The sequence below is a fragment of the Ixodes scapularis genome, unplaced genomic scaffold (assembly GCF_016920785.2).
Source record: "Ixodes scapularis isolate PalLabHiFi unplaced genomic scaffold, ASM1692078v2 PGA_scaffold4__175_contigs__length_147842914, whole genome shotgun sequence".
Taxonomy (NCBI): domain Eukaryota; kingdom Metazoa; phylum Arthropoda; class Arachnida; order Ixodida; family Ixodidae; genus Ixodes; species Ixodes scapularis.
The window spans coordinates 138317397-138605754 of record NW_024609879.1 but is presented as its reverse complement, the minus strand read 5'-3'; the positions used below and the strand labels follow the sequence as shown (position 1 = coordinate 138605754).

The 288358-nt window shown below is 46.2% G+C and overlaps 2 protein-coding genes and 1 pseudogene across 2 annotated transcripts; all 3 read right to left on the bottom strand.

Moving 5' to 3' along the window:
* Positions 1 to 51701: 51701 nt before the first annotated feature.
* On the bottom strand, positions 51702 to 53835 carry LOC120846734 (annotated as a pseudogene).
* Positions 53836 to 70926: 17091 nt separating this feature from the next.
* Positions 70927 to 246401, bottom strand: LOC120846733. Its single transcript, XM_040218600.1, has 13 exons — positions 246338 to 246401; positions 239130 to 239302; positions 238948 to 239037; positions 225549 to 225672; positions 225273 to 225329; positions 225045 to 225154; positions 212901 to 212972; positions 173610 to 173752; positions 149391 to 149440; positions 135131 to 135239; positions 81394 to 81541; positions 71113 to 71223; positions 70927 to 70974 (listed from the first exon to the last, which is right to left on the bottom strand). Exons 1-13 carry the CDS (start codon positions 246399 to 246401, stop codon positions 70927 to 70929), a joined length of 1299 nt encoding a protein of 432 aa, XP_040074534.1.
* A 6301-nt stretch (positions 246402 to 252702) lies between these two features.
* Positions 252703 to 257580, bottom strand: LOC120846739 (myb/SANT-like DNA-binding domain-containing protein 3). The gene is made up of 3 exons (XM_040218604.1): positions 257174 to 257580; positions 256386 to 256598; positions 252703 to 253079 (listed from the first exon to the last, which is right to left on the bottom strand). The coding sequence occupies exons 1-3, from the start codon at positions 257490 to 257492 to the stop codon at positions 252703 to 252705; spliced, it is 909 nt and encodes a 302-aa protein (XP_040074538.1). The 5' UTR covers positions 257493 to 257580.
* Positions 257581 to 288358: the final 30778 nt, after the last annotated feature.

Sequence of the window (288358 nt, the reverse complement as noted above, 5' to 3'; positions counted from 1 at the left end):
TTAGACCTACGCTTCTACGCCTCTTCCAACTACGGTAAAGGCAGGCTACATTTAGTGCCGTGTCCGGTCTTATGTCCATACCCTAAGAGGTGCTTTAAGTGCCACTGATGGTCGCCCATGGGTCGCGAAACTGCCGGGTTGGCGATACCTCCGCCAAGTGTTTTAGTAATGAGCCTGTCGTTGATGCGTGCGAGAATCATCATCATCATCATTTATTTTCCTTGAGGGCCCGTGGGGCATTATACAAGGGGGTGGCAATAGAACAAAAACAAATAGAACAGTAAACACAATTATAACACTGTAAGCTAGCTAGGTAGGTTAGATAAAGAGAGGGTAATGGCTTCAACAAATTTAGTAGTATCATTAATACAAACGATGTTATGAGGTAGTGAATTCCAATCCTCGATGGCCAATGGTAGTGTGGAAGTCTGGTGAGAAACAGTTGATGATCGAATTGGACGTAATTTAGATAGGTGATCTAGACGCGGGAAAATACGACGGGGAGGTGATAGCAGTGATTCTTTGAGGTGGCTATTGTGATAGAAAATTCGATGGAGGAGAGAAAGGCGTGATACTCGGCGGCGAAGGGAAAGTGAATGAAGGTTAGCTGATTGGCGTAATCCTGATATGCTGGTATATGGTGAGTAGTTGTTATAAATAAAACGAAGGGCTCTGTTTTGGACGGATTCTAGATTCTTTGCAAGGTAGGACTCCCATGGGGACCATATAGATGAGGCGTATTCTAATTTCGATCTTATAAGAGTAGTATACGCTAGTCGTTTTACGGAGGGTGTAGCAAGTTTAAGGTTACGGCGCAAGTATCCGAGAGAACGGTTAGTATCAGAAATAACAGAAGTTATGTGAGTAGTCCATGATATGTTAGAGGTGAGATGAACACCCAGGTACTTATAAGATGAGCATGCTATTATTTGAGTGTTAGAGAGGTAATACGGAAATGGTGTGGCACGCGAGCTGCGGGAAATTGATAGGGATCTACATTTATTGAAGTTTAATGTCATCTGCCATTTTCACACCAATGGATTACAGATTCTAGGTCTTCCTGGAGAGCATGATGATCATGGTTTGAAAGAATGGGTCGGTAAATGACATAATCGTCGGCGAACAGCCGCACAGAAGAAGCGATATTAAGGTGAATGAAACTCAATGCACCGACTGTGATGATAAGCATCCAGAATATTCCCGGTATTGCACCTTATAAAAACAAGAAAAAAAAACATTCTCACCTTAAAATTACTTAGAATATTTCCTACAGTCTAAGAATTAGGGGGAATATAGTGGTACACCCTTTGTCCCATATGTAACACCCCAGAACAACAATTTGACGCTTAGTCCACAGACGTCGGACCGACGAAACCAACTTTTAAGAGGGGCTTGATAGTCGAGCGATACAACACATTAAAATAGCTAATCTACGCATTAAAGGTTACGGTAAGATAATCAAGCTTTTTTTAGTCCTGCTGCAAACAGTGTTTTCTTTCTAGTCTTTGATACGCACATTTGCTATGTGGTACGTTATATCCAACAGCTATCAAGCCGCTAGCACCCACTACATCTAAGAGTGTATATTAGTGCAAACAAGCGCTACTTCTTTGTTTCCAGAGGCTCTTAGGCCCAGGCCGCATGGAGGCGTGCTCCCAATGGTTTGACGCACTCTGGTGGTGCAAACAATCGCAAGGCAGGTGCTTCCTCGTCAGCATCCATCCCGGAGCAGGGGATGGAACCCCCTGCTCCATCGGGTACTTCGACCCCATAAGGCCGAGGTCAACTCACTAGTACCCTTGCTCCCTAGAGGAAGCCCGGGGAGCAATCGACCTCGAAGGGTCAGCTGCCGGAGGCAACAGATTGATCCATGGGTGAAAGTTGGCTGAGGTCCGATGGATGCTTCTCTCTCACAATCGGAGTCCTCTCGGAGAAAGCAAGGTCCGCTTAAAAAAAAAAGAGCACCTCGCATGTAAAGATATATTTTAAATCTTAACAAACGTACAAACGTCTCATTGATTTCACCTCTCGTAGCATATATATACATATATATATATATATTTTTTTTTTATCTAAATGAAACACTGTTACCGTAATATGCAGCGGTATTGCCGCGGCCTTGTCTGATATTTATGACATAAAACACAGACCCTTTGTTGTTTTACCCTTTTTTAACTTCCACTTTGCAGGGTTCCCAAACAAGTGTATGCTATTTGTTTAATATTTTAATCAATATTTAACATCTGGATGCACTACACCTGAATCTCACCTTGGGCATATTATCAGACGGGCCTCTGTTTTTTTTTTTTTTTTGGTCTACTGATCGATTTTTACCGAACTTAAGACAGAGACGCTCTAGTCTGCTTGCGATTTCTCGGGAAACAACACAACTATGGGGAATGAATTGTTTTGCATCTAAAAATAAAATAAAAACGGACTATTTGTCACATTTCCAGCAGTATATATGCTCCACTTGTACGAGATATAAAAAGAGGCTTACAAAAAAAAAGTAAAAATCAAAACAAAAATTAATTTTTATCAAAGCACTTTGAAAACATTATAAGTGCGTCAAGCTTGGTGAAAATACGCGCAGATCACACATTCCCTGTACATTAAGCAATGGGACGACTAGAAGTTAGTGCTAAAAGAGCAAGAATATTATGTGATTTAATTACACAGGGTGTTTAATTTTAATTCTTAAATATTTACTTAAATCAAATTCGCGAATTGTACACAAATTCGGTTAGTGCTGGTGATTTATATGGGCAGGGGGACATAATATAATATTATATAGTTCCTCGCGTAACGTTGAATATTCAACCAAACTTTCATATTTAACTTTTAATTTGTAGAAATAAACATGTGGCTCCAAATATAAACTTGCTGAACGTCGCAAAGAGCTACTCAATAAGACTGTTAAAATTGGGCCTAAAGAACGTGAAAATGCTGGGGAGTGCCAAAGGTACCACTCGTGCAACCTACACAAGGCTAGCTGTGCGACAACGGAGATTACAACCTTGATATCCGTGTTTGCACATTGCTAGCCTTGTCCCCGTTGCACGAGTGGCAACATTGACTTTACCTGAAGTCTGAAAATGATTGATTTATTTGATTTTGATTACAGTTAGTATGTGCGCAAATACAACCATAGGTTTTTTATTATTTATTAAACAGTAATTATCGAGTTTTAGTTATCTAACGTAACGTGAGGATAAATCTGTTATATTTCGCACTTCAGGCCGTATAACTCACCCGCACAAACCGCAGTAGTGTACCTTTCATGAAACAGTTATACAAAAGTGGGTTCAAATTAAAATTAAAACAATGTATATAAACAATATGAAGGTTTAGATAAAACTAAACTGCTGATAAAAATTGCACTTTTAAGTGCTCAATCACCAAACGAGTATCAGCAAATGCAGGCATAAGAAAATCATCTTTGAGGCAATTACCCAGTTTTTGCGTATGTGCAGGTCTGAAATTGAGTTGCATGTAGTAATCAAGTGTTGTTACATTTTAAAATAAATGACACACAATGAGAATAAATTATATAGCTTCTATTACTTTTGTAATTGAAACACGAAAGCGCCCCCGCACTTAAATCCTTAGAGCGAATTTCAAATACATTGCAGGTCTTAGTCATGTGTCAGTAATACAAAACTAGACAATCTACGGGACCCGCTTTATGTCCGCACTAGGCGATGACCACATGCAGAGAGAATCTTTAAGGATCGCCCACGGAAAAGGACTGCCAAATATCACGAGTTTTCGGCAAACCGTCTGACGAGTGTCTAGCTTATGCCTAGTCACTCTAGTTCTTACTAACGGGCATGCCACTAAGTACGGGCAATAAAAGGAACGATGACTCTCTTGTTTAGAGTTGAATTCTGTTTTCCACGGTACGTCTAGTGACGCTGGCAGATTACGGATCACAGGGAGAGGCTTAATAAGTTAATTTCTAGCTTCGTGATTCCTTCTTCGGCGTTGTTACCGTAATCACATTGGCCGCGGAACGATGAGAAAGTGTGCGGGACTCGCCAAACCCGGAGTTCCATAAGATGTTATTTATTAAGTCCCGACAATTTAAGAAACGCATGCCGTTGCATATATTTTCAAGCGTCTTGCTTTGCGAATCGCTCCTCGGCGCACTTCTCTGCAACTAATCTAATCTCGTTATTTGCGTGACGTCACAGGCCACTTATCAGATTGACCAATGCAAATGTTGCTTTAGCGATACAAATATTAATCACAGAGGTGCCTAAAAAAAGCGAGCATACGCCTACACCATACTTTGCGGCTTGGTGTCCTCTAATGAGGACATAAAATTTTTTTTTTTCAGGTTGCCAACGGTTGATAGCACTTGCCGGCTGTTACCAAGATGACATACAAATTCGCTTCAATTCCTACCAACGCCAAGCAGCTGTTTGTAAAGTCAAATAACGATTTCTAGGCAAAAGCTTGTCCGATCAATGAATCTAAATATTTTTTTATGTATTTCGAGCCATGAATAAATTATTAACGATGAAAATTAAAAAAGGGATTTCTTTCAGTTTGTTTTGTTGACGCTCACTATATTTGTCCTGAAATATAGACACCATGCTCCAACTTACACTTGTTAGTGAGCGCGTTGGTAATGGTGTAGGTTTAGAAAGAGTTATATACGTCCCCTGTCTTTACGTATATAACTCTTTCTAAACCTACACCATGCAGCAACACTGTCCTGATTAGGCTTCACGCGTTTTCAACATTTTCTTGGCAAATACACGTTGACTTCTACCGGCTCCAATTTTTTATTGCTCTGCACTATCTTCGGCTGGACGACAATAGTTAAACAAACATTTTCCCTCACAAAGAAAGAAATTGATGCAGTTTGAGACATCACTAATAACCCTGGAGATGGCCTTTACGTCAGCGGTGATGAAGACACGTGATGTCGTCTGCCGCAGCAAAACTTGCAGTAGCAAGACACGCCACATATGTGGACGTTGTGATATCTCTCTTTGCCCCGAGGGCTTTGAAAGGTGAAATGCAGCGGGACACATTCGCGTTCATTATCTACTGCAGGAGGATTTCATTTAGCATTGTAATCAAAAGTGAAATGGTGCTACGCTGTTTGAGACGAAATACACTAATCATTTTGATTTGAAAACAAATTACTATGTAATACTCAAAATAAGATTATCTGACAACTGGAACACATGCTGTACTCAAAAGAGAACACGTCTGTTCAACTTATGCAAATTATATTAAGATATACATCTTTTATTTACTTAACTTATAGTCAAGATGAACGTCCCAGCATAGCACATTTTTATATGGTCATTATAACTCATCCATAAAAGGGTTACGTTGTCAGTGGCGCGATGCCATTGGTCGCCAGCGCTAGGAAGTCAACCAACACCTTTGATTTGTCGCCGACGCTGTTTTCCATGGCCTTGCCATATTGTGACCAACACCTTCAAGAGAACTGAAGGTTCGTTCAAGGCTCCTATGTAAATTCGAAACTTTAAAATTAAGGTACCTTCGAGGGTCCTTCGACAAGTTTGAGAAGCTTAACTAGAAGGAGGTCGTCAGCCTAAGTAAAATTTGCTGATTTAGAGTGTTTCGATGACTCACAGCAAGATTATTTTTGGAAACATGTTCGTTTTTATTAATTATAACGTTAGCAGAGTTTAAGTTAGTTCTATATTTATTTTTATTTCTTGCCAGCTGTTATGTTACCGTCGTTGATAATTTTTTTTTCCGAAAATTGTTTTTGTTGTTTTTCACCACCCTAGTGATAGGAATGTGTGAAAGCATCCGCTGCAGCCCCAGTTGTGTGCTATAGTGTTAAACGTCAAAATCCCTTCATTTCGCACTTATGGATCGTCAGAAAGCAATGCCTCTTGCGGCTGTAAAAAAAATGACTTCTGAATATTCGAGTGAACAAATTCTCGGTGACTAAGCATAAAGGTGATTTATGTGGTGATTTGTGAGTACTCCTTTTTTCTGTTGGTGCTTTAACACAGCGTGTGCGATTCTTCATGGTGGTTACAGCTTGGTGCTCGGTGGTTTACTTACATCTCATCTTACATCATACAATGCATCCAACATGTCTACGGCACATATATTCCAATTGGAAGAACGAGACCTTCTGATCGAGAACGATCAGAAGGTCGTGCGTGCACGTTAAGAATAGTACACAGGGTTTCTGATTTTAGCTGGAACATATTTTTAAAAAGAGTGGATGAGAATTAGACAAGTTTTGTTTTCAACATGTATTTATAAGGCTTGGCGGACATTAGATGAGGGGATCATCGTAACGTTAAGTTAACTAGTGAAGTAAAATATTATAATAAACTTTTAAGTATTGGTTTTAAGGGTCATGATGAAATTGCCAAATTTATGGCAATTACTCTGAGAGACCAGACGATTTTAAATAATTCGCAAAAAAGTGATTTATATATTTCAGTCGATCACCTCTCGCACTTTTTCGCCTGATTTAAAAGTTCCGCGCAAAATGTGCGCCTCAAGCTCTCTCCCAAATGACGCTTGGAAGAGTGTCGTTGTCGTTTAAGTCACATCGGCGCTTTTACGGCAGCCTTTCTTTGGTGGGTGAGCCGACGACTCAAGTGACGACGTTACCTAAAGAAATATATCAGTCTTCCAACCGTCATAACAGGAAAAAATAGCGCGTTCTTTTTGCATGCCACTTTTATAGGCGAAAAAACGCGAAACTTGATTGAAAAAAAATGTAAAAACATTATATTTTCACTAATTTGTTTTTTAAATTGGTCTGTCGTGCACTAGTATTTGCCGTCAATTCTGCAACTCTAACATTATCACGGAACTAATATTTTTTTTAATTATTTAATTGCAGCGTTTTTCCTGTTTGTACTTCCTTTAGTCCCCGTTTACTGTACGCTGTTTTAATTTTTGGTCAGTGTGAACCAACTAACTCACATCGCCACCCTTATTTAAAAGATAATTAAGAGATTTTAGTTAATTAGTTAACTGACCTTGACGACTTTCCCCTCACCTAATGTCTTCCGCGCCTAATAACAGGTGGGAGGACGGCATTCGTCTAAATCTCATCCAACTTTAAATTAAAAAAAAGTTGTTCGATTTAAAATTAAGCCACCAGTATATTCAGGTTAAACAGAGAAACCGGAATGGCGTATCTACACATCGAGACTGACTGAAAAGCACTCAACAACAAACCCTGAGTTGTTTTCTACTGCGTATCTTTACATGGTTATAACCAAATTTAATACTCAAAGCGAACCCAGTCCAGTATTAGGAGCGAAGAACTTGTCTCATTATACCTAGCTTGAAAACACAAAACGCGAAGACCTAATATTGTCGTCAGCGTCGGACAGTTGGCAACTAAAGCGGCTTAATTTCGAAGCACAGGATTTTAACTTCAACATCGCGATTTTCATTTTACAGCTTCAGATGCTTTGGGCTCTTCCCGCCATAGGAAATAACGTCCGTTTTCGTTGCAGTAGTGAACGTACTAGTAGTTTTCTTAGTTGGGCGTAGACTGTCCCTCGTCATATCATAGAATGCTTGAAGAGAATCGCCCTCCACCGCGGTGTTCTAAAGATTCAATCCTGGGTCAGCCACGTGTGAAGCGGGGGCGTTCCCACGCGTTACTATGCCTTACCTTGTTATTTACATTAAAAAAAAAAAACACACAGTGCTTATGAGCCGCGTGTAGTGCAAGAAAGATCAAGCAAGATGGTCACAATTGCTGTGATGTGGCGATATATTTTTTTAAATTATTATTCTTAAGTAAATTCAAATTTAATCGGAGCTAATTGTGGTAATTGAAAAGCTTACTGTTAGGTGGCTTAAACCGCCGAACTATTCATGCATCTTTAGATATATTGTCGCATCATGCCACTTGTCACGTCTTGTTATGCCTCCCATGACGTCACCTTACGCCATTTGGTCCAATACCCCCTAGAAGAAAAGGCCTACACTCCCCCCCCCCCCCCTCCGCCCCAAACGTCATCACTACCCTACCGTAAATTCGATGATACATTTTCACTTGAGGAAGAAAACGAGAAAGGACGGACAAACACAAACTTCTTCCTCAAGTTTAACTATCCCTACCAACCCACTTGTTCTGTCCCTAACTTTTCACTATCTGGATAATGGAACTGAGAATCTAACTGAAATTGTATCTGGAAACCTGATATCCAGATTGTACACAAAAGAATAATTTTTGAAATCCTGATATCGATACAAGACCTAGATAGATTTTCCTAGTTCTGTAATTCAGATAGAGAAAAGTAATTCTTTGATTTTCGGCAGGGTAGTTACTCCACGCAGCGCCAACTAGCTCGCGCCTTGCAGCGTTTCACAGCAAGCGCGAAGCCACCGAGCTTCGGCGTGTGTTCCGCTTGGGGCGCGCGCTCTGCCATCGCTCGCCCGCGCTATGAAGTCAAACTAATATCTTCGATTTGTCGCCGACACTCAATCCCGTGGCCTTGCTGTTGTGTGATCAACATCAACATGAGCAAACAAGGTCTGTTTAGGGCTGCCACGTAAATTTACACCTTTTAATGTAAGGTACCTCCGCAGGCCCTTCGACAGGATAGAGAAGTTTCACGTGAGTGAAATCGTCACCCTACCTACAATTTGCCGATTTAAAGGTTTTTGATGACGCTTAGAAAGATTATATTTGGAACACTGTTTATTTTCAATAATTAAAAAAGTGAGTCAGTAAATTTTAAATTTCTTATAACTTTTTTTTTCTTACAAGCTTTGATGTCGCCGTCGTCAATAGATTGTTGCCGAGGAGATTTGTTTGCTTCTCAACCATGCCATTGATATGAACGTTTGAAGGCATTCTCTCAAATCCCTGTGATCTGCTATATTTTTTATGTCAAAATGACTTAATTCTGCCCTTTCGGATAGTCAGAAAACCATGACTTTTGTGGCTGTCAGAGAAAAATGACCTTTCTCAATCTTTGAGTAAACAAGTTCTCGGTGACCAAGCATAAAGGTCATTGATGTGGGTATTTGAGTGTACTACTTGTTTAAGTTGATGTGTTTACACACCGTGTTCGATTCTTTATGATAGCTGCATCGTGGTGCTCGGTGCTTTACTGACGTGCCATTTTGCGTTATACAATACATCCAACATGCCACAGCACCGAAACTCTAACCGGAAGAGCAAGTGTACTCAGAAGGTCGTGTGTGCACGACACGAGCGATATACAAGGTGTTTGATCTTAATTCCAACATAATTTTGAACAAAATAAAGGATAAGAGTTCGACGAGTTATGTCTTCATCTTGTATTTATAAGGCTTGGTGGACATGGAATGAGGGAATAGCCGTCAAGTTCAAGCTGACTATTTAACTTAATAGCTTTAGATATTTCATAGCAATTCATATTCGAGATCAAATAAGTTTACATTAAATACAAAAAGGCTACCAATTTAGATGAATGAATTTATCACTCCTCGCGCTTTTTCGACCGATCTTAAAATTCTGCGGAAAAATGCTAAAAGAGCGCATGAAGCCCTGCCTAGAATGGCGCTTGGAAGACTGACGTAGTCGTTTAAACGTCGTCAGTATCTCGACAGCGTTTCCTTGATGAGTGTGAAGACGACATAAGTGACGACGTGACCTAAAACAATACGCCACTCTTCCAAGCGTCATTGTAGGCAGGTGCTTTTTTTTTTGCGTCGGCAATTTTTAAATCGGGCAAAAAAAAAAAAAAACACGAAAGTTGATCGAAAAATATTTAAGATCATTGCATGTTCATACATCTCATAAATCACTCTGGCTTGTACTAGTAAGAACCGTCGATACTGCAATTCTAACATTGCCCTAGAAATCAATATACCAAAAGTTAATAATAAAGAGATTTTAGTTATTTAGTCTACCCAAGCAGCACAGATCTTGGCCAAGCAATGGCCACTCTCTGGCGATGGTCTTTTGGCCAATGGCCATAGAGTGGCCATTCAATGGCCAATGCTTGGCCGATGGCTGACGGTCAGTGGCCATTGGCCAATGGCCAGATAAAGGCCAGTCACCGGCCAGTCTCTGGCCACTCTCTGGCCACTTGGCCAAGGCCCATTGCCAGCCATTGGCCAATGACTGGCCAACTCTGTGCTGCTTGGGTATTTACCCTTATGATTTTTTTTTCTCATATAATGTGTCACGAGCTTAAAAACACGTGGTGAAGTCGGCACTCGTCTAACTCTCCGCCGCCTTAAAGAATATGGTTGGAAATTGGAATAAACTTTAAAAAAGCAGTGCATTCAGCTTAAACACAGAAACGTGTGTGTCATATCTGAACACCGAGACCGACTCGAAAGCACTCAAGAACACAGTATGATGGGTTTATTTCTTTATATAGTTGTTTTTTCTTCAATTCAAATTTAGTACTCAGAACGTACACTGTTGAGTATTATGAACAAAAAAACGTGTATCACTATGCCTAGCATCTAAACACATAAAGCGAAGACCTAAGATTGCCGTCAGCGTGGCACACTTCGCAGCTGACGGGGCTTAATTTCGATGCGTGCGATTCGCACTTCATCATCGAGGGATTTCAAATTCGAACCCCGCGAGTGTTGACTCTTTCGCTTTGTGCTCTGAGTAATCCATCAACATCCTCCGATTGGTGAGCCATCCAGGAAAAATATTGACTTCACCTTGCTCCAAATAGTTCCATCCTCATTTTGACACCAACGTGTGAAAATGAAGATGGAATTAACGACAATCTTCATCTCCGCGGCGGCGGCGGTGCCGTTAAGCCTCGTTGAGCTTCCTGCCTGGCGCGGCGCTCCGCTATAACGGACGCCGCGTCGGCGGCATCAAGGCAGCCACCCCCACCTGCAGCATCACTCTCCGAACAACACTCAGACGCCGCAAATATCGACTCCTACTCAAACTAGGCTCCCCTCCCCTTCCCCCGAAAATCTTCATCCAGACACGGATCACGGTCGATAACGCCTGGCAAACACCGAAAACAAAGCCTCGTACCTTGATCACACCATTGTGGTACGTCTCCACATCATTGTGATAGGAGTCCCCCACACCCTCCGCTTGAAATACATGAAAATGTCCGCATCCCTATCCGCCTTCATTTCAGCTGCGGCACTTTCACCCCGAGCATGTCAGGACCTGACAATACAAACTCGCTTGCCACAAAAAACCGTAAAGCGTCCTTCTCAAAAGTACCTATAAATACAAAGCACAACAACTCACACAAGTCGGCGACATAAGAACCAATAATCACCTCCAACAAATCACATCCTATCTTACCACACCACTTAACTCATGCAAAGGTGTTATACAAGGTTTCGAAGTCGGTTTTTTCTCCGATAAATTAGTGGCCTTTATGGAAGGATATCAAGCCACCATTATCACGGCATGAACGATGGGGTCCACTGAGTCAGTCATCCAACCCTTCGAAGGCACCACAGCTCCCCACACCGCCCTCTTCAGACGAGTAGCAGCCCTGTCCCTCATCAACCAAAAGCCACAAAATCCGAACGCTGCAGAGTCTACGGGCACCGCACCGTTAGTTGCCACAGGCGTCGACATTACAACAACAGTAAGCCCCCCATCCATGCACCTCTTGTTGCTACCATTGCGACAGTGAACACCCCTCATTTAATCCAGCACGCCAAGTCCAACAAAACATAGACAAAGATAACATAATGCAGCGTACAACCAGCTACTCCATCTCCGGTAAACCCTGCCGAGAGTCACACCACGGTCCTCATCGTCCCCCATACAAAATTATCGGTACCGACGCACACAGCACTGCTCACAATGACACGCAGAAACCAAGAGGCGCCCCGAGATTACCAACAGTCCGGGCAACCACACCAAACCATCCAAATTGAAACATTGACACTCGAGCCAACGCCAAGCTTCACCCGTACGGCAGAATGGACACGACAATTTCTACCACCTAAACCACCGGCACACCAACCAAGCCAGCATACCACCTAATGGCCAACTCTCCGACCAGATACCCTACCGTGGCCAGCCAGCCATCTTACAACAGAGGCTTCAGCATGGCGGCTGGCGTCTTCGCTACCGGAAGCAGAACTCCCGAGAACAGTGTCACTACCATACCTCGGCATTCTCACTCATGAGTGCGATCACTCACAATCACTCACGCTCACCATCAGATTTGAGGTGATCGTGAGTAAGGCCGCGAGTCTCTAAAAATTGTGAGTGTGAGTGTGAGTGTGATCGTGAGTTACGTGAACTTATGAGTGTGAGTGTGAGTGTGAGTCCTGAGAACTGCTGAGCGTGAGTCTGATCGCGAGTGTGATCGCGAGTTCTGAGAACTAATGAGTGTGAGTGCGAGTGTGAGCCCTGCGAACTCATGAGCGTGAGTTTTATCGTGAGTGTGATTGTGAGTTCTTAAAACTCTTTGAGTGTGAGTGCGAGTGCGAGCCCTACGAACTCATGAACGTGAGTTTGACCGTGAGTGTGATTGTTAGTTCTTAAAACTCTAGAGTGTGAGTGTGAGCTTGAGCGCTAAGTGAAGTACTCATGAGTGTGATTGTGAGTTTCGAGGCTCATGAGCATGAGCCTGAATCAAGACGTGAGTCTTTGGGTGGATATGAGTCCGGTGACCGCATTAGTCTACGTGATGGCGTGAGCCTGAGGACCATGGCCATGATGAGTCGCGGTGAGCGCTGGTATATTCATAGCTGGGTTGGTCACGTGAGCTCCCGGGCCGTCTTAGTGGGCGACGAGACTCTCGCTTCGCAACTACTGCGTGGGGTTCGGGCCTTCAGGGTTGGTTTGGGTGTCGCTCGCCTGCTCCTTCGCCATGTGAACGCGCCGGTTCCTGCGGAGGGCGGAGGAGGGGGGGGGGGGTGCTTGTTCTTGCAGGCTCCTCCTTGCCAGCGCCCTCCGCAATGTCTCAACCAGCTGTAGAGGGCAGAGGGGGTATGAGGAAAAAGGGGGGGGGGGGTCGCTTTCGTTTCTCCTCGGCGTTCGCTCTTCGCTTCACGGTAGACTGCGAGACGCCAACGGACTGACGGAGCCTCGAGGCGGCGCGGTAACGTCGGAGTTGGGGAAGCGCTCCAAACGGCTAGCGCTCCTCTCTCTCTGGCATAGAAAGGTTCGTGTGTATTTCGGTTCCTGTTGTCAAGTTGGTGTCAGTGGGCACAGAATTTTATGATTGCGTCAACTATAACGTTCGCACAGCTGCAATAAAATTAAATGACTCGCATGATCCTCATCAGCACCCGGAATTTTATTTCTCCGCGCACCTCAACGTACCTTTCGCAATGAGTCATCACTCAGGAAGTGCGACAAAGGCGGTGTCATGATCGATCGAAGCTTCGAGTGAGGTCTTTCACATTGTGCGATATCATGCTTTTAAGTGTTGTTTGGGGCAAGATGGCGCAAGTGCATGACAGCCACCCGGCAATGGCCAGGCAGCGCCACGAGAGTGCTGCATTCGGCGCCACAAGCGGAGGGGTCTCTCTTAATGGGTCGGCCAGTGGCTAGTCTGCCCGTCGGGCCGTGGCGAGCGGCGACGAACCCGATTTCAGCAGTCCCCGTGTGCACGTGCGCGCCATGTCCCTTTTTATTTTATGCGTTTTTTTAAGACCATCGGGAGCCTTGATAGGTCCAAGTGTTGAGAGCATAATCTGGAGCTGTCATTTGGACGCCTGTTTGAACTGTCTTCGTGCGCTTGCGGCGTCGTTCTATAATAATCGCCGCCCGATCGGTCTGTGCTTCGCTCGCCTCCCAGGAAGTGACACAACGCAACGAGAAGGCAGCGAATGGGTTTACTGTACTTCCCGGTTGCCCGTCTTCGAGAGCCGGCAGTCCGGACCCGCCGACCTAGTTGTCGCCCGTCGTTCATAGCTGGCAGTCGGAGTCCGTGTCCACGCCTGCGGATCGTCCTTCCCACGCACTGCGTACGCTAGCTGTTCCGGGCTATCACAGACAGAGTTTCGCTGCAGAACCACTCCTGGATCGCAATGGACTAGGCCGGTAAGGCCAGGCTCGCCGTTTCCGCCGGTCCTGATCCGAAGCTCGCTGGTGGAACGCTCCGGGGACCGACATGGGCCGGACCAGCCAGAACGGCTCTATCGTTCCTGCCCGGCCCCAGCCTCGTGCAGCACGCTCTTCCTCTTTCCTCGCCGGCTGGCCCCCGCTCGCTCTTTGCTCGACCGTCCTCTTCTTCTCCCGACGCCCCCACGACACTAGAATAAAATGTGGGTAATTAGAACCAAACTCTCCGTGCTAGAGAACAGTGCACAAGTCTGGCGACAGGCAAAAAAGTGTGCGTGTGAGAAGGATATTTACGCTTCGCATGAGCTTTTTCTAGAAAACAAAAATTGCATACTGTTTTCTGCACGCCGTCACATTTGTTACCAGACTCAGCATTAAATTTGGTAGCCGAAACAAACAAAAATTTGTTCTACGAAAATCCACTATTTAAAAACTTGCATGCTTAAAAGGTTTTGGTTGCGACCGCGCGTGCCGAACGGCGCGCGCGGTCGCAACCAAATGCACGCCTATAACTACGAGTGCCGGAACAGGTCAAGGGCACCTCGCTTGAAGACCTGATCGCCTGATTCTCGACGTCAAAGTGAAGCAACAATCGGCCCAATTTTTCCTACTGTATTCCTCTAAATGGTTTGTCTCAGAGACTCGTAAAAAAACTAGTATAAATACGTTATTTTGCAAAAGGGGTCTGTCAGACCACTTTTCAAGCCTGCACATCTATTTTCGTTCACTTCAACAATTAATGTAAAATTCACTTACTTGATGCATCGCACTCCAGTAATCCACTTTGTCGCCGTGTCGCTTCCCAAGGTCTTAAAAGGAAGCGGTAAAGTCTGACGCTTGGGTCACCTGCACGACCGTGGCAGTCTTTCACGCAGCAATAGCGGCGTTTATTTTTGGGGAAACTCAAGGCTTAGCAGAGACGTCACAGGAACCCGGAAAGGTCATAGAGACGTGAAGTTGAGACTTAATTTTATGAAAAAACAGTTCTAAAAAGGCTCACGCCGATCCAAAGTGCCACGTTCACACGTGGTTTCTAAATGCACCCGCCCACAGTCCTCGCGACCCAGGCCGTCCTGGATTATCCAATTTGTTTTATTTTTCAGTCGCTAGATGGCGCAACGTGTCGTGCCAACTTCCAAGCTGCATTGCTGGTTGCCTATGGGCACACTTAGCAAACTGTGGAAGCTACGACTCAGTGGGCCAATTAGAGCGTCGCATAGAGACAAGTGGCATCTAGAATGGACGCCTGTGAGACGCTGCCATGTGTCTTACTCCAATAAATCTACTGGCTCATCGGGATTCGCAGAATTCGCCGTGTGCCGTGTGCCTTCGGTGACGGAGGCGCGCAGTGGCCGCAACGTCGCGGCGCCTGCCCCACGGCCACGGCCGGGTCGGCGCGCCGGCTGGACGCGACTCCGAGGCGCCGATTGCCCGGGCTTCTCGGGCTTCGTGCGTGAAGCTGTGCTCTCCTTGGCCGTTGTTTATTCATGTTTCTTTTTTACGTTGTTATGGTCGAATGCATAGGTCCTCAGAGTGAGGCAAGGATTTCTTGTAAAACAAAAATAATATATCTGATAACCAACTTTTTACAATTCAATTCTGAAACACTTCTTATCGTTGGAAGGCATATCACACATATCGCGATGATTCAAGCCCGTAATGAATTTTTGCAATGGTGTAGCGGACGGCAAGATTTTTCAGCGGGTCGTTGAAGTGCGCTACTGCGTTGAATGAACACTTGTTAACCGAGCGACTGAGAATCTGTCTCGAACCGATGGTTACAGAAAGGCCGCGGGTTTGATAATTATGCAACATAAATTATAATATATCTTGTGAATGTGCAACTAAATGTTCGGAGAAACCGTTTGTCATCATTTCCGCGAGTTATGGAAAAAAAAAACAAAAAAAATAACACTCAACTTCAAGTTTCCGAATGTGCTGCTAATTTCCGGGAACTTAATGCGCGAAATAATGCTAAATATTGTATTTAAAAAAACCGCCAAGTTCGATTTTGATATAGGCGGACATTGTGCCCGGGAAGACACCTTCGATATTTTATTTTACAATTAGAATAGGATTCAGGCAATGTTGACAGAGTCATAACCTGTAGTGACGCTTGTGTGCCGAACAAATCACTTAATACCCCGCCAGTATTTCTACCCGTGGCGACACCTCGAAAAGGCGAGGAGACCGATTTTCCGTGACGTTCAAGCGTACCATCAGAGTAGGCTCGTAAAGGCCGGTTCACACATCTGCGTTCCGAACTACAGGAACGACAGAAACGACATGAACGACATGACACCGGGACAACCGTGACACATGATTGCTTGACAAAGCTGCTCATTGCATTATCTGTCACGCTCTGCAGTACGAACATAATCGTCCCCTTTGTCATGTCGTTCGTGTTGTTTCTGTCGTTTCTGTCGCTCGAAACGCAGATTTGTGAACCGGGCTTGGGATAATAGACCGACCTCATCGCTAGTTTCGCAATGCCTCCTCTGTCGCAATGAATTGCGGGAACTGTGGTCTTTCCGCACGAGGGTAAACGCCACGGTAGTGCACGAGACGAGCCGTCTCGTGCACTACCGCTGCCTCCTGTGAAGTACAACTATGGCTGCGTCACACACGCTCTAGACGATTGGTGAGATCGGTCTATTGGTCAAAGCCAACGTTGGTCAAAGCGAACGGCGAGCTCTCGTTTTCTTTCTTTGTCGGGGGGTGTTTACAGATATTGCGTTTTCCTGGTTGATAACAATAAACTATTGATATGTTGGGCCTGAAATATTCGCTAGAGTACACACGGATGAGCACTATATAAATAGGATTACGCTTCCAGCGAGAGCTCGCGCACGTAGAATCGGTCAGCTGCCCTATGGCAAAGAAGACGACGTAGGTGATTGAGGAGTTTCAGCGACGATGTCACCGCCCTGGCGGCCGGTCGCCGAAAGAGAAAGAGGGGGATAGGTTAGCTGGGCGTTGGCTTTGTGTAAATGCGTTGGCCACGAACGTAGGCTTATAAACTTCGGCAGCAAGAATATTACGCGGCTCTAGTGTTCCGGTACGAGCAACAGAGCTGACACGATCTGTTACGACTAGCTACGACCACCCGCCGCAGCGATGCAGACGTCGAAGGAGCGCAACCGCAGTCAGTCGCCCTCGCCCGACGCAGATCGTTTGGCATTCACGGCTTTCCGCCCCGGATTCTTCGCTTGTACTTGGAACCGAGTTTTATTTCCTGTGCTTGTGTATGTGCTCAGTGGTTGGATATGGACCTCATAGAGCAGTTCTTCAGACTCAACAGCGACTCAAAGTTGACGGCGGAGGGGCTTGCAGCAACGCTTTCGTTTGGTGCACGGGTGTGACGACTACACGGGTAAAATTTAAGATAGCTGCTAGCATGGCGGGCCATAGTTGCTTTATGTTGACACGATTTTAAGTTTAAGTACTCCGTGCGAAGGCGAATGTATCGCGTTCCTAATCCACCTTTGTTTTTGCTGTTGTTTTTATCACGCACGATCGACTACTGAGCAAATGCTTCTGTACCGATCACGGAGTGACTGTCTTCGGCCTTACATTGCGGAACGCCCAATAAAAAGTAATGTTCGTTCGGCGAGAAAGCTTCCCTTTCGAGGGTCCTTCTTTGATTGATTGATAATTTCTCCCGTATCTAGGTGCTTTAATCAACACGATCGATTAAGTTTGCTTCCCTAATTAAGACATTTTGCTGCCACACGCGGCACTAATGTTTGGCACGATGTATGCCACAAATGGTATTGTGAACTGGTTTACTTCCAAAGCTAAAAGTGTAACAGGTGGGACCATTCAGTTTGCTAAAAATGTGATGATACGAGAATTTCGTCTACAGCATAAGCTTTCCAGATCTAGAATGGGTGTGCTGGTGGCTACAGCCTCAAGGTTTTTAATGGACCAAATGGGTGATTACACGGCAATAATGCGGTGGAAAACTGCCCATTGACTCGGTGAGTTTTGATTGTGACCATTGGTGTGCTGTTGGCAAATTCAGTAATGGCACGCCTTCTCCCTGACCATCTGGCTTTAAGGAACATCGTGTCTAGATGTGCTTAAATATGTTTATTTCAAGGTTCAGTAGACCCCTCTGCATCATTACAGGAAGGCAGTCTCAAGCCGCAACAAACAGTGGGGAATATACAATGCATGATAACAGGCAGTGCCCAGGCGTTTAGTCCGCAGAAGCCAATTTGAGCCTAAAAATGTTTTTTTTTTTTAGATAGTTTGCATTTGGTGTATACTCCGCAGGGCCTGGTTTCCGCGACCAGTGCATAGTCCACCAAGCTGGTGCGTTGTGTCTTCGTGCTTTTTTTCCTGGGTGGCATTTTCTTCGCAAGTTCTTCGGCGAATGCTATTGAGCCTGAAGAACTGCTCTTGAGGCCCATATTCAGCCACTGAGCACAGACACAAGCACAGAAAATAACACTTGGTTCCAAGTACAAACGAAGCACCTGGGCGGAAAGCCGTGAATGTCAAACGAGCAGCGTCGGGTGACGGCGACTGACTGCGGTGCACCCCTTCGACGCCTGCATCGCTGCGGTGTGTGGTCGTAGCTAGTCGTAGCGAGATGATCTTCACTTCAAACAAGAAATCTTGCCATACCCTAGTCATGATATGGGTGCAAGTGTTCGACGACGTGGGCTCTCTCACGTTGGTGCAGTTGTCATCAAGAAAGGTGCATATCAACAATGTTTGGCGTTTGGGGCTGAAACTATGACGCATACTTTATCTAAACCTAAATTTATCGGTCTGCGGCTACAAACATTTTCGTTGACATTGCTTAGATGATGTAACCATTCAGGCCTCGCATTAAATGGTGTTGCGAACTCTTCGGTTGTTTATGAAAACCTATTTTTGCCCTAATAAAATACATTTTCAAAAGGTCAGTGCCTTCTGCTGATACATATCTTTCAATTTAAAATGCAGAGGCAAAAGAAAATTAACTGTGTACATCTACCACTTAGCATAAGCACCTTTTGCCATTCATTCTTGAGCACACTCAAATATCAGCTTAGGTTGCTCTTGTTTCAGAAGCTTTGCCCTCTTTTGTAAAAAGAAAAAAAAAAGTAAAAAAAGCTTTACCTTTGTTCTCCTTCTGGCATTTAATACAGACTTGTTTATTTTGCAGATCACTCACAGCAGATACCACCGTGGTACATACAACTCGAACGGCCGATGAGACTATTGCTATTACAATAAAGCTTTGCACAAGAGCCAAAAGGAGGCTTGTAGGGGTGCACAAGCACATCGAAATGAGATTGGCGCTTCCGGGGCTTGCTTACATTATGCATAAAAACAGGACGATCGGCAACCAGCTGATCGCAATATAACTCCCAGGATACCGATGTTTCCATACATAGAACGCAGGATAAAGACCTCAGTCGTCCCTTGTATGCTGTAGCTGTCATACTTTCCATCCAACCGCTTTTTAGCACAATTAACTAGAACAACCGAAGAGTTCGCAACACCGTTTAATGCGAGGCCTGAATGGTTACTTCATCTAAGCAACGTCAACGAAAATGTTTGTAGCCGCAGACCGATAAGTTTAGTTTTAGATAAAGTACGCGTCAAAGTTTCAACGCGCCAACATTGTTGATGTGCACCTTTCTTTGAACCCAAGTACATTCGGTTCAACTTGAGAACAGCTGCACCAGCGTGAAAGCTCACGTCGAACACTTGCACACATATCTTGACTATGGCAAGATTGCTTGCCTTCGACTGGCTTGAACACTTCATTTGTAGCATCGCGGTAGGTCTTGGTTGAAGCGATGATCGTCTCGCACACGTAAACAAACAGAGAACAGCACGCTTTGCTTAATTTATACGCTACCGATCTACGGGCGTCGCAAATCTATCCCCCTCTTTTCCGCCATGTTCGATCGATCGGAGCGCCCCCTATATTCGCTCAAACTCCTTCTGCTCCGACTCTATAACAATGCAAATACCTCGTTCATTGGACTTTTAAAGACTACCGAAACCGACAGATTAACGTCTACGTCACTACCTATTTCGGAACACTTGCCAAACGTCAGTTTTGGAATTTCGCGTGCATTACTGGGCACAAAATAAGCCTCACATGTCGCTACAAAAAATGAGCGGTATACTAAGCCACCACTGCGTCGCGAAAAACTCCTTTTAGAAAAAGTTTGGAATGATTCAGCATCTGGCGAGCGTCAAGTGTGCACGCGGCCAAAAGCACGACAGAAAGCAACAATTACGTCCGACCGTCTGGCTGCCGAGCGCCGAGCCTCAGCTTCCCCTCCCCCCCCCCCCCCCCCCTTATAGGGCACGCTCCTTTCGTAAACAAATATCCGCTAGACAGGCCGAGCACGCGGCCAAACGGCCATACGTGAGCAAAAGGCCGCCGCGCCGCACGCACCACTCCAGCAAGGTAAGCGACGAAAGCGCACAGCCAACACCACGCACAGCACACTGCAATGCATGCGTACAAAGAGTGAGGAGCATTTGCGCTTGCGCCACTTGCGCCACTTGCGCCCTGTCCGAAGCGGACACCGTAGTGCGCTGCGAACACGCGAAGAACGCATGACGTCAAGGAGCCAACGCCGCGTCGATGAAAGAGAGAGAAAGAGAAATGTCGTTAGACGTACGAGTAAAACAAAACGAACAAAAAAAGTGTCGACGAAATGTAGTAATATGGTGGCTGAGTAATAAGCTCTGTCGAGCATCGAATGTCGAAGAAACGATCTTCGGATGACACATCGATGAAACAAATGTCGAAGAAACGATCTGCCGATGAAACATCGCAGTGTCGATGAAACAATCTGTCTATGAAACCTTGTTCGACGAACTGATTGCCCATTATAAAACTGCGCGTCAAGAATGACGCGGTTTGCCGCATGAAAAGTGGCGCGCCCTACATGATCGAGAGCGCGACAAAGAACCACATGGGGACGACCGCAAACCCCCAAACCACTCCAAACCAAACCAAGCAAAGTCATGCCAAAGTCAAACCAATCCAAACGAAATCAATTCAAGGACGGCTGCATGTATCGAGATAATGAATGCTGACAGTATTTTATAAAGGCCGAGATGACTGAAAAACAATGCCAGCCGATGATTTTCCTTAAATCGCAGCCTACTCCGGCAAGCACGGTCGATCAACAAAATCAGAAGCAACTCAAGTGAGAAGAAAACTCGGCCACCGCGGCCTCTGTTCATAGAATAGCATACGACTGACAGACACCACTGTCAACAGGGATTATGGTGAGATTTCAAACCGTCGTCACGTGCAACCACCCTACCTAATATAACCGTTCTCTCCCCCCCCCCCCCCCCCACACACACACACAAAAAAAGATGGGTCGATGCCCATATGTTTACTATATATAAATTCTGCATAAACTTCCGTAGAAGTACCTGTGGGTGGCACAAGAAAAGAAACGGAGGTGATATATGTAGTAGTTGTTTACCTGTGTACAAATGAGCGAGGTATGCACAGCGAGGCGATGTTCTAATCACTGCGACATTGTCTGTGTAACCTGTTGGAAGGCGCGTTTCTGTTTTCCCGCCGCCCTTGTCAGCAGGCGAAAGTTAAACGCACCCACTTTAGTCAGCTTGCATTTAGTTTCTTTCGTAATTCATCCAGGTTTACGAAATTTGGTAGAAATGTGCGGAGCATAAACATTAACATAGTACATTTCTTTCAAATTGGATTAGTGGCTCAGAAGTTTCCCCGCCGCACGACTCACGCGAAGACAAACCAAAGGTTTGAGAGAAACAAAAGAAAAGCACAAAGAAAGAAACCGGCAAGCGTGATGACCTGTGAGTGTGAGGACATATGAGTGTGATGAGCGTGAAGACCTGTGTGAGGACCGTGAGGACCTGTGTGAGTGTGAGGACCGTGAGGACCTGCGAGTGTGAGGACCGTGAGGAGCTGTGAGTGTGAGGACCTGTGAGTGTGATGAGCATGATGACCTGTAACAGTGAGGACCGTGAGGAGCTGAGAGTGTGAGTGCCGTGAGGACCGTGATGACCTGTGAATATGAGGACCGTGAGGATCTGTGAGTGTGATGACCTGTGAGTGTGAGGACCGTGAGGAACTGTGAGTGTGATGACCTGTGAGTCTGATGATTCGTGATGACCTGTGAGCGTGATGACCGTGATGATCTGTGAGCGTGACGACCGTGATGATGACGGCGAGTGAGTTTTGGTTTTGCGTTGAGCCGTGAGGGTGAGTCCGGGTGATGATCCTATTTTGAATAAATCGTGATCGTGAGTGGGCGTGAGTTCTGATTGAGGAAAAAATAGTGATCGTGAGTTTGAGTGAGGACAGCTTAAAATGCCGACCTATGGTCACTACCGACGTTACCAGCTACTCCTGCTTTTAGTTCACCTTTCCTCCATTACTCCTTCGTCCCCCCATCCATATATCTCCCCATTATCATTAACGCATTGACAAGAAATTAGCGTTAATCAAGGAACGAATGGCCCCATGTGAGCAACAGATCGCTCAACTCACCCAACGCATGATGAACCTGAAAAAATGGTGTCAAACATCTTGGGCATGGTCGACCCCCTTGTTTCCCCCTTTGATGAGATCACAAAGGTGATCTATTTTCTAGAAACGTTAGTCGCGCTCACATTAACACCCATGCCCATGGAGGCTCTGTCTCAATCCCTTAAAAAAACCCGATCCTCCGAATCCACAGAATAGAGTGCAATAGACCTTCCCAACAACCCCCTCCCACCTCCGACCTAACCATAACACCGTAATGGTAAAATGTACTGGGTGCCTTTTCATACAATGAAACTGCGGGAGTATCAAAACCAATCGTACTTCTCTTTAATAATGGCTTCTTTCGGCTTCTCTGGATATTACGCTACGTGGTAAATCTTCCGGCTACCGAGTTGTGCATGCCAACCCTAACGAGGCTTCCCAAGTATTCACATACATCCGGTGAAATCTCCAACACTAGCTGCTGGACATCCCCTAAGAACTTTCACGTAATCTACTAGCATGTGCTTAATATCCCTCTCTCACTGGGAAACACACCTGTTTTTTTTCTTGTTTTTTTTCAACTTTTACAATCCCCCTAAACAGCATCGTTTAATCAAGCCCCTCTTTGACTTCGCTGCGGAATTGACATCCACATGCGAGGTCCTCCTGGGCGGAGATTTTTAATGCATCGAACGTTATCTGAGAATATCGGTCCACCCTCCGCCCAAGAAAAATTTTAGATTTTTCAATTTTACAGCACCATTTCGTCATTTTGAACAGCGCCGACATCCCGGCAAGAGAGGGCACTGGTCGGCAACAATCTACTTCTCCGGACCTCACATTGCTCCAGGGTCGAATTGAAGGCACCTGGACCTACACCCGTGAAATAATTGTCAGTGATCATGTTATCCTTTCTATAACACTTATCAACTCCACACGTTGCCGAAACGACGCACCAACGGGAACACCTCTCCTGCCATCTTGGCCCCCCTTTAGTCTTCTTCTCTGACTTCTATGAGGACTGGATATTCTCAATAAGGCAAGCTGAAGCACACGCCACTAAAGCAAAAAAACACATGTTGTACAACAAAACCTGATCCTTACCTGATGCGCTTCTGGAAACAACGGAAACGTATCCTGAGACGCATCTGCCAACATACATCTAATCACCGACTTGAAGAATGATTCGACAACCACTGTAACGTCTTAGATATATTGAACTGGAATAACGTGTTTGACAAAATCAATAATACCCCCCCCCCCCCCCCACCAGAAAAAAAATTCAGATGGATCCTACTTTGATCCCTGCTAGGTCCCCACCCGCCTCCATTACCCCCATAGCTAAATATCCCACTCCTCAGGGCTCCACGCAGCTGACTCGAAAACCACAGGATTTGTACATCCCGAAACACTTGCATCGCAATACCCACCCTACACCTCAAATATTGCACTTCCAGCTTTAGTATATCTCATGGGATGTCCTCATCAATCACGCTGACACGAGGGAACCCAGAAGAGGAGATGCTTTCCTCTTCACCGTTTAATTTCGGCACTGCCCAATTCGCCCGTCACCTCGAACAAATACTCATCTGTTACACATCTACGCGACGATTTCACCCCCTGGTGCACCCACGGGTCGCCTGGGAAAGTGAAGTCAACTTTCCAGCAGGAAAAGGACATCATATGTGAACACCTCGCACAAGCAGGCATTTAACCTGCCCCAGAAAATGAGAAATGCTTCGTCTTGCACAAACACTCGCCGGCGATATGAAGGTGAACGCCGGACCGTCGTCCGGTCCGTGCTATCAGCGCCATTACGCGGCTGCCGTGGCGGCTCGCTTTCTTATCGCACACTTCGCCGTGATTAAGCGCTTGGATCGAGCGCTGTTTTCATATCTGCTGCCACTCCCTGCAGAAAGCATGGAAGTGGGTTTCGATTTCGGCATCTCTTTTTGTGGGCATGGCTAATATAAAATTGTCATTTTCGGAAGCGCGACGCGGTTGCTGACATATCGCAAGAATGATACAATATTGCGTTCTTTTTAAGAAGAAGAAAGTATAAGCTACTTTTTTATTTGTTCCGCAGCCTTCCGGTTTTGCACCATATTACAACAAAAAACTACTAAATCACACCGTCTACCGATAGCGTCTGAAAGACTGCTTCCCCAATCCTCGCGCTTTTTGCGGGGAATAGCACCAGAGCTGAGAACAGCGCTCGATCGAAGCGCTTAATCTCGGCGAAGCGCGCGATAAGAAAGCAAGTCAACACAGCCGGCGCGCCATGGCGCTGCAAGGCACACCCTGATTGCCGCTACGAGGATTTACATGGTGATTACATTTGAGGAAAATATGCGAGAATTTTCTTCGAGGTGGCATTTTGCCAGGTGGCGTAATGTGACGTCACAGGTTTCGTGACACGCTGTAACAAGTGGCTTTGTGCGAATCTACATATGGAAGGACGGATGGATGGGGCGGCGGCTTACGCACTAAGCCTGAGTTTTTTAATTTCAAACAATTTGCTGCGATAAATTTTGGAGTTACAAACTCTAAAAAAAGTATGTGCCTATACTTTCACGCTCAGCACCCGGCGAGCCAATCACGGCAACTCACGGAGGCAGCTCAGCGAATGACGATGCCGAAACATCTGTTAGACCTAAAAACGCAGACGGGGTTGTGACATTAAGCAATGCAAGCGTGACGTTTTGCATTGCTTAATGTCACAACTCAGACTGCGTTTTTTGGTGTAAACACATGTTTCGGCATCGCCATTCGCTGAGCTGCCTCCGTGAGTTGCGCTGATCGGCTCCCCGAGTGTTGGCGTGAAAGCAGACGCACATACTTTTTTTAGAGTGCAGGAAAATATTAAAATATTATACCGGGACATCGCATGATCGCAACAACTGTGGACATCTTGCATGATCTTGCTTGAACTACAGGAGACTCATATGTGCAGTGTTTATCAAACGCCGATAAAGTGGTAACGCGTGCGTATTGCCGCGTTCGTTTCACACGCCGGGGAGCCAAGATCGAATTTTTAGAACACCGTCGCGGTGGGCGATTTTTTTAAGCATTCGACGATATCGACAACGAATGCTCTAAGCCCTACTCCTCACTAAGAAAACTTCATTAACGACTATACAGATAACGGCCGCCATTTCCATCGGACGGGAAGAGCCCATTAGAACTATCACCGTAAAATAGAGATCTTAATAATGAAGGTTCAATCCCGTGCTCCGAAATTAAGCCCCATTAGCTGCCAATTCTGCCACGCTAACCATAATATTACGTCTCCGCTTTGTTTGTTTGCATACCACGCATAATGAGAAAAGTTCTTCGTTGATAATATTGAACTGAGTCAGTTCTTGCTGTAAAATTTGAAATAAAAAAATATATATTTAAAGACACGGTGATGAAAACCCATCTTATTGTTGTTATTGTGTGTTGTTGAGCAGGTCTCGGTGGTTAGATATACTAGGCCGGTTTTTCGGGTTAACTTAAATATAATAGTTGCTTAATCAAAATGCAAGCATTTTTGTTTTCAAAGGCGGGTGAATGTTTGGCGAGTGCCGTCTTTACCACGTATTATCAGGCTAGACAGACATTAGATGAGGGCAAGATCGTCAAAGTAAGTAGATTAATTGATTAACATTTCTTAATTAGCTTTTAAACGATTGATTTCAGTTGTACTCTTGGAATCGCAGTATCGACGGCAATTGCTAGTACACGCCAGACCAATTTTTTTAAATTTGTGAGGTAGGGATGTTCATAAACACTTTGCGATCAATTTTCGCGTTTTTTGCCCGATTTACAAATCGCACGCAAGAAAAGCGCCCGCAATGACGCTTGAAAGAGTGACGTATTTGTTTAGGTCACGTGGTCTCTTGTGTCGCCGGCACACCCTTCAAGGAAACACTGGCAACATAGAGGCTTCGTTCGATTTATTCGCACCTCCTGAGCACCGGTGCAGAAAAGTGTAGGGCGGTGAGCCTCCGGTCGTATCTCAATACATATACCGGAAGTACACTGCTTTACACTTTCCTGAACCGGTGCAGGAAGAGCAGGAAAGTAAAACGAAGCTGTACTTCGTTTCACATTAAGTCCAGAAGCAGGCAACGCTACGAGCTGATGGAACCACTCAGGAAGCATCAAAAGCGCACCATCATTATACTCGTCATTTGTCTGTGCTTGCTCCATCATCGCTGAACCAGTCATAAAGCGAAAATGCGTTGTGACTTGCGCCTTCGTAGTTGTTTGATTAGACCTTTTACCCCGTAGCTCTGGCTGCGGTGGAATTAGGCTGATACGAAGTATTGACATGACGTTGTCTAAAGGACTACGTCGCTCCTCTAAGTGTCATTGTAAGCAGAGCTTAATGGCGCTCTCTTCGCACGACGTTTTTTAATCAGGCGAAAAAGCGCGGGAATTAATCGTTTAATTCATCTAAAAGAATTACGTTTTTGGAAATATTTAATTTCGTCTGTTCTTTAGTACTAGTTACCATAACTTATTCAATTAAACGCCTAAGTAAAATTTAATTAGATTATGTTAGGTAATTTGTAAACTTAACGGGACGATTATTCCATGCATTAATGTGCGCCGAGCCTCATTGATTTTGAAAACCGAAGCTCGACTCTCTCTCATCCTATATTTTTTTGTAAATCTGTTCCAACTAAAATGTAAGCACCCTGTTTACTGCTCGCATTGTTCACGCACGACCTTCAAATTACTGTCGCGTTTCATTTGGCATTTCATTGCTGTAAACATGTTGGATGTATCGTATGATTCTATGATTCAAAATGTCATGTCAGTAAAATACCAAACACCAAGCTGCAGCTACCATAAAGAATCGCACACGTTGTGTTCAAACACCAACGTAAACAAGTCGCACCCACAAATGCCCACACCAATAGACCTCTATGCTTGGTCACCGAGTACATGTTTACGTGAAGATTAGAAGAGTCATTGTTGTCTGACAGCCACAACATGCTTTGCGGCCTGATAATCTGAAAGGGCGAAGTGAAGTGATTTTGACATTAAAAAATGTGACACATAACGGGAGCTACAGCGGATGCTTTCAAACGTTCTTAACAGGGTGGTAAAAAAATATATATCTTATCGGGTACAATTTGTTGACGACGGTGACATCAGACCTTGCAAAAAAATATAAACATAAGAAATTCTAGATCTACTAACTCACTTTTTAATTCGTAAAAAAAAAAAAAAAAAAAAAAAAAAAAAAAACGGGTTCCAACTGCAATTTAGGTAGCCCACCGCGTCGGCCGGTCCTGGTAACGGGATGGCGGCGCCCGGCCATTGGCGCCGGTGAGCTACCGGCCGCGGCCGGCGTCGGGGTTTCGTCTTATTCACTGGCGAGTTAAGCCGAAGAAGTTACAGTGGCTGGCCGGCATCGGGTTTTTACCATGATGGAACTTAACCCGAGACTGGGGTAGAAACAGAACCTTAAAAGTAGAAGAGACAGAGACAAGTGAAGAAGAGAACGTCTCAAAACGACGTTCTCTTTTTCACTTGTCTCTGTCCCTTCTACTTTTAAGTTTCTGTTTCTACCCCAGTCTCGGGTTAAGTTCCATCACAGTAAATATCCACCAGCTCGCCTGCACTTTAACCGTTTTTTCATCGGGTTTTTGCTGTCTTTGCTGGCCAGTCTTTCCATGGAGGTTCCAGTAACTGGCCGGCATCGGTATTTTGCTGTCTTTGATGGCCAGTATCTACATGGAAGTTCAGTGACTAACCGACATCGGCGCTTTGCTGTTTAGACTGGCGAGCACCGCCATGGAAGTTCCGTTTACTGACGGACATCGTTTTATTTTTTATTTTACTTTTTGCCGTTTTTACAATGCAGTTAAGTCATTGAGATTCTGACGAACTGCGGCAATTCATGAATAGCGAGTGGAAATATCTGTGTTGATCAATCCTTCGCAAATAACAGCCGACGCAGGTGTATTTGATCTCAGCATCGGAAGGCTGACGCGTTTTATCGCGAAAACGCGAGAAAAAACAAAGCGGCGAGGAAACTTTGCAATTCCGGATTCGAGGATCTTACCACCTACGCCATGAAAAATAAATAACACAACGCCAAACGATACTTTTTCCCGTAGCTAGTTTAATTTGATGCACTATACTTAATGACCGGCGGTATATGCCCGTGTTTGGCTCTGATAAAAAATAAAATAAAAAAGGTATAGCGGAGCCTCCGAATGAAGAACAACAACAACAGCAACAACAACAAACACGTTGCATGATTGAGCACGCGCTTTAAGTTACAAAAACAATAATACGCATTACTTTACAGAATCTGGACAGGAAAGAGATGTGTGTATTGCTTATGACGCTGCAAGAGGTACACAACTCTCCTAAGATCATGTTATCGGTGATATTAATTGAGTGTGAAAATATGCTATTTCAGGCAAGAATTGCCTGTTTTCTGTGGTAGTTTCGATCATCTAACAGAAATATTTGAAATGGTCACATAGCCAGACGATCTGTCCCCCGATAGCTTAAGTTATACGACATACCGCACCAAAAAAACGCAAACATAAAACCTTTTTTTTTAATACGATAAAACGAGAAACACATATGCGTTGTGGATGTTTACACAGCCGAGTTCGTGAATGTGACCCCTTGACGCTACAAAACATAAATGTTATAACACCGAACGACACCATCTCTGAAAGCTAGTTTAATTATCCGCACTGTTCTTGGATCTCAGGAATAAAAAAATGTCTAGGCCTAATAAAAAAAGTAAAAGTGCGGAGCGCAACCTCGATAAGTAAAACCAGGCGGCAGGCGAGGGATATCACTGATGTACCAGAACAAAATTAAGAAACTATTTTCCGGAAGTCAGAAAATTAAGAGATGTGCTTAGTACGTAGCGCGCTATGAGCTCAGGTGAATAACTGCCTTAAAATAGCGGTATTTTTGATTTAATAGTGGGTTCAATCAACACCACCTAGACAGAAGGCCTCCGCATGGTTTCCTCTTCCTCTATGAAACGTCATCACAGTCGGATCGCGCTCGGTCGGCTATTGGACCCGAGCCCGACCTTCGACGCGCTGATTGGCCACGAGCCGCAGGCGAACACTGACGCAGCACTCGTGCCCAATCTCTCGCCTCGATCGATCTGACTATGATGACGCGTGTGGAGGCCTTCTGTCCAGGTGGTGTTGGTAAAGGTGACCGCCTTCAGACAAACTTCGGCTGCATCACTATACATTATGGCAGTATGACTACTTAGACATTTTCCGATTTGGCTCTCAATATTCCCATTATTATTGCCTTCTTTACTTCGTTCAAAGGACTTGCGCTGTTCGCCTACTACACTGACCAACCTATTAGCTTGGAAGGAGCGAATTATCCCTGCAAAACAAGAGGGCCACGGTTTGTGCATTGCATCAATTCAAATTTGGGCTCGCACTTTCTATTTTTACATTCTGCGTGATTTTTACCCTAAAGTAGGGGGCCGGCGACTGCAAAAAAAAAACAACAACAAAAACATAGCAAATATCTAAAATAATAAGAACAAATAAAAAACGTAGTAAAAAAAACAACTTTACTCTATAGGGATTTGAACCCCCGACCACAAGATCAGCAGCACCGCGCGTAAACAAACAAACCGAAACCACTTCTTTTTTTTTCTTTATTGAACAAAGCCAAACCACCCGAGAGGAAACGTGCTGTTTTTAGGAACTTATGTCCGCTGAACTCGTTTGGATACATAGTGCGGTTAGTTTCGTATTTAATTTTTTGACACGTGTTCAGGACGTATTTCTAATATTGTGACAATGTTTACATGCTCAATAATTTATCATTATTGTGTCTCCTAATAGCTTTTTAATGCGCTTTGCTGGTCTTTTTTTTTGTTTTTTTTTTGCAAGCGTGTTGAAGATACGCGAACATAGCCTCCGTAAAGTCGCTGGACATCCATAATAGCAGACGAACGCAATCCAATCCAATCCACAACCTTGTTTTGCACGTTTTTCCAGCTGTGTTGGCCGTGTGTGTTTCATATCTGTTTTGAGGTCAATTTACCAATTATCGTGATCCGTTGAGTTTTCCTTAGTTTCAAATGTGTCCGAAAAAGGAGGAAGCGACTGTGAGCTGTGGAACTACGTCGAATCTGCTCAACAGCCAAGATCATGGCACGGTCGTTTCAAAGTAGTAAGTTCGTTTCTTTGTTCGTTAGGGTTAGATTATTCTTTTTTTCCGTTCAAAATGCTTGTTATTGTCTCTAGATCGATTGCTTCTACCAGTGTTACTAATTGTGCGCGAATGGTGTTATGCGAGGCTGTTTTTCTTCTTTTTGTTTCCCGATGCAGAGCACTCCATCCTCGCGCTAATTATCGCTCACAAATGAGCGCTTTAAGCTGCGTACTCGCTGGTCCATCAGTAACGGCGAAACCTTTTGGGACATGGGGGCGGGCGGGCGAGCAGGCAAAGGCGGAAAGGGAAAGGGGGGGGGGGGTTGATTGCCTCCCTCTACCGTATTGTTCACTGGTAAACTAGAATGTCTGGAAGAGCGCGGTGCCCCTCCATCGCCGAAGCTCTAGGTTTGACACTACGGATGGACTCCGTGTGCGTCTTTGCGTCCGGAGAGCTGGGCCAGTCAAAAGGCAGCGATTGATTGATCGAACAGGTGCGTAGCTTCCGCCGCCCAGTTGTCTGCAAACGACTTCATTTTCGCGAATCGTAATCAGAAAAGAATTGCCAAAAATTGATGCCGCGATAAATTCAGCCCATGGTGATTAATGCAGAGCATACCCCTTCCTATCGCAAAAATTTGTGCCCGCGTAATAATTTTTGACGCCGCTTCCGGGCTTCTGGGGAAATTTACAAGCATGTCCTTAATTAAGGTAGTGTCTCGCCAGTTTACTGGAGGTATATTTTGTTCAGTGTAAGTATATAGGGTTAATACCTCACCCAATTGTTTTTTTTTTCCTCCTTTTGGTACTGCCTTGAGCGAATGGTGTAGGTTGTAATTGTTTTTAGTTGCATGATTGTAGTAAGGTGGTGAGCTGATACTAATTGAACACCTTGCAAAAGAGTTCACTAAAAGTCAAGAAGGCAAGGAGAGTAACACGTAGACCACATGCAAGCACAGACTCTCCACTCGCATAAACAGAGAAGGAAGAAATAAAGAATGCGGAAGGGGCTCGAGGAGAGGCCCAAGTGGAACGCCCTGATTCACCTGTGAGCAAGAGGAGATTTTAATAACATAATTCGCTTATCAGTTAAGGTAACAGGGGGATGGCTAATACATAAAGACAGCTCAATCTCTCTATAATATCTACGGTGGATTGTCACCTACTTATGCTCTGTTTACACTGCTCGTGTATCTCAGCGTTAGAAAAAACGTGAATAATTAGCAGATACTGTGAAAAACATACAAGGGGATTCTTTTTAGCCTTTATTATTCGTAGTATGGGCGACTTGTTCTTGTGTTTACACTCTTATGCATATGTGTGAATTAACACGTTCCACTTGGACCTGTTCGAACTTTTGTTAAAGCTCCTTCCGCATTCTTTATTTTTTTTTTCTTCTCCAATTAATGAGCTGGGAGTCTGCACTCGTATGTAGTGCATGTATCCCTCTCCTTTATTCCTTCTTTTTTGTGAGATATTTTTCGAGATGTTCCATCAGAAGGAACTCACCACCTTACTACATGGAAAGGCTGTTGCTAATTCCAAGGTGTCTTTAAAACAATCTACCTGACATATTTGCCTTACGCTCAGGTTTCTGAAGCTCACGTTCTCCGAACATAGCCTTTCTGATTTTTCCGATCCTCGATCTTTCTTAGTTTCTTTTGTGTTCAATAGATCGTTTTGCGAGTGTGCACCAGTCTGCGTCCTACGTGTTCCTGTCCTGTTGTCCTTGTCTTTTTGTGCACTTTTTTTCAAGTTGGTCCGTGATATTCTACTCTGTGTTTCCATCTTTATACTTAAAGCAGCCTTTGCCAAGTAGAAGCTGGCATTCACCCTCGCCATCCTGATGTGACTGTCCTGAGACGACACAGGATGACAGCCTCCTGTACTGAAGTCCAGACTTTATGGAAGACTGCCAAGGCTGTTCATGGTAAGGTGCTCTATATATTGAGCAATATATTAGCAAGTTATTGCTGCTAGGATTGTTTTTAACACAGACTGGGTTTATGAATTGACCTTTGGCAATCCCGATGCCACTCGCGTGGAACGGAATCCTGTAGGGAAATTGTGCATTCCATTCGTAAGCGGAATGCTGGGTTTACAACAGAAGTGCGTCTCTACTTGCTGCCCGTATTGCTGTGTGTTGAATTTGTATTTTATATTTGTTTAGTTGGTGTTCCCAATAATGGCTGAAGCCTTCCCATTGGTGCCCTTGTTAGAGGCAACACACAAAGATGAATAAACGGCAAGAGTGGTGAACAGCGCTACTCTCGCCGTTCGCCACCGCGCCCATTGGTTTTCGGAGAAGTTTGCAGTATTGGTCTGTATGGTATTTGGTCACGTATCGCACATGAACACAACCAGAGCGCTGTACCTAGAATTCAACACTCGAAAGATTTGCGTGAATACACCCTGTAGCTGGTCACACATTCAGAGTATTTTTAACATTGCAAAAATGAATAATGACATTGGCACATATTTGTCGTGCCAAACCCTGCCACACCTGCTCCGAACTCTGATCTCCACGAGATCACAGTACCATCGTTTCTGTTGTAGTGGCACGGCAGACTCTATACTTGTTTTGCTTCAGTCTTTGTAAGGGGGACGCTGTAATCCGATTCTACTCATCTCTGGCGTACTAGATAGCACCATATTTGCAGAGATAGTCTTCGGAGTTTGTAGTTCCATCGAAATATATTTGTTATTTGGCTTCTAAATTTACAACCTTATCTAGATTGAAGGCAACAAATATCTTATCAGCAGTCATGGTACGTGTCCGAAGTATATTGCATTAACATAATTGACCGAACCTCTGATTTTTGTCAGTGCCTCTAGCGAATTGTGCAGGCTAGGAATGCTTTTGTTTGTTTGTTGGTTTCACATAATCTACAGCACTTTTTTTTACCTTTATACTCAGTGCGGCCCTCGCCGAACAAAAGCTAGCATCGACTAGGCCGATTCGTTCCTGCATCACCAGCTGAGCCGAGGTCCAGGTTCATGGCAGTCTGCAAAGGTTGTTGATGGTAGGCTGCCTTATATATACAGCTGTGTAATAGCAGCTTGTCCTGGGTGGCAATTTGAAATGCGTTTTTTATGTTTTAGTAAGTGAAATTTGCATGAGCATACTTGGAATGTGAAACCTTACGAAGCCTGTTCTGATCTTTCATTCTCTTGAGATTTCAGTACAGCCGTTTCTGCTGCACACACACTGCCTACTTCGGCAAGGTAGAGACTTGATCCATATGAAGGAAAGCAAGTGATTATCAACTGCTCAGTGCTGTCTGTGGTGACGTTCTCTCCTTATCAGACGACTTACCACGCTTGGTTCGCAAGGCATCTGAAAAGAAGAGCAAGTCAGCTGCTGCGTGATGCTCCCAGTACTGAGCAGTCGACGATCGCTTGTTTGCTGTGATATAAATCACGACTGTATTTCAAGCTCGGAAAGTGCAACACTTATCTGATTCAGCCCATCCGTGGTGCGTTGAGCGCTATGTGTAGAGCTAGTTGACTTGTTTACACACAGTGGCTGTGGGGTATAAAATATGCCAATTGGCAACTTTAATGCAGTCTCGTGGTGTCCCATTGATGGTTTGTTTTGGCGTGCTTGGTATACGTTCACACTTTTTTTTCCTTGTTTACTGACAGTCCTACCTGTCTGCAGATAGCGAGGGTGAAACATACCAGCAAGTCTCTAAAGCAGAATGGAGTGTAATTTTGTTCTATTGTGCAAGTGAGGAAGAAGAGACTGCACTCCACTCCACTCAGCAGGAAAGCACCTACATGCGCACAGCGCTCAGACAGCAACGACCAATCGGAGTGCAGATGCCGATGGAGCAGACAATTCCTGCATACCGATGGTCACTGCCGGCTGAGCGTTACGCACATGCCTGGTGGCTTTCTCGCTCAGTGGCTGAGCGGAGCAGTCGTGAAAAGCACTCAGCTCAAACTTTTTCCGATAGGAGGTGGCTGACGCATAGATATTTCAGACAGAGGGATGGCAGACATTGCTCCCATCAATTCTCAGTATGAGCAGCTCTCATCGCAATGCGGAAATTAGGATTCAAGCTTCCTCTATTCCTTTCTGACAGGTTTAGAGACCTGTGCTCGTGGCAGTATTGTCGGGCTAGATATTATACCCAGATCCACTCCAATAAATTCTAAGAGGATAAAGTCAGTTGCCACATAGCTTGTGCAAAACTAAATCTGGAATGCACTCCTCTTTTCTGTTTACCACTGTATTCAAAACCTTGTCTCAGTATGTGATGGGTCTGCGAAAAAAATTGACCAGGTAAACAATGTTACTTAGAAAATAGATAACCCATACATATCAACCTGCATCTTCCAGCCACTGTACACTGCTTCACTACTGATTTGGTATCTTTCGATTGATTTGCCTTAACTGTTCGCACCTGTAAACATCTTAAAGTTGATAACGAGGGAATGTTTGTTGGTCATGTGATGTCATATGCGTAAAGTAGCTGAGGCTTCCGGGTATGTTCAAGGGCTATGGGGCATGCCGAGGATAAACACTCAATGTGAGTTTGATGGTGGACGCTGATAATATATACTAGTTTGTAAGTCGCTATTTTTTATTTGATGAATTCTGCAGATGAGTTTTAGTCGTCCGGTTGCCATTATGTGGGAACACGGGGGTCATAATCTGCAGTACATTATATGTTAACATGTGCCTACTCCATCTCATTAGTATGTGTACAACAACGAGCTGCATTTGCGACTCCAGCGACCTATAGGGGGCACCACCACAAAACAAACATGGCGGCTGGGAACAGGTAGCCTCGGTTCGACCGGGCCGCCTGAATGGGTAGCGCGTTCAATTTAACAGATTTTCTTTTGTTTAATGCCCTATTTTTTGTAGGTATTTGAACTGCGACGGTTAAGTGTAGCCGGTTCACAGAAAATTGCAGAGCATAGTTTTATTTGCTCGGTGCTTTTTGTTCTTTTCATGTCAAACTTTTGTTTCGGAGACTTCGTTCAATACCGAAACTATGGGCTCCTGAGAGACGTTAATAGACTCCAATCAGTTTTGATCAGCTAAGGAAAGCGGTGGTGACTACAGAATTGTTCCACCGAGAGTAATTTTCAGCTAAATAACATGCCTCGACCATGCGACTTATCTTTCCGCGAAATCGAGCTTTTGTGCGTATTAAGAAGCAGCTCTACTTGTCTGCGCGATCACAGTCTGCAGGAAAATTACGAAAATTAGGCAAGCGCTTCTTGAGCCAAGGAGCATGTTAACCCGCTGGCGCCCCACTAAGCAGCTGATACTCGTATTTCAATTCAGGTTTTTGTAGCAATCGAGAAGTCATGTTGACGAATATGCGGGTTATGTATTATATTACATACTATGTCCCACTAAAGCGATATTAGTATACTCTTCGGGTTGAAATATGAGCTTAGTTCACTAGCTAATAGATGAACTGCTGAATCCGCAGCTCAAACAATCACTTCCCTTTCCTGCTCAACCGGCCTTAGTGATCATTGTTTGCTACAAATTTCTCTTTCCCTACTTTCCCATACCCGTAGTCCTGTTACAAAGCAAATTCGGGTGTACAACAAGGCTAACTACAGCGGAATTAACACCGGTCTCTGGTCCTTCTATGAATCCTTTTCTGAAGCCTTCTCTGCCAGATCTATTGACGATAACTGGACCTTATATAAAACAAAAATAAACGATTTAATTAATACATTTATCTCACTTGTCAAAATTAAGTTTGATAAGAATCAGCCCTGGTATAATCGTCAACTAGAGAGCCTACGGAATAAAAAGAAAAAACTCTACTCATCAGCTAAGCGATTGGCAACAGACGGCGCTTGGTCACGCTACTTCACTGTTAGCAAAGAATATGTCACACGCTTGCGACAGATAAAAAAACGCTTTTTTAATGATGACCTGCCTTCAATACTAAAAAATAATCCAAGAAAATTTTGGCGACTCATATCACCTAACGAAAACCCCTGTGCCATACGATTAACGACTGACGAAGGCACGCGTATTCTAGAGGCTGATAACCCGACGGTCCTTAACGACCACTTCGAATCAGTCTTCACCATTGAAGATACCGACAACATTCCTCCAGTTGGTGGAGTCGACTGCCCTTTTATGGCGCCCATCGCTATCTCTGCACACGGCACTGAAATGCTTATCGACGACTTAAAAATATCTATTTCCACTGGCCACGACAATATAATTCAAAAATTTTAAAGAACACCAAAGAAATCTCTAGTAAAATCCTTTGTCTACTCTTCCAACAATCCCTAGCCACAGGCCAAATTCCCAGCGATTGGAAGATTGGCAAGATTATCCCGATCCACAAAAAGGGAGACCGTAGCCTAGTGGCAAACTACCGCCCTATATCCCTGACGAGCGTGGCATCCAAATTGCTCGAGCACATCATATTCTCCCACACAGTATCTCATCTAGAAAATAACAATTTTTTTAATGTGAAGCAGCATGGTTTTCGTAAAGGGTTTTCGTGCGAATCACAACTAATAGAATTCACTCACGACATTCACATAAACATGAACCAGTACACTCAAACTGATACCATTTTCTTAGATTTTTCCAAAGCATTTGATCGTGTTCCTCATTGTCGACTACTCGCTAAACTCTCTTCACTTCACATTGACTCCCTCACACTCTCCTGGATACGTAACTTCTTAACGCTACGACGCCAATATATAGTATGCGGTAATTACCAATCTAACATGTCTGATGTAATTTCTGGGGTGCCACAGGGAACTGTGCTCGGGCCTCTTCTTTTTTTTAATATACGTGAACGACTTACCCCATTCCATCTCGTCCAAAATACGCCTCTTTGCGGATGACTGTGTTATTTACAGGCAAATCACTAATCCCGATGATCACATAGTGCTCCAACAAGACCTAAACTCCATTAGTGCTTGGTGCGACAATTGGCTTATGTCTCTTAATGGTTCAAAATGTAAGGTAGTGTCTTTCAGTCGCAAACAATCGCTATCACTTCATTCATATCTTTTGTACAATTCACCCCTCTCAATCTCAACCTCTTACAAATACCTTGGTGTTCATCTCTCTGACAAACTATCCTGGACTAACCACATCGACGCCATTACAAGTTCTGCATCCAAAACACTGGGATACCTACGACGCAACCTTTTCTCAGCACCCCCCCATCTACGCAAGTTAGCATACGAGACCTACGTTCGCCCTATACTTGAATTTGCTTCCGCTGTATGGAACCCCCACCAGAAATACCTTATCAATCAGATCGAAAGCATCCAAAATCGTGCAGCTCGTTTTATAACATCAACCTACTCTCGCCAAGCAAGTGTCTCCCTTCTTAAAAGCTCTATCCTCTTACAACCACTTGAAATACGTCGCACCGCTGCCCTTTTATGCATCATTCAGAAATCACGCTATTCTAACCCTAACGTTATCGCCCCCCTGCTTGAGCCTCCTAACCGAACATCTCGTCGTTTAACTAACAGCCGAAGTTATAAGCGCATTTTCGGTCATACATCTGCCTTTAATAACTCCTCATTACCACGCGCAATCATGCACTGGAATTCTCTTCCCGATCACATAACCGCACTTTCCGACCCTACAGCATTCCGAGTAGCTGTCTTAGATTTTTTAACTACTATTTAGTTTTAGATTAAAGTGATGTTCTTGCCCACATAATGAAGTGTTATATGTGCTTGGACCCTACAATTTGTATAATGCATAATTTTGTTAAAGTGTTGTTTCAGTTGTGATATTGCTATCCTGTTAATACTGTTCTTTTTTTTTTCTTTTAAGTGTTGACTGTACTGTAACCTGACCAAATCCCCCCTCCCCTTGTGTAATGTCCAGTAATGGACCTTCAAGGTATCATGAATAAATAAATAAATAAATAAATAAATAAATAAATAAAAGTATATTTGATAGAATGAAATATACTACTTAAACTCAGCCAAATGGTTCTAGCCGGCAGAGAGTCTTTATCGGAGATTCACGCAGAACCCCTCTGCATTGAACTTGACTTCGAATCCTTTACGGAGAAATGGAATATCTTTTGTGGCCGGTCAACCTGAGGAATGTAGACGTATATTGCTGCTGGCTTCGACGGGGGTATAATATAAATATTGGAGGCGCAATAGATCATAATGTTGTGAGAGCTCCTAACTTTGCGAGACGTGTCCCCCACCTTTTGAAAGCAGACAATTTCCCTCATTAATCGTATGCAGCGAGAAGGTTTTCCGGAATAAAGTGATTGAGAAATCAGCGCATCTTCTTCGGTGTGGCCCAGAGGCTTTTTCGGCGAAAAGCAGCCAAGATGAAGAGCCAACGCTCCGACTGACGTGGGTGGCTCAATCTTGAAGCTAATTAAACTCAACCAAACTCAAGAAAAGCAGCTATCTGACCTTCCCATTCACTTGACTGCAACATTAGGGTTTCCTCCAGTGAAACACCTCGTCTGTCGTCCCCAATCCACTGCTCTACATCCTTATAAAGTAACCACTTATCAACTACCAAGTAGTCGTCACTGTGAATGTGATTCAAGACAGACAAGAAATCCAAACGTTTTTCCGCGATTCCTTTCCATCCAAGAAAGCGAATGCATGCGACCGTGTGTTGTGGAGTAAACGGGCTTGCAGACACGTGATGGAAGGAAACAATCTACTGAGGCTTGAGCACACTAATGAACACTCAGGCAAACTTGAGAAATATTCGGACCTTCGTCAAATTTCATTGTTCGCCACCGCGCCACCAACACATGTCCGCGAAAGCCGCCAGAGACGTGAAGAGGTGCAAAGTGACCTTTCCCGCTTAATATCGTCCGTTTTGCTGGAGTCGGGAATATGTAAAGGATATGATTTGTCATTGTCTCAATAAGACCAATGAATCGCTATGTTTACCTAAAAATGCTGGACCTTGCGGACCTCTCGTGACGAACGACATTAATAAACTATATGCCGACTACTCCGCCAAGCTCGCCCGTCTTTCGACATGCCCTTTTGAATTAAAAAAAATGATTTCCACAAGCCTTTCTTTAAAGTGGGCCTTTTTCATACAAATAGCTGACCTTGATTAGGAGATAACTGCACCATTTTCGCCCCTTAGTCATCCAGTGTGTTGTTGCTCGTGTCCCTTCGGGCAACCAAAGTTTTTTTTTTTTAATATAGTTTCCAGATTGAAAATAAGATACAGACAATTAGTGCATTAGCTACAAAAAGTTTTCCTTTTACATGGGCTGCTTGTCTCATGCCCCTCACCCCAGTTTGGAATTTTTGGTTATCATATGCAGCTGGTATTGGTTTACCCTGTCATTTTACTGGGATGTCGATTCTCTTTACAGGTGCTGTGATGAAGGACTCGCCTTCCCGGATGCATGGTCGACTTGCATCACAAGCTGCATGAGAAGTGTGAAGAAACTTTCCTAGGCCCATGACATGCAGCCCCTTTCATCCAGCGCACTCCTCTGGGGACAAGCCCATAATTACCAGCCGAGCTGTAGCTTCACTGCAACTGACAATAAACAATTACGGTAACAATTTTGTATGGTTCATTTACTACCCATATATGAGTGACAGATGGATGTGGCAGAAAGTGAAAAATAATTATTTACACTCATTATTTGTTAAAATTACCCTTGTTATGAACTACATCTTTTCTATTCAGGTGTGAATTGCACACAAAACCACACGTTAGACAGTAAAAAAAAAGCAAAAAAAAAGAAACGAAAATTGTACGGTTTAGCCCGCTAGCCTGGGACCTTGCTGGTATGTTGCGGTAGTGCTGGTACTACGCCGGGGATTTGTGCGGGGAGCAGCCCGGAAACTCGCTGAGACAAAACAAGACCGGGAACTGTATGGCTTGAGGCCGCTAGTCTGGGATCTTGCTGGTATCTTGCTGTACTGCGTGTACTATGCCGGGGATTTGTACTGGCAGCAGCCCGGGAACTTACTGGGACAAAACAAGACCGGGAACTGTATGGCTTGAGGCCGCGAGTCCGGCGTCTTGCTGGTATCTTGCCGTAGTTCTGGTACTACGCTGGGGATTTGTGCTTGCAGCAGCCCGGGAACTCACTGGGACACCCAGTGCCGGGCGTCGCAGTCAGTCCCAGTCACTGGCCAGTGACTGGCAATCTCACGGGTCCGTTGTCGCCCCGTGCACGGGCGTTTCCAGCGTCGCCCCAGTAGGCTCTTACCGGCGAGTTGTGCTACTTGGGTCAATATCATTGCGTTTTTAAAACGACATGGAAGCGATTTTCTGGTTTTCAAGCAACGTGCGTCGTCCATCATTTTTGTAAGGAAATGGCGTCAGTTGCGCCTTTAAATAATCGGAGGTATCCGAGGGTGCTACGTCACTTCGATGTCGTTTTGAAAAGAAATGACATTGAAGCCAAAAATAGGGTCCTGGTGTAACTAAATGTTGAGCAACGTTATTGCAACGTTTCCATGTAACGTTACAGGATAGTAGATTTTTGGACATTAGCGACGTTTGGTGATGTTATTCCGGCAGTTTGATACTTTAGACCCATGTTACGGATAAAAAAAACAGGACGCGGGATGGCCAAAAAAAAAACGCGTTTTTCGTTTATGGCTCGTCAAATTATGAGACGCTGGAGAAATGCAGCCTTCTGCGTTAAGTCCTTATTTCGAACTCTTTTTGTTCGCCTTCCGCCCATTTAAAAGCAAGCGGGAAGGGCCTTAGAACGCACCTGGTATCGCTGCGCCACAGCGTTCTTCCGCAAAATAAAGTTCGTCTGCTTTCCTCGCCGTCACTATGGCAACGAACGCCGAATGAATAGAATCACGCATGGTACCGCCGCGTGGAGCCAGCAACAGCTGACGCCATTTAACGAACGCCGTCTGCTATACTTCGTTTCAATTTATCTGCGAGCGAAGCCAAGCGCGAGACAAGCGCTTTGTGCGTTTCACCCCAGCTTGCGTGCTCGAGCAAAGTCTGAACGCACGGAGCTTCCGTGCTCACGCTTCCAGCTTTGCCTTCGCTCGCAGATAAGGTGAAACTAGAGTGAAACGAAGTATAGCCGAAGCCGAACGCGGTGTGTCAGATCAACCGTCCCCGCCGGTGCGCCGCTAGCGAAGACGAGGAAGCTGAGACACGCCGACGGCGATCGAGCAAGCAACAACATCGCGGGACGACTGCAACGGTGGCACTTTTTCGGATCAAAAACCGCCTTCGCCGGTGCGCCGCTAGCAAAGACGACGAAGCTGAGGCACGCCGACGGCGAATGGGCGAGCAACAACAACGCGGACGACTGCAACGGCGGCATTTATTGGGATCAAGGGCGCCAAATAAGCAAGAACAATTTTTATTTGAATCATAACACGCAATATCCAAGTTGGGGACCACATACCTTTTTGCTGGGTCTTTCCTGTGAACGTTTTACAGAGACACAGATCTATCCTTCGATGGATCTGGAGATTTCAAAATTGGTTTATCGAAGAGGAACTTTATCAGTAGCTCGAACCCTCTCTCCCTTCTTTCCTCCCATATAACCTTCTTCAGCCGCAAAACTTCCGGGTCCGTTTCGGCCTGCATTCACCTGCCCTTAAGCTGCTCACCGTAGGACTTGGACCGCTCCTTTTTTTGGGCCTTGAGGTTGATGCCCGCAAAGTGCCCCCTGCCATAGATTTTCGCCGTGTGCTTGTCCTTTTAAATCGGGTTGTAGTGCGCGGCCGTGTTCTCCGACGAATCCCAGTTGAAGACAAACTTGCTCTGGTTGCAACGCCGCACCTGCGTCTTCTTCCTGAGGATCCCCAGGTAGGGCGCCTTAATGGCCTCAAACTTCTTCTCCTTCTCGTTGTGCTCCCGTACCTTGTCCCTGTTGTCGTTATCCTCATCGTCCGGAAAGCGTTCCCTCTCCCGCTTCTCCCAGATCGGCCGCCTGTACAGCATCCGGGCCGGAATGTCATCTGCGCTGCGCTTAGCATGCTCGAAGAACTGCTGCCGCTTCTTCCTCTTCTCATTCCCGTCCTTCGACCTCTCTTGGCTTCCTTGTCCTTGAGGGACGGTCTTTGTTCTTACGCCTGTCCTTTGCCGTGCCCCTTACCTCGGTTCTTCTTTTCTTTGCTGCTAGACCGGGACTGCTTTTTTTTTTTATTATTAAGCGTTTCCGGTGCTCTTTGCTCCGAGACTAGTGACGCTTCTCGCGTTTCGGACCGTGATCCAACAATTTCTTGGGCTTCGCCGAGTTCGCTACGAACCTGGTCTGCACGCGGTTGTCGTCGTCCGTAGCCATTCGGTCTGGTCTGCATCTCACCAACCTCCAGACATTCAGCCGTGCAACATGGCGCCGAACTTTTTCTTGGATACGATCGGTGGTTTCCTTTGTTCCCTGGTGTCGCGACATGATTCCTTCACGTGCCAATTTCGGTACTGTGGTTCAGAAATCTATTGGAACAACCATTTTTTCCCAATGCATGTGTACCGGCGTCTTGTACCTGCTGTAGAGGATTTCGGTACGCAACACGTATTGAGACTCTTGTGATTTTCCCGATATGTATGTTCGGCCGATGGCACAAAAGCATTTCTTCAATGATTGGTCATTACACTGAGACAGTTTCAACTTGCGGTCAATTTCCGTGGGCTCGGGCCTCATAACTGGTAGCTTGGAGTGTTTCATCTTGCCGGCTACCATCTCCAGCGCTCCCGCAGAATTAATCTCGGGCTCCAAGACTTCACAGCCGTCTATTATTTTCTCATTAAATACGAGTCCTTCGGCAGTCTCACTTTCTTTGGACATCTGTCTCCCTTCGTTCAGTTAAGCGACCCCCTAAGTCTTCCTTCGTCATTTCACTCTTCATTGGGATTATCGATTCCTCTCACCCCATGAGCATTTCCTAACACCAAATCGCACAGCGGGTTACCTCTGAACTTGGCTGTTAGACTGCCCGTAAAATAGGGAGTTATCACCTCTATCTCTGCCTCTGTCAGATACGTAACAGTCCTATCAAGAATGAAAACCGGACCAAAGATACCAGTTGACTTATGATCTAAAACCAGATCCCTTTTTACAACAACAGTGTTCCAGCCACTGTCTCTCAGTACGGTGACCGGTCGACCACCCATTTTTTCTCTCGCCACGGGCCTATTGTCTACGAGAAGCCGTGGAGCCCTTCCGAGTGCCGCATTTACTATCGGTATCTGTTCTCCGTTTCTCAGTACGATGTATGTCTCTTCTGGATTTTCGCTGTCAGCGATAGTCAACATACAGGATGCCTGAGGAGTCTTGCTACTTTTATCTTCTGGCTTCCATTTACACACATCTGATTTGTTTCATGGCTTGCCGCACCTCCAGCACGCAGATACGGGTTGAGCATTAAAACTGGTCCAGCATTCTGCGGCTTTATGTCGACTTGTTGCGGAGGGAGCATCGACTCACTCGATCCCTTGGTGCGAACCTTCGGCCTAGCTACTACCCTCTTTATTACGACCTCCACTCTTCTGAATTAGGTCCTCTTCTCTCGAGTTAATCAAGCTAGTTTTGCCCTGTGCTTCCAAAAAGTGGTCCGCAGTTACCGCCTTACTCACGAAGGTCTTGCAGTCTCTTTCCCTCCGAAATATAGGCAGCCTTGTGTTACATCTTTTACAGCGGTGCTGTTAAGGCCTAGTTTCTCTAGGATCGTGTCCCCCGCAAAGAAATGAAGACACCCAGCTCTGGACGCCTACCGCCATCTATGATCGACGGCGGCAAGCCACGTATCTGGTTGTCGCAATCGCTCATAGATGGGGGCAGCCTTTCCACTCTGGCTGACCGACTTGCGGCCGGCCATTACTTTACATTGTACAGCTCCGCTGGTCTGCCTTCTTCTCCAGTGTGGAAAGGCTGAAAGTTTTTTTTAAGAACTTCTCTGCGATCATGCGATCTCTGAGCCCTTCGAATATCTTATTAGTATCACCCGTTTTAAGCCATCAGTCAAAAGAGCCGAGGACCTAACCTGCAAATTGTCTACCGGTCTCTGCCTCTTCTGGCTTGCCCTGCCAAATGTTTCCCGGTAACATTCTGCTGTGTAGCGGAACCGCTGAAGCAGGTCAAGCTTTACTTTTGAATAGTCCAACAACTCTTCAGGTGTCAACCTGCCAACGACAGTTAAGGCCTGTCCGGTGAGACACAAGCTTTAGAGACACCGCCCACTTCTTTGGGCCAGTCCCGACTGGTCGCCACTCGTTCGAAACGACGGATTTAAGCATCTAGGTTGTGCCTTTTGTCAATTAACGGTGGGATTAATTTATGAGGGCTACAATAACTTGTTTGCCTCCATGTTTTTTCTAGACTGCCACTATCCTGCAGTTTCTCATCTCGACCTGAACTGTTGTTTCCTAGAAACTGAAGACGCAGCTACTGCACTACCTGTTCTTCTTGGAATCTAGGAGCTTCTTTGTCAGCCATCTCTTGCGCCTCCTTAGCTGTCTCTCTTGCATCTTCTCTCATTCTGACCCGTTCTTTCTGTCTGACTAGTTCGCTTCCGACCCACTCGCGGAGTTCTATTCCCGGATACTTAAGCTCTAAGATGTTAAAAAAAGAAAGTCGTGTCGAGGACGCCAGATTGGGATGGAAAAAAATAAAGGGACTCTGTAAGGCATGACGGCCAAGTCTTGGAAAGGGACTGATAAAGTATATTTACATCAAAGACACAGGTTAAGTAGTAGGGCTAAAAGCGAGTTGGTGGTGGCTGGTTTGACTGGCTGGAGGCTCGACAAGCTCGCGACAGCACCAGAGAGGAACGCAAGAGCCGTCCGGGCCGGGCACGAGGGCGGCTTTTTTATCTTCCGTCACCAGGCACGCTCACATAGGGCGCGCCATAGGTAATTGAGAAAAGTAAAGGGGACGGAGGATACCACGCCCTCATATCCCACCGTAGCCTGAAAAGACCAAGTCTCTTGGTTTAAAGCAAAAGCAACGAACGGCTTTCGTACGGCAAAATAAAACAAAAAGAACGCAGAAGGCAATGGCTATCAACTAATATTTAAAAACGCAAAAGTTTATAACTAGAAGGACAAGGCTATAGCTAACATCAAAAATGTGCAAAATAAAGTCTAACATTCAAAACGCAGTCCCTTTCACAGCTAACCTCAAATAAAGGGAAATGGTTGACCCTGGAATGGAAAGGGTTCAAAAATACGCAAAAGAAAAGGAAAGAGACGAGCACACTCACTCCCCGCCGTATCTATAAAACCGAGTTCCTTATTTTGCGTGAAGCCAAACTCACAATTACTAGAACAAGAATAAGAACGGCCGGGCAAATATTCAGTACAACGCATAGTCACAAAAAAGTGAGGTCTTCGCCGAATACGTTGTAAGCGCTGACGACCCTGTGGCAGCTGAGGAGGCGGGTCACTTCTTTTTGCTGTGTCATCGGCGGAATGCTACTGTTCTTCGGGGCTTAATTTCTCTCCTTAGCTTGCTACTTCTGTGGCGGGGCTGGACGGCTCTACTTCGCAGTTAGGCGACTGAATCTCTACTGAGTTAGTCGGGGGAATGTACAGCTTAATCTGGAACACATGTACTGTCTTGGGTTGGTTAAGAATACGAGATCCCAAACCAGACATGCGGAAGGCCTTGAAGATGGTAGGAGCCAACTGCTCTACAAGGCGTTAAACTCCATTGAACCGGGGAGCGAGCTTGCCATAGGGTGACAGACACTTGACGCTTCACCCATACGAAGTCACTAACTGTGAAATCATGTGGACGCTGGCTACGGTCGTAGAGTCCTTTACGCAAGGACTGTGCTGTCTCGGTCTTGGCTGCTGCTTCAGACCGTTGATTAGTCATGTCGAGAATACGCTCAACGAGACTTGACTGCTGAATATGGCGATGTAGTTGTAGTGGAAGCTTAGCTACATAGCCGAACAACAGCTGAAAAGGCGAGAAGCCGGTGCTCGAATGAACTGAAGTGTTAATGGCAAAGGCAGCTTCGTGTAGCTTGGTGGGTCATGCCAAGGGTTCCGATGCACTAAGCTTGCGCAGCACTGTGAGGAGTGTTCCGTTGCTCCGCTCTACAAGGCAATTACCTTCAGGCCGGTAGACTGAGGAGTAGTGGAGCTCTATGCTGTGTAGGCGCATGAAGCGCTTAAACTCCGCTGATTCAAAGGCTAAGCCGTGATCAGAGATACGGTAATCCGGAGTTCCATAGCTGTAAAAAAATTGATGCAAGTGTTGGATGACGTCACGTGCAGATGTCGACGATATTGTTGCGGGTGCAAGAAAACGAGTTGCGAAGACTATAACATTCAGGATGTATTGGTCATCATCACTGGGCGGCATGGTCACATGATCCATGGCAATGCTTGAGAAAGGGATGTCCGATGTGGGCATCCTACCGAGGAGACCGACGTTGCGGGATGTGAGACGATTATACTCTTGACAGGTTTGGCAAGGTGAGACATATCTTTGAAATGACTGCTCCATGTGCGGCCACCAATAGCGATCTTGCACTTTTTGAACTGTTCGCAATATCCCAAAATGTCCTGCAGAGTCATGTAGAGCCTGAAGAACTGCTGGATGCAAGACCGCCCGAAAGAAAAATACAGCAGGAAATCCTGGTGTGACATCAGAAAATCCTGGTGTGACACCAGAATATCTGGTGTGCCCACCAGCGATCCTGATGTATCGAGCACACCAGCCTGGTGTGCCCACCAGAAAGGCTGGTGTACCCGCACATCAGCCTGATGGGTACACCAAAAGGCTCTGGTATCACATTACAAGAACTCAAGCGCCGACCACGCAGCCTAGTGTGCACACCACCCAGTTTGATGTGACACCAGAGTTGTGTTTTTGTTGACTTTTCCCCCCGGTCCGCGCGCGTGTTTTCTATTAGTTTGTGTGCCGCTCCGTCCCCCGACAGGATGCCTTGTTTCCTCCCGTCTTGGTGGTCGCCGGAGACCCCGCGGCGGGCTCCTTTGTGCTCAAAAAGTGTCCCCCTCGTCACGAGCACTTTCCCGGGCGGCCTTGAGCATCTTGGGGCGCTCGCCGGCTCGCCTCTTCGAGGGTTTCTCTTTCCCTTTCCGCCGGTATTCTTGTTTAAGTTTGAGAAAGTAAAGAAGTCTTCTTTGTGAGTCGAAGCCGAAAAGATGTGTTGGTGTGGTTTCGTTACTTTCGACGAGCTTGGTTTGGTAGCAAAGCAACAAAGGAAGCTAGTAATTATTACAGTTTTTAGGGCCGAAATGCCTACTACGAGCGAGAAGGGCGTCGACCGTCTGAAGCGAAGAGGAGTGCCCCGCGAGCCGCCACAACAAAGATCATCAACGAGATTGGCGTCTGCTGGCCACGGATCCAACCGACATCGGTGAGCTCGAAGAAACATTTCCCTACTGAAAAAAACCATCTGGCGCGTATATGAAAATAAACGGGTCCATACCGGTAACAGTTTAACCATACCGGTCACCAGTTTGTCGAGGGGGTCGCCCGTATGGCTCAAAGGGGTCCCCCGTATATGAGCCATAACGGTCACCTATTTCGACAAACAGGTCACTCCTTTGTCAAAAGGGTAGCTCGTCTGGGCAAATGGGTCACTCGTCTGGGCTAATGGGTGACTCGTTTGGGCAAAGTTGTCGCACGTTTGCTCAAACCAGTGACCATGTTGCAAACTGTACCGGTTTAATCAAACGGCTCTCCGGAGCCCGTGTGATACTGAACGTACAGATCGGCGGCGTGGGCACACCTAGCGTTTCAGCCGTGGCAGCCAATGTTTCCGGAAGGCTGGGAGCGCCGGTTCATTGATGTCAGGTCGTCCGCGTAATGCAAGTAATTATATTTATATTTCAATTGCGCTGATGTTCGCTTATACTGCAACTAAAACTAACACCTTTTTTTTTTGTTGTTTTACGTAAACGAGCGACGTTGGTGAGCCGATATTTTTTACAGAACTTTAAAACTTTGTCCATCTTTGTTGCCTCAATTTACTTATTCAGCTCGAATCTCTCTCGCAGAAGACGCGACCGCGTGAAAGAATGTACGTCTAGACTCCGTTTCACTTTAATTCAAGACGCCGCCAAGGTAGCACGCGTACACGCGGCTGCAAGAACATCGAGCATTGCGAGAGCACGTCCGCCGTTGCAGCAGTCAAACTACGAGCTCGCGCTGAGTACTTTCTTTGCTCGGGCGCAAGCCGAGCTTCAGGCCGCCCCGCCGCCATTTCCAAGGTTCGAGCGTGCTAAAATACGCGCGCGCGTGTTTTTTTTTTTTTTTTTGAGGTTACAAAAACACATCTCACTGGAATGCCCGGGGAGAGGGAGAGGGACTGTCCCTGCGGTCCTCGCCCCCTCCCTCCTCTCTTGTCACCCGTCACGTGACTCGCAGCCACGCGCGAGCTACACACTGATAAGCATCGAGATCCGAAAGGGTGCGCCTAGCAGCCGCTTGTTTTTTTTGTCTGCTTGTTGTCAGTTCCAGCTCGAACTTCGCGCGTCCACCTGCTTCGATCTGTCGCCTAACCCTGCGGTCTTATTAGGATGTCTCTCGACAACATATTGGATGTGCACCAAAGCTATCAGTGTTCGAAAAGTCCTACGTCTATATCGGCAACAAGCGATTCTTCAAAGAAGTCAGGAATTCTTGCGGTTTGGTTGGGTTCGGCAACTGACAGCTTGTGCGCCACATCGTGTTGAAACTTCCAAGAAGCCGTTCCCTCTCATTTGTGTTTGTGTGGTTGTCCTGCTTTGACCGTGTCGACAAATATCAAGGATTACATCTTTCAAGTCCGCTATTTTTATGGTAAGTGCACTGCAACCTACTTCTTGGCAACGATTGACCGTTCTTCTGCTCGTATTCTTCCAGATTATCTATATAATTATGCAGCCACTATTCTCGCGGCAGCCGGGCGAATAATTTCCCGAAAGTCTACCTTCATTGTCTAGAATTACCACGGTTCTTGTTTGGTTTGCTATCTTCTCAATTGTATAAAAGCTTAGAGTGCCTCTCACATTTCACAGATCGCTTGCACGTTTGTACTTGTCTACAAAAGACGTAATAAACTGTGAGGAAAATTTAAAACAATCTCTTGTGTCTGTTTTCCTGTCAATTTGCAAGCACCTACGTGAGCACATTTGTTCTACGTGTTTCCTTCATGTTATAAATAGGTTTATGAGTTTCGGAACGTCTTAAATAAGTTTAAGATAACCAACCTGCCAGACGATCCCCGTTTAGGGCTAGCGCATAATTTCCCGATTCGAATGGCACGTTCAAACGTGTGGTCACGTGCATGGTCAAACGGGCACCCGTATCAAACGGGCACCTGTATCAAATGGGTACCGTTTCGAGCCGGTACCGTTTCAAACGGCTACCCGTATCCCATAATCACGTTTGATCCAAATGGGTCGACAAGTTTGCACCCGTTTTATTTCCCAGTTTACCACCCGTTTGAATTTCAAATGTTTTTTTTTTCAGTAGGGTTGATATTCTTCTACTTAAGGAGGCTTCCCTGAAAGAGCTGGATAAGGAAATCGAGCTATCTGTCGAACATGATACCTTAGAAGAGGAAATTACTAGTGCGGAGGGGTATGCGGGACGAATCAGCGTAACTAAGACATGAGTCAACCGCAAGCTGAAAGGCCAAGAACTGCAAAACGGCAGGGCGTCCAGCTCTTCGACGCAGGGCAGTGGCTCCGGACAAACTCCAGTTGATCACGACCAACTCCCTACAACAGTAAAGCTTCCGAAACTTTACTGTTGTGCTTTTTTGAATAAAGTAATTATAGCAGCAGCGTTGTTGTCAAACTTATCATTGTACCCTTTTTTGTGAGTAAAGCAACACGCAGTCAACGGGTGGTCTGGTATCACATTACAACAAAACCTGATGTCCCGCCAGAACACCAGATTTCTGGTGTAACATCAGAACACCAGATTTCTAGTGTCATACCCACACAGCAGATTTCTGGTGTCACACCAGAACACCAGATTTCTGGTGTCACACCAGAAAATGTCCCAAATCACATCTGTGAACAAGTCTGGTGTAACATGAAGTCACACCAGCCCTCGAGCTGGTGTATTTTTCACTAAGGCGATGGAGTGACAACAGCATACGTGCGTGAAGGAGACCGACGGTACAAGATGTTGTCCACAAGGGTGAACTCCGTCGGTCCATCTACACTGGATAAGCTCTGCAGAATGGCGCAGCATTCAGTGTCTTCGTTTTGCAGGGCAGATAGGGACTGAGGGGGCTGTGTGGCAGCACATGACAATCGGGACAAGTGGTCGGCTACCACATTTTGACGACCTGGGCGGTGCTGTAAAAAAAGTCGAACTCGACCAAGTCCATAAGCGTAGACGTGAATCGGCGAGAGTGTTTCGCACTCTTTGTCAAGCATGCCCCAGTCCAGTTGTCTGTGATGAGAGTGAACGTCTTACGAACCAGGTAATGACGAAACTTGATGGTGATTTCCCTATGCACCGCTAGGTATTCCCAGACAATGCTATGGAGCTTTCGTTCATCTGGAGTGAGGGCACGGCTGGCGTAGGCGATAACAACTTCATTGTTATCTTGTACTCGTGAAACCACCGAACCTAATGCTGTGCCAGAGGCGTCAGTTGTCACTGTTGTGGGAGCATTTGGGGCAAAGTGAGCAATGAGGGGAGGCTGGGTGAGAGCTGTGCGGATCGTCTGGAAGGCTTGCTCAAACTCTGGAGTCCATAAAAACTTTGGTGTCTCAATGAGGGCTTGTAGGGGGTCACAACTTTGGAAAAAGTATTAATGAAGCGCCGATAGAAGCTAGCTGTTTGTACACATGAGAGTACATGCTTCTGATTGTGAGAAGTTTGAATGCGGCACATGGCTGCTGCTTTGTCGGGGTCTGGGCGCTGGCCTTCGGTGGATATAACAAATCCGAGAAACTTAATATGTGGAACGTCAAAACGACACTTGTCTAACGAGGCCTTAAGTCCATTGTCCAGAAGCAATTGGAGGGCTTTACGAAGAAGTTGCGCAAACGTGTTGAACGACTAAGCATAGACAAGAATACCATCAAGATATACACGAATACCAGACTTGTCGTGGTGGGGCTTCAGATCTTGAAAGACTGTCTGCGTGATGCGTTGGAATGTTGATGGCGCATTTTTCAAACAGAACGGCATCCGAGTCCACATGTATGTGCCGTGGTGAGGGATGAAAGCTTTTTTTCATAATCCTGGGTGCGGAGGCTGACTTGTCAGTGTCCACTTTTCAAGTCCATGTTAGCAAAGTACGCGCATCCAGCGATGTCTTGAATGATATCATCCACAAGAGGCAGGGGGTACACCACTGTGATCATGCGTTCATTGAGGGGTGCATAGTTAACACACATACGTTTCTTATCTCCGCGAGACACTACGACCACTGGAAAAGCCCATGGGCCAAATGCTGGAAAAATAACACCTCGGTCCAGGAGTTCCTTTAGATGTTTTTCCACGAACTGTCTGTCTTCGGGCGCATATCGGTATGGGCTACGGCTTTAGGGCAAGGCGTTTGATAACAAGTTAATGCGATGCTGCATGCCCGTGAAATGGCCTAAGTCATCTATGTAACGGGCGAAGGCTCCATTCTGCTGTGTCAAAATGTCGGCAATGGCACTATTTTGGCTAAAAGATAACTGATCGGAGGGCTGGGGAAGATCAGGGTGAATGTCTTTAGCAACAGTTCCGGCTATCTGGGCTGGCGGCTCGGCACTGGGGCTATTTAAAGGCAAACGTGGAGTTTCCTGGGCGAAGGCTTGCCAGATGGCTGCTCCGGCGACGGCAAGGGCTCTCTCTGTATGCAGTCTTGTGACATGGTCTGCACTTGTGAATTAAGGCTCGATTGGGTGAGAATTACGGCATTGGACATCAGTGGTGTTAGTTTTCGTTCTGCTATGAGAGACAAACCTGTGGCCGTATGCTGGAGCCGGACGGGCTGTGGAGGCTCAAAGATCAGACGCGCCTGTGCGGCTCGAAACCTATCTTCACCAATGACGAAGGGGAAGATGTTGTGTTCCAGAACCGTGGCCTGGACGACTCCCGCTATTGGGCCAATGGTGATCTTAAGTAAAGCTGCACCGCTGGGAGTACGGTAGTACCTCCTTCAACTGCCAGTGAAGGCTCAGTCCAGGGTTGTAGCCTGCATTCTGGAACAGGCGACTTTCCTACGAGAGTCAGCTTAGAACCTGAGTCTGGGAACGCATCATAGTGTCCAATTCCAGTGATGGTCGCTAAAAAGAATGGGCACTGCAGTTGAGAACCTTCAAGGGTTACTGGAATGGTATGAAGAGCTGGTGGTAATGGCACTGCAGTCATGGCCCTAGCTGCCGACGACAATGCCTGGGCTGACTGATTGGTGTATGTTGTACACTTCAAAGTGAGGTGACCGAGGTGTTTGCAATTATAACACACCGCTTAGGACAAGTCTTGGCCACTACGAAACGCTGGACCTCCATATTGTGACGAGATGGCTTGGTATCTAGCCTCTTGAAGTTGGTGGGCTGGTCCGCGATGCGTTGACGTGAGGCTGTGGGTGACGGTGACGTCAAGCCATAGCGCTGCGTCGGGTGGGTGGGACATTCGGATCTAGCCGATTTAGGCGAATATGATTGGTAACTTTATTGGGCAGGAGTAGTCGAAGGGCTTGCCTTGGCGTGCTGGGCGGACGTATCCAGGGTCGCACATGTCCCAAGAAAGGTTTGGACGGTTGTTGGTCTGTTGGCTGCCAATGCTGCGACGATATGTTCATCCCGCATGCCTTGGAGTAGGTTGTCAATCTTCTCCGGATCGCTGAGGTTACCGGGCAACGTTGGATGATTCTTAATTTGTCGAAGGCGAACTGAAGAAGGGATTTGCCAATCCCTTGAGTCACGTCCATGACGCGTTCCTGCCAGTGGATAAGAATCCATTCTGTGGTGAATGCCTCTTTGAAGGCGTCTCTCCAAGTTGGCCACGTGTCGTATTGGCTTCCGAACGCGAGGTGCCAGTTTCGTGCTGTACCTTTCAACTTCCTTGCTGCGATGAGCCGGATGGTAGCGTCATCCCCCGAGGCTAGTTGCGGGACGCGACGAACGTACTCCAGCGATTCTTTGACGTTTGCTTTGGCGAGCCCTCGAACTGTGGGACGGACGCGGACAGGTCTGTTGGCGTTGTAACTGTCGTTGAAGACGAGGCAACTGCTGCAACAAAGCAGCAAGGTTTTGAAGCGTGATGGAGTCTAGTGCCGAAAGAGCCAGCGGCAGTGTCCGACGCTTGGTCCATCCTAGGCGAAGATTTGCGGCGCGCCTCGATGTCTGCGGCGAGTCGCTGAATGAGGGCTCCTTTTGAGCCGGAAGTGTCTAGCTCACGCGCAGCGAGCTCTTCCTTAATAAGCTCGACGCTTAGACACGACAGAGTTCTTGCGTCTAGTTCACTCCAGACAATGCCGTGGATGGCTGTGTCGTGCAAGGCTTACCAAGGAGCTACGAAACGTTCCGCTCACCAGAAACCGCCGAGACAAAGTGCGTTCTTAACGCTTTGCGAAGACGCGAGGGCCGGGTGTACATCGTTCCAAAGCTTCCGAAGTTCTTGTCGAGAACGATTGCAGGTCTTCACGACGGGGCGTAGGCGGAACCAGGCGAGTCGAGGCAAGGCTCGGCGGTCGGGCTAGTGTAGGCTTTCACGGTTCAAAGTCGACTGCGCCAGATGTAAGGCATGGGGGCCAAGTCTTGGAAAGGGATTAAGAAAGTATATTTACATTAGAAACACACGTTAAGTAGTAGGGCTAAGAGCGAGTTGGGGGTGGCCATGACCTATTGCAATCCTGACCTGCCGACAAAAGTGCCCCCTATGGAACCAGCTGTCGCCGACGGAGGGCCTGGTTTCTCCGCTGAGAGAGCGCGGTATAGGTTTTTCTGGGACCCACACGCAGCTCACAGCCTGCATTCCCTGGGGCGTGCAACGGTGCGACCCCTCCCACTAGCTGATTACCGCTCTTCCTTCTCTTCCGCATGGGTCCATCTCGCCACAAAGCGGCGCCAGTGGTGGGACTAATAGTTTTCGCTCGTAGCGGGACAATACAAGTTTTAGAGCGCAGCTCTTAGGAGCCCGTTTCCGGCTTGAGCGGCGTCGCCGTCGGCGTCGGCGTCGCCGTCGCCGTCGCCGCCGTCGGCGTAACCGCGCGGTGCATCATGGGAAATGTCCCATAATGCACCGCGCGAGCCCCCCACCAAGGTCACGTGACCTCGTGGGGGTCACGTGACCCCCCGAAGTCACGTGACTCCCCTGAGGTCACGTGGCCCCCTCCTCGAGGTCACGTGACCCCCGCCGATGTTGCGTGACCCCCCGATGACGTCATCGTCACTGATGACGTCACCGGCATCCACATCGTCATCGTCATCATCACTGATGACGTCACCGGCATCCACATCGTCATCGTCATCATCACTGATGACGTCACCGGCATCCACATCGTCATCGTCATCACTGATGACGTCACCGGCATCCGCATCGTCATCGTCATCATCACTGATGACGTCACCAGCATCCACATCGTCATCGTCATCATCACTGATGACGTCACCGGCATCCACATCGTCATCGTCATCATCACTGATGACGTCACCGGCATCCGCATCGTCATCGTCATCATCACTGATGACGTCACCGGCATCCACATCGTCATCGTCATCATCACTGATGACGTCACCGGCATCCACATCGTCATCGTCATCATCACTGATGACGTCACCGGCATCCACATCGTCATCGTCATCATCACTGATGACGTCACCGACATCCGCATTGTCATCGTCATCATCACTGATGACGTCATCAGTGACGTCACTGATGTCGTCACCGGCATCCGCATCGTCATCGTCATCATCACTGATGACGTCATCAGCGACGTCACTGATGACGTCACCGACATTCGCATCGTCATCGTCATCATCACTGGTGAAGTCATCAGTGACGTCACTAATGACGTCATCGGTACCCGCATCGTCATCGTCACTGATGACGTCATCAGTGACGTCAGTGATGACATCATCGGCATTGGGGGTCACGTGACCCCCAAGGTAACGTGACCCCCCCCTGGTTAGTTTAACCCCCCCCCCCCAGTGCCCTTCCCTCCTCCTCCTCAAGAGCTGCGCTCTAATTCGGCGTTACAGGGAGTTGTAAGCGGCTTTCATTTTTTTCAATGTTGATCTAATCGCCTCTGTCTGGCTGATTAGGCGACGAGGGGGCGGTGCCTGGAGGTAGAACGAGATTGTACTACAGCACCGAAGTAATTTTATATTTTCGGGATCTGCAACTTCTACTTGAGCTTGAACCGTATAACGATTCACCGATTGTATGGTTTACTGCTGCGAACCCTATTGTAAATCTGCAAGTAAAAACACGGCTGGAGTTAGTTTTCATGGACCCCAACGACTGCGCTAATCGCCAGTGTCGACTGCGGCGGCTTGTCATGTCCTAAATGGAGATTTACAGGCTTTGTCTGCCTTTCAAAGGCAGCAGTGGAAGGCTCAGCTCAAATGCTGCTGAGATGCAGCAAACCATCCCATTCATTCGGGGCAGCTGTGTTATCAACGGCATGCAGAAACCTTTTTGATCGCAAAAGTGCAACACCTGGGCGCAAAAAACCCTAGTCGAGCTCTTACTGAAAAAATGTGTTCGGCCATTTCTTTGAAACTACACAAACTGCGTGGTCGAGAGAAATGTAAAGTTAAAAAGGGTGAAAGCAAAGCCTGCGTCTAGGAAGGTTTTCAAGGTATGAACCGACAGCAATGATTCACAATGTCTTCTGAAAGAACTGAAATAGGCTTGATGTGTTAATTATCAAACGTTTCTCAATAAATAATGCTAACCATGAAACCGGTTAATCTCCGTCGCATACTCGTATTAAAGCTGTCTAATAAGTACGCGCGTGTTCGACCCACGCCTCATCTGCAACTGGCACGGGGAAATAACTATGACGGTAGCTAGCGCCCCTAGTGGCAAAATATTTCACACGCACAGTGGCGAAATCGCGGTAGGGGAGCTATTCCGCGTACAGGTCAGAGCCCAATAACGCAGCCGTGACTTGCGCGCCTCAAATTGGCGTGCGGATATTTTAGCAAGTACAAAGACCTTTAAGTGGCGCCATGCAGTCATAGCGTTGCGAAACGCTGCGGATTCTGTGTATACTAAACACCGGGCGCTGCCGCTCTTGTCTGTTGGCAGGTCAGGATTACAGTAGGTCGTGGTGGTGGCTGGCTTGAGTGGCTAAAGGCTCGACAAGCTCGCGACAGCACCAGACAGGAACGCACGAGCCGTCCAGGCCGGGCACGAGGGCGGCTTCTTTGCCTTCCGTCACCACGCATGCTCACTTGGGGCGCGTCAAAGCGAACGAGCTTGAGTCTTACCTTAGAGCGGTAAACCGGAACCCACTGCCTGCGGCGGAAATGGCACCCCCCCGATTGCCGCCATCCTGCCGGTTTGCCACATTAGTGATCACGTGACGTTACGATGGCTGCACCCAGAGGTGGGCCAGATCAGATTGGCCAGATCACGGCCAGCAGACGGGCACTCTGGGGCTTCGTTCAATTCGTACTCGAATGGATCCGAGTTTTTTCGGCGGATCAAGACACGTGACGAGACAGATGCAGCAATGCTGGACGCGAGTACGTTTTCGAATGCAACGGGTACGAGACCTTCACCCAGGAGTGAGATAAAGTTGCGTTCGATTTACTCTCATCTCTTTCACCGGTGCAGAAAAGTGTAGGGCAGTCTACTCCCGGTGTGTGTATTGAGATGCGACCGGAAGTACACCTCCCTACACTTTTCTACACCGGTGCAGAAGGTGCAGGTAAATCGAACGCAGCATCTATCTGACTTTTGGGTGAAGGTCTCGTACCCGTTGCATTCGAAAACTAAGATTGGAACACAGCCCCAGAGTGCCCATCTGCTGACCGTGATCTGGCCAACCTGATCTGGCCCACCTCTGGACGCAGCCATCTTAACGTCACGTGATCCCTAATGTGGCAAACAGGCAAGATGGCGGCAACCGCGGGGTGCCATTTTTGGCCGCTGGTTTACCGCTCTAAGTTTACTCAAGCTCTTTGGTCAAAGGTAATTGAAAGAAGAAAAGGCGAGAGGATACCACGCGCTCACACTCGAAATTCCAGAGTTGTGAATATAAAAAGCAAGATATTATTTACAGTCGTAATAAAAAGAAGTTACAAATTAAAAAGTGTAGATATACATACAAAGTTCAGTTCGATGGATCCGCTTACGGCAAGGTGTTGTACGTCAGCCTAGACAGGGAGTTAGTCCTGTCCAGGAAATGCTTGACATGCTCGCTTGGTCCGGGGGGATGTTTCCCAGAAATCTTGGATAAAAGCCCCATGGGCCTGGACTCGTCCGTCCGGGCTCTTCCTCGGCTGCCGCTACCACCGCTGTCGACTCGGGTTCCGTGTCGTGTCCGCCCTTCTCTCACGCCTCATGAGAGTGTGTTGTCTTCCTCTCATCACTGCGTCGTCTTCGTTTCTTCGTTATAGCCATTTCTTGCCCTTGCCCTTGCCTTGCACTCTTCTTCTAGTTATTCACATCTTCACCCGGGCCCGTTCACTGCATCTTCTTTCTCGTCCTTCGCTCAGTTCAACTCAGTTTTTACGCGCGTCGTTTTGATCATCCTTGGTTCCCCCACATCATCACACTCGTACTGGTAGTTTGTAGAGAACTTAGCTAAGACGGGCGGTTCACAGGAGGTGGTAAGCTACGGGACGCGCAAGTGGTCTTGACTGCCGCTCAACTTTGTCACGGGCGTAGGGCTTTGAGGTAATTTACGTATAAATTTGTACCAGTTCCTTAGTCAGGGGACGTTCAGCGGTGTTCAAGGTGCTCGAAGTTAGTAGATGTTAGGGTTAAAGTTACAAAGATTCAGCAGGCAGATGACTTCTTGGTGTTGGTAGGTTTTTCTCTGGTCACTGGGGAAATTGATGCTTTTGATTTGGTTCAAAATAGTGACGCTGGGCTCCCGTTGCTGGAGAGAATCAGTGTTGCGGTCGATCAATTCGGGTTCGAAATACAAAGTGTCGGTGGAGGGATGGGACTCTTCACTCCCGGGTTTCGGCACTAGCATAATACAATACGGCAGAATTTAGTTGAACTGACTTCTGTGAAAAAGTGCAGTTTTAAATACCGCTACGAAAGTTACTCTCCAACGTGGCTGAGTCACCTGCCGAAGCACCTTCTTGCGTTTTTTTTTATTAGCAGTATTTCCGTTTTTGGTATTCCAATCTAATCGTGATACACTGAGTTAGACATCAGAATGGCATGAACTATTTATTTATTTATTTATTCTGCTTAATATGGCCCCAAACAGCTCGAGGCCTTATTAGTGCGCACATATTACAAACAATGAAAGAACAGATACAGACAAACAAACAAGCAAGACGTGATTTGGAAAAGATAAAAGGAAATAAATAAAATATACGGAGAACAATGGAGAAACAACAGACCACAGATGTTTGTCAAACGGCCAACAATGCTCTTCTAAAATTTAAAAGGGGTGAAAACAATCCCAATCCCTCCTATCGCGATTATGAAAGAGCTGAAGTTTCAAATAAAAAAACGATCGAGCTACACCTAAACATTCCTGATGAGTTGTGAATGCGAAAGCATGCAAGCCGCTCGTCCGCTTCCTTTGTCGTCTGCTGCGTACTTTTCGCCGCCGGTGAGCGCGTGGCGCTTCCCTGGGCACGGTGACCTCGGACGCTCCGTGTTAATGGCGCGCTGATGGACACGAAGCGCCATGGGGTGGGCGACCGTGAAAACTGACGAGCGCAGCGGCCAATGGGAGCCGCCCCGTTGACGCGCGCCAGCCAATGGAGCCGATGGAAGCTAGGTGCCGTTTTCGCGCTTCAAACTGATGACGTCAGCTTGCTCCATGAGGCAGTTAATGCTTTCGCATTAAAACAATTGTTTCCGTATTTTTACTGCCATTACAAACCTTTGTAGGAGTCTTGTTTATCCCGTTTGAATAGAGTCCCGTAGTTTTGATGGTGAGCTAACGCTGTTCATCAATGATGGTATCACTTTATCTCAACAACCAGCGGACATTTTTCCGGCGAGTTTTTTTGGCACATTACCACGGAAGAGACACGCTGCTAAACGTATATGTGAGTGTTTTCCGAAATTGCTTTATAAATTCGAACAGCTAGTAAAAAATATAACAAATATGATTATCTTGTTCTATTCCATATTTCAGATAAAGGGAGCGGACCTTAAAAAATGGTATATCATGAAAAGGACCAACGGGCAGCCATTTTGCTTGAGAAAGATAATGTACTCCGCGTGGTAATTGTTTATAATTTCTCTATATTCGTTTTAATTTGCCCTTGTAGAACACCATATTACTTTATAAAATTGCGAACAATTGAGTTTAGTGTTAAATGAGATCATGAGAGCAGTCAAATGCTGAATGTCATTTTCGATAATTTGACTTAATTGCCCAGCTCGCTGAATTGAATTAAAGCATCAAGTGTGCCTCGATAGACACGAAATATGTATTTCAGGAAATTTAACTATCGAAAAAAAGATAGGAATAGCCCATGAAGATTAATTATCATTTGTGATTGTCTATTTGGCCGAGACGTTGTTTGGTGGCACAAAAATAACATTTCTGCCGACGTTGCTTGTACACGGATGAAAATGATCAAACATTGAAAGGCATATAAGCCACAGAATTTGCTAATACATGTGGTTTTTATACTGGGTTCCTACATTCTTGTTTTTACAATCCCCCGACACAGGACTTAATAATGTCGACAATATCAATGCATATTTTCGGTGGTCCATTTCGCCACCGTAAGCAACACGTGAATTTCAAGCAAGTCAAAGCGAACTAAAGAGCTTGCAGTAATAATGTTTTTATTGTATCTGCTTTTCATTGCTACAAAAAACTGCAATAATCTCAGATTGCATCGTGTAAGAACATAGCACTTCAAAAGCAAAGGCGTGTTTGAAATTGTTAGAACATAATCGTAGCAATTCGGAATCGCATCACTAAATGTTTCCTAATTATTAAATTAAAACATATTTGGAAAACATAAAGTGGTATTTGGATTGGAGTACCGCTCGGTGAAGCACGCGCTTTAATGAGAAGAGCAGATCTGCCAGGTTTATCGTCGGAAGAAATAGACGCAGGTATTTAAGTGCCTAGTTAATTTGTGATGGTTGCTGTGTTTTCGTAGATTACAGAGCCCGAATATCGCAACTGCATTTTATAATCTGTTAAGGTTATCAGTCAAAATACCATTGCAATCAAACGTCATATAGATATGTTTTCATTCATTCCAAGAATTTTTTTTTATACATTTTCTTGGTAGAATGTATTCCTGTTCCTGTTTAGGTGTACCTGTTTAGGTGTAGCTCCCGGGAGTATGTATTGCCGTACATTCTTAGAAAGAAATGTACATTTCATCAGTGTATGTATACAAGCCGGCAAAGAAATACTCTATTAATCTAATGCGCAGTGTACCAACTTCATAAAAAAAGTATTATTTTTCAACGTGCGGTTCCTCAATTAAGATAAATTAGCAGCGACCTCTACCCCCAGGGTCCTATAATACAACAAATGCAGCACTTATGTATGGGGCGAATATTTAAATTTGTAAATGAGATATTAAACAGTCGTTTTCGATTGTGACGAGCAAATTGTTTGTTAATTTCCCCGCTCAATTGAGCGCGAAAATTTACCACGTTATGACGTAACACGAAATTCCTCGCTTAATTTACCAAGACAATTCTTTTGAAGTAACCTACGTCATGTGACGATAGTTCATGGTGTCATATTGTGATATCACTTGGTCTTATGACGCCACTTTACGTCAAAATATGTGAATTTTATTTTTCTGATACATTTAGCGTGAAAGGATTGCGCGACATGAGGTAACTTGAAGTGTTTTACAACTAAATTTTTGGAAGCAATTGACTTCACATATGATCAGACATCTCGCGACATGGTCTTGTGACATGTCTTCACGGGGCACAGTGGTGGAGTCCCTTCACACAATGGCATCACAAGACATAAGGACACGTTACATCAATATTTTAGCTATATTTAGCGGCGGTATTTTGTATTGCGCCAGTTTACTGGACGTCATGTTACGTGCTGTCAAGTGTCACAAAAAATTCAGTCTGGAAGATAGCTTGACGGCAAATCAGGTTACCTGACTCCATGGTGTCAGGTCGATGTTTCTTACAATGGCGTATTTTCACTTTATGTCGCTTTACAAATTATTTTCCCGTTCAATTTAGCGTAAAAACCCACGAACAGACGAAAAGACACACTTTTGGGATTTTAGGGTTTTGCTAAAAAGCCCTTTGGAAGCTGAGGAGTGATAAGGTATCTAGTCTCATAAGGCAATATTTAACTCTGCTTCACAGGAAGGAATATATTGCTCATGAAATTTCTGAGGTTGAACCGCCTTTTTCAAATGCACACGGCAACTCTGAGTAGCAGTTTGACGTAGTTTTCAGACTAGCGTATGATTGCAATTTTTTTTGCAAGCACAGCAAACATTTATCAGAACTACAATCATTATTGTTTGATAGCGTAAATGCTAAGTGATGAAAAACCCCTAGCTTTTGCAGTACCGAGTCTGGAGCCTGTTCAGCTCATCACGCAGACGAATTCACAAGGTACCTCCTAAAACCAATTTTAACTTACTTACTTGACCTATGTTCATTAATTGTTTACCTCCAATTACTTTTTATGAACATATAAAAATAAGGTTGTTATGACCCAAGCGGTGCTCCTACAGCCGAGATACATCCGGAATTAGCGCCATTGGTGGATACTTATAGGTAAGGGAACCTAACAAGAAGTTTAAAGGCGGCAACGCACGCTGGCATATATGTAGCTGGTGTAAATACTCTCAACGCTTCCATTCATTTTGATCCTAAAATATAAAGTGCTGGTGGTCATTGACAACAAAAAACTGTTTAGTTTTCTTCTGAGTATAATCTGTACAAGTTTCTAAAATAAAGGAGCTCCGAAAAAGTGTATCAATATATAAAGAAATACAATGACACAAATGTTCAGCAACAGTTTTTCACTGATGGACTTTTAAGTGTGTATTCATTACCCTTTCAAAATCGTGTATTTGTTAACGACGTTCCACGCTTTGCTTCATCTTTCTTAAAGAAAATTTGGAGTGGTTCTGTATTAGAGAATGAACTCCTGAATCGTCTTTGTTTGGCCTCCAGGATGACAAATATCGAAATTATATTGCAGATTGATGCACCCAGCAGCCAGAACGGCGCTTTCAAAATAGCGCTGGAGCTACTCCAGCCCGTCTCGTTCGGTGGTAGGAGGGAATCGTGACGTATTATACAGGGATCTCAATAGTTCCGTGCTTTCCACAAGCCTTACCCGAGCAGTCATAAACGATGCACGCGTTCCCTAACAAGCGGCACGTGCAAGGAATTCGAAGCATCTGGGTATGAGGTCACACCCAGCGGTTGGTTTTGTGGTTTTTCTAGCCTCTTTTAATGCCTTCAGGTTAAATGCTTGTGACATTCAAGCGCACATTACAAAAACATTATAAAACTCACGTCTAACTTTTGTTTTACCAGAATATTTTTCAGCTTTTCTTTAAGTTTCATTCAAATGATGTAATTTTTTTTGTGGTGATTTTGCAGCTGCAATGTTGATCACTGCTGTTACCACCACACGTTTTATGCCACACCAGGGACGTCGCAACTGTGACAGTTGCAAGTAAAATTGCACCATGAGAATCAAAAGGTTCAATCCCCGCCCCTGCCCGTTTCGATCTGGATGAGCATCGTACCGGCGCGCGGTGGTGTATCACTACTGTGTGGTGCACGTTGAAGACCCCAGGTTAGCGGTTGCACCGCACTGGCAGAATTGCTCATCTACAGCTGAGGCACCAGACGCCCACTGAGGCAGACTAACTTCCGGCTGTATAAACATGCACAAAACAGTTTGCTTGTGATTCAAAAACTGACGCTTCCTTTCTGAAATAACTTTGCTATCGGATGTATACTTTTGGAAAATAGATTTGTTGACAATTATATGAAACAGCTATTTTAACAATCATGTTGATAAGAACACGAACGGAGTGGAAAACTCCGAATTTCGTAACCTATATATGGGTGATTTCATCTCAACTCAGGCACGGATTTAGGGTCGAATTTTTAATTTTGACGAAAAAAATATATGTTTTGGGGCAATTCCTATAATAAAAGAAGACGCAAACGGTTATGTCGTCGGATTTTTTGTTCTCAAGTTATGGACCGTTGAAGCGGTCAAGGTGGAAATTGATGTTTTTCCAGCCTATCGGAGGTGCCATATTTCACTCCATCCCTTTTCCCTACCTTTTACGCTACATCAATATACCTTTTTGGGAACACTCTAGACATAGGCTTTTTCACGCTAATTAAGCGTCTAGGTCATAACATTCTTAATGATTTTTTTTATTTGTCAAACCACCTCTCTGTGACGATATTTGACGAAGTTCAGCAAGCTGTGCTGTGTGACCTAATCAACATATTTTTACGATCTTTATATCACCGTAAAGCAACAATTATGCTCTTATAGTTTCAATATCTTCCCACAAGTATGTAATGCGCTACATGTGCCTGAAAAACGAATATTTCGAAAAACTAGCAAGTTTGGAGTCGATTTTCTAAAAAAACCCACTTTTTATTTTTTTCATTTTTTATTCACAGTTAGTTAATATAGTAGTCTATCAGGAACTACCAACAGAAATTGTAATATATTGTTTGTATGGCCGCTATTAAGACTCGAATCTCGTGCTATGAGCGTTTTGAACGGGACTTCGCACAGGCGCTCTGCTGAGCAGAATTTTGGTTTATACAAGGTTTTCTATTTATCGTTAGCTGTTACCTAATATCCAACCATAAACATTAAAAAAATGTTTGAGCAATGCTCTTAAAAAAAAGGTACTTAGAAGTCCGTATTCACTAGTGCGAGCACATCTTTTTCTCCCAATACGGGGGAATGCAGATCGTTAGAGAAGTCCTCTGAGGCCTTTTGCTTTCGGCTCCGAAATTTTACAGATGCCACCCCAGTCTGGCGGCGTGTATAGAATACTTTATCTTGAACATCACGGGGCTACCGCCTCTATCTTCGTCGGGGTCCTGGAGCCTCTAAGGATTATGCCTTTGGATGCGACCGACACGGAAACCCTGATTGTGGGGAGAACAGGCGTTTCGAGGATAGAGTTTACGTCGCAAGCCCCCCTCTGTCTCTCCAAGCTACCCTCCTCGTCCTTCTAACACAACCGTGCCACTAATCCGCGGGCACTAAAAGAGACGCCGCTGCTGCGTGGCACTCAGATTACGCGCGAGGCGGAGAGCGAATGTTTAAGTATGGATCGACGGGAAAATTGGGGACCCAAAGGAAGCCGAATCTTCGCACGTTGTCTAACTGATAATAGCCTTCTCAGTCCCTTTCTGGCTCTTTACTTGAATTCCTAAGCCACGGCGGAAAGCTGGTACTCATTCTGCCTCCGTGCTGTCTGAGCTGGATGAACTTAAAACTGCTCCTGCTTTCAGAAAGCCAGAAGTGTTCGTTACTGCCATGGCTAATACATTATTCAGTTCAGACCGGAAAGTATGCGCAGACTATTTAAGGAGACACAAGAGAATAGTGTTTTACGGACGCCATTTTCGTCAAGCCTCGGAGCTAAACCTAAGTTTTCTTAAGCAAGTTCTACCGGCTGAGGACACCCACCGCGTAAGCCCTGGAGATGTTCCGTGCAATAACTGCTACACAATGTTCTTGGGTCAGATTGAAGAACATAAGCAAGGACAGGAAATGTTGTCATCAAGCTCATCGTCATCATCCCTGAAACCATCGGACAGATCATTCGTTGACGAGGAAGCCCTGGTCCAAGGAGTGTCTGAAGCAATTGATGCTGCCGAAGTAAGTGTGACACCACTTAAACTCCCTTCTAGCGTGACCCCACGAAGTCGTACCGGCTATGTTAAGCGAAAAAAAATCCGAGATAACCGCGGACTTCAAAAAGAAAATTGGTCGTAAACTAAGTGACGTGTACGGAGAACCTACGGGCACAGACAAAGAAGATCCATGCTCCTCGTGCTCCGACTGGGTCAGCAATTTACGAGCAGCCTACGTCAAGAGCGCGCCGCAGCTAGAACGCTACCGCCTCTTAACTCTCTTTCCATCTAACCTCAAGAAGAAAGATTTCCTGAAAGCAATTCCTGAAGTGACGAAGCATGCTTTGGACCAATCAAGAAAGCTGAAAAAATGGGGGTCTGGGCGTCACCTGACCCATACCAAGGACATGATCTCAACGAAAACGATGTCGCTCTTGCGTTGACTTACTACACATCAGATGTGAAAGACTGCTCAAGACAAAGCCCGAACAAGAAGGATGTCGTAAGGCTTTTTATTGATGGTCAGGAAGACTTCGTCACGAAGCGATTTATGACGAGATCTATTAGGGAAACCTACAAAGAATTCAAGGCGGCCAATCCCGAGTCAAAAATGGGCCTAACAAAATTTTATTCTCCTCGGCCCAAGTGGGTTAAGAAACACCCTGTACATGAAGAGTGTGAGTGTGTATGCTGCGCCAACTTCATACTCTGTCTGACATCTCTGTCAAATGCGGCGGGGAAGACCATGGCCTTTGAAGACGTCCAGAAAATTTTTCTTTGTGGAAATCCTTCCCAAAACTGCTCCTTGCTGAGGTGTGAAGCCTGTTCGAACCGGAAGGACATATCCCTCGAGATGCTAGGGATGAGCGCTGAAGGTGAACTGGAGTTGGCACTGTGGGCATCTGGTGGCGACTTGGTGAAAAAACATTTGGAGGCCACTGCTTTTCTTAACGAACTCAACAAGTGGACGAAGAAATACATACCCCACTATAATATTCGGCGCGCACAACAGAGAGCAATATGGCTTGAAAAAGCAAATGTGAAGCCACGTGTCGTAGTCCTCCACTTTGATTTCGCCGAAAACTGGAGTATTGTGCTCCAACGTGCAGTGCAGGGATACCACTGGAAAACCAGGATGGTGACAATCTTCACCTGCGTTGCGACGACCACGAAGGGAACACTAAGTTTCGACGTCGTGAGTGACGATACCTGTCATGGTTCTGCACACGCGCTCTTTGCGCTCACAATGATTGAAGACAGGCTCGAGGAACTCTTGCCCGTTTTCTTGGAGCTAACCTATGTTTCGGACGGCGCTCCAAGCCATTTCAAAAATCGGCACCAATTACACGAACTTCAGAAGAAGTTTGTTGTCAGCAGGTGGATACACTCGGCGTCAGGGCACGGCAAAAGCGCGTGCGATGGAGTGAGTTGTGTGCTGAAGAATCATGCGTCATTGCATAACTTGAAAACAACTGAGCTGAGCTCCATAACTAACGCACGTACGTTCGTTGAAGCGATAACGCTTCTCTTCATCGACCAAGAGGAGCTGCCCCGTTATCGGAAGCTTAAAAGGAAGGGGTGGGAGAAGGTAACCCCATCGAAAGGCATCCAATCTTCTCATGTGTGGAGCAAAGCAATGGGGGAAGGGGGAGGTGATGTGGTCCTAGAAAGAGTTTACCAAACCCCAGAATAGACAGAGCTAAATGGTGGGACCGTGAAAAGGCCGGACCGTTTCAACAGTGCGTTCATCATTGTCCCCCTGTGAGTGCGCGCTGTGTGATCAGACGACGCGCCATAGACTTTGACACTGAACTGACTGCAATTTGGACAAAGCGAAAACTGGCTCAGAATCGCATCAACCTATTGTCTCAAAATGTGCTACGTCGAAAGATGACTATCCCTATCCCAGGTGTTTATCACTGTTTTTGTGTGAGCAGCGCCGTGTAGTATTGAAAAGGTACTGCGTCGTCTATCCGTAAACCAGACGGAATTTGGCGGTGTTCAATTCGTTTTAAAGTTTATATTTGTATTAACTTTGAGTGTATTTTATGTTAATTAGGAGTATATGAGACATTTGGTCAACACATTTTGATATATTTTATGAAATGAACATGTTTAGGCTACAACATGAAATATTACTTCCCTTCTCTGGTTACGTGTCGCATCTTGAGTTTAAAATTCCGAAGTTTATATGTAATTGTTATATTTTCTTATGTCAAACAGATATGCAGTGCATATACATATGTGCGATTTAGTATCTGACGCTTAGGAAGTACGGTCTATTTTGTGCACATACGGGCTCTTTCGTAAAATACGAGCATTTCGTAGCGTGTAAGGACGAGCATTTCGTGGCGTGTAAGGCTTCAAATGCGTTAGTCATGTGTTTAGGTTTCATTTCTATTTGCAGTGATTCATGCCAGGTTACTTAGACTTTTCCCTTGTGACTTAAGTTTGTCCGTGGGTTTAGATGTTACGTACTTCTCCGTCAATACATAAGGTGAAGCTCACACACCTTTCAAATCACCCCAGTGCCAAGTAAATAAATATTGTAAGGATAAATATTGTTACTTCACTAGCTTTTACACTCAGATATTGTGGTAAGTACTACCGTTAAATAGAAAACTTTACATTGGCCAAAATTCTGCTCAGCAAAGCGCCTGTGCGAAGTCCCGTTCAAAACGCTCATAGCACGAGATTCGAGTCTTAATAGCGGCCATACAAACAATATATTACAATTTCTGTTGGTAGCTCCTGATAGACTACTATATTAACTAACTGTTAATAAAAAATGAAAAATATAAAAAGTGGGTTTTTTTAGAAAATCGACTCCAAACTTGCTAGTGTTTCGAAATATTCGTTTTTCAAGCACATGTAGCGCATTATATACTTGTGGCAAAATATTGAAATTATATTCAAAAGAAAGAGCATAATTGGTGCTTTACGATGATTTAAAGATCATAAAAATATGTTGATTAGGTCACACAGCACAGCTTGCTGAACTTCGTCAAATATCGTCAAAAAGAGGCGGTTTGACAAATAAAAAAAAATCATTAAGAATGTTATGACCTAGACGCTTAATTAGCGTGAAAAAGCCTATGTCTAGAGTGTTCCCAAAAAGTTATATTGATGTAGCGTAAAAAGTAGGGAAAAGGGATGGAGTGAAATATGGCACCTCCGATAGGCTGGAAAAACATCAATTTCCACCTTGACCGCTTCAACGGTCCATAACTTGAGAACAACAGTTCCGACGACATAACCGTTTGCGTCTTCTTTTATTACAGGAATTTCCCCGAAACATATATTTTTTTCGTCAAAATTAAAAATTCGACCCTAAATCCGTGCCTGAGTTGAGATGAAATCACCCATATATATAAAAAATAATAATAAACAACGTTATGCCTATTGCCATAACCGTGTAGCTGATCTCAAAATCCCGTAATGCGTGAGGTGCGGCGCTCCGTCAAGAAATGTTGGAACGTCATCTATTGTTTTACACGTTATAAATAAATGGCAGCAGCATTCGAAAAATTCCACCGAATATGGGGAGAGCTGTGGTTCAACACCAATCTGATAGTTTCGTCCCAAGTCGTAAAATAGCTCCTTCTGTTTAAGCCTTTCTAGGTGTTATATTTAGTTCTGATCATACCACAACGTTTTACACTAATGATGCAAACTGTTCGAATGCAGTGACACCCAACGTGCACTATTCCCAATCCTGTAGGGTACGAAAAAAAACTTTAACAAGGTAATATTACCTTCAATATTAAAGCAAACATTCTTATGCAGAAGCACGTTGTGGCATTGCGCGCCGTGCAGGTGCAGCAGAGGGGACCAGCACCGCACAAGGTTGCACTGGCAATCTAGACCAGTTTTTAGAGCGCAGCTCTTAGACGCCCGTTTCCGCCTTGAGCGGCGTCGCCGTCGGTTTAACCGCGCGTTGCATTATAGGACGTTTCCCATAATGACGTCACACGTGCCGTCACGTGTGACGCCACGAAGGTCACGAGCAGTCTTGTACACGTTACTAAGAAAAGGACTAATTAAAATTATAATTACTTTATTTAAAATGTAATTGATTACAGTAACCAACTACTGTACCACAAAAGGAATTGAAAAATGCCCAGAAAGTAATTGATTACTTTCGCGTTGCTTTTTAAACTTTTTATTGCGAAATCAAAATCGCACACATATTTGAAAGCTGTTACATTTTGTTTCTTTTTGTCATTCACACCTTGTTAAGCTTCAACACTCAAAACGTCGCTGAGTGCGTGGACATTCTAAAACTTCTGGTATCTTGTTACCTATTTTGTATTTCTTTGGGTGTCACATTTATGCCCTACGTTGGTGCAAAATAGACGAGTGGTGAACGAGCAGACAGAGCAATGTTTTAAGTAAAAAAACTAAATCTTTTTATCGTTTCGGAAACATATAATTGATTACTTGTGATTGATCGTAGAAAAATAGTAGTTGAATTAGAGCGAACATTGCCGAAAAAAACAATTTTTTTTCCTTTTAAAGTAAAAGTAAAAAGAAAGTAGAAAAAGAAAGCGTTAAAAATGTAAAATAAAATGTAATCGATTACAAGTAATCAGTTACTTGTAACTCTTTACGTAGAAGTCGGGTCTGACGAGTGACGTCACAAGGGTCACTAGGGTCACGAGTGATGACACGAGTGACGTCATGGAGGTCACTCGTGAAATTCACGACGAAGGTCACAACTTTCACGGTAAAGGCCATGTGAAGGTCGCGACTTTCATGCGATCCTCACGAAGGTCACGAGTGACGTCAAAAAGGTCACTAGGGTCACGAGCGACGTAACGAAGGTCACTCCTGAAGGTCACGACGAAGGTCATGCCTTTCACAGTGAAGGCCATGACTTCATGAGACCTTCACGTATGACGTCATGAAGGTCACGGGGGTCACGAGTGACGTCACGAGGGAGGAGGGGGAGGAAGGGGAGGAGGAGGGGGAGAAGGTACGGAGGAGTTGGAGAGGCATAACCTCCTCTTTCCGACCCTCTCCTCCTCCTCAAGAATTGAGCTCTAATTCAGCTTTACAGCGAATTGTGAACGTCGTTTAATTTTTAACCATGCAAAGTCACAGGAGTCCTTCACGCACCAACCCAATATTCAGCTTCCAGGGCGTGCTATCCCGGCTGGTTCTCTTATCGCAAACACATGCGAAAGTGACACATAACTATAGAAATAGAGCTCAAGCTTGAAGGATAAATTTATTATTAGAGCTTAGCTCTGGGTATTCGCCACAAAATTTGCAACAAAGCTTGTTTTAACGGTTTTATTGGGCTCAGAATCCTTGGTGCCTAGACTTCCAAAAAAGTAACCTTTATTCTTTTCTTTTGATGGGAAAATAAAATCGTGTTTTGCGTGCAGAGTTTGACCTCAAGTGTTTTCTTTTGAGTCGACCAACAGGGCATGGTTGTTATTCCGAAACTGAAACACATTCCTCAGCGATGCAATGCTTCGGAGGCTGAAACAATACGAGTATGAGAACAGTTTATTTCAGACTCAAGACCGCATGTGATTTTTTTTTTTTTTTTTTTTTTTTGGGGGGGGGGGGGGGTCTATAGTTTTATTGGCAACAAGAGAAGTGAAGGTGTAAGCCCACCTTTTTGCTGCAAGGTGTCCCCTCGTCTGCTGTTACATTCAGATTCCAAGATACGCCATTTTCATCATAAGGCGTTTTACAATAGAGAATACACCTCTGCAACATATTTTCCTGCAAGGAATATATTGTACAGCTCTTTTGGTATGTCTTAGTAGAGCTGTCCAACTTTAAATACGTCGGATAATTCACGGAGTACATGAGTTTTTGGAAGGAAGCGCCGGGGGGGGGGGGGGGGGGGGGGGAGGGAGGGAGGCGGCAGGGGTCTCAGCCTGTTACAGCACCCAAGTCGGGAGTCTATGAACGTGAAAACTAGGCCCACAGAAACGAGGTATCCAGTGCTGTTCATTCTTGCTTCCGTGGATATTAAAATCAGAGTGCGCCTTCGTGTTGTTAAATCAGTACTCGAAATGCACTTTGAAGGGCCACTGCCAACTCCAAGATCTCTACTTTCGTATTAGAGTCTTTAAAAACCGTATTCTAGAGTTACGCTTCGCTACCGGTAGTAATTCGTGTCGTCACTTCGCACCATGGATTGAGCACGAGCCCGCTGAGCCCGGTTCCCAGAAGCACTAAAACTCTCTATTGAATACTTTTAGGAGATTGTACGCTAGAGTTTCGCTTTGCTAGCGGGAGCTCGTGTCGTCACTCCTAAGCTAGGGCTGAGCACGCACCCGCTGACCTCGCTTTCCGAAACGTTCAGTCTACTATATTTATATCATTTTTTTTCTCCAACACTCAGAAAATAAGTGATATAACCTTAAAATATTGTCACGAATGAAGGCGACGAGGATGCGAACACTGAACTGAAAATAAAGGTTTAATAGGCGAACTTGTGCCAATTAAAAATAAGCAACGAAAGAGCGTCGAGGCAGCAGAAAAGCAGGCGGCGATTCGGCGACAAAACAGAGAGCGCGAGCGAGACTGAGACTGACTCGACAAGGTCGCGGGCAGCTGCTTATCTACCGTGCGTCACTATCTCGAAAGTTCGGCAAAGAAGATTCGAGCGTCGCGCGCTCGGGGCGAGGATGAACTGGCACTTTCGAGAATAGCAAAGCAGAGGGAAAGTTACGTCTGCTGCGAGAATGACCGGGAATCTTCTAGAAGACCGTGACCAAGCGTTGCCTTCTCGGCTCTGCGGGCGGCAATATCCTCCTTTTAAAAGTGCATCGCCCCGATGCAAAACGAAAGGAAAACGGAAATGGCTAAAACAATTACGGCGAAACAAAACAACCATGCAGTGTCACAATCCTAACGCGCGTAGACGGCTTGAGTCGCACTACGTGGACGACTTCGGATCGTGGCTGGTGGCGTCCTGATGGGCGAGTTCCGTCGGGGAGCACCTTGTAGTTCAAGTCCCCAAGGAGTCGGATGACTTTGTAGGGTCCGAAGTCGCGTTTTAACAGTTCTCGCTGAGGCCACGGCGGCGAATGGGCGTCCACACCCATACCCTGTCTCCTGGCTGGAACTCCACGTCGCGGCGGCGAAGGTTGTACCGGCCAGCGTCCACACGTTGCTGGTCCTTTATTCGAAGACGGGCTAGCTGGCGTACTTCTTCTGCTCGTTGGGTGACCAGCTGGGCGTCGTCAGTGCCGTCGGCCGTCGGGTCGTGGGGCAGCATGGCGTCGAGCATCGTCCTCAGCTTTCTGCCGTGCACCAGCTGAAAGGGTGTAATGCCAGTAGTTTCTTGAATCGCCGTGTTGTACGCAAACGTGACGTAGGGCAACACTTCATCCCACGTCTTGTGTTCCACGTCCACGTCCATCGAAATCATGTCGGCGATGGTCTTGTTTAGTCGCTCCGTCAGCCCATGGTCTGCGGGTGGTATGCAGTGGTCCGGCGGTGGTCGGTGTGGCTCAGGCAGAGTATCTCTTGTGTCAGTTGCGCCATGAACGAGGATCCTCGGTCCGTAATCAGGACTTGGGGAGTGCCGTGTCGGAGGACAATAGACTCCACGAAGAACTTTGCTACTTCCACGGCGGTCCCCGACGGGAGTGCTTTTGTCTCGGCGTACCTGGTGAGATAATCAGTTGCCACGATTATCCACCGGTTTCCCTGCGTCGACGGTGGGAAAGGTCCGAGAAGATCCATTCCAACCTGCTGGAATGTTGCAGTCGGGGGCGCGATCGGTTGCAGGAGACCTGCCGGCTTCGTCGGTGGTTTCTTGCGTCGTTGGCATTCGTGGCACGAACGGACGTAGAGGTGGACAGTCTTCGGGAGCTTGGGCCAGTAGTATTTTTCTCGGATCTGTGCAAGAGTCCTACTGAAGCCAAGGTGACCAGATGTTGGGTCGTCGTGACAGGCTTCGAAGATTTCTTCTCGAAGACTAGCAGGAATGACCAGGAGCCGCGTCGAGTTGTTGTCCCCGAAGTTCTCTTTATGAAGAGACCTCTCCGGAAGGCGAATCTTGGCAGGTCACACGAGAAGGCTCGGGGAATCGTACCCCCTCGTCCCTCCAAGTGGTCGATCAGTTCACGCAACTCAGGATGGTCACGCTGGAGCGCTGCCATGCCGTGAATGCTCACCGCGCCAAGAAAGTGGTCGTCGTCGTCGTCGTCGTCTTTGGCACATCCGGTAGCTGACTGGACAGGGGCTCTGGACAGGCAGTCCGCGTCGCTGTGTTTTCGGCCTGACTTGTAGACCATGGTCACGTCGTACTCTTGCAGTCGTAGGCTACACCGAGCGAGGCGTCCCGATGGGTCCTTCAGGCTCGCTAACCAACATAGCGAATGGTGGTCGGTGACCACCCGAAAAGGAGTCCCGTACAAGTATGGGCGGAATTTCGTGATGGCCCAGGCGACGGCCAGACATTCCTTCTCGGTCGTCGAGTAATTGCGTTCCGCGTTCGACAGGGTCCGGCTGGCGTATGCGATCACGCGCTCCGCACCGTCTTGTCGTTGGACCAGTACCGCGCCGAGTCCTGTATTACTGGCGTCCGTGTGGACCTCCGTTTCGGCTGATTGGTCGAAGTGGCCGAGAATCGGTGGTGACTGGAGCCGTCGCTTTAGTTCGTCGAACGCCTGTTGTTCTCCACCCCATTCGAAGTTCACGGAGTCTTTCGTAAGGCGCTTTAGCGGCGCAGAAAGCTTGGCGAAATCCTGAACGAATCGCCGGTAGTATGCGCAAAGTCCAAGGAATCTTCGGACGGCCTTTTTCTCGGTGGGAGGTGGAAAGGCCGGTACGGCGCGAGTTTTCTCAGGGTCAGGCCTTACACCTTCGCTGCTCACAACGTGGCCCAGGAACTTTAGTTCGCCGTAGGCAAACCGGCACTTCGTCGGCTTGAGTGTGAGTCCTGCGGTCCTGATTGCCTCAAAAACGGCACGAAGGCGTCGCAAATGCTCGTCGAAGTTGGCCGAGAATACCACGACGTCGTCGAGGTAAACGAGACAGCTCTGCCACTTGAGGCCTGCCAGGACGGTGTCCATGACACGTTGGAACGTTGCCGGCGCCGTGCACAGCCCGAAGGGCATCACCTTGAACTCATACAGTCCGTCGGGCGTGACGAAGGCAGTCTTTTCTCGGTCCCGCTTGTCGACTTCGATCTGCCAGTAGCCACTCTTAAGGTCCATCGACGAAAAGTATCGGGAGTGGCGCAACCGGTCCAGCGCGTCGTCGATGCGGGGGAGCGGATGCACGTCTTTCTTGGCGACCGCGTTGAGCCGCCGGTAGTCAACGCAGAATCGAAGCGTTCCGTCTTTCTTCTTTACAAGCACGACTGGAAAGGCCCACGGGCTGCTCGAAGGCTGAATTATGTCGTCGTTGAGCATCTCCTGTACTTGTTCATGAATGGCCTCTCGTTCCTTTGGAAAGACCCGGTACGGCGGCCGATGCACAGGGAGCGCGTCCTCGTTGGTAATTATGCGGTGTTTCGCAACTGTTGTCTGGCGCACCCTCGACGTCGTCGCAAAGCAGTCGTCGAATTCGCGAGGAGGTCTCCGAGCTCTCGTCGTTCCGTGGCACTGAGCTTGGGGTTAACGTCGAGCTGTGGCGGCACTGTACTGGACGGCTGACATGGCGAGGATTCGTCGGAGATCGCGGCGATTTCGGCGTCGGCCCGGAGTTCCTCGACGTGTCCTATAGTGGCACCTTTCGTGAGATGTTGCGCCTCCGGTTGAAAGTTCGTCACGAGGACCACACAACATCCATCCTGCAGCTCTGCTACGCCCCTTGCAACGCCTATTCCTCTTCCGACAAGCAGTTGGACGTTGCCTTCCAGAAGGACTTTCCCGCTGGCAACTGCGTCGGTAACGACGGGCACAAGAACACTCAACCGTGGCGGCAGGTTCACGTGGTCCGCAATGACTCGGACGGCGGCTGGCGACGTTTTGGATCCCTCCGGAGGTAGCACGGGCTTTCGCAGCGTCAACCTGTTTGCTCCAAGGTCGATAACCGCACCGTACTCACAGAGGAAGTCCATGCCAAGGACGCATTTCACCGCGCAGGTCTCTCCGCGGTTGTCCACGCGCGCAGTACACCTTCCCACTGGTGTGATGAGATGTCCACCGGCGGTTCGTATTTTCGGGCCTTCCAACGGCATCATCACCTTCCGAAGGCGTCAAGAGAGCTTCCCACTTAAAACCGAATAGTCTGCTCCGGTGTCGACGAGAGACTTCGCGTCGTGGCCGTCGATGGTAACGTCGAGGTTATTCGACACCGCCACAGAAGCGTCGTTCCTATCCGTTTCTTCGATAGTGTGGGAGCCCTCCGACGTTTGTGGAGGATATTGGCGTCGTTCGTCACCGGCAATACCACCTCCCGGTATTGCCGCACTCAGTTTTCCCGGCGAGGCAGGGGGGACAGGCTTTCTCGGCGGGACCGGCGGAAGGGCGATGGCGAGCGTCGGGGAGATGGTGAACGGAATCCTCGGCGGCGAGACGACTCAGGACATGAAAAGCGGCGGAGGTAGCCCTCGATGTCCCGAGGTCGCTCTCCAGGACGTGGTCAAGGGTTGTTGGGCGCAAACCCTCGTAGGCCCAGCTGGCGGTAGGGGCAACGGCAGTAGACGTGGTCGGCTTCCCCGCAATGGAAACAAAGCGGGCGTCGGTCGGCCGTTCGCCACACATCGGTCTTCCTGGGCGCCGGTTGTTCTAGCCGGACGCACTGAGGTCGGTCGTCGAGACGTCGGGGGTACGGTGGTGCTGGTGCGTCTCGTTGTTCCGGCGCAGGTGGTTGACGGGCAGCAGGTGGCGGTCGTCGGGCCATTGCGGCGTAGCTCAGCGCCGGTTCTTCGGGAGCTGGAACGATGATGGGAGTGTCCGGCTGGCAAGCTCGCTGTACTTCCTCTCGAACCACCTCGGCAATCGAGAGCGAAGCGGGGCGGTTGTGAGCCGGCAGCAGCTTCTTGAGCTCATCCCGTACGACGTCGCGGATGATCTGCCGCAGGTGTTCGATGCCGACACCATTGACATCGGAGCGAGGTGGCGAGACAGCCGGATCCGTTGACACACCGGTGAGTCGTTGATAGTGCACAGCTCTGGCCAACCGCGCTCGCCCAATGTTGGTTGCCTCGGCCACGAAGCGATCTACCGTCGTCGGGGGGCTGCGGACAAGGCCACCGAAGATTTCACTCTTGACCCCCTCATGAGGAAGCGCAACTTCTCCTCGGTGGCTTGAGGGTCGGCGCTTGTACAGAGTCGTAGCACGTCTTCAACGTAGCTTGTCACGCTTTCGTCGGGGGCTTGTGTCCGCGTCTGGAGCAGGTCCTCCGCATTCTGTCGCCGGTGTGGGTTCGAGAATGTTCGCCTAAACTCGGCGACGCAGATATCCCACGATGTAAGCGAAGACGCGTGGTTTTCAAACCAGTGCCTCGCAGTGCCTTCCAGCGAGAAGTAGAGGTTCTGGAGGCGTTGCTCGGCGTTCCATCCGTTGTGGCGGGCGACGCGCTCATAGTGAAGGATCCAGTCCTCGGCGTCTTCATAGATTTCGTCATGGAAAGTTGTCGGCGATCGGGGGGCGACGGGCAGGACAACGACGGGCGGAGCGGTCATCGTCGCGGTCTTCTTTGATATCCGCGGCAGGGGTCCGAGTTCAGGAGCTTGCCCTTGAAGACGGCGGCTGGCACGATGCTCTCAGTCTTCAACGGAAGGTCGTCGGAAAATGGGGCTTGTTGACCGAGTTCTTCTAGGGGTACGCTGCACGATTTTATACCCCGCACCTCCACTAGAAATGTCACGAATGAAGGCGACGAGAAGGTGAACAATGAACTGAAAATAAAGGTTTAATGGGCAAACTTGTGCCAACCAAAAATAAGCAACGAAAGAGCGTCGAGGCAGCAGAAAAGCAGGCGGCGATTCGGCGGCAAAACAGAGAGCGCGAGCGAGACTGAGACTGACTCGACACGGTCGCGGGCAGCTGCTTATCTACCGTGCGTCACTATCTCGAAAGTTCGGCAAAGAAGGTTCGAGTGTCGCGCGCTCGGGGCGATGATGAACTGGCGCTTTCGAGAATAACAAAGCAGAGGGAAAGTTACGTCTGCTGCGAGAATGACCGGGAATCTTCTAGAAGGCCGTGACCAAGCGTTGCCTTCTCGGCTCTGCGGGCGGAAATATTGCATAGGCAACAGCAAAAGAAAAACAAAAAAACATTTAGCATGCAAAACAGCTCGTTAACGATCCGCGTCCCCTCCCGCCAAACGGAGGTGGGAAGGGGAGAGAGATTGCGCATCCTCGTTTCTTATCTTGATGATGTCTTTAGCGAAGGCATTTTTCCAAATTCGCAGACGTTCCGAGTTGCATGTCTATAGCAAAAAAATAATGACAAGTGCTTTTACGAAAAATTCAAAGTCAATATAGAAACTTGGAGCCGGGCAGTGGCTGGTGACGAGACATCGGTCGTCACCCGGCCTTTGTTCCTTCTTTTTTAAACATGGTGGCGCTCGGCATCTGTCCTAAGGACAATAAGAAGGATGAGGCGGAGGGAAAGTCAGCGAAGGCTCCGTCGAGTTAATATTTTTTATGTCGGAGAGACCAAGAAAATTTAGTTATCTTTCGCGTCGCTCACCAGTCTACAACGCGTTGTTTTCCGCTTTACCGTTTTGAAAAGAGTTTGTGACCCACAAATGAAAACATTGTCAAAAAGGAAAATCGGACTAAAAAATGACGTGCCCTTTGTACGCCAAGAAAGGTCCCGTGGCAAGCGTACAGCGAAGTAGGACTTGACTGGCCGGTTTGCAGACGCGAGTGCCGGTGATGGCCGTGATCGATGAGAAGGTAACAGACGATGTTAAACGACACTTCCTGGCTAAAGTCATCCAAGAAATCCAGGAGTGCGAAATTTCGCCATTTACGTCATGAATTGTGGCGGGAGCTGTTTATTGCTAGGATTCCGTGGACTTTTTGTGTACGTCAACATAGAGTTCAGAAACTCTACGTTAACAGAATTCGCACTGCTCTCTCTTTGTCGTCGTTCCAAGCGGTTGCGTGCCTAGTTCCTTCCGCTCTCCAGGGGTGGCCGTCCCGTCGCGCGTGTCTAGTTTCCTCCGGCTCATCCGGGAGGCAGTAGTCGTCCAAGAATACATATATAAAAACAAAACAAAATGACATGTTGCCGTTCTTCATTTTCATTTGCGCTTCTATCATCGTAATTGGGAGGCCGCGTAAAGTCCCGGCTTCTGAAGAGCAACGTTCCTACGAAGAGAAACGGCGGGATTGGCAACGAGAATTTCATCGGCGGCGGGCGGCACACACCACCGGCTGTGTCGTGTGCTAATCAGCTTCGCTGGTCATCCACCTTCACAGCGTGGAATGACTTGGAATTTTTCGCCACGTGCGCTTACCGTCGCGTGCTGTTCTGTAGGAGAGTGCCAAAATCCCACTGTTCAATTTTTAATTCAACCAAATTGTCTGTCGCGTATTTCATTTTTTATTATTTTAATGTGCTATCTCTAAATTACGCTTTTTAAGACATGGTAGTTTCTTCATATTCCGTCAGTGACTTCTATAACGAAATTGAAGCATTAAGTGAAAACTCGCGTCAGCAATGGAGCTTGTCATAGTTTCTCGGAACTAAGAAAGATTGCTTAGGTTACTCTATCCCTTAAGCAGAAAAAGCATTATTCACTAAATGTGTGACAACATTTTATTATATGTCGATTATCACGTTTTTATTTAACCATATGCAGGAATCAAGACTACTATGAATTCAATCGCCTCTATGACTTTTGTTTGTTTGCATTGCAGGGAGCGCGGCGCGTTTAAGAAAGGTCTGTTGTCGCCTGGACAAGCGCGAGAAGCAAGATGTAAAGAACGCAGCAGAAGGGTTCTGCTATACAAAGCAGGTATTGATGATATGCGCGATTTCTTCCCATAATTTTATACAGCTAACTTTGTACGCGCTAAACGCCGCAAAAAATGTATTGTTATGTGGCTTTCACACACAATGTATAATGCTGAAGCACAATTAAATTATATTTTGTTTCGCATGCAAAGGTCAGCTAAACGCATCAATGACACACAGTGATGTCTCCTTAATATGGATACCACCGTTTCCACAAAAAGTCGCTCATTATGTGACTTGTACATAATAATGAGACAAAAATGCATGTTTCTTTCCAGCTTGTCCTCGAAAGTGATATCCACATAGCGGGGTATTTGTACTAACTGGGTATGTATTAACGACAAATGGCTATGCTTACAGTTGGGAATTTTCAGCGAGTGTAAAATCAACATTTAGTATATAAATATATTTAACAAACCGAAATTATTCAAGTCCAGAAGACGGAAATAATGAATTAAGATGAACTAACAAGTGACTTATTTCTTACATTTTTAAGAAGTTTAAAGCTCTAGAGCCACAGGTTTGGCTTTATTTTACCTAAGTAACTATATATTTGCAGCATATAAACTGTAACTTATTTTATAGTATGAGTATAAACCGACAGGTGGCACGGCTCTGTTTACGAACACTGCCGGAAGGCCGCGCATAGGCAGAGGCTATGTGGGCAGAAGCGGCCAGGCTCTCCGTGTTTTGCTATTGCGTTGTGTGGCATGCGCTCAATGTTGGCGTTGCAGTGACGTTTGTAGGTTTATTTGTGCGTCGTATTTTCTGCAAACGTATGTTGTACGTTATGACCACCTATTTGAGCTCGCTACCAGAGCCTAAAGGGCAGCGGTATCGAGACAATCCGTACGCCGTAAAGAGGCTCGCTGGACTTCCGACGTGAAGTTGCTGCCACCGACGTCGATGGCTCACGTCGACGTTTATTTAGTTTTTGCGCCAAGCAAGTTCACGACCGACACGGTGCAGACAAGTCTCTCGAGGCCTACGATTACTTCGAGCCTGTTTCCGCGCAGCTGGCAAGATCCGGAGACTGTGTCTGCGAGAGTGTATTTAATAACTGTTTAAATACGCGCAGAATCCCTCAAGTCAAGGTATGATATTTTCTGAACCTCATAATCAGAAGGCACGACAAGCGGTGACGCTTTGTCCGTTCTGCCGCCGATCTCATTCCGCTTGGTAGCACGGGCGTAGCGAGCCACAGACAAGCGCTTGGCCGGTGCTTTGTTCGCGGAGACCGTGGGAATAAAATCTGAGTGGTCTTGATACGGCGACGGTTTCTCTGTACATGAGCAAGCCTCGGAACGGAAATTGAAATGGAAGCCACTCTAGCTTTTAAGAAAGTCCTTGCCGCACAAACGGTCGTCTGCGCGAAGCGACAATTCTTTTCGACCCACAGATATTATGCACCTTCTGCAAATCCGATACTTTTGCTGTACCTTTCGCTGCAATTAACGGCCAATACAGATTTGCGGGACGCTGAAATGCTGTGACGTCCATGCAAAACATGCGCCCTTTGGCACACACCACCCGGCTCCGGTGCGATCGCAGCGCCGCCGCAGCTCTGTGACGTCAAGCCCACGTGTCGGTCTATAGCAATAATTTTATGCCACTAAATAACGACTGTTTAAAAAAATAAAATAAAAGGATATTTTGCACATTGACAAGATTTACCAAGTTTTATTATTGCGCTCCTTAGATAAGTTTAGTTTTCTTAAAGTGTTAGTCTCATAATTTACGAAGTGAGTACGTATATATATATATATATATATATTAGTTTACGAACTTACAACAATTCTTACGGGCCATTTTATTTCGGATATGTGGATGTCTAGATGTGCGAACATAATTTGAGATAATTATAAGGTGTTCTATAAATATATCGTTACCTGTTCATTCCGGTTTGGGGCGTCCAAGGAAAAAGCATTATCTAAATTTTACTTTATGGATATTCATTCACCTGCTGTCGTAAAACCTATATTCATAACATACATATTGCGCTGTTGTTACCTCATCTTGATGAAATCCACCAGCATGATTGTGAGCTAGAAGTTCCTTCTCACAAATTTCGTTTGGAGTTGTAAAACTGCCAGGCAGCCTTTTTGTGTCTAGATTGGTTTCATGCTCTTCAATTCTCAGGCATTCAAATTCCCTCTCTCTAAAAGAAACAAAGGCAATATAAACAGGCAGATTATCTTTATAAACGGTTGTGAATCAGATAACACACTTAGAAAGTGCCGTTTAAGACGGCATTTTTAGTGTAATTCGGAGATCAATTGACAAATATTTATTGTTCGCTGGGAGAAATTTTTTTTTTTTTTTAGGATTGATTAGTACTTGTTTTACTTGTTCGCTGCATCATTGAAAAAATCGAGATAGCATCAACCAATCAAGATGTGGCTTAATTTTTCACGTGACCCCTGACAGGTGCGGTGGAGAACTGAGGTTCGCTTTGTTCTGCTCTGGTGTGCTGCTGTGTGGCTTTTATGGAAGTGGTTCAGGGAGACTGTAGTTATTCTTCAATGCCGGATAAAAAGTCTAACTGACGTTATAAATACGTTAGTATCTGTCTATATGGTGCTTGAACTTTACTGTTTCCACGATGAATACAGTTTTCAGCACAGCGCTGTTGCAGTGGTTTCTGCGCGTTAACGCGCGGGATAGGAGTTAGAGAGGAAACAATGTCAAGACGCTGAAACGGGGATCGGTGTCAAGCCAGCCTTACCGAGCATGTTCCGTAGACACTCGCACTTATAAAACCACGGCATGGCGTGTACCGAACACAATAATATTGCTCCGCATCCCACTGAATGGCGGGTTGATCATTAAGCACGCCGAGGAACGAACCACGAAGCAAGAGGCGTGAAAACAATAAGCCACATCCGAGTTTCTTAAAGAGCCCCCTAAAAAAATAAGACAGTCTGGTTGAGAAAGGTTTGTCGAAAAATTACTTTTGTGCCAAAAAGAACTATTTAGAGCAATATTGGCGCCGAGACATCTAGTTTAAATTCTGCGCGCACAGTCCCCGATGTCACGGAATGGTCATGCACTCTTTCCACCTCAACGAGATGATCATACGCTCTCTCCTCCTCAGCGTGACTGACTAAATCGCCTCTCGCGCCGCGAATATTGCTCTAAGACATTTGTTTTCGCGTGAGATTATTTTTTAACATGCGTGTACCTATCAGACTGTTTGAAAAATATATCTTTATTTTAGGGGTATTTTAAGGTTAAGGACCCACGGCGGTCATCAAAATGACTCTACGGTATTATAACGCTTGGTCTCTACCCGATGAATGGGAATATATTTACTATATACGAGTGTGCAGAACAGGACATTATATTTATCTTAATATCGTGTGTACGTATAAGTAAATTAAAACTAGGCTCCATGTGAACATGTTAAAAGACGCGCTTTTGTTTATACATGGTTTGGTAGTACAAATGGGCAATGCTTAGGGTTGGACCGATTTGTCTCTAATTTTTATAATGTGTAGATTAAGAGCGTTTGCTTTGCATATGGTGGCACTTTTTTCAATTTCATGTTTGTTTAAGAGATATATTTGATGCTATACAGACTTCATGGAAGTAGATGCACGATCAATTTTATGACATCGGCTCGATTCGTGCATCTAAAACTTGTAACAGTCCTTGATGGGTCTACTTTAAAAATGAGTACTGAATTGCATAAGGATTTGTGCCTAACGTTTGTTTTAAACCTCGCATGAAAACAGAAGTAAATGGCAAAAATAGGCGTTGTTTTGTGGTACAAGTGGACCTCCGTTAGGTGTTAACACAAGGTATCCAAACTTCTGTCAGACAAAGTTTATTATATAGTCGTTCGCATATTGCCCTTCTTTCAAAATTCGCCATTTTATTTTTTGTGAAATGGTTTGAATCTGCAAAAACAAATTCATCTAAGACAAAAAGAGGTTATTTTACAATATGTTTAACCACATGAGAGATAATGTTAGTGTAAACGATGTAGATTGTTACATACACAAATTAGCAGCTTTTGATTTCAATATAGGTTCCTCAGTTTTGTCGAAAATCAGCAAAAAGATGATAGAAAATTCTTTCGGAATTTTTTGTTTGTTTGTTTATGGCCGTTTGTGCCATCTGCTGAGTTGTGACCAAAATGAAAGGACTACCTGTTCAGAACAATTCATAGGCTGGCACTGATTTTGTCCTTCACATATAGACGCTTTTAAGTAGCTGTGCATGTGCGCAGCCGCGACACCTCTCTGTCCTAATTTTTCCCATCCCTTCCGCATTCAAAACTCCACTGAAATCCTGAAGGCCTTAGGTGATCTCTATTCAGCTCGTGATATCATCGCCGTCTTCTCACGTGACGTGGAAGACATGCATTACAGCCTTGATCCCCCCCACCCCCTACTCCGTTTCGTCGCCGAAGCTCTACATCTCCACGGTGCCGTGAAGTTTTAGAACTCAACAGCAATTTCCGTTTCAGGAACTCTTGAACCGGTCGACCTGCACCTGCGCTCGGCTCTCGTTGCGCATGAGGGGACAGGTCTATGCACAGAAAGCCGGAGCCTTCATAGGTTCGTGCCTGGCCCCATATTGAGTGAAATTTGCTTTGTTCTTTGTCCACACGCAGCTAGATAAGGCCCTCACAAATCTAGCGCCAGGCACCTCCGTCTACAGATGTGTCGAGGAATATCTCGTCGTACATAAAGCTGCTTTAGATTCCTCAGTCATCACGCACACCTTCTTTGAGAACTCGCATGGTCTCAAATTCAAGAGGGATGATCCCACAAAGGAGGGACAGCAGTTTCAAGACATTCGGCTAAGACCTTGTAGTGGAGATGTCCGATACATAAAACTATTTCTTATAGTGACTACACAAGGTAAAGCAATACATGCGCGTGTTGGCCCCGGTGCGGCGCGTCCTTCCAGTTTTGAAATTGAAACATGAAACTGTTTACGCAGACGCCCGCGCCCTCTGGTGGCATACCGCCGCAGGCGCTAGTTGCTAGACGCCGGAGGCGAAATCGAAACTAAACGTGCGATGTCCACCATATATTGGTATTTTCAGCACAAATCACGCAAGCCGGTACTTACTTTCAACAGTTACCATTCAAAAACGTCAAAAGCGGAATTGTTAACAACCTAATTTGAGACTTTGTGTTTGTCCGTCCCTTTTTGTCCCAGTCTCGGGGTTTTTGACGAAATGTCTAATAACCTCGGCGCGCTACAACTTCTATCCTCACTATGTGTTCGAAAGTTGCGAGGGACATCTCGCCCGTCTTCTCAAGGGTGGCTGCCTGCGAGACCAACAAGCCCAAGAGCGCCCATCGTGCCCACCGATACGCCTCTATTCCATAATTCCATAGCACACAGCACTCAATTAAATCACTGTTCCTCCGACACAACACCGACAATTTTTTTACATGCCGCCTGAGACTATCCTCGCTCTGAAAAAATATCAACAATCCGACCTCACCACAGGTTTGCACGACCAAATGCCACCAGATATGCCCCGTGTTAACAGCGCGATTCCTACTCCATTCCGCTTCGCTGCGGAGCACAGTATATTGTTCGAACCTGCCGGTATCTCAATGATCGCCTGAGAGAGCACGCCAGTGAGGTGAAACAAGCTGCATCCAACTCATCCGTTCAAAACGTCCACCCAAAAGCACAGCATGTCAACAACGCCTGCACAAGTTGCTATCCCGAGTTCAATGGCACACACACAATACGGTATGACCGGAAGATAATCGAGGCCTTCGCCATGCGTCACACCTCGTGTAACATTAGCTCCCACTCTCTCAGCCTCTATGACACCAGGATCTCGTATCTTCATTACCAACTGCAGCCCCTAACGTGGTCTAAAGCCACTTCTCCACGCGCGTCACTTCGCCGACAAAGACCCTCACCGTTCACCTCTTTCTTTTTCTACTTTTCCCTTCCGTCTATAGTCAGGCCGCCGCTGAAGGGATCGGCGTCGTTGAAGAACGTAAATAAATGTACAAGCTGCCACATAAATATGTTTTTTCTCGTCCTCGTCCTTTCTGGCCTTCATGTTGCTTTCCTTTATCCCCGTTGTTTTGTGGTAGCTGGGTTTACTGAACTATGTACTACATTGAATGAAAATGAAATGAAGTGATGCGTCTTGAGCCAGCCCGAATCCCCGCACGAGCTCTAAGTCCCCGTGTTCGACCTGCTTCGTCGTCTTTAAACGCGGGTACACGACATCTCCCCTTCTCCTTGTTGTCCAAATCGACTTGGTGTCCTCACCAATTTTTCTGATCGTGTAGTGTACCCACGTTGTAGCTTTACCTGGATATCCTTGTTGCGACGTTGTGGCTGCACCTGAATATCAAGTGGGCCATCACCTCGGTGGCGTCTGTATAAGTTTGTATCTGGCAATCAATCGTACAAAATCTTGTTTCTTCCTTACTCTCACTTTGGTCAACAACCTAAAGCTTCGCGTTTCGCCGGGCGATTACATCCTTTCTGGACACCCAATATGAGCGTGGCGTATCGGCCTTCCTAAGTACATTCTACACTTTCTTCAGGCCCTTTATCTATAATTTTTGTGAAGGCTCAAGCTTTGACAAGCTCCTAACTCTGTAACGCCTGTTGCAGTCAGACGCTCTCTTGTGTTGTGCTCGGCGCTCTGTTTCTCGCAACAGGGAGAGGTCCGGCGCTTTCGGATAAAGCAAATCTGGTGGGACCAGCTCCTGGGTTCGAAGTTTCCTGCAAACTAGGAGATCTGCTGGACAGAATCCACAAGCTAATGATGTTGCACGATATGCACGAAGTGCTGTATATGGGTCCGTTGACTTCTTAAACTTCATTTTTCGCTACCTTGACGCCACTTCTGCTGCACCGTTACTTATGGGTATACTTTGGGCTTGATGTAACGTGTCAAAACCCCATTCTTTGCTAGAAGACACGAACGCCGATCGAAATTGGGGCCCATTGTCTGTTATGACCGTTTCAGGTATCCCGTGTCTAGCAAAAATCGACGTTACTTTTATAATGGTTGTTTCAGAGGCAATTGGTATTCAAGGAGTGCTACTTCGAGGTATCTAGAATATGAATCGGTAACAAGGAGATAATTTCTTCCATTCTTATAGAAGAGGTTCGGTCCACACTTTGCCAGGGACGATCTGGGAGCGGAGTTGGAATCCGCGGTTGGCTTCTTTGTTGCCTCTGCTGCAGACAGCTTGTACACCTTTCGATCATGTCTGTAATGTCCCTAGTGATGCCTTGCAACCAACACAACTCTTGAACTCTCCTTGAGCATTTGACGATACCCTCTTGTCCTTTGTCTAGGGACTGCAGTACAAAGGTTCTCATTGAGAGGGGTATAAGGTACCGCGAGTTTCTCATCATAATACCATCGTACAATGAAAGTTCGTCTTTAAATTGCCAGTATTGAAGGCAGTCCTGAGATGTTCTCGATTTACTTGTGGGCCATTCGTCGGAAATAACTTTTAGAGCATAGATCTTAGGCGCCCGTTTTCGGCTTGAGCGGCGTCGGCGTCGGTGTTACCGCGCGTTGTAGTATGGGACGTTTCCCATAATGGCATCACGCGTGACGTCACGCGTGACTTTCACAAAGGGTCACTCGTGACGTCACCTCGCATTGCATTATGAATAAATTTTCCGCAAAATTTAGCGGAAAACATTCCGCGCTAAATTTAGCAGAAAAGATTCCCCGCGAAATTTAGCGGAAAACATTTTCTGCAAACTTTAGCGGAAAACATTCTGCGCTAAATTTAGCAGAAAAACTTCCCCGCGAAATTTTGCGGAAAACATTTTGTGCAAACTTTAGCGGAAAACGTTTACCGCTAAATTTAGTGGAAAAAATTTCCAGCGAAATTTAGCGGAAAATTGGTACCGCCAATTTTAGCGGAAAAGATTCACCGCTAAATTTAGCGGAAAATGTTCCCCGCTAAATAGAGGGAAAAAAAATTTCCCTCTAAATTCAGTTGAAAAAATTCCCCGCTACATCAGCGGTAAAAGTTCCCCGCTAAATTTAGAGAGAAAATTCACCGCTATACTTAGCGGAAAAATTCCCCGCTAGATATAACAAAGATTTTCCGCTAAATTTAGCGCGAAATATGGCAAAAACTTCCCGCTAAAGGGGATGGGAGCAGGAGAGGAGGAGGGGAGGGTACGATTGAGTAGGAGGGCATACCTTCCTCACTGTACCTTCCCCTCCTCCTCCTCAAAGCTGCGCTCTAATTCGGCGTTACAGGGGATTCAAAATGCTCACGACCAGGTCATTTTCTTGGGCTGCCAACAGTTGTTCCAGACAGACACTTGGAGCCGATACGTGTTGAATGAGAGCATGCTCGAATTCTGCTACCTCCTCTGCAATGCGTAAGCTGTTTTCACTCTTGGGAGGTTGGCTCGAGATTGTGTCTGCGACGACGAAGTCTTCTCGCGGGATATGTTCCATTGTGAAGTCGTACATAGTCTGGGTGTAAGGTCGTCCACGGGCTTTCTGTGAAACAATGGTATGCATGGCTTGTGATCCGTCTGGATGTGGAAAGTTAATCCCCCAAGACAGTCCTTCAGCTTTTCGCAGGCCCAGGTGATTGCAAATGCGTCTTTCTCGATCTGTGAATACCCTCTTTTTGTTTCAGTTAACGATTTTGAAACGTGTGTGACTGCTCGGAGGGTTTCCTCTCTCTGGTGCTGCATGAGCACTGCTCCTACACCGTAGCTAGAGGCATTTGCTCATAATATTGTCGCTTTTGGTTGGAGAGTAGAGTGGCAAGACTGGTTGAGATGTCAGGCTTAATTTTACCCTCTCGAACGCTTGCTGTTGAGGAGTTTCCCAGACAGTGTCGACATTCTCGTGAAGCAGCTCTCACAAGGGTCGAAGCACATCTGCCAGGTTTCGTAGGAATTTTGCGTTGAAGTTCACAATAGCGAAGAACCCATTTTGCTCGGTTGTGTTTGCGGGCGGCGACATATTTAAAATACATGCTATTTTTTTCATTCACTGGGCTTACACCCCTGTGACTAATTACGTTTCCAAGGAAGTGAATTGGTTCCTGAACGAACACGAATCTCTGCAGGTTTGGTGTGATCTTATTTTTTTGCAATCTTATGAGGACTCTTCGGAGACGAATGTAGTGTTCCCTTGGTGTGGCGGCCCAAATCAAAATATCGTCGATAAGGCACGTGACCTTCCCGAATCCTTCAAGAATTCGGTACATCATTCGCTGAAAGATTTCCGGTGCGCAGGAGTTGCCAAACGGTAGACGATTAAACTTGTACCGGCCGACGGGTGTAAGGGCAGTAGTATGCAGCCTCGACTCTGGGTGCAACTTGATTTGGTAGAAGCCTGAATAGGCACCGATAAGAGGGAATACTCTCGCCTGTCCAAGAGCCGCTAGAAGTGGTTCCACGCTTGGTATCGTGTGGTACTTTCGCAGAACACTTTTATTATGGGATGCGTAATCAACGCAGATGCGAACATCGCCATTCTTCTTCGGGACCACAGCTACAGGCGAGCACCAGTTTCTTGGTTTATGAACCCTGGTAATAACATCTTCGTTCTCTATTTTCTTAAGTTGTTCTTCAAGTGCTTTCTGGAGTGGTACTTGTATGCGTCTCGGTGACGATAAAGGACCTGGGTGTACCAGGCTTCAGCTTTATTTCGCACGACTATGTAGCTTCTCCCAGACCCTGAGAAATCAAGGGGTACTCTTTAAGTGGATCTTGAGCGTGTGGTGTCGACACCTCATTTATTCGTTGAAGGATGTTTAGGGCTTTTATAAAGTTCAATTCGAGCAGTGGTTCGTTGACATTTCTTGCGACATAGAATGCGCCCGTGATATGAGAGCCTTTGAACATGACCGGCGCCTGTTGCACGCCAACAGCATAAAAGCGTTCTTTTGTTGGACCCAGAATAACTATATCGGTTTCTCGAAGACCACCTCGTGCTTTCAGTTTGGAGAGTAGGCGATCTGGTACGACACAGACGTCAGTGCCAGTGTCCAAACGAAAGTTCACATCTTCGTCCAAAAAGCGGAGCAAGACTCGTCCCGGAGGGCATTTGCCCGGCGACGTCACAGTTCCTGTGAAGACGTCACCGCCAAGTTGTTTGGAAGCGGTTGTAGGCTCCTAGATTTGATGTAAGGTCGACTTCAATTCGCAGGTTTTTGCGAAGTGACCCGGCTTGCCGCATTTGCGGCACTTGCTCTTAGATGCTGGGCAGTCCTTCCGTGGATGAACGTCATGATCCTTGCACCAGTGGCAAGTTTGGAATTCTTTTGCACACATCCCCTAGTTCCCTACAGGTGTCGTCTGCCTCCTGGAGATCTTGAGGTGATCGACTTGAACCTGACAAGGTTGTGTGGAATCCTATTGCCTAAGGGTCTCCTGTTGTTTTTCGACGATTTCAGTGTTTCTTCTCTAGGAGTACTCAAGCGTCAATTCGCTCTCCAGTTGCCGCTTCAAGCACAGTCTTTTATCACAAACGCCAACGACGATACGATCGCGAATAAGCGCATCGTTGAGTTGTCTGTATTCACATTTCTTGCTCAGTATGTGTAGCGCCGTGATGAATCGGCGATTTGTTCACCATCGTATTGGATGCGACTGTTGAACATAGCTCGCTCGTAGACAATGTTCTTTGTGACAATGAAAAGTGTCTCGAAAGCTTGGACGACAAATAGGTAATTGTCTGCTTCAGAGGTCAGAATGCTCAGCGTCCCTTAGATTTCCTCTGCTTTAGATCCCATCCGGTAAGTGAGAGATTATACCTGATCGATTGGGGGCTTGATGTACAATCCGGATTCCGAACAAAATCTCTTCCAGTGGCGCTTTAATTTCGTTCAGTGATTCGGATGAGACGTGAACGGTTCAGGAGCGCTGAGCTGATATGACACCGGAGGGGCGGCTGGCACCGGTGATACGGCTTCAGGAAGACCTCGCTGTTCTATGTGAGCTCAAACTCTTACTTTTGGTTTCCATAAAAGCTCACGAGTGCCAAACATTCTGACATCATGTTTTATGGTAGGTGGGCTTAAGGACGGTTCTCACATGCAGAAAAGCGCTGATGTAGCGCTGCTCACGTGCCGTGAGCTACTTATCGTCTGTCATGAGTAACAGTTTTGATGGTGCTTTACAAGGCTGGTGAACGCTCCAGTCAGCCCGCACTTAGGACGAGGTAAGCGCTCTTCTTGTAGCGCTCCGCTGCATGTGTGAACAGGCTTAACTCAGCTATGTACATAGAGTGAAAATGAAATGAAATGATGCGTCTTGAGCCAGCCCCGAATCCCCGCACGAGCTCTAGGTCCCCGAGCTCGATCTGCTTCGCCGTCTTTGAACCCGGGTACACAACACCCGTGACCTCTACTTCTTTTATTTATCCCCTTGACCTCTAAGTTTTCTTCCCCTCATTTGGTACGCTTCACTTCATTCCTGTGGTCGCGTGATAGGTTATGGAGTTCTACATAACAGTGTTATGTCCAAAAGGGTATTTTGTGGTTTATTTGCTATCACTCAATTCAGCGGCTCGGCATCTCAGTGATGTGTAACAGAAAGCCAGTTGTTGCCACTCAAATCTGATGCACGGGAAAAGGGTATAACAAACCCCCTTTCCCGCATAGCGTGTTCCAAAAGCGTTGCATGATAGGCGAAACAGTCCCTGGGTAGTCTTTTTTGGATTACTTTTTCTTTCATTTATTGAAATAGGAGTAATGTCAGACGATCAACTTTGACGATGTTAGTTTCTGATGTGCTTTTGACGCCCACTATAAGTCTCATTTTACAACCAATATGTTTCACAACCAATGATAAGCAGCCTTGATCATAACTCATAAAGTTTCCTCTCGCTTCTTTTTCGTTGTGACAACTGCCCGCAATCTGTCTTGCCAAATAAAAATAAGCGATATGATCAGTGCTGCCCTGCCATGTTCTTCAATGGCGGGGCTAGAAAATGACTTTCGTGCGGCGTTCGGCTCGCCTAGAAGCGGTGATAGTTTTTCATCCGCATGGGGTTGCGACCCCACCACCTTGCTCAACACTGCCTGAGCCACCCTGAACACTTGTTCTCCTACCATTGCGATTTAAAATATGAGGCGATATAATTACCTGAAATAACCGTAGTGCACCGATTGAAACATGTTTCAGCTCACGATAATTAAACGCTCGTCCATAAAAACTAGTGATGGGTCGAACGTTTTCCGATTAGAAAATTCGGCGCCGAATCTCGGGTTTCGGAAAAGGTGATGTTTCGACGAACTTTTTTGAAGATTCGGCAAATATTCGGCTAATACTATACTCTCTTGCCAGACTTAAAAGTTAATATTTCATCGTTTTGCGAGCGAAAAGAGTATTTGGTTTATTTTAATGCAAATAGACACAGTTACTACTAAAGAAGGTGAAATTCTACAATGTAAAGTTATCGGTTGTGTGTTTACTATGAATTATAGAGTGACTTTTGGCAGAAGTGGTGTAACAACAAGGTTCGGTAGTAGCGAGCGCAATCACGATACGCGAGTTTCGCTTCTGAGGAATTATTAGCGCAAGTCAACGCTGGCGCAACCCAGGCGTAAGCCTACAAGTGTGTACATGTTTTGTTTTGTTTTAAATAAAGGCGGTAACAGTGTGTTTGTACATTCTCTATGAGCCACCGCTTCGTGCGCGAAAACGAATGCAACAGCTGCTGAGCCTTCACCAGAGGAGATAACGAAATTATTATAAATGTGACTGTTTTTAGATTTGAGTCACTTGGCGCCAGCTTAACATAAAAGTGTGCATTCTATATTCGCAACGTCTAATGTAGAACTCTTAAAATTCCGGTTTCTGATGTTAGGACACACGTTTAGAGAGATGGGGAGAGTTAGAATGTCGGATGTGCAACGCATGATAGTTCTGAGTTAAGTCGTTTCATATTGACGGATAGATGAAAGCCACGAAATAACGCTCATGAAAAAGCTATATTATATTGTTTTAGCACAAACTACTTGTGAGCTGGAAACAAGACTGCTATCGTTTCGAGGAGTGCTTAAATGTATTTGTCAGTCAATAGTACAACTACGCAATGTAAAGTATCAGAGTCAGTTGCACAGTGGACTGCGTTGATTTCTGGTCGATATTTTGCTGTTGAAGCAGAAAATAATGAAGAGAACCACACCCACAAATGCTGACAAACACACAGTTGCCATGTCGCCTACTCCGGACCAGGGTTGTAAAGTACCTAGGTACAAGTAACTGTAAATCGGGATCTAGGTACTTTTGTTGTACCTGAGGTACAGACCTAGGTACTTTCGTTTCTCAGTATCTGTATCTGTATCTTAGGTACATTTTCCAGTAACTTGTAACTAAGTGAAGTTACTTTTTACAGGTACTTTTCTATTCACTTCGTCAAAATCATAGAAATACAATATAACATGTAACTGAAAATAAATTATAATTACAGTCGTAAAGCAAGTTAACATCATTTAGTTTTTCCACTCAATAAATGAAACTCAAATTTTGCACTTTACAAAACTGAAAATGTTTGTGAAGAAAAAAAAACTGGGAGGACGATTAATCTTCGCCTTTAAGAGTTGAACGCGATAAAGTTATCGGGCCCCGTTCGCATGGCCTTCTCAATCGCTTCTCATGCTCTTGAGTCACACAACGACCAAATTCTTATGATACAACACTCCCGGTGCGATCGAGGAGCTTTTGCCAGTGCTTTGGTGCCAATTTACCCCGCAAGGTATATTTATGTGCTTGCTCGGCACGCGCAGACAACACTCGATGCCATAATGCCTTTACCCTGACACAGACAGACATCGAGGCACTCCAATGACGGCAGGATCGCAGTGCCATTCCCAAGCCCTCCATTGCCTAGTCGGTAGCATGTCTGGCTCGCAACCGAAGGGTCGTGGGTGCGATCCTGCGTAAATTTTTAAAAATTTTCTTTAAGGCAAATTAATTAGTTTGTGAAGTGGGATCATTTGGAACATGCGGCGACCACTAATTCGTGTGTCTTTAACCACCTTCATTACACGCGTGACGTCACATTTCACATGAGCGTTGTGGGTTGTTTGAAATTCCCGCGCGAAGTCAAGTGGCTGTGACGTCACAACCCTATCGACCATTAGAATGGCAATCTGGGCTAGTTGGTTCATGATAACTTTCAGGGCGCCGAAAATACACAAGGACAAGATACAAGAAAGGAGACGTGAACAAGGCGCACTCGCAACTAGCGTTTATGAAAAAACCACTCTCTTATATACTCATGGCAAACAACACAGTCATACTACACAGTCATACTACGTCCGGTGTAGCCCCCTTCGTAGAAAAGTGTGCTCTTTTGCCGATAGTGACACAGACGTGTCACTAATGCAGTCCTTGCCTTTTTCTTTTATTTCGAAGGCCTCGTGCAGCTCCCTCGATATCCGATCGGCGTATCTGGCCAAAAACCTTGTGTCACTAAATGACGGTGTGCAGGAGCAACGGCTGCAGTGCGTGGCGAGGTGTCCCGACGGGGTAGCCCGTGTAGCCACAGCATGTTCGCGGGCGCGATCATTAAAGCATCTGCCCGTTTGGCCAATGTACGATGATCCGCATGACATGGGGATTTCGTATATGACGCCCGTGGCACATTCCGTGTACCTGTTGCGGTGCTTCGTATTGCAAGGATCTGCGGACTCACGGGGATTGTTGATTTTGCGACACAGTCTCGATAGTTTGTTTGGTGCGGAGAACACAATAGGCACTGTTAAGAATGGAACCTTCGGCGACCTTCTTCCGAGTTTCAACGCTGCGGAAACAAGTCAAGACGAGTCCGGGACCGTCGCCCGCTTGTCGGGACCGTCGCCCGCTTGTCGGGGCCTGCGCGAAACGAGTCCCGACGAGTCCGGGACCGTCGCCTGCGTGACGGGGCCTGCGGCAACAAGTCTCAACGCGCCCGTGACGTTAGCGGGACGTGTGTGTGTGCGTGGTGGTTGGTGCGCTCGGGAAAGGGAGAGAGGCATGGCCTAACTGCGGAGAACTTTGGCTACGTCGCACTGGACGGCGGACTTTGCTGCATCGCACTTGACGGCGGGTTGCTGCATCGCACTGGCTGCCCTAGCGGGGAGTGAGGGAGAAACGGACCCTATATAAGGCGGAGCGCGAGGCTGCTCCGTTGTTCTCTCAGATTTGACGACTGTATCGGAACCATGTAATTAAACCGTTCGTTACGTTACCAAGTCTCCCACCTCCACTGGACCCCTGGGTTCTTCACTTCGGGGAATGGACGTCGTCACGAGACAGGAAGCCTCCGGACGTGCGGCCTAAACCCCGCCTCGAACAGCACATCGTACCTATCGGCAACCTTTTTAAGATTGTGGGTTAGTGACTGTACATAGGGGATTACCACCGGCCTCACTGCTGCTCTTTCACGGGGCTGCCTCCGTGTACCTTTAAACCTTTTTATTAAGGTGTCCGCTACATCCACCAGAACTCTCTGCGGGTAGGCCGCTTTTTGCAACCTCGCTGCCTGTCTCGTGAAGCTCGCTTGAGCGGTGTGTGCACATGATCTTCTTAGTGACGCCTCGAGACAACTAGATGCAATTCCTCTTTTTACAAGTTTCGAATGGGCCGAGCTGAACGGAAGTATGTCCTTCTTAGAGCGTGGCTCATATGTCCAGCATATGTGATTTTCATCAAGACTTAGCCTAAGGTCCAAGAACTGTATACGCCCGTTCACTGGGTCTTCATGCGTGAACGACAACCCATCCCCGCATGACCTAAATATGTCAAGCACTTCTTCAACCCCGCAGCTCGGTGCGTCAGCGGGTCTGCCGAGGACAAGAAAGTCGTTTACATATCCTGGATGTGCTGGACCGGTGTCGCGTCTTCAGATATGTAAACGACTTTCTTGTCCTCGGCAGACCCGCTGACGCACCGAGCTGCGGGGTTGAAGAAGTGCTTGACATATTTAGGTCATGCGGGGATGGGTTGTCGTTCACGCTTGAAGAGCCAGTGAACGGGCATATACAGTTCTTGGACCTTAGGCTAAGTCTTGAAGAAAATCACATATGCTGGACATATGAGCCACGCTCTAAGAAGGGCATACTTCTGTTCAGCTCGGCCCATTCGAAACTTGAAAAAAGAGGAATTGCATCTAGTTGTCTCGAGGCGTCACTAAGAAGATCATGTGCACACACCACTCAAGCGAGCTTCACGAGACAGGCAGCGAGGTTGCAAAAAGCGGGCTACCCGCAGAGAGTTCTGGTGGATGTAGCGGACACCCTAATAAAAAGGTTTAAAGGTACACGGAGGCAGCCCCGTGAAAGAGCAGCAGTGAGGCCGGTGGTAATCCCCTATGTACAGTCACTAACCCACAATCTTAAAAAGGTTGCAGATAGGTACGAAGTGCCTATTGTGTTCTCCGCACCAAACAAACTATCGAGACTGTGTCGCAAAATCAACAATCCCCGTGAGTCCGCAGATCCTTGAAATACGAAGCACCGCAACAGGTACACGGAATGTGCCACGGGCGTCATATACGAAATCCCCATGTCATGCGGATCATCGTACATTGGCCAAACGGGCAGATGCTTTAATGATCGCGCCCGCGAACATGCTGCGGCTACACGGGCTACCCCGTCGGGACACCTCGCCACGCACTGCAGCCGTTGCTCCTGCACACCGTCATTTAGTGACACAAGGTTTTTGGCCAGATACGCCGATCGGATATCGAGGGAGCTACACGAGGCCTTCGAAATAAAAGAAAAAGGCAAGGACTGCATTAGTGACACGTCTGTGTCACTATCGGCAAAAGAGCACACTTTTCTACGAAGGGGGCTACACCGGACGTAGTATGACTGTGTTGTTTGCCATGAGTATATAAGAGAGTGTTTTCTTCATAAACGCTAGGGGGCGGGACTTCGAGTTCAGCGCTCGTGGCTACCGGTTCGCAGGGTTTTCTCGGGACGTGAAATTCTTTCTTTCTAGTCCAGTGGGCGGGGGTGTTTTTTCGGAAAGTGGATAGGAAGTTCGTAGGCGTTGGCCACGGTGGGTGTCACCACCCCGTACGGGGGACAGCACCCTGTACAGCGGGTTCCGGCCTCCCAAACGATGTCCCACGCCAGCCAACTTCCGGACGGAGGAGCGACCCCTACGCCAGCAAAGCGACACCTGAGTGAGAGCAGCTCCGGCGAGTTCGCACACACAACATCAATGCTACAAGACGACGAAGGGGCCATGGACGGCAGCGTTCTCGGTAGCAAGGAGGACGGCGACTTCACAACAGTCAACAGAAAGAAAAAGAGGACTCGACACGAAGGATCTCAACGGAGCCAAGGTATCGTGAAACTTCCTAATACGGCACGCACCGTTCTGTTCGCGCCAACCGTTCCCGCCACGAATCTGAGGAAAATCAACCGCCAGCTGCTATCGGACGAACTGGAAGCACTGGCGCCCGGTCAGTTTAGCGAGGTACGAGTAAACACACGGAAAAACATAATAGCCACGGATGCGAGGACGGAGGCGGGGGTGCTAGAGCTCCTCATTCTGACCAAAATATGCGGGGTGCCTGTACGAGCTTTTCTCCCTCGCTCGAAGAACTCAAGAGTAGGGGTAATTTCGGACGTCGACACCGATATCACCGAAGACAGGCTGAGTAAGATAATCGGCAGCGGAGTGAGCGTCGTGCAAGTTAGGCGGCTAGGCAAAACGCAAGCAGTCAAGGTTGTGTTTGAGGGTGACACGCTTCCTGCCCACGTCAAGATTGGATTAGTAAGGCACAGCGTTAGGCCTTTCGTCCAGCGTCCCCTACAGTGCCGACAGTGCTTTCGCATCGGACACGTAGTGGCAACCTGTCCTAACAGCGCCATTTGTCCCAAATGCGCACAGGCTCATGGTGAAGGAAACTGCACTTCAGCACAGAAGTGCGTAAATTGTCAGCGAGCGCACGAAGCAACCTCAACGGAGTGCCCAAAGCTCCAAAAGGAGAAGGAGACCTGCAAGGTCAAGGTGCGAGAGAACATCACGTTCCTGGAAGCGGCCAAGGTAGTCGAGGAACAGCGAAAAATCAAAAGACGCAACAATCAACATGTAGAGAAACCCGGAGCGGGCACCTCGCAGCCTAAAAGTCAGACCGCCGCGCAAGGCGTGGACCCTGGGGCACAAGGCAGTTCTAATCCGGCAGGGGCAGCAAAGGCCGATAACCTACACAACGGTGGCAGGGACAACCACGCTAGGGGTCTCACCTATCGCGATGTCACTCAGGGCTCCCCCCCAAATCCGGCGGCGGATAGAAAAAAGCCACGTTACCATCCCGAGACACAGGGGATACTGTCAAAGCAAGGGACGTCAATTCCAGAGTCCGCTGAGCGGTCTACCGCGAGCAAATTTATCAGCTTGGTGTTCAACACAGTGCGCCGGCTCCTCGAGCTGTTGCCGCCATCGGAGTTCCGCACAACACTAAACAGTCTTCTCTTCCTGGAGGGCCTCCTTGGGGCTGTCTTCTAGATGGGCAGCACATAGAAGCAAGCAAGGTACGGGATGGCAGCACAAACCCCCAGAAGAAACGCAATCACTCGAACGGCACCGACCGTCCTACAGTGGAATGCCAGAGGCCTCAACGCCAAGCACAGTGAGGTTAGCCTGCATCTGCAAAGCAACCCAAGCCCGGTGCTGGCATTGACGGAAGCGGGACTGCCGGGCAAAAGATCGCTACCTGGATACTTTAGACTAACGACACAGTCAATACCAGGATTTCCACATGGAAGCGCGGTATTATTTATACGGAAGGAAATACCGCATGTACAACTCGATACCAGCCAACTTTGCACGACCTCAGCAGAGTTCGTGGGAGCCAGGATGAGCATCGGGAACCGAACGTTCGTCATTCTTTTGGGATATGTACGACCAAATGGCACAGAACTGCCGAGCGAGGAAATTCTGGCATGGTGTAAGGACCGATCAGAGGAGTTGCTTATATGCGGCGACTTCAACGCACATAATGTGGCTTGGGGAAGTGCTCGAACAGACAAGAGGGGGGACGCCCTTATGACAGTAATAGAGCAGATGGGACTTGCGGTGGCGAATGATGGACGGCCGACGTTCTTCAGGCCTCCGAACTCGTACAGTGTTCTTGACGTGACAGCGCACTCGCCATCCCTGGAGATGAAGTGGGAGCTAGCCCCGGACACACGGGGAAGTGATCACTTCCCCATCCACATCACCATCAAGGGGTGTCAGGGGGCAAGGAAAGTCTTGCGTACGTGCACAAACTGGGACGTTTTTCGAGCAGCGCTGGATTTGAGCCAAGAAGAAATTCCAGCAGCTATAATTCAAGCGTTACAGAAGGCCACACGCACTACTTCCGTCACAGAATGGCTCCCAAAGCCGGACCTCACATTTTTAAACCTTCAAGCGGCACGAACCAGGGCGCAGAGGAGGTACCGCCGGACGGGAGAGCCCGAGGACAAGACCAGTTTCAACAGGGTTTCGGCCAAGCTGCGAAGACACGCAAAGGTGCTGGTCAGGAATCGATGGAAACTCATGTGCAAGAATGCCAACGCACACTCGTCCATGACTAAGCTGTGGACCGTCCTAGGGACAATGACTGGGAAAAGCCGTTCAAGACATACCCTGCAGGTCTTGGCGCTGGCGGCCAACGAAACACCAGAAGCAGCAGCGGAGAGTCTGTGCGCCCTGTACGCCCCGGCAGAGGCGGCGGGAAGACCTGGGGTACCAAACACCGCGTCGGGACCTCTGGATGCCCAGTTTACAGTCCAAGAACTGCAGAGTGCCCTTCGCAGATGTCGGAAGAAGAGCGCAGCCGGACCCGACGGAGTCCCGTACCAGGCACTCACGAACCTCACCGAAGTGGCCCAAGATGCCCTGGTCAAATGGTTCAACGCTATATGGAACTCCGGGGACGTCCCAAACGAGTGGAAAAAAGCAATGGTGGTGCCCTTGCTCAAGGCAGGGAAACCGCCAGGAAAGGCAGAGTCATACCGCCCAGTTTCACTAACCTCGTGCATAAGCAAGTTATTCGAGAGGATGGTGCAAGCTCGGATATGCTGGTACCTGGAAGAACATCACTCTCTCCCGAACTGCATGACCGGTTTTAGGAGAGGGCTGGCAGCCCAAGACAGTATCCTGGACCTAACAAGTGATATTGAGGACAACAAGAACAGGCGGAGGAACACGATTGCGGTGTTCTTGGACGTGGAACGAGCTTACGACAGCGTGCCGCTCCCTACAGTCCTTAAGAGAATGACGGAGATCGGCCTGACCGGTAAAATTCAAAAGTTCCTGGCAAATTTTTTAACCGGGCGAAAAATTCAGATCAGGTCCGAAGGTACAGTGTCCTCGCCAAGGGTGCTGCACAGAGGGTTGCCACAGGGAAGCGTGTTGAGCCCGGTGCTCTTTAACATCGTGATGGCTACACTACCGAACGCCATCCCACCAACCGCACTCCCGGTACAAGTGTCTATCTATGCAGACGATGTGTGCCTCTGGGTGGCAGGAATATACACAACACAGATACACCGGAGCATACAAGACGCCACGCAAGCAGTAGACGAGTTTTTGGCTGAATCGGGGTTGTCCCTGTCAAAGAGCAAGACCGTCTGGATGCCGGTACGGGGGAATGGAAGAAGGTTTCAACCGCCAAGCATCGTGTTAGCGGGGGAGAACGTCACAAAGGTCACCAAGCAGAGGTTTCTGGGAATCGTCATCACAAGCAGGTTGAGATGGGCACAAGCCGTAAAAGCGACATCGGAAACATGCAGGCCTGCCATGAACGCTGTTCGCCGTATGACTGGAACCGCGTGGGGATGCACGGAGCGGACCATCACAGCTGCCCACACGGCGCTTGTAACGTCAAGGGTAATGTATAGACTCCCATACATGGCCCCATCTCGGACGGACCTGGAGAGGATGGAACAACGACATCGGCATGGACTACGAACAGCACTGGGGATTCCCAACGCTGCCAGGAACGACGCGGTCCTTCTGGAGGCGGGGACAGAGTCGCTCGCAAGACAGGCCAAAGGAAGGAGACTTCACCAGCTGGCGCGATTATCTATGACCCACCCGGGCAGATGGTTCCTACATCGAGTCCAGGCCCGGATGAAATCGCTATGGAGCGAGGCGGTAGAAGAGTTCCACAATGTCACGGACCCACTACCGACGAGGACGGACGAAGCAAGGATGGCTCCATGGGACGTAATCAAGGTGTCCAGTGACGTAAGAATCAAGCACCTGCGTTCCAAGAAAGATAGGCCAGGCATCGCTATCAGAGCAGCAGTTGAAGCACACTTGGAAGAACACCATAGGGGAAAGCTTCGAATATACACGGACGGGTCCGTAAACAAAGCAAGAACCTCCAGCACTGCGGCCTACTGCATACCAGAGAAAGGCTGGGAGTGGGGCGGGAGACTTCAAACACCCACATCTTCCACGGTGGCCGAACTGGTGGCCATCGATAAAGCCCTCCAAGCTGCCACCCTATTGCCACCACAGGGAATGGTGGTGCTCACCGACTCGAGATGCGCCCTTCAGAAGATTGCGAATGCAGAGTGCGGGGACCCAGCAACGACCGCCGTAAGAAAGTCACTAGCATCGTTGGAAGCACGCGGATCCACAGCGTGGCTCCAGTGGATTCCAGGGCATGCGGGGATCGAAGGGAATGAACAGGCAGACAGGCTGGCCGCAGCTGCTCACTTGGAAATCCCGGCTGTCCCGTCACCGGCAAATCCGCAACAGGCTGCACTTGACGTCCGCTGGTACCTTTTAAATGCAAGTAACGAGCCGGCGCTGCCAAAAGGAGCCCTGTCTGGATTGTCACGGGCGGCAGAGACCCTGGTGCGACGCTTGCGCACAAACACGGCCAACACGAAGGCTTTTCTGGTCAAGATGGGAAAACGGCGGAGGTCAGAATGCCCGCAATGCGACGAGGAAGAGACTGTGCACCACATTCTCCGCGTCTGCCCGGCATACGAAGCTCAACGAACTGTGCTGTATGAACAAATCGGCATGGATAATCCGGGAGCAACAGTCGATATCCTCTTCCCAGATGGACCTCGAAGGAAGTGCCAGAAAGTGTTCAAGGCGGTGCTGCGCTTCCTGCGGGATATTGGCTTGATCGACCGACTGTAGTTGTATCTACAACATAACAAAAGAATGTTGTTTTTTTTTGTTTTTTTTTAACGGTTCTTTAAGAGCTCGTCACCTGCCCATGCCAGCTAATTGGGGCTAGGCTAACCTAGGTGACGTAAAACCTAAACGGCGCACCACCACCACCACATAAACGCTAGTTGCGAGTGCGCCTTGTTCACGTCTCCTTTCTTGTATCTTGTCCTTGTGTATTTTCGGCGCCCTGAAACCTATCGACCATTCAGGAATTTCCCCGCACGCCACCGACGCCACCGACATCCGACGGATTTTCTGTGACACGAGCTTCTAAACGCGCTCGCGTTAAAATATTATCTTCCTTCCTTAAAACATTGACATCAATAAAGCACGTTTATCAAACTTGTTTCTGTGTACATCCCAGCATACAAAGGATTTACTTTTAATAATGATGTGAGAAATTTGAGAAAAATACTTGACGTGAAAATAAAAAATATCTTTGAAGTAACTGTACCTGTACCTAGGTACATTTTTAAGCGAGTAGCTAGATACACACCTAGGTACATTTTCGTATGAGTAACTGTAACTGTATTTTAGGTACATTTTTGAAGTAACTTTTACAACCCTGCTCCGGACATCACCGTAACCACTGGTAGTATACTACACTGTACGATGGTAACCGCACAACCACACGACATCCATTTGCATTCCATTGCCCCTTCGGCCGCGTCGCGATATCCCCTGGGCGGGTACGTTTTGCCGAATTTTTGCCGAATCTTTTTTTCAGAAGTTCGCCATGTGCCGAACTTTGTTGAATATGAAGTTCGGCACATTTGGCCCACCACTAATGGAAACTCGTTTCTTGAGGAGATCAAGTGGTAGAGGTTTCAGCGTAAGTCCCGGCAGACAGGCGGCCTCATGACCTGTTTGCCAAATTACTCTGGGAACTTCTCCAACCTAACCCAGGAGCAAATAGGCCAACACGGTAAGGTGTAGGTGTCTTTCAGTAGAATCAAAGCGCTGTAGGTATAGGGTAGGGTTATAACGAGGTTTCTGAGCTACGGCCGCAGAGAGCAACTACACCTCTCGCAAAGGCCGTAACACATCGAGCCTCTTCACTCTGGCCCCAACTGCTGAACAAGGCAAGCACTTGTTCATTAGCACACTTGACTTCAAACATATCCACGTCAGGAGACTAGTGCGGAGGGAAACATTGCGCTGTAGAGCCCAGGAATCATAGACTCGAACCATGCTGTCGCCCCCCGTTTTCATCTAGATGAGAATAGTACCGGCGTGCTAGATATCTCCACTACATCGGATGACACAAAGTGCCTCTTAGGTAGTTCAAGTATCCACGGTCTGAACATACAACAGCAAATTACTTACGGTGCATTCGAACAACGAATGATTTCTGCAGCGAAATGAGCAGACGTAATCAGGTTTTGAGGTGACATGCACCACGTAACGAATGCTTGCTTATCCCGTACTACGCCACTCCCCGGAAAAATGGAAATTGTACCATCTAGAGTCATTAAATAGGTGGCATTCAGTGATATTTAGTATTCAGCGCTATTCAGTATTCAGTGTCATGCAGTACTCAGAGTCATTCAGTATGCAGTGACGTATCGTTCCGGTGAAAAGATAACCTGACGTCGAACGACAAGATCGGTGTTGTGTGTAAAGAGCATGGTGGAAGTTTAAAGTTGTCGCATTATTGCACCAACAGAGCCAAACGTGACAGTCGGATATCTGGACTAACTTTTCTTTTAACGGAAGTATGAGAAGCTTAGGACTCTTAACTTAGAAGTTGTTGGTTCAAAAATGCGGCGACCTCAGACGTCCACCAAGCTTTTCACGCACATCATTGAACAACTCGAACTAATCGTTCGACCCCATGTTCCCTTATCTCCAGAGCGACAAGACAGTCTGTAGGAATGAAACAGTTTTCCCTCGCCTCCCTGCAGTGTATATGGAGGATTAGCAAGCGTCCGTGACGTTACCTACTATATGTTCAAAACACTGTGACGTATATTCCTCTAGCTGTAACAGACGTATGTCGTGATTGTACTAGGGCGCCTCAATGTCGTTTTGTTTAGGGTGATACCACCCTTTGTTGTACCCGATGCCGACAGCATGTGCTCACGGGTAAAATACTAAGAAATCAACGAAAACAAAATGTCGCCATAGAACAGCTACCGCCACAAACGCGTGCAGGGACACGCTCTTTCACGCGCTTCTGAAGAAAACCGAAAAACAAAAGTGCGGGACAAAATGGTCAGATGTCTCCACCCTAAGGAAAGCGCACATGAAGGCGCCCTAGTTTGTACACCACATGATTGATGTCACACTGCCAACTTGACTCTGTTGGTGTAATAATGCGACGACTTCACGCTGGATCACGACACTCCTTGCTTTCAGCAAAATCGAAGTTCAAGATGACAGCACGTGAGTTCACATGCGCTTTCTCGAGCCATATGGCTCTTCGCAGGGCGCGTCTGATGAAGAATTGGAGATTGTATCCTTTTGTCCACTTCCGAAACTTGTTAAAAAAATCCAGCATCTAAATGTTTTAGAGCGCAGCTCTTAGGCGCCCGTTTCCGGCTTGTTTTCGCCGTCGCCGTCGGCGTCACCGCGCGGTGCCTTATGGATAGATTTCCCCGCTAAATTTAGCGGAAAATTTTTCCGTCTAAATTTAGCGGAGAAATTTTCCTGCTAAATTTAGCTGAAAAAAATTCCCCGTTAAATTTAGCGTGAAACATTCCCCGCTAAATATAGCGCAAAATTTCCCCGCTAAATTTAGCGGGAAAATATTCCCGCTAAATATAGTTGAAAAATTTTCCCCTTAAAATTAGCGGAAAATTTCCCCGCTAAATTTAGCCAAAAAAACTAACCGCTAAATTTAGCGGAAAAAATTCCCCGCTAACTTTAGCGGGAAAAGTCCTTCGCCAAATTTAGCGGGGGAAGGGGAGAAGAGGAGAGGCACAGCCTCCTCTCCGTACCTTCCCCTCCTCCTCCTCAAGAGCTGCGCTCTAATTCTGCGTGACAGGGACTTCTAAAGAGCTTTCATTTTTGTTTGCTTTTGTTTTCTATCAATTTTCCACTGCACTCTTACAAGGCAATCTCCAATACGTCTTCATGTTCTAGTCCTAGCTTAGCCAGCGACGCGTCATTCCTTTTCAAACATACTTCACATTCTAGAAAAAAGCATTCTTGCGAAGAGGTTTTTAAAAAAAAACGCAAACAAAAATAAAAATATATTTTCGAAATCGTAGAGGCGCACTATGTCGATAAGGTTGCTATATTCTAGTCAAATGAGCATATATTTCACACGATTGCTGCTGAAAAGAGAGTACATACAACCACAATATTACATTTCTAGGTTGATTTCTCTTATTGTCGACTACTATATCTAAAATAATTTCAAAAAATACAAATTTTTATAAATGGGGTTTTTGAGAAATCGATTTCAAACTTTCAAGGTTTGTTATTTTTCACAACGTTTACGTGAAGGTGGCAGAGCGGCTAGCCGATAGATCATTAAGGTATTATTATATCTATAAGGGGCTTGCTTGGGCTTTCGATAGAGCTGAAGAACAACAATGTATCTTAAGTACAGACAAAATAAGGACCTGTCAAAGTTAACCGAAAATTTACTTGAACAATGAGTTTGACATTTGTTTTTTTTTTTAACGTAAACTTCCAAAAAATATTTGAATACACCAAGGTATCTCTATAGTACCTATTAAATGAGGAGAAAAAGTTAAGATGATGTAGGAGAAACAGTAGCGGCAGCAGAGAGTGTCAAACACGCAACCTGCAACGGCAGGCAACAATACTAGTTTCTGCCACTGCAGCTTCTATGCTACGTAACTCGAGAACGAAAAATCTGGGCAACGTGCTGTTGGCGCCTTCCTTCATTTCAGAAATGCCAACAAAACATTTTTTTTTTCATCAAATTAGAAATAAGACCTTTTAGCTTGCGTGATTTGAGATGAAAGCACCCATTTGTAATTTATGTGTCATAACTGGTCACGACTGACACTGCTTTTTGATAAAGAAATTAGGCAAACCTATAACACAAATTTTAATTTGTAGACAAAATAACAAAATTGTATTAAATCAAAAATGAGCTTTCTGGTGCAACCAGTCATTAAAAGATCTTAAATTGACCACTGTCATAATATTCAATACTTTGCCGAAAATCATAAACAGGATATTGTTAAACATTTTTTCTACTATTTGAATATACAATATTTTTTGTATTTTATTCAGCATAAGGAAATATATTTTTAAAGTATCAGAAAAGAGTCGTAGTGCAATCGCCTGAGAAGGGACAAAATAGCGATCGGTGAAACTGGCGATCCCTGACAGGGGGCAGAAACGTCACTTCTTACTCCACCGCTTGAATAATAAATAAACTGAAAAAAAAAATCTGCCCAGCTTGTCGTTCGCGTTCCCTTTTATTTCAAGTATAAATATATATATATATATATATATATATAACGGGCATGGTGGCGGGAGGCCGAAGGCATGGGTATAAAACTGAGAAGAAAAAAACCCTTAGTGAAAAACAGCAACAACGGACGATTTAATCTTCGACGTTTCGGCCGGAGTCCGGCCTTCGTCAGGACGAAGGCCGGACGAAGGCCTGACGAAGGCCTGACGAAGGCCGGACTCCGGCCGAAACGTCGAAGATTAAATCGTCCGTTGTTGCTGTTTTTCACTAAGGGTTTTTTTTCTTCTCAGTTTTATATATATATATATATATATATATATATATATATATATATATATATATATGTATGTATATATATATCTTTGTAAATATTATCGACCGCGAAACCGTGCCTGAATTTATATGAAAACACCCAGATACTTTTTACAGTTTGTTACCGATATGGTGTACATGCGCAAAGGCGCGATGAAGTATTGAAAATTATTATCGGAGTTTTTGGAACTGTCTACTAAAGCGGGGTCACACTCCTTATACATCAAAGGGTGCCTTCATGTGCGCTTTGCTTAGGGTGATGACATCTAACCATTTTGCTGCGAACGCTTATTTTTCTTTTTGTTCTGCAGTGCGTGGAAGAGCGTGTCCCTGTGCGCGCTCGTGGGGAACGCGACATAACAGCACACGACAAAACAGCACACGTCAAAAGAGCACAGCGTCAAAACAGCCCCGCGACAAAACGGCAGGCGTCAATACAGCGTGCGACAAAACAGCACGGAGTCAAAGCGGCAGAGCGACGGAACAGCACTTGCCGATATAGCACACGGCAAAACGGCACAGCAAAAGCACAGCGCGCACATAAATGCATGCTTTTTTTCGCCGCAGGACACATTAATAACAGCATTTGCCTTCAATAAATACAGGGTGCCACTAAAGAAAACATTACAGGGTTTTAGCTTACCGCAAAAATAGACTAGGCATCGCCGGACGCTCAGTCTCTGCCCAAAGGTAGCGCTAGAGGTCACAAGCAGATGCCAAAGTTTCAGCCCGATGACATACCTTATTCAGTAGTTATAAGTGATTTTCTCAAAATTTTAATGGTAAAAAGGCGCCCATTTTTGCCCGTTTTCGGTTTCTGGTGCCGTAGAGCCTATTCGAAAACTCCGTCGGCCGCCATTTTCCCATTGAAAGTTTCAGAAAATCATTTAAAACTTTTTAATAAGGTGTCCGTTTGCTCTGAAACTTTGCATCTGGTTATCAGTGGGCAAGGTGACAGCAGAAGCGACATGTCTTACAGATGGCTCTTCTCTTGCGTGCAGTACTGGCTGCTGCTGCTGTCGCATGATGGATAACCAGCATGTGAAGGCACGTACGGACATTGACACGGAACCACCATTCTTCAAAACTACGTGATCGAAAAGCTGCCAGTCATTTAGACACCAACGACACCTCATCAAAATCTGCACAGAGACGTGGTCTTCGACAACGTGCTTGATCGTGCAATCATCTACCGCGGAGGCACATCTACGTCAGCCTTCGAGACTATAGAGGAACAACCGAACGGACTGATGGCCAGTGGGCAAGGTGACAGCAGAAGCGACGTGTCTTACAGAGGCTCTTTTCTTGCGTGTAGGTAGGTGAGAGTTTTTGAGACTGCTCGTATCGCTCAGAGGATCGTTGCCTACTGCTCTTGCCTTGCCCAAGGCGTGTGAAATTGTTTTTCGCTGGCATTGCTGATTGTTGTTGGAGGGTACTTGCGCTAATAAGGTGCGGGGACGTCGAACAAAATCCTGGCCCAGACAAAAATACAATGCAGCAGATACTGGACTGCAAGAAAGAGATGACAGTTAATTTAGCATTTAGAGTTGCAATTAAAAGAAATTGATAAAATATTAGAAGCGATTGAAGCGGCCACTTCAAAGATAACTGATCTTGTCACGACGCTTGATGTTACACAAAGAAAGGTGGCAAATTTGGAAGCGACACTATTAACGCTACGAGAACAATTGATGACGCAGAAAACAGAAGTAGAAGAAACAATTGGGTAAAACACGGAGTGTCAGATTCCGAGAAGGAAACGCAGTTGAACTTGAGAAAAACAGTAGTTGAAGATGTTTTCAAAACAAAAATGAGTGGTGAAGTGACGTCTGTCGAAAGGGTTCACCGTCTTGAAAGGCTACCTAGCAGAAAGTCGAGGCCAGTCATGTTAAGCTTTGTAGGTAATAACGAAAAAAAACGTACTTAGAAATGCCAATAAGCTTAAAGGAACTCGTATTTTCTATTAATGAGGACTTTTCAAAAAACGTAAGAGTTATCAGAGGGAAGCTATGGGAGAGTGCAGCAACAAATAAACGAAATGGAGACAAGGTGTTCTTATCGTACGACAAGTTAAAAAATCAATAAAGTAACGTACGGATGGGACTCAGATACTGACCAGAGAGTTCAAATTTTTGCAGCCAATGCACCGCCCAATGTACCGCATTCTGAACAATGACGTGAACCCAATTCACAGGACACAAAAAAACCTTCTACTGATCAAACTTAATGCTCGAAGTATTGTCAATAAAACGCTTCAGCTCGAACACTTCGTATAGATCATGACCCCAGTATAGTGGCTATTACTGAGACCAGGCTTGATTCATCTGTGTTCGACAATGAGATACTTTCCCCTGGTTATATTTTTTGAAAGGAGAAAGGAAGTAGAGGAGGAGGTGTGGCCCTAATGGTTCAATCGTCTCTGATCGCTTTTGAAATGGAAGATGCTCCAGGTATTGAAAATGTATGGTGTAGCATCAAGTTGAAAAACAGTGAATTAATAGTAGGTGTAGTGTATCGCCCTCCAGAAATGCCTATTGGATATTTTAAGGAGTTAAGTGAGTTTATTTTTAAGTTAAAAGTAAGTCCAAAGAAAGTTATTTTGATGGGAGATTTCAACCTCGGTGGGAAAGACTGGGCCACATTAGGAACTGGGGACAGTGAAGTGTCGTGCTCCGAAGAATTTCTGGATTTGGCCTTCTCGCACAACTTGACAGAGGTTGTCAAAGAGCATACGAGGGTACGGGGAATCACGATCCCTAAGAGATTCGATATTTATCAGTGAGACCCTCTCATGTCACACAAACGATTGCAAGATTTACCCGGAAATTTCTGATCACTTCGAACTATCGCTGGAAGCTACACTTAAGAAAACGTAAATATCTTCATATAGAAGCTTTAAGGAAGCTGATGACGAATCAATAATTGATCAACTAGGCTTTAACTACGATACATTTGAGGACCTTGCTAGGAACCCCTGATTGGAGTGGACGAGCTATGGCTTAATTTTAAAAAGACTGTACTAAAATGCATTCATAAGTTCGTTCCAATGCGCGTAAAGAAGCGGAATCCGAATAGTCCTTGGATTACAAGGGATATAATCCATCACAAAAGACACTTAAACAGGTATAAAACAAAAGCGTGTGGGAAAAGGGATGAGTTGCTACAGGCTAAAATACTGACGCTAAGTACGGAACTTAAAGCAAAAATAAAGGCGTCGAAATTCTCCTTCTTTAATGTTAAACTGCAAAACTTCATAAAATATTCACCACGGAGGTTTTGGCGACAACTAACATCAAGTAAAAAAAGACTTACTAAGGTGATAGTAGGAAAGAGGGTTATTGAAAATAAGAAACGAATCGCTAATTGTTTTAATAACTATTTCGTCAGCGATTTTTCTACTAATCATCATGTCGTACCGTAGTTTTATTTATTTGAAAATGTTCCTCCAATGAATGACATAGAAATATCAGAAGAAGGTATCTTTTTTTAACTACTTTGTATCGACTTAAAGAAAGCTGCTGGTCCTGATAATATTCCTAACAAATTCTTATATGGTTACAGTGAATGGTGTTATGGTGTTTGAAGTATCTTAGCCTCGTCTTCAAGAGATCGTTGTCAGATGGAACTGTCCCAGATGACTGGAAAATAGCCAAATAATACCTGTACATAAAAAGGTAATGCAAGCTAAGTTACAAACTGTATACCTATTTCGTTAACATCTAATTGTTGTAAATTGATGGAACACGTCATTCTAAAGCATGTAAGAACGTTTTTAGATGCTTATCAAGTACTTGATAGCAAGCAACACGGGTTTCGAAAAGGTTTATCTACCACTACACAATTAACGGAATTAATTCATGATTTTTCTTTGACCCTTGACAATAGAGGCCAGGTCGACATAATATTTTTAGACTTCCAGAAGGCTTTCGACAAGGTGAACCATAATAAGCTGCTCGTTAAGCTAGAGTGTTTGTTAAAGAATTCTAAACTCCTGCGGTGTATTGAAGCGTTCTTGACTCTTAGAAAACAGTTTGTGAGTATTGATGGGCATGATTCGCTGCTTCGAGAAGTTTACTCGGGAGTCCCACAGGAATCTGTACTCGGACCCTTGTTATTTTTAATTTTTATAAATGACGCCCTTCGTGACATTACTGTAAAAGCAAGGCCCTTCGCTGGTGATTGCATTTTATATAGTTATATAAACGATGACAGTGATTCCATCGAGTTGAACGGTAGTTTGCAAAAAAAAATAGCCAGTAGTGTGAAAGCTGGCAGGTGTCTTTAAACCTGGAAAAGACTGTTTGCATGTCAATGACACATAGAAAGAAACTCCTCTGTTGCATAACTACCAGTTAAACGGAAAGCCTTTGTCTAGAGTAAACGAATTTGAATATTTAGGGGTAACAATAACCAGCGATCTTTGATGGGACAATCACAATAATAATATAATTAAGAAAGCTACAGGTAAACTTTGGTCATTGAAAAGGTCGTTAAAAATGGCCACTCCGGTAACTAAACTGTTAGCCTTTAAAATGATGATAAGACTGAGGCCAGTGAAATGTGGGGCCCGTACACAAAGAAGTTATTATTAAAATTAGAGAGGATTCAGAAATTGCCGTTGCACTTTATTTTCTCGAAGTATAGGAGGCTAGATTCACCCACGGAACTGAACTCCAGGGCAGAAATCAATCTACTCTAAGAGAGGCGGAGAAATAAACGCTTGAAAATGCTTGGCTTGATTTTAAACGGGACACTTCTGCTAGACAAAGATAGATTGATAAGACTCTATACCTCTAGAATTACGCGAAACAAACACACTAGAACACCTGAAGAATATCGTTACGACGAAAATTGCTTTAAAAATTCATATTTCCCCCGAACGATAAAGGCGTGGAGTGCACTGCCAGAAAGCACTGTTGCAGCCAACGCCGTTTCTGAATTTATGAGAGGTCTGCAAAAGTTATTGTAAGATTGATGTATCTAAATCTGTTGCTTACAGTGCTTTGTGTATTTCTTTTTTGTGAGTGTGTTTCTATTGTGTTTGATAATATAACCGTAGAGTACGCTGGTAATGTTATGTTGTACACCATGTTCTGCGTGGCTATTTTATGTTCACGTTTGCTGCTCACGGTCCCCGTTGTGAGGACTAATAGTATTTTCAAATAAATAAAATACCTCTGGCGCTACCTTCGGGTAAAGGATGAGCGTTAGGCGATGTCTAGTTTATTTTTGCGGTAAAAAACAACTTGTAGTAATTTTTTTTGTGACACCCTGTATTTGCTTTTAACATGTTGAGAACATGTGTATGGCTGTTACATTTTATTACCGACCGCTATAGGACTTTATATCATTATCAAGTTATAACATTTCGTGCAGGTTCAGTAATATAAAACCTTCCCAACGCACGACAATGAAGTTAAATATCACGTCGTCTTTCACAGCGAAGTTGTTTATGGCTAGGGTTCCATGGATTTTTCTTGTGCAGTGACTAAAAATTATACGTTCGCACCGCCGCACAAGCGGCACACCCACGCCTTCCCCGTAAATAGGATTCAAAGTAAATAGCCCAAAATAAAGCGGTGACGAATGCACGTGCAAGATGCCATTTGTTTTAGGCTTTTGTTTAAGAACAGTTATTGTTGCAGACGCCGCCACGTGCGGCGCATGGAACACCATTTTCTGCATTCCCCTTGATGCTTGGAGAATTTAGCAATAGGTCTATTCAGTATATTAGTTATCAAGAGGCACCATATTCAAGATCAGTAGACTCTCAGGTAGCTAATAAATGTTTCTCAAAATAATACTGATAATAATTGGGCTTGTGTGGATATTTACACAGCGTGTAGTTGGTCATCCATTTGTCAAATAAATTGTCAAGTACAATTTCTCAAAGATTTTCCACTGTGCGACCCGCGTCGGTCATGTCTGCGCTGGCACCGCCCTCTGTTTATCCTCGTTCCAAGCACTTGCGTGACTAGTTCCTTTTCCTTCCGCACTCGCGGCGTGGCGGTCCCGTCTCGCGTCTCTACTTTCCGCCGGGTGGCGGTCCTGTCGCGTATGTCTAGTTTCCTCCGGCTCCCCGGGGCGGGTCTGTGTCGCGCTAAACAGCTTCGATGGTCATCCACCTTCACAGAGTGGACTGGCTCATGATTGTTTTTAGAGCGCAGCTCTTAGGGGCCCGTTTCCAGCCTGAGCGGCGTCGGCGTCGCCGTTGGCGTCGCCGTCGCCGTCGGCGTCGCCGTCGGCGTCGGCGTAACCGCGCCCCATCTCTCCTCCTCCTCCCTTTCCTCATCCCCCTCCTCCTCCTCTTCCTCCCCCTCCTTCTCCTCCTCCCCTCATTGTGTAGTATGGTCCGGGCGGGTCACGTGACCTCAGGGGGAGGGGGTCACATGACCCGTTTCCAGCCTGTGCGGCGTTGGCGTTGGCGTCGGCGTCGGCGTCGCCCCTCCCCCTCCTCCTCCTCCCCCTCCGCTCCTCCTCCTCCCCCTCCGCTCCTCCTCCTCCCCCGCCCGGTAAAGGTGGTAAAGGAGAGGGAGGGGGAGCAGAAGGGGAGGAGGACTAGCAGGCATGATCACGAGGGAGGAGGAGGAATATACCCTCCACTCCTCCTCCTCAAGAGCTGCGCTCCAATTCGGCGTTACAGAGAGTTGTAAACGGCTTTCACTTTTTTAATGGCTGATTGACAGTCGGCGGCAAACGTTCCGTACAGTGTGTAAAATTGCGTTTTTCTGCCTACAGTTTCCGATACGCTGTGGTCTACCTCTGCTTACCTCTGCGCCTCGACCGGACCGATTCCTCGTCAACTGCGTACCGAACAAGCTGCGAGGCTGTCTTCACTGACGAGTCATCCTGCCCACAGCAATGCTATCAGCCCGCCGCAATGATCGCAGTGTCTCGGCGCAGTTTTCGGCACCCTCTCGAAAGATAAAAAAAGCTCCCGCCACAACAGCATTCGAAGTCGGCGGCAAACGTTCAGTACAGTGTGTAAAACTCCGTTTTTCTGCCTACAGGTGAGCGTTATTCTTGCTCTGTCTTAGAATTTTCATGCTTTTGCGCCGACTGCAACCCGTAGCGTCATTGAATAGCCTTTTTATGCCGACTATGAAAGTGATACAGTAACATGGCTGGCGCCCAGCAGGACACCTGTTTGGCGCGTGATCAGGCGTTGCCGGGTGATGGGGTTTTCGTGACATGTGTTGAGTGCACATTTTCTTACCACCTTAGAGATTGCTCGGGTGTTCAACGACCAACTAGTAGATCGAAGGGCGACTGTCTTCGTAAAAATTGGCGGTGCCCGACATGTGTGAATGCAAAAAAGAGAAGTGCCAGCAAGGAAACTACCCTTGATATACCAGGCACGCTTGTCAGCATAAACGCCAAGCTAGAGAGCCTTCTAGGTCTTAGGGAAACGGTTGACAGCATCGACCAATCCATTCAAGTTATGTCGAAAGACTATCAAGAGCTACTGGAAGAAGTGCGAAAGCATGATCAGGAAATTAATGATCTAAAAAAGCGCGTGGAATGCCTTGAGAATACTGAAAACACAACGGAAATGCAGGCACCGAAGTCGGTCCTACATGACCTTGAATGGTGCAGCAGGCGTTTAAATCTGAAATTCACAATGTTCCACCAACTGAAAATGAAAACCTGATGACTAAAGTAAACGAGGTAGCACAGAAACTCGAGTTACCAGCGCTCGAGGCAAGTGACGTAGTAGCTCTTCACAGACTGCCATCGAAGCCCGACGAAGTACCTGGAATTACCATACGTTTTGCACAACAAGAAAAACGAGACAAGCGGCTTCGGAATAAAAAAAAAACAAAAAAACTTGCACGCGGTAAGCGAAGCATTTATATTTTAGAAAACGTAACCAAACAAAATAAGGCACTTCTCTGGATCACCAAAGAATGGGCAAAGCAAAGGTCCTATCAGTTCGTATGGCAACAAAATGGAAAGATTCTTGTCAGGCGTGGGGTGGGCGAGCGCGCATCTGTTGTCAGATGGGAGGATGACTTGCGAAAGCTGCACTAATCTCTTTCCCTTTCTTTGAAAGTTCAATTGGTCGTTTATGGTTTTAATGCTTGGTCATGATTGTTTACTTCCATGTGACCTTGCAGCATATCTTGGTACTGAACGCCATGATTTCACGAAATATTTTCATGTGAATGCCCAATCTGCTAGAAATACAAATATAGATTTCGAAGTGTTTTTTAATCATGTTCTTTTTTGTTCGACGTAGTAATGTTATCAAACACGTGGTATCGTAGTGATACTGATGTTTTGAAACTTCCTGGATACGTTAGCTTTTCCTTAAATCGTACTACTCGCCGAGGTGGCGGAGTATGTCTACTAATTAAAGACACAATTAACTGTGAACTATTGTCAGATTATTCGTGTATTATACGGGACTTTGAAGTATTAACAGTGCGCGCGAAATGTGTAATAATAAGTGTGTTTTATCGGCCTCCAGATGGCAATAGTGAGAACTTTTTAGAATTTTTCAACTGATACCTTCGTTTCGTCAATGATAATGGTTATACCGTAATTTGTGGTGGATATTTTAATATTTACACGCTGAAAGATACTGCATTGAAGAGGGAAATGAATCTGATCACACAAACCCAATCGGTTAATGAACATAATAAATATTACAATAGAGTTACTGTAAGCTCTGAAACATTAATTGACCTATTTATTAGCAAGGCCAATATTGAAAATATAAAATCCAGAGTTATAAGCTACCATTTAGGTGATCACCTTCCAATATTCATCTGTTTGAAAACTAGGAATCCTAAAACACAATAGAAATAATGTATCGTACCCGTTTCGACATATAACCACCGGAAGGTTGAATGCATTCAGACAAGAGATTGCAGATACTAATTGGCATGATATGTTTGGTTCAGAAGATGTAAATGAAGTCTATGGACATTTCCTAAAACTATTTAAAAGCATTTATAGTCATTATTTTCCGTACAAAATGTTTAAGGCAACTAAAGAAATCAGAAAACCGTGGATAATACCTGATTTACTTGAAAAAATGAAAACAAAGAACGCGATGCACCAATCATTCGTTAAATCTAGAGACCCGCAAAGTCTACGGTCCTTTAAAATATATCGCAACCAACTAACAAAATTATTACGTACAGCTAAAGCTGGGTATCATGATAAGGTGTTTAGGGATACAAATGGTCGTATGGACTTGGTTTGGAAAAAAATTAAATTCAGTGTTAAACCATGGTTCAAGCCATCAGCCATTTGATAATATTTACCGGGACGGTGTGCATCAAAGCGGCCTTTCCTTAGCTAATGCTGTCAGCGAATATTTTGCGAATTTATCTACAACAAACGTTAATTACGAACCTTGCAGATAAATAGAAGTCAGAAATAGTCATTCCGTGTTTCTTCAACCTGTCACAGATGCTGACGTATTTTTTACATTTATGCATTAAAAACAGCTCTAGCTGCGATTGCGATGGTCTTCAAATACGACCACTAAAGTTCGTTATTGATATAATGGTGCCGTGCGTAACCCATATTTTTAATCTTTGTTTTTTGTCTCGAGTATTTCCTACAGCGATGCAGGTGGCGAAGGTATCTGTCCTTCACAAGAAAGGAGATAAAAATAATTTCAGCAATTATCGGCCGATTTCAATTCTTCCCTTATTTTCTAAAGGCCTCGAAAAAGTAAAATAGTCTCGTCTCGTACAATTTGCTAATAAACACAATTTACTCCCATCTTCGCAATTTGGTTTCAGAAAAAATCGTACCACGGAATCAGCCCTCTTGTCCCTAAAAGAATATATATTACGAAATTTTGAAGAAAAAAGAACGGTTGTTGGCGTGTTCGTAGATATTACTAAAGCCTTTGACTTCGTGGATCATAACATTCTGCTTTGCAAACTTAATTACTATGGTATTCTACGGTTGCCATTAGCACTCCTCAATTCATACTTGAGTCACCGCTTCCAATATATTAACATTAGTGGTCATTCGTCCGATAGAAAGCGTATTATTTCAGGGGTTGCACAGGGAAGTATTTTAGGCCCCTTCTTTTTAACCTGTATATAAACGATATTGTGAATATAGATCCTGTTGCTAAATTTGTAATTTATGCAGACGACACTAGTATATTTATTTCCTCTTTAAATAGTAATGAAATTGTGGACGCAGTTAATTTTACGTTGTCAAGGTTGGCGGCGTGGGCAAAGGAAAATGGACTAAGTATTAACACTGCAAAGACAAAGGCTATTTTCTTTCGTCTGAAAATAAACAAATATTTATGCCAAGGCCTATAGTATTTAGCTCAAGTCCGATAGAGATCGTGGAAAAGTTTAAAGCACAAGGCGTCTTTTTTTTGAAAATATGTCATGGTATAGCCATGTAAATTATTTGGTTTCCATATTGTCACGTGTTGTTGGTTTAACGTATCGCCACAGCCAATTTCTACCAGTTCGCGTGAAATTAATTATGTACAATGCTCTGTTTTACTCACTCCTCAGTTATTGTAACCTTTTCTGGGGCACAACAACGGCATCCAACCTGAACAAATTTTATCTGCTTAAAAAAAAATTGTTAAGAACCATCTTCAACGCGCCTTATGACTCTCACACTGAGAATATGTTTAGTAATCTGCAAATATTAAAAATTCATAAGCTATCTGATTATAGACTTCTACTCAACATTAAAAATGAAATTAAAAAAAGAAAGTGTTCTTTTAAATGAGTACGGAACGTAATACTACGTTCCGTACTCTATGGCAGATTCTAGCGTAGGCGTTGAACCCTATGGGGTGCATGTTCCTTGACCATCGATGATCTTCTGATGGGTAAAGCACTGCTCGGTCTTCAAGGCCTCGATGGACCGGTACGGGTTAGGATGTTGAAACCTGATCGAAGGCTGAATACTCCGTGATATGCTTCTACGCACTTGACGGTCTTAGGAAGCTCGCAAACAACGCGCTCATTGCAAGCATAGGCTATAAAAAAAGAAGTCAACGCTAACTCCCTTCGGAGTAGTCCAGAGATGTGCCTGTAGTGATACCTTGCAAAGAAAATATAAGATTCTAGTGTTCAGTGGAGTCAGTGGACCAGATCTGCTCCCCCCCCCCCTCCCCGTAGAATCTAGTGACTCGATTATCCAATAGCGCCAGGTGACCCTGTTACCGCCTGGCGTGGTCAGCGAACTCTTTCCAATGCAATCATAGGACTCCCCTTTTAATAGGACCACGCGACCCCAGAATGAGAGTCACCAGATTAAGTGTTTGATGGAGTCAGACGACTCTCTCAAAACAGCATGTATTTACGTGCGTGATCTTTTGTTGGTGTGATGATTTGTCGCGTGCTCTTCTGTCGCCCTGTTCTCTTGACGCCGTGCGCTTTTGTCGCGTGCTGTTTTAACGCGTGCTGTTTTGTCGCTGTGCTTTTTGGACGCGGTGCTGTTTTGACGCTTGCTGTTTTGTCGTGTACTGTTCTATATTCATGCTCGCTCGTGGCACTAACTGTGCTACAGCGACATCTTCTTTCAGAGATTTCTTTGTATTTTCCCTGTGAGAACGTGCTGTGGACATTGGGTACTACAAAGAATGGCATCACCCTAAACAGAAGGACATTGAGGCACCCTTATACGTCAGACAAAATGCAGTTTTCGTACAGATGCGAACACGAGCCACTCACTGCGCTATCCGTGCTTCGAATCACGCATGACAATAAGTTTAAGGAGAAAACTTGGCGCACGGCACCTTAACCATGGATGTTGCAGTGACTCGTGTTTCCAGACTGTCGCTTTTAAGACGTATCAGAAGTATGACCCCGGCTTCAGTATACCTAATGTAGTCGGCACCTCAGGAAATACCATCGTCTGCAAGCACAGCTTTTATTTAGACACTCTCATTTAACCAATATGTAGCGCAGCGCTTTCCTGCGAAACAGTATTTAAATACAAAACCTCGAGACGGGAAAACATGAAGGAAGACACAACATACAAAGTCCTTCGTGTTTTTCGTTCGTCTCGGGGTTTTATCTTAAAATATGTTCATCCATCACCCGCTGATTTGAACCCTAAATTTTGTTCGTTGAAACAGTATTCTTTGACATCCAATCGCTTTTCAATTGTGATCGTATCATTAGATAAGTCAATCGCCAAGCATCGCTACCTTTCTAGAAGGCGTCCTTGTCAACCTGTGTCTTCAAGGAGAGAACCTGCTAAGAGTTAATGCGGAGCATTATTTTGCTTCTATTCACAAAAATTAAGAAGTTAAACCGCCATATCTTTTTTTATAAATAAGTGATGGCTTGCACTAAAGCAGTTAGAAATGACTGCACCGCGGATCAGAAGCCCCATATCAGAGAATAAAAGCTACACAGCTAGGCATCTTCCGATGGGCTGGGTCACAGCCTCCTCTATACTGACAAAGCCTGGCAGATCATCACGTGACGCGGCCGCCGAAAGCGAAAAGGTAGAACGGCAGGCAAGAGTCATGTAACGGGCGCCCCGCTGCGGCGAGAAACCGAAACACACTTGTTCCGAACGATGGAATGTTCCTTTCGTGCTTCTCGCGTTCTTTGGGCTACCGCTTCTTTTCCTGTCGGGTTTGAAAACCATGTTTCGGGTCTTCGCCGCTGCGAAAGCTGTGCGCTGAATACCGGACTCGCCGAGACATGCTCTCTGCTACCAGATCCTCGCGCTCCAAATCTGCGGCCGGGCACTCTATGGCTCCGTCGTCAAACTCTCAGGCTTTGTGAGTATTGGCGACGTGAGTGATCGAAAGCGTCGTTGTGGTCGCCCCACCACAAACGGCCGAGTGCTGCCTATGACGTAAGCAAAGGATTTCTCATTGACGCAAATAAGAGGAGTGTAAGAACTTCAATTTTGACGGTGTTAGCAGTGTTGCTTTGAGAGCGCTATGACTTCAGTCTTTCACCATGCTCATTACAAACACCATCGAACTTGTTGTTCACAAGGTAATGACGTCACGAAAGGTAACCAAACGAGGGCGCCACCGAAACATCTCGCCGCTAATCGAGGGCATCGAATCGAGCAGGGACCAGTGACACCCACCTTGTCTCTTTACTTATTCCTCTTCTACAAATATACTACCTATCAAAACTGTCAAATCTCGATTCGATGCGCTGTGGTCGCATCTTTGTAAATGCAGCCATAGATGAGCTGGCTGAGCTAGCTTGTGTGCTTAGCAGCCGTGCAAACTGGGCAGCGCTGAATCCGCTTGACGCTGGCGAGACCACGCGGTGAACGTGTGCAAGCGCACATCAGCTCGGCGCATGCGGAGCGAAAGCTCGCGCTGCGGAACCCAGGGATCCTCGGTTCGATCCCCAGCCATGTTCGTTTCGATCTGGATGAGCATCGTACCGGCATGCGGTCGTGTAGCACTACTGCGTGGTGCACGTTAAAGACCCCAGGCTAGCGGTTGTAGCGCACTGGCTAAATTTCTCATCTACAGCTGGGAGACAAATCGCACTTTGAGGCAAACTAAATTTTAGGCTCAATAAACATACACAGACACCAACTTATAATTAAAACCTGTGCCACGAGCCATACCAGTTTTTCGGCAACACTAAAGGCAACACGGGTCGATGTCGCCATCTAGGAGTCGAATATTTTACGCTTCTTAATGATGGTCGCCGTGGGGACTCAGCCTTAAGTAGTCCGACTGCAGCTATTGGGCAGAAGATCGAACTATAGGGGGCGCTTTATGGAGCTTGTTATCCCCACAAGCATCTGCTTACTGACAAAGAATAACAAAAAAATGGAATCTCGCCTAGCACGTTCTGGGCAACAAGCGCTTCGCTCTAACAAGTGTTTTGGTCGCACGAGCAGCGGCCTTCGAATCGTCGTATTCGACTTCTCTGATCAGAAAACAAACAAGAAAATTCGGTTTATTTTCCCCACAGCTGAAGCGTACCGCTAGAGGCGTGACTATTTGATCTCTTCCCCAATAGTAAAACATGTATTTTGGGTTAAACAAGCATACATTATTGTGCACTTGAAAGAAGAAGTGGAGTTGTATTGGGCTTGACATTGTGCTCGAGGATCAAGCTGATCTCTCCGAAAATTCACGCCACTTCCCACCTACCTCATATATTTTCAATATTTCTAGTTACGTAATGTCGGACTTAGTTTAACATCTATGCATATATCATAAAATCGCAAACCTCTGCTCTAATATGCAGGTTTCAGAGAAATTCCAGCATTATTCTTCATCGTGTGTTACTTACCCTACAACATGCCGTATAATTTCTTTGCTGCAATCTGACAAATGGTAGACATTTTTGTTTTTTCCAAGCGTGACTTGTGCGGCCATTACAAAGTTATCGTTCCCCGAACATGATTCGGCCCCAGGAAAGCCTGGCAGGTAGGAGGGCGCTTCTATCCCGTCATGTGGGCAACCAAGCCTGCGCGTCAAGAGAGTATATATATATATATTTTAACTATTCTAATCATTAGTGCATTGTATATTCCAAGTTCATAAAAACATAGTGACATGGCGATATTCACGGACAATATATTAAAAGAAAGTCTCTCTATATAAACGTGCACGCTTTACGCTCCCTTTTGGTTTGGACACGCCTTCATCGCTTTAGTGCGAAATGAAATAAAGCACCGGCTGCAAACAGCTCCAACGCGCTGTGTCGCAAAAGTGACGCAATTTCGTCATTAACACGTGACCCTCTCACGTTAGACGATGGTTGCCTTTCCGGCAGAAATCGCGCATCAGCTTTCGGTATCATCAGATTTTCAGAAAAACATTTTACAATGAATAACTCCAATTGCGTGCTCGATCCAGGATTTTTGAAAACTTGGCTGGCCTTCAATATTGATTGTCTTTATTTCTTCAATATAAAGATATACTATAAAATGTCTAATTCAAAATTGATTTGTGAATCGTCGTATTATCCACATTTTTTGGTTTATTCTCTCCTGAACATATTGTCCGCCTGGCGATAAAAGAATATTGTGTAACGCATTTAATTCTTACGCCGCATTCACACTGGCGGCTGAGTAGCATTTTCAAAGTTGTTGCGAACGCGGCTGCTGAAAGAAGCAGTACAATTTCGCGCGCATTTGATGATGAAAACGAGCAGATCCGCTTCGCGGATGCAATTCGAACGCCAGTGTGATTGCAGCTTTAAAGCGACATTTAAAGTTCCGGCAAGCAGACGTTGCAAGCAGCTACGAGGAGGCACATAATCGCTTGGATAAGTCGTATGCTGCACGTGCGTGAGCCGCGAGCCAGCTCTATACTCGGAGTTCCATTTCAGGAGTCCGGAGAACAGGAGAACGGCATGCAATTTTAGGAAATTGGCAGTCGAGCACATTTCTCAAATTGTGTCACTACGCGCTATGGTGTTATCTTCTATCCGTGCGTTACATACCGCTTTTAAATTTATAGCCGCTGTTGGTGTGTACAGTTCCTGGATAATAAATTTGTGTATTTGACGGTGTTTCCAGTTGTGGTACACTGGAAGGGACGGCATTCCAGCAGGCGGCGGTGGCGCTAGCCCTGCGTGCGCCACGCCGCCAGACCTCGCGACCTCCAGGAATTCATCATTAAAACATCGAGCCTTCCACCAGGAAAAGACTGTCTCGGCTCTCTAGTTCACGATATAACACTAGTGAAGGCTATGGTCTGTTTGAGCAAAAATTGGTCCGGGTCTTTGCTAAGTTCAAGTTCAAGTTTAAAGACATCTGTCGGATGTTTTACATGAGGAGGGAGTAAACAAGGGAACAAAAGTTTAAAAAAATCTAAGAATAAGAAATTTAAGGCAAGTAAGAGCAAATAGAAAAAGGATACAAGATATAAAAAGAGGCTTTGCATTTAGAGCGCTAAAAAAGAGGCTTACTATCGGATACCCTAAGTTCAGTCAAGGAATTCCAGTTGTGTAGATGGTTGAGCGTGTTGGTTATTGTCCCTCTTTCCTTATCGTGAATTCCAGTTGTTGATGCATTGTGAAAGTGGGGCAAATATGTTCCGAGTAATGCGTGATTGTAATCGTTCTATTTTAAAAGAATGATCACACCGAAGAGATACGGAGGAAGGAGGATCAAAATAAGCGGATTTTAAATGTGGAAGGTTATAGTACACTTTATAAAAGAGGCACAGTTGGGACAGTTTTCTACGTATAGATAAAACCGAAAGACTGGATTCAGATCTGAGTTCTGACATGCTCGTGAAAATGGGTAGTTCTGATGAATGAATCAGGCCGCTTTGTTTTGTGAGGATTAGAGATTATTAAGCAAGTGGGCTTGACGATGATTCCAAATTATACTTTCGTATACTAGCTCTGAGTGAACAAGTGGTGTATATGCTGTTAGTTTAGTAAAGATAATGCTTGATTTAAATTTTTCTGTAAAAAATTAATTACTTCTCGCTGCCTTCTTTAGCACGGTCTCAATACGAAAATTCCACATTAAGTGTCTGTGATAGTGATTCTAGGGTATTTGTAACAGGATAAATTTTCCACGTAGGACGAGTTTAATAAATATTTTGCGTTATGCTGACCAACATTAGGATTAATTATGATGACTTGGCTCTTAGAAGAGTTTTTTATGGGACTACAGTAAATAAACAAGGGGGCCGAGCAAAATTTGCACAATCATCTGTGTGCTGTCGCACTTGTTATTTTTATTGTCCTGCTATTTGAACCCGCCATGCGTTTGACCATATCGCGTATCGGATATAATAATTTTGTTTTGGTAGTGTTTTTTTTTTAAATTACCGACTTTATGTGGCCATTCCACGCCTTCTACAACTTTTTTGTTTCTAATCGTTTGGTGGGGCAAAATAAACCAAAGCATTAAAACATGGAACACGTAAACAAACATGGATATCGCCGGCGTCTCTTTCCACAGACGCAGTGTTTTCGCACTATGAACAAATTTGCAAAGGTAATGAACGAATGGTGCCAAACTGACTTAGTTTTTAATACTTTGCAAAGGCGTATGTATGATCATGTTTCCCACCCTAAACGTCTCCAGAAATTGAGATGCGTGCTCGAGAACGATCAAATTGTGGGTTGGCTAGACACATATTTGACTAGGCGTCAACAATTTGTACAAGTATAAAATGTTTCCTTCGAGACTGCTGGTTATGTCAGGAATACCCTGATGCTCTGTGCACTCTGCTCAACCCTTTGTTGTTTCTTATTTCCATCAACATTCGACAGTCGATAAATCAATGCAGTGCCTTTTTTGCAGACCACTGTGCGTTGTTCTCAGATATAAGTTGTGCAGAAGATCAACATACTCTTACAACTGTCTTCATACATTCATACACCTTAGAACTGGTGTTTATTTTGGAAAATGGTATGGAATGTTACGTTGAACACACACATTAACTATACGTAGTGGTTAAAGCTTCATAGAAATTGTGAATTTTAAGAAGAAAACTTTGCTGGCTGCACTCTCGGAACAAAAGTAGCGGCCTACACAAGTCATCAAACCATTATAGTAATTTGCCAATTCTGTCTGGGGGTTACATACACAAAAATTAACATCAACCATGTAGAAAAAAATTAGAGAAATTGCTAGGCAGTCGTGTTCAATAGGCGAAGCTTAACGCGTACCATGTGTACAATTCAAAGCATGTTCCAAGAATGAAGCGATGCTACCGCTAATCGGGCTGATAAACCTGGCGGTCTTCAAGAGTCTTCCACACTCTTGAGTTCCTCTACCCCAGTGCGCACAGGTGCTTGAGCTTCTCCTCAACTACCTTACTCCTCCTCGCCAATCCCTCGTGTCACATGACCTCCCCATTAACCAACGAGCGTCGAGCACCTCAGCCGCTCTCTAACCTATCAACGAATCAGTGCCGAGCCTCGCATCCACGTTTTTATCTGGGCTTCACGAAATGCCAAGCACCAGGCCAAAAAAAAAACGTGTTATGTTAAAAATTAAAAAAACAAATGACTGAAGGTTGAAATTTTAAACGCTACTCAATTCCATATCCACCTCCACTCAAACGGATGGAGGAAAAAAAAAAAAAAAAACGGAGTCGTTCAAGAGGCACTTGGCTTCAGACCCGCCTCTCGGCGATTCCTCCACGGCGGAATTCCTTGAGATTTTTCACCTCACTCCATCTTTCCCGGGGATGTTGGATACCAACATGTATCGTATAAAACCGAATTTTGGTGCAAAATATAAATATATGTGTTCGTATATCTTTAAAAACCTGCTTTACAAGCACTCCGATGCTTCTAAAGCAGGTGCTTTTAAATTCACTGATTCATGAATCAGTGAATTTTAAGATTTTCTCTAGTCAGCGTGAAAGTTTCAGTTGTTTTGTCGTTAAAACAAACACAAGCGCTTTCCAATCTGGCAACAGCGTAGGCAAAAGAACAGCGGCCGGTTTTTCTTTGCACTAATCGCGCTAAGCATCAAGCCATTTTGAGGACTGGTCTTCCACAATGCAGAACGCATCTAACCTCTAGGTTAGATGCGTTCTGCACAGTGTTGTATTGACTGGAGGTTGCAAACTAGCCCAGTGCTTATCTTTGGCATCCCTCGAAATGTGTCCATCACATTCATAGCAAGTATTGATGCCGCGTGACGACAGCTAACATATTTTATATGTTTGAAATAACGTGAAACAACAGTTATCTGGCACAAAGAGCACAATAAATCTTCCAGTGTCAGTGAGACTCACATACTTACTATGCTAATTTCAGTTTGAGGTTGACGGCCGCATTTTTGAACACTACTTGAATCCAACTCCACTTCCACTCAGTCGAGTAAATGAAAAAAGCAACACCCATTCAAAAGGCATCTGGCTTCATAGACATTTCTCTGCGATTCTTCATGAAAGAATTCTTCTAGATGTTGTACTCTACTTCAGCATCCCGGAGACGCCTCGAGACGAGTGGTCAATAAAGAAAAAAACTAAGTGCGTGGCCGAGTGGTTACCGCGCTTGACTGTCGCGCGGAAAGTCTAGCTTCGATTCCAGTCAGTGGAATGTTCTTTTATTTATTCTTTCAACATTGCGTTCTCCCGAGTTAAAAATCCTTCTTGTCTGATCGAATTCCGAATGTTCTAGTCGTCGAACATTCTGGGCCGATTGTTCTAGAATAGAAGCTGACGGGCGTACATAAGGGGCTCCGCGTGGCGAGCAGCGGTCACTCTCGCTCCACTGATTGATCCTGCTGTTTCGCCGACATCGACGCCTGCGACGCTACCTTACTTTCATTTAGTTCTGGGCACAAGTTCGCCTCATTAAACGTTTAGTTTCTTTAGCTATTCTTCGACTCATCATTTGTCATTCGTGACATTTTGGTGGAGGTGCGGGGTAGCACCTTATGTCTCTTCACCGTACCCTTCCGAAGACGCGTTCAGCAGAACAGCGCCTCCAAAATATTTACTTCGCACTGGAAGGAACGGCAAGACAATGGTTTGAGAACCACGAGGCTTCTCTTACGACATGGGAGACTTGCGCCGAGGAGCTAAATCGCACCTTAAAAAACCAACACCGACGTAAGCCAGCCGAGGACGTCCTTCAAAGAAGATGCCAAGGTCTGAACGAGAGCGCGACAAGCTTCGCTGAAGATGTTCTGCGCCTGTGCGCCCGTGCCGACCCTGGAGCCGCCGAAGACAAGAAGCTGCGCGTCCTCATGAGAGGCGTGAAAAGCGATATTTTTGGCGGCCTCGTTTGCAAGCCACCGACGACCGTGAATGAATTTGTTACTGAGGCAACGAACAATGAGCGAGTACTGTCGGCCAGGGCGGGTCGTTATCAGAGACACGCCGGCGTAGCTGTCACCTCATCCCTCCCATCTTCCCACCCTGACCTCGGTGAAGTTGGCATCGAGAACCTTTGGGAGGTCATTCGGGATGTGGTTCGGGAAGAACTAAAGCGGTTGCTTCCTTCTCCAGAACGACCCGCCGCTGTTTCAGTCGCCGAGGCTGCTCACGAGGAGGTACTCCGGGCCCTCTTGCCAGAGGTCCCCGTCTCAGTGGCTCCCGAACAGCCGGTCCTGACCTACGCCGCCGCCGCCAAGAGAGCACCTTCCGTCAAAGGACACTACTAGCCAGCTCTCAGACGTGAGGCACCGGCGCCGCAGTATGCTCCACGCCCAGAGTAGCGTGGTGCGAGGAAGACCGACGTTTGGAGGAGGGCCAATCGACGACCCCTGTGCTACCACTGTGGTGAAGCGGACCACATCTACCGACGATGCCCCTACCGTCAGCTGGGCCTAGGAGGGTTAGCGTTCAACGACCCTCGACCACGTCTTGGAGAGCGACCTCGGGACATCGAGGACTACCTCCGCCGCTCTTCATCTCCTGAGTCGTCTCCCCGCCGAGTCCATTCACCATCTCCTCGACGCTTGCCATCGCCCTTCCGTCGGTCTAGCCGAGAAAGACGCAACATCCCGGCAATATCGGGAGGTGGCGTTGCCGATGACGAACGACGCCGAGATCCTCCAAGATCGTCAGAGCTCTCCCAGTCTAACGCCGCAGCGCCCCGAAACGACGTCTCTGTAACAGTTTCGAATAACCTCCACGTTATCATCGACGGCCAGGACGCGACGGCACTCGTCGACACCGGAGCAGACTATTCCGTTTTGAGTGGGAGGCTCTCCCGCCGCCTTAGAAAAGTCATGACGCCGTGGGATGGACCTCAAATACGAACCGCCGGAGGACACCTTATTACACCAGTCGGGAGATGCACTGCTCGCGTCGAGATCCACGGTGACACCTGCCCTATGGAGTTCGTCGTTCTACAAGACTGTTCCAGAGATGTCATTCTCGGCATGGACTTTCTGTATGAATACGGCGCCGTCATCGAGCATGGAGAGAAAAAATTGACGCTGCGCAAACCTATTCCGCCTTAGGAGAAATTCCGAACAACGTCAGCCGCCGTCCGAGTCGCTGCCGACCACGTGAACCTGCCGCCGCGATCAAGTGTTGTCGTACCCGTCGTGACCGATGCAGCTACCTGCGGCGAAGTTGTTTTGGAAGGCAACCTTCAATTGCTCCTGGGAAGAGGAATAGGCGTCGCAAGAGGAGTGGCTGAACTTCAGGGTGGTCGCACCGTGGTCCTCGCGACGAAATTTCGACAAGAAACGCAACACCTCACGAAAGGTGCCGCTGTAGGCCACTTCGAAGAACATCGGAACTCCTCCGAAATCGCCGCGATTGCTGAAGAGTCATCCCCACCTCAGCAGGATATTACGCCGCCCATGCAGCTCGACATTGGCTCAAGCTTCCAGGCTCGAAACGACGGCAGCTGAGTAACCTCCTCGCCGAATATAGCGACTGCTTTGTGACATCTTCATGGGTGCCCCAAACCGCCGTTGCGAAGCATCGCATCGTTACCGAGGACGACGTGCTCCCTGTACACCGATCGCCGTAGAGAGTCTCCGTAAAAGAAAGGAAGGTCATTCAAGAGCAAGTGCAAGAAATGCCGAACGACGACATAATCCAGCCTTCAAGCAGTGCGTGGGCCTCTCCAGTGGTGCTGGTTAAGAAGAAGGACGGAGCGCTTAGGTTCTGTGTGGACTACCGACAGCTGAACGGGGTGACGAAGAACGTTGCTATCCACTCCCTCGCATCGACGACACGTTAGATCGGCTGCGCCACTTTCAATACTTTTCATCGATGGACCTGAAGAGCGGCTACTGGCAGATCGAAGTCGACGAACGGGACCGAGAGAAGACAGCTTTCGTCACGCCGGATGGACTGTACGAGTTCAAGGTGATTCCCTTCGAACTATGCACGGCGCCAGCAACTTTCCAGTGTGTAATGGACACTGTACTGGCGGGACTGAAGTGGCAGAACTGTTTCGTCTACCTTGACGACGTCGTAGTGTTTTCAAATGACTTCGACGAGCACTTGCGACGACTCCGAGCTGTTCTCCAAGCCATAAAGACCGCCGGACTCACCCTCAAGCCGTCAAAGTGCCGGTTCGCCTATGACGAAATGAAATTCCTAGGTCACGTGCTTACTAACAAAGGCGTCCGCCCAGACCCCGAAAAGACTCGCGCCGTCGTGGCATTTCCAGGGCCCAAAGACAAGAAGGCTGTGCGAAGATTCCTCGGTCTTTGTGCCAACTATCGACGCTTCGTTCGGGATTTCGCAAGGATTTCCGCACCGCTCACTAAACTCACGGAGGACGCCGAGAAGTTCGAATGGGCCGAGGAGCACCAGCACGCATTCGACGAGCTGAAGCAAAGACTCCAGACTTCTCCTGTTCTTGGACACTTCGATCAAGACGCGGAAACCGAGATTCATAGGGACGCAAGTAGCAAAGGACTTGGCGCCGTACTGGTTCAAGTGCAAGAAGTCACCGAGCAATTCATCACCTACGCAAGTCGAACACTATCCAAAACGGAGAAAGATTACTCCACGACTGAAAAGGAAGGTCTTGCGGTCATCTGGGCAATCACGAAGTATTGCCCGTACTTGTACGGTAGCAGTTTTCGCGTTGTCACGCACCACCATCCGCTCTGCTGGCTTGCGAAGCTAAAGGACCCGTCAGGACGTCTCGCTCGATGGAGTCTCTAACTGCAGGAGCTCAACATGACTGTGGTCTACAAGTCAGGCCGCAAGCACAGCGACGCCGATTGCCTGTCTAGAGCCCCTGTCGAGACATCTCCCGGCAGCAGCGATGACGATGACGACAAGTGCTACCTAGATGCTGTGAACACCGACGACATGGCGCGACGTCAAAGAGATGATCCTGAGTTGCGCGCGCTAATCGAGCACCTGGAAGGACGAGGGGGTACTGTCCCCTATGTCTTCTCGAGAGCCCTGCCGACTTTCGTCCTCCGACAAGGTGTACTTTACAAGGAGAACTTCAGAGACAACAGCACGCCGTGGCTGCTGGTAATCCCTACCGACCTTAAAGCGGGGATCTTCCAAGCCTGCCACAACGACCCGACGTCCGGACACCTTGGTTACAGCAGTACGCTGGCCCGAATTCGTGGAAATGTATCACTGGCCCAAGCTGCCGAAGACCGTTCACTTCTACACACGGTCGTGTCACGAGTGCCAGAAACGCAAGAAACCGCCGACGAAGCCGGCAGGTCTCCTGCAGCTGATTGGTCCCCGAACGCACCGTTCCAGCAGATCGGAATGGATCTACTTCGTCATTTCCCACCACCGACGCAAGGAAGCAGATGGATTATCGTCGCCACAGATTATCTCATGCGGTAAGCCGAAACGAAAGCCCTTCCTGCAGGGACTGCTGTGGAAGTCGCCAAGCTGAATTGTAAACCTAATTCCTCTCCTTCCCTACCACAGATTTTCATTAATTCGTGCAACTCTGTCCGGTTGTTAGCCATTAGTACGATATCATCCGCATACATCAATCCCGGTAAGGATTGCTGAATTTTTTTGGCCTAGCTTACTGTAAGAAAGGTCGAATCCAAGCCCACTCGTCGTAGTCTATCCTCCAATCCTCTCAGATACAGCGTAAACAGCAAAGGCGATAACGGGCACCCTTGCCTAAGGCCTCGTCTTATCTCTATTTTCCTCGTTGTCTTTCCTTCCCATGTTATAATCGCCTTATTATCTTTGTAAATGTTCCTTAATATTGCTGTTAGTCCTTCATCTAGGTTTAAGCTCTCCATTATGTCCCACAGGTTCTTTCAGTTCACAATGTCATAGGCACCCTTGATATCCAGAAATGCCAGCCAGAGCAGTCTGCTTTCTTTTTTCCGCTATTTCTATACGCTGTGTTAGAGAAAATATATTGTCTTCCAACCTTCTTTGTTTCCGAAACCTGTTCTGTAACTCGCCCAGTATGCCCTCGCAATCTACCCATAGTCTGCTCTTTATAATCGTCATTACCAACCTGTAAATAGCTGGTGTCACGGCTATGGGAAGATAATTCCTAATAGCAGACTGATCTCCCTTTCCCTTATATATCATACTCATCCTACTAAGCCTCCATTCATCTGGAATATTTCCTTTTGTGATCATAGTGCTCATTACCTCCCTTACCGCCGAATTCCAGAAACCTCACTCAAACTACACTCAAACTGAAGGGCCCCTCCACTTCTTCCAGGAAGGCGCCAGGGCCGGCGCTGGCCAATCGCGAGGACGGATCCGCCGTCGCGATTGGCCAGCGCCGGCCCTCGCGCCTTTCTCGACGAAGTGGAGGGGCCCTTCAGTTTAAGTGTAGTTTGAGTGAGGTTTCTGAATTCGGCGGTAGTCTTGCCTTAGATTTAGGACCCAAATTCTTCACCAGCTTGATTGGGATACCATCTGTGCCTGTCGACGTGCCACTAGGGACTCTTCGTTCCGTCTTTTCCCATTCTCTTTGTCCAAAATCCGCGATGTCACAAGCTGGAATGCTACTTCCTTCGGTTCTCCTATCTTCCACGTGTTCCCGAAATTTCTCCTCCATCACTGCTCCTATATTTTCTATCGCATCATCTCCCTCTAGTTGATCTCCCTGATGCGACAGTATGAACCGCTGAAGATACAGAATATTACAGTTGAGAGAGCTAGTAAATACAAGTATCTAGGAGTATGGATATGTGATGGTGCAGAATATCTCAGTGAACATGAAAAGTATATAATAGGTAAGGGCAACAGAAATGCAGCTGTATTAAAAAATAGAGCACTTTAGAATTACAACAGGTATGAGGTGGTGAGAGAGATTTGGAAAGGGGTCATGGTGCCTGGCTTGACTTTTGGAAACGCAGTGCTATGCATGAAATCCGAAGTGCATGCGAGACTAGAAATAAAACAGCGCGGAGTAGGTAGGCTGGCTTTGGGGGCACATTGCATAACGCCAAACCAGGGAGTACAAGGAGACATGGGATGGGCGTCATTTGAGAGCAGGGAAGCTGTGAGCAAGATAGAATTTGAGGATCGGGTGAGGCAAATGGATGGGGAGCTATGTGCACGAAAGGTTTTCAGCTATTTATACAAGAGGAGCATAGACACAAAGTGGAGACAGCGCACTAGGAAATTAAGAGGAAAGTTTTTTTGGCTATACTGGAGTTACGGAAGGGCAGTTCTCAGTTAAGAAGAAAGTTAAGGCCTCAGAAAGAGATCGGTGGCTAGAGGGAGTGCAGACAAAGACGGTTCTGGAAAGCTATAGATAAGACAAAACAGTTATTACCAAAGAAAGCATTTATGACAATTCTAGGCCAAGCTCATCGTTGTTTGAGGAGAGAACGGGTGTTCTGCGAACCAGAACATACAGAGCGAAGTATCAGGAAATGGATACAGTGTGCACTGCTTGTGGAGAGGAGGACGAGACGGCTGAGCACTTGATACTCTACTGTAAAGGGCTTCACCTTATGGCTACGGAAGACAACATAGATTTAATAAAGTCATTGGGTTTTAGAGACAGCAAAGGAAGAGTGGATTTCAAGACATTAGAGATTACCATGCAAAGATTAAGTGAATGGTGGCAGAAAGCAAGAGAAAAGTAGGTATATTCTTATTAACTGATGGCAAGGGTGTTTCGTAGCCTCACTTTCTTTTCAGTGCGGAGTGAATATAGTTTTCACATTTAAATATTCTAAGCTTAAATGGTAAAACATAATGGCTAGGTGGCGTAAGCTACCGCCCGATCCAAAGGGCTCAGCCGGATTCATCCATCCATCCATCCAGCTCCGAAAGCTGCGGCCTCAATTTTTGAAGGTCACCTCGAATGGCAGCGTTGCCATCTCGAAGGAAGTGAACCGCACAGACAAGTTGGTCCACTTTTCGTACGAGCGCCATTAAAAGCCCCCCGAGTTCGCATGCGCACTGCCCAGGAGCTTCCGGTCACACAATATCTTCGCCATAGGTACTCACGGAAACCACGATAGGCGCACGCCATCGAGAATTCCAGCACTGTCGGGGTCACGGCGCTTGGTGCACGAAGCACATTTGTACGTGCTCACTCCGCTAGACATGTAGAAGCCATAATCTTCGCCCTCAACATTAAGGCATTTATAGTGAAGACGGCGCTTGCAGGTGCCACTACAAACCAGGAAATGTTGACGGCAGAAAAACTGGGCACAGCACTTTCTGCACACGACTTTGCTCCCAGTCATTGCGGCACGAAATGACTGAGTGCAGGATAGTTCCGCGACAACAAATATACAGGTGACAATCACGCTGAATGAAAATGAAGTGCAGAGTCTTAAAATGGACGAGCACCTGCTTGTTGCGTCCGCCGTGGCCTTAATCAGTTTTCACCAAGTATGCTCATTCGACGTTGAATTACTCTTTGAGCTCGTCGTTTGATCTCCGCTAGTGTTGATGACAATGCTGCCCACAAGGTCATCAATGATCTGGTTCACTTCCACCGTCATGTCCTCTTCAGCAATATGATAACGACGTTCCCCCTTGTCCGGTTCTTCGGAAGTGCCCCCCGTTTGCTTTCATGCTCAAAACAGGTTTGCAGCGCCTGAAGAAATATGTACTTTTGCCTCAGTGTTTGGTAATAAAACCATTACCTTTATCTCTCGGATTTTTTGGGGAAGTAGTAACACCCGAACTCTCCCCTTGGCACGTACTGGCGACCGCTGTGTTCACCCAGACCTGGGATTTCGGTATAGTATACTGATGTTTTTTGTTGGTTCCGCGAAATGTCTACCACGCCACTGAATAGTTCTCGGGTATACGATCAGGCGCGCATTTCTTAACCATTTTTCTTACGTGATGCAGAGATCTTTTGGCATACAGTGCAGCGTTACTATCAATACTATAGGAAGGTGGTTGTGATGCGATATATAATTTGATATTTAGTTTAGTTCAGGAAAGCTGTGACGCCGCAGAAAGCTGTGGCGCCGCAGAAAGACATTTTACTTTCCCAGCTTCGCGGCTGTAAAGACCACGTTTCTCCGTTAGAAGCCATTTCAATCTTTGAGCCTCTACTCCCACTCAGCATTCTTGCTTCCTCCAAACATGGTTAGCCTAGATCTAACATTCCCGTCTTTTTTCTACTCGGCCATCCACTTGAATAAAGCCCTTTCACTTACATTGGTTAACACTGTCGTTTTTTGAACGACGCTCCTAATGCTGACTGACTTGCCGCTCACCTCAAGGAGAGCTCTTAAAACATTCTGTGACATGGTTGGCTTCTTTAGAATAAAAACAAGGCTTAGTGCAGAGGTGGATCGATGACTCGGGTGCTACCATTTTTTGCGAAGCGAAGCACCAGCTGAACATTGTCCTCCGCTTCATTTGAATTGAAACCACGGCATCTTTATAACTTGAATATAAAGTATCATAAAGCACCTTCTGAAAAAACTAGCCTATTACTTTAAAACAAATCCTGTTTGCTGCTCATAATAATATGTGTTGTTGGCTAGTCAGTAGGAAGTCTTTCTACCATTCTTGTATATTTAGCAAGGCGAAAAGAACACCAGGGATTTTAGATTGAATGCCCACTCCAGCCCGCTTCAATCTGGATGATCATCGTACTGGCGTGCGGTGTTGTATCAGTACTGCGCGATGTGCGTTATAGACACCAGACTGGCGGTGGTACTGCACTGGCCAAATGTCTCATCTACAGCTGAGAAACCAGACGCCAGCTGAGGCGGTTAACTTCAGGCTGTGTAAGCCTATACACAACACAAGTACAACTTTAAAAAAAAAAAACTGAATTATTACCAAAAACCAAGGCGGGCCTTTTACAATTAGGCAAGGCTAAAGCAGTTTAGACGTCTTCAAACTTTCTGTTCTCTTGAGAGAAATAGAACCAAAACATGCAGCGCACGAAGTAACTTTATTACGTTGAGCTCTACTTAGCCTGCGTGCATCCGGCCGACTCCACTATGCTATACATAATTTTCTTTTTATGAAATATGGGTGGTGATGGGCCAGCGCGTCGTTTCACGCTGCCGCGTGTGTTTAGCGAGAAAACCTCCCAGGCAGGCCATACTTGTGCATTTCATTACGGGCTACTGCGATGCCCTCCTCTGCGCGTGGAGCAATAGAGTTTCTTTAACAGAGCCAAAACTAATATAGGATTATTACTTCAACACATACACTTTTGTCAATGTTGACGAAATTCATTAGACATTATAGAGGGTGCTTTTCGAAATGCGGGCCCAATCCCTCCTGCGAAAACTCCGCATCGCATATAAAATATTAATGCCGTAGTAGTCGTGCCAAAGGACCCGTTAAGGAAACCTGTTAGCGTTCAGTATAATCGGGTATTTATCAACTTGTTAATAAATACATTTTTTTTTAAATTTAAAGGTATGGTTTTATTTAGAAACCTAATGTCCATCATCGAAAACTAAGAAATCTACACACATCACAATGATAGGCACGGGCATCATTTTACGGCGCTCCGAAGTAAGGCTCTAGGTTTTGTTTTCTTATCGGAGCGCCCTCTTCCCTCAAACAAGCAATCATGCTTCCCGTGGTCCAAACGAGCAGCGTACGTGCGCCGCCAGTCATCGCACGTAAAAGAGGTTAGATAAGAAAGCATCCGGACTGCCACATAATGTTTCCCAATTTTACTTCGGTGCCAGTGCAGAGACTCACCTTTACGTCCGATGCGTGTCGGTGCACATATTTTGTGCGTTTTGGCCAAGGGGAGTTGGATGGCTACGGCGGAAATCCGCTCCGATAAAAAACCGAAACCTAGAAACGCGTCCAAATTGATAATTTTGTTTCGGAACACCGTAATATGCAGACCACAACTTATATCATTATTTAATAAGATGATTTAGTTGTTCCGAATAATTCGCACCAAGTTTACGATCAAACAATACCTTTAAAGGTAAAAATTAAAATCTTTGTTAGTAAACCAGAATTAATTACCGAATGGTACTGCACGCCAAAATATTTTTCTTAATGGGCCTTTTGGCACAGACCACTAGAGCATCAAACATTTTTCTCTGAAATACGTAATTTTCGAAGAAGCGGTTTGGCCCGCGCTCTCAAGAAACACCCTATATATCGCATTGAAGTTTTTGCATGCATATATAAGATCTGTTGCTACTTACAGGTGTCCAAGTTCATGAGCACTTGAGTGTACTCCATGAAGGGTAAGGCCTTCATCTTCCACGATAGCCACTTTTCCTGCTTTGCAGATAGTCCCATGATATGCCATACCTAAAGGGAGTGTAATAATATATTATATATTATAAAAATGAGATACTGACTCCTTCTTGCATGCAATAGGCAAGCGGCAAGGTGCTGCGAACGTGTCATTATTTACACATTTTCAGGTGGGAGACATATTCCTAATTCTGACCCCTTTTCAATTAACTGAAATTGTTCAATTGCTTATAGTTGAAGTTTAACTTGCTCCTACATCTAAAACACGCAGCACAATTAATGCATCACTTAAAAAAAGATAGAGAAAAAGATTAGCATCAATGCACTTCTGAAAGTGAGCCATTCATCGGTGTCTTGTTTGGCTCTTACGCGAAGGTAACCTGGAGATATCTTAAAAGGTAGGCACCAAAAAGAAAATCTAGAAGAATTTCTTGTACCTAGAGCATAAACATTTGCGGAACGTGGTTTATTTTCTAAGGATTCATGCTTCGTGATTTGGCTTTTTGTGTTCTTATAAGCCAATTCCTACGTCTTATTTTGTGCGCAGAGATAATGAAGTGCACGAGATTTGCCACCTCCAGCGTGTTTTAGGTCGCCTGTAGGTTGAAGTGTTCTCAATGAACTACCGTCTACACCTGGCCGCATTTCATGATAAACTTAAAAATGTTGTATGCTATCCATGTCATGCAGATAAAGTGCTCACTTGTAATCAACTTTGTCTATTGTAGGCTATAAATCTTTATATGCAACCCTGACGCATATGATTGCTGCAGAATAGCATGCCTTGTTCCAGTAAGGATCCATATTTGTTTATTACACACCCTTTGCCTCAGCCGGAAGTGTTCGATTCTGCCGAAAAAGAAAGAGGAGTGGTACTTCTGTGGTTGGTGCCTTCCCGAGCCTCTGGTGAAGTCTTGGCGTCAGTACTAGCAATATTGTAATATTTCTGTTTCCACTGAATTCAGAGTGAATCAACTGGGACATTTTGAAAACGTTTAAATGCGTATAGTTCATATCGTACAGGAGTACCACTCTGGCAAAGTCATTTTACACAATGTTTTTTCTCGTCTTCTCTAGGTTCCGAGAACGGGATTGGATTCATGAATTAACATGCTCGTAGACGCGTTAAAAACCAAGAGGTATTAAAGGGGCAGTGTAACAATATTGATTTATAATGTATTTCTTTTTACAAGAGCTCACTTGCTCCAGTGGGACCCGAGTATTGTCACACACAGTGCCACTTAGCAAGAAACTTAATTGTTGCAGTGAATTTTCAAGGACAAAAGCCAGCGTTTCTTTTCCAATCTTTCCTTCGCAGAACTTGATGACGTAGGTAGTAGCTCGCAGGTCCTAGTGTTGGCATATAGTCCCCATAATGACGATACTCTAATACGGCTCATAGATTGATCCCGAGCATAGCGTGAGCACTTGGAAGAGGTGCTCGATAATCAATAGCTCTGCAAGCATTCGGGAAGTCGCTTATGTCCATCCCCTGAAATGGTGACAATAACCGAACCCTGAGAATGTCTGGAACTCGGCATATATCCGGCTCCATAGCAAGCGGCCGCTTGTTCTGGCAGCCAGCTAAGGGGGTTTATGCTGTTCTCTTTTTTTTCAACGTTTTTTTCTACAATTAAAATAGGGCGGAAAAAGCTACTACCCGTGTTTCACTGATTATAAAGGCCATGTATTTATTCTACACGGTACTTGCGCAAGGCACAAACATCGTTGCACAACCCTTTAAAGGGAAATGTAACACTAGAACGATTTAATTTTAAATCGTGTAAGAAAAAGTCCTAATTCAAAAACGGCGGAAAACTTTATATGCCGGGGAAATCGTTGCTAAATCAAAACTGAATATCGTGCTTCTGGCAACCTTTTGTTCTCAAGTTCTTGCCTAAAAGAGGACAAAATTCATTTTTTAGATTTCAGTCATTGTCACAAGTCGTGCGTTTAGGTTTTCCGCCAGGCTCCGATCCATTTCACACAAGAAAATTTTGTGCAGTGTTTTTACAACTGGAATAGTGCCAAATGACCATAAAAATCAAATTATGCCTTTAATTAGCTCCGTAATGTTTTAGAAAATTGCCACTTTGACACTTTTCTACCTAAAAATGGTAAGCATACTTTTTGTGGCATTTAAAACAATGGCGTAAATTATTTGCGGCCACGAGCGTGCCTGAAAAGCTAAGCCTGTGCTTTACAGTGTGAACTTATCGATCAGAAATCGTGATAGCCAGCCGGCGAGAGTCGGGCGGTGCCAGCATTGGGAGAGCCAACGGTTTTAACCCGTCTCGTAATTTGGCAAAGGGTGAACGATAAGCACCACCCTGCACGCCGATGGCTTCGATATGTGCCACGTATACGAGCGAAACGCACACATGTTGGAGCATGACGCAGCGAAAGGCCTGATACTTCTTCGCAGCAAAAGCGCACTTCGGCGATACGTAGTCACGTTCCGATTGGCCTGCCAGGGTCGTAGCTCCCGCCGTATCGGCGCGTTATGCGATTACGGCTTCCTGGCCTACCCAGTATTTCTCGCTTCAGGCACTAGACTAAGCGATGCCACCAGAGGGATAGCTCACGTTTGAACAATGCAGCCGTCACTCCCAGGTATTCCCAATGTTTCTTGCTTTACTCGCTAGATGGCGCCATCCAAACTGCGTTGTAGGTTGCTTTGTGGCGTTTGCAGAAAAGATCGAACAACCATGTCCGGCGACCTTTTTTTTGAATTTTGATGAAAAAATATTTTGCTGGCTCCGTGCATTAAAGTAGTGCTTCCTTAAACAAAAAAATTGTTTTCGCGAAAAAAAAAATGTTAAGCACCCTCTCAGTCGCGTGCGCGAATTGCGATCGCGATGTTGGCATTTCAAACAGCTTCTAAAAAAAAAAAAAAAAAAAACGGTTTACTTTGTGGGTTTAGAAATATGTACTGACAAAGTAGGTATAAGAAGGATTGACAAAAGGTATGAATCACCAAGTATTAGTGTCGTTAGTTTCAGCAACCAAAATCAAAAATACGGCACATTGAGCAATAACGCCCTGGATTGGTTTCTTTCCTCCATACCCATAAAACCTAAGGTCTACACACTTTGACAGTTTGTTACCCTGTAATTACCTCATATTTGCATCAAACATTATGTTCCTGGTTTGTAGGAGAAAGGTACTAGAATTGCTCAAACAGGGGCATTTGACTAAATATGCATTATATTAAAAATTATTTAAAAGAAAAACAAAAAAAAACGTTATCTTTTAACTTTTGTGAGCTCTCCGAAATTGAGGTTTATAATATGTTCTAACGGAATCTGCAAAACGCATCAAGCAATATTTGTGTGACTTTGAATTCATAAAGCGGGAACGCTTGCCAAATTGACGCTAACGTGGTTGCCATGAATGGGGCGTATTCTTCACAATTTTATTATTTTTTCAAAGCGCAAAAATACTACAGGGTGGTCAGAAAAAGGCGAGCTGACAGCACAGAGGTGGACGGTAGTTTTGGAGGAAAAATTCTTTAAACATTTCTGTACAACCGACCCAAACTTCGCACGGGCCGGGGTGATCGGGAAGCGCTTCCCCGGGGGGATCGGTTGCCGAGTGGGCTAGCGCACACCAGCTCGGAGCACGTGGAGCGAAAGCTCGCGCTGCAGAACCCGATCCTGGGTTCAATCCCCACCCCCTGCCCGTTTCGATCTGGATGAGCATCGTACCGGCGTGCGGTCGTGTATCACTACTGCGTGATGCACGTTAAAGACCCCAAGCTAGCGGCTGTACCGCACTGGCTAAATTTCTCATCTACAGCTGGGAGACTCGTCGCCCCTGTGAGGCAGACCAAGTACTAGGCTGTATAAACACACACACAACCCAATTATTAGAAGCGCTTCCCTGTCACACGCTTCGCGTGCCTGTTAAAACACCCGGCGTGTAGCGCCTCCCAGCACGCGACGTAAATGAAACAACCGGAGCAACTTTGCAAACAGATCAGGCTACAACACTGGCGGTAATATGATATAGGAGGCAGGGCGCAGCAGAACGTGCGCCGCCTGTGAGCGCCATCAGAACCGCTCCCGCGGAAAGCCGCACAACGCAAGAAAATAGAAATACCGCAAAAAAAAAAAATTATTCCGACTGACTGAGATTGTTTGTACTGGGCGTCTTCAGGTAGGATCGAATGAACATGTCCGGTTGGCAAATCATTTTTTTTTTCAGAATTTTTACCAAAAGATATATTTTATTTGTTGTGCACTAGCAAAAACGCACTAATATTTTTTAATAGAAAGTAAAATTATATTTTGGGGAACAAATATCACAAAGTCGCTGTCGGTATGCGCTCACTTTTTGGCGACTTGCGTAAAATCGAAACTTTGGATATTAGAAAAAAGAAAACGTTATCGCCTTTGGTTTCATATTTGTTTGTGCGGAGACTGCATATAAAATAAAAGGAGGTAAACATGTATTATCGATTACAAAGCAATTAAGAGCTCTATGGATCTAGATCTTAAAAGACTAAAACTGACATTTTTTTAAACATGATTTGAACGCGTGTCTTAAATATGTGCATGAATTGTCATTAAAATTGAAGACGTCAATCCTTCTAAAAAGCACTCAAATGTGCGAATATACTTTCTGGAAAATGGGACAATTTCATCATTCTGTCCAGCTAGCTTGCACCTTTGCATTTAATTGCATCCGAATCAAGCAGAAATGTAGGCAGGTTCCTGATCTTGCAATAATTAGAAAATTAGTTTAAAATAAATGCCATTCTTTTTTTTCTGTTTTTTTGCAGATCAAGGCTCCTAACCAGTCCTATCAGGCCCTTCGAAAATGTTTCGCAATATATTTGTATTTTTTAATTTACAAAGTGATAAATCTACAGAATTGCCATAATGGGAGTAGAAAAAGATAGGACGTTGACGACTTCAAACAAAGGCAAGAGATGGGTCGAAAACTGTAGGAAGTCTGCAAACAGAAAGCACTGTGACAGGAGCTCGTGAAAAGTAGGAATTTATACGAAACTTTACAGAGGAGTTCGGAGCACAAGTCAACAGTTTAAATACAGATTTCGGAGCCTATCCTTTGTAGGGAGGCTAGGCTACTGACGATGAGGTGTAAAAAGTGAAATCTTGTCCTCAAGCCGCTCGTGTACCTTGCTAACAGCGTAGCATGCGTGGGCGGTATCGTGGCACGTGTCGTAACGTGTGACGGCACAGCTGTAGGTTCCTTTTCTCGTCGCGACAATGCAGGTGAATATGGAGACTAGACTCGTGCTCCAGTGGTACGACTTGATTCCCTCGGGAAGGACAACCGCACAGTTCGCCGCGAAATCGAAGTGGTGAGCAATGCTAGATTTCCGCAGTCAATTCTTTTCATCGCTTATCCCTTCCTCTGGAAGCGGCTGATATAATCATGCAATGTCCAATTCCTGACATACTCTTGAAGGTGTTTCAGAAACGTATTCGGGTTCACTTCCTTTTTTATTAGATCGTCTTTTTCACAGACTGCGTAAAGCACTTCCTCATCTGGAATTTCAACGTTAGGCGCCTCACAACACCCAACCGAGGGGCAGGCGCTGCACTTTTTGAGTAAAGACTTAGCAGAAGGTGGACTGCACAGAGAAATGCCATGGAGGTCTTTGGCGTTCCTCATGACGCCTGCAATTTTTTCTAGGGCGCACACGGCGAGCTTCAGGTTGGCGCACAAAACGCACACACAAACTTTATTTGAGGGAATGTGCAGAACCCATTTTAGCTTCAAAGAATAGAATTTCGTATGGCCGATGGCTGTGTCTGGGTGGGCTGTCTGATACATCCGATAAGCCTTGCAAATTGACCGCGTCATCACACGTCTCGCAATATGCTCTATCGTTCCGTCCGCCATGACGCAAACGACGTTGTTTTTGTTCGGACTGTGCTGTTTACAATTAAGCTCATCTTTGGTGTAATAGTCCATCGCTACCCGCAGTTCCAGCTCGCTCACTCTCCTTCTTCTGTATGGGTCAGGAATTGCCCGCACTCACAGTTTTTCTTTTTAATGTCTTGATTTGCGGAGCAAATAGCGGGTGGTTCAAGGAATAGCATCTTGAATATCTTTCGTCGAGAGCGGCTCGGGTAGCAGTGTAAAAAGACGGCAGCCCTCATGGCATGAGTCCGAAGCGGGAAACGCAGACCTAAGGTTCCTCAACCACACTGAGCAGGTTCTGCAACTTTGTGCCAAGCTGGCAGGCTTGTCTCTCACGCCATACGCTGTAGTGACGCTTAATTTTACCTTCTTGCGGAAAGCGCGTTCAATTTCTTCCCGCTTTCGCTTAACGTAAGACCTCCTACAGTGCTTTTTCAGGGCAGAACTTGGTTTCAAAGATGAAACTCCTGAAGAGTATACGCCCCTGTTCAGCTCTCAGACTGCTGCTTGTTCCGGGACGAAGGTTGCCTCAGGCCCCGTTGATTCCGACGATTGCGCCGTCATTTCCTCTAAACGGCTAAAGCATTTCAAGCAAACTAAGTCCGTCTCTCGGACAGGAACAGTTCCTTCAGGGCTTCTTCAACGAAACAATGTCCAGATCTATCACGCTTGGAAAGTTCCTTTAGTAATAAATTATTTTTCTTGTGCCTTCTGAGGTAATCGGCACTTCAGCCATCAAAACAGAGAACAGAGAACACAGGAACTACTCACGATGAAACCACCGCTCGCAGCATAAGGAATGCCTCTCCCTCTCCCCCTCCCCTCCCCTCCCCCTGCGAAAAAATTATCTCAGAGGTCTCAAGAACCCAGTAATCCCTGCTTTTGTTGTGTGCTGTTTCTTCGCGGCTTCTGTTTCATGTCCAAAGGCAACCCGCAGGGGCGGTCGGACTGCGGTGCTCTTTATAGCTGGCAATCCCGTGCCATCTCGGGTGTTTACTTAGGCCACAGACTCCCGGCGCGATGAACAGTGGATTGTGAGCGGAGTCGTCTCTTTGTATAATGTTCATGGATGCGGTACCCCACACCGGCCTTTGAAAACTAGAAAACATTCGGAAGAATCGAGTATCGAAAAATTAGATCTCACGGTTCTCCCAACCGTTGCCATAAAAATTAACTTACAGACTATCTCAGTCAATCATATTTTTTTTTTTTTTTTGCAGTATCTTTATTCTTTTTTGCGTTGTGCGGCCCTCCGCGGCGGCGGATCTATTGGCGCTCACAGGCGGTGCAGGTTCTGCCGCGCCCTACTTCCTTCATCATGTTACCGCCATGATTGTAGGCTAATCTGTTTGCAATGTCGTCCCCGTTGCTTCCTTTTGCGCCGCGTACACGGAGAAGCCACACGCCTTCAATCGAAACAGGAACCGCGAAGCATGTGAAAGGGTAGTGCCTCTCGATTGCTCCGGCCCATGCGCATTTTTGGGTTGGATGTAGAAAAATATATAAGGAATTTTGACTTCACAACTACCGCCCACAATTGTGCTGTCAACTTATCTTTTTCTAAACACCCCTTAGCAGTTTTATGTTTTGTTAAAATAATGGAAGTGTCAATAATGGGTATCTGATGATGTCTTCGTGCCCACAAGATCAAAACCAATCCTTGTTAAGAAAAAAAAAAGTTTGTCTTTGCGAAAAAATGAAAGAAGTTTACAACTCCCTGTAATGCCGAATTAGAGCGCAGCTCTTGAGGAGGAGAAGGGGAGGGTACGGAGGAGACGGTGTGTCTCTCCTGCTCCCTCCTCATCTGCTCCTCCCCTGCTCCTCGCATCCTCAACCTCTTCTCCTCCTCCTCCTCCGTCTCCGCCCTCTTCCTCCTCCTCTCCCTCCCTCTCCTCCTCCACCCCTCCCCCTCATCCTCCCCCTCGTCCTCCCCCTCCTTCCTCCCCCTCCCCCTTCTGTGTGACGTTTCGGCACCGTGCCGAAACGTCCCATAATGCACCGCGCGATTACGCCGACGTCGACGCTGACGCCGCTCAAGCCGGAAGGGGCGTCTAACAGCTGCGCTCTAAAACAATTATGAGCACCCTCCCAGTCACGTGCGCGTTTTGGCGTATCGTGCGTTGTTGGCATTTCGGACGGCGTCCCCAAAAAACTGTTTTGGCTAAGGGTCTAGATATATTTACTGCCAAATTAGACAGAGAAAGGATTGACAAAAAGTATTAATCACCGGGAATTATGTCGTTATTTTGAGAAAAATGTATTGCAAATAAGGCGAATTGCGCAATAACGCTCTGGATGTTTTTTTTTCGGTACCTATAAAAGGTAAGGTCTTAAAACTTTCCGTGTGTTGCCGTGTACTTTGTTCATCATCGCATAAAATAATGTTGTCCTTGTCAACGTGCGAAATTTACAAGAATTGATGAAACAGGCGCATTTGACTAAATATGCATTATTTTGAAAAGTATTTAAAAAAAAGCCATCTTCAATATTCTTTACACCTTCCGACATTAAAGTTTATAATATGTACTAAAATAATCTGCAAAAAAACATAGCGCAACCTTTGGGTGGCTTTGAACTAATAAAGCGAAGAATGTGGCCAAATTGACGCTAACGCGGTTGTCATAATGGGCCGGGCATGCCGAATGATGTTGGGACTCCTACTGCCATGCCCGCCGTTCCAAAGCCCCACGGCCCGTGTCCAGCAGACGAGAACAGAGTGGATTCTGACGAGAAGAGGTCAAACGACTTCATCATGCTGGCACTCTTGGGGGAGTTGTCTCGCAGCTCGGCTGCTGCTCCTCGTAGAGCAAGCGAACCCGCGCAGGAACACCGCTATGCTTTGAGAAAATACTGACCAGTTGATTGACCTTAAGGGACACACGTACGAGAAACCTGCGGGGCCCACCGGGTGGTCTGTAATCTGCGGGAACATCCTTAGTGAGCTCCTTATTGTTCTGGGTTCAATGTGTTGTCCCATTCTGTTCACTGTTCTTAGCGACCACGTGATGGTGTATTATGTGCACTTTACCCAGTGTTTCTATAGGTATCCTATAGTGAGTTCATTACGGTCTGAAAATTAAGTGTCTTTATGAACCTGAACATGAATATCCCTTGAAGTTTTGTCAGATGAATTTTGTGTAAGAGAAAATTCCTTTTTTGTGTGGGCGAGTGTGACGGAGTGTACTACCGACTCATTCGGTCCTGTGCGTGCGGGCACGTGTGTGTGAGTGTGTGTCCCACCGTGGCGTTCGCGCCAGATTACAAAGAATCCTCGCCTCGCGGCTATGGGAAGGGAAGAGGAAAAAGAGGAAAGACAGCAAAAAAAAGGACGGTTAGCCATCGCAAGCCTTCGGACAGAGAACGTTGTAGCAGTTGTCTGTGTCGCGAACTCAAGCCGAGTTTAGATAAAGTTATATGTGCCCGAGCAAGCGCTGGGTACTGTCTCTCCTCAACGTCGGGCCCCGACGACGGTGTGTGTGCAGCTCCCAACCAGAGTCTTCACAGCTTCATACGACAAAATTGATATCTTGCACCTGCTAAGGTGCTTACAGCTCATATCTTATATGTTAGGTTACAATTAAACAATTCTTGCATCAAATGAAACGCTTCACAAATTTACTTAATGAATCAAATAGACTCAATGCAAAGCAGGGCGGCTGGACTTATTTTTAAAGATTACTTTCGAGACACAAGTGTCCCGAGGGTGAAACAAAAAGTCCAGTTACCCCTACATTCTATGATAAGACATGTTTTGTGACTAACCTTCGTCAATTGCATTTACTACCTTCTAACTGGGCTTTGCGTGCATAAGGAAGCAGCTGTTGGAAAATGGCGAAATTTCGCGCTTGGGTGGTGGGCATGTTAAAAATAATTTATTTTGCCCTAATGGCTCACGTACACAGCCTGGTGCGTTTGGAGGAAACGAGATTCTGATTCTCATAAGACTATTTCCGAGGGTTTGTTTCAGACACCTAATTGTCAGAGTTTTCGTATTAACGAATTAGACGTGTGCAAGAAGACCCGTATATTATTACATATGATATGTCACGTACTATCAGCTTTATTCATTCAATAGACTACTTCCTTAAAGCCCTGCATGCAACACCGCGCGCGTTGCACTCTGGGAACTAGTTGGCCAGGGAGGAGAGTGGTATGGTTTCGGTTTCGATCGACACGTCGACTAGAGGTCACACACAGAACGTGCACTATTAACGGCCGTTATCTCATGCTTTCTGGTCCAGAGAGGGTCATTTGTGGTCTCTAAAATAACCTAAATGGCCAGACCTCGAAGCTTTAGCAGAAGCCCGAGACGTATAGCTTGTCTTAATGCATGCTTGTTGTATTTTTGTACTTGAGCCTTTTTGTTAGCGTTTCGAGGTATGTGGACGAGCCAGTGCTGGGAATGTCGGCGCTGCGGAGCTCGGGGATCTTGCTGGTGTGCGAATCAGCAAGCTGTAGCAACCAATAAGTATACATACATCGAGCTCGAGCCTTTACATTAGTATTTTTGATCAGGAAGTTTGTTTCGTGCGTCCATATACAAAATATAACTTTTTGCGATTACTGTTTTTCTTTATACGCCTGAGTACGCAAGCTAAAGCTCGGAGGCGCCATTGAAAAGCTCCATTTGAACACACTTCTCATCTCTCATCAGTACTGCCTTACAGCACTGCACGAAGTGAAGTTTCCACCCGCTTGCATTCCCTAATATTTAACATCGCGTATGCGCATAAAGTTATCCTGCAATCATACGGGCACATTCGCAAATGCAAACCGTTTTAAGAAAGCAAAACTAGAGCACTTATGTGAAAAGTGTCGCACCGTTCGCCAGCGCCGGACGGACATGAACCCCTATGCGGTGCGCCAAACGAACGAAATTATTCAAAGCACATTTGACGGTTGCTGATGGCTATAATATTTGTTATGTGTTTGCTTTCTTCCTGACTGAGTAGGCCGAGATAATTTCAGACACAACGTTCAGGCACACGACTTGGGCGTCAGGAAAAGCTCATCCAAAAAGGCTTACCGAGGAGTAGGGGACGCTTGTTAGGGCCTCCGTTGTAGCAAGCCGATCTGAGTGTTTGCGAAAACTTAATCTTCTAACAGCATAAACTTTGAGTGTGAAATATGTGACGACACGAGGAAGGTATCATAGTAACGTTTGTGCAGTCGTGAGGTTGAATTTATTACGTTTCCTTAAAAGTTCATGCGCCAACGCTGGGTTCAACTTTGATAATCCTGCGAAGATGCGGCTTGCTTTTCGCACAACGAAGTAACAAGAAGCGGACGTTTGGCAAACAAAATACGTGTAGGGCTCAAGGTGACCAAATTTCAGTTGTAGTGCACTGGCACTAGACGGGATTACTGAGATTGAGCTCAAAAATGCACTCGTGGGGTCAGGTGACTATAAGCCACGTCTTACCACGTTTGCACACGCACGCACAATATCCGGTATTTCGAGAACCAAGGAAAGTTCTTCGGTCTTCGTTTTCTATCGCTCGAGAATGAGTGTATTGTACATTCGTAAAAAGTCCGATAATCGAAAACGCAATCAGCGCGTTCGGCCGCGGCATGATAACATGAGATGAACCTGCTCACACGAAACCAAAACTGAGTGGCCAACTAGTCCCCAGAGTGCACTACGTGATATTTCGCCGCGATGGGGCGCGTCGGTTTTGGATGAAGACTAGTGTGTGCTAATGGAAGCCGACTAATACTGTCACAAGAAATATGTAAGTATAAAACAGAAAAAAAGATGAAACTACCCAGCTTTGCACCTTGGAGTAAAGCTTAAAATACATCGTCTCTTCCAACGTACCGCTTCTAGATGGCAAAATATTAAATAAAACTTGATCTTTATTGCATATAATAGAATGTTCGAAAGGTCTTCGTACGAAGAAAAGGAAAAAAAAATATGATGTTAAATTTTGTACTTTTGAAGTTTTGTTTCGCATTCAAATTTTTTTCACTGAGTATACATATAGTGTACTTCTCGAGTTGGTATATCCAAGCTTTAACTTGATTTTTGGATTTATAAATCTGTTGCTAAACAGCCATGAAAGCTACACAAATGCGGTTTGTGGAGGTGATTTATATAGCCAGGGGAACATAATATATTAGGGCAATCGTCACATTAAGACAAATAATTAACTAAGATTTGTAATCACAAGTTTTATTTAATGAGAATAAACGAAAGCTTTATAAGAAACTTGCTGAGGGTCATTGACAATCACTTGACCCGTGAATTTTAGAAATACTTTAATCCGGTGACAAATGCGATAGTGCGCTAAAGTGACCATTTGTGCGTTACAGAAGTCTAGGTGCTCTAAATTCGTCGAACACAAAGTTGGTGCCGACGTTAACGGAGCGCGCCGATTGCACTATTCCGACGATGATTTCGCGTTTTTTTCGCCGGCAGCCAATCGGCGCAGTCCGCGAACTTTCGGTTCCAACTTTGTGTCTCACCGGTTTAGGGCCCTAGGGGTGCAAAAACGCGTATAATACAATGCGGAGAAACCTCGCGGGCACGTTTTCGATCCCCAGCATTTTGCCATTTGCTTATCTGGTAACTTTTCCGTACTTCCGCGCTTCTCACGCCCTACTGATAGAGTTTCAATGGCACTCACAAAGGTTAAAATTGAAACCATATACTTATCTTCACTAATTAGAAATGTATCAAAAATGTTAGGTAACTATTCTAGTTATAATGATGACTTGCATCCTATATTGTGTCTCCTGGCCGTACAACTCATTTGCACAAACCGTATTCCTGTGCAATACACGGCTTTAAATAAAACTCTATGTGGAGCTTAAAAACGTTGTAGACTTTGCCATGGCATTGAATTAACAAAAGTTCTCATAATTTAAGCCGGGTTAGTTATCGTCAGAGCGGTTAGGTTCTGAATTTTTCACACAACTATTAAAAAAAAAAAAAGAAACAAGCCATTTTTTATGTCCACTTGGCACTTCTATTCTGGTTGTAAAAACCACGTACAAGTTTTCTTGTTGAGTAAAAAATATCTCAGTCTGGCGAAATACTGCGTGACCTGTCACCGTCGGCGAAATTTCAAAATCCGCCTTTGGTTCTTTCGTAGTAAAAACGAAACAAAACAATGTATTAAAACGTGCACTAAGGACGCAGTTTTCAATTTCTGCCAGCAAATCTATTTTTCTTAAATATTTTTTGAATCATGACTTTTTTTTTCTTCCACGATTTGAAATCAGTTCACCCGCTATTATACCTTTTTTCATGGCTCAATAAGTATTGTATTGTTCAGGTTGCGTTGTAGAGACGTCTTTAGCGAATTCAGAAGTAACACAAATCGTGACATGTCAGCTCTTTGCTGAACAAATAATGATAGCAGGACACCTTGAAAGCCCTGGTTATTACTGCTTCCTGGTTGGAACCAAACCTCACGTGATAGAAAATAGAATATTTAAAAAAAAGGGGTGTGACTCCTCTCCTGAAAGAAGACATTTGTATGCTTGTTTTTTCTAAAAGTTTTGTTGAGGTGTGTTGGTTATTAGTCATGCATTTTTAATTTATATATTATTTACACATTTGTTGAATATTATGACATGTGCGGGGTGAAATATTAATGGCAAGATTTATGCAATGATTCAGGTCAAAAAAATTAAGGTGTTTTGCCGAGCGTTTCTTTTTTTTATGAAACAGAGAAGAGAAAAAACTTATTCTAGCCCGAAGACGTCTGGAAAGAACACCATATGGGGAGACTGTGGAAAGCAAGAAATAACTCATGGGACACCAAAATATTGTGAGCGAGTCTCAAACCTCTGCAATGTTGTAGGGTGGATTATCGGAATACTTATCACATATATACCAGAAACCTAAGAGGAAGCATTAATTTAGAGTAGAAATACGTTCCAGTAGAAATTATTTGCCTTGTGAGTACCGCTGCTCTTTACAAGGGAGAAGGCATAAAGGTATACATTTATAGATTTCATACATTTGAAATTTAGCCTACACAAAATGGTATTTATTCTGAATTGGCGATCGATACTACTACTTATGCAGTATAGTGCTGGATGTCGCAAACCTAGTAAATGAAACTAGTCGGAAAAACGGGTTTTACTATATCGATTTGTGCCAGAGAAATGATATGTTACCATACTCTAGTTCACCAATGGATTTGTCTCTTTTTTTTTTCGATGACCCTTTCGTTTACCTCTTAGCTTCCATGTATTTTCTTTTTACTATACCCACATTTTTGCCAATTTTTTTATTTAGCGAATATATGGAGGACAACACTTAAACATGAGGGTTATATTCTATAACAAAACGGTTCTTACCCTGTAGTGTCGTGTCCAGGGTTCCATCCTCAATAGTCGCCAACTTCTTGCTGTATGAGGAAATAATCATTAGTATTATGTTATTCAACTACGCTGTACTCGTGTACTGCATCCTGCTTACGCGATTGTCGAGATAAAACTATGAAAGATTTAGTTTATTTTTAAACCGCATGATTATTTTATACGTAATTACAGATCTGTTTTCACTACTTGACTCAAAATGTGCAGATAGAAAATGTTTAAGATGTTTGATAGTTTTGATAACACTGAGGTGTACACAATTAAAGATGAAATATAAAAAAAATTTAAAAAAGGAAGTTTGAAGATTTAACACCTCAGCAGGAAGCATTTCGCCGATAACTTTAGCGGGGAAATGAAGTTAGTGTATAATTATAAATAACAACACATTTTCCCGATACCTTCAGCAGAAATATTGCGTGCTACACTTTTGCATTTCACCTTATTTGAGCTTTTTTGAGGAATCATAAGAATAAACACATTTTGTTTAAAAACTCTTCATCCAATTAAAAACATGCCCCTTGACCCGTACCCGGTATGGTCAAGAACCAGGGGACCAGAGGATTGCGGAATACACAGGGCGGGTTTAATTTTAATTATTTTCCTCAAAAGCGTCTTTTGGGGGCTCATTAAATGAGGGCGTAGGCAAAAGTACAAGATACAATAAAAAGTAACATATAAACATATTATCTCTGGTCACAGCGGCACAAAAAAAAACCGTTATGCTAACAGAGATTATTCAATATTTAGTTCTCAACTGGACATAAAAAAATATGAATAAAGAAGACTACAAAGAGATTCACAGGCCATTCAAAATACATAAGTTCGCACAATTTCTTAAAATCTTTATGTTGATTACAATTTTATCGGGCCGATTACTGCATTCCGAAGCACACAGTAATACAGGCAAAAATAGGAAGGAATCGTTAGGGGATTGGGTTTCCCGTAGCTTACACCAGTTATCTCTTCTGAAAGAAATACTATAGGAAGCATGAAAATAAGTATTTTGGAAGTGTGATATACTGTAGTACATTTTATGAACTAAACACATGCGGTTAATTCTACCTGCCTCTGTAGGCTAATGAAGTGAGATCAATGTTTGTTGCTTTAAGGCGGAGACGTGACTTAAAGCGAAAAATCGTTTTTGAGCTACCCAAACAACTTGCTTTTCCTGAATGCCATGACTTTATTCTTCACGGTATGCATTTATTGTCTTGAAATGCCAGGTAACTATTAAGAAAACCGTAAATAAAAATGATGCAGAAACCTACATTGAGATTTTCGTGCTCTCCTGTGGCGTGACGTTACGAAATAGTACATATGTTCAGGTCGTACAGGACAGCCTTAAATAGAGTACGTCGAGCGTTTCTTTGGTGATTGCCGCTGAATGAGCTTCCAAGCATTCTTTTCCCGCAATCAAACATCTTGCTATCAGTTGGGAGCGTGGTTTACTGCCCACTTTGTACCATTTCTCTTCTCACGCTTCAGTTTCACGAGTAGGGGCTCTCGGTTTTAAAAAGACGAGGAGAACGAACTGCACAAATTGAATACCTTCGCGATTTACGGTTGCTAAATTTTCACAGGACACTTAGGGCACTGGTACAGCTGTGTCTATCGGTGAACTGAGCCCATTTTGAGGGAATTCAGTAACCATCAAAATATCGCTATCAAGATATCGTAACGTACATCTAACCATAAACCTATCGAGTTACCCTTTTAAAGGGTAACTCCGGTGAATTCCACAAAATTTCAGTTGATGGTTGATTATATATCTGGTGGTGGTAATAATCGGTTATACGAAATTTCTTTCAAAAGAAGTGTAATACGTTTTGGGCAATTTTTATTTAAAGCGGACTCCAAACCGAAACCGTAACCTTGCCTGCGCCGAGCAACATTGCTCTTCTGTTGTCACTTACATCTCCAACCATGTGATACAAATCGTGACGTCACGTACCAGGCGGCCGGGCACAGCTCGGCTCAGGGGCGAAAGATTCCGCTGCTATACGATCGACAGTCTGCTAAACCGGACGACGCCTGTACTCCGCGGCCGCAGCTTGTGTTCTAGCCCAGAAAAAGGCAAGTTTTCCCAAGGGTTTCATTTGAAAACATTAGTAGAAAGTGAAGTTTTGTAAACCACACGTGAATATGTCGCGACGGGCTTGTAGAAGTATGTCGTGCTCAACGTCGCGAACTGACTTTTCGAACTGGACATAAAAACTGACTGACGAACGGACGTTCCGACGATAACACATGTTCGTTCGGCAGCACACAAAAGCATGTGCGTTCCGCGAATCACGTGGTCAACGATGAGCGCGTAGCTAGCGCAGGTTGTCGGCTCGGCTTAAAAATCACAAAAAAAGCAAACAATTCTTCCCGAGAGCTTGAGCATGACATAGGCAGCGCAGTGTAGGCTGCGACGACACGGTGGTATTAACTGCGCTGCCGACTTCGCCGCTCCTCACCCGCTAGGATTAGCAGATTTTGGTAATTTCGCGCACCTGAAGCTTGGTTTGCCAGTTTCATCACCTTTTAGGCGGAATTAGATCGAAATATCTATATCTGGCGTGTGTTCTTATTAGCAGATTCTTAAGATAATTACATCATTTCTTAATATGTAAAATCAACTGGAGTTGCCTTTTAAGTATGTACCCGGTTGCTTTCTTTTGGACGGATTTAAATTTGGAATTTAAATATTCTTGATATAGATGCCATATAATACTTCCATGTTGTAGTTTAAATAGAAGCATTGTTTTGTAGGCAAGTCAGTTTGTTGCGACACGGGCTATAGACGTGGGCTCCGCTTTAACAGACCTACTGATTTCAGTGTGCTTGCATGAGGTTGATATGATGACTTTACGATAATGATTCTGAAATATGACTATCCAAGCATTAGTGCACCAACGTCACTAGATCAACTCGGTTATGAGACTGAACATAAAGCTGCTTCCACGAGCAGTTCCACCTCTCCACCTTTTTGGGTTACTGCATGCTTTATGGAGTAGAGAGCTTTCGAAGCACACCACTTAGACGGCGCATTACCGCACTCTATTGCGGACACGCAGGCGCTAATACAGCTGCGACGGCAAAATATTGAATTGTACGAAGTCACCAAGCGGCCTAATTAAGACGCAATGGTAGTGATCAAGGTGTTTGATCAAAAACTGCAGCTTCCTGAGCGAACCCCAAAAGTGGCAGTTGAGGCAGCCCACAGGCCCAAGGTTAAAGGAAGCCATAGCAACTACATTGTTGGTGATGTTCACAGAACAATGAAGAGGAGATATCTGCACTCAGAAGCGAGTGACCCAAAGATTAAAAGCTGTACAATAACGAGAATTTAACACGGAGAACTATGATTCCCCTGTGAAACACTGAGAACTGCGCTAAACAAACGTCAGACACGTTTGTATGGAACAAGAAAGGAAATACTATTTTCGTAACCAGAAGGAAGCTGCAGCTGTAATTCACATCGAAGTCGAAACATACCTAAATAAAATGAGCCAACGATGGAAGGAACGTTCGTGCCATTCAAAGAATAATATGACAACACAAAACGCGCCTCAGGGGAAAACTCAGGGGCTCTAAACTCGTCGAGCACGAAGTTCGGGCCGAAGTTGACGGAGCGCACCGATTGGCCTATCACGACGATGACTTGGCGCTTTTTTCACCGACCTCCAATCGGCGCGCTCTGCTAACTTTCCGCTCCAACTTTGTGTTCGACGAGTTTAGGGCCCCTGGTGGAATAAAACTAAGACTATTTACAAAGGCACTGTGATCAACTTATGATGCTGTTGTCCAAAAAATAGCTTCCCTCGATGAGTTCATTTTATGCAACATAAATATGAAAAAAGCGTGTAATACGTTCTCCCTATATAGTTTTCGCGCCTATCTACTGTTGCCTAGCGGAAAAAAAAGCGTCGTTTGATAATCATGTTCATTAGTGATAATTATTTATCAGTATCAGAAAGATTTGAAATTTTATTGTATGCTGAACCATACGTTGTATCTATCCACAAAACCACATGTTTTTACATTGTTGTTGATTGATATTGGCGAGTTAGCTCAAACGGAATCATGTTCATTTAGTAAATGTTCGGCCTTTATAGTAAATTTAGCAATAACTAATGTTTGTACTCGCTGGTGATATGAATATTTATCTTATAAATCAGGCTAAATTCGGAGTCGATTTATTTAAAAACTTTCTATTATTTTTCGACTTGAAATGTACTACATGACCTTATGAGAGAAGAATCGTGTTGTGATAAGATTACTATAGCATGCAAATATGATATAGCTACCAAAATAAGTAACTTGGAAATATTATCTGGAGTGATAAGAGCAGAGGTAGCAGGTCAATATTTGATATCTTTAGTGTTATGGGGGTGACACTCAAGCAGATGGTCCAGTAGAAAATGACGAGTTTACTATGATTTTTGATAATAGAAAATATATCAGCTAATTTGGACGTAAAATTATATTTTATGAATATTTCAGGACCACACGACTGATAATATCATAAAATACATGTTTCAAAACATAATTATAATGACAATTTTATTTCCATTAGTTATGATCGGGAACCCAAGTAAAAAAGCTGTAAAGCTCAGCTTGACAAGTCCTTGGGCCCCTAAAATATTGAGCAGCGTGCGCAGAAAAAAAACTGTCATCGAAAACAACGCACAGAAGAACAAACTAAGATATAAAAAACATCATACTCCTAAAAAAACGAGAAAAAAAAACATCGCATACTTAGCAAAAATCGTGAACAAGAATACCACTTTAAGCCTTTAAATTTAAGGCCGTCTAGATCCACAACATTTATACAAATATCCACACTACTCATACAATGCGGTAGTGTGAAAATTATCATTTGAGAACCATCATTTGTTTGCTCTGTGACCATCCTCCATTTTTCTGTGTTACGGGTAGAGTATAGTGGTAAGTTTGCCCTCAGCGACGTGAGGATTTGCGAGAACAAAAAAAAAACTTAGACGCCTGAAGGTCTCCCTCTTAAAACTAGTACAGAATGAGTATTTATATAATCTATAATTATAAGTTATATGATAGTTCCTAAATAAATTAGTGGTATGGGGGTGACGTGGTAGGTTACATATCCATCTCACTATACGTTTTCATGGCAAGAAAGGTTTTGCGATGGTAGTAATTCTTGGAGTGCCATAGACAAAATAGGAATATGCTAAATTTTAATAAAATAATGGCCTGTAAAGCAACATCTTAATATTAATTAGCAAAACGGACCAGTGGCGATCAATAATTCCCAGCACCCGAGCGAGTTTTGGCATGAGATATAGCACACGGCTATATCCTACGTCATGTACCCACTAATGCGCTGCAACAGTTTTATGACCTAACAATTTCTAACTGGTTTTGACTTGAAGCTGAGAATTATAGGCACTACCACAAGCTTCATTTTTTGAATGAAAGATCACAACTTTTGATTTATCAATATTAACATTTAAGGTGTTCCTTTCCCCCCAGCTGTTTAAATTTGATGTCACATTCGCCATATTTATTATTTTGTCACCTGTCTTGGAAGAAAAAGAACCTGCTTGTATCATTCGAATAAATCACAAATTTCGCCTGCTAATATTTTTAATAATATTGATAATGTAGAAATAAATGTAGATATAAGAAAAGTCCAAACGGAAGGTAAAACTTAGAAACGAAGCCCAGAAATTGTGTGGAATAGCGTAGAAATCATGGAATCGTTCCGCATTAAAACAGTGTAAGGAAAAGATGCGAGCAGAAAACGGAAGATTTGCTTCTAAAAAAAACATTTTGCGAGATGTGCAATAAAATAACACGGCTAAAACTTGCTTGGTAATAAATCACTTCACGATAAATTTTACCCAGCTGTAAAAACGTTCGACTGAATTTGAGCTACCGCTTAGCAACTTTCACAGAGACAGCAGCTCGGCGCTCGCCAGGAGCATAGGAACTGTTTCAATGCAGGATCGGTAGAGCGGCTAGCGATGCGGCGCTTTTGGGCATCGCGCCGCTCGCGCTGTTTCCCCGGCACCTACCGTCACGTTGCTGAGCGCCACCAGGTATGTATACCCCTCACTGCGACCACTCTGAAAACAATTGTTTCCATTGGCAAAAGAAGCCCCAAAGCTGGACGTCCCCAACTTAGCGGAAACGAAAATCGAGTAGCTGCCCAAGCAGCACGAAGTTTGGCCATGTATTGGCCAATGGCTTGTGATGGTCTTTTGGCCAATGGCCAAAGAGTGGCCATTCATCGGCCAATGATTGGCCGATGGCTGATGGCCAGCGGCCAATGGACAATGGGCAGAGAAAGAACAGTCATCGGCCAATGGCTGGCTGCTGTCTGTCCACTGGCCAAGGGAGCATTGCCAGTCATTGGTCAATGATTAGCGAAATCTGTGCTGCTTGGGCGTGCTCGTGTCTGTCATCAAGATGCAGAAACCTTGGTGCCACAAACGGGCTTGTGCTAGTTGCCACAAACAAGAAAAAAAAGCTTGTTTGTGCGACTTCTAAAATGTTTCGTTGTTAAATAGTTTTAAATATTCACAATCTTAAATCAGAAAGCTTTTTTTTTTTGTTTTATTGCCTAGCTTTAGGTAAACTTGCAGAATACCAAAAGCAATGTGATATATATATATATATATATATATATATATATATATATCTGTGTGTCAAACCGAACAAAATACGGGTTCGGTTACGGTTCAGGTTCAGGTAAATTAATTTTGTTCCGGTTCAGTTCCGGTTCGATTAATTCGATCCGCGAACCGGTTCGGGGCGCTGAACTGGTTCGCGAACCGGTTCGGAAATTATAAATGACAAATTGCAACATCAAAATAAATTACAAATAAAACATCTGAAATCAGCACATATAAAACGGGATACATCGTAGTGTAAGGCTTAGGAATTTCTACCAGGAATGGTTTCTTTATGTGCACTCAAAGGTTACCTCACCGACGTTTACGCATTCGGACTTCATCTAATTGGGTCCGACGCAGTAGCTGTAAAATCCGCGACCGCCTTACAAACCCACTTACAAGTAGAACTCGCTAACTATCCCACCACCTCGGCGTGTAAGCAATTGAAGGAACAGTGGGGAGAAAATACGGCTTTCTTTATTTGAACTAACCTTCGGTAACTGAAATTAGACCCTTAAAGAAGTTTTCATTAAACAAGATAAGGAATATGAAAAACACCTCACCGAACGCAACGCCAGAAGGACGTAATAAGATAAATATTAAAATAGAAAAGTTCGCTGTCTCACATATATTTTAGCTTCTAAGTGTCTATACGAAACCGGATGCATTATTATCGAACTCCACAGCCTTTTCTTTTCTCATTCCGATGGAAGCAAGCTTCAAGAACTCGCGCGTTCTAGAAACGTGTTATGAAACGAGCACACAGCAGCATTTAGGATTTACGAGATCGTAGAAAAATGAAATCCCGTGACCCGTTTTTTTTTTTTTTTTTTTTTGCACAGCTTTTTAATTTTTTTTTTTTCCGTGCAAGCCGCGACCAGCGCAATACTGGTTCCTATGTCAAGATTCATGGATGCAGCGTTTGTCAAGATTCATGGATGCAGCGTTTATATTCCTAAGACTGAGTGGAGAACAAAAATATGTAAGCGAGGTGCGTGTCAGTTGACGGCACTTAAAAAACAAATGGCATTGATAGCACATTCATTGTCAACAGCGCGTGGCCGAACCGTTTTGACATGAGCCGGTAACCGTTATTTTTTTTCCGGTTCAGTTCCGGTTCGGATTCATCGCGATAACAATATAACGGTTCGGGTTCGGGTTCAGTTCCGGAAAAAATACCGGTTCGGTTCCGGTTCGACACCTTGATATATATATATATATATATATTGTGGGGAACGGAAAAAGACGAGAATAAAGGGGTCCGACGACCGGGGGGCAAGCGGGCACGCGGGGGCAGTCGGAGCTTGCACACCGCGAGAATTGGTGTTCGTTTTCTCGCCTCCACATCTTGCGTCTTCAACGTGGGGCCCGACATCACCGCAGCTACACGTCGACACGACCAAGGTAAATCTATCGCGCTTTGGCTAACATCCACGCCCTTTTCACTCGCTCTTTAAATGTCACGTAATACGCGACCGACAACTCGCGCTCGAGACCAGGGACGAAATCCTGCCGAGGAGGGCCCTCCGATTGAACGAGACCCACATACAGTTGGAGATGGATCCGATATTGCGCCGTTGGGGTCAGCTTCACCGCCAGATATCGCTCACCCCGAGTCGCGCGAATCGCAGGCGGAGAGGCGCCTCTCCCCGACACCGAGAGATGCCTCCCCTAACACTTACGGTCCGCCGGTAGAAACCTTTCAGGACCAACTTCCCCTGCTTCTTGCCGGTATGATTAGACTACTGCAAGAGCGCGAGGCCACATCTAGCCTTCTCGTACAGCCAGCCACAGATATGCCGCGATTGCGGCTAGAAATACCGAAATACGCTGGATACGCCGACACAAAATCAGTCGCCGACTTTCCTTTAAAGCTTCGCGACTATCAGGAAGCATCCGGTATATCCGAGGTAGCGCTGCTGGCTCGCGTCCTCCCGGTTGCATTGACAGGCAGTGCGGAAGACTGGCGCAGGAGGCAGCAATCGTTCTTGAACTTCGACGACTTTGCAGAACGCTTCAGAAGCGAATTTTTACCACCAGATTACGCTGAACGTATCAGGGACGAACTTCGGGCACGGACGCAACACAGAGATGAATCTTTAGTTGAGTTTGTGCGCGCCCTACAGACGCTCTACGACAGGGCCGAACCGAGCGCTTCGCCAGCCGAAAGGGTTGCACGGGTCATCCGACAAAGCCATCCGCAGTTTCACCCTTACTTGAGAGGTCGCAGCTTGTCAAACTTAAACGCTATGGCCCTGGTGGCCAGCCAGATTCAGGCTGACATTATGGCTGAGCTCAATTATAGACCACCTCCCCAACCTGAGGACTCTTTGGAACCCTCATGCGCCTGGTCCGGCAGGACACCCTACCGGGGTGCTGCAGATGGCCGAGCTAAGTATCCCCGGCACCACCCTGGAATGATGCCGCGTGCGCTCGATCCACACGCGTACGCTCTGACGCAAGACGCCCATTCTCTTCCCGGTGGTCGAGCCTTGGTGCAGAGACTCGGTGCTCCGCAGCCAGAGACGCAGTATGAGGCACAGAGATGGATCACGGACCGGGACAGAACTAACTATACGGCTGCCATGCCCCGGCGACTCCAGCCATCCCAAACTTCGGAGCAGATACCGTCACCTCGTTGTTTTCAATGCGGTGGCGTAGGTCATCTCCGCCGAAACTGTTCGTCTTCTTCTACAGCCTTCCAGTCGGGAAACTAAGCCGGCGATAATGAGGGCTTGCCAGTCGCCGGCGAATTTTCAATCCAGGCCACAAGTCTCCCGCACCTTTTGGTCCTCACGGTTCCGTGAGGCAGCCCTGGTTACACGAGGAGACCCATCCTTCGACCCGCCTTTCCACGATGGCACGGCCATTAATGCTGGCCGGGTGAATCGAAACGCGTCCGAGGACCAGGCTTCGCAAAGCCAGGAGTTCCTCCGAGACATGGGGGTGCCGGACGAGGCGCCTCCCCTGGCGCCTCCCGACATGTCCGAGGATTCCACTGCGGCTAACGGTGGACCCCTCGGAGACATGGAGGTGCTGGACGAGGCGTCTCCCCTGGCGCCTCCAGACATGTCCGAAGATTCCACTGCGGCTAACGGTGGACCCCTCGGAGACATGGAGGTGCTGGACGAGGCGCCTCCCCTGGCGCCTCCCGACATGTCCGAGGATTCCACTGCGGCTAACGGTGGACCCCTCGGAGACATGGGGGTGCCGGACGAGGCGCCTCCCCTGGCGCCTCCCGACATGTCCGAGGATTCCACTGCGGCTAACGGTGGACCCCTCGGAGACATGGAGGTGCCGGACGAGGCGCCTCCCCTGGCGCCTCCCGACATGTCCGAGGATTCCACTGGGGCTAACGGTGGACCCCTCGGAGACATGGAGGTGCTGGACGAGGCGTCTCCCGTGGGGCCTCCCGACATGTCCTAGGATCCCACTGCGGCTAGCGGTGGACCCTTCGGAGACATGGAAGTGCCGGACGAAGCGTCTCCCATGGCGCCTCCCGACATGTCCGAGGATCCCACTGCGGCTAGCGGTCCCCCCCCTTCGGAGACATGGAGGTGCCGGACGAGGCGCTTCCCGTGGCGCCTCTCAACATGTCCGAGGATCCCAATGTAGCAAGCAGTGATTCTCCCCCAGACGTTCCCGGGGTCACTCAGCATGACATCGCAAAGCTGAGTATCTCATCGGAATTGAATAACGGTTGTAGGACTAGGACAGTTCGTACATATCGGGACAATAACCCGCGACAGGTCAAACCCAAACCACACTCCGGTAGTGAGTGGATAGGACCGGCCGGTCAATGGGTTGCCCGCTTTATCGCGATGATGACGGCACTACAAACATGGTTTAGCGTCCGTCGGATAAGTGGGCCATCATCTGCAGTGACATGGAAACAAATTCGCGCCAAACTGCTTTGGCCATTTCGTTTTTGTGCACCAATCGGTTTTGTTCCATCTCTTGATGCGACGCGACGAACCAGAAACGGAGCCAGAGAACCTTACATCATAGTTGACATTGCCGGGCAGGAAATTGCAGCCCTTATAATGGGGGATCGGTGGCCGAGTGGGCTGAAGCGCACACCCAGCTCGACGCGCGTGGAGCGAAAGCTCGCGCTGCAGAACCCAGGGATCCTGGGTTCGAGCCCCACCCCTGCCCGTTTCGATCTGGATGAGCATCGTACCGGCGTGCGGTCGTGTATCACTACTGCGTAAGCACGTTAAAGACCCCAGGCTAGCAGTCGTACTGCACTGGCAAAATTGCTCATCTACAGTGTAAACCAGTGTCGCCCCTACTGGCAGACCAACCTTCCGCTGTGTAAATCACTCAAACCTCCAATTTGACTTTTGACTTTGCAGCCCTTATAGATACGGGTGCTACAATATCTTTTTTGGAGACTTTGTAAAACAATTGTGTAAAGACCGTAGTATATCTATGCGATCCTCACAAAAAAATTTGCGTATGATATCGAACGAAGTAATATCCGCTAGCGAAGGAGCTCGCTTGCAACTCTCCTATGATGGACGGAAATGTCGGCAATACCTTACTTACCTGCCAGGTCTCGCTTGTGGCATCATTCTTGGGAGGGATTTTATAACCAGAGAGGGCATCATCCTAGACCTCGCAATGCGAGAATACCAGTATGGCTGGAACTCAACCCCTTTAAATTTTCCAGTGAGACCTCAGACAATACCAGTGCGTCTCCCACGAGGCGAAGCACGCCGTTCTGAACAAAATGCAGACATTTCGCTGATCACCGACGTAGGACAAAATATACGTGTAGCCTTGAGTTCATTCTCTGGGACAAATATTCAGCGCGAACGTCTTGCGAAAGTGCTGAAGCCGTTTTCTAACATGTTCACTGAGATTCCCGGGAAGACTAATATACTAGAACATCAAATCGATACCGGGGATGCCCGACCAATTTGATTCAACGCGCGCCCCTTGAGTGTTCATAAAAGAGAGCTGCTCGACCGCGCGTTGGAAGAAATGATCGAGACCAAAACGGTACGCCCCTCAAACAGTCCGTGGGCATTTCCTATTGTCCTGGAGCCCAAGAAAGATGGAACAGCGCTTTTATGCGTGGACTATCGACCTCTTAACGACATAACGAGAAGGAATGCATACCCTTTCCCATCGATCTCGTCCGTAATGTATGCACTGGGATCGGCAAGCATTTTCACCACTCTTGACTGTAGTAGAGGGTTTCTCCAGATTCCTGTCGCCAAGGCTGACACTCCTAAGACGGCCTTCATTTGCCAGAGGGGCCTATTTGAATTCGATCGACTTCCCTTTGGCCTGTCTAATTCTCCCGCAAGCTTCCAGAGGCTCATGGACACCGTCTTGGGGGCTACTAAATTTAACTGTGCAATGGCTTACATGGACGACGTAGTGGTGTTTTCAGAGACCTTGGACGACCACATTAACCATTTGCAGGTTGTTCTGCAGCGGATGAATCATGCAGGACTAACGATTAACCCAAAGAAGGTACAGCTGGCGTCACGTAGGGTAGCGCTTCTTGGATTCGTGGTGGAGCATGGATTCCTCCATCCACAGGAGGAGAAGTTGAAAGCAATGATAGAATTTCACTCTCCTCAGGACAAAAAGAATCTACAGCGATATCTCGGCATGGTGGGATTCTACCGCCAATTTATATTGAACTGTTCCGATTTGGCCCGACCTCTTCATGAGCTGCTACGCCGGGATGTCCAATGGAATTGGACTGCAGCTCACGAGGAAGCATTTAGGACGCTGGCAGTCGCCATTGCCGATACAGCGTCCCTCCGACTTCCCGATCTCAATGCCACATTTGTGCTACAAACCGACGCCAGCGAGTACGGACTAGGAGTAGTGCGTCTGCAGGAACATAATGGGGCCTTACGACCCGTTGCTTTTTGCGAGCCACACACTGTCGGCAGCGGAACGTAACTATACCGTCACCGAAAAGGAGTGCCTAGCAATAGTATTTGCCCTAAAGAAGTTTAATATGTACCTTGACGGAGCCACATTTACAGTTCAGACGGACCACCAAGTGTTGACCTTGCTCAAAAATCTTAAAAACCCAGCAGGACGTCAAGCTCGATGGGCTCTCAACTTACAGGGATACAATTTCTCCATTGAGTACCGGCCTGGCAGATCCAACATTGCGGCGGACGCCTTGTCTCGCGCCCCCCTTCTACCCCAGGAAAAGGAAGAGGCGACGGAGTTGGTCGCTGTTACTAACGAGGAACTTTCCTGGGGTGTAGTCGTGACCCAGGAACAGCTGCTCAGAGCCCAGCGAGCAGACGATCTGTGCCAGCAGATATCTACGCGGTTAAATCAACCCAGTTCCAGGGGACAGGACATGACTGATGCACACACAGACACCTACGTTCAGAGTAACGATGGCCTTTTACTTCGATACATACCTCAAGCAGATGAAAGTGACCCTACCACGTCGCCATTTCGCGTAGTCGTGCCGAAAATATTACGACGTACTTTTATAAGTTACTTTCATGACAGTGTCCTGGCAGGTCACAGTGATGGAAAAAAAATACCAAAAGCTCTGCCGCATTGCAACCTGGCCTCGAATGAACCGCGATGTCTTGCGTTATGCCCGCAGCTGTCCTAAATGCCAGACAGCAAAACACCGAGGCGGGAACCCCCTGGGTTTCATGCAGTCGGTTCAGAGTCATCGTCCTTGGGAAATTGTTGGGTGTGATATCATGGTCCCGTTTCCACGCAGCCCACAAGGCAACAGGTACCTCCTTGTGGTCACCGACCACTTCTCCGAGTGGGTCGACCTAAATCCCCTGCGTCAACTTACGTCCAAGAAGATATAGGACAAACTTCGAGAAACATTTTCCCGGTTTGGGTATCCTGTTGTCCTTTTAACAGACCACGCCACCTACTACACCAGCACTGTATTTGAAAATTGCTGTGAGATTCTCGGTATCCAACATAATTGTACTTCCCCTTATCACCCCCAGGCCAATAGCACTGAAAGAGTAAATCGCAACCTCCGGGCAATGCTAATTTTGTACACTAACGAACACCGCGACTGGGACTCTTATATCCCAGAGATGGCCTTTGCTACACATACCACAGAAAACCGAACCACGGGATTCACACCGGCACGATTGAATTTTGGTCGGGAGCTAAGAGTACCCATGGAAAACATTATAGAGCTTGCGCCAGATGCTCGCCCGCGCCTATCACACTCAAGGTTTGCGCAAAGACTCTGCGATAATATCCCAAATACAGTGACAATGGCCCGGGGGAATATCGAATTAGCCCAATCACGACAACGACCCAATATAATAGAGGCCGGAGAAACGTCGAATTTTCTGTCGGAGATCTAGTTGTCCGACGCACTCACCCACTCAGTAACGCCAGCCAAGGATTTTCTGCTTCACTCGCCAAGCGATGGGAACGGCCATTCGTGGTCAAGACGCAAATTACACGCCTCGCATGTCGATTACGGTGCCCCATTACCGGCGCACGCGTCGGACCTGTTAACATCAATGACTTGAAACCTTTTATTGAACGTGGCGAAGAGTGTTGAGAGTTGAGTAACATCGACTCCATCTTGTCTAATTGTGCCTCTTCCTGACCTCGACTACCTGCAGCCATGCCGCCAGACCGACCATGGTCACGGCCAGGCCACCCAACCCCTCGGCGGTCGTCTTACCATCGGTCGCGCTCCCCCGGCAGCCGCAGTCTCGGCCATCGGCCGCCTCCTCAGCACCCACGGCGACGCCCCCGAACCCATGAGGCTGCGACGTGGTGCATCATGGAGCATCACAGCCTCGTGGGGTTCGCTTCCCGCCTGCGCTGGGACCAACAGCCACAGGTCCCACAAGAACTGGCGCCGGCCGACATCCCAGCACCATTCCAGGGACGCACCCTGAATGAGCGGTGCACAGAGGACACACCGTCGACCTACACCGACGAAGAGCGTGCCGGGTTATGCGCCCTGTGCCACGTGCCATGATAGCGGGGGAGAGTTATCTACACGGGGCCCTCCACACCGAGCGTCGCCAACGACAAGAGAACAACGCATCGGCAGCAACTCGGCCGCTGACGTCTGCCGACGTCGAGGCGGCGCTCATCGTCGTGTCGAGATCGTGCCCCGAGAGGCTTAGGGCGCTTAACCAGGCAGCACACGCACACGAAGATGTCATCATTGACGAGTTTTAATCCGCCTCCCCGCCCCCTCCCTCCTGTCTCATTCAGCAAGCCAACGGCTCCGAACGTGGTTTAGAACACCAGGACCACAGTGAACGTCTCCCGTTCCAGCGCAGGCGTCGAGAGTCAACACTTTGCAGTCGAAGCTCAGAGTGCCAAAAGCCAGAGTCTGCTTCCACCGTCCTTCCCGCCAGCCGTCGCGCCACCCCAAGCTCTCCGAGTCGCACCCTTTCAAAAGTCCTTTGGACCGCACGTCAGATACCGTTCGGAGTTCCAGTACCATCTTACGGTCCTCCGTTCATCTTCGAAAAGCTCAAGACTCGCAAAACCGCCATGCGAGCTTCCTTGGTCGACATCATAGAGTCCGGCGTGGAGAACCTCGACAGCGACGTCGGCTTGTGCGCCCCGGATGCCGAGTCGTACACGCTATTCGCCGGCCTGTTCAACCCGGTGATGGAGGACTACCACGGCGGCTTCAAGGCGACCGACAAGCACCCGCTCACGCACGTCGGAGACCTCAGCACCTCGGTCAACGTGGACCCCCCACGACCAGTTCGTCATTTTCACCGGCGTGCGCTGCGGACGCTCGTTGCAGGGCTACCCTTTCAACCCGCGCCTGACGGAGGCCCAATACAGCGAGATGGAGGAGAAAGTGAGCTCGACTCTGCGTATGCTGGAGGGCGAGCTGTAGGCCACCTACTACCCACTGGCTGGCATGGGCAAGAAGACGCAGCAGCAGCTCATCGACGACCACTTCCTTTTCAAGGAAGGCGACCGCTTCTTGCAGTCGGCCATCGCTACCGTCAAAACCAAACGCTCCCTTCCCCCGAAGGGGGGGGAGGGGGAATGTGTGGGGAACGGAAAAATACGAGATTAAAGAGGACCGACGACCGGGGGGCGAGCGGGCACGCGGGGGCAGTCGGAGCTTGAACACCGCGAGAACTGGTGTTCGTTTTCTCGTCTCCACAGTATATATATATATTATTAGGACGAAAGAAGAAGCTGGATTTCGACCGGTGCCCGCAGATCTCGTGCAGCGCTAGAAGCTCATGCTGTGCTCGGCCGTTGCTCGAACTATTATATAGGCGACACCACTGTAATCGCTCCTCGCTCATCGTATAAACCCCATCGATTCATCAAGTCTTCCAGGTTAGTGGAGGTCCTCAGCGACACCCTACCTCTCGCGCTTCCCGCCAAGACCTGGCGCACCGCGGAGGTTGAACCACCCGACGACCCAACAAGCCTGACGACGAGGGCAACGGAAGCCGGCCCCGTGCACCCACCGTAACCATCAAACACCGCCAGCGGGACCCTGAGTTATTCTCTGGAAACTACGAATCAGACGTCGAAGACTGGCTTAAAAGCTACGAACGGGTGAGCCAGCACAACGGATGGGACGATTTTTTTAAGTTGGCCAATGTCGTATTTTTTCGAAAGGACACAGCCCTTCGATGGTACGATAACCACGAAGAGGTAATAAATTCCTGGGACAGATTCAAGACATCTTTTGCTGACGCTTTTGGTCAGCCGGAACATCGCAAACAAAAGGCACAAGACCAATTGCTGCACCGGTACCAATCGACAACCGAGTCATCCACAGCCTACATTGAGGATGTTCTCCGACTCTGCCACCGAGTGGATCCTTAGATAAGTGAAAATGACAAGATCCGTCACCTTTTCAAGGGCCTATCACACGAACTTTTTTCCATCGTCGCCCCGAGATCTCCAAATACAGTGGCCAATCTCGTGTCAGAATGTCGAAAGTACGAGGAATTAGACAACGCGCGAATCCTTCAAAGACCTTTTGAGCGCCTCCCCGAGGTATCTTCAGGAGTACACACCGACACCCGTCTGTCGAGCTTGATACGGACCATCATCCGTGAAGAGCTGCGTTTCTTTCTGGGCCAGCAGCGCACAACGCCGCCCGTTTTGCAACCACCCGGTCAAACTTATGACATCGCGTCCACTGTCCGCGACGAACTCCGTACTGTCCTAGAGTCCTAGAGCCCCTGGGCAAAACTCCATCTGTCTATGTACCAACAACAGCTCCCCCCACACCGTTCTGCGCCTACCAAGCATTTACAGCCCCACCCACTGCAACACCCTGGCAGACCCAACAGACGCGTCGTCGAGCGGACATCTGGAGAACCGACGATAACCGGGCAGTATGCTTTTACTGCCACACTCCTGGCCATATTCTCCGGTATTGCCGACGCCGCATGGGAGAGACTAATCGCTCCCCTCCTCGGAATCAATAACAGGGTAACAACGAAGACAACAGTTACTCCTACAATATTTACCGCACTGATCACCTTGCTTCCCGGCCTTTCGCAACATCCTACGGTCTCCCTCCCTCCAGCATTAACGCCAGACGAGCCCCTTACGACCGCCGCTCTCCAAGCCCTGTCGCGCCAGCTGAAGCCCGTCGTCGTCGTTCACCCTCGCCTTATCCTGCTCGTCGCCGTTCCATTTCACCCTTCAATGACAACGCAGTGGCTTCCACCTCCCACCAGTCAAACTGAACACCGCAGCCTGCATTGACAATGGAGGTCAGGCTGCACCTGCACAATTTGTGGCAAATCTCCCGTTTGTAGGACCGACTAATATAACTGTGGAAATCGGACGGCAACATTTCATGCTCTTATAGACACTGGCCCAGCCAAATCGTGTATTCCTGAACGCCTCCGACGACACTTGCGCAAAGTACTTACGCCCCCCTCCAGTGGACACCTGTTACGTATGGGTAACGGTGAATTGGTCCAGCCGCTCGGATACTGTTCCCCGTCAGCGAAAGTAGGCCGCAGTCGATATGTTATCCTGCTCACTGTACTCACAAGTTGCATCGCGGACGTCATCCTTGGATGGGATTTCTTATCTTCAACAGCCGCCTTCATTGATTGTGCGAATCGTGAAATTGACCTCAGCCCTTCAGAGGACGGTAATGAACATTTTGAAGCACCACTAGCCGCTCTTCACATTGAACATGATTTACTCCTACCGCCCCAGTCGGCAGTCGTGGCAACTCTCGTCGTCGCCAACCCAGTCACAAGTACTGTCGCTCTCATCGAACCTCTTCACACCTCTCTAGAGAGAAAAGGAATTGTGATTCCTTATTCTCTGGCCACCATTGCAGACGAAAAGTGTCACATATGGATAAACAACAGTTCAAACCATCCTCAAATCCTCCCCCTCCAAGTGCATATTGAACATAGCTTGGCTGCACTTTCCACGACTGCCGCTCATACCAGACCAATTGAGGAAAATAACGTCACCGAAAAACTGGAGAGGATGATCGCCTCAACCGTCGTCCAAGCCGAACGTCTTAAATTGCGCACTCTTCTTGCATCTTATAGCAGTGTCTTTGATTACACTGACCTGGTATTAACCCGTACCACACTTGTGGCGCATCATATCGACACCGGTGACTCCCCGCCCCTCAGGAGCAGACCATACCGAACATCCGCTGCAGAACGAAGATTGATACAAAATCACATCACTGACATGCTGGACAAAGGTGTGATCGAGCCTTCCTCCAGTCCCTCGTCGTCGCCCGTCGTTCTCGTAAAAAAGAAGTATGGTACCTGGCGCTTCTGTGTCGACTATCGCCGCCTTAACAAAGTGTCTCGAAAAGACGTATACCCACTTCCCCGGATAGATGATACGCCTGACACGCTACAAGGCTCGTCGTACTTTTCATCCATGGACCTCCGAAGTGGCTATCCGCAAGTTCCAGTTACTTCGGCTGATAAACCTAAAACAGCATTTATAACACCTGAAGGCCTTTACCACTTCAAGGTTATGCCTTTCGGGCTCTGTAATGCGCCTGCGACATTCGAGCGCATGATGGACGTTCTCCTTCGTGGCCTCTCTTGGAACATCTGCCTTTGTTACCTGGACGATATTGTTGTCTTTTCTTCAAATTTCGACAACCACCTATCTCGTCTTCGCACGGTCTTTGACTGCATTCGTGCCGCTGGGTTACAGTTGAACTAAAAAAATGTATTTTTGCCGCCAAGAAAGTCAATGTGCTCAATCACCTGGTCAGCGCAGTTGGAATAGGCCCAGACTCAGACAAAACACGAGCTGTGTTCAACTTCCCGGTCCCACAAAATGTCAAGGACTTGAGAACATTTCTGGGCTTATGCACGTACTTCAGAAAATTTATTTCCGGATTTTCTCATATCGCTGAGCCGCTTAATCAACTGCTACGCAGAGACGCATCTTTTTAATGGGGCCCACACCAGGAAACATCATTTGAAACACTCAAGACAGCATTAACGTCGGCTCCAGTCTTGGGCCACTTCATCGAAGGTGCCGACACCGAGATACGCACCGATGCCAGTGGCCACGGTATAGGCGCCGTTCTCGCTCAAAGCCACAATGGCCAGCAATGTGTCCTTGCCTATGCTAGCCGAACACTTAACAAAGGCGAACGCAACTTTTCGACTACTCAAAAAGAATGCTTAGCCGTCATCTGGGCTATCTCCAAGTTTCGTCCCTATTTGTATGGATCCCCATTTCGTATCGTGACTGATCACCACGCGCTTTGCTGGTTGGCTAGCCTCAAGGACCCCTCGGGACGTCTAGGGCGTTGATCCTTAAAGCTTCAAGACTACCTTTTCACTGTCGTCTACAAATCAGGGAAACGACACCTCGACGCTGACGGATTATCTCGATGTCCTCTTGCTGACGATACAACCATTTCTCTCCAGACATAAACCTCACATGCTACAGCAACTCTCGATAACATCGATATGGCTTCAGCGCAACTGTCTGACGATTCCTTGAAACCGCTGATTCATTACTTACAAGGCGTCGCAACATCCTGCACTCAACGCACTAAACGACGCGCCCGTGTCTTTATTATTCAGAATAACGTCCTTTATAGACGCAACTACGAGCCCCAAGGACGACAATGGCTTCTTGTGGTTCCGCGACATTTACAGAAACAAATTCTTCAAGCGAATCACGACGACCCCACAGCCCTTTGCTAAAACGTATTTCAGAATACGCTTTAGATTCTTCTGGACTGGCATGCACCGTACCATAAATAACTATGTTCGAGCATGCCATTCATGCCAGACCAAGAAAAGACCCACAACAGCACCTCCTGGGCCTCTTCGACCCCTTTCTCCCCAAACCACCCATTCGAGCGCATTGCAATTGACATTCTGGGGCCCTTCCCCCAGTCACAAGCCCAAAACCGATGGATCATCGTAGCTATCGACTACTTAGCGCGCTACGCCGAAACCAAAGCGCTCCCGACCGCCATGGCCCTTCATGCTGCCGATTTCTTTCTTGATTCCATCCTTCTCCAACACGGCGCCCCCCAGTCCATCATCACAGACAGAGGAACGCCTTTTGTTGCAAACCTCCTCCATGACGTTCGCCGCCTTGCAAACACTATTCATCACATCACGACCGCCTACCATCCCCAAACGAATGGCTTGGCAGAACGATTTATTCATACTCTAGCCAATATGATGTCCATGTATATTACTGACGAGCAGGACAACTGGGATTTTATTTTGCCCTACGTTACATACGCTTATAACACCAGCCGTCAAGCCACTACTGGTTACTCCCCTTATTATCTCCTCTATGCTCGCGAGCCGTTATGTACCATTGACACATTGTTGCCATATATAGAAGATTATTCTCTCGATAATTACGCCCAAGACGGTCTCTACCGTGCTGAAGAAGTCAGACAGCTCTCACGTATTCGCACGCTTGCATCACAACAACAAAACATTGGTCGCGCCGAGCACCACCCTCCAGGTTCATACAATATCGGTGCAGAGGTTTTTGTTTGGACACCGTCCCGCCAGCCCGGAAAATGCGAAAAGCTCCAAAAACAATTCCGAGGCCCTTTCCGTATTTCTCGCCAGCTGACACCTACGAACTACGAAGTAACTGCGGTACTTCCGCCACGAGATAACCGCACAAAATCTACTGATATCGTCCACATCGCCCTCCTCAAACCCTACCACCGCCAAGCTCCCTAACCACAAGGGCCGGTGGACCGGCCCTCTTGGCAAGGGGAGGTACCTGTTAGGACGAAAGAAGAAGCTGGATTTCGACCGGTGCCCGCAGATCTCGTGCAGCGCTATACTACGTTTCAGCTTCGGTCCAGACGCAGCAAAAGCTACAAGCGCGAGCTCCGGGCTTTCGGCATCCCTGCCAAGCACGCGCGCTCGTGCAGTGCAAGCACTGTTCTGGGCCACATGCTCGCGCTTGTAGCATAGGCTGCGTCTGGACCGAAGCTGAAACGAAGTATACAAGCTCGTGCTGTGCTCGGCCGTTACTCGAACCGTTATATTGGCGAAACCACTGTAATCGCTCCTCGCTCATTGTATAAACCCCATCTATTCATCAACAGTCTTCCAATATATATATATATATATCTATGTGGGTGGTTCATCTTAAATCGTGCAGGCAAAAAAGGTCGAATTTTTAATTTCGATGAAAAACATATATGTTATGGCGCCGTTTCTAAAACCGCAGTCGCCACAAACCGCAAGCTCGTCGGATTTTTTGTTCTCGACTTATGAATTTTTAAAGAGGCCGCGGCGATAAGCAGTGTTTTTCACACCCGTCGTGGGTCGGATGTTTCGCTTGATCTCCCGCCATGGATTGTCAGTCCACATTATATTAACTTTTTTCAAGCACTCTGTGTACACATTTAAAAGGCTCCAATACCATGAAATAATTTTGGGCGTTTTGCTTTTTTTCTGTAAAAATGTCAAAAACGCCTCCTCGGTCAATTGTTGACGAACTTTGACAATTAATTACTGGCGATCTACTTGGGTTACACCAATATGTTTTATGTCCACGGAGAGCCCAAAACACGCTCTTTGTATGTATTATAAAATGACTCGGCTGTATAAAATATTTTTTGCGTTACATTTACGTTAATATTATGCAAAAACCAAAAAGAGCCATTTTTGAAATTGATTTTCTCAAAAAACCCATTTTTTATTTTTTTATTTTTTTGTTCAAATGTTGATATGATAGTTGTCTACACGAAAATCAAGCCTAGAAAGTGTATATTTTGTTTGTATGTTTTATATTTAGGCCTCGATATCGGAAAAAAGACGTCTTTGTTTTGCAAGACCTAAGTCAGACATAGCGACCCATGCGTCTCTATGAATTGTGAAAAAGTTTTCTTGAGTTTTCGTCTGCATTTTGTAATCAATTATAAACGAATTTTATGGTATTGAAAATTTATGTATGTTTTGATAAGAGCGGAAACCAGGAGATACATATCTAGCCAAATCAGCAGGCCTAGTAGACTTTCAATAACCAAAAGGCACAGACGTTGTATTGTTTCGATTTATAAACCTTTCACAGTAAACTAGCACGACTAGCTATTAGCTGTCATATTACTAAGACAAAGAAAGTCACCACATCGTCGATATATTATATACAATTCTTTCCGAAACCAAACGCTGGGGGTTTGTTCACCGCACATCGCACAGGTCACCAGGGAATGTTCTTTCACTTCCGTAATACACAAAAGTGGTGACACAGAAACGGTCCCAAAACACACACAGAGTGTGTCATGGAGAGGGGTAGGAAATAAAAATAAATAAATAGCAATTAAATTGCCCAACTCCGATCTTAACGAAAATTGCGTTAAAAAAAATAAAATAAAGTATTTAGGTTCGAGCGATGGCAAGGCGATAGGTCCACGCCTGGTGGAGAGTCAGACAAAGAAGTCGACGGCACGTAAAGGTAAAACAAAAAACAAAAAATCAAAAATTTAATAAAGACGAGAAAACTCAGCCGCACATGGCAAGAACACAAACCAACTCCTCCGGGCATTCCCTAAACGGGACGCAACCAAATGCGAGCGAACACGCTCTCTACATCACCGCCAGGCAGCTACGCCATGACGAAATAAACCCAACAACTGAACAGTGCTAACAAACAGTAATTAAGAACACATTAAGAAAAAAAAACGTTCAGAAAAAGCCGCACCCGAGAAACAAAGAAACCTAACGTTAGATGCAAACCCGACCTTCCAGTATCCAAACACTTTAGCCAGAGTGGACATGTAATAACGGAGGCAAAATTAGTCATCATACAGAGTGGCTTCAAAAGTCAAACAAATAGAAAAATTCGCGAGTCATTCCTAATTCATAAATTCCAGTGCAAAATTAACAAAGATTTGGGCACTCTGTCAACCATACACAGCTTAAACGACCACCTGCCGCGACATCCCCGCCCTACTTAATTCCTTTTTTTCTCTCCTTTTTCTTCCTTCTTGGGTCTGGACGTACCAGCCCTCGGGGACAAGGAGAAAGAGGGCCCCAGACGACTCGGTCACTCAAGGACGCTACGACTCACTCACTGCACCGTAATTACCCGGGAGGGCAGCTTCCGAACAAAATCCACAACCTTAATCCCTCACCGCGACAAAAGTGGACTCGTACCCCCTGGCGCTTCCTCTCCCGGCAAGCTCTATCTGCTACCAATACACCGGCGAACAGAACCTACAATTGTCATGCCTCATCGCGTCAAGATTGGACTTTGCCCTCTGTGTTCCCCTTCCCTACGAGCTCCTCCATACCACCAGCGCACCTGTGAAAAAAACCCAGAACCGCCTCCCTCATCGCGACAAAATTGGACTCGTCCCCCCCCCCCCCCCCCCCGTGCTTACCTTACCCTACAAACCCCTTCGAACTTTCGCGTTAACTAACCCTCTCCCTAGATATTTTATAAAACTAACCTACCACGCCATGTGGGCTCCCGTCCTGAAGAAGGCAGTGCCACTGCCGAAACGTCGACGGACGTCAGGCCCTTTTCTTATTTTTTATACATTTTTTATTTTCAATTCTTTATTTTATTTTTCATTTAACAATTTATTTTTGTAAGTTCTTGTGTGTTAACTTTGACTTTTACTCCGTCCTGTTTAGAAGTTTCTTTCCCGCGTAATTAGCGCTCCTGTGCCTAGTCTTCATTATTCCCGTAAACGAATACAACTTTTTTTCGGCACTTCACCCTTTTTTCTTGCGTGACTTTTTTCGCCATTAAATTAGAATTTTATTCTTTTCATCCTACGGCTGCTGTGTCTGCGCACATCACTTTTGCCCATATATATATATATATATATATATATATATATATATATATATATATTTTTTTTTTTTTTTTTTTTAACGCTGCGATAACTTGCTTAGTTCTAATGATATAGAGTTCGAGCGTTTCTTTGGTCTTTCTAGGCAGCTTTAAGAAACAGCTTACCCTGAACATTGTAAGGAACGTTAATTTGAACATGAAACTGAAAATTTGACTGACCATTTTGAAACGGAGCAAAATGAATTTGCAATGAACAATTGTATGGTAAACTCGTAAACCTTCAAACACATCTAAAGATACTGACGAACCCACTTACTTTGTTGACAGAAAGACAGCATCATATGATTCGTATGATGTCTGTTTTACCTCCTCTTTAAGGTTGGAAAGTGTAACACTGGCGTCGAGATAGGAGGTGCCACTAAGCTCTATAAATTTATACAACTTCTTCGTTAGGCCTTTCTGGAACACAAAGAATACAGATTAAACCAGAACGCACCTTTAGGGGGCTAGGAAGTCAGGAGCTTTTTTTTTATTGTGTGTATCAATTAGGACGCTTATGAGCCATGTCATAAATTTTAAATAATGCTTTCATAAAAAAAACTTTAAAAAGCACAACGCCCCTTTTGGCGAAGTCGTGGCCTGAGTTCTGAAATAAATCAAGTAGCATATTTAAAAAGGAGCTTAGTCAAAGCATATTAAGAAATTATCATATTACCAGGAACAAACGTCGCTATTGTGCAGTGCCCCTCAAACGTAACGCCGCCACCCCATTACAAAAATAGTATTATTTTGCGAGCGGCTCAAAGCCATATTTGGTACTACGACAGATGGAATATATTTATGAAGCTGGATTGTGATTGTGGAGTAAAAACTTCGCCACGTAGTTTGACCGGTACGCCTTGAACTAGCACAACACTTGTCAAAAAACGCGCCACTTGCGCCGGCGTTCGGTACCGGGGCTTTCTACATACGCGGAAAATTTTAAGGACATAATTGGGAATAAACCACCAATACCAGAAATATTTGTGTGTTCATCGCTACATTTTGGTATACATTTGGTTCCCATATTTTGCTATCAGCGACATTTTAACCACGAGTTTAAGAAGGAGGACATGTGCCCCTGTACGAGTTCAGTTCATCAGCCGTATTCACCAGTCGTGACTAACTAGCGCTGTTTTAAAATTAGTATCGCGACTAAGTAGTCGCTAACTAAGAAAAAATATCAGCGACTGAGAGATTCATGTTTATGTCAACCTATAGTTACTGAACCACTGGCCATCAAGAACCTGTATGAAAATAAGAAAAAAAATAATAATGGCTTTTAATCCACCAAATGATCCAGTCTTAGGGCGGTGAGAATGTTTCATTATTTTTGAAGAATGAGTCCTTGATTTGTCGTAAAGCAGACCGACTGTTTTGTTCAGCTTGCCGAGCATTTAGTTTTAAATTTTACTACGAAACATCCTCTCTCTCTCAGAATTCGATTGCGCGCAGGAACACGTGACGTGATGCGAATGGACAGCGCCAGCTGGTGCGACGTTTCCATGATATTTCGCCATGATTGATTGCAAATTCAGGCGATGTTGCGTCGCGCGGTGCCTGGTGTAAACTACAGCCAATAACACACAAGACAATTAGGACCTAGCACAATCTCGCGGACGCGGTGCATGAATTGCTTGGTCGCAGCAGTGCGTCCATTATTTGCTCGCTAACTTTTTCTTCTATCATGCTGAAGACCATGCTGAATTCAAATTCAGCATGGTCTTCACGTCGAGTGCGTTCTATACAGACACCCGGGGTTAGGCAGTCTGCTCCTACACAGACGACGTTCTCTCTCAAGGGCGCGTTTACGCCGTCGAGCAGCCGCTGCTTGCTCAGGCGTACGCATCAGCCACTCCATTCTTGCGCGCAAAGGTTCAGAGCGCCGAGGGAACGGGCGTCTGAAGAAGACAAAGAACAGGTGGCGAGTAGCGCGATCGCATGACCCCCTGCCAGACCTGTGCCCGTTACTTAAAAAAAAAGTAATGGAAAACTATTACAAATCACCCAGCATCAAATGTAACGAATTACCGCTACAAATTACTTTCGCTGAAAAGTAACAGATTATTTTACTCGTTACGTTACAAAATACTGTCACGTTAGTTAATCCGTACACTTATAACGAAAAAAGTAGAAACTATTTTTATGTTTTCTAAAATGTTCTGCAGCACAACTTTTCATTTCTCATGCGCAGAAAGATGGAAGCAGGCAAAGCCTGCTCGGAGTTTTCCTTTTGGTCTTTTTTTTTTTTTTTTTGCATACTTTTAAATGCTTTGAACGGTAATATTCCCTTGAAATTTGGGTGTTTTTTTTTTGTTACCCTCATTCCCCTTCCCCAGGGATTATTATCGTCATGCTTGTCCAGCTCGATGGCACCTTTTCATGAATTGTATTATCATAGTAGAAGAACCCAGAGATACAGAGCTAAAAGGACAGAACAACACCGTCTCAAAACCAGCACAACAATGATTTAATTTGGCGCAGTCTTTCTTCTTCTCTTCCCGTAACCTGGTCAGAGAAGAAGGAACACTATGTCGAGTTAAATCATTGTAGTGCTGGTTTTGAGACGGTGTTGTTCTGCCCTTTTAACTGTTTGTCTTTGGGTTTTTTCCACCATGATTCGTCACCAGCTCGCCTGCGTCTTTACTTCAATTTCTGTATTATCATCATGCCTTGCAGGTTTTTCTAGTGGTGACCGGCCATACACAAAATTGTGTTTTGTCTTGGTTGCTCTGCTCTTCACGATGTTTTATTTATTGTTTAACTTCCTATATTTATGCTGCTTAAGGGGACCTTGAAATAATTTTTCAACTTCTTCCTAGTTAGCTTTTCTCCTCAAGTAAAAGGAGAAATAAAAAATCACGTCGGCGTGACGTGCTTGGACCCCGGATGCGATGACCTCAAGCTTGCGCCGTGCCTTTTGAGCACACCGTGGAACTTTTAACTGGCAAGCGTTGAAAAGTCGGCATCTTGTACGCCCTGAGACGGGGATCAATAAAAAAAAAACGGACGAAGACCTCAATATCTCGAACGCCGCTGAAATTTATTGATTTGAGCACAAAAAATAGACTTGCAAACACATGGAGAAAGAGAAAAGGAAAGGATGAACTCAAACGCATAAACAAGACGATCAATGAGTTCTACTCAGACACCGTTATCAACTCCCCGGCTCCACACTTTTTGAAAGGGAATCGCCATCCGAACAACAACAACCCCAAGGTCCAACACACAGGGCGACCTCCAAACCGCTAAAGCCTAAGCTCAATTTCCTACTTCCAAGCAACCGCTTCCTGCCCCCACCCCCTAGGTAACAAGGCCCCTTCAGCAAAAAGTCTTTCATCCGATCGCTCATAACAAAAGTCGGCTGGCTTCCTGAATTCCCGCACTCGCAGATGTAGAAAGTCTCCTTAACTAGCCTTCTAAACAAATCTTTTTCGTTACACAGAAGGGATGTTTCATCCCAAAGAAGGGAAAAGAGATTACATGCACCAACATGATTTGCCAATTCAGAATTCTGCTCCTTATTATTTACACTCATTTTGTGCTCCGTAAAACGGTGATTTAAACAACGCCCTGTTTGTCCAACATAACACAACCCGCAATCAAAAGGTATCTTATATACAACCTCTGCGACGCAGGTGACAGAGAGATCTCTATGTTTTTTTCCGGAACATCCCTCACGTCTGAAAGTAAGCGAGGCAAGCTCGTTCAAACGAAAATCTGTTTTAAAAACATTTACGTTATATTTTGCCCCCAAAGCTTTTAGGCTATGCAAAATACCATGAAAATAAGGAATCACCGCAAAGGATCCCCCTTGAACTTTTTCAGCGGTCCCCGATGCGCGTACAAGCTGTCTACGTACGTTTGAAACGATAAACTCTAAACTATACCCCACCGACAATAGACGTCTGATCTGAACGCCGAAAGCATTCATGACATATTGAAAACCAGATTTATTCAGTGCATTGCCAATTATTGACCTTACCACTCCCCCTTTCACGAGTTTAGAATGAGCACTCTATTCAGAAAGAACCCCACTCGCAGTTTCCTTCCCATAAGAGCAGCGAAGCCTATTTTTATTCAATAGTTGCAAGTGTACCCTAAAGTGCAACTTACCATTTTTCGTGACTCGATGTGAATTTTGATTCCGGTGCACTCTTAACCGGAAAATAACAGATTTGGTTAACTCTTTGGGTGTTGATAAGGTTTTGGTTCGGAGGTTTTGTTGATGACATCTTGGTTTGTGCTCCGATTCAACATTCCGCTACTGAGATCCATAACTTTATTTTGACCGCTGCTCTAGATTTGGAATTCACCTCTCAGTCAGCGAAGGAAGGAAAGTTGCAGTTTTTTAGACTTGCAACTATAAAAGGGGTGTTGCTGGTCTTATGGGAAGGAAACTGCGAGGAGGGTTCTTTCTAGATGGAGTGCGCATTCTAAACTCGTGAAAGGGGAAGTAGTGAGATGATTAATTGGGCAATGCACTGAAGAAATCTTGTTTTCATTGTGTCGGGACCACTTTCGGCATTAATATCAAACGTCTACTGTCGGCGGGGTATAGTTTAGTGTCTATCGTTTCAAGTGTACGTAGACTGCTTGTACGTGAATTGGGCACCGTGGAGGAAGTTCAAGGTTGAACCTTTGTGGTGATTCCTTATTTTCATGGTATTTCTAATAGCCTAAAAGCCTTGAGGCGAAATTTAACGTAAATGCGGTTTTTAAAACAAGCTTTTGTTTGGACAAGCTTACCCCGTTTACCTTCAGACGTGATGGATGTTGCGGGAAAAAACATAGGGATCCCTCTGTCACCTGTGTCGCAAAGGTGGTCTATAATATATAGTTTGATTGCGGGTTGGGTTACGTTGGACAAACAGGGCGTTGTTTAAATGACCGTCTAAGGGAACACAAAAGAAGTGTAAAGATTACGGTGCAGAGTTTTGAATTGGTAAAGCCCGTTGGTTAGTGTAATTTTTATTCCGCTCTTTGGGATGAAAATTGCGCCCTGTGTAGCGAAAAAGATTTATTTAGAAATCTATTTAAGGAGACTTTGAGCATCCCCGACGGGGGATTTATGTAAGCCAGCCGTCTTTGGTTATCAGTGATCGAATGAGAGTTTTTGCTTGTGGTGAGGGGGGGCTTGTAGACTTGAGGTCGGGGGGGGGGGGGGGGGGGGAACGAAACGGGAAGCGGTTGCTTGGAGTAGGAAATCAAGCCTATAGGCTTTAGCGATTTGGAGGTCTCCCTGTGTTTTGGACCTTCGGGAATTGTTGTTCGGGTGGCGGTTCCCTTTCCAAAAGTGTGCAGACGGGGAGTAAATTATGCTGTCCGGGGAGAACTTGTTGATCGTCTTTTTCATGCGTTTCAGTTCCTTTTCTCCCTTTGTCTTCCCCTGTCTCTTTCTCTGTGTGTTTGGAAGTCTATTTATTGGTGTGCTCAAATCAATAAATTTCAGCTTTGTTTAAAATTTTTTTTTTGTCTTCGTACGTTTTTTTTTTTATTATTCCCGAGCTCAGCGTCCACAAGATGTCGACTCACTACCACTCCGCCCGCACTCTATCGCTGCTTACGCTGATGACAAGTGCCGCCACGGCCCTCACTGTCCAGGAACTGGCATCCAAATAATCGTGGATGGATTGATTGTTAAAGAGCGAATACGTCCGGGTGAGGCAATTCTCGTGTCCAATGTGCGAGCTGGGTTCGACTGACGTAGATGGGCACTGCGGATGCACCACCGCAAAAAGGCGAACAACTTTCGAAGAAAAACATGTAAAAAAATGTTCGCTACATTTTAAAAAAATTTTTACGGAAAAGCAGGCTTTTGGCTCTCTATTTTTGTGTACAAGTTTTCTTTTTAGAGCGCAGCTCTTAGGGGCCCGTTCCCGGCTTGAGCGGCATCGCCGTCGCCGTCGCCGTCGCCGTCGCCGTCGGCGTAACCGCGCGGTGCATTATGGGTAAATTTCCCCGCTAAATCTAGCGGAAAAAATTTCCCCGCTAAATCTAGCGGAAAAATTTCCCCGCTAAATGTAGCGGAAAAAATTTCCCCGCTAAACCTAGCGGAAAAAATTTCCCCGCTAAATCTAGCGGAAAAATTTCCCCTTCAAATCTAGCGGAAAAAATTTTCCCGCTAAATCTAGTGGAAAACTTTCCCCGCTAAATCTAGCGGAAAAAATTTCCCCGCTAAATCTAGCGGAAAAATTTCCCCGCTAAATCTAGCGGGAAAATTTCCCCGTCAAATCTAGCGGAAAAAATTTTCCCGCTAAATCTAGCGGAAAACTTTCCCCGCTAAATCCTAGCCGAAAAAATTTCCCCGCTAAATGTAGCGGAAAAAATTTCCCCGCTAAATCTAGCGGAAAACTTTCCCCGCTAAATCTAGCGGAAAAAATTTCCCCGCTAAATCTAGCGGGAAAATTTCCCCGCTAAATCTAGCGGAAAAAATTTCCCCGCTAAATCTAGCGGAAAAAATTTCCCCGCTAAATCTAGCGGAAAACTTTCCCCGCTAAATCTAGCGGAAAAAATTTCCCCGCTAAATCTAGCGGAAAAATTTTGGTCACGTGACCCGGGGGTCACGTGACCTGGGGAGTCACGTGACCCCCTCCCGAGGTCACGTGACCTCTGAGGGGGCACGTGACCCCCGAGGTCACGTGACCCCCCCCCCCCCCCCCCGAGAACACGTGGCCCTCAGTACCCTCCCCTCCTCCTCCTCAAGAGCTGCGCTCCAATTCGGCGTTACAGGGAGTGGTAAACGGCTTTCACTTTTTTTTTGCTCACTCAACGATGTGCAACCTGTTAAATTCCAATTTAAGAATATTTATCTCAGCCCAAAATTATTTTTATGATCCCTTTAATTGCCTGCTCATATTACTTGAGTTTCAATATTATGCTCATATTTTAAAAATAAGAGTAATCAAATGAATCCGTTACATTATTTAGTAACGAAATCACATTGCAAATTACTGCCACAAAACGGTGACGTGGCAATTACATAATTACTTGAAAAAGTAACAGGTTAGAAGTAATACGTTACTTGTAACATATTACTTTTCAAGTCTGCCCCCAGGGTAATCGCGATCGACCGAACGTGCTGCGCCTCAAACACGACTATCCTCAACTAAAGTGCAAGGGTTACTGGCGCACTCGCCCACTCCAGGCGCCAAAGGCATCTGCGATAAGAGCGCGTATGTTCCTTTCGTTTTCGGCAACACGACACTCGACCAGTAAGAGCCCACTGCAGCTGACGTTGTTGTAAAAGAAAAAGCAGGAGCATTGATATTTGTGCTTCGAAGAATGAATTCGAGCAACAAATTTTCTCCTGTCACAACATACACAATATGCGCACCGAATCCTGTTAGCACGAGTCGGCGTCTTTGTTTTTTTTTTGTTTTTTCAAAAACTGCAGCGTTGATATTGGAGTGACCTAGAAGCAAAATGTCCCATCACCAGTCGCGGTAGAACTTAAATCCCGAATCCACTTTTTCCACTTTCCTCCACAGAGACTTCCAAATTACATAACATAATTACATCCCTTAAAGCTGTTCAATCAATTTCTTGTTTTTGTGGAGATAGAAGTTGATCATTTTCTCTAGCTTTTCCATGACAATACAACGCAGGGGCCTGTTTTGCGTGATGTAGCTTCTGTTCTTTAAATTTAAGAATCGATTTTCACCTCACAATATTTCATGATCAGAGAGGACTATCACTCCGCATTTCATTTGGAACGCACTGTAATGTTTGCTTTAATGTACATATCAGATAGTCTTTTATTTACTCTCAATAATCGTGATTATAAAAATTCTGTGAAATTTCTAATTACTCTCACGAGGGATGTAACGTTCATCGCTCAGAAACTTTTGTCTCAGACAGACAATGGGCCAATTTGCTTACTTCAAGTTAAAGCAGGTTACGAACCGTCAGCGTGACCACAATCTTACAAAATAGCGTCAGGCATTTTGTGACTACCTTAAGGTGGGAGAAAACACTACTGCGCATATCCAACCTTGAAGCAAATACTTTCATGTGACCTGTGCGTGAATGGTATACTTACTTTCTCAATCGCCTGATATATCTGGACGCCAAATTATTTTGTTTGAGGATTGCAAGTGAAATGCATGGTCAGTTTTTGTCAAGTTTGATATAGGTATATACATCTGCGTAGGGCGTTCGATGTACCAAAAAATTAAATTAGTCCGTCCAGAGCGCAGTCAAGAGACATTTTTTTTTTCTTTTATAACCCGCTCACGCTTCACCTGCTCACGAGTCGACGGGCTTGCCGACCAATCTGTTGTCTAGGTTGGGTTGGTCGTAGGGAGTCGAATTTATCAAATCTTGTAGGAATGACGGAGTAGATGGAGATGGCATATAGGCGAAACATTCTCCTGGTAACCGATATGGGATACCGTAGACAAGCTCGGCTGAGGTGCATGTGGTGTCAGCCTTAAAGGTAGCATAGATGCCGAGATGTACAAGAGGAAGGTGACTTGCCCAATGGGCGCGATCTCTTGTCCCCACTGCTACCTTTAGTTGGTGGTGTGGTGGCTCAACCATTCCTTTTGTACGCAATGGTGTGTATGAAGCGTGCGTCTGAGCTCTTGACGAGGGTGGTGGAAAATGCTCTTAAACTGTCGGCCCCGGTCGCTTGTGACGATAGAGGGACAACCGAACCGTGCCATCAATATGGAGATAAAAGCGTGCGCGACGTTCTCGGCTGTCATATTTGGGAGTGGAACAGCGACTGGCTATTTCGTGATTCTGTCTACACATATCAAAATATGGCAAACCCCTTTTGAGGCTGATGGAGGGCCTGTAATATCAATGTGGACATGGTCGAACCAGGCATCCGGTGGTCGAAAGGCGCGCAGCGGTTTCTTCGTGTGTCGAAGAACTTTGGCACGTCGGCCTCTGCAGCATGTTTTCAACACCAGTCAGATGTCAGATTTGATTCGGGATTAGATGTATCCTGATGTAACGAGGCGCTGAGTTGCGCGAATGCGGGATAATCAGGATCATAGATGACATAAAATATTGGTTGTCGGAATTGTTGAGGTACATATGGTCGAGGTGTGCCAGTCGACATGCCATAGATTACCTCGCTGTTGGCAAGTGACTGTGCAACGGGTTGTAGCTGCGGGGATGTTGAGGAATCCCTGAATTCTGCAACTCGGAGTCTTCCTATTGAGCTAGCACTAAGCTCGAAAAATTGAATGCCGGAGCCTCGGAGACAACGCCAATGCGAGAAAGCGTGTTTCCTGGCAAGTTTTTTGCTCCGGCGATATTGCGTAGATGTGCCTATATACCGAGATGAAGATGAGGTGGCCAGCTTATCTGGCGGAATAGGAACTGTGATTCGCGACGAATATTGTCACGGGTGGTGACCAATAAATAAGAGGAAATAAACAGGAAGAAATAAACGTTTAATGTGGCGAACTTGTGCCAAAAATAAAAGAGTACAAAAGATAATAATAGAGCGTCGCGGGCGTCGAAGTCGGCGTGGCAGCAGAGTCGAACGCTGGGGCGAGACTGACTCCTGCTTGCCAGGCGGAGCCGCTTTTGTACACCGTTGGCTTCTGGAGCATTCGATGTAGAAGGTTCGACGCGGAGAACATTCCAACCTCGAATCAGCTAGACGGTTCTCGAATTCACTAGAACATCACATTACAGTGCAAACAAAAATGCGTAGCCGCGGCCAGGAATCGAACCCTGGCCATTCGCGTGGGAGGCAAGCGCGATAACCGTTAGGCTACGGCCGCGCTGCCTACTTGGCGCGCGGCATTACTCCCCCCTTAAAAAGTGCATCGCCTCGATGCAACACAAAACAAAACAAAGCACATAAAAAGAACGACAAACTAAAGAGTCATTTGAAACACATAAGATCCACAGTCCTATCGAGCGTAGTACGGCTTCAGGCGCACGACGTGGACGACTTCAGGTCGTGGTGGGCGGCGTGATGATGTTCTTGTTCCGTCGGGCATCACCTCGTAGTTCAGCTCGCCGAGGCGACGAAGTACCTTGTATGGTCCAAAGTACCGTTTCAGCAGTTTCTCACTGAGGCCGCGGCGACGGATGGGCGTCCACACCCATACCCTGTCTCCGGGCTGGAAGTGAACGTCCCTGCGACGAAGTTTGTAGCGGCGCGCGTCGACGCGTTGCTGGTCTTGAATCATGAGTCGGGCGAGCTGGCGGACTTCTTCGGCGCGTTGAGCAACTGCCTGGGCGTCGTCGCTCTCGTTGTCAGATGGCTCATGGGGCAGCATTGCGTCCAGCATGGTCGTTACCTTCCGACCATGTACCAGCTGGAAAGGGGTGAATCCAGTGGTCTCCTGAACCGCCGTATTGTAGGCGAACGTGACGTAGGGTAACACCTCGTCCCACGTCTTGTGCTCTACGTCGACGTACATAGAGATCATATCGGCGATTGTCTTGTTGAGTCGCTGGGTCAGCCCGTTGGTCTGCGGGTGGTATGCAGTGGTTCGACGATGGCTGGTGCCACTGAGACGAAGGATCTCTTGCGTCAGCTGGGCCATGAACGAAGATCCGCGATCTGTAATCAGAACTTCGGGAGCGCCGTGCCGGAGGACGATGGACTCGATGAAAAACTTGGCGACTTCCACAGCAGTCCCTGAAGGAAGAGCTTTCGTTTCGGCGTACCGCGTGAGATAATCTGTGGCGACGATGATCCAGCGGTTCCCCGACGTCGAAGGCGGAAAAGGGCCAAGTAGATCCATTCCGATCTGCTGGAAGGGTGTAGTTGGAGGAAAAATGGGCTGCAGAAGTCCGGCCGGCCTTGTCGGCGGTTTCTTGCGTCGCTGGCACTCGTGGCATGATCGTGTGTATAGGTGGACGGTCTTGGGGAGCTTCGGCCAGTAATACTTTTCACGAATACGGGCCAGTGTCCGGCTGTACCCAAGGTGTCCGGATGTCGGGTCGTCGTGGCAGGCTTGGAAGATCTCGTCTCGAAGGTCACTCGGGATTACCAGCAACCATGGTGTGTTGTTGTCGCCGAAGTTTTCTTTGTAGAGTACACCTTGTCGGATGGCGAAGGTCGGCAGTACTCGTGAGAAGACACGTGGCACGGTACTCCTGCCCCCTTGCAGGTGCTCGATTAACGCGCGCAGCTCAGGATCGTCCCGTTGACGTCGTGCCATATCGTCGGTGTCCACTGCTCCTACACACTAAAAATTTCAACACCCATGTTCGTGTTAAAAGGGTGTTTTTCCGAGCTCACACCCTTCCTACACCATTTTTACATGATTTTTAAATATTCAAGGGTGTACGGAAAGGCCTACACCCTTCGTACATCCTTTTTACACCCTACGGCTACCGAAATCGTGTTAAGAGGGTGTTGCGGTGGTACACCCATGATTTCCGAATCGTCGAACTCGGAAACCGCCGAATTGCAGACATAAGCGCCGACAGCAGAAGTCAAGAAGCAGCCTGCTCAATTTAGAGGATTTCGTGAAGTTCAAGTAAGCACAATGGGCAGCTGACATCCAAGCCAAGCCAACGCTCAAGTTGTTTTCAAGCCAGATGAATGCCGGCGTTGTGTACAAGCTCCTTGGTTGTTTACGTGCAAGCGACCACGAAAATATCATCGGTTACTCACGCACTTCTGCTCAGAATGGTGAGACCACATCGGTTCTATTATGATACATTCCGTCTCATCCTGAGATGTACTAAAGCGAAGGCTAGACGTGCGTGACGGTTCGGGCTCACAGCTTTACTGTGAGCCTGTACCGTAAAGGTCGGTTCCGACACTTGCGTTTGAGTGTGTTTGTCTGCGTTGCGTTTAGAACCGAAAACGAGTCACCGGCACATCTGTGCTTCGTATGAAGCGTGGATTCCAATTCAAAGAATCATCTTGGCACGCGATATAAGCAGCAGGGATGTCCTGGTTTCTCGCAGCCGCAACGCGGTCAAACGCAACTGTTTGAACCAGGCTTTACGTGGTTGTCCTGGGCTTGTCCCTCGCGCTTTATTCTTTCGATTTTAAGTATTCATTTTCAACTCGCTCGCTTTTACCAGTACTAGTAGATACTCAGGCTGCACGAGGGTTCGTGCAGTGCGACCATCTAGCGATGCTATGAGCTTGTGCTCGAGCCTTGGCTTTAATGCATCTTAGTGGGGAAGGCAATCATCGGGGATATATGACACACGATGATGCCAAGTCTGTTCACGGCGGACTCTCGTGCTGTTCTGATTGGAGGAGAAGGGGCGTGTAAAAAATTGGCAAATGGAACATGGTTAGCGACAGCGCAAATATATGTTGGAAAAAGTTCAGAACGTTAAAGTGCAGCAGCCTGAAACTTTGGAGTTAAGCAATTAGAGAATCATTTGAAGACATCTTTAGAGGTTCAGCCTCCTCTCCCCCCACACCAATATCGAAGGCTGCTAGGATATTGGTTCAGGCTAAGCCCTCTGTCTTTCAGTCAGCGAACTCGAGCCGTTCCACCTGACCTTGTTATTTCATAACAGATATGTTAGAAAATGGAATGCAGATTTTCTTTACACGGCCAAAACATAAAGTGTTATCAAATAATACCTGCCATATTCATATTCTACATTTACAGACCGGGGCTGCCCCGCCTGTGGAGGGTGAAGATGCGAGCAGCCTCGAAGCCCACCAACAGTGGCTGTGTGCTGAGAGCGAAAGCTGGTGCCTGACGAAGGCCAGATTGATCTTCGAAAGGATGCGACTGCCTGCAAATGGCTACATGTGTTGATATTGATGGGCATATAGACTGCAAAGAATGCTTATCCCTACCTGATGGATGCTAGGAGGGTATGCATTCCATATTTTTTTACTGATCTCTACAACAATTGCTAAATTGCGCTTCCCCGCTCCGTGATTGCGGCTGCCGGACGACCATCTTGGGACACGGAAAATTAACCTTTTGGAGCGTTGCAGAGGCTGGCCGGCAGCGTGCTGAAGACATGTTTTTTGCTCGTTTGTCGTCATTTGGAGCGTTAAAGTGGCCCTGCAATAACTTTTGGACTGGTTTTTAATTTGGACCGAACCTGAGCGCACTGAACGTAGTAATTTAAAGAAACTTTTCTCCAATTTCGCTTTATTTTAAAAGTTATAGGCAAATTAGACTTACAAAAACAAGCAAAAAATAACATCCTTCATGACGTCGTAGGTCCTGGTTTGAGTGGCCGTGAAGTAGTGAGCTCATCGAGCGCTCACGGCTGCCGCACTCAGTGTCGACGGCTCGAGAGGGTGCCACTAAAGCACGTGTTGACTAGGCTGTATGAAGTGGGCGGCCAGGGCAGCTCGCATTGCATTTGCCGCGCGATTAAAGACTAATTCGGCATAACACTTCATTGGCCACAAACGACGGTAAACACGGGGTAAAGATCAGTTCAGAACGGGAGCCACTTCGCGCTGCCATACCGCCAAAGGGTCAAATCGCCAGCCAAGCCCGCGCCGAAAGCCTTGGGAACGCTCGGAACCGGTCGGATCCTCGAGCCAGTATACGACCGCAGTGCCACCGCGTACATCCGGGACCTTTCTAAGCCCATTGTTCGTCGGAGCCTCATCCCACTACGCCTTTCTAGTACAGTAAAACCTTGTTATAACAAAACGGGATATAACAAAGCAATCATAATTCCCCTTGCTTGCTAATAGTGGGAAGAAATGGACATTGGCTATAACAAACTAATGGTTATAACGAAATAATTACGACCGCTCCTTCAACTTTGTTATAACGAGGTTTTACTGTATGCGCCGTTTTTTTCACCGCTTGGTGGCGGGTTTGTCGACGGGTCTTTTCTTGTTTCCGTACTTTATAAACTGCATTTGTTTCTTTTCTGATCTAAAATACTGAACAAAAACTACTTTTATAAATAATTGAAACGGTTCGCGATATTTATATTTTGTATCGACTAAAAAAAAGCTTTTAGCGGCTCTGACCAGTAGTAAGCCCAGGACCAAAGACGTCATATATTCCGCGCTTTCGGCAACGCGGGTCGCCCTCGTAGGTGGAGGAGGTTTCCGCGTCGTCCGGTTGAAATATGACTCACTGATATTTAGTTATTCTCGCCCGCTGGCTTACCCGAACGCAAAGAGACGTGGAAACCGCAAAAGAGGTAGACGCTTAAGTATGATTGCAGCTCCACTTTAAGTCCACACTCCTTTACCCCTACTCTGACGCTCCGAGTTTCATACTCCAGGCACAGCAACTAAACGGCGCATGGCGTACAGGAGCGCGACACACCGAATCTATTGACAAGCCGCACAAGCTCCTTCCCACCGCACGGTTATGACGAACCTGGCATCCCGTGGATACGGGTGGGAGAAGCCAAAATTATTTCGGTGGTAAATTATATTAAAGCCAGTGTAGAGCGGCAGGGTACAAAGTAAAAGAGACTTTTTTTTTTTTTTTTTTTTTAGAAATAAATGAACTGCGCAAAGGACGAGGACAGAGGTAGAAACGAGTACGAGTAAAAGAGACGGCGACGTTATGAAGTTTCTACGAACGTTTAAGTATTTCTTAGAGGTTTGGAGACTCGCTTCGAGCACGTGCGGGGAAAGGCACCTTGGCTGATCTATTTATTGACTGTGCAAGCTGTTTATATTTGAATTAAAGACAACATTCTTGAACTTGTTTGTCGACGCACGAAACCCTCACACTTGCCATATATTTCGTGGTTCCATATTGCAGCGAGACGGAATGCGATGGAAGCTGTTGATGTGCTATGCCGATACCGGAACACTGTCGTTCAATAGATAGCACGTCAATTCGTTTCAGGCGAGACATGAACATGATGTTTCGGCTTTCCATTCGAAGTATCTTGATTCTCTGGGCAAAGCATCCTAGAAAGGGCAGCGCTCCGACTGTCTTCTCATCTCAACAACTTTCCTGTCGCTGTGCTGTCGGTAACCTTCCGTTCAATAGATGAATTCGTTTTCAGGCGAGATGCACGAACAAACCTTTCCCGCAATGCTAACTGATGCTTCGTCTTTCCAATCTAGGTATCTTTATTCGCTGCAGCTGGACTAAGCAGTTTAAAAAGGGCAGCCGTCCCACTGTCTTCTCGGCCGGCAACTTTTCTGTCGCCGAGCTATCAGCACGCTCGTTCGATAGATCACTTTGTTCTCAGGCAAGGCGCATGAACAAACCTTTTCCGGAATGCTAATTGCTGTCTTGGCTTTCAAATCAAATTGTTTTTACCTGCTGGATTAACCACTAATGACTGAAAAGGAGCAGCTGTCCGGCTACGCCTTTTGTTTCAACAATCTCAACAATGGCACAGCCATCTTGTTTGTGGACGTGACATCACGGAGCGCAAAGAAGTCACTTGTGCTCCAAGAAATGCTCGGAGCACGAAGAGCACGCTCGAGTGTCAGTCTCCGGCGGCGCTCCCCTCTGTTTAGTGAAAGGAGCGCCAAACGCTCGCAATGTGTAAACTATAAGAATTTCCTTTGAAATCGCATAAAATTTTTTGCAACAGCGCGGCACCGCAAGAAAATGCACAACTTGTCGAACGTCGAGTCTCGCCGGTCTTGCGGCGTGATCAAAGCTTCCTGGGCCTGCCAAACTGCTGCGTCTCTGTGCCTTTTCACGCTTGGATACTTATCAAGAATCGATGCCATGGCAGAGCTTTGAAGGTATGTCGCACATAGGCGTCTTCTCTATCACCCAGCTGTTCCAGCGAGTTGCTATCAATAGGAAACGAAATCGGTGGTTGCTATTATGGATTAACCATGGCTATGTTCCAAATCTATTTAAATGGATCACATGACAGCACAAATAGAGCAATGCTGTGGAAGAAGGTAGGTTTTCGAAGGCAAAAGTATGAAGCGGCGATATCTGAAGTTTTTCAAACGTGGCCCGTCGATATGGTTGTGTGCAATCTGTCGTTGTCGCCATAGCTTCCTACCCCTCCTTTGTCGCCACTGGATCACGCCCGCTTCTGGACTGCAAGTGCCGCAAGTTACAAATACAGTCGTAAGAGTAAAGTAAAATGCTGCTCCAGAGGCACATGCATCTTCATGCTCTTTGCACTCACGAAACAAATCCACACGGCGTTAATTCTTGATCGGTATTCAAGCGTGCGAAGACAAAGATGCAGCACTTTGGCATGCCAAGGAAGCTTTGATCATGCCGCCAGAACGGTAAGACTTGCGTTAGACGAGTTGCCCCTTTTTCTTGCGGTGCTGAGCTTTCGTAAAAATTTCCACGTGTTCTCAAACGCAATTCTCACCGTTCGGGGTTTTAACAAACTTCTTCGGTAAATGACAACGAACGAGCAGAAAACATGTCTTAAGCTTACTGCCGCCCAGCCTCCGCAACGCTCCAAAACGTTGACTGATAATCTTTGTCCCAAGGTGGCCATCCGGTGGCCGCACCTGAGCTGCAACGACCAAGCGGAGACACGCGATCCAGCAAATTGTCGTGGAGATCAATGGTATTGCTTGCACGGAGTACTATTAGTCTTCAGAGCAAACACAAGTGTCGCTGCGGTCGCCACATCTTGATTGGGTCAGGTGTACCGTGACGTCTGGTGACAGACTCCGCTTCGCGTTCTGGCATCTGGCTGGCTTCCCTGCGCCCGTTTCCTCACGATCGGAGGTTTGTGATCATGCTGACCTACTGTTCAGCGCTGCAATGCAATTTCCAAAAAGAAGCTGGTATCATATTCTACCACCCGAAAACCTCGAGGTTAAAAAGAGCATGGACAGTCAGACTAAGGATGGGAAAGGCACCGTCAACATCGGCCGTTGTGAGCTGTAAGCACGTTGAGAAGCGGGGCTTCGTTTACCCAGTGTAAAAGGCGCTGGGTGAGACTTATGCCGACAGAATTTTCATAGCTTTTCCAACCGTGTTTGTCACGTTTACCCTTATAATTGGGTTATAAGTATGGAAAGCTATCGGTGGAGGCAACTCCCGTCGATGAACCCCCCCCCGCCCCCTCCACACGATATAAGGCGGTTGTGCAAGGGGTTGTGGAAGCGGCCGTCTAAGTGTTTCAGACACTGAAATTCTGTTCTTTGCAGATTCATGAGTTAAGCACGAGACACATGCGCGAAAAATCCATCCGATCCGACGTCCGATCCGACAGTATGACTGCCTGATCCGAAAAATTTGGTCGCTTCAGGCGTCAGATCGGTGATCCGACATGCGTCAAACGCGCCAGATAGTTTTGCACGGCGGACGGATTGTCGGATGCGTCCAGCCAATGACAGCACAGCTAGCGCGGACGTCATGATGACATACTTGGTCTGTCGGGACGAATAAGAAAACGGGACGGGCGCGGGAAGCCGAACGCGTGGATCCCGCTGATCCATTCGAGAAAGATGGCCCCGGCAAAGAATGCACGCGCTAACAAGAACGAGCTCCTAGCTTCGCTCGTGCGAGCTAAACCATCAATCTGGGACCAGAGATCTATGAACGCGGACCTCCGCTGGAGTGCTTGGGAGTTGGATTTCCTGGGCGGAGCCGAACGGATCGTTGTGTCGCTTGCAAGATCGGAAGTGTGTGCGTGTGTCTCAATTCGGAGCGGCGTTCGGACTGTCGGATCGGACGATTCTGCCGTCCATTTGTCTCGCGCTTTAGGAGAACATCAGACCCCGCTTTGCGGGCATACAAATGGCATTTAAGTCAAAGGCCTTTGGGCGGTCTCACTTGTAATTTTCTCCCCATGGCCCAGAATATATTTAACATGTTGCTCGAGCAGAGTGCAGCTTTTTCGCTGAGACGTTTTTGTTTAGAAACAAAGTTGAAAAAAACCTCTTAATTTATTCAAATCATCAGCAGCGTTGATTGTGCAGGATGTAAATATATTGCAATGCTCCTGCAAGTGTGGTGGCATTTCTTCCTTTTCATATACCATCTGTGATTCATGCACTGTCTGCCCTGGAAACCATGCTCGGAATGTTGGTTGAAGTTTCGCCTGCAGCTACAGACCATACCTCAATAAGGCCGCATATAATAATTCACATTTCCTACGTAAAATGCGCACAAAAAAAACCAACAAAAAAAAACAAAAGTAATATGCCGACAGCTAACGCCATCTTGGCCTTTGTAGGGCGAGTGAGGGGGTAAATTTTGTCCTCAGCAGGATGTCGCCCCGGCTCGCTGTAAAAGGTCGCCTCCCAAACTTCTCGGTGCTAATACTCTCACCATACAATGCACCTGTTATTTGTTTGGCCCCTGGTCATGAAATCATTCTCAGTTTGCCATTCCATCTCACCGAGAGCCCGATTTTGGTCATTGAGGTCTCAACCGGCTTGCACTGAAGAAGTATTAGCGAGTTCGTTTCACGGCACTCGTGCCCACGCGTGTCCACTCGCAGCGTCGAGCGGGTTCGTTTCAGCCGGCACTCCACAAGTGGTTGCACCCTCCGAGTTCGTTTCATTGCTGACACCCCACGCGTGCATGCACTCGCTGCACTGAGAAAATCGAGATTGCGCCAAAATGCAATCCCGTCGTGCCTCGCTCCGGCTAGGCCGGCAAGGTGCTGGAGCAGATGACGAAAGTTTGTCTGCTACGATGTGTCGCAGAACTGAAAGGAAAAAAAGTAGATTTTCTGATAGAAATTGCGTCCCGCGGGCAACGGAATCAAACGCGAGCTTGAAGTGTGAGCGTCTCCTATTTCATGAAGGAAGCAGTTGACAAACTGTGCTTTATTTGGAGGTTTGTCGCTCTGTTGCCATAAAAACGCTGAAATATACCAGTGTGTAAAGAAATGCTCAGAACAAATGCATCAGCGGCCCCCGAGATGTTTATCACCAACGTGTGCGGGTGAAAAATTGAACATTTGTCGACAAAACTGCCCCAGCAGAAACTTTGACTGCCCAATAAGCATCAGAGAAAGCTAAATTTAGTGATTTTACCCGAGGCTTGGGCAACATCATCATGTTTAACATTTACCTACTTCAGCTAACTTGCCCCGTCATATTTTGTTCGAGAAAGCTCTCGTTCTCGACGCCCTCACCAAAGCTAATATCTGATCCACCTGTAATGACGATCGAAATCGAAAAGTTTTGCTGGGTATTCCAGCAGACTAGTTTTAATGCGTACCCTTTCAGTGGTCCACGCATAATGCCATGCTGAAATGAATCAAGCTTCTGCTCGGACAGCATCATCCATTTTCTTCAGTGTAAACGGTTATGAGAATTGAAAGATCGCAACCAGCTGCTTTGTAGACAGCTGGTTGCGGAAATTTACGCCGTCTGTAACTATACCTATGACGGCCGTGTTGCTTGAAGTAATCGCAACTATAAACTAAAGGCTGCAGCGACCAACGTTTGTAGATAATCGTTGGTAGCGACTGTACTCTCGCATTCCCACCCATCACTCCGAACAGCAAGGCGCCAGTTTCGGTTTGAGGTCGGTATTCTTTCTACAACATAGATGGCGGCAGCATCAGTCTTCCGCACTTGGTGCATTTGGCGAATTGGTTTGAGTCTAGTTCTCAGTGCAACACTCTGCGAGTGCAATGCATTCTGGGAGAGAACTCGAACGGTGCCAGTGCGTGTGAAACGAACTCGCTATAAAATACCGCTACCAGACGCATCGCCTGCTAACATGAGGGAATAATAATGAGTTAGTTTGCTACTAGGTAGGTATCATTCTCTGACAGAAACAAAACGACGAACAGACTGGCAAGTCATCTGCGAACAGAGCCAAAAAGGGACAATCGTCTGCTATAAATTGTGTGCTGCGCAGAGTGAGATCAAAAACTAATTGAAATATGGAACATCGGCTATTTTACGGATGCAATTGTCGTGTGCTTCGTTTGGCTATGCTGATTTGTTTTCTGGCTGTGTGTAACTTGACACCCACTGGTGCTAAAACAAGAGCTTGGGACAAGCACCCACCTTACCACGATATCAATCTCACTATCCGAAAGAGTATTGGATTTAATTACTGAGTGCCTTTTCCATTGACAAGAAGGCCCCAGCATTTTTTAAGAATGCCAGTAGGGTTTTGTTGTTGCATCTTTATACTCGCAACTCATTCACTTTGCCAATTTCGTTTTTCTAGCCTGGCTCAGCTGGCAAGCTGAGCAGCGAGTCTGAAACTGTACCAATATTGTTTCCGGTCAGACTGTCCATTATTATTTATTGTTCTTCCCTGCTATTGTGATATGTCTGCACTGTAGTCATGACAGGGGCTTAAATGGTGGCTCCTACTTTCTACACATGGGTCCTAGGAAACATTTTGTAAGTGATGAGGTGCCCACAATCATGGGCGTCAGCAAAGTGGCGGAAAAGGGGGGCGGGATTATTCTGAAGGGGTGTAGCTTTCAAACCTATAACTTTAAAAGAAAACAAGGTTTGCCCCCCCTCCCCCTCCCCCTCCTTTTCCTGCAAAACATACTGCAGGTGCCCATGCCCGCAATTTAGGCCAACGGTTCTGGAAAGAGGGTTTGTGGAACCTCTCTGTAAAGGCATTTTAGGAGTCCGCAAAACTCTGCCGGCAATAATTTTTTTTAAAAATATGATTTGGGGCATTGAGTTGAGCCCAGCCCGGCCATGGCACATTCACGGCTCTGGGAGAAAAAGGAATCTACAGAAGAATACCTCTTTTCACTCTTCCCCCTTTTTATTCTTGGTAAACACGTTTGCAGTCCACCCCCCCCCCCCCGCCCCCTTCCCCTTTTTTTACATTGCCTGGTGCCTCCCATCACTTCTGCCAGTCCAAAAAGGCTTTGCTTGCCACGATTGGCGGTTTCCTTCTTTTCTCTATAACATCCTTTCTGCTAAAGTGAAAAGAGTGTAGACGGAGCTTCTTCCCCTCACCGTACCATCTTAACCTGCAACATACTATACTCTCGGGAACAAGATAATAGCCTTGTATCTTTTCTGCCGCCACAAATGCTGTGCTTAGCATGTTTTTGGCAGAGGCTTTTGCTGCCACCACATGCCACGCTATGAAGTGAGTGCCTCGGTGTGTGCGTGCCACCTGTCGCATAAAGCAGTGCACTTTCAAGCTGCGTGGATGCAATGACGGCAGAAAAAACACTAGCAGAGCGGACAATACAGAGCATGTTATTAACAGCACTGGTTAATTCCCAATAAATCACAATCTGAATCATTACTGTAAAGCCATTTATTTTTGCAAATCGGTCACAGAGGACATAATCGCGGCCACTAAATTTTGCGAATTATAGACGCCTGCATTCAAACTCTTAAAGAGATTATAAAAGCAATTTCGAAAGTTTATTTGACGTCTGAAATGGGCGTCGGGCTCATCTCAGACACTGTTGACCAAGTTCCAGCCCGAACAGAAGTTTGTGTGCCGCACCAATCAATTAAACAGTTGTGGTAATATTCGCGCGGGGACGATGCCTGAGACCCCCCCCAAGACGGCGGCAGAAAGGTGAACTAAAGTGCGCCGTCAAAGCGTGACGACAACGGGCTCCTCGTCAGGCGATTGCTTCAAACGGTTTAAACGAATGATGCGCTCTTGGTTTAGAATTCGGTAGTGAGATGGCATACAAAAAAGTAATTTGAATGTTGGATAATTTTTTTAAAGCTGTAGTTCGGAATTAATAGGTTTCATAGTGTGTATAGGAATAGGTTCCATAGCATGTGTAGCGTGTGGGATGACAAGGAAGAAGACTTGTGGAAATAAATGACAGCTGTATGCTGTGCTGGTTTTGAGACGGTGGTGTGTATGTTTCTTTTTGTTTCCTTGTCTCAAGGAAACAAAATTTTGACAGCAAATTTTGAACCCTGCTAGTGCACACCTTTCTGATCCAAAACTGACTTCGAGACCCAGTAGGTTTCAAAGCCGGTTTCAAATAAGAAAACCAACGCAAAAGTCAACTTCGAAACCTGGGATGTTTTGAAGTGATTTTTGGCATTAGTTCCCAAAAAAGATATGTCATCAGTTTGGTGGCCGGGAGCTAAAAGCATTTCATGCTTAAAATCATACTCATCAGTGCGGCCTTTATTATTCTCTGACTGAATCAATTCTGCTTTTATATGCAGGAGGGAACCATTTGGCTTTTCGAAGGCTTTACTGTGGTCATGGCGGCCTACTGGCTTTTCGGCTTCGCCCATGGCCAGAAGACGTACAATACGAGCTGCCTTCTTGAGAGGCTTTGTCTTATTCTAATCTACTCACAGCTACGGCCAGTTGCAATCAAGGTGATTAATACAATCAAGAAAACACCTGTAGCCTGATTGCTGATCACATAGTGCAATCGCCAAAGTCTGTGAAACTCCTGCCAGGATTGTTCCGATTTTCGAAATCATTAAAGGCTTTGTTTGTTTTTCTTGAGATGGCATGCTTCAATTCATGACCAGCTTTATTCATTTATATTCATCACATTTCTCTAGTCCTCCGTGTTGTTTCCTAGTCATCAAACTAGGTATTAGGCACCTGTATGGAGTAGTTACATTTTGTTTTTACGTTTTTATCAAAACGGTTTGTGTCACCCTGTCTGGAATTCATCACCCTTACTACGAAATGTCAAATTAATCTCACGTTGAGATACTTTTTAAAAGTGGAGATGACCGGCATTAAATGTTGTGTTTCTTTATCACTCCTGTTCATACTTTGTATATTACTTCAGTCAAAAGACACCACCAGTGTTCAATATGCCCCGTCCGAGCACAAGCTTTTCAGCCTGGGTAAGGTAAGCGTGAGTGAGCACGTACTAAGCAGTACCGAAGGTAATGAGCGTGCACTGCTGCATTTTCAAAGTTTCATAAATGCTCTTTTTTAGAAAAAAATAAAAGCCAGGCATTGTTGTGGTATATTCATAACATTGTGGCTTTCTTGAAGAATGCGGGCATTCTGAAGGTGTTGCCGAAGGCTTGCCAGGGTGACAGCGCGGTCGAAGGCGACAAGTGCGAGCTAGTACACGCTCTATCTTGTTCTGCGAAAGCGCTTCTCAAAGTCGCTCTTGCATGCCTGTAGCCTTTGCTGCCCTACAGTGGTAATGGTAGGCAACTCCGGCTGACACAAGAAATCATCCCATCACTGCCACACTCCGTTTCCCTTTAAAGGGCTGCTGAACCGAAATTTGGATTTCAGAAAACGATGCAGAAGCCGTAGGCGGGACGCTACAATCCCTAAAACACTACTCGTAGTCACAAAGCGATATCTCGAATGGACGGCCGTATTTGGAGAAAAAGGTTGAGATTGAACGAGACCGATGAGGCGCGTGACGTCGAGATATCTCGTTTTCTCCTCTCTCTGCTTCGCCCTTTCAAGGCGGCGAGGTGGAGGAGACGCGAGGTCGTTCCCTTTCCTTCTCGGAGAAACAAGACAAACAAATCTGTCAAATGCGCCTCCTATTTTTAAAAATAGGGTCATCCATTCGAAATATCGCTGTATGAGTGATGTTTTGGTGTTTGTAGCATCTTGTTACACGCTTTTGCCGCCGTGTTTTATGGAATCCAGATTTCGGTTCAACATCCCTTTAAGTGCAAGTGAAACTGAAATGCCAAGAATGAGCACGTTGTCCTGAACGACAGTTGCACTGCACAAGCGCGCATGCTTAGCAACATTCAAAGCATGGAGCTTGCTCTTAAAGCCTCTGCATCAGGCTTCCTGTTGCAGCTTGTGGTACCGAAGCAAGCTTTTGGGCAGACACTTTTTTATAAGCAGAAACTTCACCTGGCACCGCAGAGCTCCGACCGGTACTCGGAGTACTTAGTTGCGGTACTTTAGATAAAACAGAAGGGCAACAGGTGAAGTAGAAACTTCACCTGCACCGCAGTGCTCCGACCAGTACTCGAAGTATTTAGTTGCGGTATTTTAGATAAAACCGAAGGGCATTGAGCAGTGCAAACTACGATTATTGTCAGGTAAGAAGTATTCAGCTGCAGTAATTGTTTTGCTTTACATACAAAAAGGCTGGAGTATGCTTAAATGCTGGGCTAGCCCAATTGCTACCAGGGGCCCTATGCTACACGACGGGACCAAGCGGAATCAAGGGACCGGGAGCCATCCAGCGACCTGGATGCAAAGATGGGTTCAGCTTCCACGGGATTGGTGCCACCTGGATCTTGTCCCAAAGGGCCAGCAGCAGCTGGATAGCCTCGCATTGCGATGCGGGGATGGGGATGCCGAGCGAGCTCGGGGCATGCCGCCCACTCAGTGTGAGGGCCAGGTGCTCCCACTGACTGGCTAGGTGCATGTTGACGAGTTCCTGGAAGGTGTTGTTTACACTTAGCCGCCGGAGCTTGGCGTTCGACGCGTATGGCGGCACCCCCAGTGCCAGCTAGTACCCCTTGCGAATAATCACGTCCATCTTGCCCTTACCTCTCGACAGCAGGTTGAGATACGGATTTCCGCAGGCGATGTGGCTCACGACGAGTGGTTGGGTCAGCCGGATCAGGTCCGACTCCTCGAGCCCGTGTCTGTGACTCGTTATCCTTCTCACCATGCGCATGACTTGCGTGGTTGTCTTGACGAGTCGGTCGACCGTGTACTTGGGTCCGCCGTCCCGCTGGAGGTGAAGGCCCCAGGATCCGAACCCGCTTCACCACCGGCACGGGGGTACCATCCTTTAACGTGAGGCGGATGTCCGCCTTCTTCTTCTTCAGGAATTGGCTTGCCCGCGCGGAGGAGCAACAGCTGAGACTTATCGGGGGCGCGCTGGAGGTTGCCGGCCTCGAGGTAGTTCTGCACCGTCTCAATGACTTCTTCGAGGAAGTCTTGCCTCCCGCTGTCCGATCCCGACGTAGCCCAAATCGTCAGGTCGTCCACATAGAGTGGCATAGAGTGTATGCTTCATCCGGGGAATCCGTTCCAGTAGAGGAGGCGGCTTGCACATCGCCAGGTAACTAGGTGGGTGACAGGACCGAACCTTGCCGATTGCCCTTGCTCGGTATCGGGATGGTGCTTGTGCGGATGGACTCGATTCCGATGGTGGCCATCCAGTTGCTCAGGAAGTCCCGCACATAATCATACATCCAGGGCCCGCACCCAGTTGAGGCCAAGTTCTCGAACACCAGCGTGTGACTGACGTTGTCAAAGGCGCCCTTTATATCCAGGGCCAGGACCGCCCGCGTTGTCGTACAGGAGATTCTGTCAAGGATATCCTCCTTGATCTGAAGCAGGACATCCTGCGTGGAGGTGTGACCAGAACCCGAAAATGGTGTTCATGGTGGAATTGAGTTCAATACAGGATGGTCCCCTCAAATATTGCTGTAAACAGCTGATCAGGGCATGGGCATTTAAAAAACTGAAATGGAGTGTCCAGGTCTGTGACGCTCGGCGGTATACCTGATAACTTCTATTTCTTTTGGATCCTTTTCAAGGGAGTATATTTTCCACTTCGGGGCACTTTTCTTGTTTCTGGCACTTACTACTGCAGGAACTGTTTCACCCTCACTTTCTTCTTTGCTTTCACAGCACTCATTTGATGTTAATGTGGAAGGGAATTGGCCGGATTCCACTCTTCGTTCCTACGTAAAATGTGCTGGCGTCCAATACCTGCCACAAAAAGGGTACTTAAGATTCCAAAAATAACTAAGAGTCTGTAAACATATGATGCCAGCATTTCTTTTTTTTATTTCCAATGAGCAACATTATATTATGCCAAAACTCTCCCTAAATGCACACTGCATTTCACAGCGCGCTAAACTCTGCCGGAAAAATCGGCGCCTGCACGCAAAGGGGCGTCGTTTCCTCAGCAGTGTATTTTACCTTGTGAAATTTTAAGGCGCTCCTTTCTTTTGCAGCTAGAACATCCTTAAAAATACTAAAAATGCTTTCGCCACGGACGACCGAGTCTTCCACCGGCAAACGCTGTCGTTTGCATACGATACGCCTTGAAATTTTCACCCCATGGTCGATCAGGCGCCGATTTTTCCGGTTGCTTTCCCATACCTTGAGCCACCCAGAAACACCGCGCGCCCCCGTAGAAAAAAAAAAAAAAAAAGAATGGAACGGCATTGAGTGTTTTGTTTACTTACCGACTTCGTGCGTGGACCGCGCCACGTTGCGCTGCCTGTTGCACCCGCGTTTTGGAACTAATTCAGTTGACAGTTCCCTCCGAAGATTAAGCCACTGAAGCCACGGCGGTAATCGGACTGGTAGGCTGCTCCCTTTCGAGCGGGCGGAAGAAGACTACGAAGAATTCGGCAGCGAACGGGCGGAAACTAGATTACGTAGTACAGCTTCAGTAGTCGACGCTTTGTTTTCTCGATTGCGTTCGCGGCGTTCACCGTGGACTCGCGCACTCGGCCGTAGCCGAACGGCCGAACCAGCTGGACGGCTGCCGGCGCGCGTACCGACAGCGTCGCCATAGCAACCACGCCGCGAGTGTGGTTGCCAGACAGAATTCACACGATTTTTTTTTTCGCGTCACTCGCGTTGAGTTACTAGAAGTTAGGCGCGTATCATTATAATACATTATGCTGTAAGAAGTTATTAAGGGATATGTGTACCTACCTAAGACAAATACAGAAAAAATATTATTGAAAAATAAAATTGTCGTAATCTTTTCATATCTTGATTAAGACCAGCGTGGTCACCGGGCTAACCGATGCGCGAAATAGGAGGGCATATATACCGCTCGGGGCACTTGTTCGTTTGTATAAGTAGGATGTATGTGCTATTTGTTGTGTATTGTGCAGTTGATCAGTGCTTGTATGCCCTTGTGTGTGTACAGTGTTGTGTGTATGTCCATGTCATAAGTGAATGTAACCGCGCGGTGGGCAGCAAAAAATCTGCTGTTTTCTTTTTTCAAATGTTGATCACTTTTTTTTTTCGTCGCTAGATGGGGGTTGTCGCCGCCCAATTTGAAAAGTGTGCCGGTTGGTGGTCTATAACTATTGGAGGGCTGGATGCCATTAGTCCGTCCGTCGTGTTGATCGCTCCGAGTTGTTCGGTTCCGCTGGTAGCTGTGTCGTCGTGTTATGCTGCCTGATTGCAACAAAAGGAGGTTAGGCGGCTTCCCCAGCGCGTGTTCTAGGTGCTGAATGCCGCTGTTCACGCACAAGCGTTCATGAGTGGATAACGCACGTAACAGAGGTGAGCACAGGCAATAGTTAATCGAGAGCCACACGGAGCGCGAGTGCGATACCTCCTAGCCGCTGTCGACAGAGGGTGTCGGAGCGATTCGTTGTCAACTTGTCGTCCACGGCAAGTGGGTGTTTTGTTCAATAAAGCCAGCCTGTCAGTGTTTTGTAAAGCTATCCCTTCTTTATAAGCGCTTCTGATGCGATGAAAATGCGACCGGCATCGAGCAGGCCGAGCGAGACTTCGGCGACAGTCTTGGCTGTTCATTCTCCAGCGGTTTCGGCCTTACTCGTATTATTTGCGGTGTTGGCGCTTGGACATAGAGATGTTTGGAAAGTTTTTTGCGCCTACAGATGACACCAAACGAGCGTGCGAGCCGTATGCTCTTGCTCCGGCGAGAAGCCGCGTACGGCTCGCCAGGCTCGTATCGCCTGTCGCATACTGGCCGCCATATTGTTTTTAGGGTGTTAGCAGTTAACACGATTTTCACCACCTCCGGCGGCTAACACCCTTACACGAATAAAGGCGTTAGCCAGAGGACGAGCCATTTACACGAATAAGGGTGTAAAAATTTTAAGTGTGTAGGAAGCATTCGTCGTCATTGTCGTCGCTGCAGCCGGAAGGGGTTTCGACGGGGGCTCTGGACAGGCAGTCGGCGTCGCTGTGCTTGCGGCCTGACTTATAAACCACTGTCATGTTGAACTCTTGTACTCGAAGACTCCATCGAGCGAGGCGTCCTGACGGGTCCTTCAGCTTCGCAAACCAGCAGAGCGAGTGGTGGTCCGTGACTACACGGAACGGGCTCCCGTACAAGTACGGACGAAACTTCGTTATTGCCCAGACGACCGCAAGGCATTCTTTCTCAGTTGTGGAGTAATTTTTCTCCGCCTTGGACAATGACCGACTTGCGTAGGCGAGGACTCGCTCGATGCCTTCTAGCACTTGGACTAGTACTGCGCCCAGTCCCGCGTTACTTGCGTCCGTGTGAATTTCTGTTTCCGCATCCTGGTCGAAATGTCCAAGCACAGGAGGAGTCTGGAGTCGTCGTTTCAGTTCGTCGAATGCCTGCTGTTGCTCCTCGGCCGATTCGAACTTCTCGGCGTCCTTCGTAAGATTCGTGAGTGATGCGGAAATCCTTGCGAAATCCGGAACGAAGCGTCGATAATAGGCACAAAGTCCCAGGAATCTTCGCACGGCCTTCTTATCTGTCGGCGCTGGAATTGCCGCGACGGCGGGAGTCTTCTCGGGGTCTGGGCGGACGCCTTCGTTACTAACCACGTGGCCAAGGAAGTTCAGTTCGTCATAGGCGAACCGGCACTTTGACGGCTTGAGTGTGAGTCCGGCGGTCTGAATGGCTTGAAGAACAGCTCGGAGTCGTCTCAAGTGCTCGTCGAAGTCAGCTGAAAATACTACGACGTCGTCAAGGTAGACGAGACAACTCTGCCACTTCAGCCCTGCCAGTACGGTGTCCATGACACGCTGGAAAGTTGCTGACGCCGTGCATAGTCCGAAGGGCATCACCTTGAACTCGTACAGTCCATCCGGCGTGAGGAAGGCTGTCTTCTCTCGGTCCCGTTCGTCGACCTCGATTTGCCAGTAGCCGCTCTTCAGGTCCATCGATGAAAAGTATCGAGAGTGGCGCAGCCGGTCTAGAGTGTCGTCGATGCGGGGGAGTGGGTAGACGTCTTTCTTCGTAACCGTGTTGAGCTGCCGGTAGTCCACGCAGAACCGAAGAGTTCCGTCCTTCTTCTTAACCAGCACGACTGGAGAGGCCCATGGACTGCTTGAAGGTTGGATTATGTCGTCATTCAGCATCTCTTGAACTTGCTGATGGATCACCTCCCTTTCCTTAGCGGAGACTCTGTACGGCGATCGATGCACAGGGCGGGCGTCGTCCTCGGTAAAGATGCGGTGCTTGGCAACCGCGGTTTGGCGCACCTTCGACGACGTCGCAAAGCAGTCGCGGTATTCGGCGAGGAGGTTAACCAGCTGACAGCGTTTAGGGTCCGGAAGCTTAGGGTCAACGTCGAGCTGCGCTGGCGACGTACTGTCTTGCTGATCGGCGAGGATTCGTCAGTAATCGCGGTGATTTCGGCGGGGTTTCGGAGTTTCTCGACGTGGCCCACGGCTGCACCTTTCGTGAGGTGTTGCGTTTCGTTTCGGAAGTTCGTCACGAGGGCCACAGTCCGCCCATCCTGAAGTTCAGCTACTCCCCTTGCGACGCCTATGCCTCTTCCCAGGAGCAATTGGAGGCTTCCCTCGAGAAGAACTTCGCCACAGGAAGCTTCATCGATCGCGACAAGTACGAAAACACTCGACCGCGGTGGTAGGTTTACGTGGTTTGTGAGGACTCGGACCGTGGGTGGCGTCGCTTGGGGTTCCTCCGCTGGTGGAGCAGGTTTTTGTAGCGTCAGCCGGTTTGTTCCGAGGTCGATGACGGCGCCATACTCGCAGAGAAAGTCCATTCCGAGGATAACGTCCCTCGAACAGTCTTGCAGAACGACGAACTTGACAGGGCACGTTTCACCGTGGATCTCGACGCGAGCAGTGCATCTCCCGACTGGTTTGATGAGATGTCCTTCGGCGGTTCGTATTTGGGGTCCTTCCCACGGCGTCATGACTTTTCGAAGGCGGCGGGAGAGCCTCCCACTCAAGACTGAGTAGTCTGCTCCGGTGTCCACGAGTGCCGATGCATTGTGGCTGTCGATGACGACGTTTAGGTTGTTGCACACCGTTGCAGGCGCGTCGTAGCGATGCGTGGCGTCGGGAGAGTGGGAGCGCTCCGGCGTTCTTGGAGGCTCTTTACTCGGGTCGTCTTCGGCAACGGCACCTCCAGGCGTTGCCGCACTTAGTTTTCCCGACGAGATAGGGGGGACAGGCTGTCACGGCGCGACCGACGGAAAGGCGACGCGGAATGTCGGGGGGATGGAGAACGGGAACCTCGTGGTGCGGTGGGCGCTGGTGACGGTGGGCGACGGAGGTATTCCTCGATGTCCCTTGGTCGTTCTCCAACACGAGGTCGACGGTCGTTTGGAGCGAATCCTCGCAGGCCGAGCTGGCGGTAGGGGCACCTCCGGTAAACGTGGTCAGCCTCCCGCCGTGGAAGCACACCGGGCGTCCGTCATCCGTGCGCCACACATCGGTCTTTCGAAGTCCACGCGGCTCTTGGCGCGGCGCGTACTGCGGCGAAGAGACTACTCGTCGGGGTGCAGATGGGTACTGCCGAGGAATAGGAGGCTGCGGACGACGAACAACGGCGGCATAGGTCACAGCTGGTGGTTCCGGTGCGGCGTCGGCGAGAACGTCTGGCTGGAGCGGCTGCTGGACCTCTTCTCGAACAATCTCGGCGATCGAGAGTGAAGCTGGACGTTCGGCGGCAGGTATCAGCTTCTTCAGTTCTTCACGAACGATGTCCCGGACTAATTCTCGGATCCCCGGAATATTGGGGCTGAGGGCGCAGCTTGACGGCGTGGGTGCAGCGACGGCAGGAGCTCGATGGAAGTGAGCGGCTCGTGCTTGCAGGGCCCGTTTAATGTTGGTCGCCTCTGTTACAAACGTTTCGACGGTGGTCGGCGGGTTGCGGACGAAGCCTCCGAAGATGCAATCTCGTACGCCTCGCATCAGGATCCTCAACTTCTTTTCGTCGGTGGCTTGAGGGTCGGCGCGAGTGACCAGGCGCAGGACATCCTCGACGAAACTGGTGATGGTCTCGTTTGCGCCCTGGGTTCTCATTCGAAGAAGGTCCTCGGCTCTCTCCCGTCGATATTGGTTAGTGACAGTTCGCCTCAACTCATTCTTGCAGGCGGTCCACGAGATCAACGAAGTCTCCCGATTCTCGAACCAGTGCCTGGCCGTTCCTTCGAGCGCGAAGTAAAGGTTCTGCAGGCGCTGGTCGTCCGTCCATCGGTTGTGCTGGGCCACCCGCTCGTACTGTTGAAGCCAGTCCTCGACGTCTTCGTGGGCGTCCCCGTGGAATGGCGTCGGAGTACGGGGTGTGACGGGGAGGTAGATGAAGGCAGGAGCGGCCGGGGTCTGCGACTGGTTGGCCATCGTCGTCGTCTTCGGCTTGGGCTTGTCCAGTAACGAACCGTATTCCGGATCCTCTCCCTTGATGCGCCGGCTGGTCCGGGTTTCGGGTTCCGCGGGGACTGGTCTCCTCACTGGGCTTGGAACTGGACTTGCACTGCGGGTTCTTGGAGGGGAACGCTGCACGGGCATGCGGTACCCCGCACCTCCACCAAAATGTCCCGGGTGGTGACCAATAAATAAGAGGAAATAAACAGGAAGAAATAAACGTTTAATGTGGTGAACTTGTGCCAAAAATAAAAGAGTACAAAAGATAATAATAGAGCGTCGCGGGCGTCGAAGTCGGCGTGGCAGCAGAGTCGAACGCTGGGGTGAGACTGACTCCTGCTTGCCAGGCGGAGCCGCTTTTGTACACGCGTTGGCTTCTGGAGCATTCGATGTAGAAGGTTCGACGCGGAGAACATTCCAACCTCGAATCAGCTAGACGGTTCTCGAATTCACTAGAACATCACATTACAGTGTAAACAAAAATGCGTAGCCGCGGCCAGGAATCGAACCCTGGCCATTCGCGTGGGAGGCAAGCGCGATAACCGTTAGGCTACGGCCACGCTGCCTACTTGGCGCGCGGCAATATATAAGTAGATCAATCGTTTGTGGTCGGTGAGCAAGGCCAATTTTCGGCCTTTGAGGAAGTATCAGAAATGGTGAACGGTCGCGTGAAATGATAACAATTAACGTCCAACGTGCTGTACAGGGTCTCCGTTGGATTAAGTTGAAGAGAAAAGAATCCAAGAGAAGGCCAATCATTTTCTCTGTAATGCTGTAGTACGGCCCCGACGGCAACATCAGACGCGTTGACCATGACGCGCGTTCAGACGTTTGGCAGCGGGTGCGCAAAGAGTGTGGTGTCAGCGATGGCATGTTTTACTAAAGTGAGGTCATAAACCACGCTGGCAGTACACTGTACTTCGTGGAAGGTTTCTTCGGAGCGCGGAGCAAGTCTGCGAGAGGCTTATGATTTTCGTGCAATGTGGAATGTCGTACCCATCAAGGTCCATGATACCGAGAAAATCCCGCAGCTTCCGTTGTTGGTTGCGGGAAGTTTCGAATGACTTAAATCATCGATTGAAGAGGCTGAATACAAGCGAACCTGATGCGATGCCCGAGATATTCCAAGGCTGCAGCACCAAAGGTACACTTCACCACATTGTTTGTGAGCCCGTACTCGTGGAGTCGTTCGAAGATCAGCCGCAAATGTTTGGCGGGATCCTTTGGTGAGCTTCTCGCAATAGAGGGGTCATCCACGTAGGCAGAGGTTAACTGTAGCTCATGAAGGGCTTGGTGAACGAATCTTTGCAGAGTTTCGTAATTCAAAAGGTGTTCAGATATACTCGAACAGGCTCAACGCAATAGTGATGGCTGTTTCGGCGATACCCGTAGGCTCGATTGTAATATGGTAATATGCCTTCTCCAGGTTGACTTTGCTGCATTTGACTCTTGCCGTGCGACCTTGTGTCTTTCACCATATAAACGACCAGGGCGCCCAAAAGTGAGTGGGCCGGAATTAATGATGTGGTGAGTCACACCGTTTGGCAGTTTCTCTGCCAAGCTGGATGTCTTCATGATTTATGGATCCCGTACAGGAATGCCCGTAAATTTTTAAGTAGGTACACTATTCTAAATGTAAGGAGAAATCAAGGATGTACAGATGTCGTTGACAGTGAGATGAGTCCTTTATCAATAAGACGTCGGTGGTGCATGTTGACGTTCAAATCAAAATAGGATAGGAAGCCTGAACATGGTTAAAACTGCGCACAAATAGAAAGGAATACTGAAAAGGGAAGAGGGAAGAGACAAGCGCAAACTCACAACTCGATGTATTGAAGCAAGAAAAAAGAAAAGCCCGCGGCATCAGCTCGAGCCGAGGCCACACTCGCACGGGGGCACCTGAGCACGCGGAGGACACACACCATCAACCACACTCAAACGATTGTAGAAAGGCGATTTCCTTGTCGGTTAAAACCACAGAAGGATGGCTGACACAACGCTCCCCTAGGCGGAGTATACTAAAAGCTTAAAAAATTTCTCCAGTGTGTTTTTCGTGGAATCTGCCAATAGACCAATCTCACCAAGCGTTCTGCACATGCGTGACGCCGCCATAACTTTAGTTCACATGAGGCGGGCTGCAGTGTACGAGCAGGCTCGTGCTGTCTGGTGCTCCTCACGCGCAGAGCTCCAGCGAGGTTGTCGCATGTGCAGAAAGACTAAAGTTCCCTCGATGCATTGCGGCAGCGGTAGCGTAGTCAAACTGGCTGGTGAGATCGGTCTATTATCGAGGTTTTTCGTAAAGAAGGTGTACACTTGACAATGCAGAGGTAGGTGATCCCTACTGTGGAATTTAGAGAAAGATTGTGTTCCCTTAACCGGTCATTAATACACCGTCCTGTCTGTCCTACGTAGGATCTACCGCAAGAAAGGGGAATGCTATAGACCACCGTGGTTGAACAGGACACGTAAGGGCGGACGTGTTTTTTGCGGCACCTGTGTTTTGTAATATTATCTACTTTTGCTCGAACTTTTGAACACATTTGACCCATTTTTGGGGGGCTGATATCACTAAGGGGACTCCGTACCTATTGGCTACCTGCTTCAGATTGTGAGAAATTCTCTGTATATAAGAAACCACCACCACTCTTTTTTATTTGTCGACATTAAGTGCAGCTTTTTCGCATCCTTTTGCTTTTTTATCAGAGTCCCTACCACCTCAGTTAGCACCTGAGTCGGAAACCCAGACTCTGTAAGCCTCTCAAAAATTGGGTTGTGTGTGTGTTTATACAGCCTAGAACTTGGTCTGCCTCACAGGGGCGACGAGTCTCCCAGCTGTAGATGAGCAATTTAGCCAGTGCGGCACAACCGCTAGCCTGGGGTCTTTAACGTGCATCACGCAGTAGTGATACACGACCGCACGCCGGTACGATGCTCATCCAGATCGAAACGGGCAGGGGTGGGGCTCGAACCCAGGATCCCTGGGTTCTGCAGCGCGAGCTTTCGCTCCACGTGCTCCGAGCTGGTGTGCGCTAGACCACTCGGCCACCGATCCCCCTTAAGCCTCTCAATTTGAGCATTTAAACTGCTTTTGATGGTGCGAAGGCATGACCCATTTTAAGGCTGAAGTAAGGCAGGAAAGAGCCATGCGTCTTTTTACGAATTTAGAGTCCGAGGACGTATAGGGTAGTAAGTCTTTTTAGGAACGGGGTGAAAATGACCAGCACAGGCGGTTTGTTTGCAAAGATAGGAAAGGTTTAGAAATTGCAATACACTTTCCTTAGGAAGTGTGTCAGCCATCCTTCTGTGGCTTTAACCGACAAGGAAATCGTCTTTCTACAAGCGTTTGAGCAAATACTTTACTAGGGGGAATACATTCCACTCTGCTCATTTGCATTAGACAGAACGCCTACAGCGCCGAATCCAGCCCTGACGGTACGGAGGTCCGCGTCAGTCCACGCGCAAGTGCACGTGGATGTTCGCGGCGGTGTCGTCTCCGATTCCACCTAAAGCCCCTTCATGTTTCAAAAGTAGCGCAAGGTGCGCCGATGCACGAGGCACGTGGAACGTGCGACCCTTGGGAAGATCATGGCGGCACAGCGCAATAATGTATTTAGCGCCCCACATAGCTAGAGCTTAGACGCCATGTTATTCTTAGAAGTGGCGCGCGGCACGTGTCTCGCGCATTTCCACAACAATTTTTTTGGTATGTAGAACATCAATATCATCGACAGCCGAGACCTCCCCGACAATAGATGGCTCTCGCCAAGCCCAGAAAACCTGTCCGCGCCGAGGCTATTGTATTTGAGAGGAGTGGAATGTATTCCCCCTAGTAAAGTATTTGGTTTGAGTGTGGTTGATGATGGTGTGTGTCCTCCGCGTGCTCATGTGCACCCGTGCGAGTGTGGCCTCGGTTTGAGCTGATGCCGCGGGCTGTTCTTTTTTCTTCCTTCAATACATCGAGTTGTGAGTTTGCGCTTGTCTCTTCCCTCTTCACTGTGCCTTTCTATTTGTGTGCAATTTTAACCATGTTCAATCATTACCAACTTGCCCAACTAACAACTTCACTATAGGAAGCCTGAGCCGAGCGGGACTGGGTTCCGTCAGCAGTGACGAAGACCCATCGAAATGTCCTGCGTAATCCTATGTCTGGGAACATGCACCATGTGGGAATATTTGACCTATCTGCAGCGACGCAACCGTCTGTGGGCGTCGTCTTTCAGCTGATGTAGGTGAAATAACGGACGTTTCTGCTACTGTGTGGACGAGTAGGCGTTGATGGGATACGCGATCCCTTATTCGCAACTTTCAGCGATGGTGGTACCGCGGTGTAAGAATTGCGCTCCATAGCTCCTGGATGAAAGGCTTCAAAATACAGGTGCTTGCCTGCAACTTCCTGACGTGAAAAAATAAAGTGATGTTCTAACACTGCTCCTATACAGCAAAAGTAGAATTACTTACGCGTCGCCGACCACGCCTCATACTGTTGCTCTATGACGATCATCCAGACAACGGCCATTTTGATAGGCACCAGTGCGCCCGCTATAGGTTGTGAAAGCTACGAATAAACAAGAGACGGCTTGCTTTTGGTCCCACGTCACTTGCCACCTATAGTGACGGGACGGATCTCTCTTCTACCAGTCGCACGGCTGTTGATACTTTCGTGCGTTGTTGCTGAATGCCTCGTAGCACCAACAGGAAACGCTCGTTGTCACGGTGAGCTGCGACCTCGAGATGGGTTGCGATGGCGACATGGGTTTCGATGTCAAGATAAAAATATTTCTTGGTGGACGCCGCGAGCTGCTAACCGTTGTGTCGACTGCCTAGATGGCAGTTTTCAGGACGTCTATGACGGTTCCTAGGGCTCGCATAGTGGGACACCGATGGGAGTTATCAGTGACGCTTGACAGGCTTGGCGTAGCATACGTAATGACGCGGTTCACCACCTCAGGAAGGCGATCTATGAGCAGGTCCGTTGCCGGGGCAAGCGCCGGAGGAAAAATTCGCATAAAGCATTGAGAGGGTCCACGGTCGCCCAGCTTCTTGGTGTTCATGGTGGTTTGGCACCCGAGATACTTCGACAGTCTTTCTGGCGAGCATTTTCCACTTTATGTAGTCGTAGAAGTCGTGAGGAGGAGGCGTACACAGGACTTTGTCCAGTTTATTAGCCACTTCTGAGGGAAGGACGGAAACAACAAGATAGCAGCAGGGTCGCTAAACTCGTCAACCAAAATATTCTTTGTGTTATGACATAGTGGGGGGAGGAGCCGAAAGATTGCTGCGAAGTTTTCTTTTCTCACAAACCCGCAGATCCGTCTGTCTTCGTGACGTTTTTCGTTGAGGGGACGAAAAATCCCTACGCATCCCTAGGCACCGAACAAGAGCAGCACTAGAAAGCGCGCGGAGACGACCGTGGCTCATACGTGTGATGTCACAACAAAGATTATCAGCTGCGACCGTCATGTTTGATGGTTTCCAAAAAGCACGATGGATGCTTAGGAATTGCATTTTAAAATCAACACCGTCGAAGTTGATAGTCTGGTATCGTTCTTATTTCCGCCGATAAAGCAGAATTTACTAAAAAGCGTCCATGCCGTTCTTTTGATTTATCTCGGCCCAAAGTGTAGCCCGACGTGGCTAGGTCACAACCAGCCGACTACCGTTGTCCACTTTCGGGCGAATTTCGCCTCCGGGCAGTTGTCCCATCATCGGCGGGATAAAATTATTTTATGGTAGACATTCGAAGATCAGTCAGTTTGGGATTAAGTATGTTTATCAACGGAAATAAGGAAATAAAAGTAATGTCAGGTTGTCAATATTGGCGGTGATGCTTCAAGAATGCAAGGACACTAAACTTGACATCGTCGATTTGAACACGCACCATCAAATTCGTCGTTCACAACTGATAATCCTGACTCCATCGTCAAAGGTATCAACTATAAAATGACGTCACTGAACGCGCCCGCACACTATATACGTGCCCTGGCACGAGTCTTTCGCTTGAAAGTCTGTCATGGACACTCTTGAGTTCATGGAACGCGAGCCGTTTTAATTCCAGAATCTCTTGAACCGTCCTTTCGAAAATTGCAGGCTGTGCTGTTCCTCGTCATTGCTCATTGGAACACCTCTAAGCAGGGTCGTCGAAACAGGAGGATGTGGAGGGGGGAGGGGGGGATTTAGCTTCCCCTTTCCCCCAGTTGCGTCGAAAGAGGGGGCAAGGGGCATAATGCCTGGTTCAGACAGTTGCGTTTGACTGCGTTTGACTGCGTTGCGGCAACGAGAAACCAGGACATCCCTGCTGCTTAAATCGCGTGCCAAGACGATTCCTTGAATTGGATTCCGCGCTTTTTACGAAGCACAGATGTGCCGGTGACTCACTTTCGGTTCTCGACGCAACGCAGTCAAACGCACTCAAACGCAAGTGTCTGAACCGGGCTTAAGGTTGGAAGGGGGGGGGGGGGGGAGGGTATCGCCTTAGCCCCGAACCACCATAGCATATCAGAGAGTTATAATAAAATATTATGGGAAAGGAATACCCCCTTCTTCACCACCCATCACCTCCCCTCTGTCTGTCTCTGTCTGTCTGTCTCTCTCTCTCCCGAACAATTTCTACGGCCTTTCTTGAGACTCCTATTTGTTTGTGCGTGTCTGTGTGTGTGTGTTGGTCGTACCTTAATTCTTTCTTTAGAGCGCAGCTCTTCGGCGCCCGCTTCCGGGTTTCGCGGCGTGGGCGTCGCCGTCGGCGTAACCGGCCCGCTAAATTTAGCGCGAAATTGACGTCACATGACCTCCAACACCAATTCAATTCCCAGCTACATGACTTCAACGCCAATTCACTTCTCCACTAGATCGTCGTGTGATGTCCTTTTCCCTGCTAAATTTAGCGGAGAAACTGAATGGGAGGAGGAGGGGAGGAGAGGAAGAGGGAAGGAGGAAGGGCATACCCTCCTCTCCGTACCCTCCCTTATTCCTCCTCAAGAGTTGAGCTCTAATTTCGCATTACAAAGATTTGTAAACGTCTTTAATTTTTTTCCTTATTTTCCTTTCTTCGGCTTTTTTTTTTTTTTTGTTATCCCCGGTTTTCCTTTATCTCTCAGACATTACCGACGTCTCTACACAAACCGCCTGTGGGTGACCCCGGTGGCGTTGTTGACAGTGGCGAAAGATGAGCTCTATAAAGCCGCCGGCGTACACCGTACACGGCTCCACAACATCACAAAGTTCAATCTTCGCCTCGATTCCGAAACGAAGATTTTGGCCTCAAATAACTCCGTCGCAAAGTTGTGAAACGTCACTTTGTCGTCACCAATAACTTCCACAAACGACGATCTTCCGACGAGAAAGTTCAGAGTATTTACCGGCCGCCTAGGTACAATCTACGCATCATTGACTCTAACGCGGCGTAGGGATGTAGGGACACTCGGTCGAGACATCATCAGTGCAGCCGTTCAATCGGCTGGCACCACGGCGTTGCTCGCACGCGCTTCGATGGGGCTCGCTACGACTTTGTGTTTTACATTCTCGCTGGAATTTGAGCACCGAGAGAGCTTGGATGATTGACACTTCGCTCGGCTTGACGTCAGCGTCGCGAGAGTCCAATTAGCGCGTTCCGCAACTTTCGGACACAAAGTTGTGCTCGACGAGTTTAGCTACCCAGGAGACATAGGTTGTGATGGACGGAAACAACAAGATAGCAGCAGGAGACATAGGTTGTGATTCGCCGTAAGTGAAATTGGGCTTCCAGTTGGAAGAACCCGGCCCCAGGAATTTTTGCCAAGGAGAACTGAAAGTGGAGCTGGATGACGGACAAGGTACCGTCGTCGTTGGAAGATGTGGCCTGCGTTACTCTGGCTCATGATGTTCGGACGCCCGTGTCACCAATTTTTCCCTAGGGTGTTCGATGTAAAAGAGAATGAATTGGCGTCCGTCCAAAGCTTAGGCAAAAGACGGTATTGTATTTTAAACCGAAATAATCAAAGCAAAAAGGATAGTTTATGACCAACCGCACCTTTCAGTTCGTAAAAACGTACGTTTATTTCAGATCACGAAACATCCGCACGTTGACCAGGATCTAGATAACACGGGCAAGGGTAGAAGGGAAGGAGTTATAATCGGGAGGGCAGATAATTATTTTATCTTTCCTACCAAATATGATCCCTTCCGTTCGGCCGTCCCCCGTTTTTGAACTGTATCCTGGTCAACGCGCAAAACTTTAGTGCCAGGAAATAAACATTCGGTCGTTGCCGAATGAATGAGTATGATTGTGTTCGTGCACGTGCTTCTTGTTTTAATCTTTTTCTACTTGAAGTACTCATAATGACAACACGCTCTCTTTAAGCAGACAATCTTGGCGCCCACTCGTACGAGTCGGCGCGTACGCTGGTTTCTGCATTGGGGTGCTGGCACGCTCCCATTGGAAAGCTGTGCCTTTGCACACTATACACCTTTCTGATAATTGTAAAGGAGACAACCGCTACATTCGGTATCGCTATTTTTGGTAACTTTAATGCATAGAATGAGCTAATTATTTGTGACACGTGCAGTTTGATAGAGAAAGCTGTTCTTATACTTACCGACATAATTTGTACAGAACATAATTTGACTTTCAAATTCGGACTGGTCATAGAAGCATATCGAATGTTGACCTAAACCAAAAAGGTGACGATTAATTTAACCTTGCATTATAATAGACTTAATTACATTTCACACGTAAAGTAACTAGAATGTACACGTATAGATACATTTATTCGAAGCACTGAGTACGATGACCAGTTTCTTTCCCCAGTGTATATGATATCCTAATGCGTTTACCTCGAACGTATACAGGCTTTATTGTAGTGGATTAGGTTATCAAAAATTAACAGTTTTAACACTTTTTAGATCGAGGAAAGCGCGCGCAAATGGTCACTTAGGAAACGGAATCTTTAAAGCAAATGCTACTTCACAAGCGTAGGAGGTACGCGACATTTATGCCAGCAACCAAACGTTTTTTTTTTTTTTTAAATAAATAATGCAAATTAAGATATAAGGTCGCTTTCACGGCCAGATTATACGGTGTCTTAAAATATCCCTTCAAGCAAAGCAATCAAAGATCAATTTTAGACCTGCCTTTTCAATACTCAAGTTGAGCCGGATCAAATTCGTTTGCTTGTTAAGTTCAATTTCGTTTTACATATATTGATACATTCGAATATCATTTCACGCCTTAAAATGTTTTTGTGGCCACCGCGGTTAATTGTTATTTTAACCATTTGGCTACTTTAGCTCTCTATGGTCCTTAACATGTATCTTGTCGGTTCTTAAACAACAAAAATGTAAATGCTCGGCGCTCCTGAATGTCAGAAGTGGAGGGTGGTGTAATTTATTTAATCGAAATGCAATCTAGAATGTACGATATGTCTTCTATTAGGGTATTTAAGGAAACTAGATGGCTGGGGTAACATGGTCGCATAATAAAACCAACATAACCCCTAAACCAGTGACAATTAAGTTTTTCACGCGCTGTTAAAAAGAGAAATGTCGTTACGCAAGTCGTTTTGGAACGAATGAAACGCACATGAAAGCGGAAACGGAAGGAACAATAAACAATACGGTGAAACACAAAACTCCACAAAAGAAAAAGAGACCTGTTCCTGAGAGTTAAAGGGAAACAAATATTTCCCTTTTAACGCACTGCAGCATAGCAGGACAAAAAGAAATGAGATTTGCAACGAGGGGACACTGTGGAATACATGCGCCTTGCAGACTTTAATGAATTCATGGACTGCGCGAGTGTTTTTTGGTTACTTAGATCAGATGCGATGGCACTTTAACATGGTGCATTGATTGTTAAGGATAACCTTTATTCAATTATTCCACAAAAGTTTATAAAGCGTGAACTGTAAAGCAGAATGATTGCAGTACAAGTAAAGGCAGAGACGTAAGCACGCCTTAAAGGGACACTGACCGGGTATTTATACTCGCCGAGGTTTCTAGTTGTCCGTGACATATGAGAGCCCAACTACCCAGAACAGAATTTGCGGCTCGAAATTCGCTTTCTTTTGGCCCGAAAACCGACCAGGGTCGCTAAACTCGTCAACAAAGATATTCTTTGTGTTATGACATAGTGGGGGGAGGAGCCGAAAGATTGCTGCGAAGTTTTCTTTTCTCACAAACCCGCAGATCCGCCTGTCTTCGTGACGTTTTTCGTTGAGGGGACGAAAAATCCCTACGCCTCCCTAGGCACCGAACAAGAGCAGCACTAGAGAGCAGGCGGAGACGACCGTGGCTCATACATGTGACGTCACAACAAAGATTATCAGCTGCGACTGTCATATTTGATGGTCTCTAAAAAGCACGATGGATTCTTGGGAATTGCATTTTAAAATCAACACCGTCGAAGTTGATAGTCTGGTATCGTTCTTATTTCCGCCGATAAAGCAGAATTTACTAAAAAGCGTCCCTGCCGTTCTTTTGATTTATCTCGGCCTTTCGAATCTGGCCAAAGTGTAGCCCGACGTGGCTAGGCCACAACCAGCCGACTAGCGTTGTCCACGTTCGGGCAAATTTCGCCTCCGGGCAGTTGTCCCTTCATCGGCGGGATAAAATCATTTTATGGTAGACATTCGAAGATCAGTCAGTTTGGGATTAATTATGTTTGTCAACGGAAATAAGGAAATAAAAGTAATGTCAGGTTGTCAATATTGGCGGTGATGCTTCAAGAACGCAAAGACACTAAACTTGCATCGACGATTTGAACACGCACCATCAAATTTGTCGTTCACAACTGATAATCCTGACCCCATCGTCAAAGGTATCAACTATAAAATGACGTCACTGAACGCGCCCGCACACTATATACGTGCCCTGGCACGAGTCTTTCGCTTGAAAGTCTGTCATGGCCACTCTTGAGTTCATGGAACGCGAGCCGTTCTAATTCCACAATCTCTTGAACCGTTATTTCGAAAATTGCAGGCTGTGCTGTTCCTGGTCACTGCTCATTGGACCACCTCTAAGCAGGGTCATCGAAACAGGAGGATGGGGAGAAGGGGGGGGGGATTTAGCCCCCCTCCCCTAGTTGAGTCGAAAGAGGGGGCAAGGGGCATAAGGGTGGAAGGGGGGGGGGGGGGGGGGTATCGCCCCAGCCCCGAACCATCATAGCATTTCAGAGCTATAATAAAATATAAGGGGAAAGGAATATTACCCTTCTTCACCACCATCACCTCCTTTCTCTCTCCCTCTCCCGAACAATTTCTACGGCCCTTCTTGAGACTCCTATTTGTGTGTGTGTGTGTGTGTGTGTGTGCGTGTGTGTGTGTGTGTTGGTCGTACCTTAATTCTTTCTTTAGAGCGCAGCTCTTCGGCGCCCGTTTCAGGGTTTTGCGGCGTGGGCGTCGCCGTCGGCGTAACAGCCCGCTAAATTTAGCGCGAAATTGACGTCACATGACCTCAACACCAATTCAATTCCCAGCTACGTGACTTCAACGCCAATTCACTTCTCCACTAGACTGTCATGCGATGTCTTTTTCCCTGCTAAATTTAGCGGAGATAGCGGAGAAACTGAATGGGAGGAGGAGGGGAGGAGAGGAAGAGGGGAGGAGGAGGGGCATACCCTCCTCTCCGTACCCTACCTTATTCCTCCTCAAGAGTTGAGCACTAATTTCGCATCGCAAAGATTTGTAAACGTCTTTAATTTTTTTATTTCCCTTTCTTCGGCTTTTTTTTTTTATCCCCCGTTTTCTTTCATCTCTCAGACATTACCGACGTCTACACAAACCGCCTGTGGGTGACCCCGGTGGCGTTGTTGACGGTGGCGGAAGATGAGCTCTATAAAGCCGCCCGCGTACGGCTCCACATCACAAAGTTCAATCTTCGCCTCGATTCCGAAGCGAAGATTTTGGCCTCGAATAACTCCTTCCCAAAGTTGTGAAACGTCACTTTGTCGTCACCAATAACTTCCAGAAACGACGATCTTGCGACGAGAAAGTTCAGAGTATTTTCCGGCCGCCTAGGTACAATCTACGCATCATTGACTCTAACGCGGCGTAGGGATGTAGGGACACTCGGGCGAGACGTCATCAGTGCAGCCGTTCAATCGGCTGGCACCACGGTGTTTCTCGCACGCGCTTCGATGGAGCTCGCTACGACTTTGTGTTTTACATTCTCGCTGGAATTTGAGCACCGAGGGAGCTTGGATGATTGACACCTCGCTCGGCTTGACGTCAGCGTCTCGAGAGTCCAATCAGCGGGTTCCGCAACTTTCGGGCACAAAGTTGTGCTCGACGAGTTTAGCTACCCAGCAAGAACTGGCCGGTTTGAGTCGCGCTCAATCTCTTTTTCGTGGTCACGGGCCGTTTTCTAAGGTTTAGACACAACCACAAAATTTAATCAAAGTCGTGGGTCATTCAAGGCTCACACTCAGTATAAAAAATAAACAAAAATAGAACACCCATTTTTTGTGGATTCTAAAAACCCCCAACTCGGTTGATTAAAAAAAAAAAAAAGCTGCACAGAAAGCCGGGAGCATTCTGTACGTTCACTGCGTAATTCTCAACATGGCGTCGTTTCGCGTATCGTGGGACTCGCGAGAACGGCGGTGGCAGCGGACGACGGGCGTGAGACCTCTACTTCAGAACTGTCGTTTGCGGTATTGGCGAATTCTGCCTGCCTTGAAAAGAAAAATTTAAAACGGATCAAAAGAATCGGTATTCATCCCGTACGACACGCCCTACCTCTAAGCCGATTTGCACGAAGACGTCGCCGAGTCATCGCCCGCTTCTCTTGGCTGAAGACATCGCTCGCGCAAGCGTCAAGCACGAAGTGCGTACTGCGAGTTGAATATGCACGCGAACTATTTCTTTAGTAGGTGCGAATGTGGCCAATGCGTGGTGCTGCCCGGCTTCGACTCGGGAAAGCGGTTCCACCTACAGTAGCTCAGGGATTCCATCACCGGACGCGATAGCGAACGGACGTGCGATGAAGAGCTCTTCAGCGACTACGAAAACGACGGTTTCAAGCCGTGGGGATGCTGGCTTCGGCAGTTCGCCAAGTGACTACGCGGTTTTTCGCCCTCGATTCCCTCCGGCGAAGCTTTGAACCGCAGAGGGGACGTTGGTACTGAGTAGAAGATTTTTTTCGGCCATTTAACCAGGTGGGTGTCCGGGAAGATGTGGAGGGCCTGGGCGCCTTTGAAATGGGACACGTGTGGCTCCTAACGCTGCATACTACTGCAGCCAAGGAGAAGCTCCTGGCGACAGGGCACCTGCAAGTGAAGGACCGCTTGTGTCTGGCCATCGACCCCAACAAGCGGGAATTAAAAGTCAAAGTTCACTGGGTGGAGTTTGACGTGCCCGCGGAAACTACCTGTCGAGCCTCCGAATCCTGCGGAGAAGTTAAGGGAGTCACCCGCGAAAAGTGGAAGGTGAGGGCCTGTCGGACGTGGACACCACGACAGTCGTCGTCCGCCTGGTGCTTCACGATGGCATGACGCGAGAATCCCTCTCTCACCAGCTCGGGTTCCGAGGAGGCACAGAACTTGTGTTCGTTTCCGGGCGCGCGCCGGTGTGCCTTCGCTGTCGTCGCTCGGGACACATACGGCGTGAGTGTAGGGTGCCTAGGTACGAGAAATATTGAGCCTCGGGGCACGACGCAAGGTACTGCGTGCGGTCGTACGCCCGAGGCGTCGCCAGCCATACCACTGACGACACGGGCATGAGCCACGTCATGGACGAGGCTGAGGCGGAGGAGTCAGCGTCACCCACGACGATAGCTCTCTCACCAACAGAGCTTCAGACAACGGGGGCGGAGGCCAGCACGGAGCCGTGTGTCGCGCAAAATCAGGCGTTGACCACTCCTACGGCACTGGGAAATGAACTCAGCGGCGAACCTGCGAGCAAAGTGAAGGTGACGGCACAGGAGGCACCGGCCGCGAGCGACACGATGAAGGCCTCCGAGGGTGAAGACGCGGGTGACATGGACTTCAAGGCAGCTGCCAAGCGACCATTCAACGAGGCGACAGTGACGACCGACACGGCTGGCCCTTGTTCTGAGTCTGGGCTACAAGAGATGGCGAGCAAGAGGGGATGCCGAAGAGGTGGCCGTGGCGGGTCGTCGGTTGTACCCCGTGGCGGCTCGTCGGCTCTACCCCGAGACGACGAGCAGTGACTGTCTGGTGCTGCGGCCGCTCCCTTTCAGTCACATAGGTGAGCGCTATGCTCGAGGTTTGTAACTTGCTCAATAGTAGTGTCTCTTCAAGGTTCATTACGTGTCGCTACGTTAAACGTGCGGGGACTCGCAGCTAGGCGTAGGCAACAGCAGCTCTACCGACTATATACCGAGCATGAGTTAAATATCGTGGCCATTCAAGAGACCAAAGCAGAGAGTGAGGGTCAAACCGAAATTATATTGCGGTCGTTTCTGTCGCGCTATGAAGTCTGCGTGAGTCACGCTGTTGGCTTGTCGGGAGGTTGCTGCTTGTTCCTTAAGAAAGCTGTTGGTGCTGTCGTCCACACTGTTACAGCATGCCCTTTCGGGTGGTGTGTTATGTGTGATTTCACCGCTTGTAGCCTTGAGTGGCGCGTAATTTGTGATTATGCTCCCAATGAGCCCGATGAGCACAGAATGCTTTTTTTTTAAATATTTATGGGCTTTGTCAGTGCGATCGACTTATTATATTTCTAAGACACTAATTGTGTTTGCAAAAGGGACTGCCGCTCCAATGAAGGCCGCTACAGAGACGCCAGTGTTATGGCTTTAAATACCCTTATTGGGCACTGTGAGGTGTACAATATTTCGTGCTGCGTGCCTCGTGCAAAGGGTCGGATACACACCCACTCGTAAGGTACCAGTCACGCCAGGTTGGACTGAATATACATTTCCTCGGATCTGGTTCCCCTGTGTGGTCGTAACTCGGTCGATTACGTTTCCTTTAGCGATCACTGCCTCGTTAGTTTTCAATTAGGTGCCAGGAAAACGGGCTCCTTTTTCGTGAGAACAGTGGAAACTTAACGAGAAGCTAAATCGAGATGAGTCTTTTCGGAACCTAGTTCAGAAGAAATGGCAGGAAGCAGAGCTGAAGGGAGGGTGTGTCTTCGAGAAGTGGGAGACCTTCAAGCTGGAGGTAAAAATCAACGCAATTGAGAAGGCGTGTTCCTTGAAGTTCCAAGAAAAACAAAACAAAAACGAAGATCTGTTGCGTGATAACCTGAAGAAGCTATTACGGGAAGGATGCCGAACTCCAAGCCTTTTTATGGAGAACATTAATAACCTGAAAGCCCAACTCGGGATCATAGATCGGGAAAGACATAAGGGGGCCGCTATACGAGCCCGTTCCGAAAGATTCTTGGTTGGAGAAGCGCCCACAAAAAGGATGGTTGCCGCGGAAAAGAAATACTCGCGCGGCAATGAAATAGTGGAAATCGAACAGCATGGCGTTCTGTCTGACGAGAAAACTTTTATAGAAAAAGCTTTCGTCGAACACTACACGGAGCTTTTCAGTCGTCATGCCTCACAAAAAGCGGTGTTTGAAAGCGAGTTCTTGATTTTACTGATGATAATATAATGTAATTTAAAACGTTTTCCAGAAGAGCCGATAAGCCTGTTGGTGATAACAATTGCAAAAGATGATTTGAAACCTGGGAAATCGCCAGGGGCCCAGATGGGTTGGCTGCACTTTTCTATAAGACGTTTAAGCATGAGGTTGCAGTTATTTTGTCAGACATTTGTACTGAAGCGTATGACCAAAAATTCTTACCGCCATCGTTTCTGCGTACGCATACGGTATTGATTCTTAAGTGTGACGATCCCGTTAAACTTCGTAGTGTAAATCTTTTCGTCTTATAACGCTTAGTAACATAGACTACAAGATACTAATGCAAGTCCTCGTTAGACGATCGCAATTCGTCATCACGAATGTTGTGGGGCCCGCGGCAGATGTGCTGCATACAGGGTCGAAGTATCTGAACTAACCGTCCTGTCGCTCGCAGTATTTGGAGTGCTGCGACTCAGAAATAAAGAAGGTTCCGTTGTTACAGTTAGACTTAGAAAAAGCCTTCGACCGCGTGTCTTATGATGTCCTCTTTAGTGTTTTGGAACATATAGGGGTAGGGTGTGTAATTTTAGGAGGAGTGCGGATGGCGTACCGAAAATGTACAACGATCTTGATTGTCAAGAGTGTAAGCGAACGCATCCCAGTCAAATCTTCGGTAAGGCAGGGAGGCCCGCTATCACCACTCTTGGTTGCTTTTTATATAGAACCCTTCTGTTTCCGCATTATTCATGAGCAGAGCGTTCGCGGGTTTACTCTGAACGCGTGTGAAGTCCGAATACTGGCTTACGCGGATGATATCGTGATATTCTGCGCTGATACAGAGAGTCTTAAAAAGTAATAGAAATCACAGATTCATTGAACAGCCCGCTAACTGGCTGTTCACTGAATTGGTCAAAGTGTCTGGGTTTTTGGCATGGCGAGTGGCCATCCAAGCCGAGAGTGAACGAAAATATCGAATGGGAAACCGTACCGACCCGTTATCTAGGCGTCCCACTAGAGTGTTACCGTGATAAGGCCCATTTGTGGCGAGAAGAAATTGATGAGTTGCATGATAAAGCAACGCAGAGCGGTTGCCGTCATATGTCAATGTTCGCACGCGCCACTGTGTGTAACCTATTTTTTGTTGCAAACGTATGGTACCTACGTCAAGTATTGCACTGTTCTCGTATTTCCATTCAAAGGTTGCATCGTGTTCTCGCGGTTTTCGTTTGGGCCTCCTCTTGGGAACGTACCAACCGAGCGAACCTCTTTCGACGTGCCCGATCTGGTGGCCACTCCTTGGCTCATCTCTTTATTCGGCAAGTTGTTAACCGTTTTATCTTCCTGCGTGATCAAACAAGTCCCTTTTTGCGTACTATTTTTCAGGTTCATTTATGTAACGCTTTACCTGCTTTTATCGTTTCGTCCTGTGACGGGGGGTCTTGGCCACTAAGTGCCTATTTAAGAGAAGTAGTTGGTGCTTACAAATTTACTGCTGCTCGCTTTTTGTTAGAATATTTATGCAATGTGTCACAAAAACATGTAACGAAGGATTAATAGAAACGTCTTTTTTACCTCCCATTTGTCAAATGCTGTACAGTACTCTCCCTGGGTAGGATGTACTCTGTCGGGTTAAAAGAAATGCTGGTACCCGCTAATATGAAAACGTTTTTCTTTACATTACATGCTGGGACTCTGTCGGTTAAAACATGGTTACATGAGAAAGGTCTGCACGTTCCCTAGTTTGTGAATTGTTTTTGTGTAAGCAACCCGAAAACTATCTAGCATGCAGTGTTTTACTTGGACATTCTTCGGCGAACGTTGAAAAAAGATCTTCCTTGGAATAGGCATGAGATACGGTTTCTGCCAGTTGATGTCACAGTCTCTGTACCATATGTTTGTATTATGGTCGCAGGACTTCACAGCATCTGGAGGAGCCGCATGGCAGTCCGGCATGCAGATGTTGGCGCGCGACCTGTGTGCCTGTATTTTACAGAGAGCATCCTGAAAATTAGGGAAGTGTAATGCTTTTCAGGAGATGGCCCAGATTGGTTGCCACTCCTAGACAACCTGCCTACAATAAGATGTCTATAAGCACTCCACGCCCACCGAATTTTCACTGACATGTTTGTGAACAGCGTATCTGTATATTAATCCCACGTATACCTGGCAATAAATAAATAAAAAAAAACCCTAAAAGTAGCTCAGTTGAAAGATGTCCGCTTCACATACACCGGAACCGGGTTCGATTCCCAGTGTGTACCTTTTTCTTTCCCAAGCATTTTCTGATATTTACATTTCTTTTTCTACGATTATCCCTGAAAAACAATGTTGTGAACGAAACGTCGCTGAACTAAATGGTATGAAATTTCCTTTTCGGCACCTGCGAGCTCAATGTAATCACTTTTCAAAAAATCCAAGGAGTATATAAATCGGGTAGCGTCCGTTTTCCGAGGTGCCCGCAAATGTTCTACAGGTATTGCAGCCAGCCATTGATCCCTGCCCGTTGATCTTTCGGAAACTTGTGCAGACTTCTCCCGCACAATGGCAGTTCTTTAGGACGCAGGAGATCTGAAGGAGTTCTTCGCGCAACATCTTGGGGGTATTATTTTCGGAGCCGATAACGAAAATTCACCGCGGGCACTCTCTACTCATCTCCAACTTCTCAATGTACAAAAGAACTCATCTTGAAGTACAGAACAGCCAGCGGAACAAACATACCTGCAAAGGAATCGCACGGCAAACAGTTCTCGCCACGCAAATCGCTTGCTGCGCTAAAACAAAAGTGGAGGGGAAAGAAAAAAGCGAAAGCAAGGAAGACAGATCCTGGGGCTGCTAGGCAAACACCTAGAAGACCTACCAAACCTGCCGGAATGGCTTCCGCCGTGGGAAGACATGGCAGGCATCACCGAAAGAAAGCCTCTTAGGGACAAGAAAGGGGACGAAAAAAGGAACGAGCGGATCGCCAAAGCACACCGGAAGATGGTAAAGCACTGGACCGACCCGAGCGAGATCCTGGCAGTATACACAGACCACGCAAGAGATGGCACACCGACGCCCGCTGGGGCAGCGGCGTTTCTCGCCCCCGCTGCGGGGGTCACGGAATGCTGCCAACTACCCGCAAGAACCACGATCAAGGGAGGAGAGCTCGAAGCCATCCCCCTGGCTTTGAACCTCATCGCGGATCAACGGCAAGACCTACGCCCGAGGGAACTCAGGCTCTTCACAGACTTCAAGGAGGAAGTACGAGAGTGTAAAAAAGCCTCCAACGCAAGCAGGAAGGTCAAGGAAATTAAGAAAATGGCAGCCGAACTACGTCAACTTGGCACCACCATCAAGATAGGTTGGATCCCGGGCCATGCAGGGATCCCCGGCAATGCAAAAGTGCATCAACTCGCTCGCGCGGCGCTCGTTACTTCCTGTGAGCGAGGGGGAGCACCCGCATCCTTACAACCACACGACCACGGATACGCCGCACCCGGTAATGAGAAGACGTTATGTGATGACGAAGAATATGATCCTGGCGAGGAGAGGATCCTAATCAAGGAGAGGTACAGGACAAGATTGTGGGAACGTCTGCCCCAGACGCCCCACCTTCTACCAAGAAGGATCGAAAGAAGGGACAAGGTCCTCCTCACGCGCATCATGGCAGGCGCCACCCGCTCTCCGGCACGCATGGCCGCATGGAGCAAAGGAAGACGCTCCAGCACGTGCAAAAAATGCACGAACAGCATAAAAAGAGGAATGACTCATCTCTTATGGGAATGCCCCTACTATCAGCAAATCCGGACCAAGTTCAAACCCATATATGCCCAGAACCTGGATGACTGGGTTCACCCAAAGAAGTCATCAGACAAAGAAAACGGCCAGCTTAGTCTCCTAAACTTCGTGCTAGAAGCGAAGCTGGACGTATATGTGTAGATTCTCTCCTCCTTCATCCCCTTTCCTAATGCCACATGCCCAGACGAAGATGTCACTCGGCATATTCCCCTCACCTTCACCTTGTATTTGTGGCAATAAAAACGCCTTTTTGAATCTGAATCCCACGGTCGGGTGTAGCCACGTGACTACCGCCACTCACTCTCTCCTCTCCACTTCTCCAACCTCCGTGTGCGGGTTTCAGTTTTGATTACGAGCAGTTGCGTTTTTTTTTTTTTGGCTTCAATAAAAATGTACGCGACTATGGAGCAAAATAGCAATTGGGTAGTATTCCGAAACCATAATAAATCACCTGGCAAGAAATAAAAAAAAAAAAAACATCTTTGGGGGGTATCTTAGCGTTTCCGAATCGTGGGAAATTTCCCATATTGTGGGAAAATGCAGGACAGCTAGGGAAAAGGGGAAACAAGAATTTAAACACTTGTAAAACGTGGGAAATGTTTTTTAATACGAAACTAAACCAAAATTTCGTAATTTTATTATATACATTGAACAAGAGAAAGGAAGTGGCACTAGCCAACGAAGCAGTTTGCTGTTTTAAAGAGCCAGCCTAATTCATCACGACTTACATCATGTGCGTGCTGCAACCCTGCCGGTGCAGTACTGCCGGTTCGCGCGCTTTTCTCACCGCTAGCTACGGACACTAATCCTCTGTCAGTGTGATAAATCATGAATTGCACAGTGGGTGGGGTCCCTTTCACATCACGAAAACGAACAGGCGATTTTAGTTTAGTTTAGTTAATTGCCCGCCTGCCTTTATTCAGTTCCCCTGGTTCATTCAACCAATGTATAGTGCGGAAAAGAAGGAGAGGGGAGACCAGTTTGCCGAATGCCAACTACATTTCGTAATTTATGCAATGCAAACTTCTGCATAACAAAAACATAGGGGAGGTGTTGGTGCATTTAAATATACTTGGCGTCATGCGTATCTTAAAAACGACTTCTGTCACTAAAACGGTGTTGTGGAAAAAAAAAGGGAATTTTCGCCGCTTGGTGAGGGAAAAACAGAAGTGGCAGTGCGGCAACACTGGGTTATCCGTGTCCCCTTAAGGGTAGGGTTATGCTACCCTACATATTTTTCACTGTTTATAAAGAAGCACCTAAGGTCATTATTAAACTAAAAGAAAATTGCATAATTAGATCCAAATGTATGCTGGATTAGATCGTTACAGTATTTCCATAAATAATTGGTCGAAAACCAAACAGGATAGCTTTCGCATTGACGATCCGCCCTACGTAGCGCTGGTAGAAAATGCGTGGATAAAGTACTTACACAAGCCATAAGTACACCGAAGTAAAGTGCTGCAGTTAACGGCTTCTTTTGTTTCTTGTGATTGTCAGAACCCACCATCATCAATATTTCAGGGCGCACCGTGTCGGGAACTGCGACAGGTTGCAAATTATGTATTTTATTATGTTTTTTTTGGAAAATGCGAACGATTAAATGACGAACAGGAACAACTAACTGATGTGCAAATTGAATAGGCCACATGCACTTTACCTTCTATATTCCTCTCCTTGATGAGTTGAGCGGGCTGAAGTGGCTTAACTGCAAAGTCTAAGAAGTGTTTATCCTTATAGGATTAGAATATCAGACACTATTTGAAATATATTTTTGGTAAATGTATTCGTGTAAATGAAACTGATATACATATGGTGGAAAAGTAAGAGGCTTTTAATATTGGGCTTTGTTTTTTCTCCATACTTACAATTCTTAATACATAAAACCAAATCACACATAACAACTAACAGAAGAATGACGGAATGATTTACTCACAATCACTTCGTGTATTTGAAAAGTGCTCTTCATCTTCAAAAATTTCGTGTGGAATGCGTCCGGCACTAGATCTCCCACTAATACCAACTGGTCTTATTCGTAGTGAGTCACGGATAATTCCACGCTGTGAATATGAGAGAGACAATAAGTCATTTAGTTAATGAAACTAGTCAAGGCATAACATTAGTGAGCAGTTTTTTACACTGAACATTTGGTGTTTTTCGAACTTTTAATTAAGTAATCCAGATAAACTCGAATCCCTAAAAAAGACCCAACATGTTTTGGCGGAAATAAATATTGGTGATTCTTTTTGCTATACTGCATACTACATACGCCATACACCTATGGGTCATGTAGCATAAGAAAATAATTTTCGCGACATTACTTAGAGTGACATAGTGACATTATGTTTATCAGCGAGTTGTCTTTTATCAGAACATTTCATTTTCGAAGAATGGGCGTGACTGACTTGTTTGAATGACTAAAATAATGGTTACTGGGCAGGCGAGCTGGTGAAGTGTCGTAGTGAAGAAACCTTGAGACTATAGGGACGAAAATGGGACAAGACAACACTTTCTCAAAACTCAGCTGCAATATTTATGTTTCCGTGTTAGAGTTGGTTGAGTAGCTGTAATCTATATAAAACAAACTCGTTAAGAAATCTTCAGTTGAGATTTGAGACTGCGTTGTCCTATTCATTATCCCTTGTCTCAAGTTTTTTTTGTTTTGTGAATATTTAATGCATTGTTTAATCTTTTGACCAATATTATCAAGCTACAATATTCGTCCGGGGTGTTTGAGTTTTTCGAATCGAGAGGGTACATTACCTATGAAAGAAGTCTGACACCCCCGTGGTACATCGTTTGCATTGCCTCGAAGTGCGAAGCTAAATGTTTTCTTGCGCGCGAACGCACCACTAAATAATTTGCGCTGTCGGCCCTTTTGATCACGTTCCTTGTTCTTAAGCGGTCCCGTATATCGTAGAAAATTTTAAAATTTTAGCAATGACATTTATCGAACTTGAACTACGCCCCATCTTTTGAGATATCAAATGAAAAGCCTGAAATAATTGTAGCAAGCACATAGCCCTTTCAATGCCTATTGCCTGCTCTCGGCATGACAACTGAAAACTGCTGAACTAGCTGCGCTGCGAATGACCAAACATTAGTGGCGGCTAGGGCTATCGGGCATATTTTTGTCGTGAGATTATTTTCACTAAAAATCTGAAACATTGAACAACCAGACAATTCTGCAGGTAATATAATTTTTATTTCTTTATTTTCTTAGAATATTTTATTTTTGATTGTTTATGGCGCTCCACCACCGGAGGTGTGGTCGAAGCGGCGTCTACACAAAAGAATACAATCCGCGACTGTCATTCTTGGATACAAACAGCCAGCCCATTTGCGGCCGCCCCTATACAAATCACAAATAAAAAAAAAATAACGCTTGAGATTAAGGAGTTCAGAACTTCTTATTTTCCGTCATCAAAACGAAACCTCAACATTTCAACTAGTTATGAAAAGCTGTGGTGCCCTCCACGCAGCCACGGCACCTATTACTGTTACTGTTTGTGGTCTAGCACTAACGACTGTCTGCACTCGGGTCTCAAAGAGAAGATGCTCCCACGGATCAACCCGTGACCACCGAGCGAAAAGCAAGAAAATGGAAGATTGTCGCATGTCTGCCGATGTTGAATCGCAAGATTTGGCTTGACGCTGAAATAATCTGCTATATTTTCTCTTAAGCTTCTACCGTTTTAATAGTTTTTACGACACCTTCCCCGGACAGAGTCTGGTTACCATATAAATAGAAAACTGTACTGAATTGTGGCTGGTCATGAATGGTTGTCTTATAAGAACGAAACAAACAAGAGGAGAATCACGCCCGTGGTCTCGTCATAATTTTTGTTTTTGGTCAGAGAAATATAGGAAGAATTTAATTTTGTCTAGTATATGTCATCGACTCGGTTTAAAACTTTGAATTTGTGTGTTTTTGTCTTTTTTCTTGTTTCAACATTACACTGTTCACGATAATTTAAATGCGAGTACGATATGTAGGAGTGTTTTAAAGGTGTTTAGGACAACGTAAACATTAATTTGAGAGTATAAAAGCCAATTGAACAAATTAAATGTTAACAAGCACATCCATAAATAATTTTTAAACCAAGTACGTGTGCTTAACGAGCCTTTGCTGCAATGCAAGAATGGCTTCACTTTTCCAAACCTATGCTTTGGTTTATCGCCATTTGCAATTAACGCGCATTTTTCGCGTGGATAGATAAAAATGTGTTCCATATACTTTCAACAAGTCCCCCGCTTATTGCAGCACTTCGTTGTTTTTTTTTTCTCTAGATACAACTCATATCGTGGTATTTATCTAAACAATAAACAAATATGAAAAATACAATTAATAACGCAATTAAGCACAAAGGACCTCTTGTTCCCCTGGAAGGGGGGATCAAGGCACAAACGCAAATCTTCAAACACAGCTAGGTGACTAGCTGTGACAGCTAGGTGAAAAATCCGCCTGGTCTCGGTATCAAACCAGGGAACCCTCCAATTCGATTGGAGGGCTTTACCAACTGTGTTAACTAGGAGTTAGACGTCAATTGAGCAAACTAGGGTGCCTTCATGTGCGCTTTGCTTAGGGTGGAGACATCTGGCCATTTTGTCTCACACTTTTATTTTTATTTTTTGTTAAGAAGCGCGTGAAAGAACGTGTTTCTGCAGGCGCTCGTGGCGCTGACTGTGCTACGGCGACATTTTGTTTTCGTCGATTTCTTTTTATTTTCCCCGTGAGCGCGTGCTGTCGGCATCGGGTACTACAAAGGGTGGCATCACCCTAAACAGAAGGACATTGAGGTACCCTAGAGCAAACGAGTTTTAACCGCTGCCACAAGTCTAACACCAGCAAGGTTGAACAGCTTGCATTTTTTAAGGTTAGGATTTATAGTGCACTTAAATTCAAAGGTGCAAGCGAGTTGGAGAAGGAGGACGAAAATAATACTGGAGAAGGGGAACAAGGGGGGCAGAAAACAAACACAAATCTCCGAACACAGCTGGGTGGCTGGCGAGCGACCGAAAAAATCATACTGGTCTTGGTGTTGAACCAGGGACCTCTCCATTTCCAGTGGAGCGCTGGAACAGGAGAGGTCCCAGGTCCGATACCAGGACCAGGCGCATTCTTTTGGATGCGCACCAGTTACCTAGATTGTGTTTGTAGATTTGTGTTGTCCTTTGCCCCCTTGTTCCCATTTTCGAGGTATTATTTTTGTTATAAAAATATATTGTCACTGCAATTTTTCAAACTGGAACTGTTGTTTAAGTGAATTCTATGCAGTGGCGAGCCGCCTATGCACAGCATTAATATTCGCAACAGGGAAACGTTAATTTCAGGTTTGTAACTTTAATGCAGCGTACGTAACCGTGCTGGCTGCGCATTGCATTTCTTTATCAATTTTTGCCTCTATAAACACTTTCGAAAGCAATTAATCTTGCTTGATATTTGCAATGAACGTTTCTTCAATTTTATTGCCTTGTGCTATAGAATCTCCGCATAGATGCATATTTGAGCCAACGAGGTAGAGGGGCTTAGAGTGATGAACCGGAATTTCGAAAGTGGCGTCCCCCGTTGCCGCCATCTTTTATGCAAAAGTGACTGCTCGTCACGTGGCCTCACAAGAGCCGTGACCTCATCGGTAAGATGGCAGCGGCCTCGACTGGTGGATGCGAGTTTGTTCGGTGCGCGATACCTATGACGATCGTGAGGTTCCGCTGCTTTCCGACGAGTTCGGGCTTCTTCGTGCTCTCTGACGCAGGTAGCATGTGAAGATATGAAGGAATAACACTTTATACTATTTTTGCGCAATATCGCTCTGGATCTTCTGCGTATTAAAAACTGTGCGACAGCATCAGCAGCATCGCCGTTCCCGTGCTCGGATTCAAGGATGCATTCGAGAATCTATATAATTTTAATGCTTTCAGCATGAAATTTTTGCATTCTCTTAGTTTTCTTTGAACGTTGGTATGGCTGAGACTCGATGCGAAATGTATGCGTTGGACGTAGAGCCTAGGGGAAGTTGTTTTAGCCCCAGGTAGCCGCATAATCACTGCAAATTTTAGCGAGGAAGCTCCGGCGATCTTTAACCTTTTGTGCTAATCGACAATTCTGCAAATTGGCAGTCCTAAAGATTTTGATATGACGTGCTTTCACTGCACTAGCTTGCGTTTGATCGCAGTACTTTTTTTTAAGTGAAATGCTTGCGTCACACGAACAGTTACAAAGTATTCGAACCTGCCAGTCGAAAAACAAAGACACTATTAACGTCCATAAAAGAGTTCATTTATCTCTTGGAACTCAAAACACAGTTAGCAAGTCTTGACAATTTTGATTGATCAGTGCAAAAATGTTGCATCCGATGTCCTTTAGAAATTAGTATTAGTAGGCCCTTTACCTTGCCGATCGTTACCAATAGTTCACATTAACCTCCAGGTGTATATTAGACTCCTCTCAGATGGTTGTCTAATCCATCATTCTAACATCTAGAATCTTCTTAAAAAATGCAGCCCCATCTTTTAGATGTCCAGAGATAGCACCACACATATTAATTTGTTAAATCTAATGCAACCCGGAAATAGAAGACTAACAGCACATTTTTATCTTTCGTAGGATTTATTGCAGCTGTAATTTTTTTTATCGAGAGTGCATTGTATTATTCGGTCAATTATTTACTTGCTCTAACTACCTAAAAAATACGACTCGTTTCTGTGCTCATCCCTTGGCCGAAGAGCAGTCTTATTGCAAAATGTTGACTAGATTCCTTTGAGTCTCTTCAATAGATTTTTTTTTCAAAACTGTGGGCCGCCTATACTTAGTTTCACCGTAACTTGGTAAAGTACAACCGCCAGAGCCCTCTCGAGCCAATCAGAGAGACGGAGTGAAGGTATGCGACACATCTCTGCAGAAGGAGAGCACACTGATGATTTGTTATCACATGGCGCTCTCCAACGTGCATATTGGCTCACCTTCGCCGTTCGGCAAATTGTGATAAAGTGAATTACAGTAGCTACTACGCTAAATACCGAAGGCCTTCATACTTCGGGCATTTGTTCGACAAGGATGTTATGTCAGCGATCAGTGAATTCGGCTCAGAGCCTATTGGACTCGAATGCTGTATTAGCGTTCGACGTGAAGTGGGACCCATTCATATGCTTTACGCTGAAAAAAAAGATGGTGACAGTGAATAATGTTTGATAGGGTTTTGCAAAGGGCCTATTGTGGTATAGGTCAATGAAATGTGCTGCTATATGACACTCCATCAACATATGCTATTAAACGACATGCTCAGAGGTGGGTTCGTCTTTGCAATTATCAAGTTAGAACAATAATTATTTCTTACGTGTGTAATATTTATTTTCAGTAGCTGGGCCCGTTTTGTGCCCATCAATCCCAGTGTGCTATGATGGTAATATAATGTGTGTATAGTTTGAAATATCCTCTCTGAAATGCCTAAAGGGGTCCTTTAAGGGAATAAGTGTCTTAATAACATTTTTACATCAATGGAGTTTGTTTTGAGATGCACCCCATGTTCAGGAGACGTGGAAAAGGTGCAGCTCCATGCAACACGTCGGCCAGTCTTATTTGTGCCATTTATTAATAGTGTGTGTGTGTGGGGGGGGGGGGGGGGGGTCAGAGGTTCGAGTGTCCTCAAAAGCTCAACCACGTGCATTTAACACAATTCTTGGTGTGTAGACTCTCAAGGCGAAAAGGCTGAGCGTAGGAATATTATGCATACTTGGTTAGTATATCAAATATGTTTATTTCCACTTTATTACATAATTATTGATTCTTATCAAAACGGTTTCTTAAGGAGTTCATTCTGCGACAGTCTTGTGTCAGACGTTCAGCCGTAATACCTGTGATCCTTGTTGCCGGTTGACACTCCTGGCACGTCGGTATTCAGACTGGTCAAGTGGTGACTTTCAATCACTGATGCCATCTTGTGATCATACGTCATGTCCCGCCGCTGACATCTGATGTACTGAATTTGCAGGGCCGGCTTCTAATTCGCAAATTTTCCTGGCAGTTTCTGCGTCAATGTATCAATGTCGGGCATGTATTGCTTAAGCGGCTGCGCCTTTTGCTGTACCGTTGACTGGATGGTTTGCAACAATGATTGTTTGCTACCCAAGCCACTTCACTTCCATTCCACAATGGCGATTTCTTCTGCACGCCGCGACCACTGCAACTTGTGTAAGTCTCGTGTGGCTAAGTGAAGTCGGGTGATGCTTGGTGCTAACTTTATGAGAACGACCAACCATTATATTTATTCAAGCGACTCAGCTGCATTCTTCCTCAAAATTAGAATTTATGTGCTTCGTGGAGTGGACACAGATAATTAATGTCGACAAATTAATAATGCCCTTGGACGTCGACCGACACCAAATAAACTCTGCATTGCCGCTTACCTGCTTTTTCGTGCTTAGTGTAGGAGCATGGGTCATGCTTACCTCCCATCGAGGTGATAGGAATAGGGAGCTTCGGGGTAGTGTCGGCACCAGAAACAGAGGCTGACGAAGATACTCCTCAATGTGCCAAGGTCGCTCCTCGATACGTAATCAAGGGTCGTTCGGCAGGAACCCTGGCAGGCCCATTAATTGTCATGGGCACCCCTTGTAAGCATGGTTGGCCTCATGTAGTGGTAGGAGCGTGGTCGTCGGTCGGCCGTTGGCAACACCTCCCTCTTCCTCGGTGTAATTTGTTCAGTGTGGACCTACACTGACTCTTCCCGAAGTCGGGAACACTACGGCGTTGGGGTGTCCCGTTGAACTGGAATACTATACTAGCCAGGTGGTGGGCGTCCTTCTGCCATTGCAGCGTAAGTCACTTTCAGTTCGTCACATGCCGCTTCGCTCGCAGAAGTCTCCGGTTTAAGTGCCTGTTGAAACTCCTTCCCGGACAATCCCGGCAATCCCAATAAAAGCCGGGCGACTGGTAACAGGCAGTAGCTTCCTGATCTCCTCCCGGAAAACATTGTATATGACGTCGCGAATTCCTGGGAGGCTGGCCTCGAAGTTGCAGCTGGACAACTCTAGTGTCGAGACGCTGGAGAGTTGTGTGATGAACCCTTCGACTGTTGTTGGAGGGTTTCGGACAAGGCTGCCCAAGATGCTGTCCTCACATGAAAACATGATGATTATCAGCTTCTTGTCCTCTTTAGCATGAGGGTCGGCGCGGGCGCTTTATCAGGATCCAAACATCCTCCACGAAGGAGGTGAGCCTCCTGTTGGGGCCGTGTCCTCGACCGAATTAGGCATTCGGTCCTTCCTCATCAATTCTGGTTGACGAACGTGCACAGCTCGATCTTACAAACTTCCCACGACGCTGAGAAGGATTCGTGGTTCTCACACCAGTGCCTGGCAGTTTCTTCCACGACAAGTATACGTTCTGCAGGTGTTGGTCTTCTGTCCGCCCATCGTGGTGGGCGACACGATCATAATGTTCAATCCCGTCCGCGACGTCTACATACACCTTGCCGTGAAAGAGCGTCGGAGTGCGGGGTGCGGCGGGCATGCAAGCAATCGTGGAGCCGACGCAGTTTGCAGCTACGGGTTCTTCATCGTTGGCTTAGTCTACTTCGGTTTTTCTGGCAGGAGACCAAAACCGGGGGTTCTTCCTGGTAGCAGCAACTGACTCGAATTTCAGATTCTTCATGGTGTACTTGCAGGGTTCGCTCTTGTAGGACTCGCTCGTCTTGCGGGTTTTCTGCCGGGCTCGAGATTGAACTTGGTTCACGGCTCGCCGGGGGTGTAAGACGCGAGACAGCCCGCCACCCTTGTCTTGTTGTCAGGCAACTCGGCTGACGGGCCGCCAGGGTGCACACAAAGTGAAGGGCTAAAGATAAAATACCCAGCACCTCCACCAGAGCATACGATGAAAGCCGAGCATGGCCTGGAACTTTCCAGAATAGTAAAGATTAATTAAAGGATTTGACCAAGCATTCGTGACAATATAACAAAACTGACGCAAGGGGATCTACCTTGACCAGTAAAGAAACTGCATTGCTTTAGCTGGATACTGTCCGACTACCTCAACTCCTTCGGCGTTTTGATCACTGCCGTGGTGGAACTGAACTTAAATGGATTTTTGGACCATTTTCTGGTAATGAGCTGCCGCAGGCTGTCGCCGCGAAGAGGCGTAAAATGGTTAGGGATGCCGCGAACTTTTTTCGAATCGAAGTTTCGATGATCGAATCAAGCGGTTCGAAAGGTTCGAAAGATTTCGATTTTTCGAATTGTCTATATCGTAAAATTCGACGGAGGTCGAATTTTCGAACTTGTTAAGCTAAGAAGTTCGACGCTTTTCGAACCGTCGAACTTATTACGCTAAAAAATTCGATCATTTTCGAACTTTCGAATTTATTGCGCTGCAAGGTTCGATGCTTGTCGAACTTTCGAACTTGACTGACCAAAAAATTCGATGAATTTCGAACTTTCGAATTTATTTATCAAGAGAATTCGAAAAGTTTCGAACTTTCGAACTCTGAAAAGTCAGAAGTTCGACGAACTTCGAACTTTTAGGGTAAAAGTTCGACGTTCGTCGAACTTCGAAAGACCGGCGGACGGTTTCATTTGATTTCAAGTAGTGGGGTACATTCGTAATTTTTTTTTCTCGAACTTTTACACGCGGTGCTGCGTTCCTTACGAAAGACAATGTCGTTTATTTCAATGTTCTGGCATGCTTAGGTTTAAAGAAATAAATCCCCGAAGGGGCGAGGAAGGACGACGGGTTTTTGACGATTATCGTTTGTGCCAGATTTGAAGCACGCTGCAGCCGGAGCTATTCATGGCAGATAAGTTATACTTTTTTAAGAATGATCTATGTATAGCCTAGGTAAGTGCCGTTTTAAGATGTGATTATTGTTATTCAACGTGAGTTTCGAAGAAATGTCCAAACATGTATCTGCATGCAACTATGACCTAAACTTGATATTTATTTTCGTCTAAGTTGTTTGAGGTATCGCATTTAAATTAACACCACAGACAGTACATATCATTGCCATCTGCAGAATACAAAATAATATATTTATTGTTTTTTCACGTTAAGGAATAAATTAACTCATGGGAGAAGATTTCTAGTAGTGTTCAAGTTCAGCACGTCATTAAAAGAAAACTTTTTTTTTTTTTCGCTTCACGTTCCTGGGACGTGTTTCTTTTAGCCTGTACACACTTTGGTAAAAGAAACTTGTTTCGAAGTTCTGAACCTCTGAATATGCAAGAATAGAACACTTCCGACGAATTCTTGATAGTTTTTTTTTTCTCCTGCTTTTTATTCTCGCATTTATTCTTTTTTTTTTTTCTTTTGTTACTATCGGCACAGGTGTTTAGGTCGAAAAGACAGCTTTGAACTTCCGAACCACTAAGCATGTGACGAGCAGTGCCTTCTGACAACGAGTTTCTAACAATGACCATCTACGCAACCTTTTATGCAGTGAAGAGCGACATTAGCTATACATATGCATAAATAATTTCAGATTAAAATAAGCTCGACCACGCCCTCTTTCCCCGTATTGTTTTCTTTAACAGTCCGAAATACCTGCAAGGCAGAGAAGGAGGCTGAAGCCCCCCCCCCCCCCCCCCCCCCGCTACCCTCTTTCCCCCCGTTTTTCCTCTTCCGACGCCACTTGTATGGTAGAACGCTCCTCGACCTCGAGTTGTGTCGGCTTTTGTGCTTTTTGCGAGGCGATTCCTCCGTCCCAGAAAATAAACCTCCAGGACAATTATAAACTTCACCGGATCGGATTACTACCAGCGTGCAAGGGGTGGCGAGCTAGTTTGCCAGGTCGCTTCACGGTTTTTCTGAGCCTCAACCTCCTGCTCGCCCCTGGCCGTTTCGAACTGGAAGAGTCTCGTAAAACAGTGTGTTCGTGCAATCACTACTGCTTGATGCAGATTAAAGACCCCCCCCCCCCCCCCACGGGGCTGGCGGTCACAATTCTGCACTGGCAAATATTCTAGCACATCCGGGACACTCGTCGTCTCATTTAATTGCCTGACCAACTTCGCAGAATCTAGATATCACACCCTAACTTTTCTAAACTTGATTTTGTGAAAACCAGTGAGTCGTGAAAACGTTATTTGAAACTGAAACTGTGGAAAAACTTGAAAATCGGACTTCGAACTTTGAAAACTTGGATTAGAAAGTAATTCAAAATCTTCGAATTTTTTTTTTTTTGAATTTAGCGTTAAAAGAGAATCGAAATTTTCGAACTTTTCGAACTTTATGGAAAAAGAAATTCGAAATCTTCGAATTGTTCGAACTTCATGTCTCTAAAAATTCGAAGCGTTCGAAGTTTTCGAATCTTTTTTACAAAGAATTTCGAAATCTTCGAATTTATCGAACCTGAAGTAAAAAAATATTCGAAATATTCGAATTCGAAATTTTAGAAACCGTGAAAGCTTCGAACTTTTCGAATTCGAAACTCCGCTGTGGACAAAAGTTGCGAATTTTTCGAAATCGAACCTCGGTCGGTACGAAAATATCGAAATTTTTCGAAATCGAACCTCAGTTCGCTTCGCAAATATCGAAACCTTTCGAAATCGAACCTAGGGTGGTTCGCGACATCCCTAAAAATGGTAGGCTGGGTAGGTAACACTCGCCCAAGTGATACACACGCGATAAAATATCCATGCAACTTGCAGCTTGCGTATGGAGTGTTGGTTAAACATATGTGTCGACGAAACGTGCGGCAGACCAGCGGATTTAATACCAACTGTAACACCTGTGCTCCGTGAAAGTGCATGTCTACGCCAGAACTATTTAGGAAGCAGCACAGCATCATTTAGCACGGCACGGGAACTACCAGTTTTTCGGTGCGCCGCACAACCAAAGTTAGCCTTTGGTCGTTTGAACGAAGCGGCACCCCAATCACAGACTGCCAAGCACGACTCACGCAATTCTTATAGCTACACTGCGTATTTAAACAGATTACACACGATTCACTTCAGATTTCAAAGGTTCCGATGGTCAACGAGAGCACAAAAAACGTCGCGTTGAAATTTATCCTTGGGACATCCTAATCACTCCGAGTTCCAACCAACGCAGGCCGATTGTCTCTTTCGTGGCAATATCAGCAATATCCCCGTCGATCACCAGCAAAATACATACCGTTCCTTCGTATTTTTCAGGTTATACCTACGTGAGAGACCTGGCTGAACTCTGAAGTCGCTTTCGACCAGCTTCATTGGACGGCTGAAATCAACTCGCTCAGACCAGCGACAACGAACAACGCAACCGACAAGCTTCGGCTGAGGCTCCGGCACAGCTATAGGGCCAGCCGCTGCCTGGGCGCTGCCATCTTTCCTGTGACGTCACGTATTTCGTCTGGTCACGTGACGAGTAGACATTTTTACGTACGATGGGAGCGGCGTGTAGTGGGTCACTTTCGAATGCAAGCCCCTCTACCTCGTTGATTTCAGCAGATTAGCATATTTTCATGAACTCTATTAAAGGTTTTATGTTTTTGCTGTTAAACCAAGCCCATAAGACACCCCAAGACTTGAGTTGGACGTACAGCGCGCTGACATTGAACCGACGGTACCAACTTTCACGAGCGGCTTGATAGCCGAGTGGTACAACTATTAAAATAGCTAAGGTACGTGTTACTGACTAAAAACAAATAGTCGGGGTTTTCTTGGCCTATACTGCAAAACCTTGCTGTTTTCTTTTTGTCTTCTGATTGCAATACGTACTTTAGTTGTTTAATAAGGTATATCGCACCGTTATCAAGCCCCTCGTAAACGTTCTGACTGTCGGTGCGGCGTCAGTGCCCTGTACCTGGAACAGCTGTTTTAGGGTGTGTTATTTGAGACAAAAGTGTGCAAGATTACACCTTTTTTTTAGAGTGTATGGCGAATGCACAACGTGGAGCAAGCAACACTAACACAAACAAACGAAGCATGGGTTCGCTCCTATGCACAATACTAAGCTCTGTAATACTGGCACACTGCTTACTTAAAAAGAAGCAAGCGACACATCATAAACGCTTCGAAGATACCACACATATTACAAGAAGATAGTAAATCTTAACCTCTATAAATATTCACAAAGAGCAGCGAAAACGTTTTCTCTAGATAAATATTAAAACAAGTTTGTCAAACTAAAAATAAAATAAAAAAATGAAAGATGTTTACAATTATGTGCAATGCCGAATTAGAGCGCAGCTCTTGTCCTCCCCCGCCGTTACCTCCCCTCCTCCTCTCCTGCTCCCCACCCATTCAGCGGGAAAATTTCCCCTCTACCTTTAGCGGAAAAATTGTCCCACTAAATTTAGCGCAATTATATCTCCGCTAAATTTAGCGAAACAATTTCCCCGCTAAATTAAAAAAAAAAAAAAAAAACTTCCCTTTTATTTAGCGAAAATCTTTTCCGCCAAATTTACCGGGAAATTTTACCCTCGTGATGTCACATGTGCCGCACCTGTGACGTCATTATGAGAAACGTTCCATAATGCAATGCTCGGTTACGCCGAAGCCGACGCCGTTCAGCCCGGTAACGGGCGCCTATAGAGCTGCCCTCTAAAACCGAAAACGCCATATTTTAGTCTTATTCTTATCGTTTGCAAAGATGGAATATTAGATTTGTTTTCCTATGCACAGCATGTAACCTAATGCTTGAAAGGCACTTTAGTCGGCCCGCAAAAATCGGTCTCTCAACGTTTACAGCAAGAAAAAAAAAATAAAAAAAACAGCTTACATCGGTAAAGAAAAAAATAATACTGTTCTAGGCAATTTGCGACGCCATTTTGCGGACGATGCACGCGTAGAGAGAAATTCTGCCGACAGATGGCGTACGCCACGTGAAAGAAACGCCAATTAGTTAGATTTTTTTTTTTTTTTTGCGAGATCCTTTGCTATAAATTTGTATCGACCGGCGCTCCGTCGACGCTGCGCACGTCATCTGCTGGCAGGGCAGTACTTATATTTATGCCCGCATCGCCTGCGATGTGGCGACGTAAATGAACCCGAACAGGTGTTTTTTTTTTCTCTTTCTTTTTTCGCAAAGTAAGTTTATTTATATTTTTTTTTACTGTAAACTTTCACCATGTGCTTGCACCTATGAAGTAAATGGCAGCGCAATATGTTGAGAAACCCATTTTTGCAGGTCGTGTGAAGTGCCTTTAAAACCGTTAGTTTATAGGCTGTATATGTACCGAGATACACCTGTTGTCTTACTTTGATTCACTATTTTATGAAACTAAGTAGCATTTTCGTAAAGAAGCTTCTGAATTTTTGCCGTTTTCACCATCTTAGAGGATGATAGCGCTCAGTTCAATAACATAGTGCTACGTTTAACGAATACACTTAAAAAATATCCGAAGGAATTATTACGTCCTTACCACGCGTAGTCCATTATCCCTTTCAAGAGAAACGGCCGCCCTTTGATCCATATCATGATATACCATTTTGTTAAGCTCCATTCCATTCATCTGAAACGGGGAAGGAAATGCAATTGAACCCTACGTCCTACTTATTTTGACTTGATGCCTGAAGATAAAAAGAAACACAAAAAGACACTCACATATTGTTTCACTGGGGTTCCCCCTTCTTCGTACTGCAACAAAAACGACTTCGAAAAAACATCGGCTGGTTGCAGAGATAGAGTGGTGTCTTCATCGATAAAGAGTGTTAGCTGATCCCCGTCACTTCGAGCCTCTATTACATGTGGATACACTAGCCTCCGTCTCCCAAAACCTAAGAGCGAAAAAAAAAAAAAGCATAAATTGAACAATAAGCTCTTTGAAGACCACATAAAGCGGCATTGCCATTCGCCATCTCATGGGCCCGAACCGTGCGATTGGATTCCAGTCTTCGCTAAAGGCTGGCACAGCACTCGATATTGATACGAGGTGAGCTTGGTTCACGTCGAACATTGCTGCAGCTTTTGTGTCCAATATATGGCCAGTGTATGTGCCAAAGCATTGGTGTATTCGGATAATTGGCACAGTCGCAACTAGATGGCGCAAACGTCTCAAAAGGCCCTATTATTTGTTTTACCGCAAACTGACCGCTTATAAAAATGACATAAAGTTCCTCTCGCATTCTCTAGGCGAGGAGTTATTTCAGCTATTTGTTTAGTTCTTGATCTTTTTACGCATGGTTTAATCTTATGCGGCACCGCTCAGCGCGATACAGACAAACATGGACAATCGAATTCTAAGTGCTTGTGAATTTAAAAACAAAATGGGGTACTTAAAAAAAAAAAAAAGAAAACATAAACGCGTGGCTCGACGACTTACGACCAAATTTCCCAACATATTATTTATTAAGCCTCAAGTTCGTTCACTTTACGAGTTCACCGTACCTTAGCTGAAACTATTCGGACGCTACACTAGGGAGGTTTAGCAGATCGTTCAGATTACTCCGATTCCGATACCAGATACTGCGCCGACTCCTTTTTGTATGCACCGAATTGCTGTCGCGTACCGTTATTGAAGGTATCGGGACGACCTACTAAAACTCCCTGTCGTCTGCTCATATGCAACCACTAAAAACATTCACATTATGTATGGCGGTCACCCCTCGAGATGCAGTATATTGTTGGGTCACTGACATATTGGTAATAATGACAATTCAAGTTGCAGCGAAGGAGATCAAGATACAGTGAACCTTCTAAACCAATTGTATCCCAACCCATGGCCCAATGATTAGGCCTAGTAGTTCAACAGACAAGAGTACCTAGTGTGTAGATTTACGGCCGTGGTTAAAACCCGAGATTTCACTCTTGACGTTTTTAAAGCTTTTTCGTACACTATCTCTAAACATTATTCAATAGCAAAATACGTTAGTCATACAAATCAGTCTTGGGTAACAAAGGGCTACTGTAACTTCTGTACTCTTTTATGACGTTTAACTGTAACAAGTTACTTTTTCAAGAACAGTAAATTGTAACAATAGTACTATTACTTTTTCTGAAGTAACCACGAAAGTAATGACGTTACTTTAATTGGTAATTCCCAGTTTTTTTATTTTTCTTATTTATAAGGTATCATTGAAAGCGTACAATTGTTCCATTCCTTGCACCTTCGAAATGATGTGTTCCGTCATTTCGAGTATAAAGTTGACTTTCCACAAACTTTTTATTACCTTCTTTCTCGCGAGTCATGAACCAAATTTAGCCACGCGCACTTTGATGCAAACAATACTTTAGCTATATTTACGCAGGCGCTTGTACTTTGGGCTGAATATTTGCACCTTAGCATCATGAAGGTCTAATTATGTCGCAGTATTTTCATTAGTGCCCTGGTAGATGCGCAGACTTTGAACTGGCTTGAAGCGCACGTATCTAAAGTTCGCAACATCGCCACGGGATGGCGCCACAGCGCCGGTGGCTGACGAAACTAGGTGCTAGAGCCACTGTATATGGCAGCGTAGCTGCCAGAGTCGCGCCGCGTTTTTCCCTGTTGCGCCTCTCACCGCGATTGGTCACACGCGGTACCATAGCAACGACCCGAGCTGGCTCGGTTTCCATAGCAACCGAGTTACTACTCGTCACGAGACTATAGAGTAATATACACAAGGTAAAGAGCGGACACTGCCCTAGGCCCAACGTTACCGGAACACTCAGTTGGGAAACTCACCGTCGAAACCTGGGCCGCTGGCGTCCACTGAGGCCATGCTAAATACGACAACAGCGCCACTCTTTATCATTTGTCTGTACTGTGGTCACCTTGAGCTTTTAGAAAGCATGTTTTTGCGTAAAAACAAACAGAAAAGACTCTTTTTGTATGAAATTTATTGGAGTTTATTATAAAATGAAGGACGAGTGATGTTTTTAAAATCTTTAGTTTGCAAGGCTTTGCGGCACAATTAATATTGTTTTTATACAACCATGCCTCAGCGGTGCTTTCAGGTAGCGCGTCCCCGACCTAGGTCCAGTTTAACTTCGGTAGTACGACGCGGCGCGTCCGCTGGGGAGACAGGTTAGAGGAAGAAGTTACAGGGTGGCACCCCTGTAACCTCTTCCGCTGTATCTGTTTCGGCCCAAAATGGCCGATTAAAGCCAAAATAGACGTCACGTGCACTTCCGCGAGTGGCCGCTGCGGGAGAAATGGCGGCGTTGTGCTCGCCATTAGCTCGGTGCTCGAGGACAGATCGGGGACACATTTTCAGAGCAGTCTCTATGGCAGTTTCCCAACTGAGTGGTTCTAGTAACGTTGCCTAGGCCCCAAAGCCCAGATAGACCATTGACAGCTAGCGCTCCTAGTGGTCGGCATTAAACACAATCTAGTTCCGGTTCCGGTGAAGTTAGTTTCGGTTTCGGTTTGGGCGTTTCTGCTCCGGTTCTCCGGCACTCTTTTCTTTCTCCCCATCTTTCCTTCTTGCGTCGCTCCTCGCGACGCTCTCGGGAGCTCTTCGGCTCCCGGAGCCGCTGTTTAATTTTTTTTTAATGTTGACGCAGTTTTATTTTAATCTTTACGATATTATTCGTGCAAAATGTGTAAAAGAAAATTTCCACTTCACAACGGATGCGTATATCTTGTTTGTTGGTTATTCCTACCGTAAAACATTGAAGTTACACAACCTCCACATTGATTCCTGACTGGTGGAGCATTTGGGGGGATCAACAACAGTAAGTGATTAGAAAACATTTTATTGGACCACATTCGTATATACATGATTTACTTCAGGCGCTCTGTATGTTTCACATGAAAAAGATATTTAAAAAAATGAATATGAAGGACTTGAAAGTAAACATATTCGAAAGATATCTGCCTGGTTGGGTGAGAGTTAAAGTCTAGAAATATATCTCCAACCAAAAAATGAAAGGCAACCCGACGTTTCAAAACCAACACGGTTTCTTTTTCAGGGGTGACTGAAGGCGCGCGGACACAGCAGCAGCTCCCAACCTCTTCGTCTTCAAAAAAGGAAAGAAAAGAAAGAAAGAGAAAAGAAAAAATTAAAAAAGAGAAGTTAGGAAATTGGAAAAATTGTAAAATAACTCCTTAGTTATGAAGATGGTCATCTCTTCAACTTTTCCGTCAGGTCACGGTGGCCATGTGCGTACACGGAGGGCAGAGCACCCAGCGACCTGTTTAGGTTTCCTGGGGTGTGCTGGATGTACCACGATTCCAAGAAAAGTCTTCTTCGAAAATTGGGCTCTGTCTCCACCACGTGCGCGTTCGCGAAGTCAATGCGATGGTCTAGGGTATCGCAATGTTCGGCGATGGCGCTGCGCTCACTGTCAAACTTCCGCACGTCGTTCTTGTGTTGGCGGATACGCTCGGGAAAGTTCTTCGTCTCGCCGATGTAGGTTGCGGGGCACTCTGCGCAAGGAATGGTGTAAACCACGCCCTGTGCTTTTTCCTTTGGTGGACGGTCTTTCGGTCTTGGCATAAACCTTCCCAGTGTGGACGTGGGCTTGTGGGCCACCAGAATACCTTGCTTTCCCAGTACTCGTGCAAGCGCTTCGCTGGTTCCCTTTACGTAGGGAACGCTTATGCGCGCGACTCGATGGGGCTGTTGTTCCTGGCATCTGGTTTTGTCTGGCGAGACCTTGCCGTCGGGCGATGCGTTTAATAAAGTTACTAGAGTAACCATTTTTCTTTAGGTCTTCAATTATGGTCTTCTTCTCCCTCTTTCTATCGGTTTCCGACGAGCAGATAGTCCTTGCCCTACGCAGCAGGGTCGAAACCACTGAGGCCTTATGACTCGTTGGATGGTTGGAGACAAGTTATTTTAGAATTTTTCCAATTTCCTAACTTCTCTTTTTTTAATTTTTCCTTTTCTCTTTCTTTCTTTTCTTTCCTTTTTTGAAGACTAAGAGGTTGGGAGCTGCTGCTGTGTCCGCGCGCCTTCAGTCACCCCTGAAGAAGAAACCGTGTTGGTTTTGAAACGTCGGGTTGCCTTTCATTTTTTTGGTTGGAGATATATTTCCAGACTTGGAATATGAAGGAGTTTGGCATTTCGTACACTTCGTAATAGATTTTTCGCGGAACCAAGTTAACAACTATTTTCCACAGGGAACACGCTGAATGGTCCATTCGCTTTCACGCCGACTCGGGCTCCGGAAGAAAGTCAAGAAATAAATAAGACATCGCTATCATTACCAGTCATAAGACTATTAAGAGTGCAAAGCACACAGCGAAGAGTACGAATTCCCAATTTCCAGCTAATATAAACACACAAATTAGCATAGCCTGAAACACACTGCGGGCAAGCCAATACCAAACAGTGAGAACCCTATTCGGAATTTGACAATATTCAACGGTCCTAAACATTCCTCGAAATACAATTGATCAGAAAGAAGGTATAGCTCCAAAAAGCGGCTAAAAAAACTATAAACAGTGGATATAAAAGTGGATACATTTTCTTTCTAATATCTATATAATCTATACACTATTTTCCATTGAAATTCTGTAGAAAGTGGATAAATACATTTGCAAAAGGGCCGTGATACACATTTGCTGGAAATAAGGGAAACAAATTTTTCGAGTGCGATTAAGCTGCACCGCTCAGTTAATACGCACGTTTTGTTTCTGATTTGGCAACCACCTCCCTTAATACATTATGAACAGTTAAACGTGTCTAGTTGCCTTACAACAACTGAAGAGTGTAACCAAACTTTGTCCAGGTTCGAATTAAGAAATCGAAGATGCCAATACAAGCGTATTTTCACGCTAAATGGGAGAGGAGGCGGAGAGGAGGAGGGGAAGGTACGGATGGGGGAGGAGGGGCACACCCTCCCCTTTGTACCCTCTTCTCCTCCTCTAGAGCTGCGCTCTAATTCGACATTACAGAGAATTGTTAACGTCTTTCATTTTTTTTTTTTTTTTACTCGTTCAACTATCGAATTTGCGGCCACGTAGGTCCGGTTTCCAGAATACGGTACTAAGTGTTCTGCTTTCACCCGTTGCAGCCGAGGGCATTGTTTTAGCAGCAAACGGCCGCAATACGTTCATGCCAAATTTTCGGTAATTTCCCTTTTGTTCATCGGACAAATTGTGCTGAGTTCGTTGGACGCGCTTCGGGCATTGGCGACTGCGAGACTTCCGTTGAATGTGGACGACCGTCATCCTCCTCGACTTTGCGTTTGCGTTGCTCTGTGCTGCCAGAGACGGATTATGCATATCCAGTATTACATGAAACCGCAGCACCTTTACACTGGCAGGTGCGCAGGGCACCGCCCAATATGAGTCGGACATCGCATGCGTACTCTGCTTGCAGGTTGAGCTCTGCGGCACAACAAAAAGAAATTGTTGTAATCGTTTTTTTCTTTTTTTTTTTTGGGGGGGGGGGGGTGGGGGGGGGTTGTGGATTAACCTTGGGAGTACGGGAGTTTGGGTTAGTCCTTGTTCGAATTTATGTGTTTCTGGCCGAGTGGGATAAGGCGCACGCCCACCTCGACGCGCGTGGAGCGAAAGCTCGCGCTGCAGAACCCAGAGATTCTGGGTTCGAGCCCCACCCCTGCCCGTTTCGATCTGGATGAGCATCGTACCGGCGTGCGGTCGTGTATTACTACTGCGTGGTGCACGTTAAAGACCCCAGGTTAGCGGTTGTACAGCACTGGCTAAAATACTCATCTACAGCGTGTGACTCGTCGCAACTTTAATGGATGACCAACTACACGCTGTATAAATATCCCCATAACCCATTTTTTTACGCTTGAAACACGCCATAGCTACACCGCGAGTAGATTCCATATCGGCCATATTCACACGGAGTTATTACAAAAAAAGTATGCGTACTGAGTTCGTCACAAGTAAATTAGAAATATGCTGTTTTTCGCTAAGGCTGTTTTCAACGTGATGTGTGTACTAGCTATAAGTGGTGCACGCCTAATGATCGTGTCCTAAACGAGTCGAAAACACAAATTCATTCTCTCGGTTCAAAGCGTGTCAGCATGCAATCCTGCTACTCTTTAGATACGACTGTTAGTAGTCGTGTGTTTCTGCTCGGGAACTTGGGTATTTATACAGATACCGAGATTTGTTTAAACACCGGGTTGCGCATGTTATCAATTTGCCTTTGCGCATTTTAGGCCCCATAACACGTAGATATAACATCTTTAGGAACCCCCTTTTTTTTCTCAGGTTATTCGTTCCCTTTCGCGAAGCCTCCATTGTTAGCCTCAGACGTGTGAAACTCCGCTGAATTGACCACATCCTCTAGTATTGAGCATATTTAAAGAATCTTTATAAGCGTGTTTTACGATCGTTATTTACAACCCACTGTATTTTATAAATACAAAACAAATTTGTAGTCTGATTGGTCTAAAATGTTGGTGTACTAAACGGATGATTTGGGATTGTATGTTTTTGAACAATATTCTAGATGGTGGCCAAGACTCACCGGCGCTACTGAACTGTGTATGTTTCAATGTTCCTCAGATAGTGAGCCATATTTACAGCTTATTTTATATTTTCCTTTCGTACAAAATTGATCCCATGACTCGTTTTCAACTGGTTTTCAATAAATTCGAATCTAGCTCAGGTAGTCTTGATATTGTCATTCTTTTGAACTGAAGAAAAACTTCAAGAGTGCGCTGACGTTTGTCTTTAACTCTGATATGTAGACCAATTATTTTGTGGATTAGATATGTTGTTTCTTAGTGCATGACTTAGAGAGCCTAGCGCTTTTTCTGTGGCACTCAACATAAATCAAATAAATAAAAAACTGAAGAACGCATTTTCGTTTGGTGGAAAAAGCATACTGTTACCTACAATTTAAAATATTACATTATCACGTGATTATGATTGACAAACATAACATTTTATAATAACTACTTACTTGCGCCATCCAGCACAGCGATGAAATATGTCCATACAAAACTTTTCAGAAGAGCGTGCCACATTCTGAAAAAAAAGTGTTGAATTCACGACATACGAATAAAGCCGAGCGTGGCTGTATATAAGACGAGGCAAACAATGACAAAATCCCGCACATTTTGATGTTAGGAGACATTTTAGGTTTCAAAATAACAATTCTTGAAACGTGCGTTCTCTATTGTGCACAGCATAGATTGGAAGGTCAGCATGACCTATGTGAAACGAAGGATGTGGAAGTTGTTTTTTGTGCCCTGATTTTAACCTCCTGGCCGGCATATACGTAGATTTGAAGGGCAGTACAAAATGTCAACAATCAAAGTACATGTAGCTTGTATGTGATATCTTGTTTACCGTGGAACAAGAAAGAGCGAACACACAATTGACAGCAAAATGTTGCGATTCGAAATCGTAATCGCAGCTAAAGTTCAAATTAATTCTCGATTTACAGCGACGTATGCTGGTCGTGGGAACCACGGTGTGAGGTCATGCGGTGGACATTGTCGTAGGACAACCATGTTGTGCCATTTTCCTGTCAATTTAAAGGGATGCTGAACCGAAATCTGGAATCCCCAAAACACGCGGCAAAGGCATGCCACGGGATGCTACAAACATTAAAACATCACTCATACAGCGCTGTCTCGAACGGGTGACCGTATATTTAAAAAAAAAAGAGGCGTATTTGACAGGAATGTTGACATCATGTTTCTCGGAGAAGGAGAGGAAACGGCCTCGCGTCTTCTCCGCCTCGCGGCCTTGAAGGAGCGAAGCGAAGAGAGGAGGAAACTAGGTATCTTGAGGGTCACGCGCCTCGTCATCCTGGTTCAATCTCGACCTCTTTTTCCAAAAATACGGCCTTCCATTTGAGATATCGCCTTACTAGTAGTGTTGTAGGGATTGTAGCGTCCCGCCTATATCTCCAGCATTTTTTTTTTAAATCCAAATTTCGGTTCACTATCCCTTTAAGGCTAAGTTCTGATAATTGCGATGTATAAGTGTCAAAACACGAGTTGAAAGCCGTGTATTATTACAAAAGTTCAATGAGGTTTTCATATTTCTATATACTAAAAAAACAAATCCCCTCCACACTGCTAACGTACCCGTGTTGAGCGGGGTTTGTTTGATGAACGGAAAATAGCTTGGACTCGCGTTTTCAGTATAGAACAAGGAAGCACAATTTGAATGTTAATAACCACCGTGACGGTCATCTTTCAGTTCATTTTCACGATTGTGGATGCAGGCCCTTGTTCAACACGTGCGCGATTCTAGCCAGACACAAGGATAAGACGGTCAGGGAAATAATAGAAGCAGACTTGATCAAACAGTCTGGAGCACAGTGTGTCAGCGTCGCCTCCATTGCCCTGTTAGTCAAAGAGATAGCGTTTTTGCGAGCGACGGTGAGGCCCGGGATTGGCTGGGGTGAAGCGGTGTGAGTGTATATACGTCCCCCCTATTGTTCAAAAATAAACGTTGAAGTAGCGCTCCGTGCAGTCTGCCTCCCTTTTGTCCTCGTCTTAAGCGCCATCATGACGTCAATCATAAAAAGAATATATCCAGCTATAGAAAATTTTATGGCACACAGCGTAAAGAATCTCTCCCATCTTATTTTGTTTAACCATTGTATGAAAGCGGGCGCATGTCTTCAAACCGTAGTCGCTTAAACATTTATTTAGTTCTCGTTAGCCGGCAATAGAATTTGTAAGTGTTTAATGTAGGGTATCTTGACCATTGAGTTTTCTTGAACCTGCTATAATACAATAAATGCGACCATAGGATTTTGTTCGGCCGACTATAGAGATATTTCTGACTCGAATGCTACAGACACGCGATCATTCACTTTAGGTGGCTATAGCGCAATAAATGTTCCAAAATAATATAGACAAACGCTGAGTAAGCTATTTTAGCCGAGTATAGGGGAGTTCTTCTCGAGTGCAAAATCCCCGCGAACATTCAATTATCTACGGCCGGCTAACAAAGTTGTGTGTCACCAATTTCAAGCACTCATGTCTGTTACATTTTTATATCTGGCTATAGCAACTTGTGTGGTACTGGGGTAGAAGCATTACGGTCAAAACATTATTTTACCCTTGCTATAAAAAATGTTTAAGCTAGATAATCTAACCCATCTAAATCTATCATATCTAAAATATATGTTCCATATTGTATCCAGAAAGTAACGCAACAATAATAAGAGGCTGCATAAAATAAAAGTGTGCCTTTGTTTTAGGGACGTATCTGCTATGGCTTTTCGAAATCGCATTTTGAATTGGTGCTTAGAGCCTTTTTGTGACTACTTAATTGCTTCCAAATGTGTCTGTCTTAAACCTCTCGCTAAAGAGCATGAAAATTTATTTTTGTAGCTTCAAAAAAATTTTTGATTGTGAAATTTTTTTGTTTGACACAATTTCTAAATGTTATGTCTCTTGTTGCAAAAAAAAAGAAAAAAAGAAAACTTTAAGGTGCAAGTATTGGACGTAGCGTGGTTGAAACTTGTGGTGGACATTATTGTCATTATGAGCCGACACTACAAAAAGCCTCTTTGAAATTTTTGTTTCGCTGCATTGACTTTGCCAGCAAGAGACATAGCATTTAGAAATTGTATCACATAAAAAATTAAGAAACGTAAAACCATGAACAGTCAAATAAGATCCGTCACTAAACCGAACACGCGGTCAGCGTGACTAGAAGTAGACCGCTTCCTCAACCCGTTTTGTTGCTCCCTTCCAGTAAGAAAAATATGAGGCATAGGGAATTTTCTCAGACCGCATTTCCTCCACCGTTCAGCCTTTCCCAACGAAGAAACCACTACTGCGCCTGCGCAGTGATGGCCTTGACTGTAGAGCTCCCGGTATCGTAGCGGGTTGCGGAGAGCCTTGCTAGACGGCGGAAACAATCTGCAAAAACTCCCTCATGTCACAAAAAGTGGGCTTTCGAGTTTCTGGGTCAAGAGCTTAAAGGAAACCTACACAAAAGGGGAAAATCATTTCTTTTTTAATTTTTTTTTATGGCGTTGTAAACGTCGCTATATGTGATAACATCCAGCCACGAACAGTTTGATCGACGTCTCTCTGGAGCGCCGAGCGAGTACAGGCAACAGCTCGAACAGGTGGCCAAGCTGCCCATATTACTTCCTGCGTCTGCTCTGCTTTTGTGATTTGTAATTAAAAAACAAAACAAAAAGAAACAACAGGCGGGAATAGGCAAATGTTTATTAACCCTTATTACGTTAAGCACGACGTTAGGGAGTAAGAGCAATGCAGGTAAATAGTACGAATGCTTTAATATGTTTGCTATAGAATGCTGATCGAAAGCATTGGAACGACCTGGCATGATGTCGGTACAAAACACGATAAGTGCGCCAAAACCAAAATTAAAAAAAAAACTTCATAAAACGACGGAATTAAGTTAGCGGTAGGTTGGTTTTCAAGGACAAAGGTGAAATGAAACTAACCGCCGTATTCTTAAACGCTACTCGACTCGAAACTCGACTCGAAACTCGACTTGAGGGTGGTTTTGCGATTCATAAACAAATCTCCACTCGAAACTCCACTCGACTCCAAAATCTCCACTCGAAACTCCAAAATTTACTCGAGATCTCGAGTCTGCGCCGGAGCCACCTTGAACGGCCACTCGAGTCACTCGAGTGCGTTCAGTGTCATGGCGGCCGACGCTTCGTTCGCCGACTTCGTCGACTTCGTGTTGAGAACGGACGAAGTTCTTCATGACGACCGAGACCCCGACCAGGACGTCGATGTGCCGAGACGACGTTGCCGGGACCGGCTCAATCCGCTGGAGCATTTCAACGATTGGGAGTTCCTGGTGCGCTATCGTTTTACAAAATCGACAGTCGTAAGCCTCCTGCAGTGCCTGCCGCTGGAAGCAAACGAGAGCAGTCGCGGCCTGCCACTGTCCCCGATGCTCCAGCTCCTCGTAGCGCTGAGATTTTATGGCGCCGGGACTTTTCAAGTAGTCACGGGCGACCTCGTGAACGTGTCGCAGCCGACGGTGTGCCGCGTAATCGAGCGCGTCTCCCGGGTCCTCGCCGAGACTCTCTTCCCCCGCCTCGTGAATTTCCCGGAGGGCGACTGCGACGAGGTCATGCGGGATTTCTACAACATCGGGAAGTTCCCCAGTGTGACTGGGTGCATCGACTGCACCCACGTCAAAATAAAGGGACCTGGTGGTCCCAATGGGGAAGTCTTCAGGAACAGGAAGGGGTTCTTCTCCCTCAACGTGCAGGTAAGTCCACTTCTGTTTGTGCTGTTAGCGACAGCGAAAAAGCTGAAAACAACGGCACGCCAAGACGCGGCGTCGCACGTGAAAGCTCGGCGATATTGTGACTGATATATACTAGAACTTGTGAAGAGATCTGCACTCTGCGACAGTGCAGAGTGGTAGTGGGCCAGCTAGAGAGGGTTCAAAACCAAGAATTATGCATTGTGTGTTTGGAAATATACATTTGATTGGGTGCCGAGATGGCTTTTGTTATTTTATAGCAAACGCTCATGCTTCATAGTATTTTCTCCTTGAATTATACTTTTGGGAGAAAATATTTGGGAGATTTTATCCTGTGCTCAAATTCTGTTCTATCATACCGTCTGAAAAAAACATAGGAATTAAGCCACATTGAAGCTTACGTCGCATAAAACTGCGAGAACTCAAATTCTAGTTAATTTCCAAAGCTTGCAGATGCACTTTGTCAACAATATACTAATCATAGTAAAAATTTCAGCTTGAGCACTTCTGTGTTCATATCATGGCAACCTGCTCATCCCTGCACTGCTCCTTCCTATCCACAGGCCATCACAGGACCCCAGCTGCAGTTTTTTGACATTGTTGCTAGGTGGCCGGGCTCTGTGCATGACAGCGGGATATTCGACAACAGTCGTGCAAGGGTCCTGTACGAGAATCGGCGCATCCCTGGCCTGCTGCTCGGAGATGCAGGCTATCCCTGCATGTCATTTCTTCTTACGCCCCTGACCAATCCAGGTGTCGCCAACAGCCCAAAGGGCAGGTATGTACTAGTTTGTTGGAAGAAATAATGGCATGAAATTCAGAACAGCTAACAAGAAGGGATGCAGTACCCACAGTGTTGCTATTTGTTACTATTACTTCTGCAAATCTTTGTTACAGCTAGATTCATGACCTTTGGGCCTTTGTATGGCAAAAAAAGCTGGCATTATTCACTTTCTGTAGACAATTTTTTTTTTTCAAAAGTATGTAGCATACAACATTTCAGTTTTGTCTTTCTTTTTTCCTCGAGAACATTTGTTGTTCTTCACAGTTAGTCAGTGTCAATTGTTGCTTTTTGTCACTAGAATTGAACTAGGGCTAAGAACTTGAATTAAGACGGTAATGTAGAAAACACCAGCCAAAACTACACTGTATGCTGAACAGTAGCCTCTGGCAATAGAAAATGCCAAAAATGCAGCTAGCACGGATAGGCCGCACTGTACAGGTTACTGAACCATACTTATGGTTGCAGCAGTGGCTATTTTTTCACCTGAAGACCCTTATCTTGCGACGTTGCTTCCATTACCAATGCTGCACCATATAGGTACCAAGCAGCCCACCTAAAAACAAGGAACTCGGTCGAACGGGCATTTGGAGTGTTCAAGCGACGCTTCCCATGCCTGGACATGCGGCTGCAGTACAAGGCGGAACGGTCAGCCCTCATCATCACCGCCTGTGCTGCACTGCACAACCTGGCCCGGCTGCGAAAAGAGCCATGCCCACCCGCTCTACCCTCTCCACCAGTCCCCCGACGCCGGAGGCGGCTGCGTCCTCATGTACTGCCATCACCTCCAGACCCTGTCGACACAATCAATGGCTCGCTGAAACGCACACAGATCATCGCACTGTGTTTCCAATAAGGATATTCAAGCAGAAGCACATGTTCATAGTCAATGACGGGTCAAGAATAGTGTACAAGCTGGAGAGGAGGAAGCAGACAGAAGCTTGAGGTGGAAAGGAGAAACCTCCTCTCCACTTAAAGCTTCCGTCCTATTTCTCCTCTCCAGCTTGCACTCCGTTCTTGACCCATCACTGACTCGTGCAAATACTCGGACACGAATCCAGTAGTAAGCTCTCCAATAAATTGATTCTTAAATCAGATTCCGGGTATTCGGTCACTTAAACATATTCTGGGAAAGACTTGTGGCCAGCACAGAGCTAACGAAAGACCTGCCCTTTCCTTCAATTCTAGTGTGCTGTTTCATTCAACTTCCGAATATGCAAAACACATTTGGTTCTACCGTTTCACTACAATGTAGCGCACAAAATTAAAATAAGTAAATCCTCAGAATGCTGCTAAACTGCAAGAACCCAAATTTAATTGTGATTCCCACACCCTTGTTGCTTGCAGCGCAGGGCTGCCAGCTGCTCCACCTTTATCTCTTTCTCCAGCTGGAGCAGCTGGAACTCTGCCCGTCCGCGTCGTCGCTGCTCAAAAAGCTTGTTGCGCAGTATGCGCATTTGCATTAAATGTTGTGCCTCCTTCCGCCGATCTTCCCTCTCGAGGATGTCAACACGGGCCTCTTTTTCGGGAGCCATGATCCGCTCCAGAGCTGCGATGCGGTTTCCAGCTCTTTTGGATGCCCCGCTTGGCAGCTCAGCACGGGGGCAGGTAATGCCCCTTGCCGGCGGAGTCGCACAAGCAGCTCCAACGCTGCTGTCTTGGAGTGGTGAGGCGGTCGGCTCAGGAGCATCTGGGCATGCAGAACACATTGGCACTGTGAGTGCTAGGGGAAGAGCAAGTACATAGAGGAAGAGGCCTAACAACCACATGGGCCTTTAGCAGAAATGTTCAAAGCTAGGCGTTGGCAAACTATAGAGTGTGTCCAATTGGTTATGTTCTGCACCACTTCTAGCACTGTGGATGGTTTACGGTCGCGTTATCATATAATTTGTGTCCCTCTGCTTCAACCTTCACGTTGTGCTTTGACTACATACGATTTTGCCCCGATAGCATGTTTTCTTCAGTTGGTTAACGACAGACCTTGCCATGTCAGACTGCTGATGGGATCAAATTCCTATCCGAGAAGCAAACAAGAGTAACTGCACTACATAAACCTTCCTCAAAGGGGACACCACAAGATGTGTACACTCAGACGGTTGTTACGGCAGACACTTTGTTAAGAGCAAATGTGCGCAAGCTTGTCGCTAACTTGCAGCAGCGAACAAAAGTTGGGGCACAAACAAGCTGGTGAAAGTCTAACAAAAATTTAGGCGAAAACCCCGAGACTGCGGAAAACAGTGACAGCAGAACACGCAAGTCTCAAACACAGCTGAAATTTATTGCGCAGAGGTTCGTGTGTATATAGGGTCTCCAAGCCCCCACAGCTGTGTTGACACTCGTGTGTTGTGCTGTTGTCCTTTTCCCGTCCAAGGGTTGTTGCCTTAAATCGTGTTACAACAAAGGTTGTCTGGTCAGATTGTATCTCCAGGAAAACAAAATGAATCTTAGCTTTTAGATTTAAACACATCTTTAGCAGAAAATCTTAATATTTCATACTTCCCTGAATGAGTAATTGAATTTTAAACAGTTTAAACTGCTCCTTGAATGAGCAGTGTTTACATAGTTGCCATTGACAACAGCAGAGGCTCTATAGTAGCAGAATGCAAAGGGATTTATTTCTGTCCCTCCATCTTTTTCTTGCCCGTAAGAGCAGTGCAAGTGTTACGATGTGGTTCATTGTCGTGCTAGATATTTTTCGAGAATGGGAGGAGACTTGTGGTTGTCACTTTTCATACTTTTCCATGAAATATGTAGCAGCTGTAAAATGGATTAGTGCAATGCGTCGCAAGCACTAGATTTACATAAAGGAATTTTGGGGAAAAAGACCTACAATCTCAGATCAATGCTCGACAGAAAAAATATCTCGATAAAAAAATTTCTGAACTAGAAGCGCTCCAATGGGAGAGGTGCCCCGCAATGCTTTCTCGATACCAATAGACCCTTTGCAAAAATCCCATAAGCCCGTGCGCGCCACGGGACGAATAATGAGTCTTAGGTACGCCCCTCCCATCGTCCTTCCTCCCGCTGCCCCTTTCTCATCCCTCTTCTTTGCACCGGCTCCGTCGATTGCCACACAAACGCTTTGTTGAACCAGGTCGAACTGTGCCATGGTTGCGGTGCAAAATAAGTGGATTCGGTGACGCTGCAAGACATGAAGGTAAGTTCCGATGAATAAAGTATTTAAATAGGTGAATAGCTTCACCTGTCGAGATGCGCTTACACTGGGCGCGTTAAGTCCGTGCTCCGGAGTGCGAGAGTTTGGCACTCCTTTCACTAAACGGACAGGAGTGCCACCGGAGACTGACACCCGAGCGCGCTCTTCATGCACCGAAAATTTCTTGGAGCGCGAGTGACTTCTTCGCGCTCCGTGACGTCATGTAAACAAACAAGATGGCTGCGCTGCATCTGAGACCGTCGAGACGAGAGGCGTAGTCGGAACGCTGCCCCTTTTCAGTTGATTAGTGCTTAATCCAGCAGGTAAAAACAATGTGATTTGAAAGCCAAGGCAGCAATTAGCCTTCCGAAAAAGGTTTGTTTGTGCATCTCGCTTGAAAAAGAAATTCATCTGTCATTAGTGCCGATAGCACAGCGACAGAAAGTTGTCGAGATGAGGAGACATTTGGACCGCTCTGTCCCTTTTATAATGCTTAGCCCAGCGAATAAAGATGCTTCGATTTGAAAGCCGAAACATCAGCGAGCTCTGAGGAAAAGGTTTGTTCATGCGTCTTGCCTGAAATCGAATCGATCAATTGACTGAGGTGCCGATAGCTCGGCGACAGGACAGTTATGAAAAGACAGTCAGGCTGCTGCCCTGCTTAAAATCGTTAGCCCAGCCGCAGCGAATAAAGATACCTAGATGGAAAGCCGAAACACCAGTTAGCGTTGCGGGAAAGGTTTGTTCATGCATACTGCCTAAAAACAAATTGACGTGCTATCAAATGACCGTGTGCCATATCGGCGAGACGGAACGGATGGAACTAGGGAATCTCTGACAAATTTAAGGGTTTCCTGCGTCGATGAGCGAGTGCAAGAATGTTGTCTTCAATTTAAAATCGGAACAGAATGTATGGTCAACAAATAAGATCGGTCAAGGCAACCTTCCAGCTTCCACATAATGTGCATGAAACGAGTCTTCAAACCTTTCAAGAATATTAAAAAGTTTGTAGGAACTTCATAACGTAGCCATCTCTCTTGCTTTAGACTATGGTGCTCCACACAGGCCTTAATATTTATCTTCGAAATATTTTCAGCTTCCGCCACCCGCATTCACGATCGGCAGGAGCTTGTGTGGCTCGTCGATAGTTTCTGGCCGTGTTGCAAAACTTATGCTATCTAACTCTAGGGTAAAGGTGGTTGTCGAAAACCTACCCGCGTCCAGCGTTTCTCTATTTTTGATGTCGCGTGACACAATCTGCCAGGGTAACTCGGATCCATTCGAGTAGGTTTGGAACGCAGCCTCGGTGTGTAGCGCTCCTGTACGCTATGCGCCGTTTAGTTGCTGCACTCGGAATATCAAAGTCGGAGCATCGGAGTAGGAGTAAAAGAGCGCCGACTTAACGCGCCCACTGCCACAGATACGGTACGCCGCCAACGACGGTTTGGAGGGATGGCGGATGGCTGCGACTGCTGCTGTCGCAGAAGCGCAACGAGAAGGCACGTGATCTGTACCGAGTCTTCCCAAAGTTCTCTGCCGTCGTGGCGCTGTACGCTTTGCAACAGGTCTATTAACCACTAGTTTTGGTTTCAATTCACAGTACTATGTCACGACCCACTGCTCGCATTTTCAATTTTGGAACTTCGAAGATATGTACAATAGTGTAGATGTTGCCGAGCAATAAAAAAAAAAAAAAGCTTGGGTGCCCTTTTTTCTTTTTTTGTTCCAGGTTTGCTGCTAAAATGATACTAGTCGCAAATACAAGTAGACATGTTACAGCTCACAGTACCCATCTTCGACATGTTGGTGCAAATTTGTCCCAATCCAAAAGCCCCCAGTTACCTGGCACGTCGTTCCAGCAGGCGTGATTGTCATTGCCTTCAGTGCCTCGCACCATTGCTTCAAACATTGCAGCAGGAGGCAGCGACAGCACTGGCCGGTCTCTTGCCCTGTCGCTGTCGCAGAGATTTGTGACCACTGTCTCCATGTGGTCTGCTGCCGCTCCCACAAGAATGAGTGAGGGGCTCATCGGCCGGCTTGTTCGTGGTCCACCTCCTGTGACAGAAACCAAAGAATTTGAAGCTCAGATTGGAGAGAGTGAACAATGTATGGGACGAACAATTCAAAGAGCACACTGAATTTTCGAAACGCCTCTGTGCGAGATAAAAACCATTGTTAGGGGGACTAGAGCGAACCCAACGAAGAGAGAATCTGGCACAACTTAGTGGAGGCCCACCTGGAACCTTCTTATGGGCAATTGAATGCTGGGCACTTAGTTAGAATAGGCTTCCGGCAAGATGCGGGGACCTCATTTGCTTTCAGTGGAAAATGTTAAAAAAAAAAAAATGTCAATAACGCCAATTGTTTTACAAAAAAAAAAAATATGTCAAGAAAAAAGCAAAGAAGTAGGCCCACTTTGGATCGAACCTGGATCCGCTGCATGCGTATGAAGCGGACTTTGCTACGCTACAGCTTTGAACAACTCGTTTTGACAATTCGTTTTATACGAGACTCGGAAAGGAGCACGACGTCGTGCACATAGCATTGTTCTGGCCGAAAAGGACTTCTCTCCGATGTTTACTTTTTACACATCGGGAACGGTTTACCAAATATGCAAATGGTCGACTTACCCGTGGCGTGGATGTCTCTCGTTTCGTCGGACTTCGTTTTTTTGTACCTGGATTTTTCGTTCTCCCAACGCTTCTTAAGTTGCTTAGCGCTGCGTGGGCGGACGTTTGGCCGGCTGTTATACTCGGTGCTGAGTTTCTCCCAAGCTTTAAGTTTAGCCTCCTTCGAGTAGTTATTTGTCTTTTTGCTTTCCAGAACCCGCGCATGCTTGGTTACGAGCGCTTGGAGGAGCGCCTTCTCCTCCGCAGTATAAATAAAACGAGCCCCTGCCCGCTCTTCGCTATCGGCCATTTCCGAGTCGTTGCCGTTGGGGTCCTCCATGATTCGTCGTGCGAGGCGGCGAGGCGACGAAGCAGGGCTGCACGGGGCGAAATCAAGAAAGACCGAGACGAGATCGACAAACCGTGAGATGGACGATCGTCGACGAGAGAACGACAAGACGCAGCCGGCGAATGCGCTTGTTGCCAGACAAGATAACGACTTTGTCCGTTTTGTCGCTCAAGCACGTCTAAATTTTACGCTGCCTTAATAAAACTTCGTAGTTCACTAATTCGATGTTTGTATGATACAGGTTTTTAGATAAAACGAACGAATATGTTTATTTTTCACGTGAAAATGGTGTTTTGAATAAAACCTTTGGCTATATTCTCGCTCCCAGACGTCCTCAAGCTCGTTGGAGTGGAGAACGGAATCTCGAGTTCGAGTGAGTGCCGATTCGCGTCTGTGAATACGAATGGCACTTCGAGTGGAGTCGCGCGTCCATACTCCACTCAAGTCGAGTCGAGTTTGGAGTCGAGTGGGGGAATGTTTATGAATACGGCGGTAAATGTACGTCTTGCATTTGCGCCTCTTCCTACACACTAGCATCCGTAGAATACAAAATTGCGGAGCTGCAGATACAGCTTATGCCTCGTTCACACTCGTGAACCGGCGGCCGGATCCGCGAGAACTCTAACGCCCGGCGACGAAAGCAGGCAGAATTTCCGGCGGAGTGCAAAATCGCTCTGGGACCAATTTTAAACGCCGGAAAAAAGTTTTTTCTTGCCGGTAGCCAATCAGAACGCGTGGGGGAAGTGGCGCTTGCTGCCGTCCGATCCCCGCTGACGAGCTGGCGGTGATGGCAACGAGACGCGCGCGGGCAAGGAGGAGGTTTGGGAGCTTTCGTCAGCACTCGTCTGTTCGGCAAACTGCAAGACGCTCGCGCCGCGTACTCCGCAGGCGGCAAGAAATGTGAACGGCCCGATCTGCTTTTCGGCGATCGAATCTAGTCGGCGGTGAGTGCTTATTTCGCAAGTGTGAACGAGCCATTACAGGTACGACATCTTGGACGCTAGATAATCTAAGCCACGCCAACATGAGATATCATAACACTGTAATAAGGCCGGCCCTCCCAGCGTATGCTAAACATATTTTTTTCTGGCGAGTTCGTTTTAGTAGTTTTTACTTACGAACGGCTGCAGAGGTGACGGGCGGAGAGCGCATCACGTGCTCAATTCCCAGAGCTCGATTGGCTGAGATAGTAGCGTCCGCTACGTCCAGGTCGAACGTACGCTGAAGCAGTGTGTATCCCGAGCTAAATGATCTCGTAATGGAGAGCCGATATTATAGGCCAGTCACTTAGCAGGTAGAAGGACGTGTGTCCGTTGTGCTCTGATTCATTTTATTGGAAAAAAAACAGGATCTTAACTGTTGTGCATGCCTGCGTCGTTATCATTGTAAATGTATTAGCGTTTGTGGGGATGACTACAACCGTTTCATTGCCGAAGGCGTCAGTACCTACAAATGCAACTCGTGTTCGAAGTGACGTGACCCTGATGAAGCGAAGCTGAATGCCACCGCGACGGACACGCCCAAAAAGACGCCGTGAAGGATGGCGAGGAAAAGGGTTCCAACAACAAATCAATGGTACAGAGAAGCTCCCTTTTGTTTTGTCTTTGACAGCCAAAGTGGACTTGCTTGTAGGCACTGTCTAGATATTGCGCGAGGAAAACGCCATGATAAGAAGCGAGCTTCAAGAAGCCAAATCACTTTGTACGCAGCTCGTCCGTGCTGCTCCCAAGATTACCGATCGTGCAGCGTGTCGTGCCCACAAGAGTTACGCCGGAGTCATGAGTAGTCAGAATACTACCGAAAACAGTCGCCACCTTGACAATGACGCTGGTCCTGCAAAGGAAAAGACTGCCTTGTGGAACGTCGCTCCACCATCTCAGACATGTGCCTCTGGTTCTGTCCATGAGCACGCCGCAGTGTTGTCGAGGATCCATCATCTGTGACAGGCTCAGTGACGGACGACGAATTTCAACTTTTGACCAGAAAGAAGTGACTTCCGCTCGCGAATGCCAGTGCGTGCATAGATTCCTCACTCTCCTCGACTCGCGGCCACCTGTAAAGCGGGCACTTTTCGTGACGAGGCAGAGCACGGGCATGGCGTGCGAGGATGTTAGCAACTTTCTGTCTTCAGTGCTCCAAACCGGAACACTTCAGTCTACCAAGCTTCACGGTAAGCACTACTCATACAATTCCTTTCGTATGAGCACTACTATTGGTTGCCTGATCAAAATCAATAACTCTAGAGCTTGGCCGGAATGCCCTTTGGGGCCCTCGCGTGACCCGGATTCAGAGCGACCAACAGCTAACAAGGACTTGTGATGGATAACATCCGTGTTACAAGGCGCGTTCATAAAGTTCGTATTATCGGTCAAAAAAAATTGAAAAAACGGAACAAACCAGGCATCAACATCAGCACGCGTCCGTCTAGTTTCCGCACAGTCAAACATCGCATGTCATAGTAGCGCGGAACGCCGCTAGGGAGCCGAAACATATATGGCACCGCCCGTCGGTGCCAAGCACTTGCAGTGATCCGCTTTTTTTTTGTTTTGTTTTTTTGTTTTGTTTTTTCATTTGAAGGGAAGCAATGCCAAGGATATTCATTCCAATCTGGGAGTGTTGTTCGGGGACAACACCCCAGTTTATGACACCTTGGTTAAATGGCGCAGACGCTTCCAGTGTGGCCAAATAAGAGGAAAGCATTTCAAGGCCGATGACCAAGTAATTGCTGAAGTGGAGCGATTCCTGAACAATCAGAACAAGGAGTTTTATAACGATGGCCTCCGGCATGTGGTTTATCACTGGAAAAAGTGGTGAACGGTTTATCGCAAACATGTAGAGAAAGTCTTAACTCTTATTCGAGTGAGATTGCTGAATCTGTATTCCTTCGTGACAATGATAGGAACGTACTCGAATTTGATTGCTGAATCTGTATTCCTTCGTGACAATGATAGGAACGTTACGAACGTCTTTCGTACTGTAATAAGGTGGAGAACTGGGCCAGTTGGTTGACGTTATACATTGTCCTGTCGTGTTTGTTCCTCTTCGCTGTCCGTGTTTTCTGATCTGTCTTCCCCATCATGTCTTTCGTACTACCAAAACGCACCTGGGTTACTAACCAAACCTGATGCTTTCTTTGAAGGTGTCACGAGTTCCGATTTTCATGTGATCTGCATCACGGAAACTTGGCTTACACAAGCGATCTCTAGCAACGATTATTTTACTGACTTTACTGGCTCGCGGGCCACTCTGAGAGGAGGCCGGGGTACCCACAGCAGTGCATAAATTGTTATCCTCTTTTCGCAGGTTTGATCTGCAAGAAGAAAAGAAATGTATTTGGGTGTAAATCAGTTTTCCAAGCCAGCCTGACTTAGTTGGAAATTATTACTTCCCACCTCGGTCTGACACACAATCACTCGTAAGCACTTTGAATTATAATTCCGGTGCTGTAGATTTTTCCACGAATGATGTGATGATCGTTGGTAAGTTTAATGTGCCTGGGGTTGATTTGGATTCAAACACGATTAGTGCTGCATTAAGTGAGGCCTGTGCTAGAGTCAAAAAAACAATGGAGTTGGTGAAATTGGGCTTTTTCAGCTTATTACTACAACAATCGGGGCTGGAAATACGCTTGAATCGTGCATGACTAACATATCGGCAACCACATTCGAGACTGCTGACCGTCCTATTGTCCTTATCGATAAATGGCATCCACCATTTGCCCTTTCTATTGTACTTTCTGCTCGGACGCCGGCGAGTAGTCAGTCTCTCGGGTAGAACTACACTCGTGGGGATTACTTTGGTCTTTACAATCACCTTCGCAACGTAGACTGGAGGGTTATTTCACTTTGTTCCAATATCGATGGCGCAGTTATATGTCTAACAGGCATCGTAACATCAGCCACGAATAATTTCATTCCACGCGGAAGTGGTCGAACTAGAAACCACCCTTTTTGGGTTTCCAGAGAGCTACGTGATGCGTTCGGTCAAAAAGCGAGCTATAATAAAAAGAAGTACAAAATACCGGCATAAAGAAATGGCAGGGTCTGTTTAAAAAATATCGTTCGGCAGCCAAAAAGTTGATACGGCGTGATAGGGAGAACTTGCGAAATTCAGTTGAACACAACTAAAAATGCGGTCCTAATACTCTATGAAATTACGCGAGGTGTTTGAGGACGTCTAGTCGATCGAAAACTAATGCATTACAAGACGACTCTGGATATAAATCTGAGCCGTCCGACGTCTGTGATCTTTTTGGTACGTTCTTTTTTTCCGTCAGTAACTTGATTACTCCGTGCACTGTTATGACCGATCCTCCTCTTCAATCTACCCGCAGCATGGCAGTTTCGAATCTTACGCTTGAAGGTGTGCTTTCCGCAATAAATCAGCGCGCTCCAAAAAACATAATGCGTTGAGGACGGAATTTCTGCTTTCATTGTATAAGGATGCCGAATATTTTTGCTCCTGTGTTGCTACGCGTATTTACATGTCCTTTGATGAAAATGTATGTACTTCCTCAAGGATGGAAGAATGCAGTAGTTGTACCTATACATAAATCTGGTCGCATTGACTGGGTTAATAACTATACACAACTTCTCTACTTTGTTCTTTTTCTAAAGTATTTAAAAAGGCAATGTATAAGCATATTTATTTTCATTTTAAATCGCCACTTTGTCTCAACCAGCATGGTTTTTGTCAAGGGCGTTCAGTGGAAACAATCCTTGTATCATTTTTGGAACACACTCTGCTTAAGGTCACGTCCCGTGGACAAGTTGATGCCATTTATTTCGATTGCTCTAAAGCTTTTTATCTCGTAGATCATAACTTGTTCCATGCCAAATTTTCAGCGTTGGGCATGACTAGCTCGTTTTTGCAGTTGGTTGTCTAGTTATCTTGGCGGAAGACCTAACAGAGTGCTGTATGAATGGTGTATTTTCTCCCTCATATGTTTTAAATACTGGAGTGCCCCAAGGCTCCAATCTGGGGGCGTTGTTATTCAATATGTTTGTCGATGATTTGGCAGATAGTGTGCAAAATTCAAAGGTGCTGCAGTTTGCAGATGATGTTAAGATTTATCGCGAAATTCCTTCAACAACTGACTGCCTGCTGATGTAAGACGATGTTCAGGCAGTTTTAAACGGGTGCTTGAAAAATAATTTGGTACTTAACCCCAGTAAGACCGAGGTAGTTTCCTTTACACGTAAGAAAAGATACGTTGAGTACTCGTATATTATGTTTGGTTCAGCTCTCGCGAGGTCAGTTACTATTCGTGACCTAAGAGTGATGTTTGATTCCTGACTTTTGTTTACTGAGCATGTTTCGAAAGTTATGAATGATTCTTATCAAATGCTATGCGTCATTTCTGGAATGACGCGAAATTTTTGCATTTACGCTAGCATGATTCATCTATTTCGCGCCCTTGTTTTGTCTAAACTTGAGTTCTGCTCAGTCCTATGGAACACCATTGGATCGACTCAATCATTTTTTTTTTAGAAAAAAGTGCAGCGTCGCCTTGTGTGTATTGTTTACGATAGATGGGTTGGGAGGCGCATTTATTTTGATTAGGAATACTTAAGTAATGTGCTTGACCGGTACCCTTGCACAAAAGAAGATTAATGCGTGACATGACTCTTTTGTATATTATAGTAAACACTACAATTGATGCACCTTTGCTTTTAGGTGAGATTTCTTTCTGTGCTCCTCAAAGGCGTATCAGATTTTCCCTTTTGGTTTCTACCCGCAGAAAATTGGTGTCCAGCCTCCCATGACGCGCCTTCAGCTCCTTTATGATCGCGATAAGAGTGATTTTGAATTGTTTTCACCCCTCTTAAATTTTAGAAGAGCATTGTTGGCTGCTTCATAAACAAACTCTGTTGTTCTCCGTAGTTTTATTTATTTCCGTTTATCTTTCCTAGATCCCGTCTTGCTTGTTTTTTTTGTTTTTTTTTGCTCTTTGTGTTCTTTTATTGTTTCTTTTATTGTTTTTAAGATGTGCGCACTCATAAGGCCACGAAATGTTTTGGGCCACATTATACGGAATAAATAAATGAAGAATAAATCTGTGTCCTCTAAGATCTTCAACAATACTCACAATGCAATAGGCATAACGAGCTTTATAGTTGCAGAGTAAGAGTCGTCGTCGCACAGCAATGGTCGAGTCATCGCCGATTGGAGCCAAGCGAACCATGGGGATGTCCATCGCTCCAGATGTACACTGCGCTACATTGCTTGCAGGAAAACGACAATAATGTTTTCCGCCGCTACTTTACAGCATAGATTAGTCGACATCTTTCAGACCCACAGATGGGGAACAATAAAAAAAAAGGACGAAGAGAACACAATCTCAAACGCAGCTGAAATTGATCGATTCCAAACGCTTGGAATCTCCAAGCGTTTGAAACTTCCAAACGCTTGGAGAAAGAGAAAGGGAAAGGAGGAACTCAAACTCATAAACAAGACGATCAACCTGTTCTACCCAGACACAGACAACTTAAGCCTCCCCCCGCCTCCACACTTCTGGAAAGGGAGCCGCCACCCGAACAACAACAACCCCAAGGTCCAGGAAATTCCTTATTTTCATGGTATTTTTCATGGCCTAAACTGTTTGGGGGCAAACTTTAACGTAAATGTGTTTTTTTTAACGAACTTTCGCTTGGACAAGCTCACACTTTTTAGCTGCGGACGTAATGGACGTTGCGGGAAAACACATAAAGATCCCTCTGCCACCTCGGTCGCAGAGGTGGTCTATAAGATCCCTTTTGACTGCGGGTTGTGTTCTGTTAGAGAGACAGGGCGTTGTTCAAATGACCGTCTTACGGAACACAAAAGGAGCGTAAAAAATAAGGCATAGAGCTCTAAAGTGGCTAATTACTTTCGTTCGTGTAATTTTTGCTCCAATATTTTGGATGAAACTTCCGTTCTGTGTAACGAAAAATGATTGTTTAGAAGGCTACTTAAGGAGACTTTGTGTATTCGCGAGCGGGGGATTTGTGTAAGGCCCCCGTCTTTGGTTATCAGTGGTAGGATGAAAGCGTTTTTGCTTGTGTGAGGGGGGCTTCTAAATTTTGGGCGGTGGGGAGGGGGGGGGGACGGGGGGGGGGGGGGAGCGGTTTTTTCGCAGTAGGAAATTGAGCTCAGGCTTCAGCGGTTTGGAGGTCGGATTGTATGTTGAACATTGGGGTTGTAGTTGTCGGGGTGGCGGTTCCCTTTCCAAAAGTGGGGAGCCTGGGAATGGCTTATTTTGTCTGGGACGAACTCGTGGATCGCCTTGTTTATGCGTCTAAGTTCCTTCTTACCCTTTCTCTTTGTCCAAAGGTTTGGAAGTCTATTTATTTATGTTATCAAATCAATAAATTTCAGCTGCCTTTGAAGTTTTGTTGTCTTTGTCCGCTTTTTAATTGTTCCCCATCTCAGGGTCTAGAGGGTGTCCATTCATTACCAGCTCGCCTGCCATCTATCACTGCTCATAGATTAGTGTCACGAACTAGCAACTTCACCAACACGAGTTTTCATGACAGTCTTTTGGTTAAACAAAAACAAACAAAAAATAGGGTAGTAAAGAAAAAATACAGGCAATAGCATGTTCGTGCAATCCCCGTCACGCAGTGCTCTACGTATCATAAAAAGACATTTTCTTTCGTTGAAGTTTTCTTCGTGTGCTCCCCGGCATGTGTTTATTCAAGGACATACACCGCCTATTCAGAAACGCAGTCGCTCCCAAGCATTAACCAGAGCAACATAATTACACAACAGTTAAATTATTGTTATTAATATTATTATTGCTACTATTATTTTTAATATTGGTTTTACTAGTAGTAATAGTAATAGCAGTAGTAGTAATAGTAGTAGTAGTAGTAGAGGTATTTATTATTATTATTGAATGCACGTAGCAAGTCGGCCTCCGTAATGAAAACCTTTTCTATAGAAATTGATCCTGCAGGAGTCTAAACAAAATTAATTAATCATTTGTCTTCGACCTCTTATAAAGTATAAAATTAGCGGATATTCATGAATCGTTTGTGTCTATTTTATTTGTTCAAGAAATAACGTGCTAGCGGAGTTAAGACATTTGCTACTTGAAGAGCCGGATGTTGTGCATTTTATTCGAATTCCTTTAAGGGCCCTCGTTTCAGGGCATTACATAGGGAAGGGGGCGGGGGTGAAATCGACACGTGTGACTGATAATGTTGGATGGTCGCAGAGTCTGTGAGTTTTCGGGTTTCCAAAATTACAATGCAGCCGAATGCTTAGCACTGCGGCATCTTCGGAACCTGTGAATGCGAAAGACGCAACAAAACACATACATGGGGCCCTTAAATTTATGCAAACGATACTCGAACCAGAATTTATTTTCGACCCCTGTCATGGAGGTCTGAAGACGCCGGAATCGCATGTCACCTATTTTACACGAATGTATTTCCCCTTTACAGGCATAGTGTGTACACTATTTTACACAAATACATGACCTTTCTTTGTGCCCGAGAAATCTTCCCGAAACAAACAATCAGCAAAATTCACGACATATCAAGCCCTTAAAAGTACAGTCGTTTCGTATAATAAAAAAAAAAAGCATCACCACTCCAAAGGTCACAGAAAAAAAAAATATATATATATATATATGACGACATCTTTGAAAGGTTGCAGTCAAAGGTCATTTATCTTTTACGCTGCTTTTTTTCTTCTTCTTCTTTTTCGCTTTCGCACTCAAAAGGACGGCCACAAAATTCTGTGCCAACTTGAAGATAACCTGCGTTACACCCGAACGAACCCGAGAAGGCACTAAACGCCCGCTTAGCTAATCAGGGAGCTAATAGGTGTCACGGGGATTTATACTCCGGACACATGTTATGCTGAAGCGTAGGATCACGTGACATGCACCCAGTGCCCTATTGGCTTGAAAAGTGGCGCTTGCGAAGAAGTTCTGGCAGAAGCTTCTATGGTTCCTCTTTTTAAGATACTGTTTGAGCTGTCGATCCGGGCTGGTACGGACTCGGGGACACAGGGGATGAGCCACGAAAAGGAACCGGCTTAGATGGAGAGGGGGATATGTTAGATGGAGAATGATTCACTCCAATAGGGAGTATTCACTGGACGCCATATTGTGGGTGCTGTTTAGAGCGCATGCTCAGACCGAGCTCACATCAATAGGCTGCTAAGACCGGCACTTTTGATGGTGCGGAATGCACGTTGCAAAAGAACTGCGGAAGCTCGCCATGAGCACGCGCTCAGCATTCGCGCACACAGCTATGGCCGCCAGTGAATACTCCCTATACACGAGTTGAATGTATGTTCTGTTCATTTTATTTTACGAACGACCGCAGCGGATCCCACGAGCTATCGGAGCGCATACAAAATTGTGTGAGTGTTACTTGACTTTGGAGCGAGGAACGCGCAGAGGGCGTAACACGTGCTAAGTAACCAGGGCTGGATTGGTTAGGATGGCTCGTAGTGTTCGCTCCGCTATTCCGATGTAGGTTGAAACGGAGGATAGTTAGATAGATGTGTAGTAGCAACTTCCATTGCGCTGTCTGCTCGGATCAGGTGGCATTTCGCCCTTCAAACCGCGGGGGAACAGCGAACACTTTACCGAAAGCGTTATTCAACGGATGCACTGTTCGTTCCTTGTAAACTTCGGATGTCTGATGCAGCAATTCTTTTTATGGGCCAAGCTTCTTGGAACAACCTAAAGCAAGGAGATTGAGCATGAGTAGAATCTTCGGCGTTGACTAAAGCGCGAGCAGATACTGAAGTAGTCCCTCTTTGTCTTGAGGAGTGTTGTCATTCGAGAACTCCAGTTTTAAATGGGAGTAAAATCAGGTGATATCGTTTTTATTATCCGTTCCTTAGCGATCGGAGTAAAATGGCGGTTTCTGCTTAATTTTTTATCACATTCGGGAGTGACTGCTTTAGGCATTGAATATTAAACAGCATTTTTCTTAAAAAAATGCAAATACCAAAAGTGTCAGTACTTTATAAATCTGGAGATAAAACATATTTTTCAAATTATAGACCGGTTTCTGTACTTCCGATATTCTCAAAGGGTCTAGGAAAACGGATACATTTTCGATTAAACCAGTTTTGTGCAAATTTTGCAGTTCTTACAAATCCTCAATTTGTATTCAGGAAAGGGCGATCGACTGAACTTGCGCTGTTGAGCACGAAAGAAATAATTATCAAAAACTTCGAAAATAAAATCTTACCGGCAGGAATTTTTATCGACTTTTCGAAAGCCTTTGATCGGTTAAATCATGACAACACGAATGAGTAAACGTTACAATTATGAAATTCGTGGAAACGCAGCGGCGTTAATAATAAGTTATTTCAGCTTTTGTTTTCAGAGCATTCACACCAATGGCCACTTCTCTGATCTAAAACAGCTACAGGCAGGTGTACCACAAGGAAGTGTGTTGGGAACCATTTTATTCAACCTATATGTTAACGACATCATTAATATTTCACATAATGCCTATATAGTAACGTAAGCGGACGATACGAGCGTATTTGTTGAAGGAAGGGACATAAATATTATTTCACCTGAAGTGAATAGTTTCCTCAAAGTTCGTGGGCACTGGTAAATTCGTTAAAATCAATAGCAATAAAACAAAGGACGTTATATTTTGTCCTAAAAGGTTTTTATGTCCAGTACGTACACCAGTTAAGTTAGATACATCTACCATACAAGTTGTTCCAACGGTAAAAATACTAGGGGTGTTCTTTAACCCATACATGAGTTGGAACGGACACATATAGAATACGTTATGTCTAAATTATCAAAAATAACAGGTGTTATTCATAAACATCGTGTTTGTTTACCAGAAGAGGTCAAGATCTTTTTTGTATAACTGATTGTTTGCTTCACATTTAAAGTACAGCCAGCTTGTATAGGGCAATACGACAAAACTAAACCTAGACAGATTATACATCACGCCAAAAAAAAAGATCATATGTTTAGTAGCCAATGTGCCATATAAGAGTCATGCCGATATTTTGTTCTCAAAATTTGAGGTAACGCATGTTTTTACTTGTATACACATACATTAATTCAGAAATATAAAGATGGTATTTATTATAACAAAAACTAATTCCTTCACCTAGCTTCGCTGGTTAAAAACTCTTCGTTTTTTCATACGCGTAGTCCAGAGCGCTGGAGAGTGCCACATCCTAGGACCAATTACGGATTTCAAATGCTCCAGTATACTGTACCATCTACCATTATTGAACTCCTTAAAACAATATTGAAGTAGAAAATATGTCAAATAACCAAATTAGACAATAGTACTTTAACAACAAATAATATTTTAGAAGTTCTGTTCATGATATAAAAAGCTGTATGACGCTCTGCCGGTCGTTTTATTTTTTTTTTTATTTTTTGCAAGTGCCGGCTAATTTGCCCATGTTTGTGTGGAAGGCAGGGACCCGGTCAAGCTACGCAAGGTAGCGTTTTCCCTGTCTTCTTCTCCAAACTGGAGTCAATAAAGATGAATTCTATTTGAATTGAATTCAATCTTAGCCTTTAAAACTTCCATCCGGGTAACTTTTCGTTGACAGTGCAGCACCAACTCGTTGGCGCCCTAAACTTTTGTATGTTTATTGTTTCGTTAATGACGCTAACTGTACGCTTGGTAATCTTAACCGTAATGTTTCTCTGGCCTTTGTATTTTAATTATTTCTTAATGAAACATTAGTGCTGTCAAATATTGAGTAGTCAGCCTCCATCTGACATTTCGGTACGACCTACCTTACTAACTTACTTGAATTAACTCAGGGTAGAGCCGTGCGTTTTAATCGGGTTAATTATAATCTCACCGCTAGCGTAGCATCAATTAAAACACTTTATTTGTACCCAGTTTCTCACATAGCCGCGGCATTTCTACTTCTGTATTTGCTCGAGTAATGTCCGCACTTTTTAAAAGCCCTTGCGTATACTTCTCTGTAGAACACGCACACAATCAATCATCTCCCTCTGCAAAAGAACAAAAAAAAAAAAAAAAACGCAGCTAATTCCAGGCAGCTCACAGTATTGCGCCAGTATTGGCGTCGGATCGGCGAAATCGGGCCAATATCATTCTGATACTGCCCATATTGGCGCTGGACCGTAACGATCGGGCCATTATTACTGTGATCTGGTCGATGTCGGCGGCACATCACTCGGGTCGGCCAACGCCACGCTGATATACGAAACCTAGCGCCGTTTTCCGGTAATTCGTCGGGTCTGAACCGGCTATGTCGCCCGGTATTAGGAATTCTTGACCGCTTCTGAAACGATACTGAACCGGTCAATCGCGCCGGCCAATCGCGCCGGCCGCCGCTGTTTCCACTCGCCGCGCCGAGGGCGCGCCGAGCAATCAGCGGCTGGAATGGGGTTTTCCCTTACAAACTAACGAAAAAAAAAACTCTTTTTGTGGTAACTTTTATTGGAGATTAGTACAAAACGGGGGGCGCATGAAGTTTTCTGAAATTTTCAGTTTACAGGGTTTGCGGCACAATTAATATTGTTTTTATACAACCATGTCTCACCGGTGATTTCAGGTAGCGCATCCCGAACTAGGCGCATCCTAACTTCGGCAGTAATTCGTGGCACGTCCGCATGGGAGTCTGGAAAGGCACCCTTAACGCCCCTTCCACCGCATTGGTTTCGGAGCCAAAAATCGCCGATTAAAACCGAAATACAAGTCACGAGCAGTTCTTCGAGTGGCCAGTGCGAGAGAAATGGCAGCGTTCCCATCGCTATTAGCTCGGTTCTCGAGTACGGATCAGTGCCACTTTTCGAGGGCAGTCTCTATGGCAGTTTCCCAACTGATCGGTTGTAGTGACGTTCGCTTGGCCCCAGTCCGCTGACACCGCAGCGGCCGCGGCCATGTTAACCGATATTCGCCCATCTCTGCCCAGAACTCGAATGATATCGCCCATTCTGACCCATTTTTAGGACGATCATTAACCGATATTGGCCGAATACGGGGCCGTGGTGCAAAACACGAAACTGGTCCAATATTGTGAGCAATATTCCCCCGGTGCCGGCCCAGTGTCGGCGTGCTGCCTGGGATATTGAGGTTGAGAACACTATTTTTCGTTAAAATGCGATCTGTGCAGATAGCATGTTTGCGTGAAGACGTTATCTTTAATGAGGTGGAGAACTGGGCCAGTTGGTTGACGTTGTACATGATGGGGGAAACAGCTCAGAAAACACGGACTACGAAGAGGAACACACACGACAGCATTGTCCTGTCGCGTGTGTTCCTCTTCGTAGTCCGTCTTTTCTGAGCTATAACGTTATCTTTGTTCTGTTAATCGCTGTCATATTTCTCCCTATCGTTGTAATTCGCTATACCCGTGTTCCACAGGAAAACAGACCGACAGGCTCTGTTCATATACAACGCGCCTATTATTCAAGAAAACACTGGATTTGCATTTTTCGCAAAAGTTTTCATCACAACACTGTACTCAGACACTAGCTCATAACCCCAACAACATGCTTCCTTACACCTGGATCACCGTCACAAAGTAGGCGTTCCCCTTCGTCATTATAACAATTCTTTTGCATCATTTACCCCTAGCGTTTTACATAAATGTAATCACCTACCTGCACCACTTACATCAATTCTTGATTGTGTTCTTTTGTGTTGAATTGCACCAAACAATATGTTTCCCGTTATGATACAAAAATTAAAGAGATAGATTATTCTTGAAATGGTATCCTCATCGGCTACTTAGTATATACACGAAGTTACGAGATTTTTAGAACACTCGTAATTGCAATATTCAATTTACGAATTTTTATCATTTTCATCTGGCGACTAGGCAACACTCCCCACTTTAGTCACACCATGGTGTCCATAAACCACGTGACCATGAACGCTCTCTCCGCTCTCTCATTCTAGGCGCCCCATGATCGCCCAAGCTCTCATCGCCGCGGAGCGATCAAAAGCGCTCACGCAACTCGGCAAACCGAACGCTATTCTCGCTCTCGCCCCCGGCCCGTTGACCTTCCACCCTGCATGCTCCTGCGAGATATTCCCGGACGACGGTGACCACGGCGAGTTCGTCCGTAACTCGTCGTCGCTGGAACTGGTCGCCAGCGGGTGGCAGTCAAAATGTCAGCTTCCAACCTCTCTTAATAGCAATCACTCTCATCCCTGCCGCGATCAATCTCGAACACTTTGACAAGGCGAGCGATGCCGTAGACACAGTCGTCACGGACCGCGTGCTCGAAGCGTGGAAGGTAAACGAGGACGCAGAGGTTCGAGACGCCAAGAGAGCCAAGTCTGTGAGTGCGTCCAAGGAGACACCGCGCAGGAGGCTGGCTACGTAGCCAGCCGCCAGCTCAGCCGGGTCCGCCCCTCCGAAGGACCCGCATATAAATCGATTTATCCACGAAACTATCGTGCCATTTTAAAAACAAATTTAGCAGGATTATAGCAACATACAATGAGTCCTAGCGTATAGTTAGCTCATATTTAATTTTTGACGTGTCATAATTAACCCCTTTAACCATTTTACTTTTCCACTCTTATTTTGCTTGTTATCTCACTTCTGCCATCAGTAATGCCTGTGGCACAGAGTGTTAGATAAATAAAGGCACCAATTATTAAAATAAATAAACAAATTCGCCAGCGAACGTGAACCGCCTCGTAAAAAGCGCCCCCCCCCCCCCCCCCCCCCCCCCCGAAATGTTCCTGCTTTTGCAGCTCCCCAAGATCGCCCAAACCGATCGGGCTGAACAAAGTTACATCATTTAAATGGGGGTCCGGTCTTCTTGTCCTGCTTTCACGCTTCAGACGTGAAGCTCGTAGTTATATTATCCCGAGCTTTGTATACTAAGTGAGTTAGAATAATATGCCCTCTTCCTCTGCTCTAGGAGATGAGGTCCTGGGATGTAGACATCATAACCCCTCCCCCCCTCCCCTTCCTCCTCCTAATCCAGCGCTGACGGACGGAATACTTTTTGCGACTGGAGGCTCTGTTAAATATATTTAAAAAGCAATATTGAGCCAAAATATATATATTCTACGGAATTTTAAAAACACATAATGAATACCTAGTTCGGAGAAGTATTCTACAAAATACGCCATTCAAAAATTACTGTAATTTTTTCATGATGTCGATTGAGATCTTAGTATAAATAAGGGGGGGGGGGGGGGGGGGGCTGACACATCGGGGAAAGGAATTGTATAGCACGAAAGACAAGATAACATATTATTCTGAACTGTCCTGTCTATATATATGTTCATTTTAGTTTGACATAACTAAAGCCATATAGCTGATTTCTCTGCAGAAAAAAAAAAGTTCAGCAAATTATATATCCCACGGATCAAAACAAAGGAGAACCACCAAACAGAAGACTACAGAAAAAAGCAAAGCAGTGAACTTTAAACATTTCAGAAATACTTGTCCAAGTAAACACATATGTGCTTGTTGGTTTTCTCCTTTTTTTATCTTGACATCAGTACATCTTTCTGCGCAGTAGAAAAGAATGCAACCTTTTACTTTGGCAGCTTTTTTTTTCCTCAATAGACAATATAATGTCAACCTTCAAATGGCTATGTGCGCATCGGTGGACGAGAGGAGCTGTAGATGCACAAAAGGTCATCCGCAAGGGGTGACAGTAAAAATAGCTCCAACTGAAAGCCGTTTTGGAAAGAACATTTTGATAACTGTAATCGGAGCCAACAAATACTAATATTTGACATTACGTGTACCGGAGCCATTGAAGATTAAGCAGCAACCAGTATATTAGTCATGAATGAAGAAAGAATAAAACAATTAAAACATGGACAACACAACCACATCTTTCAACTAGCAACAGACGAGTAAACTTTCAAACAGCGAGCAGCCGACTATACCCAGTAGGAGTAGGGGAGAGAAGGGGGAGAAAAGGAAAGAAAAGAAACGCAAAGTGCAAGTCAGGGTGGAAGGGTTATCTCGGATTTTAAAAATTCAACCTCAGTTTTCGTCAGCAGGAGGGAAGGGTTAGACACGTTGTTTTTTGCTGTGGTCATCGCGAATGATTCTATGATTTCCCTGCCGAATCTGCTGTCATGCCCCCCCAGGATTTTTGTGCCATCAAAGAGGGGATGACAACGCAAACACGAACGGGCATGTATGACTATGGGATGATAAGAATCTGGAGAGGCCTTAGAAACTTCGTTGTGATGTTCGCGGAGTCTGTGATTGGTGCATCTGCCGGTCTGTCCTATGTATTGATGGCCGCAGCTAAAGGGGATGGAAAAAACTTTCTTCTCTCTTTGATGGCACAAAAATCCTGGGGGGGCATGACAGCAGATTCGGCAGGGAAATCATAGAATCATTCGCGAAGACCGCAGCAAAAAACAACGTGTCTAACCCTTCCCTCCTGCTGACGAAAATTGAGGTTGAATTTTTAAAATCCGAGATAACCCTTCCACCCTGACTTGCACTTTGCGTTTCTTTTCTTTCCTTTTCTCTCCCTTCTTTCCCCTACTCCTACTGGGTATAGTCGGCTGCTCGCTGTTTGAAAGTTTACTCGCCTGTTGCTAGTTGAAAGATGTGGTTGTGTTGTCCCTGTTTTAATTGTTTTATTCTTTCTTCATCCATGACTTAAACCAACACGCTCTTCTCCCAAGCAGTATATTAGACTTCACATAATTCTTAACGCTAACAGTGAGAACTCAAAGCGAACTATTCAACTCACAGGGTGGTATTTGTTAGGATCACAAAGCTGCCTACCTGCCCGCCCGCCCGCCCACCCGCCCGCCTGCCTGCTTGCCTGCCTGCCTGCCTGCTTGCCTGCCTGCCTGCCTGCTTGCCCGCCCGCCCGCCCGCCCGCTCGCCCGCCCGCCTGCCGCCCGCCCGCGCGCCCGCCCGCGCGCCCGCCGGCTTGCCTGCCGGCTTGCCCGCCCCGCCCGCCTCCCTGCCGGCCTGTCTGCCTGCCTGCCCGCCCGCCCGCCCGCCCGCCCGCCCGCCCGCTTGCCCGCCTGCTTGCCTGCGCAGCTGATTATCGTTGGGAATTTTTTTAAATAATAATTGACGCACGCGTTATGTGCTTTTGTTGTTTAACACCAAAATCCCGTCTTTGCGCTATTTCGGCTTCTCAAACAACAATGACTGTTAGTTTTCAAGCAAACAAGTTATCACTGCTGACAATGTAGCAAGTAATTTGTGTGGCACCTGCGGGCATTCCTATGTGCTAAATGTTTACGTTGGTGTTTCATGGTACTGCAGCTTGCAGCTCGGTGTGTTACTGACACGTAATTATGCGACATACCATACATCCAACATGTCTACACCACTGAAATCCAAAGTGGAAGGACGACGGTAATCAAGAGGACGTGTGTGCATGATGCGAGCAATATATTACCAGGCAAAGCAGGAAAAGGGGAATAGCCTATCTAAAAGCGAGACCGACTCACTAACACTCAACAACACATTATGATGGGTTTAAAACTCCGTCTCTACCCAAAGCCTTTTTCAACTCAAATGTAATTGTAAAGAACGTACCCTGTCCAGTAATATAAACAAAGGGCTTGTGTGATTTTGCCTCACATGTTGTCACATAAAGCCAAGACCTCATATTATGCCAGTGTTTTGCAGTTGGTAGGACATATGGCTTAATGCCGAAGCACGCGCTTCGAACCTCTCCAATTAGACTCTTATTTTATCATTAGTCGCTATTCCGGAATGTTACAGATGATTTCTGGCATTTATCTTGTGTTCTGGTTTAGAACCTTGCTTAAAATAGAGCGTGTATGGTTGCTGCACTAGCGCTTTGTACTTGGTAAATCATCCTCTATCAGTAGATGCTTACTCATATGCCCACATCAAAAAATATGATTGTGTTGTGTTTTAGAGAAAGTTTGGAGTATTAAAATTAGTCCCATTCCAGCAGATTTGTAAGCATTTGCTAAGTTCGTTTCCTATGTCAACGTCGTTATCGAACATAGTTACAGTTGAGCACACAGGGACACGGACAGAAGAGGAACACGTAGACGACAGACAAGCGCACTGCTCGCCCAACTGTCTACTCTACAACGTCGTAAGATCGGTATATTACCGTGGCAACAGATTATCTGACTTGTTATGCCAAGTCCGAAGCCCTCCTGTTCGAGACTGCTGCTGAGGTCCCGAACTTCTTTGTCGTGTCTAACGTTCTCTGAACGATCAACTGACCACTTAGCGCGACGAGGAGGCTCGTCAACTGGTAAAGCGCTGGATTGCAGGCCAACACCGACTCGTCGCACACCGATACAACCGTCGTCCTCGTCACGTTCACTTTCAGCCCGGAGACCGGGTATGGATGTGCACAATATATGGCGTCGCGGTATCCGCAAGAAGCTCCTGAAACACTACTCTGCAGATACTACAAATTGCTTTGCCACATTGAGGATCCGAACTGTGCGGCGCTGCACGACTGACACCGACCTTCACCACGCCGCCCGCCCGTACCCGTGGTTGTTGACGCCGTTCCTCTCAAGCCGTATTACACCCGATAGAACTCTGAACGCTGCGTCCTTTAGTACGGTTGGTTCATTTGTTATTGTATATGTATATATATGTATATATATGTATATATATCACTGTTTCTTTAGAATGGCGAGTTTTAAATAATTCAAGGGAAACGCCCGGGAATGGTCAAGTGGCCAGATTTACGAAACGACCTTACGCCAAAAATGTGCTTCGACACAACGCAAGAACGAATTCGTATTCGCGAAACGAAATTCTCGTAAGTTTTGCGCAGGTTTCGATGGAATCCTACGACAGGTCCGGAGCTGTCTTACACACTTTTTATGATCAAATCAGCATGGCTGACAGCTTTGCTTAGTTACTTGGCCGCGACTACCAACGGACATTTATCTTTCTACGTGCTCTTCTCGCGCGTCCCGACTTCAAGCAGGAAAAAAAAAAAAAGAAACTTTTTCTTTCTTTTTTTTTTTTTTTGCGGCGAACATGAACGCTGGATCCGGAAAAACTCAGGAAAATCTACAAAGGCAACGATCCCACCTGCCAAGCTAGCTCGTCAGAATATAGGCCTAGCAGACACTCCGACCTGCTCCCGCGCAGCGTCGCTCTGACGGTTCTTGGCCAAGGCCGTCTGCACACTAAAAATTTTAACACCCATGTTCGTGTTAAAAGGGTGTTTTTCCGAGCTCACACCCTTCCTACACCATTTTTACATGATTTTTGAATATTCAAGGGTGTACGGAAAGGCCTACACCCTTCGTACATCCTTTTTACACCCTACGGCTACCGAAATCGTGTTAAGAGGGTGTTGCGGTGGTACACCCATGATTTCCGAGTCGTCGAACTCGCGCCGACAGCAGAAGTCAAGAAGCAGCCTGCTCAATTTAGAGGATTTCGTGAAGTTCTAGTAAGCACAATGGGCAGCTGACATCCAAGCCAAGCCAACGCTCAAGTTGTTTTCGAGCCAGATGAATGCCGGCGTACAAGCAGTACAAGCTCCTTGGTTGTTTACGTGCAAGCGACCACGAAAATAGCATCGGTTACTCACGCACTTCTGCTGAGAATGGTGAGACCACATCGGTTCTATTATGATACATTCCGTCTCATCCTGAGATGTACTAAAGCGAAGGCTAGACGTGCGAGACGGTTCGGGCTCACAGCTTTACTGTGAGCCTGTACCGTAAAGGTCGGTTCCGACACTTGCGTTTGAGTGTGTTTGTCTGCGTTGCGTTTAGAACCGAAAACGAGTCACCGGCACATCTGTGCTTCGTATGAAGCGTGTATTCCAATTCAAAGAATCATCTTGGCACGCGATATAAGAAGCAGGGATGTCCTGGTTTCTCGCAGCCGCAACGCGGTCAAACGCAACTGTTTGAACCAGGCTTTACGTGGTTGTCCTGTGCTTGTCTCTCGCGCTTTATTTTTTCGATTTTAAGTATTCATTTTCAACTCGCTCGCTTTTACCAGTACTAGTAGATACTCAAGCTGCACGAGGGTTCGTGCAGTGCGACCATCTAGCGATGCTATGAGCTTGTGCTCGAGCCTTGGCTTTAATGCATCTTAGTGGGGAAGGCAATCATCGGGGATATATGACACACGATGATGCCAAGTCTGTTCACGGCGGACTCTCGTGCTGTTCTGATTGGAGGAGAAGGGGTGTGTAAAAAATTGGCAAATGGAACATGGTTAGCGACAGCGCAAATATATGTTGGAAAAAGTTCAGAATATTGAAGTGCAGCAGCCTGAAACTTTGGAGTTAAGCAATTAGAGAATCATTTGAAGACATCTTTAGAGGTTCAGCCTTCTCTCCCCCCACACCAATATCGAAGGCTGCTAGGATATTGGTTCAGGCTAAGCCCTCTGTCTTTCAGTCAGCGAACTCGAGCCGTTCCACCTGACCTTGTTATTCCATAACAGATATGTTAGAAAATGGAATGCAGATTTTCTTTACACGGCCAAAACATAAAGTGTTATCAAATAATACCTGCCATATTCATATTCTACATTTACAGACCGGGGCTGCCCCGCCTGTGGAGGGTGAAGATGCGAGCAGCCTCGAAGCCCACCAACAGTGGCTGTGTGCTGAGAGCGAAAGCTGGTGCCTGACGAAGGCCAGATTGATCTTCGAATGGATGCGACTGCCTGCAAATGGCTACATGCGTTGATATTGATGGGCATATAGACTGCACAGAATGCTTATCTTTACCTGATGGATGCTAGGAGGGTATGCATTCCATATTTTTTTACTGATCCCTACGACAATTGCTAAATTGCGCTTCCCCGCTCCGTGATTGCGGCTGCCGGACGACTATCTTGGGACACGGAAAATTAACCTTTTGGAGCGTTGCAGAGGCTGGCCGGCAGCGTGCTGAAGACATGTTTTTTGCTTGTTTGTCGTCATTGGGAGCGTTAAAGTGGCCCTGCAATAACTTTTTGACTGGTTTTTAATTTGAACCGAACCTGAGCGCACTGAACGTAGTAATTTAAAGAAACTTTTCTCAAATTTCGCTTTACTTTAAAAGTTATAGGCAAATTAGACTTACAAAAACAAGCAAAAAATAACATCCTTCATGACGTCGTAGGTCCTGGCTTGAGTGGCCGTGAAGTAGTGAGCTCATCGAGCGCTCACGGCTGCCGCACTCAGTGTCGACGGCTCGAGAGGGTGCCACTAAAGCACGTGTTGACTAGGCTGTATGAAGCGGGCGGCCAGGGCAGCTCGCATTGCATTTGCCGCGCGATTAAAGACTAATTCGGCATAACACATCATTGGCCACAAACGACGGCAAACATGGGGTAAAGATCAGTTCAGAACGGGAGCCACTTCGCGCTGCCATACCGCCAAAGGGTCAAATCGCCAGCCAAGCCCGCGCCGAAAGCCTTGGGAACGCTCGGAACCGGTCGGATCCTCGAGCCGGTATTAGACCGCAGTGCCACCGCGTACATCCGGGACTTTTCTAAGCCCATTGTTCGTCGGAGCCTCATCCCACTACGCCTTTCTAGTACAGTAAAACCTCGTTATAACAAAACGGGATATAACAAACTAATGGATATAACAAAGCAATCATAATTCCCCTTGCTTGCTAATAGTGGGAAGAAATGGACATTGGCTATAACAAACTAATGGTTATAACGAAATAATTACGACCGCTCCTTGTTATAACGAGGTTTTACTGTATGCGCCGTTTTTTTCACCGCTTGGTGGCGGGTTTGTCGACGGGTCTTTTCTTGTTTCCGTACTTTATAAACTGCATTTGTTTCTTTTCTGATCTAAAATACTGAACAAAAACTACTTTCATACATAATTGAAACGGTTCGCGACACTTATATTTTGTATCGACTAAAAAAAAAGCTTTTAGCCGCTCTGACCAGTAGTAAGCCCAGGACCAAAGACGTCACATATTCCGCGCTTTCGGCAACGCGGGTCGCCCTCGTAGGTGAGGAGGTTTCCGCGTCGTCCGGTTAAAATATGACTCACTGATATTTACTTATTCTCTCCGTGCCCGCTGGCTTGCCCGAACCCAAAGAGACGTGGAAACCGCAAAAGAGGTAGACGCTTAAGTATGATTGCAGCTCCCCTTTAAGTCCACACTCCTTTACTCCTACTCTGACACTCCGAGTTTCATACTCCAGGCACAGCAACTAAACGGCGCATGGCGTACAGGAGCGTGACACACCGAATCTATTGAAGAGCCGCACAAGCTCCTTCCCACCGCACGGTTATGACGAACCTGGCATCCCGTGGATACGGGTGGGAGAAGCCAAAATTATTTCAGTGGTAAATTAATTAAAGCCAGTGTAGAGCGGCAGGGTACAAAGTAAAAGAGACGGCGACGTTATGAAGTTTCTACGAACGTTTAAGTATTTCTGAGAGGTTTGAAGACTCGCTTCGAGCACGTGCGGGGAAAGGCACCTTGGCTGATCTATTTATTGACCATGCAAGCTGTTTATATTTGAATTAAAGACAACATTCTTGAACCCGTTTGTCGACGCACGAAACCCTCACACTTGCCAGATATTTCGTGGTTCCGTATTGCAGCGAGACGGAATGCGATGGAAGCTGTTGATGTGCTATGCCGATACCGGAACACTGTCGTTCAATAGATAGCACGTCAATTCGTTTCAGGCGAGACATGAACATGATGTTTCGGCTTTCCATTCAAAGTATCTTGATTCTCTGGGCAAAGCATCCTAGAAAGGGCAGCGCTCCGACTGTCTTCTCATCTCAACAACTTTTCTGTCGCTGTGCGGTCGGTAACCTTCCGTTCAATAGATGAATTAGTTTTCAGGCGAGATGCACGAACGAACCTTTCCCGCAATGCTAACTGATGCTTCGGCTTTCCAATCTAAGTATCTTCATTCGCTGCAGCTGGACTAAGCAGTTTAAAAAGGGCAGCCGTCCCACTGTCTTCTCGGCAACTTTTCTGTCGCCGAGCTATCAGCACGCTCGTTCGATAGATCACTTTGTTCTCAGGCAAGCCACATGAACAAACCTTTTCCGGAATGCTAATTGCTGTGTTGGCTTTCAAATCAAATTGTTTTTACCTGCTGGATTAACCACTAATGGACTGAAAAGGAGCAGCTGTCCGGCTACGCCTTTTGTTTCAACAATCTCAACAATAGCACAGCCATCTTGTTTGTGGACGTGACATCACGGAGCGCAAAGAAGTCACTTGTGCTCCAAGAAATGCTCGGAGCACGAAGAGCACGCTCGAGTGTCAGTCTCCGGCGGCGCTCCCCTCTGTTTAGTGAAAGGAGCGCCAAACGCTCGCAATGTGTTAAAAATGAGAATTTCCTTTGAAAATGCATGAAATTTTTTTGCAACAGCGCGGCACCGCAAGAAAAAGGCACAACTTGTCGAACGTCGAGTCTCGCCGGTCTTGCGGCGTGATCAAAGCTTCCTTGGCCTGCCAAACTGCTGTGTCTCTGTGCCTTTTCACGCTTGGATACTTATCAAGAATCGATGCCATGGCAGAGCTTTGAAGGTATGTCGCACATAGGCGTCTTCTCTATCACCCAGCTGTTCCAGCGAGTTGCTATCAATAGGAAACGAAATCGGTGGTTGCTATTATGTATTAACCATGGCTATGTTCCAAATCTACTCAAATGGATCACATGACAGCACAAATAGAGCAATGCTGTGGAAGAAGGTAGGTTTTCGAAGGCAAAAGTATGAAGCGGCGATGTCTGAAGTTTGTCAAACGTGGCCCGTCCATATGGTTGTGTGCAATCTGTCGCCGTCGCCATGGCCTCCTACCCCTCCTTTGTCGCCACTGGATCATGCCCGTTTCTGGACTGCAAGTGCCGCAAGTTACAAATACAGTCGTAAGAGTAAAGTAAAATGCTGCTTCAGAGGCACATGCATCTTCATGCACTCTGCACTCACGAAACAAATCCACACGGCGTTAATTCTTGATCGGTATTCAAGCGTGCGAAGACAAAGATGCAGCACTTTGGCATGCCAAGGAAGCTTTGATCATGCCGCCAGAATGGTAAGACTTGCGTTAGACGAGTTGCCCCTCTTTCTTGCGGTGCTGAGCTTTCGTAAAAATTTCCACGTGTTCTCAAACGCAATTCTCACCGTTCGGGGTTTAACAAACTTCTTCGGTAAATGACAACGAACGAGCAGAAAACATGTCTTCAGCTTACTGCCGCCCAGCCTCCGCAACGCTCCAAAAGGTTGACTGATAATCTTTGTCCCAAGGTGGCCATCCGGTGGCCGCACCTGAGCTGCAACGACCAAGCGGAGACACGCGATCCAGCAAATTGTCGTGGAGATCAATGGTATTGCTTGCACGGCGTACTATTAGTCTTCAGAGCAAACACAAGTGTCGCTGCGGTCGCCACGTTTTGATTGGGTGAGGTGTACCGTGACGTCTGGTGACGGACTCCGCTTCGCGTTCTGGCATCTGGCTGGCTTCCCTGCGCCCGTTTCCTCACGATCGGAGGTTTGTGATCATGCTGACCAACTGTTCAGCGCTGCAATGCAATTTCCAAAAAGAAGCTGGTATCATATTCTACCACCCGAAAACTTCGAGATTAAAGAGAGCATGGACAGTCAGACTAAGGATGGGAAAGGCACCGTCAACATCGGCCGTTGTGAGCTGTAAGCACGTTGAGAAGCGGGGCTTCGTTTACCCAGTGTACAAGGCGCTGGGTGAGACTTATGCCGACAGAATTTTCATAGCTTTTCCAACCGTTTTTGTCACGTTTACCTTTATAATTGGGTTATAAGTATGGAAAGCTATCGGTGGAGGCAACTCCGTCGATGAACCCCCCCGCCCCCTCCACACGATATAAGGCGGTTGTGCAAGGGGTTGTGGAAGCGGTGGTGTAAGTGTTTCAGACACTGAAATTCTGTTCTTTGCAGATTCATGAGTTAAGCGCGAGACACATGCGCGAAAAATCCATCCGATCCGACGTCCGATCCGACAGTACTACTGCCTGATCCGAAAAATTTGGTCGCTTCAGGCGTCAGATCGGCGATCCGACATGCGTCAAATGCGCCAGATAGTTTCGCACGGCGGACGGATTGTCGGATGCGTCCAGCCAATGACAGCACAGCTAGCGCGAACGTCATGATGACGTACTTGGTCTGTCGGGACGAATAAGAAAACTGGACGGGCGACGGGAAGCCGGACGCGTGGATCCCGCTGATCCATTCGAGAAAGATGGCCCCGGCAAAGAATGCACGTGCTAACAAGAACGAGCTCCTAGCTTCGCTCGTGCGAGCTAAACCATCAATCTGGGACCAGAGATCTATGAACGCGGACCTCCGCTGGAGTGCTTGGAAGTTGGATCTCCTGGGCGGAGCCGAACGGATCGTTGTGTCGCTTGCAAGGTCGGAAGCGTGTGCGCGTGTCTCAATTCGGAGCGGCGTTCGGACTGTCGGATCGGACAATTCTGCCGTCCATTTGTCTCGCGCTTTAGGAGAACATCAGACCCCGCTTTGCGGGCATACAAATGGCATTTAAGTCAAAGGCCTTTGGGCGATCTCACTGGTAATTTTCTCCTTATGGTTCAGAATATATTTAACATGTTGCTCGAGCAGAGTGCAGCTTTTTCGCTGAGACGTTTTTGTTTAGAAACAAAGTTGAAAAAACCTCTTAATTTATTCAAATCATCAGCAGCGTTGATTGTGCGAGATGTAAATATATTGCAATGCTCCTGCAAGTGTGGTGGCATTTCTTCCTTTTCATATACCAGCTGTGATTCATGCACTGTCTGCCCTGGAAACCATGCTCGGAATGTTGGTTAAAGTTTCGCCTGCAGCTACAGACCATACCTCAATAAGGCCGCATATAATAATTCACATTTCCTACGTAAAATGCGCACAAAAAAAACAAAAAACGAAAGTAATATGCCGACAGCTAACGTCGTCTCGGCCTTTGTAGGGCGAGTGAGGGGGTAAATTTTGTCCTCAGCACGACGTCACCCCGGCTCGCTGTAAAAGGTCGCCACCCAAACTTCTCGGTGCTAATACTCTCACCATACAATGCACCTGTTATTTGTTTGGCCCCTGGTCATGAAATCATTCTCAGTTTGCCATTCCATCTCACCGAGAGCCCGATATTGGTCATTGAGGTCTCAACCGGCTTGCACTGAAGAAGTATTAGCGAGTTCGTTTCACGGCACTCGTGCCCACGCGTGTCCACTCGCAGCGTGGAGCGGGTTCGTTTCAGCCGGCACTCCACGAGTGGTTGCACTCTCCGAGTTCGTTTCATTGCTGACACCCCACGCGTGCATGCACTCGCTGCACTGAGAAAATCGAGATTGCGCCAAAATGCAATCCCGTCGTGCCTCGCTCCGGCTAGGCCGGCAAGGTGCTGGAGCAGATGACGAAAGTTTGTCTGCTACGATGTGTCGCGGAACTGAAAGGAAAAAAAGTAGATTTTCTGATAGAAATTGCGTCCCGCGGGCAACGGAATCAAACGCGAGCTTGAACTGTGAGCGTCTCCTATTTCATGAAGGAAGCAGTTGACAAACCGTGCTTTATTTGCAGGTTTTAAGTCGCTCTGTTGCCGTAAAAACGCTGAAATATACCAGTGTGTAAAGAAATGCTCAGAACAAATGCATCAGCGGCCCCCGAGATGTTTATCACCAACGTGTGCGGGTGAAAAATTGAACATTTGTTGACAAAACTGCCCCAGCAGGAACTTTGACTGCCCAATAAGCATCAGAGAAAGCTAAATTTAGTGATTTTACCCGAGGCTTGGGCAACATCATCATGTTTAACATTTACCTACTTCAGCTAACTTGCCCCGTCATATTTTGTTCGAGAAAGCTCTCGTTCTTGACGCCCTCACCAAAGCTAATATCTGATCCACCTGTAATGACGATTGAAATCGAAAAGTTTTGCTGGGTATTCCAGCAGACTAGTTTTAAGGCGTACCCTTTCAGTGGTCCACGCATAATGCCATACTCAAATGGATCAAGCTTCTGCTCGGACAGCATCATCCATTTTCTTCAGTGTAAACGGTTATGAGAATTGAAAGATCGCAACCAGCTGCTTTGTAGACAGCTGGTTGCGGAAATTTACGCCGTCTGTAACTATCCCTATGACAGCCGAGTTGCTTGAAGTCATCGCAACTATAAACTACAGGCTGCAGCGACCAACGTTTGTAGATAAACGTTGGTAGCGACTGTACTCTCACATTCCCACCCATCACTCCGAACAGCAAGGCGCCAGTTTCGGTTTGAGGTCGGTATTCTTTCTACAACATAGATGGCGGCAGCATCAGTCTTCCGCACTTGGTGCATTTGGCGAATTCGTTTGAGTCCAGTTCTCCGTGCAACACTCTGCGAGTGCGATGCATTCTGGGAGAGAACTCGAACGGTGCCAGTGCGTGTGAAACGAACTTGCTATAAAATACCGCTACTAGATGCATCGTCTGCTAACATGAGGGAATAATAATGAGTTTGTTTGCTACTAGGTAGGTATCATTCTCTGACAGAAATAAAACGACGAACAGACCGGCAAGTCATCTGCGAACAGAGCCAAAAAGGGACAATTGTCTGCTATGAATTGTGTGCTGCGCAGAGTGAGATCAAAAACTAATTGAAATATGGAACATCGGCTATTTTACGGATGCGATTGTCCTTTACTTCGTTTGGCTATGCTGATTTGTTTTCTGGCTGTGTGTAACTTGACACCCACTGGTGCTAAAACAAGAGCTTGGGACAAGCACCCACCTTACCACGATATCAATCTCACTATCCGAAAGAGTATTGGATTTAATTACTGAGTGCCTTTTCCATTGACAAGAAGGCCCCAACATTTTCTAAGAACTCCAGTAGGGTTTTGTTGTTGCATCTTTATACTCGCAACTCATTGACTTTGCCAATTTCGTTTTTCTAGCCTGGCTCAGCTGACAAGCTGAGCGGCGAGTCTGAAACTGTACCAATATTGTTTCCGGTCAGACTGTCCATTATTATTTATTGTTCTTCCCTGCTATTGTGATATGTCTGCACTGTAGTTATGACAGGGGCTTGAATGGTGGCTCCTACTTTCTACACATGGGTCCTAGGAAACATTTTGTAAGTGATGAGGTGCCCACAATCATGGGCGTCAGCAAAGTGGCGGAAAAGGGGGGGGGGGGGATTATTCTGAAGGGGTGTAGCTTTCAAACCTATAACTTTGAAAGAAAACGAGGTTTGCCCCCCTCCCCCTCCTTTTCCTGCAAAACGTACTGCAGATGCCCATGCCCGCAATCTAGGCCAACGGTTCTGGAAAGAGGGTTTGTGGAACCTCTCCGTAAAGGCATTTTAGGAGTCCGCAAAACTCTGCCGGCAATAATTTTTTTTTTAAATATGATTTGGGGCATTGAGTTGAACCCAGTCCGGCCATGGCACATTCACAGCTCCGGGAGAAAAAGGAATCTACAGAAGAATACCTCTTTTCACTCTTCCCCCTTTTTATTCTTGGTAAACACGTTTGCAGTCCACCCCCCCCCCCCCTTCCCCTTTTTTTACACTGCCTGGCGTCTCCCATCACTTCTGCCAGTCCAAAAAGGGTTTGCTTGCCACGATTGGCGGTTTCCTTCTTCTCTCTATAGCATCCTTTCTGCTAAAGTGGAAAAAGTGTAGACGGAGCTTCTTCCTCTCACCGTACCGTCTTAACCTGCAACATACTATACTCTCGGGAACAAGATAATAGCCTTGTATCTTTTCTGCCGCCACAAATGCTGTGCTTAGCATGTCTTTGGCAGAGGCTTTTGCTGCCACCACATGCCACGCTATGAAGTGGAGTGCCACGGTGTGTGCGTGCCACGTGTCGCATAAAGCAGTGCACTTTCAAGCTGCGTGGATGCAATGACGGCAGAAAAAACACCAGCAGAGCGGACAATACAGAGCATGTTATTAACAGCACTGGTTAATTCCCAATAAATCACAATCTGAATCATTACTGTAAAACCATTTATTTTTGCAAATCGGTCACAGAGGACATAATCGCGGCCACTAAATTTTGCGAATTTCAGACGCATGCATTCAAACTCTTAAAGAGATTATAAAAGCAATTTCGAAATTTTATTTGACGTCTAAAATGGGCGTCGGGCTCATCTCAGACACTGTTGACCAAGTTCCAGCCCGAACAGAAGTTTGTGTGCCGCACCAATCAATTAAACAGTTGTGGTAATATTTGCGCGGGGACGATGCCTGAGACCCCCCCCCAAGACGGCGGCAGAAAGGTGAACTAAAGTGCGCCGTCAAAGCGTGACGACAACGGGCTCCTCGTCAGGCGATTGCTTCAAACGGTTTAAACGAATGATGCGCTCTTGGTTTAGAATTCGGTAGTGAGATGGCATACAAAAAAGTAATTTGAATGTTGGATAATTTTTTTAAAGCTGTAGTTCGGAATTAATAGGTTTCATAGCGTGTGTAGGAATAGGTTCCATAGCATGTGTAGCGTGTGGGATGACAAGGAAGAAGACTTGTGGAAATAAATGACAGCTGTATGCTGTGCTGGTTTTGAGACGGTGGTGTGTATGTTCCTTTTTGTTTCCTTGTCTCAAGGAAACAAAATTTTGACAGCAAATTTTGAACCCTGCTAGTGCACACCTTTCTGATCCAAAACTGACTTCGAGACCCAGTAGGTTTCAAAGCCGGTTTCAAATAAGAAAACCAACGCAAAAGTCAACTTCGAAACCTGGGATGTTTTGAAGTGATTTTTGGCGTTAGTTCCCGAAAAGATATGTCATCAGTTTGGTGGCCGGGAGCTAAAAGCATTTCATGCTTAAAATCATGCTCATCAGTGCGGCCTTTATTATTCTCTGACTGAATCAATTCTGCTTTTATATGCAGGAGGGAACCATTTGGCTTTTCGAAGGCTTTACTGTGGTCATGGCGGCCTACTGGCTTTTCGGCTTTGCCCATGGCCAGAAGACGTACAATACGAGCTGCCTTCTTGAGAGGCTTTGTCTTATTCTAATCTACTCACAGCTACGGCCAGTTGCAATCAAGGTGATTAATACAATCAAGAAAACACCTGTAGCCTGATTGCTGATCACATAGTGCAATCGCCAAAGTCTGTGAAACTCCTGCCAGGATTGTTCCGATTTTCGAAATCATTAAAGGCTTTGTTTGTTTTTCTTGAGATGGCAGCTGCAAGTTATGTGGCTCACATACCTAAGTATGCTTCAATTCATGACCAGCTTTATTCGTTTATATTCGTCACATTTCTCTAGTCCTCCGTGTTGTTTCCTAGTCATCAAACTATTAGACACCTGTATGGAGTAGTTACATTTTGTTTTTACGTTTTTATCAAAACGGTTTGTGTCACCCTGTCTGGAATTCATCACCCTTACTACGAAATGTCAAATTAATCTCACGTTGAGATACTTTTTAAAAGTGTAGGTGACCGGCATTAAATGTTGTGTTTCTTTATCACTCCTGTTCATACTTTGTATATTACTTCAGTCAAAAGACACCACCAGTGTTCAATACGCCCCGTCCGAGCACAAGCTTTTCAGCCTGGATAAGGTGAGCGTTAGTGAGCACGTTCTAAGCAGTACCGAAGGTAATGAGCGTGCACTGCTGCATTTTCAAAGTTTCATAAATGCTCTTTTTTAGAAAAAAATAAAAGCCAGGCATTGTTGTGGTATATTCATAACATTGTGGCTTTCTTGAAGAATGCGGGCATTCTGAAGGTGTTGCCGAAGGCTTGCCAGGGTGACAGCGCGGTCGAAGGCGACAAGTGCAAGCTAGTAAACGCTCTATCGCAAGCTCTTGTTCTGCGAAAGCGCTTCGCAAAGTCGCTCTTGCATGCCTGTAGCCTTTGCTGCCCTACAGTGGTAATGGTAGGCAACTCCAGCTGACACAAGAAATCATCCCATCGCTGCCACACTCCGTTTCCCTTTAAAGGGCTGGTGAACCGAAATTTGGATTTCAGAAAACGATGCAGAAGCCGTAGGCGGGACGCTACAATCCCTAAA

What these genes read in the sequence shown, in the direction of transcription:
- LOC120846733 (XM_040218600.1), bottom strand. Translation starts at nt 246,401, where the DNA reads ATGTGGCACGCTCTTCTGAAAAGTTTTGTATGGACATATTTCATCGCT. An exon ending in CAAGGAGAGGAATATAGAAG is followed by an intron (nt 225,155 to 225,272) that starts GTAAAGTGCATG and finishes AACCTGTCGCAG; the next exon opens with TTCCCGACACGGTGCGCCCT. An exon ending in GCTGTCTTTCTGTCAACAAA is followed by an intron (nt 149,441 to 173,609) that starts GTAAGTGGGTTC and finishes TTCCTCATACAG; the next exon opens with CAAGAAGTTGGCGACTATTG.
- LOC120846739 (XM_040218604.1), bottom strand. Translation starts at nt 257,492, where the DNA reads ATGGAGGACCCCAACGGCAACGACTCGGAAATGGCCGATAGCGAAGAG. An exon ending in GAGAGACATCCACGCCACGG is followed by an intron (nt 256,599 to 257,173) that starts GTAAGTCGACCA and finishes TTTCTGTCACAG; the next exon opens with GAGGTGGACCACGAACAAGC. An exon ending in CTGCTGGAACGACGTGCCAG is followed by an intron (nt 253,080 to 256,385) that starts GTAACTGGGGGC and finishes CTGCATGCCCAG; the next exon opens with ATGCTCCTGAGCCGACCGCC.